General features: G+C 37.0%; 2 protein-coding genes and 1 long non-coding RNA gene across 3 annotated transcripts; 2 read left to right on the top strand and 1 right to left on the bottom strand.

Moving 5' to 3' along the window:
- The first annotated feature begins 48,422 nt into the window (after nt 1–48,422).
- On the top strand, nt 48,423–150,499 carry WNK2 (WNK lysine deficient protein kinase 2). The gene is made up of 28 exons (XM_032208739.1): nt 48,423–49,289; nt 82,139–82,311; nt 83,190–83,410; nt 84,603–84,760; nt 89,552–89,640; nt 92,700–92,919; nt 94,289–94,577; nt 98,092–98,288; nt 101,562–101,714; nt 105,689–105,880; nt 112,401–112,943; nt 116,263–116,571; nt 117,658–117,704; nt 119,193–119,358; nt 119,436–119,552; nt 120,262–120,429; nt 120,755–120,800; nt 121,782–121,898; nt 124,218–125,203; nt 129,206–129,273; nt 130,158–130,215; nt 130,369–130,946; nt 133,898–134,118; nt 134,756–134,971; nt 136,035–136,133; nt 140,575–140,619; nt 141,926–142,185; nt 150,185–150,499. Exons 1-28 carry the CDS (start codon nt 48,423–48,425, stop codon nt 150,497–150,499), a joined length of 6,918 nt encoding a protein of 2,305 aa, XP_032064630.1.
- A 3,425-nt stretch (nt 150,500–153,924) lies between these two features.
- Nucleotides 153,925–205,558, bottom strand: LOC116503680. Its single transcript, XR_004254729.1, has 3 exons — nt 205,282–205,558; nt 202,305–202,441; nt 153,925–154,090 (listed from the first exon to the last, which is right to left on the bottom strand). It is a non-coding gene; the product is annotated as an uncharacterized LOC116503680 (long non-coding RNA).
- A 228-nt stretch (nt 205,559–205,786) lies between these two features.
- On the top strand, nt 205,787–270,546 carry FAM120A (family with sequence similarity 120A). Its single transcript, XM_032210249.1, has 18 exons — nt 205,787–207,042; nt 213,924–214,170; nt 218,172–218,254; nt 241,609–241,737; nt 242,045–242,141; nt 243,452–243,549; nt 243,676–243,956; nt 246,134–246,221; nt 248,272–248,496; nt 249,537–249,711; nt 253,732–253,981; nt 254,966–255,080; nt 261,872–262,081; nt 263,007–263,187; nt 264,193–264,330; nt 265,564–265,705; nt 267,977–268,073; nt 268,643–270,546. The coding sequence occupies exons 1-18, from the start codon at nt 206,569–206,571 to the stop codon at nt 268,952–268,954; spliced, it is 3,342 nt and encodes a 1,113-aa protein (XP_032066140.1). The 5' UTR covers nt 205,787–206,568; the 3' UTR covers nt 268,955–270,546.
- Nucleotides 270,547–288,358: the final 17,812 nt, after the last annotated feature.

The following is a 288,358-nucleotide window of genomic DNA, read 5'->3' as shown; positions in this document are numbered from 1 at the left end:
CATGAGACCACCAGTGCAACATATCCTGTTTTACTGGGCAGCGTGGGTTTTTTTGTTTGTTTTTTTGTCACAGTGAGGGCTTGGGGTTTTTGGAGATCCTCTCTGCCAGCTCTTCAACTGGGGGAATTGCTTGAGGGGAATTGATCCTCCCCCAATGGGATTAAAAGGGAGAAATCCCTGTTTAGGCTTTTGTGCCTGGGGCAAAAATCAAGCTAGGAAAAAACTGTGTGTGGAGGAGATAGTTTCAATCTAATTCTGAATAGGCTCTTCTCTCTCTCTCTCTTTTCTTTGTGTGTGTGTGTGTGTGTGTGTGTGTGTAGCTGGTTCTACAGTACAGAAAATACAGACATTTTGGACAAACTTTCCCTCCCACTAGACAGAAATCTAAGGTGTTCAAAATTGCTGTACTAGCCATTCTTAAATACAATTCTTACATGAATACATTAAACTGATTACAATATAAATGAGACAAGAAAGAAACCTTACAATGAATTTCTGTGAAGGAAGCAAAGAAAGAAAACTTTAGGATCAATTTTCACCCTCCCCTATAGTCTTTACAGCTGTCTTCTGGGGATGGAAGAAAGTCTTTTGGTCTTTACTTCTCCATCTCAGGGTCCATTCTTTCATATCTGCTGGATGGCATTAAGCTTAGTTTAGCTTAGCTTGCTGGTAAGCTTAGCTTGCTGGTAAGAGTGGTCAGTCAGGCTTGGTAGAGTCTGTCCCAGGCTTGGCTAAGTTTTTTTTTCTCCTCATGTCAGGTTTTATCAGGATGCAATCACCAGCAGCCAATTCAAGAGTTATGGTTTGAGCTAGCAGTCCTTTGTTTCTGAGGTGAAGAAAAAGAGAGACCAAGTATACAGTTCTTTACAGACATATCTTTAGTCTCATGTTGTGGAATCTCACCCATCTTCTGTCCAAATGTGGAAATCCAAACATTATTCCAGAGGGCAGACAATGTAAATTTCATGGAACATGACATTCCCACTGCTTCTATGATTGAAACACTTTTGCAGTAAGATGAGTAAATTTTTCAAAAAGGACAACAACTTGTGTTGCAAACAAACAAACAAAATATCATAGGGTAGAGCACCTTGACTCACAAGTTTTTAAAAATGCACTCAGGTGTAAAAGAGAAAGGGAAGAAAAACAGGTTTAAAAAATGCAATTAAAAAAAGGGTACTTTGAGTCAACACTCCAAATATTAGATTCCATTCAGATGGAAGCAAATTCTCATCAAGTATGTTAAAACATTTACAAATGTAAGCAAAATATCTCAAAATTATTTCTTTTTATACCTCAAAATTTCCAGAAGGAAAAGAAAAAAAAATCAAAATTGTATTCAGAGCAGAAAAGGAAATGTAATTGCATAACTTCTATAGATGAAAAGATAACAGTGAAAGGTAAAGGAGCAAGTCACCCATTTACTCCAAATTTCTCAGAAGAGAGAGGAAAAAAAATGGTTAAAGTGGCAGATTTTTTGTGGCTCTGTGAGCTGGGTGTGCCATGTACCATTCTCCTGCCAGGCACATGCTCCCCGATGTTTGCTCCCATCGGCAAAGACAGTTATAGCGTCTTTGATAGGAAAAAGCTGTTGAAGGAGGCTTCCACTGGAGTGGAAGGGCTTTTGTAATTAGGGCTGCAAAAAGGGCGGGTGTCTGAGAAATACTGGACAAGTGTCATGAGATCACATTCTTGGGGAATCAAATTTGGATTGGGGAGGCCGCTCCCATGGGTTGGAGAATTTTATTAACAGCCCGCAAATCATGCAAAAAATGCCATTTACCAGATTTCTTTTTTATAACAAACACAGGGGTGTTATAAGGGCTGTGGGATATCTCTTTCCTCTTCCTCTCTTCTCTCTCTTTCCCTCTTTTCACTTTCTCTTTCCCTTTCTTCACTTTCTCTTTCCCTCTTTTCCATTCTTGTCACTTTCTCCTCCCTTCTCTCACTCTTTTTCTCTCTCCTCTTTGTCTCTTTCTGTCTCTTTCACTCTTTTCCTTTCTTCCCCTCTCCCACTCTTTCATCACTTTCTCTTTACTCTCTACTGACCAACCTGTCCTCATAATTTACCTACTTTCCTAAATAGGCACAGTTCCCTTAATGGATTCCTCGCTCACTCAAACACATACACACACATACCATTAAACAACCATGCAACTTAGTGTTTCTTTATATGAAAGGAATTAAAGTACATTCATACCAACTTTTACCGTCAACACTCACTGCAATCAGGCTGCTTGTGTAAATTAATTTCACATACAAAAATATCCCATTTCATTCTTTCTTCAACAAAGCGATTATTACAATTATTTCAGGGAGCTGTACATAAGCCAATGAGCTCCATTTTCTATTATTAAGGGATCTCAACTTCCCTCCAGGCCTGGGGGAGGTTCTGTCCCTTTAAGTCTTCAATTCCCTTTACTTGGGGAACATGTGGCTCATTCTCCAAGCAGTGGGGAAACTCAGAGAGAACAGTTTAAATCCTAACTACTCTCCCCTCCCCCACAGCTTCAAGCCCAAGCTTATTTATTTATTTAGCTAACTGGTCAAACATATCACCATCAATTCCATTCAATTCTACATGTTATTAGATGCACATCTAAGAATTTTTTTAACAGACATTACATCAAAGTAATCAAGTCCAATTACCTAGGTCTTCCCATTCAGTCAGGCTTTACCTCATTACCTGCTAACTTTCTTACTTTTGCTCAAAGTTACACCCGTTGTTCTATCTCCTTAAGCACTAGATTGTTAATAACTGTCTCTGCCCTGGGGTGTTCCATTTTAAAATTGGATCTGCCAGCCCACGCTGGCTAATTTTTAAAGATCCAAACTCTTATATATCTTGAACTCCCAGCAGCGCTGGCATATTTTTAAAGGTCAAGATTTATAGAGACAATGTATAGAGATGTTTGTCCACACATTGTTTGCATTGGCCAGGGTTCCAGGTTGGTCCTCCCAGCTGAGCGCTGGCATAGTTTTAAAGGTCCAAACTCTTAGCTCTCCCAGCAGAGCGCTGGCATAGTTTTAAAGAGCAAGATATATAGATATTTTATTAACACATCATTTACATCTGGGTGGGGCTCGAGCTCTACTTTTCTTTTAAAAGACAACTATTAACAGCTTTCTAACATATCCCTGTGGACTCCTTAGTCACTTTGGGGAAGAAACTCAGGTACAACTTATCTTCAGTTTATCTGATGGTGGCCAGAAAATCAGCAAACTTGTTACAAAATCTAAATTAAAACTGTCTTCTAGGGGCCAGGTTTTGAGTAGGTTGGCCAGATAGATGTGCAGAGGGTTTTACTCGGGTTGAAGGCAAACCTTTAGTAGGAATTTCCTTCATCTTATACATGCACACACAAGGCAACACTCTCCTCCTTCCCCCAAAAGGAGAAAAAAAAATCTACACTCACCTGAAGGGTAAATCTTCCAGGCCTGAAAAACATGAAAACAAGATTCCCTCCCCCACAGAAAAGGCATTGTTGGGGGATTAAGGGTAAGGGAGGAGCTTGGGGGGGGGGGTAGAAAGCTTGCAGGCAGAGTAAAAAAAAAGGGTAAAATCATCAGTTACTAAACAGATAAACTGGTAACATTATGGGGATATCACAGATGCAAAATGGGGTCTGGATTCACATGCTTCAGGAAGGAAATAAACAGGTAAAATCATTTAACACGATAGAAGCAAGGATGAAACTTTTCCTGTAAATGAACTTAAAACATTTCCTGGGTTGTTACTTTAAGGCAAAGGGAAGGAAGGAAGGAAAAAAAATACTTCTTTGTACTCTGGTTTTTTTTTGGGGGGGGGGACAAACTGAGCTAAGGCAATTTCTGCCAGTTTACTCTTTTCTTTCATTGAACACTTTAAAATCCTTGTCTTTTGGTTCAGAGACATCTTAGTTACAATTACCTTGAAGGTGCACAAAGACTTAGGCACACATTTACACAAGAACAAGGAGAAAATAGGAAAGGAAAAAAAAACAGAACTCTCAGGTTTTCACATCCTACATTCTTAGTTACAAATCTGTTAAATTAGGGAAGGCACAAGTCTTTACAAACAAACCACGTGGTTACATAGAAGACAAACAGACAAACAGACAAGAGAAAAAAGAAACCTCAACATTTTTCCCTTTTCTTTTAAGTACCTTTATGTAGCCAAATTAGTTTTCCTGTATTATCTTTCAGCAAAGCCCATTTCTCACACAATTTCCTTGCCTTCATGCCTGCCAAGATAGGCATGTGCCTGGCGTCCCAGGCTTCTAGGAAATCTCCAAGGGATTTTCCTGTCACCCTCGAGCTAACGCTTCCCATGACCCATTACATGCAGGGCTCACTTTGGCTTAGCCGGGTGACCACCGCCCCGTAAGTTTTCAGAAAAAAAAGATTCTGGGAAGGACTTCAAATTCCCTAATGAAGTATTCGGTCCCTTCCTACCAGGGAATTTCCGCTAGGGTTTCACAGATCAAAAAGGTAATCTGCAGAGGACCTCTGTTCCCTTTAACAGTTAGTACCTGCACCTCTTTCTCTTTACAATGAGCCTTTGCTTTTTCTTTTTGCTTTCACAGAACAACAGCAACAACAAAATTTTCATTCATTTTTCCATCCATTTTCACACACACTCTCCTTTCCCTAACAGAAGGTCCTGTGCTCTGGCCTGACCCTAATACTTTCCAGGCTCTCTTGGTAAAACACACAGAGGAACCAGGATCCAGCTGTGCTCAGGAGAAGGATCCCACACACGCACGCATACACACATCTCCCATGCTTTGCCATGGTTTAAAATTAAACTTTAGAGAATTAAAATTTAAAGGTACTCACCTTCTTTCCAGGCAGCCTTTGAGCTCAAACTCAAAACCCCTTTAAAGCCTAGATCCAATGGTTAAGGCCAAGATAAAGTCCACCCACAGACTCAATGGGGTCTGTGCCGGCATGGGAGGCTTACCTGGGCCATATCCATTAGTTAGGCTAACTTGGAGTCCCATCTGTGGGTCGCCAATTGTTGAAAGAAATGTCCTTTTGGGTTCGGCTCCAAGTGGGGAAGAAGACACTGGAGACATGGAGGCTGCTTGGAAAGATGGTTTATTGTTGGACAGGGCCACATGGCTTGAGCCCTGACCAGAAAAGGTGATCACATGTTTCAATGTTGATGGAGAAGAAGAGAGAAGGGCTGAGGAAGGGGCTTGCTAGGCTTTTATACCCTGTTCAGTCCCACCTCTCTGTTTCCTGTTCCTGTGTAAGAAATGTATTCTGACTGGTTGTCAGACTCCCATGGTGCCATGCAGGGGGCTACTCTCTAGGCTGTGATGAGTTCTCAGTTGCCTTGTGGTCAGTTGAGTAATATCCCTTCCCCCTACAGCTGCAGTGAGGAGAAGTCTTTATTATGTAAAGTGGGCTAGCTTGGCCATCTTAATGGCCCATTAGCTGGGGATGGGCAGAAAGCTATAGGCAACTATTGTCTTTTAAAACATGTTTCTTTTCACATCCAGAGAAATATTCTGCCTTTTCAATATTTCCTAGGATATTTCATTTTTCTGGGAGAGGGCTGGATGATAACTTCCTACAGTTCTTAGTTGCAAAGTCATGTCCGACCAATTGCGACTCCATGGGAAACATTGCTCCAGGCCTTCCTGTCCTCTACCATCCTCTGGAGTCCATTTAAACTCACACCGACTGCTTCAGGGACTCCATCCAGCCACCTCATTCTCTGTCATCCCCTTCTTTTTTGCCTTCAATCTTTCCCAGCATTAGGTTCTTCTCCAGTGAGTCTCTCCTTCTCATTAGGTGGCCAAAGTATTTGAGTTTCATCTTCAGGATCTGGCCTTCTAAAGAGCAGTCAGGGTTAATCTCCTCTCGCACTGACCGGTTTGATCGCCTTGCAGTCCAAGGGATTCGCAGAAGTCTTCTTCAGCACCATAGTTCAAAGACCTCAGTTCTTTGGTGCTTAATTCATATATATTTGGCCTCAATTCATATATATTTATCTCCCACCAAAGGCAACAACCTACCCAACCCAAATCACGCATGAGAAATGTAACCCAGAGGTGTTTGCAATATGCCTCACCTGCATTGTCAAACATTTTTCACACACCCTAAAAAAAGGAAGTATTCTGATCGCAGAATAAAAGGATTCACATAAGCCAGATGGATTGGTTCATTACCTACCACCCCAAGGCCTTAACACAATTGGATGTTCTTTGAGGCAATCCTTACTTAGATGATTTTAGCTTAAATAGGATTCATCTGTATTCATAAAGTGGATTCTCCTTTTATTCTGATGCTCTGAACCTGAGGAGCCCTACATACTTAGCCTGCTGAATTCATAAGCCAAGAATGCCTTGGCACACATCATTCCCAGTTATGTCATTTTGCTGCTGACAAGTTATTGTTTTCCTGAATAAACCAGAAAGAATTAAAAGAGAAGGTTTGGCCAGAGAGATATAAAGGAATTAAATCAACAAAGAGAAGAGAGGGGAAAAGTTCCTTCTTTTCTATGTACCGGATCTCTATTCTATCATAAGCCAAAAGACAGTTCATATGACAATTGGACAAAAGGTAGAAAGGACCATGCAAAATCATAATAATAGAACCCAAACAAAGATGTATCGATTGATACTTTTGCAGAAAATCTCAGCAATTATCACATCTTTTTTTTTAAAAAAAGCTAAAAGTGATATACATAAGTCCCCAAGTCCTCATAATATCCCAGTGACAAAGTAAGGCTCAGAATTATTGAGAAATCCAAAACCATTAATTGGAGGCTCCTGGATCTTCCCAGTTTTAATCTGATGTACTTGTTACAACACCACCACGCTATATTTTATCAGCAATATTGTTAGAGCTTTGATAGCCATGGTTCCAAAGAATAAAGGAATTAAATATTTAAATAATAATTAAATAAAGGTGAGGTTTTAGCTTTTCTAAAATGAAACACCAGAACAATAGTAGAATAAATTCTACTATTTAGAATAGAGTGATATCACTTATCACTCTGTACTTTTATAATTTTCAATTAACAAGTCCAAGAATTTTGTTGCTCATTCTGTCTTAAGGAAGTTGGTCAATCTGACAATTGCATCTTATCTGGACCACAGCAATAATCACCACCTTTATTGTTTTATATTGTTTATCTGCACCTCTATAACTGTCTGGTTTGGTTCTGCAACCCAACAAGACAGATACAGACTTCAGAGGATAATCAGAACTGCAGAAAAAACAATTACTGCCAACCTGCCTTCCATTGAGGATCTGTACACTGCACGAGTCAAAAAGAGAGCTGAGAAAATATTTACAGATCCCTCGCATCCTGGACATAAATTGTTTCAACCCTTACCCTCAAAACGACACTATAGAGCACTGCACCATAAGACAACTAAACACAAGAACAGTTTTTCCCCGAACACCATCACTCTGCTAAACAAATAATTTCCTCATCACTATCAAACTATTCACTAAGGCTGCATTACTATTACTATTAGTCTTCTCATCGTTCCTATCACCCATCTCCTCCCACTTATGACTGCAGGACTGTAACTGTGTTGCTTGTATCATTACGATTTATATTGATATTGATTGTTTCCTGATTGCTTATTTGTACCTTATGACTATCATTAAGTGTTATACCTTATGATTCTTGACAAATGTATCTTGTCTTTTTGTGTACACTGAAACCATATACACCAAAGACAAATTCCTTGTGTGTCCAATCACACTTGGCCAATAAAGAATTCTATTCTATTCTATTGAGGACATCAAACTAACTAAGGGAGTATAGACGGGCCCTCTGGCCATGCCTCCTTCCACAGCACCTGCTGTAAGAGGAATCCATCTTGTTTTGCCAATGGTACATCCAGCCTGGTTCAGAAATGTAATCCAGAATGATTAAAATTTACTGATCCAATTGTTCTAAGAACACAAGGTCAAGTCTTGTAGCTTCATAAGATTGATCAGCTTCTGCAAGTTCAAAGATAGGCTCCTAACATTAGACCCACCACCATCCTGTGCAAGGATTGAGAAATCCTGATTTCAAAAGGCAGGTGGCAGCCAGTGGAGTACTAAAGATTCCACATTCAGAAAAAGGAAACAGATGAGCTTGAGATGAGCTGGTCAAAATATATTTTGTAGCATTCCATGCAACTTCTCTGTGTTGGTTTAAATGAACACCCAGAACTGTGATGGCAAACCTATAGCACACGTGCCACAGGTGGCACACAGCATCCTCTCCGTGACCACACGAGCCATCACACCCATTTCAGCTCTGCCATGCATACGTGTGTGCCTCCCACTGGCCAGCTGGTTGTTGGGTCTCTGCTGTGCATGTGTGGGGGGGCATGCGGGGGACCGCACGCACAACTGCATGGAGCGGGCTGCATGCAAGGGTGTGCAGCGTATGCATGTGCAGGAGTGGGGTGTATGCAGAGGGGCTGTGTAAGCATTGCATTTTGGGGGTTTGGTCGTGCATGCGCTTTGGGCCCTTGGCCCAGAAAAGGTTAGCCCATCACTGAACTAGAACAAAGGATTAGATATACCTGTCTCTCTAGGACTGAAATTAGGAATAGATTGAAGGCATCTACACTTTCCCCAGTGCACTTTTACTTTGAACTCTTCAGGTTCAAAATCCAGAATATTTTCTATAGTTTTATATGGTCATAAAACCAGTGTCATAAATTAAGGAGGCACTTATTACTTTGAGGTGGTTGGACATTTATGGATTTATTTTAAATTGGAAATGTTTCAGCTAACTTTGAAGATGTGTGCTCAGTATGCAACACTGGTACATGTGGTTGTATGCTATAACAGCTCATTTTGGGTCAGAGACTATTTCACTTATTTGTTGCAGTAGATTGCATATTCATATTATGGTGGTGTAAGAGTGGAAACATCTGAATAAACCTGGAAAATCCAGATCATCTTCAAACAGGAAGCTTACAGAGTGATTTGGGGCTATTCACTAACAACCCTACTTACCACACCGGATTGTTAGGAGAAAAAATTGGAGGAGAGCATGGTACTGAATATACGACATCTTGAACTACTAAAGATATAAATATGGATTAGATATAAATCAATATATTTTGCTTTTGCCAAGACAGTCCAGAGTTTCCCACATTCAGGTCTGCTGTTTTTGTAATTATTGTACACTGGTTTCTTAAAATGATCAGAGAATTCTGGTTCATTTGTAAATTGCTTTTGAAGGGATTTGTATTCTTAATTTATGTAACAGGGTAGCTTATTTAACATTAGAGTACATATTACTTGGATCATGTGAAGTGTTAAAAGCACTATATAGTGCCTTGGTAAGACCACACTTGGAATACTGCATCCAGTTTTGGTCGCACCATGTACAAAAGATGTTGAGACTCTGAAAAGAGTGCAGAGAAGAGCAACAAAGATGATTAAGGGTCTGGAGGCTAAAACATATGAGGAACAGTTGCAGGAACTGGATATGTCTAGTTTAATGAAAAGAAGGACTAGGGGAGACATGATTAATTTGAATTTTTTAAAAAAATGTTATTGTCAATTCTAATTGGGTTTGTTTAGGATATTCTATTTAATTTTTAAAAAACTTTTTTATTATGTCTTTCTTTTAATGTTGTACGCCGTCCTGAGTCCTTGGGAGAAGGGCGGCATATAAATCTAATAAACCTAAACCTAAACCATAGCAGTGTTCCAATATCTCAGGGGCTGCCACAAAGAAGAGGGGGTCCACTTATTTTCCAAAGCACCTGAAGGCGGAACAAGAGGCAGTGGATGGAAGCTACTAGAGGAGAGAAGCAACCTGGAACTAAGGAAAAATTTGACAGAATAATTAATCAGTGGAAAAACTTGCCTCCAGAAGTTGTGGGTGCTCCAGCACTGGAAGTTTTTGGAGAAGAGATTGGACAACCATTTGTCTAAAATGGTATAGGGCTTCCTGCCTTAGCAGGAGGTTGGATTAGAAGACCTCCAAGGCCCCTTCCAACTCTGTTATTCTGTTACTTCCTGCATATATGCATTGAAAATTGAGAGGCAGTATGATCTTGTGGTTAAGGCACCTCAGGCTTAACCAATCCCACCTTAGGCATGAAAGCCCCTAGGACTTTGGGCCAGTCATTCTCTCCCAGCCCACAATATCAGGCTTGGGAACAATCCAGTTTGTCAATTCCTGTTGCAACCAATGGAACACTCAGTTGGTTAAAAAAAAATAGATGGACCATGCACTTGCAAGAAAGACACCAGGAAAAAAGAAAAAAAATATGCATTGTAAAGAAATTGAACTTGAACTTCAGGAACAATGAAGTTTGCCCCACAGTCAATTAGTAACCCTACCTTTATGTGGAGTTCATTAAACACATCTCCTTCTAAAAATGAGATCAAAGTACATGTTAACTATTCAACTCACAGCACATTTTTTCACACTCCATAAATGTGAGCTGGCTGCACTTTTGCCTCTTCGTGATCATTTCATCTCTATAAAAACAACTGATAAAAAAAGTCCAGTGAGATTAAATGATCGAAAGAAGCAAAGCTAGGAAACATGACAAGAAGAACAATTGTGAACTGGAGAGAAGGACCTAAATGCGTTCTACAAAGTGTTTTTCTTTTCTGAAAACTTTTGCAAATGTTCTTTCTCTGAAATAAAGCACTGAAAAATAGGATTGGAACAAATAAGAGAACCTGAAGATAAGAACAATGAATTTTATGGTTAACCTGGCTGCAGAGGAGAGGGACCAGGCTTCTGACTAGAGATTTAAAGAGTTAATAAACCTTTAATTATAGAGATTACTGTATGAAGTGGCAAATTTTAATGTGGGAGAGCCTGCCAAGAATGGTTAGAACATTTTTTTCTCAGACCTTTGTCCTCCAAAATTAGTTTAGATTTCTCTACATCAACCACTGTTTGCTTAGTCTTGCCAACTGCTGAATATCGAAATCAGCAGCAAGCTAGCGTCTCCTCCACTTGTCCTCATTCTGACCTGCACTTCTTTCTGTAGCGAGATAAAAGCAGGAATAGCTGCCCTGGGTAGGGGGAGTAGCAGAATCGTCCCTGAGCCTAAAATAAGATTTGAAGAGAAGGAGCGGCAAGGCACAATAGCAACTGGACTTCCGCAAAGAGGGGGCAGAGCTGAAGAGTCAGAAGAGGAGATGCAATGAGGAATGCAATGGAAATCTGAGTGCCACACAGCTGCAGTGGAAAAATTACAATACAACCTTCGCAGTGTTTCCCTGGAGCAGCAGCTGAGTCACAAATTAATTGGCTTAGCTACCGAAGTGCCTCAAAAGACAGATGGCATCACGGGCACAAGGTGTATAGATCAGTCTCAGATTAATGTAACTCCTACATGTTGAAGGTCCTGATTCATACAAATGGTAGCTCAGGTAACGGAATTGGTTCCAGTCTACTCGATCAAAGGAAAAAAAAAGATCTGCCTGAATTTGCTGGTCTGTGGTTGAATAAAGATTAATTTCATGTGCCTGAAGACTTCCTTTAAAAAATATCTATACGTATATCCCAAATTAGGATCGAAGTTGGTCTAGCATCGTGATGGTGAACCTATGGCACACGTGCCACAGGTGGCACACGGAGCCATTTGTTAGGGCACGGAGGCATTGCCCTGTCAGCTCCAGTGCATATGCATGTACTGGCCAGCTGACTTCAGCCTTCTTTTAAGGCCATTTTTTGCCCTTTGGGCAAATTAAAAAAAACTGGCCTTACGGGCAAACCAGAAGTTCAGGAATGGACTTCTGGTTTGCTCATAGGGCCGTTTTTCATGCTCCAGACCCTTTAGAAAGCTTCCCTGAAGGCTCCGGAGGGCAAAAAACAGCCCTACGAGCAAACCAGAAGTTACCTTTCACCTTCTGGAGCCTTCAGGAGGCTTCCCTGAAGGCTCCAGGGGGTCTCAGGGAGGGGAAGGGGAGGCTGTTTTCCCCCTCTCCAGGCTCCTAGAAAGCCTTGGAAGCCTGGGGAGGGTGAAAAAAGCATGCCAAAAGCCCGTGGGGGGGGGCGCTGGTCACATGCGCATGCACAGGGGGGAGTGCACACATGCATGCAGTGGTCATGTGCATAGCATTATGGGTGTGGCATGTCTGCGCATGACCCCCCCACGCTCCCCCCCGCTTTTGGCACGTGCACCAAAAAAGGTTAGCCATCACTGGTCTAGCATCATTTACTCTCATATAGATGTTCTACAACTACCAGTGGAGATTATAGATAGCATTCTCAGTTCAGATTCCACATTTCTGGAACATAATTATGATATGGCAATGAATATTTCATAGTAGCAGAACTGGTAATTGTGTTTGAAATTGTACAGGTAGTCCTCGGCTTACATCAGTTTATTTACTGACCGTTTGAACTTGCAACCGCACTGAAAAAAGTGACATGGCCATTTTTCACACTTATGACCATTGCAGCAGCACCATAATCATGTGATCAAAATTTAAATGTTTGGCAACTGATCACATTTATGGCCGTTGCTGTGTCCCGGGATGATGTGATCTCCTTTTGCGACTTTCTGACATGAAAAGTCAATGGGGAAGCCAGATACACTTAACATGTGACTATTTTAACAACTGCAGGGATTCACTTAACAATTGTGGCAGGAAAGGTCGTAGAATGAGGCAAAACTTACTTGACAAATTTCTGACTTAGCAAGATAAATTTTGGACTCGATTGTGGTCGTAAGTTGAGGACTATTTGTACTGAAAGTTCAACTGAGAATTATAATATAAAAAACTGGAAGACTTTTTAAAAAATAAAATAAAATAAAAATAAAATTGGATGTTGGAAAATTCAGCTGCCTTCTTGACAGACTGGGATGGGGATAAGAAAAAAAGAAATGTGAGGAAGACAGAAAAATTAGAGTTGGGAGTAAAGTAACGTCTGAATGTCCCATAATCATTTCATGAACAAAGCAGAATAATTGAATGATTAAATGAAATCAATTATATCTAGAAGTACCTGGAGATCATGGTAGCCCAAATGGTAAAGTATGTTTCTCATGTAAACAAGTGAATGTACTGATATATAGTATTATCTGATTGAAGTGCTTCTAATCTAAGCCCCATATTTTATACAGGAGGATTAACTACTTAAGCTTGAAAGAAAGAGTGGAAGATTAGAACACACGATTGGGGAAGAAGCTGTGATACTACAAGGAGAGCGAACAACCACTTTCAAATCAGAGAAAAAGAATAAGTAAGTATCGTGAGGCAGAAGAAGAGAAAATAATTGGTAGGTCAATTTACATTGTTTTTCCATGGCTCTTCAGAATTGCTTGAGGAAAATTGTAAGGCCCTTACACTTAGAAACTCTACCAGTTCCTAACACATTTTTAATTACAAAGGTGAATGCCAAATGCTAATGTACTCGCATAATTGGTGCTGCCTCAGTAGCCAAGTTCCAAAGGCAGGGATTGATGGTGGTTTTAGGCAATTTTCAAATTTCCTGACAGGTTGCTTAATAGGATACCACTCCATGGTGGTCACTTCTCCTCACTCAGTCTATTTCTGCCCACTGATCTAGCAGTCTTCCTCAAGCACAGAGTAAATTAGGAGAGCATCAGGAAAGCTTCTTCCTACTTCATCCTGTGTGCCTCCTCTGCCTCACTCACATGTCAGCCAAGGTATTTTTAGACTACCTTCTAAAATCTAGACTACTTAGTTTGTGATCAGAAATAGCTCAAGGGACAATCTTGGCAGAGGGGTCGGTTGTTTAGGAGCATTTAAGTACCCATTGGCTTCACCCCAGATACATGAGCTATACCTGTGACCTGTTGCTTGGACCACGTGGGAAAACAAGGAGAACGTTTGTCCATTTTGCTCCAATTCCATTATATCTCACAGTGATAAGTGCTACATGGTATGGCAGTATTTTCAACGACCGGCAGCATCTTTAAGCAGCCCCCGAGCGATGCAAATTGGCACTGGTGCCGGCAAAATGGATCCTTGCCCCACCCCCAGGTTTATAAAACCTGTAGAATCTTCAGCTACCAGAAATCTCTTGTCAACAAAACAGGCAAGAAATATCAATGCATTTATTATAAGACAAGGCTGGCAACACTCCAGCTATTAAAGTCGCACTTTAAATGGAATTGTGTGCCGCCGAGGAATGGCTGCTTCTCCAGAGACTGCTGGTTTCCTTTTTAGAAACATAGCTTGTCTAGTGCTCTTTCAGAGGACTAGTAAAAACATAGATTAAAAAAAAGAGACCCAGGGCTTGTGTATAACCTTGTATGCAAGGGTCTAGATCAGTGTTTCTCAGTCTTGAAAACTTTTAAGATATGCGGACTTCAGTCGTGACTAGGAAATTCTGGAAATTGAAGTTTACACACCTTAAAGTTGCCAAGGTTGTCATGCATCTGCTACTGCAAAGACCAAGCATCTATGTCCCCCACCCCCCAAGCCCAGATGGGGGCTTTCCAGCAGCTGGGATAGCAGCCTCAAGTTGTCAACTTAATCCAGGTAGTTCCCAGCCTCTGTTGCCACATTCCTCAACAATATTGAGGAGACAAGATGTGTGTCTGGAGGAAAAGGAAAATCCTACTTTAAAATTGAATGCATAGTATATGTGTGTGCGTGCACATTTCTGTTGCACACAGAAGTTCACTTTCCATGACCGCTTTGTATCTTTCATAAATATAATGAATCTTATTGAAGGGGTTTTTTGGGGGGAGGGGAGTTTTTTCTGCAAAAATTGTATATTTTAAATTAGAAATACCATTTAGTGACTAGTTACTAATTAACCTCCCGAGCAAAACAAAAGCAGCTGCATGAAAATAAATAAAGGCAAACAAATGAGAACATTTCACATGGCCGCTTTAAAAATAAACTTCCCTTTAAATAATTCCCATTTGGAAAGAAGTACAATGTTTATTTCTAGGCACTTTTCACTTGTTTTGTATATTCCCTCCTCCCTCCTGATGCTTTCATTTGGAGTGGGTAGGCTTCTCTGGTGTGATGATCAAAATACACTGGCAGCTTATTTGGGGAAAGGATGGATAAAATTACAGGTTCCCACAAGAGGCTATTAATAAAACCTTCGTTCTGGTTCCTAGGACAGAAAAAAATGACTATTTGATACAAGTAGTCCTCAAATTACAAACACAACTGAGCCCAAAATTTATGTTGTCAAGCACAACATTTGTTAAATGAATTTTGCTCCAGTTTAGGACTTTTCTTGCCAGAGTTGTTACGTGAATCACTGCAGTGGTTAAGTTAGTAACAAGGTTGTTAAATAAATCTGGCTTCCCCATTGAATTTGTCAGAAGTTTGCAACAGATGATCACATGACCCCTCCCCCCACACACACACATACACACTGCAACTCTCATAAATATGACTCAGTTGCCTAGTGTCTGCATTTTGATGAAATGACCATAGGGATGCTGCAACGGTTGCAAATGTGAAAAATGGTCATAAGTCACTTTTTTTCAGTGCTGCTGTAACTTTGAATGGTGACTAAATGAACTCTTGCAAGTCAAAGACTGTATGTAAGAAATTGCTAAAGATGTATTGTCCATGGTACCCTTTGTTTATATGGAGTGACAATCAAGTGAAAAGAGAAAGCAACGTGAAAGGCAAAGAGAGGCAGAAGAGAAAAAATTCGGAAGCAGAGCTGCATGGATCAGAAATGGACATTTGTATATCACAAAAGAAAAGCAAATGTATTGTTAAGTGAGGGTATCAGAGAATAGAGGCACCCATTAACTAACAGTGGCTGATTGTAATATAGAGATAGGCATTGAGGTATAATTACAGCTTATCCAATAGTGATGGCCAAATGATCTGTATAATTGCTTAGCCTGCCATCCGGAGCTGATATGAAACTTCAAGGCTCTTTCCGCTTGAGGACCCAGACTGTGGGGGCAATATGCTGACTCTGTAAACCGCTTAGAGAAGGCTGAAAGCCCTATGAAGCGGTATATAAGTCTAACTGCTATTGCTATTCATATGGTGCTTTTCTTTTACCTTTCAAGTGGACTTGGACTGGACAGCCTTCAAGCAGAGGTCAATTCTTGGTAAGTTAATGGCACCTTAACAGGGGTGGGCTTCAAAAATTTTAGCAAGGGGTCCTCTGCCCAGTTGCTGGGTGGGTGTGGCCTAGTCAGCCTCCTGCACCATTGTGTGTGTTTGTGGGGGGGGGGTGTTTTTGCCCTCTCCGGGCTCCAGAGGCTTTCCTTGAGCCTCTGGGAGGGTGAAAATGGCCTCCCCAGGCTCTGGAGGCCATTTCCGGCCTTCCCCAACTTCCGGTAAGCCTATTTTTTGCCCTTCCCAAGCCTCCACACGCACCCTGCCCTTACCTGCTTCCAAAACCCACCACGTGGGGACTCCTGGGAGGAATGGGGCAGGATAGGCGGGGCCAGCCAATATTGGGATTTGGGGTTCTCCGAACTGCACAGAATCTTAGCTGGAGGTTCTCCTGAACCCCTGCGAACCACCAGCAGCCCACCCCTGCCTACAACTATAGTTTTAGGTGTCTTCCTTGAACCATGCCTGAGCAGAGTTAATGGCACCAGAGATTATAACATTGGTGGTGCCCCATAGGTTATATTATCTTCTCCAGCACATGGGAGCAGCATGGAGTTTTTATGTAGGGATATTTTAATGTTTTACACATCACTGCAGCACAAAAAGTAAATTCATTGTTCCCTGTTAATTATTAGACGTGCTATTGCAAAATACCAGAAAATTGAACTTTATTTGAATCAGCAATACTTAACACAACGTAACATCAAAATCTCTCTCTCTCTTTCTTTCTATAAACACACACACATCCAAATTTGGTCTTCATTTTTTAGCTATGTAACACATAGATCCTAATAGATTATCTTCAACTTTAAAAATATCTGGGTAGAAATTCTGAATAATATTTGAAGTTTAACAATGTAATTATGTTCCTTGAAAATTACTTATGCATTCCTTCATCTTGCCAGACTTTTGTTTTCTTTTTTCTTTTGTTTGCTTTTCCTTTTTTCTTTTGTTTGCTTGCTCCTGTTTCTTGCTCTGTTTGCTATTCCCAATGACCTGTTGACGCTCCATTTGTTTCAATGCAATGTACATTCACAAACTCACAAGCTATACATTGTTCCAATCCAATGCACACTCACAAGCGGATTTTTGGGAATCCAGAGATATCTTGAAATCAACACTAATTATTTAAAAAATGTGATCATGCTATCAGTTCATGATGAATCATTTCCTGTACCCTGTCACTATAATTAAAAAGAAATAACCATGTTATTGCTGCTAATTTTTTTAACACAGAAATTGCCATTATATCTCAGCACCACTCAGTTTCCTCAGGTTAACATATTTTTTAATTAGATTTTAAAAACAAGTTGCTAGCTTTGGAAGAGAAGGATCCTGCTTAGTTAAGAGTAAGTCTGTTTATCTTAACAAGGCTTACGTCTGAGTATACATGCATAAAATTAGACTGTAAGACATTTTTATTGATTGATTGACTGATTGATTGGTTATATGCTAGCAAGTCAATTTCAACTCTTAGTGATCACATAGATAGATTTTCTTTATGATGCTCTAGCCCTTACCTGTTCTTTGATGACTCCCAACAGGGTACTCATCACCACTGTGACTCCATCCACCTTGCTGCTGGTCATTCTCTTTTCTTTCCCCAACATTAGAGCTTTAGAAACAATTCATTCACATTGTGAGTCTGTGGAGAGGTAATTAAATGAAAAAGTACAAAACCAAAAAGCAAACGTTGCAAAAAGTCTATATGGACCTTATTAGTCCAAGCAGCCCACCTCAATTTCTTATCTGTTTCTTATGAGCCGAAAAGTTGAAATGTTATGCAGTGACATATTTCTGTACTTTAAACCTGGATGAACTTGACATTCCTTTAGCCTTTTTGGCATGAAGAAAGAGTATATAAGACAAAGAGGAGACAGGATTAAAACAGCTCTGCATTATAGAGTTGTTCTTAAAATGCTTCCTTGTCAGCTTGGTCAATAGGAATGGACAGAATTGGACAAATTAAGTTTTGTGTGCATGAAAACAGCAATCAATAGCTCTGTAAAAGATGCAGTCTGAATTGAAACTGTTGCTTGCCTTGGATCCAAACTGAAATTAGGAAAATTAGGCCTTTGTTCCCCCATAATTTAGCATGCTGCCAACAAAAATAGCCACAACACTTTAGTTTTCAGCAGAATATAATGCCATTCACTGAAGAAATGAGGATGAAACATTCTAAATTTCCAAATAATTAGTGTCTAGATATCCAAGCCATGTTTCTAAGAGTTCAGAATTTTGCTGCATGGGACAGAGTGGGGTGACATTTTTCAGTGATAGTAATCCTGTGCCAAGCAAATGAGTTTTTGTGCAGAGTTCGGTAAGAAATAATGATCCTTTCTACTGAATGCAAGGGAGCCAAGTTACTTCCTTTTCAAGTACTCAAATCTCTGAAAAGATTCTTCATCAAAATCATTGGGATTTGGGACCTACTTGCTCCATTTTGAGAAAATGACTGCATGTTGCTAATTACAGTGTTATTTTTCAGACTCTGAAACCATGCTGGCTGGGGAATTCTGGGAGTTAAAATCCACCCATCTAAAAGTGGTTGAAGTTGCCAGGCACTGGTTTGGACCCAGAGGCAAAACTCTGTGCTGAAAACTCTTTAACATTTGACTGAATTCCCAAACCATCTGTTTTTTTCCCCATCAGCTTTGAGGTAGATTTGTACATTCTTTGGGAATTTGGAATGTGTGTTTGCTGGTTTCACATGCCAGAAGTTGCCATCCTACTCCTCATACTTCCTTGTGCCTTTGCAGAAATCTCCATGCCATTTTTTTAAACATCAGGATTCTCAATGTTGTTACAGTCCAGGACTGAATTCATATTTCCCTACACTACAATCATGTCTTTGTTTTTGGTTTGGTGATGGAATCCATGAGGGTAACAATTATAGATAGATGATAGATAGATAGATAGATAGATAGATAGATAGATAGATAGATAGATAGATAGATGATAGATGATAGATAGATAGATAGATAGATAGATAGATAGATAGATAGATAGATAGATAGATAGATGTTGATCACTTCTACATAAAGCAGCAGAATTTTCATTGCACAGCCGCCACTACCAGCCTCCACTGCCATCTTGACTTTTTTTCTTGATTGATTTTAACTTATGCTACACAAATACACCAAATTTCATCTCATTAAAAACAAGTTTAGAAAACAAGTTTAGTAAAGTCTGTGAACCCAGTTTGGTTCCAGCTTGTTCATTTTTTTTTATTTTGAGGATTTATGTAGTAGCTCTCCAAATTACCTAATATATCAAATAATATCTCAACAATATTGCCTGTGAACAAAAATTATGTTCATAAATGAACGTTCATAAACTAACATATCAACAATATATATCCAAATTTCACTAATCATATATGCCATCTCTCTGAAGATGGAATCTGTGATTGTCCTGCCTCAACACCCAGAGAATAAAGCTTTCCTGAAGGGTGACAGATGGCTAATAGCTTTTTTAACATGCATTTTCTCATTGATCCCTCTCTTCTTTATGCTTTTTCCTGGAATGAAATCTCTAGATGGATATATTCTGTATCATGTGAACTCTTTTCTTTCAAACACAAGTAAGACACTGGAGAAGGCTTTGATTTATATATAGATACACTCACAGTAGAAGAAAAAAATGTGGCTTGTCATCCAGATGGTTTTGAATGCAGACAATGTTTTGTTTGTCTTCACAACTGGACACTGGCTGTGTGTGTGTGTGTGTGTGTGTGTGTGTGTGTTGTTCGCTTTTAATAAAGAAAGATGTCAGCAAGCTGGAAAAGCAATACTGACACTGCATACTTTTAGGTAAACATGTTATCTAACCTATCAAAGCATTAAAAAAACAGCATGCCTTTGGTAGAGACATTTCCAGGTTTTAAAAAAAGCAACATTTCAATATACTGCATTTATTGGATAGTAATATTGACTTTCTCAGTATGAGCCTCCTGCATCAGACTCCAATTCATTTTGATGCAGCGACAATCAGTCTGATGGAACAAAGAAAAAACCATCTTCGCATCATAAACAATGCTGCCTATATTTAGAGAAGTATATTTATCAATTTATTTATGACAGATGCATCATGTTTAAGCATATCTCTCTCTCTCTCTCTCTCTCTCTCTCTCTCTCTCTCTGTATACTTTCTCCCTCCCTCCCTCCCTCCCTCCCTCCGTGTGTGTGTGTGTGTGTGTGTGTGTTACAACCAACTAGAGAAAATTCATGATTTTATACTCTGCAACACGATTTACTTTTGAATTCCCTTCCCTTCTGTTGCCCTTCTCCTCCTTCTACCCCTCTTGGATCTCCCTTCTTGTTACAACACCCAAATCTGTCCCAAATGTGAAGTGCAAACACATCCCAAATCGTAGATGTATTTGCCCTTCAAACAAAATTTTAAATCCCAAGTTATATATGCAGTTGGCTGCACAGAAAACTCTTGTATCTGGCAGAGATTTGGGATGATATTGAACATAAGGTACGGCTCACTAGCTTGCAATCATAGTAGTGCTAAAACAGTTCTGAAAGGCTGACTTGTAGCTGATAAGCAAACAAACCATGATTTAGAGATTTATTCCTTATATTCGACCACTCCTAAATCTGTATGGTTTCACTGTGTGATTTCCTTATATTTGTTAATTATAAAATTTCAGTACTAAAGTACTTCTCAAGATATTGTAGCAAACTTCGGAACCCTGATTGAAATGTAATTTAGTTTTTCAATGTCTGCCAAAAAAATAATTGTAAAACCTCAGTAATTTCTGGTATGAAGAAAGTTTATTGATTTCAAGGCCTGGTGGAATTAACTACCTTTCAGGGGCATAATAAAGGATCCAAGATTTGCATATTGAAGAAGACAAAAGCTGCTACTCAGGCAACACAAACTGAATTAATTTATAGCCCTTAAGAATTATTTCTGATTCACAACGTATTTTCTAGATTACAATGATAACATTTTATTTTTTAAACCACATCATGGGGACTTCCAGGGAACAAATGGAAGATTGAAGATGTTTCCTCAAAAATTGAGCCTACAGCTGGGATGGAATGAAAAACCATTGAGTAGACCAGGTCTTTGTAATTCATTTCCAGACTCCAGAGGACTTGAGATTGCCCACAAGTGCTCCATACATCTGCTCCTCATGAGGAATCCCCATGACAGTAGTCTCCAGTGGATTTAGAGCTCTGGAAGACTAGGGAATAACCAACTTGCTTAAACCATGGTCAGTGCCTTTGAAAGGACACTAACTTTGCATATTTCCTTTTAAAATCATTTTTTGAAATAATTCTTGCTAACAGTGGTCCAGTTATTAGAAACCTTCGGATTAACAAGTTTTATAGCACTATGTGAATGTTCCTTCTTCAAACTTTAGCAAAAGAAGTCTTAACTGCAAGTTTAAAAACTTACTTTTTTTAAATAAACAACAAAAAGGATGATTATGTTGGAAGAAATGTCCTTCTGGGTTCAGCTCCAAGTGGGGAAAAAGACACTGGAGACATGGAGGCAACTTGAAAAGATGGTTTAATGGTGGACAGGACCACATGGCTTTAGTCCTGAACAGAAAAGGTGATCACATGCTTCAGTGTTGGGTGAAGAAGAAGAAAGAGAAGGAAGGGCTGAAAGTTCCTGGGTTTATACTCTCTGTTCGGCCCCACCTCTCTGTTGCATTGGTTGTCAGACTCACATGGGACCAAGTTTGGGTTTCCAGATGCCATGTGGTAAGTTTCTCTGGAAGGCTAATCCTTCCTTTATTATGTAAAGTATACTAACTCAGGCTTTAATGGCTCATTGACAGAGGAGGCAGCAGGAAGCTGCAGGGAGTTACTCTGTCTTTAAAACATGTTTCTCACTTTTCACATCCAGGGAAATATAATATTCTGCCTTTTCAATATTTCCTAGGATATTTCATTTTTCTAGGAGAAGACTGGGTGCTAACTTCCTACAATTAAATCTTTCATTTTAGAAATGCTCTAAGGATTCAGATAAATTTGAAATAAGATTTTGGGATTACTTATAAAAAATCTCTTCCATGGAAAAATGCATTGGTTTTGATTTTTTTAAAAAACATAGTAAGATAAGACTTTAAAAAATCGACATTAGAGGGAACCAGAAAGAACTAAATATTATAATTAAAGGAAAAGAACACTCAAATTTGACTTACAATTACAAGTGAAACAAAATATTTTAACATTGGACATACAGTAGAAGTCTCATTTGATATCTACACTTTTTTTCAAGAATTAATCCATACCATCAGTATTATTTATGTATTTTTAAAAATATCCTGGAAAATCAGTCTGAATTTATCATTCAGATCTTTCCTTAATATACAAAACTTTTGTGTGCAACTTCCCCTAAGGTATATTGTTTTATTAATGTAATTTTCACTATTGGTTTTTTTTTTTTAAAGGAATTCTTTTGATGTACTGTACATAAAAAAAATAGTAATCCCAACATTTTCCTAAACTATGTATACACCTACAATTTTCTGGACTCAGAAATTCAGCTTTTGTGGATTCATCTTTTAGAAGTAATTCCCTTCCCTTTGTTTTGTACAGAAAATGATTGGCAGCCATGATGACGTCATTCAGCTGTTCCAGAGGCCCTTTCTGTGGATTGTACAAAATGCTCATGTTGATTTCTTTTATGTTCCACTACAGTCCACTGCAATCAACTGTCACAAGTATTTATAGGCACTTGTCAAGGTGAAAGTCTTTTCCATCACTAAGTATTTGATCTTTATTACTGGAAAAGCTGCAGACTGGACCACAATCCAGTGTGCAACACCCATTTGAGGATATGTTACTATGGATCGATCTGGTTAAGAAATCCAGCATTTTTTTTCCATATCCTCTTTAGATAGATCCTTTATTATTGAAATTGAAGATTCATAACAATCAACATACAATTTGTCCATTGAAGGACATTCTGAAGCTTTCCAAGTTTCTGTTAATCAAAGAATTCATTCAGTGTGCATTTAAGCTTCAAAGCTAGGCCACCGACAATTGTATTCTCTCTGGAAAATACTGACTCTTTAGCATTCTCTACTAACTTTTAGTGGCAGTCTCATCACGACAGCTTCTTGATAGATTTTGAGAATTTGGCAAGTACTTTTAAACTTAAACAGCCCTTCATATAGTACCATTTATGGTATTGCTACTGGTCTAACAGTGGAATATATGGTTTTAGGATATGTTTTTCAAACTCAGCAACAGTAAGATGTATGGACTTTAATGCCCTTAATTCCCAAACAATATTGCCCTAGGGCATGAAAATGGCTTTCAGAATACATGTTAAGTACTGTATGTGCTGAATTCCACTAGCTTAACATGAAGGCTTAGTCAGAAAAAGACTCTACTAAAACTAGGAGTTGTTTTTGTACATTACTGCATAACTCTTTACGTTGAAGTGTTGAGATTCAGATACAGACTGAATTGTATCTAAAATTGCATAACTGCTGAATAAGCCCACAATATAATTTTTCTGTTTAGATAGTGCTATAACAGTGTCATTTGTTCTTTTGGATTAGGTACCTGAAAACATAGACATGTTCTACCTTGATCATATTCTTGAAATGGAGCTAAGCCTTCATTGTCTTTGCAAAATATGAGCCTGAACAGATTTTCTTTCTAAAACACCACTCTTGATAGTTGAAGAAAAATCACTCACCTTTTCTTTTTATTTCGGAGCAAGATACAGAAGGGTACAAGTCTGAAATTTTCAGGACACAACTTTTGACATAATTCATGACTACAATCCAGTCTATCAGAGGATAGGATTACGACTACAATTGATCCCAAAATTTATGTTGTTAATTGAAACATTGGTTAAGTGAGTTTGCCCCATTTTACGAGTTTTCTTACCATAGTTGTTAAGTGTATCGTTGCCTTTTTAAATTAGTCACAAAGTTGTTAAGTGAATCTGGATTCCCCATTGACCTTACTGATCAGAGAGTTGCAAAAGGGGATAACATGACCTTGGGACACAGCAACAGTCATAAATATGAGTCAGTTGCCAAGCATCTGAACTTTGATCATGTAACCATGGGGATGCTGAAATGGTCGTAAGTGTGAAAAATGGTCATAAGTCTCTTTTTTCAGTGCCATTGTAACTTTGTTTACTAAATGAACTGTTGTAAGTCGAGGATTACCTATATTCACAGATCATTGATTGTTTACTGAGTATACAGTGATACATTTCCCTTTTGTTCTGAGCCCTGTGATTTAATACGGACAGCTGTTTTTTACATAGATTTGGAAACTTTAACGTGAGAAATATTTTCAAAACTGGAAAAAAGGTGGGTTTCAGTTGACAAATCCCCATGAGGTCGGCTTTATATCAGGCTGCATTAGGAAAATATCCCCAACTAAAGTCTTATCAACTGAATTGTATCATGCATGAATCAATGCAGCAATGATTTAATTTTAACAATCCAGAAAACAATTTTAGAAAATCAGTATAAGATAATTTTAAACAGAATGTTATGTTCTCTTTCTATAATTCTTGTGAAATTTAAATATTATATTCATTACATTTGATTTTTTTCTTATCTTGATTGTTTACTGGTTATGATGATAGATTATGTGCCATCAAATCAGTATCAACTATTTATCAATGACCATATAAGAAGAATTTTTAATTGGCAATCTGTCCAAATCTGACCTTCCAGTGCACCCATCACTACTGCAACTGAGTTCACCCATCTCCCATGTTGGTCATTCTCTTATTTTTCCTTCTGCCTTTCATAGCATTGCAGTCTTCTCTAGAGAGTTAATGTGTCCAAAGTATGATAAATTATGCCTGGTCATTTGTGTCTTGAGTGACAATTTTGGTTTGATTTGTTCAATTTGTTTATTTTTTTGGCTGCCTGTAATTTTGTCACAAAACTTCTGGAACACATTTTGCTTGTAAGAATCATCTTTTAGAGTGTTGTTAATTAATAATATCAATTGTATGAGTAATAGTGATTTATCTCATCTAACCTTTATGCTGTTTTGAATTCTACATCGTTGCTCTTACTTCTTCTCCTACATCTTCAATGCCACATGGCCAAGAAGTCTAGTGCAATACCAGTATGCCCACAAACACCTTCCTTGGTATCAACCAAGTTTTATTCCCCACCTCATTTTAAGATTCTTTCAGGAGATTAAAATTAGACAGAAGCTAGCCTGTTAAAAAACTAAGTACTGCCCTGAAGCACATTTATAGTCTTGATTTATATCTTGTATGCCTTCTTAGAATCCATGTATCTAAATACTTTGATGGTTAGAGCTGTGTCTCCTAAATGGACAGGAGAAATTATGGAATAATTGGGAAATCCTAGTGGAGATGCAGTTTAGTTCTTTTCAAAGTTGTTATACAACATGTGCTTGTTTTTGAAAAAGTTCTTAATCCTAGGATTATTGCCTATTCATTTCTTTTTTTTTTTTCCAATTGTGTCCTATCCTTGCAGTCCTAGGATACTCAAGGTAACTAAACAGTACAATATATCTATGTTTATGTTTTCAAACTCGGGTAAGAAATACAGAAGCAAAAGCTAGTAATTATTACTAATCCAGTTCAAAAAGCCTTGTTGTATAGAAAAAAATTGGACCTTGTTTTCTAAAGAGAGAGATACATATTGCACAGTTCAGGAGCAACACATGAAAAAGAGGTTTTGGAAATTGGCAAGATCTTGCACTATCAACTTTAGTGCTCGGACTTCATGCCAGAGCAAGCAATGCCTCTGGTAGTGAGGCACTAAAATTTGCAAGGATTAGAACCAACATTATGAACTGGATCTGCATCAGTCTGGAACAGTTTTTTCAGCTCAGGCATAGTATGAATCTTGCAAGGTTTGGGTTTTTGGCCTTTTTGCCTTAACTAGGTTTTGGTGCCATTCATTCATTAGAGAAAGCTTTTAAGGGGTTGTAATCAGGGGTTCTCACCAGAGCTACCAGGAAACAGAAAATCCTTGAACTCATCTTTGAGTCATGATTAAATATAAAGAGCTAAAGCCTAATTCTTCCCTAAGCCTTGTTATTGGAAGAGCACCAAAACATCATTCTCACAGAATTTTCATACTTGGTGAGAGATCTTTGACTGTTGAATCAATTCCAGGGTACAAAGAGTAACATAAAACTTAGCCCTGGAGCAAAAGCTCTCTCTCTCTTTGACCTAGCTTTTGGTTGTTGCATTTTGTGTGTTGTGTGTGTGTGGGGGGGATGCTTATAGTATTGAAACAGGTGCTAGATCTATTAAGAGCAAATGAAGCCAGTATTTTGAAATAATACTGAGACAGGAGCAGTAAAATATATCTTGCATTTTAATTAGGTTTTTTTTTTCCTGTAGGCTTTCCTGTTATTCTCCACTTCAATTTAAATCTCCATGTTACTTGCTGGGTGAAAATTGCAAATGGAAATAAGCTCTACACAATATGCCTATTATTTTATTTTCCAAAATAGAAAATTGCATTTGAGATTTAAATTACTGGGTATATCTTGCACGCATTTTGTCTCTAAACCAATTACACCCTGCATATCACTACATTTGAAATAGTCATCTAAACTCCCATGTTCTGCGCTTGTGAGGGGGCTGGAAAATTCAGTCTGTCCCATATAAATGATTTAAATAGAATATCTTAAGCTGATTGAAAGGGATTTTTTTTTAAAGGAAAAGAAACAATTCTTGATTCCTTGCATATGTCACCTTGCTGCTGGTTGTCCTCTTCTCTTTCCTTGCAACTTTTCAAGCATTGTAGATCTCTACAGTGCTCTGTCTTTGCATAATGTGTTGAAAGTGGATAATTTGAGTCTGGTCATTTGTGCCAAGCAGGAGACCCTATACCATTTCAGACAAATAGCTGTCCAATCTCTTTTTAAATAGGGTGGTAGAGTACCCACAACTTCTGAAAGCAAGGCATTCCACTGATTAAATGTTCTGTCAGTAAATTTCTCCTTATTTCCAAGTAGGTTCTCGCCTTGATAGAATGACAGAATAACAGAGTGGGAAGGAACCTTAGAGATCTTCAATCCAACCTCCTGCTCAGGCAGGATACCTATACCATTTCAGACAAATAGTTATCCAATATCTTCTTAAAAACGTAACATTGTTGGAGCATTCACAACTTCTGGAAGCAAGTCATTCCACTGATTAATTATTCTATCAAGAAATGTCTCCTTAGTTCTAGATTGATTCTCTCCTTGATTGGTTTACCACCATTGCTTCTCATCTTGCCTTGCTTTGGAGAACAGGTTGACTCCCTCTTCTTTGTGGCAACCCCTGAGATATTGGAACACTGCTATCATGTCATCTCTGGTTCTTCTTTTCATTAAACCCCCAATTTCAGCAACTGGTCTTCATATACTGTATTTTAGCCTCCAGCCCCTAATAATTTTGTTGCTCTTCTTTGTACGCTTTCCAGAGTTTTAACATCTTTTTTATATCATGGTGACCAAAATTGGATGCAGTGTTCCACGTGTGGTCTTATAAAGGTTTTATAAAGTGGTATTAACATGTCATGTGATCTTGATTCTATACCTCTGTTAATGCAGCCTAGGACTGCACTAGCTTTTTTGGCAGCTGCAGCACACTGCTGACTTATATTTAAATGATTGTCCACTAGGATTCTAAGATCCCTCTTACAGTTACTATTATTGATACAGCTATACTATGCCTGTGCGTTTGGTTTTTCTTGCCTAAATGTAGAACCTTACTTTTTTCATCATTTAATTTTATCTTGTTAGATAGGGCCCAGTGTTCAAGTTTGTCAAGATCCTTCTGTATCTTCAGCTTGGAGTGTTGGGTATTCTTGCTATCTTAGTGTCATCTGAAAATTTGATTAGTTCCCCATCTATTCCCTCATCTAAATCATTGATTTATATATTGAAGAGAACTGGGCCTAAGACATAGCCTTGGATTACTGCATACTTTCCTCCATGTAGATACAGCTTCATTAAGGACTATATATTGAGTGCAGTTGGTCAGCCAGTTATAAATCCATCTGCTGGTTCTCTCCTCCTTGATTAGTTTCTACCCATTGCTTTTTATCCTGTGAAGGGCCGTTAAAGGAACTGGGTATGTTTAATTTGGAGAAGAAAAAATTGAGAGGTGATATGGGGTTAAAAGTTATCATACAAAGGTGGGACAGGACTTGGTTTCTGTTCCTCAGAAGGCAAGACCAGAACCAATGGGTTGAAGCTATAGGGAATTATATTCACTTTAGCTATTAGGAAGAATTTCCTTAGGGTGAAATCTGTCAATTTGTTTCATAGAATAATATGCTCCTCTTCACAGCAGGACTTCAAATTGAGTCCAGATGCACATCTGCCAAAAATACTGTAGTGGATCCTACAAAAAGCAGTGGTTTGGATAATATGACTTCTGGGATCTTTTCCAGCACTTGTGATTCTTGATGAGTGAATGGTTTGACTTTGTACAAAGCAGATTCTCATATCTCTAAATTTAAAGCTATCATGCTTCTTACAGAGCTTTACTTTTCTGACAGTTTTACAAATTAAAAGACATAAAGAACGCTATATGATATATGACATCCTCAATAAAAACTCATTTAAAGCATTTATGGTTTCAAAGCTTAATTTCATTTGCAATTGTTTATTCCCCATAAATTATCAGAAAAACTAATTTTACTATTACTAATATTAAGCTTTAAATGAGGGGTTTCCAACTTTATGACATGGTTTTTGACTTGTAGAATTCCCCAGCAAGCCATGCTGCAAGGCTGGCTGGGGAATTCTGGGAGTTGAAGCCCACAGGTCTTAAAGTTGCCAAGGTTGGGCATCCCTGGTCTAAATTATCAGTTTCAGTCAAATGAAATAAGATATTTCCACAAAGCCTAAGTCTTTCTTAAAGAGGCAACACACATAAATACCCACCCACGTTACTTCATTACAGAGAAGATGCTTCCTGTTTCCCCAGCAGGTAAAATGGTTTGACAGAAATCCAGGAGTCGTGCTCAGCATGCTTCCCAATTTTGTTTTATAAAGCTGAGAAGAACAGTTCACCACAACTAACAAGCTGAGTGAAACATCCCTTCTTGTTAGAAATTATATGTTCTCAGAACCTGTGAGTGGGCTTATATTTCCTGGTAGTTTTCCCTCCAGACAATTACTCCTCCACAGTGACATCTTTCAAAATATGTTCTCTTCAGGGCTGAAATATTAACTTTGTTAGTTACAGAATGAATATGTGCAAAGCTTTGTAATGACAGCTACCTGATCATTTCATATAAGCAGTGTGTTTTGCTCCTGGGTTTAAGAATTTGCACTTTTTTGGGTTCACTCATGGCTTTTAGGTAACACCTGCAATGACATCAGAAAGTTTCCGTGACATGAGCTGTCTCTCAAAATCAGCCCAGTTTGTCCATTGAACTTTTGATTAACATTCCTCTGAGCTTAATGAGATTAGGAGCAGATGGAGCTATAGAGTATGGAGATCCTTACTGAATAATTCAAATGTGAACATTCATGACCTCATCATCAAACATGTGTCCTTTTAAATCAACCTGAGCTTTATTCATCAAGTACAGTCAAGGTGAGAAAATAAAGTGTTTATGCATGGCAATTTTGCTATTATATTGAGGGGCCTGAAGAGAGAGGGGGAGGAGAGAGATAAGAAATATAGGTATAGGTATAGGTATAGAGATAGCGAAAGAGACAGAGACAGAGACAGAGACAGAGTGAGATAGATAGATAGATAGATAGATAGATAGATAGATAGATAGATAGATAGATAGATAGATAGATAATAGACAGACACACAGACAGACAGACAGAGACAGAGACAAAGATATAGAGATGAATGATATAGATATAGATATAGATATGGATATGGATATGGATATGGATATAGATATAGATGATATAGATATAGATATAGATATAGATATGGATATGGATATGGATATGGATATGGATATGGATATGGATATGGATATGGATATAGATATAGATATAGATATAGATATAGATATAGATATAGATATAGATATGATAGATGATAGATGATGTAGATGTAGATGTAGATGTAGATGTAGATGTAGATGTAGATGTAGATGTAGATATAGATATATAGGACATACAGAAATTAATCATACCAGGGCAGCCAAATGCTGAGGTATTTTATGTAAATAAGATCAAAATAACTCATCTTTCTTTAAATATTATTTAAATATCATTTAATTATTATGATAGACTTTAGTGATGCTTCTAAAAGTTATTATAACTGTACAGTAGGTAACCTGCAGAGAATGTCTTTACAGTGGGCCTCTCCAAATTGTTTTTGAAAATGGATTAACCAAACTATGTCCCTTGTGATTCAAGTGGGTCTATAAGCAGTGGGTAACTTCTATGCCGAGAAATAAAGCCAAAAGAGTGACTGCATTGAGCCCCTTTGTTTAATCTGGTAGTTCATTCATTTCAGTTATATAAGAATTGGCTATCAAGCTGCAGGTGGAGTGAGGCAATGAATTAGTTTAAGATAAGTAAATCCTAAGGTTTTTCCCCCCAAGCTAAAGCCTGCATTTGGCTTTTGAATAACATAACAAGGCTGCATGCCAAGAAGTGAGCAAGGCTAGGACAAAGAAATAGATGGGGTCATGGCAGTAATTCAAGTTTCATTAAAATGAAATGGAATTAATTAAATATACTTAATATGATTATCCTTAATAATTTCCCTTTCTGTCCAAAGTGCCTGCATGAGAAAGTGGGTCAAAAACCCATCACCTTGATAGCAATAACCATGCAATCCAAGTTCAGACCATTTTCTCATATTAAAAGCTACAGATCAGCAAACAGAAGAGCCAGGAAGAAATCATTTCAGCTCTGGCAGATCCTCTCAATCAGATAAGTTAGAAAAATCTTCTTCTTTTCATTATCCGTATTAACTTTATAGTTGTACTCAGACATTTTAGCAAGACATTCTTCTCCAAATGATGGAATACCCACATTTGAGTATTTGACCCCCAGTAATGGAGTTCCTCTGAAATAACTCAGCCTCATCCTGTTGATTTTTCAAAGGAATGTTTTGTCCCAGTGCTACCATGGGCTGTTTTTTTAAATTTCATTTTTAATTTTGATTTGTATATTTTAGGTTAATTGAAAGTTAAGGGTTTTATTGAGAGAATTTGAGGATGAGGATGAAATCCATGAAACTCCATCTTACTTATCTTTGGCCATGTCATTTGGGGGAATTCACTGGAAAAAGCAATTAGGTTGGAAGAGTTAGTGGCAAAAGGAAGCCAGGCTGTCAAAGAACACCATGGCTGGACACTAGCAAAGCTGACACCAGCCAAAGCATAGAAAAACTCAAAAGAAATGGTGCAAGGTCGGAAAATGTGCAGAGGTCTGGCCCATAGAATCACCAAGAGTCAGAACTGACTGAATGGATCATCATCATCATCATCATCATCATCATCATCATCATCTTTTTATGTTTTCAGTTTAGCATTGTGAATTGATTTGTCTGAATAACAAGCTTTCAGGAATCCCCTAGCATTTTGGTATTTAGCATTGTCAAGGATGTTCATACCCAGTTGAAATTACAGTATGATGGGGACTGTTGTAAGAATAAGGAGTTTTCATTGTGTTTTTAGATTGGCAAGTTGATGGTCTTGGATTTGCTGTGCTAGCCTTCTGCATCTCTATCTTAGCTAATAGCTGTCACTGTCCTACAGAATAGATTACTCTGTTTTTTCCTTCTTCTTGGGCTACTGAATCTTTTCATTTATCAAGCAGCTATCAATCAGTTGGTTTCTCAATCAGCCATCAATGAAATCAATCACTCATCAAAAGATGCATAGAGAAAACCACACACACATACATACTGGCAGGTAAGCTACTTTATATAAACAGGAACCCACAATCACTAGTCCTTATGATGTTACCTAGTTGCATAATTAAACATCTGCAAGTGATTAACCAGGGTCAAAAAGTATCAAGGAACCTACAGTTCAACTTTAATAGTCTTTTCTTGTACTTGTTTATGACTGCCACTTGGTACTGCAAGTTTCATAAACAGTTATCACAAAAATCAATCAAAAGTTTGACTTTGTCATCATAGTCAAAAAGAGGAGTTGAACAAAAAGACAGATGAATGCTTTAGCAGGATTAATTTCCATATGATTTGATTTAAATTCATTTATTTCTTTAATTTATGTCCAAACTCATCCCCTGGGCTTAGATGGGTTACAGAGGTCATTCTTAAATATGAATAGCTCTATTCAGTGTGGACTTACAAGTTTATACAATGAAAAAAGTTGGGATGGGAAGAGAAGAAGACAAATGAACTGTGACACTGCACTCTAAAAACAAATGAAACACTAATACAACAGCACAAGGAATGGCCCCTTAAATCCTTTCAAAGGGCTTCAGTTTTGGCAATTGCCTGCTTACAGGTTGTTTGTTAAGGAAATTGGGAGAGTGACAGTTTTTCTGAGCCTTCACATAAGAGACTGATGGCTCTTTGCAACTAAGCTCCCTACATAGCAGTCAATTCTCTGGCAAAGATGGTTTTCAATTTGTTTCATGTAGGTAAAGTATATTTATTAGGCCATGCAACTCTTCAAAAGGATCCTTGATCAGTTGTTCAAAAGAAGTGCTGCTTCAGCTGAAACCATAATGCAAACTAGCGCCCACCTAGTGGAACAGTGCGAATCCCCAATGCAGCAACTGTGAGCTTTGCACATGCACAGGGAATGTCTTTGTGCAAAAGCATATGTGTCAAAGTCATGAAAAAGAGGGGGAAGTGCTCCCAATAGGAAAATACCTCAACAAAGTGGATTGCTTGGCTTTCATTTCTTTTCTTTTGTTAAAGATTCTTTTGGTGATAATTTAAAAAAAAAACATTCTCTCTGTGAAGAACCAAACACCGAATCTTGTACCAGTCATGCCTCTGGGCCCTCTGTAGATTGCAGAGACATTCCTATGGAATAAAATTAAGTGATCTAGTTATTGTTATGGAAATTAGCCTACATGTCCAGAAATATGCAAAACTAAGTTAGAAAACACTAGGAAAAATGTGGAAGTAGATGAAGTGCCAAAGAGTAATGTCACCACACAAGTGGTGGGTAAGCATGCACACGCATAACTCCATTAGTGCAAGTGGTGGGTAAGCACGTGTAGATGAGAGCGTGCCCCATTTGTGCGAGCAGTGAGCATGTGCACCAGCAACTTGTGCAAATGGAGCTGCATGTGCATGCTTACATGCCACTCACACGGAAACATCCTCTCTCCCCCTCCCTGCTGCTGCTGGCACCACCGTTGGTCTGTAAAGCCAGAACTGTTGAGGACCGCTGTACTATAGAACAAAAATAGAAAAACAAAAATAAAAGGAATGTACTCATAATTCTAAGGATGCTATTTGCATTGAACGGTTGGCTATCCCTGATTTAGCCAGCACATTTTCTCTTTCCTGGTGTTGTTACTGCTGAGCTTGAGTATCTTCTGTGAAACTATTCTGAAGCATCTCCCTGGTTACAAGAATTAGATCAAAGGTGTCCAACCATGGCAACTTTAAGACTTGTGGACTTCAACTCCCAGAATTCCCCAGTCAGCCATGCTGCATGTCTCATAGCTGGCTGGGGAATTCTGGGAGTTGAAGTCCACAAGTCTTAAAGTTGCTAAGGTACTAAGGTACTGGACTAAACAGTACCAATACTTTGCTGAACCTTCTTCATAAAACAGGATACCAGAGAAAGTAGATTAATTCCATAAGAATCGTTTCCTTTGGTTTTGTTCTGTGTTTGTATGCTTGCACTTTCACTCATTCGAAAGTGCAAGGAAGCCTTTTTATGTTTTATTGTTTTCTCATAATGCCAGTCTTTAAGAAACTCAACTGATTTCTTCAGTTTTTTTAGTTTTTTAGCTCTGACTCTGGGCTAACAGAAAATGAACCAAACAAATTTCTGTCACTTTTGTGCCATTGAGCTTGCTTCTTTTTTCATAACAGAGTTCATGAATTTTCTTTATTGTAGGGTACATTATCTTCCAGTCTTAAATCCTCTCTCGGTAGTTTTCTTAATAATTACTTTTTCAAATTACTGCACAAATGACATCAGACTACAAGAATGTAAGAAGAACCAAATTGGCTCAGACTTAAAATCCATCCAGTCCAGTGTCAATCTTAGCAACATTACATGAGTTTCAGCTTTGAGAATTTCCCAGCTACTCATGCTGGTTGATGAATTTTGGTAGCTGAAGTTCCCATATCTTACAGTTGCCAGGTCGAGAAACACTAAACTAGCTGGAACTAGATCTTTTTTATACTTTCTAATTTAGTCTACAGTCATAGTGGGTTTGGTGGTCTTCCTTCTAGATAGCAATGAAATTTGCTTTTTGTGATTAATGAAAACTCTGGGGAGTGTGGCACATGCCCATCAACAAAATAAAAATCCTCTCACTGCACATGGAGGGATAGGGGAATAGACTGCTAGCCACCAAGCTGTGGTGGCACAGTGGTTAGAATGCAGTACTGCAGGCTAATTCTGCCAATTGATAGAAGTTCGATTCTCACTGACTCAGTGAGAAGGATGGAAGGCTCACTCTAGTTTAATAGAAAGAAGGACTAGGGGAGACATGATAGCAGTGTTCCAATATCTCAAGGGTTGCCACAAAGAAGAGGGAGTCAAACTATTCTTCAAGGCACCTGAGGGTAGAACAAGAAGCAATGGGTGGAAATTAATTAGAACTGAGGAGAAATTTCCTGACAGAACAGTTAATCAGTGGAACAGCTTGCCTCCAGAAGTTGTGAATGCCCCAACACTGCAAGTCTTTAAGAAGATGTTGGATAGCCATTTGTCTGAAATGGTATAGGGTTTCCTGCCTAGGCAGGGAGTTGGACTAGAAGATCTCCAAGGTCCCTTCCAACTCTGTTATTGTATTGTACTCAGCCTTCCGACATCAATAAAATGAGGACTCAGATTGTTGGAGGCAAGATGCTGACTCTGTAAACTGTTTAGAGATGGATGTAAAGCACTTTGAAGTGGTATATAAGCCTAAGTGCTATTGGTGTCTAAGTGAGCTAGCTGAGGCCAAACAAACAAATAATTAGTTTGGTTACCCAAGGTTGAAAAGTTATCTGAGTCACCATCAACAGATTGGTGTGTATACTCAATGTGGAAGATGACTAAGTAGATACTAAGAAAGATGGCCTTCTTGATCTACTCACCATCCTAAATCATTTTGTGCCATTCATCAAACTAGGTAATAGATACTGGGGGAAAAAACACTATTGGACCACCTTAAATGTGTCCCAGTGTTTGCATACAATGATACTTGCTCCTGTTTACTTTGTACAGTTTTCTCAATGCCTTTGTCTGTGTGTTTACTGGACTTACAGCCATGCTTTTGATCTTATTGCCTACCTTGCAGAAGGCTAAGCATTTGGCACCATTCTTTCGCGTTTATTGATCATAAAATATATTGCCCCTCCATTTCATTCTCAAGATAAGGTAGAATATGTGCTTCTTTTGTTTCATTTATCATTGTTCCTTAAATTTTCTCATGGGCTTTTTTGAAAATACCCTTATGCCACTAAAAATAGCTGAAAAGTAATGAGTTTTGCCAAGTGGCTATTCAGTTCTAGCTCTGTTTTCTATCTTTCCCATTTTATATTTTTTCTGTCCCATAGTTTCTTGGGTAATATGTGATACAAACTCAAAGTGACCTCACTATAGCAAGATCAGTTAAAAGTACAATAAAAGTGCAGATAGCAAAACAGTAAAACACGGAAGCAGTTTGAAAAACTTAAGTACAAAAGCAAATAAATCCATGTAAAGCTTAACTGAAAATTGCTTGCTTAATAAAAATGGCTTCGTGCTCATTTGAACCCAATAATGTGAAACAGCCAATAGTACCTTTTTGGATGTCACTTTCTCATCTACAAACATATTCTTTCAGCATATTTGTGGCTGATTCAAATAGTACAAATATTTACTAAATAACAATAACAAATCCGTGGGAAAAATTCAAAATACAGGGACCTTGTGCTGTCCCAGCAGTATATAGCTAGTGTAGGAATTAAGAACTGTCTCCTTTAAGAAACTACCTCATGGGAAATGCAGGCAGAGACTGCCTTATGGGAAATGTAGTTCCATGACATGTGATCACATCTCTGTTTCTGATTGGCCACTGGGGCATCTTGCCCACATGCAAAGTTTGTAGCTGGGCAGTTTAATTGCCTTTGTGAACCGGAATAGTAGCATTCTACATCTCCGCTCAGCATGGGGATAAAATCATCATCTTTTTACATTACGTGATGGGACAGATCATGGAAAGTCAGAAGAATCTTAACACTGAACTATAAGTTTTGCTATTAAGGATGCCTGATAATAAACATGGTCTGAAAGAGATTCCTAAACGTGGAGTTAACTGGCTGCCCGAGCAGAATCTCATTGCCCAGGGCAGAACAGACCTGCAGATCAAAATTGAACGTTTATGGAAAATGGAATCCACTGTTATACCAATCATGAATGGAGCCCTTAGAGCAATACCTAAAGGTCTCTGTCAATGATTGGAAACTTTGAATTTATTGAACCAATAGATTATAGATATAGAACCAAAAAATATCTCTTGAAACTGCCTATATCCTTAGGTCCTTAGTTAGGACTTGAATTATTAAGCTTTCATCAGTCTTAGACGGTAAATCTAACTGCAGATAACCCATCATCATCATTATCATTATTACCATCATCACATAAATATAGACTCCACAAAGCAGCTGAAGAAACAATGGATCACCTAGTTAGTTGTTACGAGAAGATCACACAGACTGACTACAAACACCATGACAAAGTAGCAATAATGGTGCACTGGAAAATCTGCAAGAAATACCATTCTCCTGCAAGCAAGAACTGCTGGGACTACCTAATAGACAGAATAATAGAAAATGAAAAATCCAAAGTGCTCTGGAACTTTAGAATTCAAACAAACAAGAACCTGCCACACAACATCCCAGACCTATCAACTGTTTATAAGAAGGAAAGAAAAAAATCTGGATAATGACTATTTTAGTACTTGGAGATAGCAGAAGAGAAGAGAAAAAAATGGAGAAAATATAAAGACCTGCAAAAAGAAGTATAATGACTATGGCAAAAGAAAGTAAAGCTAGCACCAATAGAAATCTGGAGCACCACTTGAGCACCATCTCCATCATTGACAAATTCACTGTCAGTAAATTGAGAAAAGCACCTTTACTTGGAACAGCTTACATCCTGCGACAACACTTCTCACACCATCAAACATCTACCTATCTCAAAAGACTCAGTAGGTGGAGGAAAATGCCAAATCCAGTCTAAACATCTGGCTGATTGTGTGATCAAATAATAATACCCCTACCATAAGCAAGGGGAAGGAACGGATTTATTTTCTATCTATTTACTGCAGTCCTAAATGCTCCATACAGTTTCGGAGCCCTCTGAATCTCAGAAGAGCTCAGTGGCTAAGATGCTGAACTTGTCGATCAGCAGTTCTAATCCCTAGTGCTGAGTAATGGAGTGAGCTCCTGTTATTTGTCCCAGCTTCTGCCAACCTAGCAGTTTGAAAGCATGTAAAAATGCAAGTAGAAAAATAGGAACCTCCTTTGGTGGGAAAGTAAGTGTTCCTTGCGCCTTCAGTATCTAGTCATGCCTGCCACATGACCACGGAAATGTCTTCAGACAGTGCTGGCCCTTCAGCTTTGAAACAGGGATGACCACCGCCCCCTAGAGTCGGGAATAACTAGCACATATAGCAATAGCAGTTAGACTTATATACCGCTTCATAGGGCTTTCAGCCCTCTCTAAGCGGTTTACAGAGTCAGCATATCGCCCCTACAGTCTGGTGCCAGGGGAACCTTTACCTCTTTTAAATCTCAGAACTAGCTATTTAGTACTGTAATAACTTGCATCAGGAAAGGGACTTGTAAAAAGTGGATGTCTCCTCTTGATAGAATATAATCTTGTACTCCCAAAAAGCTAACTTGGATATATGAGGGAGATAGAGGTGGGGTGCTCCCGGTTCGGCCGAATCAGGCACACTGGTGGTAGCATCGGCGGGAGGCTCCGCCCACCCACCTGGACACTTCTGCACATGCACGGAAGTGTTGTGACTGCGCAGGTGAGCGTACCCAAACCAGTAGTAAAAAAATTAGCAACCCACCACTGGAGAGAGATGAGAGGTCTAGAAGTGCAAAACATAAATACATAGACTATAAAATTAGACTAATTCGATCTCAACTGATCTTTTATTCTATTACTTTTCTACCCTTTGAAACTACGGTATTTTCTATATCAACATTTGATCTTTTCTGTTTTTGCATTATGTGCTTTTTATACTATTCACACTATTAAAAATTTGGATGCAACAGTAAGTCCTACATTATTGATATTAAATATTCTTCCCTTCTCCCACAAAGGAATGAGCCAGTTTCATGAATAAATTCCTTTTGAAAAACAGAAACTCTTATGGAAGAAGAATCAAGCCTCAGCATGTTGAGCTTATCAAAATGGGAGCTTCTCACTGAATGTAGAAAACTTTAGGCTGCAATAGCAATAGCACTTGGACCTATATACCGCTTCATAGTGCTTTACAACCTTCTCTAAGCAGTTTGCAGAGTCAGCTTATTGCCCACAACAATCTAAGTCCTCATTTTACCCACCTCGGAAGGATGGAAAGCTGAATCAACCTTGAGTGGTGAGATTTGAACTGCTGAACTGCAGCTAGCAGTCAGCTGAAGTAGCCTGCAGTACTGCACTCTAACCACTGCACCACCTCGGCAAAATGAGAAAGTCAAACTAACCATTGCTTAGTGTTTCCCTGTGTATGATAAGTTACCTTATCCTTGTCTAGATTGTAACTTTATCTCAATGTTATCTATTCTAACAGCTTTTCATTAAGGCCTTAGGCACTGGCTTTTAAAGCATCTGTTTATTTGGATTCGGGAATTTAGGAAATAAATATGACTTTCTGCAGACAAAGTACATGCTTGACTGTGTTTCTCCCCCACCCCTGATGATATTGATACTATGTCTTCCCCGCCCCCATGATATTGATACTATGATCAAACTTTTCTAAGCCTTCACAAGGAAGTCTATGTTGCGATAGGATGTATATGTATGTATGTATGTATGTATGTATGTATGTATGTATGTATATGTATGTATGTATGTATGCATATGTGTGTACACATACATACATACATACATACATACATACAATAAGCTAAATACAGTATCATCGCCATTAAGCAACAAAATCTTTGTCAGATTAGTTCCACGTGGCCATCATCTGACCTTCACAGGAAATCAAAATAAAAAAAATTAGACTTTAAATTTGGGGGTTAGCTCCCTACAGGAGGTAAGCTTATTATTGCATTGCACCACATACAGTTCATTTGCCTGACCTACCTAGAGGCCTTCTGATCCCTTGTGTAGACTGCAAAATAACCAATAATAGGCCCTCTGGTGAAAGAATGAGACATCTAAAGTTTTATGATTCATCCTTCAGACTAAATTAATTTTAACAAGAATGGTATTGCCTTTCAATTATTTTTAGCCTCTTACATAAGAGGCTTCCTAGTTCTTGTATAAAATAGAAACATGTCCATTGAGCTTCTGAATCCAAGGCTCAAAACAAGCACATTAAGAATAATAGTTCTAAGTGTGCAATAAAGGAGAACTGCAATTAGGCACAATTCAGGGTTTAATCTGGTATCTCAGCCAACTTTTTGAATGATTCCAGTTGCAGAAGGCTGCTATTTAGAATTTAGGTACCGTAATTATTCAAGAAGATAAGGAAAAGCATACTAGTTTTGGAGATGCAGTTAAGAAAAATGATGCAATGATTCCTACTTACCTGGAAGTCAATGCCATTGAATTCAATTGAATACATTATTGATTTTACCAAAGGAATTGATTCTTTTATTTTCCTCTATAAGCATTGGTGGGATGATCTTTGGAGTGGGCCTGGGGACACATAGGAGAAACTGAACAGGAGGAGACCAAGGGGGAAGTCTAATTGTGAATAGCAATGTACTTTGAATCTCTGTGTTTTCAATAATAGAATAGAATAGACTTCTTCAACGGCCAAGTGTGATTGGATACACAAGGAATTTGCCTTTGGTGCATTTGCTCTCAGTGTACATAAAAAGACAAGATACATTCATCAAGAATCATAAAGTACAACACTTAATAGGCTACAAATAAGCAAACAGTATTAATATCAATATAAATCGTAAGGATACAAGCAACAAAGTTACAGTCCTGCAGTCATACCGGTAAGTGTGAGGAGATGGGTAATAGGAACAATGAGAGGACTAATAGTAATAGTAATGCAGCCTTCGTGAATTGTTTGACAGTGTTGAGGGAATCATTTGTTTAGCAGGGTGATAGCATTTGGGGAAAAACTGTTCTTGTGTCTAGTTGTTCTGGTGTGCAGTGCTCAATAACGTCATTTTGAAGATAGGATATGAATCAATTTATGTCCAGGATGTGAGGGGTCTGTAAATATTTTAATGGCCCTCTTTTTGACTCGTGCAGTGTACAGGTCTGTTTATATGCACAATTAAAGGAAAGATTTAATAAAAACAGGATGGCAAGTGGAATTGGAAAACATAAAATGGGATTTGAAAAGGAGTTATGTACAAACAATGAGCATGAAATTGCAAAAATGCATAAACTTTTGTTAAGATTTGGAATGGAAGTTCAGGATTGTATGATAAAATGGGCCACCAATTTTGCCTATAATAAATGGAAAAGAATGTGGGTAGATGGATAAAATTTACACTGAGCTATAATTTTAAAGAATTTAAAATCTATTTTAATTTAAAAGAATGTTTTCTTAAAATGAGATATTGTTGGTACAAGCCACCAAAGAAACTGTCAAAAATTTATAAAGGTATCTCAAAACAACATTTGAAAAATATGAAAAACATGAACGGACATTTTATCATGGATGACCTACTTGTTGAAAAGCCAAGACATTTTGAATTCATTATATATAATGAATAATAAAGATTAATATTGCAGAAACTAGAACTTTTTATTAGGGCTTATGGTACTGAATTAGAAAAGATTAATGAAAGTTTAATTTTGTATGTAATAACTGCAGCAAGTTCCTTTCTGAAGGAGGAGACAGGTTCCAAAATGTGAAAAATAAATAAAGTAAAAAGTATATGCACAAAGATGGAAGAGGATTGAAATACCCACAGTGGAGGAATGGTTTGTAAAACTGTAAGAAATAGCAGAAACAGCAAAACTGACCTGTTTTGTCAGGGAGAAAGTAACACTTTTTTTTTTTTAGTTAAACTTTTTTTAAAAAAAGACTGAAAAACTTTTATGGACTTTTTGCTAAAAGAAGAAAAAAGTTTGAAGTGATTGTGAAAAGACTGTGAAATGATGATTTGTGGATTTAATGTTTAAAAAGGATGAGAATTTAATATGAGGTTGATGGAATTTCTGGAAGAAATAACAGGAAGAGGCTATTCAAGGAGGAGAAAATAGGAAGTCATTATTTTTCAGAACTTTAGCTTTCTTTTTTCTCTTTTTTCTTTTCTTGCACCTTTTTCTTTAGATTTGATTTGATTTTACTTAAAATTTGCAATAAATATAAATATAAATAAGTGAGTATCAGTCTTCTTTAATAATCATATGCAGGGGAATAAATGGTTTTCCCAAGTGCCTTGCATTATAGGTAGTCCTCAATTTACAACAGTTTGTTTAGTGACCATACAAAGTTACAACGGTACTGAAAAATGTGACTTATGACCATTTTTCACAGTTATGACCTTTGCAGCAGCCCCATGATCATGTGATCAAAATTCAGATTCTTGGCAATTGGTTCATATTTATGGCCGTTTCTGTGTCCCAAGGTCACACGATGCCCTTTTGCAACCTTCTGATAAGCAAAGTCAATGGGGAAGCCAGATTCACTTGGCAACCAGGTTACTAACTAATTAGCTGAAGTGATTCACTTAACAGCTGTGGCAAGAAAGGTTGTAAAATGGGGCAAAACTCATTTAACAAATGTCTCACTTAACAACAGAGATTTGGGGCTCAATTGCGGTCATAAGTCGAGGAGTATCTGTACTCTGTATGTTACTCTTGTCTTTTAAGCAACTCTTCCATGCCAGCAATAATTGCCCTGCTCATATTATGGCAATAGCACTTAGACTTATATACCGCTTCATAGTGCTTTTACAGCCCTCTCTAAGCAGTTTACAGTCAGCATATTGCTGCCAACAATCTGGCTCCTCATTTTTCCCACATTGGAAGGCGGGAAGTCTGAGTCATCCTTGAGCCTGGTGAGATTCAATCTGCCAAATTGAGTCAGCTGGCAGTCAGCAGAAGTAGCCTGCAGTACTGCACTCTAACCACTGCACCACCATAGCTGCAACCATTTACTTCCTAGCCACATAAATGCTAAACCTCTCATTCTGGAGTGATATGAGTCAGAGCCTGCTGAATGGGATTGCTTATGAGGACACAACAAGGGGGAAATGACAAAAGGAGCTTGTTGGGAACCGAATCTGCCTTAGTGGTGTTTCAGAACATCATTGTCTTCCTCACAAAGTCTCTCCTTCCACTAAATAGAGGAACATAGTCTTTTGAAGTGAGAAGGAAGTTGGGAACCAAGGCCAGAAAGAGCAGGATTAGAATTATCTGCCTGTTGGCTTCTGGGATCACCTACAAGAGGGATCCAGGAATAGTCAAGGATGAGGGAAATTGGGTTCAATTATCTTAAAAAGAATAAATTAAAAGCTATAACTAGCTATGACTACATTACTCAGGAGAAATTTACATTTCCTTTTCTGTGTGGTGCCAAGTCTAACTTACATCTCTGAGATTTATTTTATTTTTCTTTAAATTTGTGTTGTCTTCATATATGTTGTTCATCTTCAATAAGAACATTTTTTTCAAAAATGAAGAAGTCCAAGTTGCTTCCAAATTCAAATTCAAGTGGGTTGGAAAGCATGAACTGGTGTCACCTAAGTTGTTACGCTTGCGTATGAAAGTAGCAATCTGTAACCTAAAGAATTTTGCATTTTATATTTGAATGAATTGGAAAAACCAGAGATGAAAAATTCAAATACTCTGTAGAGAGACTTTCTCTGAAGATGGGCTCTAGCATGAGTCTGAAAAGCTCAGAAGACAAAACCTCTGGTCGCTGTAACCGACCCAGACAATCCTAGAAATTTAAACATGTGCAGAGGCTTGCAGAAAAAAAAGTGGGCATGGTGCAGACTGCAGAGGTAGCATTCGGCAGGTTCTGACCAGTTCTGGAGAACCAGTAGCGGAAATTTTGAGTAGTTTGGAGAACCGGTAAATACCATCTCTAACTATCTATTGTCTACCTCCCGAGTCCCAGCTGATCAGGAGGAAATGGGGATTTTGCAGTAACCTTCCCCTGAAGTGGGGAGGGAATGGAGATTTCACAGTATCCTTCCCTGCCACGCAAACCAAGCCATGCCCACCAAGCTATGTCATGCCCACCACTGGTACGGTGTTGTATAGACCATTTGCAAGAAGTAAACTGATTGATAGAGACCAGTCTTGCTTAGCATTATGTTTCTGCTCACTTTGTTTTTTGAAACCGAGACTTAATTATGTCAGGAGGAATGTAAAAGTAAATTGAATGAAGTGGGAATTTTTATTTTTTAAAATCCCATTTTTATTATTTTTATAAGTAACTCAAGGCAATGAACATACCTAATTCTCCTTCCTCTTCCTGTTTTCCACACAAGAACAACCCTGATTGGTTGAGTCAGCCCACCAGTTCTGTGATTAAGGCAGGACTAGAACTCACAGTCGCCTGATTTTTAGCCTGGTGTCTTCTGCACTAGGCCAAATTGGTTTATTGCAGAGGTGGTATTCAGCCGGTTCTCTCCAGTTTGGGCAAATTGGTAGCAGCGGCTGCAGGAGGCTCCGCCTACCCATCTTGACACAATGCATGAGCACTGTGCATATGCAGAAGGCGGTGCCCATGCACAGATGTGGCACATGTGCTCACATTTGTGAACCAGTAGGGAAGGTAAGGGAATCCCACTGCTGGTCTATTGGATATGTAAGAGGTCTGTGGGTTAGAACAAGGAGATAGAATCAAGAATTGAATGAGGGATGAAAATGGACTGAGTACAAAAATAAGAGTTCAGTATGACAATAAAAAGGTGATTTATTCTTATAGAGACAAAAATAAGGGTTGAATGGAAAAGCAACATGAAAGAAGAGAAAATAAGTATTCTTTATTCTGTTGAGAGTAAAGGAAAGATTCTTGAGCCATGGTGGTGCAGTGGCTATAATGCAGTACTGCAGGCAATTCGAGTCACACCAGCTCAAGATTGACTCAGTCTTTCATCCTTCCGAGGTCGGTAAAATGAGGACCCAGGTTGTTGGGGACAGTATGCTGACTCTGTAAACAGCTTAGAGAGGACTGTAAAGCACTGTGAAGTGGTATATAAATCTAAGTGCTGTTGCTATTGCTAATGCTTATTGAATGGAGTTGCCAATTTAGGGAAATTAAAGGGACATGACAAATTTAAAGGACAAAAGGGAATGCATGACTCTATATAGGAATGTGGTAAAATAAAGATAAGGAAAGAAAACTAAGCAAAGACTGAGTGAATGACATTAGCATAACCTAATTTAAGCTCTATGTCAGAATAACAGAAAACAGTTGGAAGGGACATTAGAGGTCTTCTAGCCCAATCACCTGTTCCGGCAGAAAACCCTATACCATTTCAGACAAATGGTTATCCAATCTCTTCTTTAAAACCTCCAGTGTTGGAGCACCCAAAACTTCTAGAGTCCAGTTGTTCCACTGATTGTCCTCACTGCCATAAAATTTCTCTTTACTTCTAGATTGGTTCTCTCCTTAATTAGTTTCCATCCACTGTTTTTTGTTCTGCCTTCAGGTGCTTTGGAAAATAAGTGGACCCCCTCTTCTTTGTGGCAGTCCATAGATATTGGAACACTGCTATTATATCACCCCTAGTCCTTCTTTTCATTAAACTAGACAAACCCAGTTCCTGCAGCTGTTATGTTTTAGCTTCCAGTCCTCTAATCACTTTGTTGCTCTTCTTTGCACTTTTTACAGACTCTCAACATCTTTTTTATATTGTGGTGACCAAAACTGGATGCAATAATCCAAGTGTGGTCCTACCAAGGCATTATAAATTGTTGTATATCCCCTTTTCTCCTGCCTTTAATTTTTTGCCTTAATGTTTCTTACTCCTTTTCTGCACTCTGCAGAGGGTTCTTTAATCCATAAAGGAATAGTGTAATGGGTATGTAGATATATGTAGATCAGGGGTGGGTTGCTAATCCCATTCCAACCGGTTCGGTTGGGATGGGGCCGGCGGCGTCCTCGTGCACGCGCGCAATTCATGCATGCGTCTTAGCGCCTGCGCAATGCTCCAGCTGCTCGCGGAGACTCGCGCAGGCGCTGTATGTGTCATCCAGCTGCTTGCGGAAAATCGCACAGGCGCTGTATGTGCCATGCACCTGCGTGGAAGTGCAGAAGCCTTCAAAGACCGGTAAAGAGCACGGGTGGGCCCTTTGCCATTCCCGGAAGTTACTTACTTCCGGGTTCGCCGACCAACCGGTTCGCGGGGACCGCAGCGAACCGGTTGAAACTCACCCCTGATCTAGATACAAGAAAGCCTCAGACAAAATGTTTGAGAATTCTCTCTGTCAAACCAGAAGCAAAAAGCATAAGGTTACATGTTATTATTACATGCAAGATTATTACATCTTTGAGGGCACATCCCCCCCCCCACCAATTTGGAACATTGATGTTAAAAAGGTTACTATGGAAAGGAGTTCTTCACATTATGAAAAGCATTGCAGATGATATCTGGAACAGTTTCCTTTTCCATCTCCATCCTCAGAAACCAAACTCTACAATACATGAGAGATCACAGTCTATTCCAGGAGGATCTGATAGTTTCCAGCAATCAAGTGCAGATGAAATGAATGAAAACAGTGAATGAATGAACGAGGAGCCAGAAAAGCTGCAGGTGTTTTAAAATATTTATTTTGAGGACAAAGGTTCCGCCAAGAAAATGTATAAACAAGATTCTGCCTAGCAAAATCCCTGGAGAGTAGCCAGCATTTGCTTGCATGGAAACTCAACAGTCAATGGCCTCCAGAAAAGGAGGGGGGGGGTGTTAAAAGAAATAACCTTTTTTCTTAGTCTGTTCCCAGAGCCAATATGATACCTCTGATATGCCCAATGGGCCACAACCACAATCCCCACCCAGTGGGGCCATAATTGGAGCTGCAATCCAAACATATTGAAAGAAGCAGGTCAGATGAGTTTTCCGTTTTCTGTTTGAGTGCTCATTGCCCTTCCCCTATAGACACACCTCCTCGTTTCCACATCTTGCCAGGACTGGTTCTAGCTCATTCTGTGCATCTCCTAGCATCCCCAGCGCTCATATTCCTTCCTAGCTTTCAGCTACAGAAGGATGTGGGCTGCAGCTCCGAAGGAGGACATGCGCAACATTTGGCTTCAGCTTGAAGCAAAGCGCACACACGCGCTCGTTCTCTCTCTCTCTCTCTCTCTCTCTCTCTCACACACACACAGACAGCCTTGACTTGCAGAAACGCGGAGGGAGGGAAGGAGGGAGGGGAGGTCGGGGATACACTCTTAGCAACTGAGAAAGGGGAACCGACTTGCTCTTGGTTCCCCCGCGACGCGGGGCGGATCTAACAAGGGCCTCCTCCTCCTCCTAGGCCTTCTCATTGGTTGTTCCAAGATTGCCTCCCTGTCGGTCCGTTAAATGGGGCATCATTAAAAAGGAAAGCCCGGTTTCGGAAAGGTGGTTGGGAACGCGTGCCGGCAGGCTGGCCTGCGGAAGGGGTTCAACGGGCCACAGGGAGGCGCGCTATTTACGCGAGTGGATTATTATTCCTTTCCCCAGAACCTCACCGACGGCGCCCCGCTCCTGCCTGAGACGCGAGGACAGTGGACGCCGCGCGGAGCTGCACGGGGAAAAAGCACCCCGCAGGATTTGAAAGGCCGGAGCTTAGACGCAGGGGCGCTGGGGAGGCGGGAATAGAATAGAATAGAGTCTGGCCTCGGAGGTGGAGGAAGCAAGGACGGCAGAGTTCAGCCTCCACCACCGGCTCTGAACATGGCTGGCTCCTCTCCTCCGGGTAAGTAACTGTCGGCGGGGCTCGGCTGGCGCATCTCCTCCCGCCCTTTAGCTGGGCCGCAGGTGAGCCGCCTCCATTGTGCGGCCGTACAGCACCTGAACCTGCTGGGCTGGGACGAAGCGGCCGCAGTTGCCCTCCGGCCAACAACTCCGTCGGCTGCTGCGGATCGCTCCCGGCGCGTCTCATGGCCGACGCCCGCTCCTTTCTCTCTCTCTCTCGCTGCGGGGACGCGGCAGCGCAGCCTCTCGGCTCCGTTGCTGCGGTTACCGGCCTCCCAGCTTGCGTGGCTGGTGCTTATCTAAGGCAGAGATTTCGGAACAAGGAAAAAGCGCCCCTAGCCGGGCGGGGCAACCCCCAGCCCCGCAATTCTAAGAGTAGTTGTTAAGCCTTAATGCTGCGCTTTGGGGCTTGTCTGAGCAAACGCCGAAGGTGGCTAGTTCGAGCTTTATTAGCCATATCCGCCTTCTCGGCTTTCAATCACAATATGGCTTTCCGGCGAGGAGCTGCAGTATGACTGAAGTGGGCAAAAGGGGCGGGGTAGGCGGCCGCCCAAGGTGCCTGGAAGCGGGCCGGGGCGGACGGAGCGCGTGAGCGTCTGGGGGCTTTTCAAGCGAGGGTGTGTTCTGCGGGAGGGAGGCCGCCTTGGGAGGGAAAGCCGGCTTGGGAAACTGGGTTTCCCTGTGAAAAGGGCCGGGGTGGGGGGTGGGAAGGGAGACTTGAGGGAGAAGGATAGCCGGAGAGGGGCGGGGACGCGTTGGAAAGACCCTCCAGAAAGCTGGGTTTCTACGGGGTGCGCCTCGGCGGCCAGTGCCTGGGATTCTTTTTGGGGTGTGTTCTGAACTAACCTTAGAAAGGCGGGGCGACCTGCATTTCAGTCGGACAATTCATCCCGGGGTGAAACTGCAGTCGCTCGGTTTCCCTTGAAGGCGCTCATCCCCCCTCCCTCCTCCCCGCTCCATAAGAGGCTTCCTCGCTTTCGGCCTTTCTAACACTCGCGGAGAAGCAGGCGCCCTCCGTTTTTAGCCCTCCGTTCCCCTCGGGGCGGGGCGGCTGGAGAGGAGAGGCGGTTGAGGGCGTTCGGAGGCAGGCGGGATCGGCCAAGAATTCCCATCTCCGGGGTGCTTTGGCGGGAGAGGAAGGGAGGAACGGGCAGCAAAGCTCTCGGGGCAGGTGGTGGCGGCCGCCGCCGCCGCCTTCTTGGCCAGGTGAGTTGAGCAGCAACGTCAGATCCGAGCGCCTTTGCTTTTGTTTTGCCTCACAGCTGCTTCGGCTGAGTTTCCGCACGAGGATGCACCGTGATGACTGCCACAAAGCGGGGACAGCATCTCGGGCGGCGCGAGCGGCACCATCTTTTCCAGCAGCCGCCGAAAGCTCGGTTGTAATGGAAACTGGGGGCGATGCCAGCACAGCCCCTCCGCGCAGGGGAGGCGGCGGCGGCGAGTTAACAACTGCTGGTGTAGCAGAAGCCGCCGGTTTCCAAGCGGCCGCCGCTCGCCCACCGGCTCCTGCGGGGGGAAAGGATATGAATATGGATGGTGGGCCAGGCAACGCTAGTCGAGGAGGCGGCGGCGGCGGCGTGGATCCTGCTGCAGTGCCGAAAGGAGGCAGAACCGCGGCCCCCGCCCCCTTTCCCCGTGTGCCTTACGCCAAAGATCCCAAAACAGCCCACCAGCGCTTTCTGCGGAGGAGTGTGGTGGATTCCGATCAGGAGGAGCCCCTTTTTGAGCCCGCGGTGCCGCAGCAGCAGCAGCCCAAGAAGATCCTCATCCTCTCCAAACCCAGGCGGATAATCGCGGAGAAGGCGAAAGCGGGGCAGAGGCCCGTGGTGGTGGAGGAGACGCGGCCGGGAGAGGAGCCCGCCGTCCAGGTGAAGGAGGTGGCCGCCGAGAGGCTCCCGGCAGGTGACCAGGCGAAGGAGGGCGGCAGCAAGGAGGATGCCGGGAAAAAAGAGGTGCCCGAATCTTCCAAGGATCAGGTCAAGTCCAAGAAAGAGGAGGCCGAAGAGGAGGAGGAGGCCGATATGAAAGCGGTGGCCACCTCCCCCGATGGCAGGTTCCTAAAGTTTGATATTGAACTTGGTAGAGGATCTTTCAAAACTGTCTACAAGGGGCTCGACACGGAAACGTGGGTTGAGGTTGCTTGGTGCGAACTTCAGGTAAGCCCTGTCAAATGTCATGTCTGGGCTTAAATGCAGTAGGTGCTGGGGGACAAAGTGCATATGTCATCTATGAAAGCTTTGCTGGAACAATCTCCACAGTTTATCCTCCCGGAGCTAACTATAGCTCAGTGTTTTCATTGGTTCCATCCTTCCTCTCCCCCCTCCCCCCCACTGCCGGTTATGCATACACACACTCCCCCTAGGATTAACCCCTTATGTTCTGGGTTTTACTAAGGGCAAGCAAGCTACTTTCTTGTTCTATGCTTGAGACCAGCTAATTTTAGGAGGTCTGCCAAATTATAGGGCCTTTGAATAACCCTTGTTTTTAATTATTATTCAAAGTAATTTTAAATAATTATTTCAGAGAAGTAACAGCATTTATATTGTCATGCTAAGGTATCTGCAATATATACTACTACAACTCTTGGATCTGTTTATTTGTAATTAAGGGAAATGGGAAGTTTGAGGGTAACAATCCCAGATAACTCAAATGTATTAATGGATGCCAAAATCCATGACTTTTGGTAGATTCAAATTTGGGGAACTTGTGGCTGTTTCCAACTCTACCGTGCCTTCCAACTGTACTTCCCAGAAACCTGTAGGTTGCATGACTCAAGAGAAAATTAGGGGACCATACTATCTTTGCTGTTTCCTCTATACCCAGTTTGTTGGTGCCAAGACCTAAGAGGCAAGTGGCAGGAGAATGTACCAATTATTGCTTTTAATATGCTTATACAGTGCAAGTGAAGATGGCAATATTTGCTAGCATCATGTCTGTGGCACAATAAAGGTAGCTGCTTTGGAACCAAGGTCGAAATTTGAAATCTCTTAATGGTGGTGGCAATGAGGTAAGGCTGAGGGAGCAACTCCGGTGTTTGTGGGGGGCACCATCAGTCAATGGGAAAACACTCTCTTTCCCTGTAGGGAGGGGCTACTTGGGGACATGTCAGGATGGGAATTGGGGGGGAGGGGTGCAGGTTTATTTATGGTCCACAATTCCCTTTGTTCTCCTCACTCCATTGAAATCACAAAGTAGTTCTGCAGTTCAACTGAGGAGGAAGGAGTGATTTCTGATGCTCCCTGCCAGCTTTCTGCAAGTAATATCAAGTTGGAAGCCAGCAGGAAATCAAAATCTGTTAACACTGCTCTTTTGCCTACCCATAGCCATTACATTACTCCCCTTCTCCCAGCAAAGTGGCAGGCAGTTCTGCAGGTCAGCCAAACAAGAGGAATGATTTCCAATGGTCCCTGGCAGCTTCCCACAAGCAAAGTCAGTGGGGAAGCCAGTAGGAAATCAGAAGTTGCTCCTGGTCCTCTGCTTGTTTGCTTCACATGGTCATTCTGGTGCTCTGCTTAGATGAAGAAATATTTCTGAAATGACCCACCCAACAGATGATGGGTTGGTTAGTATATGATATTTTCAAAGTGATAAATCCTATTCTTTATGCAGTAGCAGGCTGTTTTATTTTAATTGTAGAATGTACTACACATAGGATGACAGGCTTGTACATGCTTATTCAGAAGTCCTATGGAGGTGAGTAAGTTTGCATACTTGAGTGAGAATAATGGAGTAATAATGGGAAAAACCAATCATTGGTTTGTTTAGACTTGAATTAATTCAACTTTAAAATAGCCTGAATGAATGAAGAAAATTGAATGTTGATGTTCCTGGAACTAGTTGTGTATATAAAAGGACTGGTTTATCATTTCTGTTTTAGACACAATAGTGCCACTTTCTCTCATTAAAAGCTTCTTTACTTAGTTGGTAAAAGGAATGACTCGTCATTAAACGTCTACTGAAATTCTGGCTGATGTTTCATTTAATGAAGTCACAAAGCTGTGGCTAAAGCCTATGTTAAATTATATGAAAACACAACTGGGTGATTACTTAAGTATCATTTTTCTTTTTTTAAACTGGTGTGTTAATCTAGACAACATTTCCTTTAGCATCATGAGAATTTCCTATACTTTGGTGACAATATGAGAATATATATATGATGAAGAAATCACTTGTCAGCTCTGTTTTGCTAACCCATCTACCTATAATTATGAACTGGTCCCAAGATTACCATGAAAACAGGCTGGATTAATCACATTTCCAAGAGACAGTAAAAGCATCCTTGGGGGATTATCTCACAACTGCTGTTTCTTCTAACACAATATGAATCCTTCCTGCCTGATAAATTCCTATCTAAGTAGTAATTGCAAATAAATTTCCTGTCCTTTTAGATAATTATCCTTTTCCTGCCCCATTTACTTTCTGTAATTAGAACGATTGAAAAGACCAACTTCACAACTAATTTGGCTGGCCCCAAAGCTACAAAGTTCAGCCCTTGCATGGGCTGATTAAGAGTATCAACACAATTTTTTTTGTCTCTAAAGCATCTCCTTTGGAAATCAGATTAGGACCATGCTACAGTTTATCCTTATAATTTTCTGACCGTCTTTTAATAAAACATAGTTTAGTAGTATAAGGAATAACTTGGATAAATTGTGTACCCTGTTGTACTTCACCATATCCACTCAAAAGATTCAGATGCATTTTGTTTGGAGACAAGGTTAGTATTAGTCCTAGGTATCTCATAAACTGCCTTGTGAAAATGGAAGAAAAGGACATATGTGTTTTCCCAATTTATTTGGGCTTGTTCTTATAGAATTTTGATTTATATAAGTTCTATAGTTTTATAGTTGATTATTAGCCATCAAATTGTTTTTGACTCCTAGCAACCACATAGATGTCTCCATGGGTGATCTATCTCTAATCTAATCTTTCAGATCTCCCACTGATGCACTCATCACTACTGTAATTGAGTCTGCCCACCTTGCTAGTTTTTCTCTTCTCTTTCCTTCCACCTTTCCCAGCATTAAAGACTTTTTCAAAGACAGAATATTGCCTAAGGTGACAGGATCTCTATGGTTAGAGCCAGTGAAATATTGCATGTTTCTGCATGCATGTGTGTTTGTATATACACATAAATGAATAATATAGTTCAATAAATTTAGTAATATTTCCATAGTGCTAGACTGAGTAACGTTATTGCACTGAATGATTGAATGTGTTTGTCAATTCCTCTAGTAAACAGAAATGGGTTCCAACAAATTATTACAAAAGGGAGCATTTTCATTTGAAAAAGAAGCAGCCAGTAGGTTTTTGACAAGTGATACTTGACAGTATTGCTCGGCCTTGTTTATCAGTATTTGTGCTCAAAAACTGTGTCTACCCTTCCCTTAGCCCTTTGGCTACAGATAGGCTAGACTCTGGAAGTACTTGGCAACAATAAAAAGTCACTTTTATCCTTAAAAGTCAGGTTTTCATTCTAACATGCCAGAAATTTAAGGATAAGACCCATATCTCTACCCTCATAAAATGTGAAACCCATTTTTCTCTCTGCTGCATGCAGACAACTCAGAAGGACTCTCCATGGTCTTAGAAGAGGCTTGCAAAACTTGGGGAAGAGCCCCACTGAATAATTAAAAATAATCACAGGGCCATAAATGGATGCTTGGAATGATAGTCGGCTGTTCTACAGCTTGCAGAACAGTGGATGTGTGGGAGGAGATTCAGCAGTCAGGCTGGGAAGTGTTGGAGGTATTCAGCAGTGTGTCTTTTGGGGTGGCGGTGAATTTATTGACTTGATAAAACCCCGGAGGATCACACAAGTCTGCTTAGCAGACTGCTTGTTGTGCAGACCTACATTAGAAGCAGGTGGCTGTCAGGAAATGACTTATGACTACCGGTAGATGCTGACCTCTTAGCAATTTCATTGGTAAACCTTTGTGTGTTTTAGGAATACATGGAGCTAACAATATGATACTTTCCTCTGCCTAAGAGTTGACAGAGGCAAGAAGATATAATTTTATTTATTTATTTATTTATTGGCTTTATTTATAAGTTGAGTGGGGATAGTGTGTAATAAAGCTTCAAATATGTTGTTATAAATAATCTTTGTATGCATGTAAATCACATTATAATTTTACTGACTTGTGTGAAATAGATAAGATATCTCCCCCCCCCCAAAAAAAAATGTAATATGTGAAGTTATGCTTGGGTTTCTGTTGCTAATGAAATGTAATTGTAAAACTCTGGATTGAATATATCATGTCTCAATATAGGTCCAGTGTTTAGTTTAAATAAGCAAATAGCTAGCAGCTTGTATTTAGATTTTGTGTATAGCTTAAATGTTAAATATTAAGGGAATGTTCAGGAATATGATTGTAGAAAGAGCGACATTCCTTTTATCTAACTCTTCTTTCTTCAGAATATTTTCACATATATCCCACCAGTCTTTTGATATTTTTCATAATATTATCTCTTGATAATTTTTGTTAAAAATACAAAGCTACTTTCCTTTCATTATAGAGATTTTTATTTAATTGAAGATACTGAATTTATTTAAGAACAAAGATTTTACCATATGAAAATATTTATAGGTTACTTTAAAATGTTGTTTTTATAATATACCATAACTCTTTGAAAACAAGATACATTATTCAGCCATTTATCTATTTCTGAAGTTCTGTGATCCACAGATATAATTTCTCTGTCAATACCTGCTTCTTTGAGTTCCAGTGATTATACCTAGCTATAATAGTTTCAGTCACTCTTTTTAAACATTATCTTTGATTTTTCATTGTCAGATCTTTTCCTGATCTTACCTTTGCATTATATAGTACTTTCAAAAATACTTCCAGTGATCAATTTGGCTTTATTTCATCAAGAATTAAATGATAATGACTGTTAGAGGTAGTATTCATCAGGTTCTGACAAGTTCTGGAGAACTGGTAGTGGAAATTTTGAGTAATTTGGAGAACTGGTAAATACCACCTCTGACTGACCCCACCCACATATATTCTCTGCCTCCCAAGTTCCAGCTGATCAGGAGGAATGGGGATTTTGCAGTATCCTTCCCCTGGAGTAGGGAAGGAATGGATATTTTACAGTATCCTTCCCCTGCCACGCCCACCAAGCCACACCTACCTAACCACGCCCACTGAACCAGTAGTAAAAAAAATTGAATCCCACCCCTGGACTGCATGCTTATTACAATATAGTATCACTTTCTGAAAACAAGCCCAGTGGTATTTGGAAAACTATATTGTATTAGGGAAGAAAACTTGATCAGAATAGTATATTTATCTTTAGAAAAAAGATCTACCCTTTCAAACTTTCCCGTTGCAGGAATGAAATCGTTTGGTGTCCTTAGAAAGCAAAAATGTAGCATTGCATAATCATAGTGTTAATCTTCTTGTTAGTCCTTCAGCTCTGGAGTTAGCTTAATACTGTGGGTAGAGAGAAATGTCATCTCCCCCCTGCCCCAAATTAGCACTACTACCGTATATCCAGGCTGCAACAAATCCAGATAATCACTGGATGATGGTGAAGAGAGCTTTCTGTATCCTTTTGTTTTTAACAACCAATCATCTGGATTTTTGTAGCCCAAATATAGTAACCTGAGGAAAAGACTTAAACTCATGTTTCCCTTGAATAGTAACATTGCTTTATAACTCTTGTAAACACTGCGGGGACACCAGAGAAATCCAGATAGTTATACTTAATGGCATCCAAGGGGCTAATGTTGAGTAGCAGCAGATATTTAGGACAGGAGGCAAGCAGTCATTTGGCTGGAACACTGATGTCCATATTTAGGGGTAAATCAAGCAAAGCAGCTACATAAGGTGGTGCATCTGTTTCTGTCATAAGAAATTGTAACTGTGAGGGATAGTAAGGTCTCAGCTGGTGAGCTTAAAGTGAAATCCTTTAATAAAGAAGACCTAACCTGAATACAATCAAAGGATTAAACTGATAAATAATATAGAGGGATCATTTTTGGGAAACACGAAATTAAGCTATTGTAATTTTTTTTGTGATTGTTGTTAGATGAAAAAGACAAATGCATTACCCAGTTTAGGAATCGAATGTTCCCATTTTTTGAAAGCATAATGTTAAGCAGATGAAAATATTTCAGGTCTTTACCCTACGAATCTGTGGTTATTGATCTTCTGCTTTGCTTTATATGTCAGTTTTCTATTCATCAGGGATATGTCATAATATGACATTTAAGTATCTATATAATTTTTTTAAAAAAGAAAGCGCTTAATTCTATCAAGCTACAGTGATACAATTTTTTGTTTTAAAAGTTCTATTTATAATTGTGTGGATTTTACAACAGGGTTTAGATCACTTTTGTAATGTTTGTAATCAAAAAGAAGGAACCATTGCTCACTTATAAGGCATTTACTGTACAGAAAGCTACTGTACTGTATAGAAAGCTGCCATTCCTTGGAATTTTCAGGTAAAACTGGAAGGAATCTCAGCCTGGAATCCTGGAGACCTGCTGCCAATCAAAATAATATACTGAACTAGTTAGAACAGTGATCTGATACAGTGTTAGGTAGCTTCTTTCCTCCCATAGAATGGTAAACAACAAATTTGAGCAATTCTATTTTACCAGTTTTAATACTTTCTATTAACCATTAAAGTCATTTCCATATAGATTTCATGGGATCCCATTATTTTGCACCAATTTTACACAAACCTTTGGAAAGTTTTTAAAGACAATAGCAAGAAAAGTATGATTCAATCTCAAATCAAGGTATTGACAATGGAATCAGACTTTCTGATAATAGAAATGCTAGTTGTGTACTGTCTGTAAAGAAAACAGCTATGGGATTTGTCTCTTATGAAGCAGCCAGATTGGGTATTATTTTGCAACACAAATTAATATTTGTTCCATCAGTATCAGTTCCTGTTACTTGTCCCAGCTTCTGCCAACTTAGCATTCTAAAGCATGTAAAAATGCAAGTAGAAAAATAGGAACCACCTTTGGTGGGAAGGTAACAGCGGTCCGTGCGCCTTTGGTGTTTAGTCATGCCGGCCACATGATCATGGAGAAGTCTTTGGACAGTGCCAGATCTTCGGCTTTGAAACTGAGATGAGCACCACCCCCTAGAGTCAGGAACGAATAGCACATATGTGCGAGGGGAACCTTTACTTTTACAGTATATGAATATACCCCCCCATACCCCAGCAATATATGAAAGGTTATGAGCAGCTAATGAAAGTGCCTGGCTATAGATAAGGCTATGTATCAAGAAGCTGCACCAAAATTAATTCTTTAGAGATGAAAGTAGGTGCATCCAAGATTCCTATAGCAGTTTCAGTACCTTTATGGTAGCTTTGCTTTATTTTATTTATACCATCTTTATTATTTTTATAAGTATCTCAAGGTGGCAAACATATTGAATACTCCTCCCCCCCCCAATAACACAACAACCTTATGAGGTGGGTTGGGCTGAGAGAGAGTGACTGGCCCAAAGTCATACAACCGGCTTTCATGCCTAAGGCGGGACTCACAGTTTCCTGCTTTCTAGCCTGATTCCTTAACTGCTAGACCAAACTGGCTCTCTGTTTGCAAAAGATTTATAGAAGAGAGATTAAGCATAGTAAACACTTATTTTTATATTACAAACCAGAGATATTCCTCAATAAAACAGTGCAGGCATCTCATGCATGTTGCAGAACTGCTCTGAGTTTCAGAGAATATGAGCTTTGAAATACAAAGCAATGTCTATAAATGCATTTTCTCATCAGAGTTGTATTGATTTTACTGCAAAAAAATCCTAACTAAATTAACTTTAATCGAGTTAAAATGCAAATAACAAAATTTAAGGAAAGAGATAAGAAGTTGTTACTTAGATGATATATTTCTATGTTTTAGTGTATTGGCCCTTGCTTAAGGGAAGAATGCCATTTTGCTTTTGCTTCAGGAAGCAAAATGTCTTAGATCAGCAAAGCTATGGCCTAATATGATAATGTATCAAGTGCTTGAATTATCAAAGTAAAATGTTTCTGTCCTAGATGAATAATAGGAAGCCTTAGAAGGAAATACAGAAGCAATCTGAGTTTAGGCTTACTGTTTAGACAAATTATTCTTTCATGCCTCATTATTTGATATGCATACTTTTGAGTTAGTTTCTTTAGGCAAGTTTTAAAGTAATGGAACAAATAACGTTTATCAAAGTAAACTATTTCTGTAAAAGATATAAGCTAATGGCGAATAGGATTTTAGAAAACAAATGGAGAAAGTCAAAATGTCATTATTTTCATAATAGGAGAGGATGTGATGGTTAAAAAGTAATCAGCTTGATAGAGCAGAGAGTTAAACAAATCTAACCGATAATTGGAATGGTTCCCTTTTGAATCACAGCAGAATATAATACGGCTTCTGTTTCCTTCTTTTTTAATTTGTTTGCTTAGTAAAAAGCAGTATTATCTACTTTTATTACTCTAATTAATTACTGCTATTTTAAAAAATATTTTTAAAAGAACAGGATATAAAGCAGCAGTTTTTCTAGTGGAGTATACTTTTGAACAGTTTAATTAGCAGTATTTCTTCCTCCCTGCATTTATCTAAAACTATTTTAAAATATATCTATTTTTCTGTAAATGTTATTTATTTATTATTTGATTCCAAAGCTTATTTTTCATTGTTTCTTGAGTCTGTCAAGTATCTTTCATTTTCTATTGATTAATATCATTAAAAATATGCTTAATTTCTGAAGTTGACTGTATTTGATTATTGTAACTATTGTGATTTGGTTTATGATTTATCATTCTGAACTCTTGCTTTCTAATTAATTTTTCCTGCCACACATTCTGGCCAGTTCTTTCCATTTCTGATACGTTTTATATCTCTTCCTTGCTTTCCTGCATATTACTTATTTTCACATTGTAATGGTATTTTCCTTCTTGTCATATCTTAAATGTTGATTTCATTTTTTTCTTTAATTCTGTTGTTGATATTCTCTTAGGATTAGAGAATCTTTAAGATATGTTTTATGCAGCATTTATGTACTTACAAGATTGCTTTCATCTTATGTCTGTCATTAGATTTTAAATAGCCTACAAGTCTCAACAAACAAATGTGTAATTAAACAATGGTGAAAACCAATTATAATCATAGAAGCCATGATCCTGTATGTCACTAACTCAAAAATACATCCCATACACAGGAACTTCTAAAGGTTCCTAAATAAGTGTTGAAAAAGCAATGTTTTAAAATCTTCTTAAATGTTAAAATTGAGAGTGCTGTCTTGGAGGAGGAGAGCTCCTATGGAGCAAGCTTGCATCCAAATCATTTCTCATTGCACATACAAGGAGTGGGGTCTTGCACAGACTCTTTGGAGAAAGCCTCAGATATAGCCAGTCATGTAGGGCTTTAAAGCATCTTAAATTTTACCTGGAAACAAATTGGCAACTAATGCAGTTTCATGGGTTGTCATGATTAACATATGGGCCACTATATTTTAAATTTGCAGTTTCTGTGTGATTTTCAAGGGCAGTCCTAGGTAGAACATATTATAATAGTCCACCTGTGAGATAATGAGCTAATGACAGAATGTTGCCAGTACCTTCTGCTGTTGCTGACAAGGGTAAAGTCCTCATTGGCCACCGCTTTCTCTCAAGTAGTTTCATAATACATATTAAATAAGATGAGGAAGAAGTTGGACAGGACTTCAATTCTCCTTTCCCATGCAATCAACTGGAACCATCCACTTCTGAGGGAAGCAAACCTCTGAAGTGTACCCAATTCTCAACCATCACAGATTAGCTGGGAGAATATCATAGTTGATAGTATTGAAGACAACTGAGAAATCTAGAGGGACTGGTAGGTACATAATTGTGGTAAGTGCTAGAAAGAATTTGTGACAAACTGGCTGAAAAACAAAATCTTTATTTATCTCAACGAGTCAAATCATATCAGCATTAATTCTTGCTCAAAGTGAATTTAATGTGTTAATTTCATCAAACATTACAATGTGAAATAACTTTTATTTTAATATATTACTCGTGTACAATAAACTGTCAGAAGATTATGTGGAAAACATTATGAAGAATATTAAGTCCAAAATCTGGTCACATCAGCTAATTACATGGTCTCTTGTGGACATTCTTGATTGTTAGAGCAGTTTAGTGGAGGAAATTAAAATCTAGTATCTAGACAAACACAAGATAAAAGAGATAGGTATTTTATTTAGCAGAAATACTTAAAGTAGGAAATGAAAAGAACACCCAGGAGGTAAGGGAGCTTACAAGGCCCAGAGATAGGCAGAGGAAAATCAGTCATGAGTTTGGTTTCAGAAATAATCTCAGTAATAACTTTCATATATTATTTTTTGACATATAGTTTATTAAAAAGTATATGTTAATATGAGTAGATGATAGCTAGGAGGCTTTTTCTGCATAGGGAAAACACCTGCCCTTATCCTGTGTTGTATTTTTATAAGCTTATGTGCTACATAGAATGGAGTTAGGAGGCTCTTACTCCTGAGAAAGCCTGCATAAAATTAGTTTAGTAAGCAGGAAAGTGGGCATGTCATCCAGGAGTGCTCTTGATATGCGTGTTAAGGTTCCAGTATTTTTTTTAAATAAAAAAACTCAAATTCCTGCATTGACTTTGATTATCAGGACTTTAAAATTTTACACACATAAAACATAAATAATTTTTATTTTTAATATATGCCTCTTTTGTGCAATGACCTTTAGATGGCAATATCCATGATTTCATTTCATAAGACATAAATCTGGGAGATTGATAGTCCTGTCAAAAAAAGAAAAGATTGATATGCCTCTATAAATCAATACCGCCCACCAAAATGTATGCCTGAATGGGCAGCAAAGAAACCTGAACCAGAGAACTCCCTGTACTATTGTGCCTTTAACTTTCTTTATTTCCTTTTTTCTACCGATACCTTGTTCTTCACGTTTATTTTATTTATTTATTTATTAAATGTTGCCATCTCACTAGCAAGCAACACAAGAGAGGCTTAAATTTATCACAAATTTCCTCCAAAATTGTCTGTATGTAAAGTTTTGTTCTGAGAGAAAAACTAAATATGCTTCTGGACTGTGTGCTGACAGTGAGATGGAGGTGACATTAAATGGACATGCACTGCAAACAGCATTAATAAAATGCCGTGCAAGCAGAATGTGAAGATGAGTCCTCTGTTTGTGAAGTTTGGTATTTCCACCAGATTATAATTGGCTGCTGTCCCGGGAGGTTAAGTTGGCAGTGTACTCCCATACTCCCATAGTGTGTCATTATTTAGTAAAAATAGGCAAGCAAGCATAAATGTGTAATTTTAATGAGATGCCCTTAATTTATCGGACCTATCCAATCCATTAAACAAGTAGGCTTTTTTTTAAAAAAAACAAACCACAAACTTTTCCTTCTGGAATGTTATTTTCAATATTTAGCTACCTTGAATGCTGCACTAGCACTGCATAATTTTGTTTTATATAAATAAATAAAATAATCACTACGTTTGATTGCAGAAATTGCACAACCAATTTTGTTGTACACATGATGTACAATGACAATAAAGCCTACATTAATTTGTATAAATATAAAACAGTAATCAGTTTTGTAGCTTAAGTTGTCATTCTGTGAGTTCAGGCCTTCTATGACTTGTGTAAGCTCTGTTTTCATTCTTTGCAAATATTAGATTCAATAATTGGATTCTGTTTGTGCAAGCTTGTGTACAAGTGCTGTTTTCTGTCATTGTGTTTACACTATTCTGCTGTCTCATTGCAAAACCTGTAATGACCCAGTTCTAAAATAAATCCAGGTTTACTGCTAACATTTTCTAGAGTAGACCTATCTGTGTTCAATATAACATTTGGAAATAAGTTGGGAGAATGCTTGGTAGAGTATTGCAGAAGTATTAGAATTAGATGTATCTATTTATTATTTGCCACAGGTTAGACTGGGATATTGAAGTTCAGTTGATTTAGTAAGATGTCTTGTGAATGGTGTTGTAGGCACTTACAGAACAAATAGTGGATTTCTGAACTTAGTAAAATAGGTTACATGTGGGAGCTTGAAATGTCAGAAAAAGAATGTGGTTCATTGTGCTTTTTTATTTAGAATGTGAAAATACTCTACTTGGCTGTTGCTTACAGAGAATAGGATTTATTGTGGATACTATGTTCATTAAACTTTACCAAATAGAATTATTATGTAGATTGTCTTCCACTAAGTTGTGTAGTAAAAAAACAAAAACAAAGGGTACTCCTTCTTCCTTCTTTGCTGTTACCAGGAAAGTGGTGAAAGGATAAAGCTAGGCTACTTAAATGTGATATGAGAAAAACACTACCACAGTTCCATTCCATTCTGAAGCTCTTTTCTTTCCAACAAGTTAGCCAGGAATCATATTTTTATTGTCTGTTGTTGTTTCTTGTGAAGTCGTGTCCGATCCATCGCAACCCCTTGGACAACATTCCTCCAGACCTTCCTGTCCTCTGGAATCCATTTAAGCTCACGCCCACTGCTTCAGTGACTCCATCCAGCCACTGCATTCTCTGTTGTCCCTTTCTTCTTTTGTCCTCAATTGTTCCCAGCATTAGGCTCTTCTCCAGGGAGTCCTTCCTTTTCATTAGGTGGCCAAAGTATTTGAGTTTGATCTTCAGGATCTGACCTTCTAAAGGGCAGTCAGGGTTGATCTCCTCTAGGACTGACAGTTTTGATCACCTTGCAGTCCAAGGGACTCGCAGGAGTCTTCTCCAACATCATAGTTCAAAGACCTAAATTCTTTGGCGCTCAGCCTTTCTGCATACTACTTAATGCATTCTACTTACTCTCTTTTTATAAACTGTTCTTAGAATAACACATAAAATTGAATACAGCCTTCATCCGCCCATCTACAAGCTACATATTATGTACTAGAAGCTGAGAGATTAAATAGAGGTAATAATGCAAGGTAGAATCTGGGTCTGTCACCGGGACCAAGATTTACTCTTCCGATCTTTCAGACTTGTGCTGGAACCCATCTTTAGGGAATTTATCTTTATTGGAATACATGCTTTGGGTATTCTGTGAGTCGTGTTTATGTGGTGTATTTCTATTGGCTGAATGCTATGGCTATTGCTATGTTTATGGCTGGTGATTGGCTGTTGTTTTCTTCTGCTACCAAACCCTCGGCTCCTAACTACCTCTTAAACATGACTTACAGAAAACCCAAAGGACGTACTGAAGATAGACTCCAGCACAATCCAAAAACTTGGAGGAGTAAATCTCTGATCCCGATCACCAACCCAGATTTGATGTTGCATCATTATCCCAGGATACGTATATTTGCCTCATTGGTGAGAGGTAGATAATCTTCTGATACAATCCACCACTATCACCTAAAAAGTTGCAACAGGATAAAAGTGGTGCCACTAGAAAGGATTAACAACAATACTGTATCAAAAATGACTGACTAAAATTCTTAATTCCTGCAAGGCAGTTTCTATCAATTTCTGAATTTCAAAAGCATCAGAAGATACATAGCAACTTGGCAGTTTTAGATTGTTCTAAAAGAAAAAAAATAGTCTTAAAAGGGAATTGGGAAGGGAAAACTGTAGCTGACAGTTTTCCAAGTTTCATATAGAATATTTTATCTATTTTCAAAATCAGCTGTATTCGAGTCAAGATAATTTGCTCAGATCAGAAGGTGTCTAGTCCCCCCAAATATGCCTTGTATGCCCAGGTAACACCTCTGCTTTGCTAGCTGCATTGGTTGCCAGTTTATTTCTGCATTGCATTTCTGAGCAAAATTACAAACAACATATGCTATATATTACAGAATATTTCTGCTGAAATGCTACCAAGACAGTTGAATTAAGCTTGTAATACTTCATGAAGGAAGAGAGTAAAGGCTCTGTTACAGCCCTGCATAATGTAGCTCAGCAAAACAATAGGTGAAAAAGTGATTAAGGGGGTAGCTTAGCTAGTGAAGAGAGAGCTGTAATGCTCTTACATGCTCTTTTTTATGCAATGTTCAAATTGCCATGATACTGGAGCATTGTCCTTGCACTTGTGAAATGGCTTCATTTTTTGCCTCTGCTCGCAGGGCTTTCTGAGATGCCAGGAATAATGGTTAGCTGATCAGCAAACTTGGCCCCTCCTAGGAAGACTCCTTATCACTTATCATTGCTGGACAGACCACATTGGCTGTTTGCATTTTTCTGACCAGTGGTCTGAACAAAAATCATTGATTTGCTGTTTTGTGATGAAGTTTGACAAATGGTTTTGGTATGACAGGACTTGTTGATAAACTTTGTTTCTGTGTGAAGAAGCCTCTCAGTACATTTTTTTACTTAAGAATGTGTATCAAACTAGCCAAGCTTGAAACCATACCTAAGACCCCTACTTACTGGTATATTGATAGGACCTGTAAAGGGTTATAAAACTCCATTAGCAAAGATGGAAAAAAATACCATTCAAGATCTTAAATGCTGAATAAAGTCTATAGCAACGTTATCACCCCAAAAAGAATTTACATGGTAGGAAAATTTTATGTGTTCTATTGGTGCCAGAGGGCCCATTATGCCAGTCAACTCCCCTCATTATTTCCCACATACAGAAGAAATGAAGTTGCAATATTATAATACTAAAATCAGCAGAATCCCTTAAGAAAATCTGCACAGGATTTTGAAAAAGGACAAAGTACTTCAAGCCACCTGATACAGTTTCCTGCTTCAATTAATCTGTTCCTAATCTGCTAGATTATTTAACTATGTGAAGTTTTGTGCAGCCTGAATGACATTGTAATGATTGCTCAAATTTGTAGAGGGCTACTCTGATTACCTTGACCTCCAATAAATTTATCCTGTGCTTGAAGTCAGTTTAAACATCATGTGGCTAATAACAAGCATTAAAGAGGTCCCATAGTTCCAAAAATGGTATTGTTGAATCTTGGAATGGGAATGAATTCACATAAGCTTTTCCGTGCACTATTTGAGGGACTATTTCAGTAGTGAAGACTGTGGAATTGTGTCTCATCTCCATCACTGTTTACTTTGAAAGTTAGGTAGCAGCTCCCATGAATGAACCCAGAGGCATTGTATCTTATCCATGGTTGTGATTGTTACTCCCTGTTAGTGCAAGCCAGTATTACTAAATATGATCATTTTTAGTGTGTGACTAATTCTTTTGATTTCTGTTTGTTCGTATCTAATAGGAATCATTCCCAGATACTGGAGAATGCACAATGTGAATGGAAAACCAAAGATTTTGCATAGATAAGATAACTGGACTATTTGACTGGATGTTTCATTTACTCTGTTGAAAGGAAGGATATATATAAACAAGATCACATACTCTATCTAGGGTTATGTGTGTACTATTTATTTGGAGTGCGCCACTATGAAAGCCAGAAAGACCTTTCTGAATTTTCTTGGGACTGATACCAGAACAAAGAAAAGGCAGCATATGGGAAGTAGAGAGTCAAGTATTTGCATTTTAAAAAGTTTGGACAAGACAATTGGTACAAGTGTACAAATTTGAAAGAGATGCAGATATGCTAATCAGACCAATGATTGGAGAGAGTATAGAAAGAATGTTGGGGTCTATATGCTGGAAATATTGAATGAAGCAGATGACCCTTTAGGAATCCACATTCCTTATGAAGGAAATCCAATGCTGTTTTGAAAATATTTGTAGCAGTGGCACTGATTATATAGACCCACTTGATAAGTAGATAGTTGATGACTTGAAACATCTGAAAGTCCCATGATACCTTAAAACATCTGAAGATGAAATGAACTAATGGTGAAGTACATCCTGGACTGTTGAGGCATAGCTCTAAGATACTCAAGCACCAGGGCATTTGTAATGAAGAAGAGACAGCATACGTTGAATGGGTGAAGCCTGCCTTCTTACTTGGCAGTCTTGATCATCATTGCTACGTGAGGCACAGTGGAGAAAGTGTGACTTCTGAGCTGATGCATCTACTACTGCTGCTTTGTCTAATAGTTTGAATTAAGGGGTTCTATTTTCCTTTGTTCAAGTCTTGGTATGAAAAGAAGAGAAGCAATGAGATTGGATCTTGTTATCTCCTACATGGTGTTGAAGCAGTGGTGGATTCCTACCGGTTTGGACCAGTTTGGCTGAACTGGTAGTGGTTTGGCGGCCTGGGTCGCTGGAACCGGCGGCGACCCAGGCCTGCCACGCCCCCAAACCGGTTCTCCAGGCACTGCCATAGGTGCACGTTCTGTGCATGCGCATGTAGCCCGCATCAAGCACGCATGCGACGTGCATGTGCACCGTGCACACACAAGCGAACTGACAGTAGTGCCTGCCAGAACACACCTCTGTGTTGAAAATGTTAAAAAAAGTGAGAGGGAATATACTAAAAACTCGTATGGTGTTCAGGGGAAATGAGCCTTAAGGGGCTATGGTTATATATATGGAGGAACGAAGGAAGAAAAATAAATGGAGGAGGGCATTAAAAGTAAAGAGTAAGCTTAGCTAGGGGCTTCTGCAATGATTGGAGGAAGAACTAACTGGAAGTTATTCTGTTACCATCTTGGGGCTCAAAAGAAAATTCTTCTTTATTTCTATTATTTGGAACAATGGGAAGAATAAACCAGCTAAAGATCATTTATAGTCCCAGTGTGGGGGAGAAAAGGTCCATCTTGGTCCTATGATTTTTGTGTATTAAAAGTTTACACATATTGAAGTATGTTGCAAAGTCCTTTTTATGCAGCCATATTTTTATTGCATTTTTTCAAATACATATATTTAATTTCAGTGGAGACAGCAACTGATGCACTAATTAAAATGTCTTTTGGTTTAGAACATTTTTGAAGCATTTATGGCCCTTTATGAAGTGTCAGACAAGTTGCAGTGCTCAAGCTTTATGAGTTACAGAGAGCAACACGCAAATCATTTCTATTTCACTGCATTTTGATTTTGCAATTAGCAATCAGTTTTGGAGTTGAATATAGTTGTCCAAAATAGTTGCTTTACAATTCTATCATTGTAAGAATACCTATTATATATCTCTAGATATTATATTCTTTCCTTAATCTGAAAAATCTTATCCCCTCCCTTTAAAAAAAAAAAGTTTGGGACTAAATGTCACATATCACACAACATTTAAAAGCTCTTTTTTGCAATTTATCACACCAGGATAATGCATTCTTTCCACAGATAAAATATCTAGTGTGTTTCTGAAACAGATGCACATTTAATATGTGAGCATTCATATATAATTTAAACAGGGAAACAATGCCACTTCTATTCCTGAACATTTTTTGGCTCTGATGCTGATGGCAGTGAGTTGCTATAAAACTTGTTTTTTTCCAAATTTTCACTCACTAACATCTGTATTCCTTTTTAATTTTTGAAAAGGTTTGAAAAATAAGATTTCAGTCCCCATGCTTTTCAATGTACATCAAAAAGAGATAATTTTTCTTTTAGCAAATTTGAAGTGTCCTAGCCCTAGTTCATCATTGCTCCCATCAATAAACTGTTGTATTTGACTTTATATTCATCAAGTACTTTAGAAAAGTATTTAAATCAAGTTCACACTGTTCTGATACATGACATTACTGCTCTGAGCTTATTTACTATCCAATTTAGTGCCTGTCCTAGTTTAATGCATATGCTCAAATCCATATTTATTAGTCATATTCCCAAAGTTTCGCTGCACCCATTTAAGTAGTACAGGTAATCTTTGTTTAGCAACTGCCTTGTTTAGTGACCATTTGCAGTTATGATGGCCTTGAAAAAGTAACTTTGTGACTATTCATTACATTTACGACCTTTGCAGATCTGAAAAGCAAGGAAAGGTGAAGTAAGATTGTAGCACACTCACAGTTTACTTAATATTCAAGTTGCAGTGAATAGTTGTGATCACTAAAATGAGGACTAGCCATTTCTTCAGTAAAATATTCTTATGTAATTAAGTGAAGTTTACTGGAAATTTTGAATTAGACATAAATGCTACAAGTTCTCATTAGAGTCTATGAAAAATCTTGATAATGTCAAAATGTTAGCATGAGCATGATATCATTATCTAAATGTTACATTTATATAATTACTTTATAGTTTCCAACTGAAATATATAACTCATAGCATTTCCATAATGATATCACTCATGTCAATATTTCTTACCCTATCCCTGATAGATGACTATGAACTCTGCATTTCCTGAATGTAATCATAGAGAGGATGTGAGCTAATAATACTGCAGCTCAAACCAGACCAAACTAGGCAGATATAGTAATGAAAACTAATCTGTGATTGGTGATTCAGTATTGGTGATGATACATATGCTGTGATACAAGCTAAAGGAGCAAGTTTGTGGTCCTGGATTAAATACTGCTTTTGGCCTTTGTTCAGCTTTAATTGGTTCTTCTGCTTTATTTTTATAGAATTAACTGGTTATAGTGCTATATATTTTGGATCACTTCAAGCTTTATATAACTGCAATGAGTTATCAGTAGGATTGTCCATTAAAAGTGTTTGGAAATTGTTTTATTAAAACTAATATTCTACAAACTATATTACACCGACTGCACTGATTTCTAATTAATTTGTATTCATGCAAAGTGCTGGCATTTAAGTATAAAACCTAAACCATTTAAGATATCTACAAGGACACTTCTTTCATTAACCTGTCTTTAGATTACATCCACTATTGGAGGGCCTGTTTTTGTTATCATCACCTAGGAGGTTTGGATGAGAACCTAATTACTTCATTTCATTTCCAATAGCATTTTTATATTTGTTGAGATGCTTTAATTTTTTTTATTATTTGAGAATACAACAGAATACAGAATTGGAAGGGATCTTGGAGGTCTTCTAGCCCAAGCAGGAAACTCTATATCATGGCTGTACTTGCAGCCCACGGGCCGGAGGCTTCATGTGCTGGCCACGCTTCCTGTTTTAGCAAAGAGGAAAACTTCCCGATACGTCATGTGATGCAACTGATGATGATGATGCGAGTTTGACACCGCTGCTCTATATCATTTTAGATATATAGTTATCCAATCTCTTCTTAAAAACCTCCAATGTTGAAGCACCCACAACATCTTGTGGGTGCTTCAACTTGTTCCACTGATTAATTGTTCTCACTATCAGAAAATTTCTCCTTAGTTCTAGGTTGGTTCTCTCTTTGATTAATTTCTATCCATTGCTTCTTGTTATGCCTTCAGGTGTTTTGGAAAATAGGTTGACCTCCTTTTCATATCTCGTTCTTGCAACTGTTCTTCCTATGTTTTATCTTCCAGTCATCTAATCATCTTTGTTGCTCTTCTCTGGATTCTTTCTGGAGTTTCAACATTTTTTTATATTGTGGTGAGAAAATCTGGATGCAATATTCCAAATGTAGTCTTACAGAGGAATTATGTAAGTGGTGAGAAAGCTGTAGCTTAGAAGGAAAAATGACCTAGAAAATTCATGCAATTCAAGGAAATAATTTAATATCTTACACATATACTACATATATAACTAAACTAATATAACTAGTCTGACTGTTAAATATTTTGGCTTATGTTGAAGCACAGTAAACAGAGTCTGTGAAGACATATATGAATTATCTTTTATCATGCGCATATTTCAAATTGCTTCCCTTACACATAAACAGGAGTTTAATTATTAGAGCCACATACATTCCATGATCGTTAAAATATGTGTTTTATAGTGTACTTTTGAGGCAGAAAATAAAGCATATATTATGTAGCTCTTAAAACTGAACACTTCCATAACTTTATGAAGCTCTTAACATTTAGTATCTTTTGAAGGACATGTTTTTACCAAAATTAATTATTAATATTCATGGTAGATTTTATATTATTATTATTACAAATATTGAAAAGTCTATGTTAATTATAAAATTCTGTCTGTTTGTTACCAGCACCACCCCTTTCTTTTCACAATGAGGACTAAACTAGTTTAATGTATCTATAGATAAAATTACGTGAAACATTTAGAGCCAAGAAAACACAACTTCCTTTTGACAACCTTCTAAATTAAAACCCTGGCTTTGTATGTCACGACTAATGGTTTCCATTAAATAAATATAAAGCTTTTGAAGAAGCATGACAATTTATGAATTCACAATATGCAGGCAATAATTACAATGCTAAATCTTTTTAATGAAAGATTTAAACCTGTCATATTTAAAACAGTATTTTCCTAATCCCTATTGGTAACCTTGCGTAACAAGAGCAAAACATTGTTTCAGCAGTCACATCACCTAAGATCAGACTTGTTCTTCAGGGATTGTTCAAATTTAAGACTTGTACAGCTGTTAGGTACCATGTTTCCCCAAAAATACAACATGTCCTTAAAATAAGGCCACATTTTTCAGGTGGGCAAAAATGTAAACCCTCCCCTGAAAATAAGCCCCCTGAACAGCCCCCCCCTGGCCAGACGGAGCACCACTCACCGACCTAGTGGTATCCCGAAGGCGCCAAGCCGCAGGAACGAGGTGTGGGGGCAAAGGCTTAAGTTCCTTGGCGCTTTGGGATACTGCTAGGTCGGTGAGCGGTGCTGTGCCCAGTTGGAGAGGGGTGGTTGCACTCTTGCGAGTGGGCTCCCAAAGAGCCGGGCACAGCCTCAGGGTCGAACTGCTGTGTTGCGCTGTTGCAGCAGCCGAGCAGCACCCGACAAACCCCTTTCCAGCCAGGCACAGCACCATTCACTGAGGGGTATTGCCAAGCCACGTGAGCGCCTGTTCACCGCCCTCTGGCTCCCGCGGCTTGGCACCTTTGGAATGCCCCTAGGACAGTGAATGGGGCTCTCCATGGCTGGAGAGGGGGGTTGCGCAAGCAGCTTTTCCGCTCCCTGCTCGCGCGCCTCCCAGCCTCATGATGCCCTTGCCTAACTCTCCCTGCAGAGCCAGGGCATCTCCGCCGCCACCTGCTACCGCCACATGGCTTTTTCTGCAGCTTCCAAAGCACTGAGGTAGGATGCTGAGTCCTCCGGAAGTTGCCACTCTGGGAATACACTCTATGGTTGTACGCTATGGGAGTACGCTCTGCTGGCAACGAGCCCACAACCATACTCCCAGAGTGGCCGCTGCCGGAAGACTCGGATGCAGATCTCTGGAGTTTGGAAGCCAGAGAATAGGTTATGCTCAGAGCACCGCCACCGCAACCTGGCCCTGCAGGAAGAGCTGGGCCAGGGCATGGTGAGGCTGGGAGACACACGAGCTGGGGACAGAACAGGCACTCGCACAACCTCCCTTTCCAGCCGGGCAGAGCACCATGCACTGACCTAAGGGTATCCCAAATGCGCCAAGCCACGGGAGGTGAAGGGATGGCAGAGAACTACGCGGTTTAGCGCCTTTAGGATATCACTGGGTCAGTGAGTGGTGGTCTGCCTGGCTGGAAAGGGGGGTTGCCGGGTGGCTGCTGCTGAGCGTGGTCACTTCATGGCTCGTGTGTTGCGTTGCTGTGACAGCGCAACACAGGCGTTTGACCTTGAGGCTGTGCCTGGTTCTTCAGGCACCCACTCACAAGAGAGCAGCCACCCGGCAACCCCAAAACCATAAGCCCCCACCCAATAATAAGGGCCAATCAATATTTTGGGGGTCAAAAGAAAATAAGACCCTGTCTTATTTTCGGGAAAACACGGTAGGAGATAGCTTGAGCTCTGAATGTGCTATTAGTGTTATTTCAAAATGATTGAACCTGTTTATACTAAATGGTAATAAATAAAAGAAATATCTACAATTTGTGCATAGTATTAGACAGGGCAGTCAAACTCTTGGCCTGCGGACTGAATATGTCACACGCTAGCCTCCCCCCCCCCACACACACTTCCAGTTTAGCAAAGGGGTGGTGGAAATCCTGATACGTCACGTGATGCTGCAAGTTTGACAATACTGTGTTAGACCATCACTATCTAGTAAATAAAGCAAATAAATATCCAGAATTGGGATATATATTTGCTGGGCAGAGGGCAGGCTATCCAAGTAGTTTTGAGACTCTCTTGGAGCATATATGAAATGAAATCATTGAGCTTAACAGTTCTGTGTTTACTTTCTAAACTATTACCCCATAGTAAACTAACATCCCCATAGGCATGATTCTTGGTTTGCAGTGATACAACTTTGTTTCATACATGCATATAATTTGTTTCATAAATTTCTTGCCTAGAATTTTGAAATTCTTTTACAAATTTCAGTTTTATGGTGGTTTGAGTTTTCCTAAAATCACAATATCTGAACTTACTTGTTTTATTATTAAGAATTATTTTATTGGAAGATATTTAATTAATATGCATAATAGCTAGGTAATCACCCATCTCCTCCCACTTATGACTGCAGGACTGTAATTTTGTTGCTTGTATCCTTATGATTTATACTGATATTGATTGTTTCCTGATTGCTTATTTGTACCCTATGACTATCATTAACTGTTGTACTCAGTGGTGGGTTTCAAATCCCGTTCCAACTGGTACGGTTGGAACGGGGCCAGTGGCGTACTCATGGACGTGTGCAGTGTGTGTGCATGTGTCTTAGCACCTCCACGATGCTCTGCGACATTCCAGCTGCTCCACTGAGAGTCGCGCAGGCGCTGTACGCGCCATTCACATGCACGGCAACGCAGAAGCTTTAAAACACAGGTAAGGAGCTCAGGCGGGCGGGTGGGCCCTCTGGAGCACTGTACCGGAACGGCTCCGGTACGCCCATAACCCACCACTGGTTGTACTTCATGATTCATGGTGAATCATGTCTTTTTATGTACACTGAGAGTAAATGCACCAAAGACAAATTCCTTGTGTGTCCAATCACACTTGCCCAATAAAGAATTCTATCCTATCCTATCCTATCCTATCCTATCCTATCCTATCCTATCCTATCCTATCCTATCCTATGAAAACAACCAAGTTGAGAGAGCACCAGGGATACCACAGTTAAACCCTGAGCTACAAATATTCTCTTCCATTGAGGGAATCAGAATATGTTGGTAGACAGGAAATTGGTCCTAAGTCCCTTTTTCTTCAATGCCATTTTAAGTTTGAATTGAATTGTCACTAAATGAATAGTTGTATGTCAAAAACTACATGTACTACTGCTGAGTCATGTCCCACCTACCTTATATGCATCCTCTTTTTTTTAATTCTGTTAGATAAAGCTCAATGTTAATTTTATCAAGTTCTTTCTTCACTTTGAGTCCCCCCCTTTTAAAGAAATTCATGTTTTATTTACAGTTTTCCTTTCACAGCATACATATTTTGTGGACAGTGTATTGACTGAGTCAATGTCCTTTTAAAACAATGCTAACAATGATAATACAAATAAGTATATATAATCCTAATCTTCAATCTTCAACAATAGTATCCTATCTTTATAGTTCTTTGTCATGTTTTCTATTAATTCATTTAAGAATAAGTAACATTTCTTTTCACCATATATTTATTATCCCCTATAAAGTCATTTATATTTAATATTTAAAAAATTACCATATATATATTATCCCCTATTAAGACTTAGATTTAATATTTAAAAAATTACATTATTCCACTATAATTTCAATATCCCAGATATCTAAAACTACTAATCAAACCAAATATTAACAAAACCTAATCAATCCCGGGATTATATCTCAAAATCCCTTCAATTTCTATTCCTTAAAAATTTTAAATTCACAATATATTTTAACACACTGTTAATATTAATTATACAATTAAATTACCTAATCCTAAACTTCCACCTTCTACCCTTAACTTACTTTTGAATATAATAAATTCTATTATCTATTAGTATTAGCTACCATTTCCCCTATTTATATTTTCAACTTTTTTATTTTATTAATATATTTTATCGCTATCCATCATCTCTTAATCTTTTTGGAGTTCCATCATCTATTAACTTTTTAATCACCTTTTTATTTATTTCTCTTGGAATCTTATAACTTTTAAAAATGTTTTTATGCCCACTGAATATTTCTTTTGGGTTGCCCTTTATCTTTCTGCTGCTTCCTTTAAACCCATCCAAAAGTCTGAGCCTCCCTTCTGATATGTTAGCAATCCGCCCATCCTCCCAGCTTGTAGTGTGCAAACTTGAGTCCATACTAAAGATGATAAGCTTCTACAGTTTTAGATTCACAGTTTAAGACCGGTGAAAGCTTAATTAATCTACTCCTAAGCAAGAATCTAAGAATTATTTATTTTACACCTATTATTTATTACTATTTTAAATGTATTGACTGCCCAAGTCCAGGGGACTCTGGGCAGTGTACAAAATTAGAGAAAACATTAAAACAGCTAAAAACATGGAGTCAAACATACAGACCAAAATAAAACAATCTAACATGCAGCAAAACTAACAAAACAAAACGGGCCATTGAACAAATAGTAAACATCAGTCCCAAGCCTGGAACCAAAGCCAAATTCTCAAAGCTCTCAAAAATTTTCATTTTGCTATTCCAGCAGGTTGGGGCTGCAACATTGAAGGAATGCTTCCTAGGTCCTACAAGATGGTAGTGTTTAACAGAGCAGGGGTGGGTTGCTGCCAGTTTTACTACTGGTTTGCAATGTGCGCACAGTGTGTGTGTGTGTGCACTGTTCAATGTAAATTGTTTTTTGCACATGAACAGAACAATTTACATTGAACTGCGCATGTGCAGTCACTAAAAACCAAAATGGTGATGGCCCGACGGCGGCGAGGGAACCGGTTCAGGGTCGTGGCAGGCCTGGGTCACTAACAGTTCTGTGATCCAGGCCTGAATTCCACTACCAGTTTGGCCGAACTGGGCCAAACCATGAGCAACCCACCTCTGTAACAGAGGAGATTTGGGGTGCACCTACTCTGCTGGAATGTACTGGGTGGGCACAAACAGTTGGAGATGAGCAATTTCTCAGAGATATATGCCTTAAGCTATACAGTCTTCTTAGCTAATAACCAGGACTCAGAAGCCAAATGGCAACCACAGAAGGTTGGCTGGTATTTGTGATACATGGGCACACCAAGAAGTCCATTATTGTTCGCTCTTTTGAGCCAGCTGCAGCTTCTAACTGGTCTTAAAGGGCAGCCTCATGTAGAGCCCATTGCAATCATCCAATTGTGAGGTGCCAGGGCAAGAGTGACTATTTAAAGGTCTTCCTGATCATGAGATTGGCATACAGGATGAACCTATGCAAAGACGTCTTTGGCCACTGCTGCTATCTGCTCTTTGAGCAATAACTGCAATCCAGACATTTTGTACCACTCTTGTCTGAGGAAGTGCAACCCCATCCAAGACCAAAAATAGTATCGTCACCAATGCAGGGGCTAAAAAGCCACTGTCACTCTTTATCTTGTTGGGATTGAGCAGAAGACTGTTCTTCCTCATACTGGGCCTCCAAATACTAATACTAATGCTAATACATTGACAGTTTTACCTATAGTCCTATACTGCTTGAATTAGAGATCCAAAATTAGATAAATGTCTTGTAGATCTTTGCTACGTATATTATAATCATATACTTTTGATTAATTATCCTTATGCAACATTAGGAAGTGTTGAAGTTCAGTGTTTATTCTAAACCTACTGGCTGGCTGGATTAGTTACAAAAAGCTTTCATTTATTTTGGTAGAAATTATATGGTGTCTCTCCCAGTGCCAAGATTCCATGACCCAGTAAAGATAAAGCTCAGGCTAAAAAAAAGCTAAAAAACGAGGCTGCCTTATAAGGAGAATGAAAAAACGCAGCTGTTTATGTAACATTTGTGTTTCTATCAAGGGACATCATAGAAGTTTTTCTCCCCTTTTTAGAACAGCGGAGTGCAATGAGTGTAGCATTAAAGTTATGCAGTGAAGAGAGACCAAATGGTGAAAAGAAAGGTTAATTTTTCTGGCATTTAGTAAATTACAGTTAGCAGAAAAAGTACATTTTAAGCCCTGGAAGAGCTGGGTATTGCAGTGGATCTTAAAAATACTAGACTGCCTTAGAGAATTAAATTCCTTCACTTTATTTTTATTTTTTTTGGCCACATTTGTATGACACTTCATTGAATGAATCTTATCATAAGACTAAACAAAATATACCCATCAACCCATACAGAAAACTGCAATAGCATTCTCGATTATTAACTGATTCACTGGTGGCAACAGTCCTATCCTTTTGCCTTACCAAGGACTTTTTGGAAAAACACTGCTTTTTAGAAACGATATAAAGAAGAATCCAATGTAATCTAAGCGGAGGGGTACAAGGTTTTCAAAATCTAGGGGGCTGTGACCATGAAGGCTTGCTTTCAGACCTGAGTCCTTTGACGTCTTAGAGGGCAAATCCACAGCATCTTCTCTTGGCAGGCTGTACTGGGTGAACAGATTCTGCCTTGAGCAGGAAGTAATGAAGCTATTGAGGCTCAAAAACATGAGGGACTTTGCAGGCAATAAGTAGCTCCTTGAATTGAACCCAAAAGCTCTTCAGCAGCCAACACTGAGGTTATTCAATTAGCAGTTGGGTGGCTGCATTTTATACCAGCTGGAGCTTCCAAATCACCTTAAATGATAACCTTAACAAGCTGATAAAGATATATGTCAGGTTCTTGGCAATTTGTTGAGTCGAAACTAATTCTTCAAGAATCTTTCTTAAAGAGATTTCTGAGAGAGAGATTACAAGAATTTCAGCAAGTGAATTATTTGCAATCTAGAAGCCATTTATCCCTTGAATCTTGAATCCCCTGAATCCCTTGAATCTTTATCAAGGAAAGAATGATCAGTTGTGATATCTAGAAAAAGGAGCTGACTGGTTTTTGTTCTTATCCCAATTGCGCAAATAGTTGCTGGTGCATGTTGAGGTATATAGTTGCGGTGGACAAATTGGGAGTTTAGACTGGCATTTTTAAAACATGAAAATGGATGAATTCTGTGACCTTGATGGAGCTATTATCTTCTGTCCATTAAATTAGCAAGTGCATGCAACTGCTTCAATGTGATTTATAAATGGATTATCTCTCAGTCTGACTTCTATCAGTTGATTGGGAAGATTACTTAACAAATCCTATAATCCTGTTCTGGATGACATTCAGTGTATTTCATTGGATGATGTAATTGTTAAGGCATACAGATAGTCCTCCACTTAAAACCACAATAGGGACTGGGAAATTTGTTGTTAAATGGTTTGATCATTAAGTGAGTCATCATGTGATAATCTTTTTGCTGTGGTCATTAAGCAAGACATTAGATCGCCATTTGGGACCGCTTTTGTTTGTCAGAAGCTGCCTGGAAAGGTTGCAAAGGAAGATCACAAAATCCAAAGATGATGCAATACATTCCTGTTGTTAGGTGTGACCAAGTCATGATTCTGTGACTGTGGTGATGTCTCCAGTCATAAGTGCGAAGATAAGTTACTTTTGTCAGTGCGGTTGTAATTTTGAATGGTTCCTAAATGAATGGTCATAAGTTGAGGACTACCTTTAGAGAAATAATAAAGACCCCTATGACCCATTGGGACATCCTTTTAGAGAAAGGTAGTACAGTCTGATGTGGCCAGTATGAACATTAAATTTTATCAAACCATGTTTTCTTATTTACCCCAATGCTGGGTTGACCTGTGATCATCTAAGGAGAATAGATACCATTAATAGCAAAATAATTGTAGTGGCAAAGGAACTTTAATAATAAGTCAGTATTTACTTAAACAGATGCCTACAGGTGGGCAAAAAAGCAGTGGCAGTGGGAGCAACTTCCAACTTTCTGCCCGTTTCTTCATTCACTTTGCTTGTAAGAAACTGATGGAGGGCCAAAAACCATGGTCATGTAATCACGGCGACACTGCCACAACTGCAAATAAAACGGGTCTGACTATCATGGAAATTTCAATTATACAGATGTAATGGATCCTGGATTTTGTATGCATTCTTTTAAGTTAGTGGATTTGAGTTACCTTGATTCAAAAAATGTTGTGGTATAATGCAGCATACTGAGGTTACAAACAGAAACACAGATAAAGACAAATGAGAATTTTAGATAACTCATGATCTGTTGAGTCATCCTCCCAGAGTTATTTCCTTACCTGAACAGAGAAACAGAGTAACTTAACACGTGAGCAAAAAAGTAGTGGGAGCAGAAACCACTTCCATTGCATTGCTGGTTTTTGCATTGACTTTGCTCGTGGCAGGGAACACCAGAAAGCACGATTGCATGATTTTGGTAGTGCTGCAGCAGCCACAACTTTGTGAATACAAATAGTGTGAAGATCCTTGAAAATTAAATTACATGAGAGTAATGAATTTTGAACTTAAATTCTTTAAGTCCATGGATTGGAGGTGTACCTTGATTCCAAAATTTTGGGGGTAATTGAAGGTTACAAACAGATATGAAGGTTGTAACAGTGCATTACCAATGATCAATTGCTACCACTTCTCATGTGCATTCTCCCTGACTCTCACCACACTACCCTCACACTCTTTAGTACTCCTCCTGCAATCTGCACTGCATCACCATGCAGCTTTCCCACCCACTCCCAACTCTCTCAGTGCATCTCATGTAACACTGTGTACTTTTGCCACAATCCTTCCCACCTTATGCACCCACTCTGCAGGCATACTCTGCAATTCATACCTTACTATTTTGCCCTCTTGTCCCTGTGCACTCCTCATGCAGCTCTGTGCATCTTTCCTAATCCACACAATGCATCTTGTGCATTCCCTAGAGCTCTCATATATCCCCTCTGACATGCATGGTGCCTCCCATACACTCCTTCACTTGGTAGCAGCCATTTACAATATATAGCTCATAGTAAAATAATTAAAAATCTGGAAATCAGCCATTTCAAAACCAAAATTCAACAACAAATTTGCTAATAAAATCATGCCTGCCCACCCATATAAGACAATGAAAACCATAGATGCCATCTACACAATGCCCAGTTAAATAATACAGATTTCATTGTCTTACAAAATACCAGTAAAATAGTACAAGGCACACTTCTTCTCCTGGAGTGTTCCAAAATAGATGGGCCACTATAGAGAAGACTGACTTGTGGTCTACATTTCCCTGATTTGACCTAGGGAGAAGAACACAAGACTTTCTCCATATATGCATATGGGCTGGGCAGATTCCATTTGGACAAGACTCAACTGTCAGAAGGTGTGCAGCAGTTTTATAGAAGGTGTTTGGGCAAATGACACAGACCGTTCTTGAAAACTGAGTTCCAACAGATATTCTGGGTTAAAACTCAACGATAGTCATCAATTTGTCATAGATAATGGGAAAGCTGGTGTAAAATATTTTGAAGAATCCATGTTGGGGATACTGTCCTGGTTCTTGATGCTGCTGCCTTATTTTGTTCAGGGCCTTATTCAATATTTATCTTGAAAGATTTCCATTGAAAAACAATGGATGGAATAATTTACAAACATCTTAATTTCTTCAGTGACTGGTTTATATGATCAACATTGTTAATTATAACTTTCCTCACCCCGAGTGTCAGCATTAAATTCTTTGGGATACATGTATGAAATGCAACTACAATGTACCATAGGACCCATCTTTTCAAGCATTTGCTTCATCTGGCTGCATGATTTATGAACATCCGTTGAATTAGCAAAGGTTTTAGCTTGTGGTCATGCTGCCTTATTCTTTGTGGTTATTTTGGCTTGCTCTTTGTAGTGTATCTCTCGAGTATTAACCACAACTAGGTGGAGCTGTTTTATGTTACATAGAAGTTAAAATCTTAAGCCTCTCAAGTATGTGATGTGTTTTAGCCAACTTTTTAGTGTCATATTTACCCTTGGAGTGTTTGTGTACCCTTAATATGAACCTTAGCCAAGGGCACTGAGCCAGAATTGATATATACCTGTATGCTTTTTATGCTGGTGAATGAAAAGAAGAACCCTAATCACACAATTAAAACCACAATATATGTACCACAGTACACATAGCCCTCAACTTACAATCATTTATTTAAAGATTGTTTGAAGTTACAACTCACATTGAAAAAAGAGACTTATGGCCAATTTTCATACTTAATGACCTTTGCAGCATCCCCATGGTCGTGTGATCAAAACTTGGGCACTTATCAACTGGCATGTATTATGACATGAGCTCCTGTGATCACCATTTGTAACCTTCCCAGCTGGCTTCTGACAAGCTAGATTCGTTTAATGACTGCATTATCCACTTAACAACTGCAGTGATTTGCAGAAGGTGTGTAGCAGAGAAGTGCGCTTCAGGGTCCTGTTGACCACCTTTAAAGCCCTTCATGGTAGTGGATCTGAGTACTTGAGAGACCGCCTTCTGCCGATTACCTCCCTCCGACCGATAAGATCGCACAGACTGGGCCTCCTCTGAATCCCATCCGCCAGTCAATGCCGACTGGCGACTACACGGAGGAGAGCCTTTTCTGTTGCAGCTCCGACCCTGTGGAACGATCTCCCCGTTGAGATACGCACCCTCACCACCGTACAGGCCTTCCGCGTAGCCCTTAAGACCTGGCTATCCCAACAGGCCTGGGGATAAGTCTCTAATTTGCCCCACCCGAGTGTTGAATGTTGAATGCAAGTTGTGTTTTTATTACGTTATTTATTTTGTTCACATATTGTTTGTTTTGAATTGCACCCCCTCCCTAATGATTGTAAGCCGCCCTGAGTCCCCTCAGGGAAAAGGGCGGCCTATAAATCCAAATAAACTAAACTAAACTAAACTAAGTGGCACAGTGGTTAGAGTGCAGTACTGCAGGCTACTTCAGCTGACTGCTAGCTACAATTCGGCAGTTCAAATCTCACCGGCTCAAGGTTGACTCAGCCTTCCATCCTTCTGAGGTGGCTGAGGAGGACCCAGATTGTTGGGGGCAATATTATGCTGACTCTGTAAACTGCTTAGAGAGGGCTGTTAAAACACTATGAAGCGGTATATAAGTCTAAGTGCTATTGCTATTAACAATTGTGGTAAAAACATTGTAAAATGGTGCAAAACACTGTTGCCATGCTTAGCAACAGAAATTTCAGACTCAGTTATGGTCCTAAATCAAGGGATATTTGTAGATGGTTGTCACTTGTGAGAGAATTCCACAGCTACTTCAATAGTATGTCTTCGAAAAAGATTTCAACACATGGATAGATTCCAGAGGGTGATCCTTCAGTTAACCTGAAACTAAGTCACTGGTGTGATGGGCGGCATATAAATTAAATAAATAAATAAAAGTGTGTAGGTTTTAAATGTGTATTTATCTATTAGCATTACAGTGTTCTCAGCCAAGCAAGCCCACAGAGACTTACAATAATAACAAATATTTAATTATACTGTTCCCCAGAACATATATCTAATATCTTAGAACCATAAAACATTCTAACCATGTAAAACAAAACAATAATCTGACATTGAGTTTACATTTGAAGTGCACACTGGAATTTGACAACAACAATAAAAAGGGCCCAAAAGTAAACAAATGAAAATACATTTGTTGGGTTTTTTTTAATGTCACAGAACAGGCAAAGCGGATTATTTAGGGAAGGGATTCCATTATAACGTAGTCACCAACAAAAAAACTCCCAACCTTTGTCAGTTCAAAACAAGCTTCCCTTTAGAGAAGCATTTACAATGGGCTAAAATGCATTTTAACGTTTGTGCTACTCCTTATGGAGGAAGAAATGTAGACTCAATCTTTTTAGGGACTTTGCTGTAAAAAAAAGGTAACACAAGACAGAGCATGTCTCGGTGGAGACATGCCAAGAAGAGTTTAGTTACCACATTTTGGAACCACTGCAATTTTTGAATCTCTTTCAAAAGCATCATATACACAGAATATTACAAAATAAAAGCAGCAGGTAACTAGCACATTGATCAGAGTAGTTGAATTGGTTTTATCCAGTAAATTATGTACAAGTAGAGCTAGACAAAGGCATTCACCCCTATGTAGACCTAAGTACTAAACGGTTAGATCTAAATGCTTATGGCCAGCATAGGTCAAACATAATCACCAAACTATGGACCTGGTTCTTCAAAGGAAGAATCTCCTCATCTACATCAGGAAAGATTTCTTCCAGTTGCTCGATTCTCCTGTAAACATCAGTTTCAGTCCATTATGTCCAATCCAATCTGAACCAAGCAGGAATCAATCATAGAGCCTAGCACATTAATGAACATAGGGATCAGAAGTAAACCTTTAAACTCATAGCAGTGATGCTGAACCTCACAACTTTATTATTCCTCTATGTAAATCCCACAGTCACTAGAACTAATTATGTTACCTAACTGGATGAAATATGTGCAAACAAATAACCATGGTCAGAGAGCAACAAGGAATCCATGGATCTTAAGTGACTTTTCTAAAGACAGGCAGAGTTGGGGGTTGTTATTACAGAAAATAGGGGTAACCTCAGAAAAGGCATATTTCCTAGGTACCATAAGATAGTAAGATTTCAAAGAAGGAACTTGGAGATGCCCCCCTGTTGGATTAATTTGTGTGGGCAGATGTTCTTGGGAGAAAAAACAGTTCTTCAAGTAACCTGATATCATGACATGTAAGGTTTTAAAGGTGATACCCAGCATCTTGAAACTTATTCAGAAGCCTATTATAAACCAGTGCAGTTTGCTAGTTTCTAATAGGTAGTAATGGTATTACATAGGCATTATGAGATGTGTCCATTAAGTACCCATGCCTCTGCATCCTGGATCAAGTAAAACTTTTGGGTGGTCTTCAAGAGCAGCCCCCATATGGAGTGCACTGCAACAGACCAACAGAGATGATCTGTAGAACTATGGTGAAAAAACTGCAAAAAAGAAAAAAATGGTATCTATAATGAAACTTAATGATATTATTCTGTTTTGTTTTTGTAATTTTGTAATTGTATTTGATATTTACCTAAAATATTTGCCATATTGAGTTATGGCTATGGCTTAGATCTAAAGATCCTACTTTATCAAAGATAATTCCATTTGCAAGGGAAATACATTTTATCGTTCATTTGAATTCTCTTGCACCCCTAAAATCAACATTAATATCACCTATGGAACAGGAAAAAATTATGGACATCATTTTTATGGCTCTCTTCATGTGAGCCGTAGTGCAGCAGCCCTTTTAATGCGGGGTATATTCCCAGGCTGTCTTCTGACAAGAAATATTTTCTGAATTGCAGGATCGAAAGCTGACAAAAGCAGAACGGCAAAGATTTAAAGAAGAAGCAGAAATGTTGAAAGGTCTTCAGCACCCAAATATTGTTAGGTTTTATGATTTTTGGGAGTCATGTTTAAAAGGAAAAAAGTGTATTGTCCTAGTAACAGAACTGATGACCTCCGGAACTCTGAAAACGTGAGTACTAGTTATGTCATGACATGGATAACTAGTTAAGTAGAACATCTGTATAAACAAAGTTCTTGCTTAAATCCCTAACCCTGTTAAGAATGGAAATCTACCATCCTTCTCCCTGACTGTATTTCAAATTAAATCAATTTAATTTCAAAATTAAGTTTCATTTCTATTATATTCTCTATTATTTTCTTCTGTGACTATCCACCGTTCTGCTTGCATTATCTCTTCCTTTTACTTGGGTCACTTTGAACCTCTTGGTTAACCTTTTTCAAAATAGATGACATTATTAAGCTATAATCAAATAATCTTCCACCAATGAGAAGGAAGACAGTTGATTCAAATTAACATGTTTGAATGATTCATTTGAATCACCATGCTTTATTATCTTACTGATGATAAAATAACCTTTTTCAATATTTGTAAGAATTCACTATATGTTTTTTTCCACCTCATTAGAAATAATATTATTGCTTTAAGTTTCAAATATGAAGCACTGTTGCTGGTCAACTGTATGCCAATATACATACAGGATCAGTGAACATGTAGAGTTTTGCATAAACAAAGATCTCCATAGAATTGTAATTCATAGCTTTTAGCACATTCGGATTTAGGTGAATGTATTTATAATTTACTTTCCAAACTATCCTCCTTTTAAATTAGGACTGTATTTGACTGTACTTGGCTGAAGGCTGACTCGGATAAGTCTAATTGCAAGAGGTAGATTGCTTACAAAGTATTCAAACTGACCTGAGAAGTGTCATGAATGTTTCAGGGCCTTGTTGCCCTGCAGAAAGGCAGATATTGTCCACAAGAAGAATCTCAATGCTTCTGTTTTTCTCTAAAATAATTTTATTCCATCTCACATGTTTTTATTTTAGCTATTTGAAGAGATTTAAAGTGATGAAACCAAAAGTTCTTCGTAGCTGGTGTCGGCAAATCCTAAAAGGTCTTCTTTTTCTGCACACTCGAACACCACCAATTATTCATAGAGATTTAAAATGTGACAATATTTTTATAACCGGGCCAACTGGATCTGTGAAGATAGGAGATTTGGGTCTGGCAACACTTAAGAGAACTTCATTTGCCAAAAGTGTCATAGGTAAGCATGACATGACATAAAAATAGAATTGGAAGGGACCTTGGAAGTTTTCTAGTCCAACCCTCTGTTCAAACAGAAAGCACTACACCATTTCAGAAAAATGGCTGTCCCGTCTCTTCTTAAAAATCTCCATATTTCATTTATCTCATCTCTCTTCATTGAAAATGGATGAATAGTATAGACCCTCAAAACAATCGACCCATATTTTGTTTTCACTGCTATATCAATGCTAAATTATTCCCTCATATATTCTTCCAAAATTAGTAACATTTCAACAATGTTATTTTTTCTTAATCAGTAATTTATAATGTATTGACTATTCTATACATATGAACATGAATTATAATTTACTTTTGTTTAGAAGCTTATGCTTATAGTGGATGTAATGTATAAATAAATAAACTTACTTAACAAGCAGTAATCTTATACAAAGAAAATCATTATTAGAATGATTTTATAATTATAGAATAGAATTATTATTCCCCCCCCCTGCTTTCCTCTTTTTCAAGATCATGTCACATGATCAAAATCAAGACAAGGCAAAGTCTGCATTCATACCATTTTGAATTCTGACATCCAATTTTTTTATGGAAATCTGTAGCTCAGGGATTTGCCACAAAGCATAAAAAGAAGTAGGGCATCTATTGACAAGACAGCTGTTAACTTTCAAACTTGGATTAAAAGTTTAGAAATCTCTCTTGAGATTTCAAACATAAGACTTAGGCATTCTTATATTAGATCAAACAAGATATTCAGTGAAATCAACTTCACAGGATATTTTATGAACTTTTCAAATTCCAGATTGCTTTTAAAAAAACATGGGCTTTCCTATGTCATTGCAGAAAATTATGCAATGAGTGTCTAGGATCTGAAAATATTTTGAATTCTTAGTCTGCTTTTTTTATTGGGCTTCAAAGTATTATTTGAATTAATATTGTCTGGGAGGGGAGGCACAAAATTGTAGAAAACTGCCTTTCTGTGAGTTGAACATTTCTGCATATAGAATGATGCCTTTGGGTTTAACCTAATATTTCATTTAACTGTCTTTCTTACTAATTTCAATTTAAAATACGGAAGTTTCTTTGAGTTTTACATTTATGCATAAAACGTTATTCTTTAAATGTACTTTTCTATGGTTGATGCTCTATGTACAAGTATATTTTCTAAGACGAATTTATTTTGTTCTGTTCAGGTACTCCAGAATTTATGGCCCCAGAAATGTATGAAGAACACTATGATGAATCAGTGGATGTATATGCTTTTGGAATGTGTATGTTGGAAATGGCTACCTCAGAATATCCATATTCAGAATGCCAGAATGCTGCTCAAATATATAGGAAAGTAACCTCTGTAAGTAATATTTTTAATATAATCATTTTGCTCTTTCGTTTACACTGTTTTCCTTATTTTAACATTGTAAGCACTATTATACTATTTTATAACATACTATATAATTTTAATAAAAAGTATTGTTGAAATAATTCTTCTAATGAAATGTTTTGTTACTTGTTTCAGTGTTAATTTATAAAAACTCTACCTGCAAATTGTTTCTGCTTCCTTTTTAATATTTATTTTTCCATATTTTTAAATTTCCAAACTCCATAATAACATTTTGAATAGTGAAGAGTGTGACACTTTATCAAATGCAAGCTGATTATATAATATATTTTTGGAGGGGAGGAAACATTTTAGGCACTAATTTTATTTCTCGAGAGTATAGAACTCTGACATTTTCAAAAAATAAGGTGACACCCTGAGATATACCCAATATGATATAAAGAGAGAGCAATTCCTTAGTTTGTCACTAGAAGATTGTGTATATGATTTGTATCTATTTTATATTATAATTTCTTATACTTTTGGAAGCTTGCTTGCACTGTATACTTAAAATGGTTAATGGATATGTTTATATGTATGTATTTATTTTTATAATACCTTTATTATTTTTATAAAAAAAGGTACAAGCATACCTAATGCTTCCTCCTATTTTCCCCATAACAACACCGCTGTGAGGTGGGTTGGGCTGAGAGAGAGAGAGAGATAGAGAGAGAGAGACTGACTGACTATGTCCAAGGCAGAACTAGAACTCACAGTATCCTGGTTTCTAGCCTGGTACCTTAACCACTAGATCAAACTGGCTCTATGCATTTGTATGAATGTCTGTCAATTTGCTTTTGCCTATAATATCACTTACAGCTCTGTGCATTATTCTGGTTCCACATAACATTGGCCCATCTATCTTCTTTTGTTCAGCTACAGTTGTCACTAAATATCCTTGATATTGATCTGCCATGTGAACTCAGGGGCTGACTTTGTTCTTTTATCTTGGTGTATTCTTGATATTAAACTGAATGAGTTGTATTCAAAATTCATTATTTTACACTCAAATCAGTGATGCCTCATGAAATCAGAATTGATTGTGCCACTGATTTGAGTGGAACAAAACTTACTTGGGATCCACTCTATTATATTAAATATGACTATATAAAGAGTGGTGGAGACAATTCATATAGATTATTCTGCAAAGATTCCTGTAAAAACTATGTGCTTCTGTATATGTACACAGATCTGTTTTCAAGAGGGGGGGGGAGAAATATTGGAACTAAACTGTACTGTCAGGTCAAACATGAATTGTGGGACCTGTCTATTTTTCAATTGGTGGAAAACTGAAACTTATATGAACACAGATTCATACACTATTTAAAGTACAAGCTCTTACAGTCCAGTTCTTTGTTTTGATATGTGCCAAGGTTACATTTGTCACGGATTGCATATTTATTGTGTCATTTGTTTTTGAATGTTGACATAGCAAAATGCATGAGAAAGCTTCTTTTCAGAGGCTGGTTGGGGGGAAAAATGGCCTCAGTGGAAAGGGTTCAGGACTCCTAAACTTTGTAATATGCAATTATAGCTATTTGTTGCTTTTCCATTTAGAAAAGGAAACCATCATAGATATCCTTCCACAAACACTTAATTGGATCTTTTACCTTACCTGCATCTGAAATAGAGTGATAATAATATTGCCAATCTAATGTAAGGATTACCGAAGAAATGGATTATTAATCCATTCAGACAGAAATGCATTCAGTAGAGTTCACAGAAGGAGTAAAAAAATGTCAAGATGCGTCTAAACCGAGCACAAGGTGTTGTGCTCATTGTTGGCATTTATACTTTTTGAGACCGTTCCCCTCTTCCCCAAAATGCTGTTATTTATTTGCAGCAGTAGGACAGAGTCCGCTTCTCTCTAAAATCAGACACAACCTCAACATTACTTTACAAATTTGTTGAGGATATTATGGAGACAAGCTACAGAACAAGGAGAAAAAGTTGCTTTGTATGTCCCTTAGAAAAAAATTGGCTGTTGTCCTTATATTGTAGGAAGAATGCATTACGAACATTCCAATTATTCTATTTCTCTTTCAACAAAGCCTTTGTCTCTAGTGGTACATTTTGTTATTTTTTTTTTTGTTATGTTTGTGCCTGATTCTTATTTAATATCCTTCATAAGTATCCTAGAATGGAACTCTTTCATTAAATGATTCAATGTCCAGGAAACAAATAAGCTTTCCAAGTATAAAATAACTATCCTATGCCTGTCCTTTCATGCAGTAAACTCTTAATCCTAAATTCACTGGTTTTTTTTTGGAAAGTACTATTATTTTATAAAGCATCATGTGATATGGTACATATTTCCCAAGCTTGATTATTAGAACTGTTCATGCAGATATATGCTTTGCTTTCCTACAAGGTTAGTGGGGGAAAGATACAAAACCCCAGCTGACCAATCATGTTATGTAAGCACAGTTTGCATCAACTATTTTGTAAGAAATTGTGTTAAATCCTTAATATGTACAAAGTTTAATTTACATCATTTGTATTACTATATTTACTTTAAAAAGTTAATCAAGGACAGACTAGGAAGATTGGTATAGAGAGTTCAGAATGATGATGTTTTCGGGGAGAATTTAACCTGACTAAGAATAAAATTATAAATTAGTCATAAATTAATTCCTATGCCTTCTAAAGCTCAGTATAAGAGCCATATAAATCAGGAGACTATGTGTTCTAGTCACACCTTGAACACAAAGTCAGCTGGGTGACCTTGGGCCACTCACTTTTCTCAACCCTAGAAAAGCGACAATGGCAAAGTACTTCTGAAAAATCTTGCTAAGAAAACGGCAAGGATTTGTCCAGGCAGTTTCTGAGAATCGGACAGAATTGAACAGAAGAAAATAAAAGAGCTTGATATAGGTGTGTTATTGAGGGGATTAAGAAATTATAACCATACTGATTAAAAAGTAAATATTTTTCTTTCCTATTATAGCAACAGGTAGGACTCAAAACTTCCTCCAGAACTGTGACCTTAATTGTCATTTTTAGTGATCTCCTATTACATCTAATTGGCCAGTTTCTTTATGATATTTGCTCAAATGTAGTGTCTGTTGCCAGAAATACATCAGTGGAAGAAACCCTAAAGAGTCAAATGCTAATGTCTACTTTCTAGCTTCTCTAGGCAGCTTTATTAGTTTATCTAAAACAAATACATCTTCCCACAGTTATTTGTGTAGCATGGATTACCTTTTTCTGATTAATACTTCATTAATTTTTTTTTCATTGGTCCTCAGGTTAAAATGGTGCAATAGTTCTTAGATTATTTTTTAAATCAAGATGCACCTGGCTGAAATCATAATGAATTGTTGCTCTTTGGTAAAATAAGATATATTTAACCTAAAATGGTACAAGGCACAGACAATCTTTTTGGCAACTATTTCAGTCTTTAAACCCATGCTTTTTCTGCAATTTGTTTCCATGCCTGAATCATTCATACCTAATGGCATTTTGTGGTACGTATAGACGAGAAAATTTTAAGAGTAGATGATCCCAACTCAAATGCCTCAAATAGACCTTGAATAGCAGTCACCTCCATGCCCGCCTCCATGATTGCCATAGACTTGCTGCATGAAAGTGAATGAAAACTCTTTGAATTCTAAATGCCAATCTCTTCAAGAGGCATTATTTTATTTTTATTTCCACATTTATGAGACAGTGTTATCTAGATGATGGAATGCTTAAAATACATGTTAGTAATCCATTTTGATAATTAAAATAAGACCCAATCTTAAGTACTATTAAGTACTATTAAGACCCAACCGTAAAAGTACTATTAATTACAAGATATGTTTCAGAAGGTAAGTATTTGCATATTACGGTCATGAAAATTATATGAAAATATCCATAGATTCACCCAGAGTTGAGCTCCAGTAAAAGAATCAAATGGATGTCTTAAGCCTGTGCCAGGCATAAGGTATTCACTTCCTTTCTTAAAATATCACAATAACATAAAAAGGGATGAAAAATAATTATACCTATTAAAATTATTCCAGGGAAATGTTTAAAAATAGAATAAAGCTTTCTATTTCAATTTCTTTGCCTCACTAGAAAAAGGTTCTTTTTCCATATTCAACATACATAAAATGTTGCCTTAAATATCTTATTTCTTTTGGGGATTTTAAATTTGCTATTGAGAATCCTTAAAGCTCACATCTTCTAAACTGTCAGCAGGTGAAAATCTTTTTCTAAGACATTCACAAACTTCAATGAGGTCTATTCTGAAAAGAAAACTTGGTCACCCTGCAGAGTTACTGTTTCCTTTTTTTGCAGAATAGATACCTGTAAGGATTAACTTTAAATTTGGGGAAAAAACATAAGAGACACTAAATTATTTTACAATATCTATTCCTTATTTTAAAGTGGACTGTGTACTGGAACAGTATCAAAACATTATAAAAATCTATTAGGAAAACTGCTGTAAATCCTGGAAAGTTGAGGTACAATTAAAATAAACAAATAGTTAATTAATAATTTATTTAAACAAAACTTTAAGAAAAACCCATTCTTTGACATTGATCTTTCTGGAGCAGAATCCCAGATAGAAGCCTAGGATAGTTCAATTCTTCACTCTCAAGGCCTTTAATATTAACATTCATAATAAAAGTTAATACTGACTTTAGCTTCATTGCTGCATATATAATGGTCTATTGCATATTAGGTTACATAAGAGTCCTAATTTAAACTGAAACTGTGTAGATCTAGAATGAAAATGCCAGAGAAACTTAATTGTGTTTATTTTTCCTCATGCAGGGTGTCAAACCAGCAAGTTTTGATAAAGTTACTGATCCTGAAATTAAGGAGATAATTGGAGAGTGTATTTGCAAAAATAAAGAAGAGAGGTTTGTTTCAAATAGTAAATTTATGTTGTTTGTGAAACAGGTCATAATCCTGAGCACATTTCAAAGTAATTTCTTGGGATGGAGGCAGAAAACTGACAAGAGCTGGCCAGTACCGTTTTAAATTGATAGACCTACTATAATCTAATCACGTAGATCTCTTAGGATAGTTACTAGCTAGACATAAATTAATATGGTTATTATGGGGAGATGAATCAGTGCCCATTTGAAATCTGGTTAGTGTGATTATATCAGGAGTGGTATTCAGCAGGTTTTGACCAGTTCTGGAGAACCGGTAGCGGACATTTTGAGTAGTTCAGAGAACCGGTAAATACCACCTCTGACTGGCTTCATCCCTGTCTATTCTGTGCCATCAGAGTCCCAGCTGATGGGGAGGGAATGAAGATTTTGCAGTAACCTTCCTCTGGAGTGGGGTGGGAATGGAGATTTTACACTATCCTTCCCCCGCAATGCCCACCAAGTCACACCCACAGAATCAGTAGTAAAAAAAAATTTGAATCCCACCACTGGACTATATTCCTGTGAATTTTGAGGACTTGTCAGCAAATTTCACTTTCAGTCAGAATGTTCTTCTGGACTGTCTATCAATAAACAGAGCAGTATGAGACTTTCTTCAAGTACTCATTTTATATTTTTATTCTTATTTATAACCTTTATACAGTGCCCACCTAACCTGAAATCTGGGCAATTTACAAATAAAAGCCATATAGACATATAAAAAGTGACATAGTTAGAAACAAAGTTTAAAAAAACACAATTAAAATAAAGATTAAAAGGTTATAAAAAAGGCAAGGGGGCATCCTCAATCCACCAGCCATCCCCATAGTTGCATACCACTCTTGGACTCCCATGCCAGTTGGCAGAACCAGGTCTTGACCCTTCCTGAACGCCAGAAGGATGGTACTTTACCTCACTTCTGGGAGCAAGATGTTCTATAGGCAGAGGCAACAGTAAAGAAGACTCTCATCCTAGACCCTGCCAATCAAAATTCTTTAATCAATGGGTACTACAACAACCCTCTCTGACTGGGTGGGATAGTATGGTTCTTCAAATAACCAGGTCGACATCATGAAACACTTTAAAAGTTTTTAAAAGACTTTAAAAATCAACACTTGAATTTGACTAGACAATAAACTGGCATCCAATGCAGCTCACATAGTAGAAGTGTTACATGTTCTGTCTTAATCGTTCTACAGGTTTTAAACCTTATATTTATATATTTAATTAAACATAATGGACAAAGAAAAAATACAAAGAAAAAAATCCATAAAATTACCCATGTTTTTCAGAGTATAAAACGCACCTTTTTCCCTCAAAAAAGAGGCTGAAAATCTGGGTGTGTCTTATACACTGAATACAGCATTTTTTTGCCTCCTGAAACCCCGCCCCCTTCACTAAAATGGCCATGCATAGCCTTTAGGAGGCTTTCAGAGTGCTCCTGGGGCTGGGGAGGGCAGAAATGAATGAAAAACAAACAGGCTGTTTTTTTGCTCAATTGTGCCCCTCCAGCCCAGGAGCACTCTATAAGCCTCCAAAAGACTATGCATGCCCCTTTTTTGTCAAAAAAAAAGGCCCATTTTCAGGTGGTCTGCAGAGTGCAAAACCTTTTTTTTTAAATTTGCCTCTTCAAAATCTTGGTGTGTCTTATACTCTGAAAAATATGGTGTTTATATATATGTGGGTTTTCTTTCAGGTATACCTCTGTACAAAGTTTTACACAACAGATTCAATAAAAGAAGCTTAATCACAGAGGCAGATCATTCAGACAGTTGAAATTGATATCATTATGTTGGTGATATCCAGCTTTATTATTTTCCATCAGATTTCAGAGACGTTATAGGACTCCTAAATCAATACTTAGGATTTGTAAAAGATTAGATGAGGACTAGCAAGTGAAAGCTGAGAGTGTATTGACTAAGGGATTGCCTAGTCAAATAAAAATATTGCATTACTGCCAGATTTGTACGGAGTGTAACATTTTAATAGTTAGCCTGACAACTTGATTTGACTTTCACCTAAATGTTAGGTAATAGCTGCAGCTAGGAGTACACCATCCCGCTGCACACATTCCTAGAGAAAGCAGATCAGCCAGCAGTGGTGCATGGTTTAGTTATTTTTCATTTGGATTTTAGAAAGATTTACATCTTTTTTTAAAAAAATACTACAAACTACATCTAATTGGTTTTTTGCTTGTTTTAATTGGTTAGTTTTGTAGGTTAGTTTTCTGGCAATCTGGCTTTTTAATACATTTACTACCCATTCCTGCTATCAGGTCTAGTTATGTTGGCTGCATTCAGGCTTCCTTAATGAAGTTCATATGCAATACTACATCTGAATTACGCAGATTCGTGGCTCATCATAAGTGAACCTTAGGCTAATGTAAACAGATCCAATACCAACATTGATTGCTAGATAGTTAACATGCAAGGAATGCTATGCTAAAAGATAGTTTCAGCATAGTTTATCTATGTCCATTGATGGGTAGAACCAATAAAAAAGAAATGTATGGTACATAGAAGTATACTAAGGCGAAAAAAAGGTGAGGGGGAAAGTATATAAAAAGTATAAATTGGGTCTGATACGTTTCAGATGAACATATCTTTTTCAAGAACATTGTACAAAACAAACACAGAAACTTGAAAAAAGATATAGTAAGTGCTTTAACTCTGTTAGCCACAAGTGGCAAATGGGCAGCCATTGAAATTGAAATAAAAGAAACTAATCAACAATTGGTGTGATGTGTATTATACCGCATATTTGGCCGTCACTTCTAGAAACACTTGCTATTTTGCTACTGTAATTTAAAAACCTTTTATGTTAAATATTATAGATATTGAAAGCAAATTTTGAGTTGTTCTTTCATTAAACTTAGAAAGACATAAGGTGTCAAGGAAGTTCTAATAAATATACTCTTAATATATATGTGTGTAACATATGTGTGTGTTATCAACAGTAATATTGAAATAATGCCCAGCTAATTGGTCCTTAAAAGAGTAAAGGAGAAAAATGGACTTAACATCTGTGGTGTTCTTTGTTCCCAGATATGAAATTAAAGATTTATTAAGCCATGCCTTCTTTGCTGAGGATACTGGGGTGAGAGTGGAACTTGCAGAAGAAGACGATGGTAGTAAATCCTCTATTGCCTTAAGACTCTGGGTAGAAGATGCTAAGAAATTGAAAGGGAAGTCCAAAGATAATGGAGCCATTGAGTTTACTTTTGAACTGGAGAAAGAAACTCCTGATGATGTTGCACAAGAAATGGTAAAATAAACTTCTCTTAACACTCTCTTTTTCCTTCCTTCCTTCCTTCCTTCCTTCCTTCCTTCCTTCCTTCCTCCTCCTCCTCGTCCTCCTCCTCTTCTTCCTCCTCCTCCTCCTCCTCTTCTTCTTCTTCTTCTTCTTCTTCTTTTCTTTCTCTCTCTCTCTCTCTGTCTATGTGTATGTGTATGTAATGTAAATTTCAAATGACATCACAGGCAAACCTGGAAAAGTAAATTTGATTCAAAAGATACAGCACAAATTATCTTCAAAAGCCATAATTGGATCCACAGAAATGAAGTACAGTAGTTTAAGTTACGAATCTTGCTTATATGTAATTTTATATTTAATTTCCTCAACATCAAAACACATTCTTTCAGAAGCTGATAAAATTTTGATTGGCACTCGTTAGGTAAGAATCTGGAGTAGAATTTAAACCATTTTTCTTTCTTTGTGCAGTAAAATAAGTTACAGTATATACCATATATTTATGGCCTGGTTGCAATCTCCTCACGGCCCACAGTTTGGGGGGGCCCTGCTTTACAGAAATTTCTGGGCAGTTTACAGAGTCAGCATATTTCCCCCAACAATCTGGATCCTCATTTTACCGACCTTGGAAGGGTGGAAAGCTAAGTCAACCTTGAGCTGGTCAGGATCATACTCCAGACTGTGGGCAGAATTAGTTTGCAATATAGTATTGCGTTGCAACCACTGTACCAGGGTATTTGGATGCACTGCCTATTATTTTGAAAAACTGCATTTATATGCTTGAACTATACTATAGGAGCTTCTTCCTGAAAAATTGTTTCTTTTTCAAATTGCATTGCAAATGGGAAATTTCTTACTTGGTTTATTCATGAAGCAGACAATGAGATTATATGATTTTGATGCCAACTATGACTGGTTTTAATTGTTCCTAAAAATGCCCCCCTCCCTTTCACCATCTGTTACATTTGGACTAAAACAAATATCCCCACTTACTTTACATAAAGTTCTAGGAATATTTAAATTATAATAGCTCCAACAGTGATATAGATAACTATTCATAGCGAATGGTGACTAATAAAAATATTTATGACAATTGATCATAGTTTTGCAATTGCTTCTCTGCTTTATAAAAAAAATGTTTCAGATACAACTTGTACTCTTCTTGAAAATAATTTTATCAATGAAAACCTTGGGAGTTCTATCTACTATATTTAATTTAAGCAGTACTTCTGCAAACTAATCAGCCACACACATACAAAACCTCAGACTGGTGATTTAGAATCTGTAACTCTCTACTCTGTTACTAAAAGTGGATATGGAGTGGGTGTAACAATGTAAAACACAATCACAATATGGATTTATTCTTGAAAATCTTTTATTTCAGGTTGATGCCGGATTCTTTCATGAAAGTGATGTCAAAATAATTGCAAAATCAATACGTGACAGAGTAGCCTTAATACAATGGAGAAGAGAGAGGATTTGCCCTGTGTTGCATTCAGAAGATCATCGGGATCCTGAGAGCTTAGAAAAAACGAAGGCCACACAAGCACAACCACTTCAGATTATACACACTTCTCATGCGGGTCAACAGATTCCATCAGAACCAGACGAGCCTGAAGTGGACCAGCATCTTTCTCAACAAAATCTGCCCACAAGCATCACTTCACTTGCATGTAAGTCTAGTATCTGTTCTGTGTTGGTATATAAGGATATAGCACAAATACACTGATGCTCAGAATGGATGTCATTGGCCATGTTTATGCACTGCAGTAAGCCAAAACTTTTCAGATTCTGGTTTAACAGGAATAGGTATGTTAATACAGAGTCTTTAATAGCTCCTGCTCCATCTGGCTGATGGGAATAATTATCAAACATGAAGTATTTAATACATAATTTGCTTAATAGGTTATCTGAATTAGCACCTCTGTTTTTGTTGGCTTAACCAGTTGGAACTTAATATGCATAAGCTTCTTCCTACTATGCTAAAATTCTATAGAATTTTAACTCTGATGGACTGATGCAGCCAGGCAGTAGTGGGTTGCAGGCGGTACGCCCTGTACCGGTTGGAACGGAATGCAGAACCCACCACTGCAGCCAGGGCTTTGGTTGCATGGATAAGAACAAATAAATATATGCTAAATATATTTACTAAATATATACAAGAACAATAAATATATCCTAAATATATAAACGAACAATAAATATTTACTAAGAAATCAATAAACAGTTTGTGTTACTATGATTAGGATTGTACCTAATTGAATTTGTGTCATTCAACAATTTTAAAGTAGGGGGAAAAGTCATTGGAAGGAAGTGAATTTCCCTGCGATTTAAGGGGAGATGTTACCTTGCCAGGTCACAAGTAAAGGCTCCCCTCCCTTCTTTTTTATAGTAACCATGTTGCCTCCAGGTGATCATACCATTGCTAGAAATGGAAAGACAGAGGATGTGTCTTTCTGACGGAGGACCATTTTCTGACATGTTAATATAGCCAACTCTTTAAACTGTATTCAATTTTCCTTCTAAAACAAGCTAATTATGCTCATATGTTCAATGTGTATGGAAATTTGCCAATATGTATTTTGACAGAGGAAATACTGTTCTAGGTTTAGTCAAGATTACAATTACAATTTTCTTACACTGTATAAGTAAAAATATTTAAAGACTCTGGGGCTGCTGCTTGAAGACCTATATACATTATATTTTAATTGCATTAGATAAAAATTAAAGTCTCTTTTATAGTGCAGAAATGTTTTAAAAATAATCTTTTTTTCTGAGTTTCTACTCTCAATTGGTTCTTTCAGGACTGTAAATTTTTGGTATCATATGTTGTTCCAATTATTGCACAATGTTTTTAAGTCTAAAAGCCCTATAAATAATTTCCTTGATGTTGCTGGTGATATTCAAATACAGCAGAAATGTACATAAATAATTTAGCATCTGTGTACAACAGATGATAACAGAATCCAAGTTTGGCTTCCAACTGCTGCTTCAGCTTTGTAGAGTTGTCTTCATTTTTGTGGTTAGATGATTCCTATAATTAGATTATATTTTCCTATTCTATAAACATCTCTACATTATTAAGTATCCAACTCTCTCCCCCTCCCACCATAAACTTAGATGAGTAAAATTGAAAGGAGTTATTGTTTTCTAAATTTGGAAAGATGATTAAGTAGACATGGGTGAAATTTTCATCAGTGAAAGATTGATTGAAAAACCCAGAAATGTGGCTTCCAAAGACAAATGAAATGAATTTTCCCAAAACGTAACCCATGCACAACACATTTTTAATATTCTTAAATAATAGTAGGAAGCAGTGCTTTATACTTTTTACATCATTTGTTGCTGTATAGAAACAGGTAAAACAATGTTCAAATTATTTTATTTGGTATAATATGGGGTGTACACATCATTTAACCTTACTAGAAGTATACAATTTTTTTTTTAAAAGTTCATTTATATACTTTAGCAAACTCAGATATTGTCTAGTGGCATTTTTTAATGTTGGCCACTTTCAGTGATCCTGTGGTGCTTCATTATTCTCTCCTGGAAGGAAAGCAAAAATAACCAGAATCTCAAATAATTCATGCTGACTGCTCAATGGGGGTGTATCCTACTGGAGGTGGTTGAAGTATTAAGAGAAAAATCCCCCCTCCCCCTCCAAGCATCCTGTTCCCTTTTTCCCCATATTTTTAATTGTAATTTATACTGTTATTAGAAATATATATTTTATGGTTTTATTGGCTTTTAATGTAAGCAACTCAACAGTCGCTCTAGGCGAGATGAATGGCAAACAAATCCAATAAATTAATAAAAAAACTCAAATTACTACTGTGATATAAAGAGCTTGCAGTATCAGCCTTTGAAACTCACTAACAACTAATTGGTAGAAATATAGCAGGTAGTCCTTGACTTACAGCCACAATTGAACACAGAATTTATGTTGCTAAGTGAGAAATTTGTTAGGTCAGTTTTGTCCCATTCTACAACTTTTTTCATCACATTTGTTAAGTGAATTGCTTTTGTTAAATGAGTAACATGATTGTTAAGTGAATCTGACTTACCCATTGACTTTGCTTGACAGAAGGTTGCACATGACCCTAGGACACGGCAACCGCCATAAATATGAACTAATTGTCAAGCTTATGAATTTTAATTACATGACTTTGGGGATGCTGCAACAGTAATAAGAGTGAAAACTGGTCATAAATCACTTTTTTCAGTGCTGTTGTAACTTCAGTCACTAAACAAACTTGTAAGTCTAGAACTAGCTGTACAGCAATGTTACATTTTGTGTGTGCATGTCTTTGAGTCAGTTAACTCCTGGCAATGTCTGAACTAATCTCTGCAGTTTTCTTGGCAATGCAATCTGTGCAGTTTTTTGGAAATAGCTTTTGCCTTCTTCCTAGGGCTAAAAGAGAGTGGCCCTTACCCAGCTGACTATATGCCTAAAGTGGGACTAGAACTGATAGCCTCCTGCCTTAACCACTACACCAAAAGAGGCTCTCAATGTTACATTTACCTATGAAAATGTTGGTTAGTGTTGGTTAGACTGCAGATCGTGATAAATTCTAATGAAAATTTGAAAGTTGGTAGAAAGAAATATAGACAGCCAATTTTTCAAAATTTCTTCAGTCCGTCATGTCTGCATTTTATATATTCCCCACAGGCTCATCTCCCAATTTAGATATAATTGGGAAGAACTCATTTATATTTATGGATTTGGTTTAGATTCTTTTGTTTCAACCTTTGAAATTTAATACTTAAACAGAAAAAAACCCCATCCTGTGGTTTTAAAGCTGTTCGGAAAGTGAAGTGAATCCCCTGCCAATCTACTGCAAGGGTTGCTAAGTGGTTTCAATTACACAAATTCCCAGTTCCTTCCTGCAGCCAGGTTGAAGTGTTATGTAAATCTCTTTATCAATTTCTAATTTTGACTGTGGAAAAATAAGTGATTTTTCCTCCCATGTATCATGTACCAGATCTGATTCATTATTGATTCATATTGACTGACTTCTGGAGTACCCTGAACCTTACATTATAAGCTATTTCCAAAGCTCCAAATTAAGATCTTGAGTAAGATTGGGTGGCCTTCGTACCCTCCAATATGAGTAATGCTTTTATTGTTTTCAGCTTATAAAACCACTCATGTTGTTTTTTTAAAAATCAATATTAACAATATTTCAGCCGATAGCACATTCGACAGTGGTCAAGGATCAACTGTGTACTCAGACTCCCAGAGTAGCCAGCAAAGTGTGATCTACTCGTCGATTCCTGATGCAATACCTCCAGCTGTTCAGCGTGTTTATAGTCCACCTCTCAGTGAGAGCCAGACTTTGCCACATGGTCTTCAGCAGATAGGGCCCTACCAGCAACCCTCAGTAGTAAGTATGGTTTTCTTCAATTTTCACATGTGAATTTTGAAAAATGATTAAATAATTGCATAACCTCAGAAGTCTGCTCAGTTAACCATTTTTCTTGGTCATGTTCATACAGGATATATGAATGGAGTCACAAAGATATATATGTTTGTTTACTTATTATTTTATGCAACACTAGCTGATAACCCAGCATTGCCTGGGTATTTATTTATCCTAACCCTGTATTAGACAGAAAAAGGAATGAATTATATCTATAGTGTCAAGTCAAAGTAATTCACTATAGATATAATTGATTCCTTTTCATTTCAGCAGCCCAGGCAATCCAGAGTTATGCTGGAACACACACACACACCGAGGTGTGTAACGGGTGTCTTACACCCACAATATTTGTTTCCAGAGAATAAGTAATCTATGTACTAAGTTTGGTTGAAATTGCTCGAGGCATTACAGAGTTATGCTGGAACACACACACACACACACACACACACACACACACACACACACACACACAGCCATTTTATATGTATATATAAGGAAACAGATATAGATACATACAGTTGCAAGAAAAGTATGTGAACCCCTTGGGATTACGTGGAGTTTTTCATGAATTGGTCATAAAATGTGCTCTGAACTTCATCTAAGTCACAACAATAGAAAAACACAGTCTGCTGAACATAATACTACACAAACATTAGATGTTGCTATGGTTTAATTGAACATAATATGTAAACATTCACAGTGCAGGGAGGGAAAAGTATGTGAACCATTGGACTTAATAACTGGTTCACCCTCCTTTGGCAGAAATAACATCAACCAAACATTTCCTGTAGTTGCAGATCAGACCTGCACAACAATCTGGAGTAATTTTGGACCACTCTTCACAAAACTGTTTCAGTGTAGCAATATTCTTGGGATGTCTGGTGTGAATCGCTCTCTTAAGGTCATGTCACAGCATTTCAATCGGGTTGAGGTCAGGACTCTGACTGGGACACTCCAGAAGGCGTATTCTGTGCTGTTGAAGCCATTTTTTTTGTTGAATTACTTGTATGCTTTGGGTCATTGTCCTGTTGCATCACCCATCCTCTGTGGAGCTTCAGTTGGCGGACAGATGGTCGTACGTTTTCCTGCAAAATGTCTTGATAAACCCTGGAATTCATTGTCCCATCAATGACAACAATCCATCCAGGCCCTGAGGTAGCAAAGCAGCCCCAAATCATGATGCTCCCTCTGCCATGTTTTACAGTGGGGATAAGGTTTTGATGTTGGTGTGCTGTTCCTTTTTTTCTCCACACATAGTATTGTGTGTTTTTCCCAAACAACTCAATTTTGGTTTCATCTGTCCACAGTATATTTTGCCAGTAGTGCTGTGGAACATCCAGGTGCTCTTTTGCAAACTTCAAACATGCTGCAATATTTTTTTGGACAGCAATGGCTTCCTCCGTGGTGTCATCCCATGTACTCCATTCTTGTTTAATGTTTTCCTTATTGTAGATGTGTCAACAAAAATGTTAGCATGTGCCAGAGATTTCTGTAGGTCTTTAGCTGACACTCTAGGATTCTTCTTTACCTCATGAAGCATTCTGCGCTGTGCTTTTGCAGTCATTTTTACAGGACGACCATGCCTAGGGAGAGTAGCAACAGTGCTAAACTTTCTCCATTTGTAGACAGTCTGTATTACCGTGGACACATGAACATCAAGGCTTTTGGAGATACTTTTGTAATCATTTCCAGCTTCATACAAGTAAATAATTCTTGATCGTAGGTCTTCTGAGAGCTCTTTTCTGCGAGGCATGGTTCACATCAGACAGTGCTTCTTGAAACCAGTAAACCCAAAACAGGTGTGTATTTTTAAAGGGCAGGACAGCTGTCAGCAACACATCCAATATCATCACACTGATTGGAGTCAAGGTTGGCTCACTCGTGGCTCCAATTAGCACTTGGAGAAATCATTAGGCTAGGGGCTCACATACCTTTTCCTCCCTGCACTGTGAATGTTTACATGTTATGTGCAATTAAACCATGGCAACATCTAATGTTTGTGTAGTATTATTTTCAGCAGACTGTGTTTTTTTATTGTGACTTAGATGAAGTTCAGAGCACATTTTATGACCAATTCATGCAAAACTCCACGTAATCCCAAGGGGTTCACATATTTTTTCTTGCAACTGTATATATAAAGATATAGATATAGATATAGATGGAGAAAAAAGGGTGGGAAATCTATTTTAGAAACATTGTACATACAGATTCTGAAAGTTATTTCATGTTATGCTTTCTTGCTATTTGTATAGTCAATGACATATTTCTTCATCTATATATAGATGAGGTCAGGTATTTTTTCGGCTGTGTTAAAAGACTTCTGCTTAGCACTTTTATAGCTCCTCAGGATAGAATATTTTTCGAAGATGAAAAGTGGTTTGTGTTCTAAGAACTCCACAATTTAAAACAGGTTACTTGGGAAGACATTCATATTTTTTCTCCATTTTCTGTTATAGTGACATTAACAGCAAAATGAATAGACTATCCTGGCAGGAAAGAACCTCAGGCTAGTGAATATAACCCTTTGATTTTTCCAGTAACAAAGATGAAGCGTCATATGTGCTTCCGCAGAAACTGCATTGTGGCTTTGCTAAGCCAGTAATAGTTACCTCGGATGCAAAGCAGTACCTATAGCTGTTGCCATTATACTGATCATACTGATTCTACAATGTCAGGAAGCAAACCCAAAATTAGTCCAGGAAAGGAAAAAAAATGCAAAGGAAGTGGATCATAGTTACCAGGATTACAGAAACGCTTCACATTTTTGCCTATTAAAAGCTAGTTGTTAAGAATGTAGGAAACAAGTTCTTTTTGTTTTAAATATTAATCTCTGGAAACTGCTCAATTGTGAAGGAAAAGTAACATCAGGAGACTTTCAAAAATGCATTCCTATTAAGAACAGATATTGTTCTTCCTATAAATCCTATGAGTTTAATCTGCGTATTTAAAAAAAATAGCTGCAAGATTGTTTTCTTCTTCCATAATGCAATAGCCATTCAATAGCCATTCGGTGGGCATGCATGCGTTTATCCTGTTATTCCTACAGTGCCCTGGACATTTTTATTTTAATGGACATTGTCATAGCAATATATCTACCCAGTTCATTTGAATTATTAACATTAATTACTTGACTAAATACTTTGAACAAGTATGCACTGACAGAATGATAAGTATTTTGTGGAGAGTTTTTATAGGCAATAGGTTTCTAAAGTAATGTCTTCCTTCCTACCTTCCCAGCCTGGACTTCCAGTGGTTCAGGGTCCAACTGCTGCTGTGCCTCCACGGCCACAACTCTATCCAGAACCAGCAATTCCATTTCCTATTGTCCATCCCACCTCAGTTGCCCCTGTGCAGATGAGACAACCTCAGCCTGTATTAGTCAGCCAGCAGGTGAGAAATGATATATTGTGCCTTTATCTTCCCTTTCCCCTCTACACCTTCAAAATATACTCCTGGAGAACTTCCTGCACGATTGTTTTGGCAAGATGTTCAAAAGTAGTGTGTCACTGCTTCCTTCATAGGGCTAAAAGAGAGTGATTGGCCCATGGTCAACCAGTAACTTTCTTCCTTAGGCAGGATTAGAATTCACAGTCTTCAGATCTCTAGCCTTTGGCCTTAACTGGCTCTCTTTTTGCCTTTTAGGTAACTGTTAACCTTAAAATCACTATGTAACTTGTATTATAGGCCCGATTGTCCATTTTATACTGTAATGAAAAGATTTCTTAGCAAATTTTGAGTGCAGCAATAAATTAACAAGTAGGACAACAGTAGCATCTGTGGTGAAGTATCAAAACAAGAAAGCAATTGTGGTATAATAGAAGCCATGCTCCTTTTGTATTGTAATTGACATTGCACACATGTACAAAGGGCAGGGCTTTGATTGTGCTGCCACAACCACCAGCAGGGCGTTTTAAATCTGCCCTGTGGGTTGTAGGGCAACAGAGTGAGAAAGCTTTAATTTCTTTCTTCACCCTATAGCAAACTCAAGATTAATTTCTGACCTCTTTTAAGTTTGTTCCTCTGAGTAGAAGAGATTGACCTCATTATTTGGATTTTTAAAAATGTTATTTATATTATATATTCTCTTGGTCTGACAATGGTCATTTTCTTCTGCCACCCTTTATTATTGTTTTGTTGTTATTGTTATTATTTTATAAATAAAATTTATTGGGCTAATTTCACCAGTAGATCATAAGAAAGGGAAAGGTATCTAACCCTGGGCATATCATTATTTTCGGACAATGTTTAGTTTGAGTTTGGGCATATATTTGTATAAGTAAATGTATCCAAATCAGCTTTGAAACTCTTCATTTATTTATTTAATGTATTTGACGTATGCAGCTTACAAACACACTAAAAGCCAGTAAAACATTAAAATAATAATACTACAACAACAACAACAACAACGGAATATTGGATTACAATTTGATGTTGATTTAACATTAGATTAGATTAGATTAGAAGGTTTATTTATATGCCGCCCTTTTCCCTGGGGGGACTCAGGGCGGCTCACAATCCAAAGGAAGGGGGGAAAACAGACTTTTACATATAAGACAATACATGATTAAAACACAACATTCATACCATTCGGGCGGGTTACAATCTTTAGCCCCAGGCCTGACGGGATAGCCAGATTCTGAGGGCTGTGTGGAAGGTCTGGAGGGTGGTGAGGGTACGAATCTCCACGGGGAGATCGTTCCATTGGGTCGGAACTACCACCGAGAAGGCTCTCCTCCGCGTGGTTGCCAGTCGGCATTGACCAGCAGATGGAACTCGGAGGAGGCCTAATCGATGAGATCTAATAGGTCGTGTGGAGGTGATTGGCAGTAGGCGGTCTCTCAAGTACCTAGATCCACTACCATGGAGGGCTTTATGAGTGGCAAGTAGCACCTTGAAGCGTATCCGGAGATCGACAGGTAGCCAGTGCAGCTTGCGGAGGATAGGTGTTACGTGGGTGAAGCGAGGTGCACCCACAATCGCTCGCGCGGCTGCATTCTGGACTAGCTGAAGTCGCCGAATACTCCTCAAGGGCAGCCCCATGTAGAGCACGTTGCAGTACTCCAGCCTAGAGGTCACAAGGGCACGAGTGACTGTTGTGAGAGCCTCCTGGTTCAGGTAGGGACGCAACTGGTGCACCAGGCGAACCTGGGCAAATGCCCCCCTGGTCACAGCTGACAAATGGTGTTCGAAAGTCAGCTGTGGGTCCAGGAGGACTCCCAAGTTGCGGACCCTGTCTGAGGGGTGTAATGTTTGACCCCCCCAGCCTGGAATACTTGCCAAATTGGCGGGAGGGAAACACAACAGCCACTCGGTCTTATCCGGGTTGAGCACGAGTTTGTTAGCCCGTATCCAGTCCCTAACAGCTTCAAGTCCCTGGTTCATCACGTCCACCGTTTCATTGAGTTGGCACGGGGCGGACAGATACAGCTGGGTATCGTCCGCATACTGGTGGTATTTTATCCCGTGCCGCCGAATGATCTCGCCCAGCGGTTTCATGTAGATGTTGAAAAGTAGGGGAGACAAGACCGAACCCTGTGGCACCCCATATGTTAGGGGCCTAGGGGTCGATCTCTGCCCTCCAACTAACACCGACTGCGACCTGTCCAAGAGGTAAGAGGAGAACCACTGCAAAACAGTGCCTCCCACCCCAACCTCTCGCAGTCGTCGCAGAAGGATACCATGGTCGATGGTATCGAAAGCCGCTGAGAGGTCAAGGAGAACCAGGATGGAGGCATAGCCTCCATCCCTGGCTCTCCAGAGGTCATCGGTCAATGCAACCAAAGTGGTTTCTGTGCTGTAGCCAGGCCTGAAGCCGGACTGGAATGGGTCGAGATAGCTAGCTTCCTCCAAGGCCCGCTGGAGCTGAAAGGCCACCACCTTCTCAACAACCTTCCCCACAAAGGGGAGGTTGGAGACTGGACGGTAATTGTTAAGAACGGCTGGATCCAATGATGGTTTCTTCAGGAGGAGTCTCACCACCGCCGCTTTAAGTGCGGGGGGAAAGACCCCCTCCCGAAGGGAGGCGGTAACAACCGCCTGGATCCAGCCCCGTGTCACCTCCCTGCTGTTGACAACCAGCCAGGAGGGGCACGGGTCCAGTACACATGTGGAGGCACTCACAGCTCTCATGGCCTTGTCCACGTCCCCAGAGGCAACATCCTGAAACTCAACCCAGCGATGGTCTACCAGATTATCCCCTTGTGCCTCGGCTGGATCTGCAGAATCGGAGTCCAACTCCGACCGAAACCGAGCAACTTTGTCCGCCAAGAACTGGACGTACTCTTCAGCCCTACCCTGCAGGGGGTCCCCCGTATCCCTCCTATTTAGGAGGGAACGGGTTATCCTAAACAGGGCAGCTGGGCGCGACTCAGCGGAGGCAATCAAGGTGGCAATATAAGATCTTTTTGCCGTCCTAATTGCCCTGATGTAATCCTTGATGCACGATGTTAGAAGTGCTCGGCTCGATTCGGATTTGTTGGATCTCCACAAGTGCTCTAGGCGTCTCTTCCGGCGCTTCCTCTCCCGGAGTTCCTCGGTGAACCAAGGGGGCCTCCTGGATCCACAGCCTCGGAGCGGCCGTAGTGGCGCAATCCGGTCAAGAGACTCCATCGCTGCCGAATTCCAGGCAGCAACCAGGGTCTCCACCGGACTGTGGGCGAGAGTATCAGGAATAACCCCAAGCTCCGTCTGGAACCTCAAGGGGTCCATAAGTCGCCTGGGGCGGAACCATCTGGTCGGTTCCTCCTCCCTACAGTGGAGGTTTGGCCTCCGAAAGTCAAGCCTCAGTAGGCAATGGTCTGACCACGACAGGGGTATGATCTCACTACCCCTCAGACCAAGATCACAAGTCCACTGCTCCGAGAGAAATACGAGGTCGAGCGTGTGACCCGCTGAATGGGTTGGGCCCCGAATTACCTGGGTCAAGCCCATGGCTGTCATGGAAGCCATGAACTCCTGCGCTCCATCAGAGTGTTCACCGAGCGAAGGCAAATTGAAATCCCCCAGAACCATAAGCCTGGGGAACTCAATTGCCAGCTTGGCATTAACAGTTTGGCATTTTTGTGAAACTGGTAGTCATAGTTTGCCAATTCATAAATGGGAACCATGATTATTATACCAAGACACAGCCATCCGAAAGGCATTAAAAACTGGAACCAATATCTTTTCAGAATATAGCAGAAAAATGGAATTGCATACATATACTTCCTTTTTCTTAACCATTCAGACTGTTCACTTTGTAGATTTTCAATCTATTAACTGTATTTTTAAGAAGTATGTTTGTTTATTGTTTGGTGTTTGCCTATGACTGCTTCTCCAATCCATACAGATAGCAAACTTATATGATCTTTTTTTAAATTCATCAGCAATCCATCTCAAGCCCAGCTCCTTTACAACAAGTTCTCAGCAACCAGCCCGTGTGCCCAGTACAGCAACCTGCATCTCACCTATTATCCCAGTTTCAAATGCCCAGTTCTCATATGGCAGCTACCAGTGCACCGCTGGGACCTCTGCAGGTTCCCCCTGTGCAATCACTTCCACCAGTTCCACCTGCTCAAGTAAGTCCTTTGTAGCACTCAATAAGATTTCCTCATTTTGGTATGGAGAGTTCATGTTTCTAGAAACATGGAAATGTTTTCATATCTCAATTGGCTTTTGTTGCAACATTTAATTATTTAATCTAGCTATTTTATTACCTATTGCCATAATAAATTAAAAAATAAAATAAGAAATTCAGAAAACTTAAACAATATGCCACTAGCTCAGAGCAGCCCAGCTCTTGCAATTTCTTCACAATGGACAAATGAGATGAGGAACCAATCAAGAACCAACTTTCTTGGGCTTCCATAACTTGGGTTTCCATAATGTGGACCATCAGAGAGCAGCTTGCTCAGTTCAGATACCTGAACCCAATCAGCCTCCGTGCCAAGAGGTACACCACAAAAGAGTGTCTGAAGATGCTAGCCATAGCCGTTGCCAAAATGAATGCTAGAACAAAATAAAACTAGATCATGACCATTCAGCCTGAGAGTTCATAACTCCTCCTTTGATGCCAGTCATGAAGGCCTATGCCAGTATTTAATATATCACTTCCTCATATTAGGACAAAAAGGACAGCTGTATGAACATGAGAATTGTGTTGTGTCATTTACATAGTAATAGTAATTTGATGAAGATTTTAAAAAATGACAAATGAAAAAGAAAATTTTAATTTTAAAAGGGGAAAAGAACATGCCCTGTCTAGATAAAGCAGTCAGATGGCAAATTTCTCGGTCTGTATATTTATCGTTTATATAAACAAAACATGCTTTTTAATAGCTATAGCACTTAGACCTATATACTGCTTTATAGTGCTTTACTGCCTCCTCAAAGCGGTTTACAGAGTCAGCATACTGCCATATTCGGGTCCTCATTTTATTGACCTTGGAAGGATGGAAGGCTGAGTCAACCTTGAGCCTGGTGAGATTCGAACTGTCAAATTGCAGGCAGCTGGCAGTCAGCAGAAATAGTCTGCAGTACTGCACTCTAACCACTGTGCCATCATGGCTCCTTAAGATATTGGAAGCTTCGGCCTTTGGTTCAAATCATAATCTGAGTACAAAAGCATAAGCTCGTTCAACATATTGTTAAATTGTGCAATGGGTGGTCTAGTATTTCATTTGAACTAGAGCACAAGTATTTATCTAGCACTATCGCTTATAATCATTGTCAGAATCTTCACACAATTTGCTTGGAGTTCAGTTTATTCATTTATTCAGGTGGTTACCATATTTTTTAAAACAAATTCTCATGCAATAAAAAAAATTCTATGAAGCCATCAAATGTTTTGACCCTATTTCCAAAATGCCTCAAAGTCTCATAAAAAAAATTGTTTGTGAAATATGAATAGCAAGTAAATTAATTTGGATTCTAGATAATAACTACAGTAATACATTTTTTTTCTCAGAGGCTATCTGTTCAAGTCCCTCCAGTTTTCTTGGCAAGGTTTCTCAGAAGTGGTTTGCCATATCCTCTTTCTTAGAGCTAGGAGAGAGTGACTGGACCAAGGTCCCCAGCTGGTTTTATGCCTAAGGCGGGACCAAAACTCTCAGTTGTTTCATTACTAACCTGGTGCTTGAATCATATACCAAACTGGCTGAATTATTATCATATAATAATAGTAATGATAACAGTATAATAAAAATATGAATGGCTTCATGGCCTAGTGGTGAAGATGCTCACCTCCCACTTGGGAAGTTGAGAGTTCAATCCTAGGTAGTGGCAGATGTTTCTCCCCTAGGTCACAAAGGAAAAAAAAATCATCTGCGAATTCCACTTAGGCATCCTGAAGGGCATCCAGACAGTCAATGCTCAGCTCCATCCAGTCACTCCAACTTTACCCCAGATTAAGGGATTACATGGTTGTAAAAAGGGAATTTTAACAATATAATAAAAAATGACGGCAACATCATTATCTTCTGGGTGGCCTTAAGACCTGCCTCGTAACCTGCCTTGGAAGGCGAGCAGTTTGTATAAAGTGAGCCTCTACATAGAAATCTACCTTTAGGACTCTTCCTATCTTAACTTCTGGTCGGTTGGAATGCCCAAATAGATATTCTCAAACTGTCCAGGCAAATTTGATCAGGAATAGCATTCTTTTAAAACCCAGCCCCAAGTCATTAAACCCAGCAGTTTAAATGGCACTCAGTAACATGCTCATAACTAATGTGGCAACAATATCCATTGTCAGAATCAAAACTAATAATCCACAAGCATTAAACATGCTGAAGTTTCTGTGTGGCCTTCAAAAGCAGTCCCACATAAAATAGCTTTTAGTCATCTAAATGAGATGTAACAAATGCAGGAAACACTGTCCCCCATGCATTTTAATGCCAGGTAAGTGTACAGGTTGAACACCAACTGAAACTGAGAAAACGTCATCTTACCCGCATCCTCACAAGCCGAGACCATAGTATCTGACCAGGTCATGGTATCTGCCTCATCCATTTTGCTCAGTGGAAGATGTGCAACTTCATATCATATTATCCAAATTGATATATTTCTCTAAGTGGATTTTAGGTAGATGTTGAACAGAGGACTGAGTCCTGTAGCATCCCACAATGAAGCATAAAAAGAACCAGACTTTTCCCCACCTATCACCACAATTCTGACGTTCATATCCTGCCCAGATGAATCTTGTACAATATCCAGGGCTATTAAAAGATCCAGGGAAACAATGACAGTTACATTTGCTCCGTCCATATCCATCTCAGGTCATCCTGACAGCAACCAGCATGTTTTTTTTATTCATGCTGAGCATGAAGCTGGACTGACATTACTTGAGATAATTTGTGTTCTCTGTAACTGCAGCCCCATCACTTTTCACAACCTTCCCAAAGAAGGAGAAGTTGGAAAAAAGAATTTTCCATTGGATCTGATCCAGGCCTTTTGAGGAGTAGATGGATCAGCATCTCTTTAAGTGGTGCTGAATTTTCTTCTTCAGTGGCTCATGCCTGGTCTGTCCTCTCATCACAATTAAATCATTTATGAGACTAAGTTTATTGTCGGCTGACATTTAAAATAATCAACATGAGCCCACAATGCTCAGTCATGCAGTTGTCTGGCTCATGTGTTGTGATTTTGCCATGGAAGTACACATCTCCGATCCTTTTTCTCCTGGGGTGTCTCTTCCCCCACCACCAGTCTTCTTTTATATTTGCCCCTGCTTGGTCCTACTAATTTTCTCCCCCTATCTCTGCCTCCCTTAGCCAGAGTTTCTTAACCTCCTTAGCCAGAGTGTCTCAATTTTGGCAACTTTAAGAATTCTGGGAGCTAAAGTCTACATATCTTAAAAATACCAAGCTTGGGAATCACAGCCCTCAGCTACGTACTTAGCTCATACTCCCCAATTGTGCAAAATAACCATCTCTTCACCATGGGCAATCAAATACAATACCTGGGATCTGCACCCAATGCAATCATGTATTTCCAAACTTTACATTCTCCAAACCCTCATCAACCCAGTTCTCTTCCCTTCCATCCTTACTTGGCTCTCCCCTAGCTGGATCAGATGGTGAAACACACTACCCCTTTTTCTCATTCTGGAAAGGTGCTCTTATCCTCCTCCTCCCCCTTCTTTGCCATTTAGAAATCCAGCAATCTTTTCTTTTCTTTTTGGTGGTTCTCTTTATTTTTCCTATGCCTCCTCTGCTACTTGGTGTAAAGAAATAGAACTCCGCTGGCCCATTTCAGTTGACACAGTTTCCTAAAGAATCTTGCCATCTGATGTATTTTGGGGCTTCTTCACGCTTTTATTTCTTCTGTTTTTAATGTATTTTCCTCTATTATTTATTCCAGTTTTAATTTTACTTCCTTTGTTTTTCAGGAAAAACAATAGATGGCAGATGAGGCTATAACAGTTTAATTATAGACTTGTAGTGCAATCTGGTATCAGATAAATAATAAGAGATAAAGCAGAATGTATGATTCTTCTTCTGCAATCCCTAGTGGTTAAGTCCTTTCATATAATAAGAAAACCTCAGATTGACAACTGCAAGATAACAGAATAACAGAGTTGAAAGGGACCTTAGAGGTCTTCTAGTCCAACCCACTTGATCAGGCAGGAAACCCTATACCATTTCAGATAAATCGTTGTCCAATCTCTTCTTAAAAACGTCCAGTGCTTCAGTATTCACAACTTGTGGAGGCAAGTTGTTCCACTGATTAATTGTTCTGTCAGGAAATTTCTCCTTAGTTTTAAGTTGCTTCTCTCCTTGATTAGTTTCCACCCATTGCTTCTTGTTCTACCCTCAGGTGGTTTGGAGAATAGCTTGACTCCCTCTTCTTTGTGAGATATTGGAACATTGCTATTATGTCTCCCCTAGTCCTTTTTTTCATTAAACTAGACCTACCCAGTTCCTGAAACTGTTCTTCATATGTTTTAGCCTCCAGTGCCCTAATCATCTTTGTTGCTCTTCTTTCTAGAGCTGTGGCCCCCAACCTTTTGGGCACTAGGGACTAGTTCTGTGGTTTTGTGTGCTACCTGAATCCCGTGGATGGGGCTTCCCTTGTTTGCATGGCCCGGTTCTGGCATACCGCGGATCACTGCCAGTCCATGGACCTGAGGTTGGGGACTGCTTTTCTAGACTTTCAACTTCTTTTTCACATTGTGGCAAACAAAGCTGGATAAAGGATTCCAAGTGTGGTCTTACCAAGGCATTACAGAGATGCCATACAATGATATCATACAAATATTTTTGATTCAATTATTCCTGCCCCCAGTTCTATCATAAATGCCTAAATAGCTCCACAAGTAAGTCCCGATTAAGATTTTCAGAACACAATAAACTGAACATTCAGAGATTACTTTTTTCAATTGCCCATCCCCTTTTCTCTTCAGACTTTACCCTTAGTGCAAATGATTCCTCTCTTTCTTTCCAGCTGTCGCTTTGTAGCCTTATTGGGGGGGGGGATTCTTTGTTTGTACTTTGATCTTCCTGTAATTGTGCAATCACATTTGCCCAAATGAGCCCTCCCAGAAACCTCAAAAAATATGTGATGCTCTCCGTGTTTTGACACTTCGCTGTACCTATTGGGCAACTACAGATACAAAGTGTTGGATTATACGGGTAGATACAAGCTCCAACTATGATTGCATTGAACGAAATAAGGGTTTTCACAAGCAGGGTGTTTGTTGTAAAATCTGATCATATTCAATAAAGACATGGATATTGTCAAAACATCACATATCTTATAAATTACTAGCTATATGTTTATCCATCTGAGGTATAAAAGATAGGAGAGGATTGCAGCTTCCAGAAGTCCCAAGTTTCTTGGAAATTTTGGAATTGCCATTCACATACATCTAGAGATGACCAAGTTCGAAAAAGCTGGTCTATGATATGGTGTAGTTCTAAGAACTCAGTTAAGTAAGTCTAATACAAATGCATTTTAATTATCCCGGTAACTTTAATTGCAGAAAAATCCATTTTTAAATCCCAATATCTTAATAATAGAAGGTTAGCCTTACTTTTAATGATGAAGTCAAAATTAATATGCAAATTATTTTGTATGGTTATAATGAGTGAAACTAATATCTCAAATTAAAGCTATAAGATGATATCAATGAATTTATATTAAATAATGGTTTTGTCAAAATTGTATAATGTTGAACGTTGTTATGCTTACTTATTTGTATTGTGAATAGCATCATTTATATACACTTACAGTTGCTTTCCTGCTTTAAATAATTGGAATTATTTAAATGCTTGTTTTTACTTTTGATAATATATTCCGGTTTATCCTTTTTAATATGCTCCTCCCAGCCTGAATCTTATTTGTTATGCTTGCTAAGCTCATACATTCTCTCTATTGCTCCTCCAGACATAATAAGTTGTTCTTACCCACTCTTGACCCTTGACATACTTACATCCTACAGCATCATATCCTTTGCATTGGGATTTTTTTTTCACTAATTCCAATGCACACTTAATCTGCATTCTGAATATTGCTGAATTTTACCATTTATTAGTCCAGCAACACATTATTCAAAATCATCACGAGTTCAATTTAAGACACTAGGTTGCATGCAATATAATAGAAACTTTGAAACTATAGCAGTTTTAGTGTAGATGAAATATTTATGCATGGAGTAGCTTATTAGTTGAGTGAACAGCTACATAAGGACATAATACTCTACTGGTGAGTACAGACAGAGGCTCCATGCATACCAAATCAGATACTATTTGTGCCTGCCAGATATTTGCCTAAAGTGTTTCTAGACATGCAGTGAGTGATTATTAATAGGTTACTGCATGCTTTATATATTTCTGTTTTATTAATTTTTGGATTGGTCTGTTAACATGCAGTTGCTTTGAAAGCCTATCCTGCGCTTATTCTGGAACAATTTACACTCATGGAAAAAATGAATGGAAACCATTTTTCATTTTATTGATCGATACAATTTAGGCACTACCCAACTCCAAATACTCTGGGTTGCTTTAAAAGGTGGAATCATTTCATTAAAATATAGCAAATGAATTGATTAAATGTCATCTTGGAATTCTCTTGCGATTTATATAATATTATATTTTCTTCCAGATTCCTCAGTTTCCCATCATTCCTGCAGTCACCCCTCTGACAGGACTTGACAGTCATCCTTCAAACCTGTCTGATATACCTGCTGCAAATATGCCCCCCACCCCTGCTCCTTCTCAATATTTTCCTTCAGCTGTGATAATACCTGTGAACTCAGCTCTGCCACTGTCATCAAATTCCCCTGCCCTCCCCATGCAAGCAGTCAACCTTCCTCATGCTAATGTGGCTCCCTTGGTCTTACCCTGCCAAACAATTGTGCCAAATATGCCGGCTGCTCCAGTACCATTACTTCCTATGCCTCCGCCGGGAGTGTCAGCTTTACCAACACATCATGCGGCAGCCCAGCTCTCCCAACAACAAATATACCAGGCAACCCTCCAGCAGATAATACAGAACGAAGCTATGTCTTCTCCCCTCCACACCCAGAATATGCAAGCAGTTTCACAACAGCAGCAACAGATGCTGTCTTCACTTCCACAGTCACTTCAGCCAAGCCTAATTCAACCTTCAGAACAGGCTATGTCTGCTTCTGGGGCTGGTAATCAGGTAATCTATTTGACATTGGATTTTCATGGGTTTAGATCATAAGAGTAGCTCTCCAAGTGTTATCTCCTTAGATAGTTCAAATTTTAAAGACATTTGGAAGACATTTGCCCATCAAGATAAGATAATGAAACCGAAGCCTTAAAAATGAATTGATTAGGATAGTGAAACACTAAATACAAAGGACAGCTTGAAAAGCAAATGTCAGAGGATAAAGAATGCTTAAGGTGCCTTAAGTAGAAATTTCTGTCCCAGGAGGTGACATTATTTCTTTTCAGACGTGAAAAACACTTTTAATTTACAATAACAGTTAGTGTTTTCCAATATGTCACTGCAGTCAGAGTATAAAATAATAATTTCTTAATGAAAGTAAATCACTTATAAGTAGGTTTGTAGAATAGTGTTATTTTAAGTGCATGCCTGTTTCTTTAAAAGTAGATATTTATTTTATAAAGAAGAATTTTAGAACAATTTAAAAATATTTAATGGTAATAAATACCTTCTTCTCACAATTACATATTTAAACAATGGTTGAAGATACATATATATCTATATACCGTATGTGTACAGGTGTGGGTGTATGTGTGTGAGAGAGGGTATACATTTTTTTCAAGTTTAGGAGAATAGAAGCTTCTAATTTTAAATATTTATAAAATATTATAAGGTAAGGTAATGCAACAGAAGAAAATAATTTATAAAAAGATTGAATACTTCTTTTAAACAGAAATGTTATAAGAAATCATAGATTTTATCATTTGTCATCTATCACCTTAAAAGCCACCACATTCCATCTCATACTTGTTCTGTACATGCAACTTTACTGTATTACATCTTTATTTTTAGCCACATATTTGGTACATAAAAATTGTTTGTGAAGAATTCGTATTCACCTGGTCCTAGTCTAACCTCCAATGAATCAATAATATTTATTCTCACTGGCTTCAATATTAATTCTACCATCCAATGTGGTTCTTCCAAGTATTTGAGATATCTTTTACTGATGTCCTGTATCAGTTTTGATTCAGACTGTAAGGTTATCAAATGGGATCTGGAGGCGTTATTGAAAATCTACACAGATACTTTATACCTTACCCCAAATGATGAAAAATAAGGAAATTCAAGCTGGCTCCATTTAATTCATATCAATGGTTCCTATTACTGTAATTGTTCACTTAACACCCAACAAAAATCATGGAAATTTGCTGGTATCATATAAAATGATTCAAGTCACTAAATATTTGTCATATTTCCTCTATATGGTATAACCTGATTAGATAAGTAAGTAGGTAGGTAGATAGATAGGTAGGAAAAACAGACAAAATTTATATTGCAGGATCTAATCTGGGTCAGTCACTGGGACCAGAGGTTTAGTCTTCTGGGCTTTTGGACTCATGCTGGAGCCCATTCTCAGGGAACTTCTCTCTAGCAGAATGTGTTGTTTATATATAACATTTATATCCCACTGCAGCCAAAACTGGCTAACATATAATATATGCACAATAATAATTTATGTAGTACTAAAAGTAATTTTCTTTTTCTTCTATGATTTCCTTTGCTGCTGTTGCCTTCTCTATTTGTTTCTATATTACATCTCTTCTTCAGTTTCCTCTACAGGTAAAGCTTGATTTAATAACTATAGATTGAGCAAGAATAAAAATCTCCATAATGATAGAGATAAATGAAAGAAATCTCATTTATCATTTTTATAAAAAATAATCTTATAGCTGCTATATAGATATAGTCTTTATGGCAAAGATTATTGACATATTCTAAACATATGCAAAAAATTAATCCTGAAAGTTTAATTTAATTTGAAGTTTAATTGTACAGGTAAATAGTATGACATAATCCACGATCATAATTATGAAATAGATGGAATTGGATTGCTCTGTTTGGTCTCAGGTAAACATTTGAAGTGCTATCTCTTTGCATAAATTTGCATAAAACAATCCATATTTACTCAGTTTGATTTAAATATTACCTCAATTTACTGAAATAAGGCTTGAAATGAAGCTATACTTAATTTGGACTCTTTTGAACAGCCAATGTTCTTTTGTATGAATTATTTATATTCTCTAATAAGTAGTTAAAAGTAAAGTTCTACATTTAGGCAAGAAAAACAAAATGCACAGGTACAGTATAGGTAATACCTTGCTCAGCAGTAGTAACTGTGAAAGGGATCTTAGAATCCTAGTGGACAACCATTTAAATATGAGCCAGCAGTGTGCAGCAGCTGCCAAAAAAGCCAACACAGTTCAGGGCTGCATAAACAGGGATAGAATCAAGATCATGTGAAGTGTTAATACCACTTTATAATGCCTTGGTAAGGCCGCACTTGGAATACTGCATTCAGTTTTGGTCGCCACGATGTAGAAAAGATGTGGAGACTCTAGAAAGAGTGCAAACCAGGCTGTGCAAACAAGGGAAGCCCCATCCACGGGATTCAGGTACCACACAAAACTACAGAACCGGTCCGTAGTGCCCAAAAGGTTGGGGGCCACTGCTCTAGAAAGAAGAGCAACAAAGATGATTAGATAAATCAGATGCTAAAACATATGAAGAACGGTTGCAGGAACTGGGCATGTCTAGTTTAATGAAAAGAAGGATTAGGGGAGACATGATAGCAGTGTTCCAATATCTCAGGGGTTGCCACAAAGAAGGAGGAGTCAAACTATTCTCCAATGCACCTGAGGGTGGAAATTAATCAAGGAGAGAAGCAACTTAGAACTGAGGAGAAATTTCCTGACAGTTAGAACAATTAATCAGTGGAACAGCTTGCCTCCAGAAGTTGTGAATGCCTCAACACTGGAAGTCTTTAAGATGTTGGATAGCCATTTGTCTGAGATGGTATAGGGTTTCCTGCCTAGGCAGGGGGTTGGACTAGAAAACTTCCAAAGTCCCTTCCAACGCTGCTACTGTATTGTATTGTTACCATTCTTCAGTTCAATTTACCCTAATGGGTATTTAGGTATATATATAAATGTACACTAAGGTATTTTGGTTCATATTGTAGCTGCTGCTTCATACTGTAACTGTAAATATCTATAAACTTGATGTGCCAATTCAGTTATGTACATATTCATTATAAGACATTACCAATGAGGTAAAAAAATGAGATCCTAATAATCAATAGTTGTGGTGACCAAATTCCACTTGCTTGCATTTCGCATATCCATGAAATCATAATTTGTGTATGCAGAGTAATCATCCCTCCCTCCCATTTCATTGCAGTATAACCAGGAGCTATTTTTAATAATGTAGATTTAGCTACTGAACTTTAACAGAATTTAGACTAATTACTGTTTTGATTTTTTTTGAACAGATTATTGGACATCCTCAGTACACTGTGGATATTGGAACCCATATACCTGCATTGCCAGTGCAGGCTTCTGGCATTATATCACCACCATTGCAATTGCAGCCTGAAACAATGCTGCCCTGCATTGCTTCAGATGGACTTTCACAAAGCAATCTTGGCACAACCAATTCAGCAATGTTGGCAGATCATGGATTGCCCCTTCAGTGTTCTACTTACCCGCAATCTCAGTCAGAGAGTCACCAACTTCCTGGCCAGCAGGTTCCAACTACATGTCCAGCTGTCCCAGTAGCTTCAGAACCTCCTCAAGAGATGGTATGTGTTTTCAAATGCTACTAACTATAACAAAAATCATTAATCAAGTTAAAAGAGCTGTATTCCAATTTCATGGGTGCATCCTCCAAACTCACTTTATTTTCTGTTTACTTCACTGTCTCCAAACTTGAGTACTTTGAAATAATTTTTATTCCTGTATTTGTTTTCTTTCCACATCTTTTCTTGCCCTTAACTTTTGTTGACTTGGAGTTTCGATTTTTCCAGATAGCAATAATACATGCACTGCAGTATGTGGACACTCATGAGAGTCACTTTGGTCTAGTGCAATGGTTCCCTATATGGGGTCCACGCCCCACAGGGGGGAAATTTGATTTTTAATGGGGTCAGTTTGAACCTTGATTAAACCAAGTTAATGGTGTTTTAGGCTTCCTCCACGTGAGTAGAATTCACTTTTTGAGTAAAGTAAGAATTATATATCACAGGGGCATCAGGATTTTAAAGATGTTTAGGTGAGGCATGGCCAAAAAAAGATTGGGAACCACTGGTATAGTGGGTAAGGCACCAGCCTAGAAATTGGGAGATTGAGTTCTACTTCTGACCTAGGCATGAAAACTGGCTGGGTGATTTTGAGCCAGCCCACTCAGCCCACAATGTCAGGCTTGACCAAAAAGCTGATTTAGCAATTCCTGTTGCAACCAATGAATCAACACGCAATTGATCAAAAGAAAAGTGGTCTCTGCACTTGCAGGAAAATGCTAGGAAGAAAAAGAAAATATATGGACATTTATACCTATGAAGAGGGCTGAACGTTTGTTAGATTTTCAATAAAACCTGATTCTCCAGATATTGCCTCCTCACATTTTTTTACCACGTACATGAGAATTCTCATTGGGAAAATAGCATCAGGGTCAATGTAACTAGTAATTTGCTCAGAGAAATTCTGCTCCAAAAGATCATTTGGACTGTTGGCATAAACATGGCCTCTGCATATTTCTTCAAATATGTCTCCAAATGCTCAAAATAGCTCGGTTTGTTGATAAAGTGAAAATGGCTATACCCTTATCTCAATCATCAAAATGTAACAAATTTTGATTAAATAATTATTTCTTCTTTATAATATAGGAGCAAGCCGTACTGGAGAAACAGCAGTCACTGTCACAGAGCTGTGAAAGGTACTTTTTCTATTTGTCTATAACCTCGCATAAAGTTCTCAAACAACAAAATTACATCAATATCTAGTAAAAGAGTAAAAATCTAAAGTAATTTCTGAAATGCATACTCATTTTTTGATGGCAATTATATAGCTTTTTTTCTAAGTTCTGGTGATGAAGTGCCATCAAGTTGGTGTTAACTTTAGCAGCCACATGGATAGGTTTCTGTTTACCCAGGTCCCCAACTTAATTCTTCAGGTCTTTCAACATGGTTTAATATACCCATCACTGTTATTGCAATCAAGTCAATCAATTTTGTTGATGGTCTTTTTTTCTTTAGGTCTACCTTTTCAATAATTATAAGTCTTAATGAATCTTTGTTATTAATATTGTTCTCGGCCTTACTTCATCAAGAGTTAATATTTTGAAAACAAATACCATAATGGATATTGTCATCTCTGCCATCTCTGCCATCTTTTTCTTCTTCTCTTCTCCCTTTACAACGCTCTACTTCATTCCATCATAAAAATATTAGGCTGATGGATACATAAAATTAGACTGAAGGATATAGAGTATCTTATATAAGACTAAATACTCTTCAAATTAAAAATAGTATGTACTGCATAATTATCATCCTTCATGGCTGCACATCCCTTTTTGCATGGGAAATAAGAAATAGTAAGGAAGCTGTTTTTCAGACAGACTGGAAGCCTACAAAATCCAACAAATTTGTAAAAAAAAATTGAACATTTGTAAAAAAATGTTTTGGGATTGGTAACAGAGATTTATAGCAGAAAAGAAGAATCTATAAACATGTATTTCCCCATTCCACCAGTTTAATTTCTTAGCTAGATCAAAGATCTCTTGTGGAAGAGATCCACAAGAGATGAAATATGAAACAGCTGAGTGGGTGAAACTTGGTGGGAACTTTAGGAGAAACATTTCAATCTAAAGAAGAACTTCCCATTGATGGAACAGATAGTTTAATCAGGGGATGGGGCCAATGTCTTAAGAATATTGAAACTGTATTTTACATGGTAGATCCATCAAAGAACAAAGGGATAGGCTACAACATCTCCACTCATTATTTTTTAAAACACTTTTAGGAAAAGTAGCAAAGATATTTCAGTAGGGAGAAATCATTATTTTCTTTTCTGCAGATCTAGAATGCTGAATAAACTGAATCAGTTTCTTTTAGATACTTAAGATTAGAGTTTTCAATGGAAGTTTGATTAAAGTTGTGCCCATCACATTTTACTTTATTTTATGTATGTTACTTTACAAAATCCATTATTCCCAGAGTCTTGCATCCATGTAGTAAAATGACATAAATAATAGGTTTATTTAAAAACCTTTCTTATATCTAGCATCATGATGTTAGATAAGGTCAATCTTTGCTGATAAATGTCTTGATTAGTTTGTGTTATTTTGTAGACTTTTAAAGTAGTTCTGTATGCTAGTAATATTTTGTCTTTTTTTAATTCCTGCTTTGTCATCTTACCACAAAAGTTATATGAGTCCTGATGTTGCTTCTGGTAAAGAAATGAGTGACAGTTTTGAAGGAACAAGTGGAGGTGGGAAACAAGAAGGAAAACCTTCAAAGAAACATAAAAAATCAGCACGTGCTCGTTCACGTCAGGAAAAATCAAATAGGCCGAAGCTTACCATTTTAAATGTAAGACTCCTTCCTTTGCTTAGTTTCTAAACTATCAATTTTATTGTATTAGATATAATGATCGGCTCTTTTTACAGGTGTGCAATACAGGGGATAAGATGGTGGAATGCCAACTAGAAACACACAATCACAAGATGGTCACTTTTAAATTCGATTTAGATGGTGATGCTCCAGAGGAAATTGCTACATATATGGTAGGATTTTTTCTTGGTTTAAGAATATTAAAATAATGTTGACATTTCAGTTTCATAAGTTGCATGGATGACAGTATTATTTGTATAGCTACAAAAAATATTTCCAGTCTTTTGGAAATTAACTGTTGTAGTAAAATTAATTTCTCACTAATGTTCCTTTTAGTCTTTGCAAAAGGGAATTAGTTTACAATAGTTACTTTAACAAACAATAAGTGAACCACTACTTTTAATTTTTGTTATTTGGAATATTTACCATGTAATAGCACTTAACAATAGCACTTAGACTTATATACCGCTTCATGGTGCTTTTACAGCCCTCTCTAAGTGGTTTACAGAGACAGCATATTGCTCCCAACAATCTGGGTCCTCATTTTACCCACCTCAGAAGGATGGAAGGCTGAGTCAACCTTGACTCAACAATTGTAGCCTTCTAATTTATTGGTAACAATCTGTCATCTCAATTAATTGGCTCTAGTAAGATCAAAGCAATTAAATTACCATAATGAGACAATAATGTTCTGTGAAATGCCTCCTGAAGCAGTTATTTACTGTTTAATTGAACTAAGCACAACATTTGTTTTTCTGCATGTAAAAATTCATACTATGTTTTTTTTTTAAAAAATGGATAAGCAATCAGGTAAAAGAGCTGTAGAAGAAACACAGAAAAAATGCTGTTGTTTTTTTTTAAAAAAATTGTGTATTCATATAGGTTGAAAATGAATTTATACTACCAACTGAGAAAGAGATATTTATTGAGCAACTGAAAGAAATTATTGACAAAGCAGAAGATATGCTTAGTGAAGATACTGAAGGGGAACGAAGTTCTGATCAAGGTGTCAGCCCTCAACAAGATACCTACAAGCTTGAAAGCAATGAGGTATTTAAATAGAATAAATATATTTAATGTTTCAACTACTAAATGTTTCAAACAATAAACTTTGCAAACAATAAATATTTAATATAACTTACTTATGTCCTTCACCAGTTATTTCATCCCTGGTGAAATAAACCATTCCTGTTTGGGATGGATTGGAATGATGAGACTTGTGGGTCCAACAGATTACTTATATTAGTTGGCATGCAAAGAAGTATTTAATTATTTTTATGCTAGAATATTGATTTTTTTGTTGATGAATTTGAGCAGATTCCAAATGGAAGTACTTTGATAAGCATTAGTAACACACTTCTTTCATTTTAAATAGGAGAATCGCCAATCCCATGCAAGAGCGCCCATCTACCAACAGAATGGTAAAAGTGTTCTTTGAATATGCATGTGTATCATCCAACACTGTAAGGCAGCGTATCTCAATCTCAACAACTTTAAGATGTGTGGACTTCAACTCCACAAATTCTCCCAGAGCGGAAGTAAATTTCACACATCTTAAAAGCTGTTGAGGTTGAGAAACGCTGCTGTAAGTTAATACTTTGTTATACTAATGACATATTTTAAGATTGTGTCAAAGTCAGCCAGCCCTGAACACGCTAATTTTCTGTGGCAATGCATTTCTTCAGAGATGTTTTTTTTTTTTTTGTTCTATGCCAATTTCTGTGATGAGAGTCTTGGCAGAAAATAAAATGTGCAACTTAATTTGGATGAGTCTATGAATAGCTTTACATTTGTCTCTCATATTGGCCATCAAGCGTTAATTTTGCAGAATGAACTTCAGTCATTAATTTTCATTTGTTTTATTAACAGATATTATTTTTAAATATGGTATCTGTCAACTCTGAAGCGAACCTGGCTGAAGCCATTTTTTGCTGCCTCATAGTTGCCATGAACCATGACAAGGGAAAGGGAGGGGGTAAGATAGACTGGCTAACCGTCAAAACAAAAACGTTTTCCTGTGGGAACCAAGGTTATCTTAACAGGTGGCTGTTGAAAGAGGAGAGGAGTGACCAAGCAGCCTGCCAGCTATATTCATTGGACAATGTGACCGGTGACATCCGGGAGGGGAACTTTTGCTCTTTCAAAAGCCGCGGAAACTTTAAGAGTTGGTTTTCACTGGCTGTGCCAATATGATGTATCCAATAAACATGTTTTATGAGGAATCTATCTGCCTCGGAGTTCTGATTTCAATGGATGCGTTACTCGGCATGCTGACAGTATCACGTTACATTACATCACATCACATTACATTACGCAATATAATGCAGTACAGTATGCAATAATGGACTTTTGGTTAATTGTTGGTACAAATGTTTCTTCATTTTAATATTTCCTGTTTTTAGTTCTGCACACTGGAAAACGTTGGTTTATCATTTGTCCCGTTGTGGAAAATCAAGCTGCTGAAGTACCAGAAGTCTCTCCTCATGTGCCTCAAAGTGCAAAGCAGTCTGATGCCCCAGGTATCTGTGAGGTTTTGATATTTTTTAAAAAAAAATCAAGCTGCTTTTAAAGGGAAGGAAACAAGGAAAAATATGTACAAACTCATTTATTGATTAATGCAATTATGTATACCTGCTTCATTTTTCTTCTCAAGTGAATGCTTATACAATTCTGGTCTAAATTGCCATTGTAAGTAAAGGGCTATCTGTGTGGCTAACAGCGTACATTAATATGCAATGTACAAAAAGAATTACATAACAGTCAACGTTGAAAGTAATCAAGAATTAAAGGTATCATGAAAAAGATACAGAAAGACTAGGGATTAAATGTAATGCCTGGGACATTTGCAAATGAAGGACCTCTCCTAATTGCCTTGGGAAGAGAGACATCTTCAGAAGGTTTCTTTTTCAGAAAACTCTGCACAACTCATAATGGGAGAGACAGTTCTTCAGATAATAAAATTCTTGAAATTTTAGAGCTTAACACAATTGCACAAATTATGCTCAGCATAAATTTTGAACTAATGCAAGGATAATGAGATCACGTTAACAACCTATCTGTTTTCTTCTTTACAATGTTTCAAGGGTAGCTTCACATGAAATATACTGTAGGGGTGAAAACAGGATGTAACTGAAGTGTGAATCTGGCTCAGAAAGGATTGCAGCTGGTGCACCAGCTGCAATTATACCACCACACTTTTGGCAGCAGCAACTATGTATGAGTCATATTGTCAAAATGAAGATGTATACTTTCAGGATGAATGCAGTTCCAATAAAAATAAGCCGAGTGCTGTCCCCAAGCATTGAAGTTCTTAAACTATGGGTTGAGCAAAAAGTGGGTGTACACAAAATTTAACTTCTATTAGAAGTTCCTTCCATTCTACCTAAATAAATCAACATCTGGCTGGTCCATACAACTCTACTGCAAGTTCTAGCAGAGCTCCTTTAAAAAATATATCATTGTATTGGCACTTAAAGTTCCATTAAAAATATTTTTGCATTGATCACTACACCACTAAAATAGAAGATCAGTTTGGGAAATAAGATTGGCATGCTAAGATCAGATGCTGAATGTATAAAAGAAAAGAAACTGAGGAAGAAGATGACCAAAGAATGCTTGATCAGTTCCAATAATAATAGGTGTCTTGGGTTCAATTCCAAAATCTCTAGAGCATCAACTGAACACCATCAACATTGACAAATTGTTGTCAGTCAATTACAAAAGGCAACTTTATTTTGAATAGCTTACATCAGGCAATAATGCAACAACAATTAACATTATCAAAAACAATAACATCTGCCTCCCTCTGGCCCTTGGGAAGGATTTGATAAATGGACATAAAATGTCAAATCCAGTCTAAATACCTGGCTTATTGTGTGACCAACCATAATAATATTGGGCAAGCAGATGGACTGCAAACAAACAAACAAACAAACAAATCAATTAAATAATTAATCAAACATAGTACAAACACAGAAGTACCGAGACAAAATTAATCTCTGGAAATGCACATATTTATAACCCTTTAGTTTAAAAATACCTTAAAAAATACAAGAACACACTCCTTTAGCTATCAAAGCAATGATGTCATCCTATGGCATATAGATTCTAGAAAAGTCCATTCATGTATATTCATGAGAGAATGAGTAAAAAAAGGCACATAATAGCTATGTTTATTATGAAACTAATTTTTATCTTGTGGATCCCTTGAAAGGGTGTCAAAGATTCCCAACAAGTACTGCATTTTGAGAACTGCTGTTTTAAAAGAAAATATTTATTTCAATCATTTAATAGCTATGATGATTGAAATAGTTGGCAGAATTACTTCATTGTGAGAATAAGTATCATCACCTTTCTGCAAAAAGATTGAAATAGTTGGCAGAATTACTTCATTGTGAGAATAAGTATCATCACCTTTCTGCAAAAAGTACCCATTTATGGACATTATCCTGAATCAGTTTTGTTTTAGATGTGTAGATGTAATTGAAATTCTCATCATATAAATGACTTTTAAAGTTTTATATAATACACTGAATGCCTTGATATTAATTTTGATTTTCCAGTTGGTCAAAATGGGACAGGCTATTATGGTTAATAGCCAATACAGCGCAGTAGATTTGTGTTAGAAAAATCACTAGGATGATCTGTCATATTCAGTGCAATTAAGCATGTATAATTGTTTGATCTAAAATAATTTAGATGAAAAAATATTTCATCTTTCTTAATTTCTTTGGGAAAATGGCTAATGCTCAATGCTTGTGGAAATCTTTGTATAAGTATTTAGATTTTACGGTAATTTTCTGAATTCAGAAACATCCTTTTGCTTTTGTTGTTTATAGGTCTGGAACTGTTGGATGATCAGCAACGGAGCTCTGCAGTGACAGAAAAACAAACAAGCATAGCTTATCAACATATTTCTAATCAACTGAGCTCCAATGAGTGTCCCAGGGGAACTCCTCCTCCTTCTTTAACACAAGTTTCTGTTCCATCTTCATTAACTTCCCTTTCACAGGTCCATCCAATGTTAGCTTCAACCACATTAGAAAAAATTCCTGAACGTATAAGTCACCTAGAATGCCCTTTGCCACAATCAGTCTTAGCCAGTCGGGTTGACACCCCTGCCCATACTACAGCTACATCTGAAGAACATTTCGAGGATAAGGTCTCTCTAAATACCTCACAGTACACAGTACAAAAGAAAGATGAGAAAATTTGTTTTCCCAATATAGAACATGAACACAGCACAGCTGGACTGCCAAAACCATTTCAGTCTGTTCCTGTGCAGACAACAGAAAGTTCTTTCCCTGTCATCTCTGATGCTCCTGTTTTGGAACTTCAGTCTTCAACCCAACCCCCCAGTTTGTCAGACAATATTCAGCTTGGCCAGATATCACATTCTTTTGTAGACCAGATACCTCCCATGCCTGCTGTCTCTGAACTTCCGGTGTCAGAAACATCTCAACTTTCAAGTCCTCCTCACCTCTCAACAGCTGTATCCCAATTGCATATGCCAACCCAGTCCCAGCCGGTTGCATCCACTGGCTCTGCCGTGACTGCAGCTCAACCACCTTCTATGGTAGAATCAGATGGTGAAGGGCCACCAAGAGTTGATTTCACTGACAACACAATAAAAAGTTTGGATGAGAAACTTCGCAACCTGCTGTATCAAGAGTATATTCCAACATCATCTGCTTCAGCAGCAACACCAGACCAAGTGGATGGTGAATTTAATTTGGCACCTTTTTCTGCGCTTGTATTAGATTTGAAAATACCTGGCGTTGGCTTGGATGCTCACATGGTGGAAAATCAACCCTCTCCAATTCTGGCAAGTCAAACCATTCATTTAGAAATCATGCAGATGCCTATTAAAACTGCTGTAATTCTAATAGATATTTTCAACAGTGGTCCTGTTGCTGACTTCTAAGGGCCAAGCTATAATTGTTACCTATCAGTACTGAGGTACTAACAACCCACCCCCCCAAAAGATTTCTTCCATTTTTTTAAAAATGTAACTCTTCCATTTTTCCAAAAATTTTATTAAAAAAAGAAATCTTCTTTGAACTCAGTGTTATTGAATTAATTTTAATATATTAAACTAAAAGATGATTAAAGGCATCATTGCAAAATAAGCAAATAAGGGGTGAATTGGGGCTCAGCCTTATTTATTTTATTGACCTGAAGAGAAACTATATATCATGGCAGAATTTCCTTTTCACATAAAGTTGGTATTTTCTGACTGAAGTGGTATAGAGTTTCCTGCCTAAGCAGGGGGTTGGACTAGAAGATCTTCCAGGTCCCTTCCAACTCTGTTGTTCTATTCTATTTTTCTCACTATGGCCTTTATTAATGTTTTACTACATCTGATGTGAATGAAGGCCAGTCATATTATGTCACATTTAGTAGCCAAATGCAATAAGTGGTTTTTCACACTAGATTCTAAAATACTCTTCATAAAAATGTACTTCATGAGTAAAAAGCATAATAGAGTTTATACCAGTTGAAACAAAAGAATATAACTCTTTCTCTTCCAATATTATAATTCCAAATTGCAACAATTCACTCATCTCTATTGTATTGGCAGAAAGTCTAGATAACGCATTTCATCAGTATCCAAGAAAAGGTATAAGCACTGTAAAGAACTCCATCTTCAATTAATTTTTTAAAGTACATTAGTCTCAGAATGTCTTAATTCAGTGAATAGATGTATGTCAAACTTTATAAATATTTAACAAGAGAATATTCCAAGTTCTGAGTCTTCAGGCAATAAAGAGAGCCCGAGACAAATCCCTGGAATTGCTCAAGGAATCAGAAGATTTCCCAGTGGTTAGATTACTTATTAAACATCTGGCCCACAGAAGTAGTCCAGAAGGAAACATGCCTTACAAATGCTTTTCATATTTTCTGGACCTCATAAAAAAAGCAATAAATTATTAATAAAGGAAATGCTTCAGAATGGAAAGTATTCAGTCCAATCCTTACAATCCTGTACTGGGGATGCATTCAGATGCACACATACATACACACAAACATTCACATACTTCATTGGATCTTTCAAATATATATCTGTTATTCTATCTCTCCCTTTTTCTAATTGTTCTTAAGTTCAGACGCTGAAATTCCTGGCATACTTTTTGACTTGTCTTCAGATTCATGTTAGTCTTCAGGAGTTCCAGTATTCTACTGTTGTAACTTCTTACAAGACTTGTTTGTAGTAGCCTGTGTATCTAGGGTATCTTACTGATTATGTGATTCATCTCATGAGCTCAGTCTTCAAGAGTATATGCTTTCTTTGTGACCTATAGAGCCCTAGGATTCTAGTTAACTTTTAAAAAATCTACAGCTTCTTTCCTAATAGATCATACATTTATATAACATCCACAAAGAAGCAACACTATTTATTTTTGGTCCAGAATGCAGCCGCGCGAGCGATTGTGGGTGCGCCTCAGTACACCCATGTTACACCTATCCTCCGTGAGCTGCACTGGCTACCTATTGGTCTCTGGATACACTTCAAGGTGCTAGTCGTCACTTATAAAGCCCTACATGGTATTGGACCTGGGTACTTGAGAGACCGCCTCCTGCCAATGACCTCCCATAGACCCATTAGATCCCACAGATTAGGCCTTCTCCGAATTCCATCTGCCGGCCAATGCCGGCTGTCGACCACCCAGAGGAGGGCCTTCTCTGTGGCTGCTCCGGCCCTTTGGAGATTCGGACCCTCGTCACCTTTCAGGCCTTCCGGACCGCCGTTAAGACCTGGCTGTCCCAGCAAGCCTGGGGTTGAGTTCCCCCCCTACTCAAATTTGCTGTGCTTGCTGTGTTTTTTAAATCATTTGTATCATTGTCCTGTTTTTGTCTTACTTTTCTGTATTTGTTCCCCTTCCCTTGGTTTTTGTTCAGCCGCCCTGAGTCCCTTCGGGAAATAGGGTGGCTTACAAATCGAATAAATCCAATCCAATCCAATCCAAAGAAAGGAGAAAAAAATTATGCATCTTCAGTTACGTGGCTAGTTTCCTAGAAATCATCATTATCAACTTGACATATCTAATGTGGACCCAAATATAATTTACATCTCCAGTATGTTTTCAAAAACAGATTTGCATCTAATAGAGCTCCTTTTACAATATATGATAACTTTCTTGGTCTCTAAATGTGCTCGATCATGTGCTCAAGGATTTTCCATTTCAAAGCCAGACAGTAATGTCTAGATATGAGACTCAGGCTGGCAGTTAGTGATGGCTAAAAATTACCCAGTAGAAAAATATCCCTTACTATCTTCTTTCTGAAGGTCCAGTATTTTCTCCTGACCCAAGATGCATAGAAGCTAAGAAGATGCTATGTGTTGAGTCATCCTGTAAATATGTGCATAGTGTCTTAGCTAGCAAGAGATAAATTCCTCCTAAATCTTTTCAAATGTTCAGTATCCCATCTTCCTCTATTCAGGTTCTGAAATCTGCCTTGACAAAACATGAAAGCATATGTATTGAAATGTGTGTGCATATATCTGTAATATTGAACACATGCTGGTCCGCATAGAAAAGTTCTTCAGATATGAGTGTATTGTTGAACATTTTGAATAATTTAATGGCCCAGTGATTGTAATCCATACTTATGATTGTTTTAAATATGACATAGAAAATTCAAAAAAGAAGGGAAAGGAACTTATTTGAGCATTTAGCAAACTAAAATTCTTTAACCAAAGTTGGAACAGCTTGGACCTGGCAAAGAATAATACAGATAGTCCTTGACTTAGGACCACAATTGAGCCCAAAATTTATGTTACTGAGTGAGACATTTGTTAAGTGAGTGTTGCCCCATTTTACAACCTTTCTTGCCACACTTGTTAAGTGAATTGCTGTAGTTGTTAAGTTAGTGACCTGATTATTAAGTGAATCAGGGGTTTTACTCCTGACTTTGCTTGTCAGAAAGTCACAAAAGGTGATCACATGACCATGATATTGCAATGGTCATAAATACGGGTCAGTTGCAAACATCTGAATTTTGATCACCTGATAATGGGGAATGTTGCAACAGTTTTAAGTGTGAAAGTAATAAATCATAAGTCGCTTTTTCAATGCGGTTGTAACTTTAAACGGCTACTAAATGAACTGTTGTATCGAGGATTCCCTGTATATTTTGGACATCTCAAACATAAAGCTTTTCTCTCAAATATACACGGATGTACTGTATGTCAAAGATGAAATCATTATTATGAAATTAATCTTAAGGCCAAAGTAAATTACGCATACAAATATGTGTACTAACATGTCCATGTAATTTTTTTTAAACCATGTTTGCAATTATTTTTCTACTGCCAAGAGTTATATGGTTGTGGCACTTTAGAAATCAAATAAATGTACTACTTCCTGTTTCCCCTAATTTTAATGTAACCACATGTGGTACAGTATGAGCTAGAAACATGTGAAAGAAGTCCACCCCCAAAATAAGAAGAAAAGGAAAAACTGACTCTTTTGCATGTCTTTTTTCTAGAAGACTATTCTGCAGTACTGTGAACTTGGAGTAATAAAAATCAGAAGAGGGACTGTATAATAACAAATTTTACATATCATTTAGGTTGAGAAAGCAGTCATCATATAATATGGATTCTATCAGAAAACAGAAGTTTATATGAAACAGTATTTAACAGACTAAACATTAACCATGTGGTGTCAGAAGGGAATGAAGTGTTCAAACAGTGAAATGCAAATCATTGACTTAAGAGTGATTTGCTTTAAGATGAAATATAAAAATAATTTTAGAGTTTATATATTTCCATATAGATTCCAACCTTGCAAGATTATTTTAAATTGTTAAATTTTGCTTATAGGTAGAACAATCTGATGTTACATGCACCGGGATCCAGCATTCAGAAATAAACAAAGCAGGTAGTAGAGCATAACTTTAATGTTCATTTTTCTTTCTAAATATCCATATGAACAACTATGTGGTAGGTTATTAGATATAATTATTAAGAAAACTAGGAATTAGTGAATGTGTGTACCACAATAGCAACACGGACTGTAGTAATTTCAAGATAAAATTTAATATGCAATTCTCATGAAACTTTATGTATGGATATTTATGATGATAATTTTAATATATGAAATGTTAAATATGAACACTATATAAATAATGCTTTTATTTCTGATTGGTAAGCCAAGCCATATAAATTATATGGATATGGTTTAAACAACATGATCTTTTCCATATTTGTATACAAGCGCATTATTGAAGTAATTTTGTCCAGGAAAATTGAATGGGCAAATTGGGAAACCATGATTTTGTTCCCTATAGTATATGTGGAAAGCAGGGAGGCATTTTTACCAGAACTGATTTTAAGTAGAAAAATTCGAAATGTCACTGTTTTTGATTAGAAGATCAAATATCATTTTTCTGTGATGCAATTATTTTATCAACAATATTTTATACTGAATAATGATTGTAAGAAACAAATACCTTATTTTTCTTTAAGACTTCTTAATAGATTATATTAGGCATTGCATAGAATTCTCGAAGATAGATCATGTTGTTTAAAACCATATGTATATAATTGAAATTATAATCTTTGTGGTGATATCAAGCATTGGATTTATGATTTATGTTTAATTCATGTATATCTGACTTATAGTCTTGAATATAACAGCGAAACTAGAGTTATAGCCTTTGAGAATTTTATTAAATAAGAATTTTTCATATTTAACTTTTGCCTTGCTCTAAAATTTACCAATCCAGATATATGCATGTTTTCTTTTTTGTTTGTTGTTTTCAATATATTAAACAGGTCAAGATGTAAATGTCAGTTCACCTACTGCTATCCTAACATCAGGATACACTCAGGTACTGTTATCTTATATTGGTTTTTTTCCCTACATCTTATCCCATTACTCAGACAATTGCAGCTAATGAAGGCCACTATTTTCCTATAAAAATAATGTTTAAAGGCAGGTAAGATGTTAACCAACTAAGCCTTTCTTTCATTTGTTATTTCAGGTTGTTTCTTCTTCACTTACAGCAGACCAGAAGGACATTGCCAAGAAAAACAAATATGAAAAGGATGGTTCTATAGACTCCAATGTCAAAGAAGCAGAAACACCAGCAAAAACTATAGGCAGATTTTCAGTGATCAGCACTCAGGATGAATTAACTTTATCATCTGTGCATTGCTTGAGGTATTCTGCACCCCCAGATGTTTATCTGGACAATCAGCCTTCTAGCCCTGATATAAAGTCATCTCTGCGCCGTGTGCAGACAGCTTCCTCTTTTGATGTCCTTTATGGAAAGGATTCCAGTGATTCTGGAGATGAATCTTTTCCAGGAAAACAAGATGGGTCTCCAATGTCACCTCAGATCAGTAGACTGGGAAACGACATTAAAAAGACTTCTTGTAATCTCCAAAAGTCAGTAAAGTCAAGTTCACAGGGCCTTAATTCTCCAAATGGTCATGGATCAAAAATACCAACTATCAACATAACTTCTTTCCATTCTCAGTCATCATATGTGAGTAGTGACAATGACTCAGAGTTTGAAGATGCAGACATGAAAAAAGAATTGCAGAGCCTGAGAGAAAAGTATGTTTCTGTTTTATCCAAACAGAGGGTTTTGGGAATATGTGTTTGAGCAGCTTATCCAAATACCCTTTGACATCTTTTGTCATTTGTTCCTTTCTTTTGAAAGCATTTATCTCAAGTTGTTTTATGCATTTGATGTACAATATTCTTTCCACGTTTTGGTTCTCATTGTGTTGATAAAAAAACACATTTTTCAGTAAAGAAAAATTGGAAATCAAATATTTTATGAGACAAAAGTGGCTTTATTCACCAAGAGGCATTTTAATTGCTTCAGAACTGCAAAATAAATTGTATTCATATCAAGGACATCATATACTTAGGAATCTTTTTTTTCCAATCAGTTACCCCTTGGAAGAATCAAATAAAAGATAGTACTACTTGAGCCAAAAAATACTTTTAGCAATATAATTTGTTTTGCTAATTGAAGTGACAATAATTTTGGGTCAGATATAGTAAAATTATTTAAGACAAAGGTATCCTTTGTCTATAGAAGACACATGAACTTTTGAGGCAACCCAGTCTAAATGGTTAAGAATAATGTTTTGTGTCTTCTATTGTCTTGCTTTTCTGTGGCTGGAATTAATCTTGCTTCCATTGAGGCTTATTTGAGAATTTTTTTGATTAAAGTATTGGTAAACTAGACTTAGTGAAAGAGTCTTTGGAATAGATAATTCCTAGGCTCTTTATTTTTATTCATTTATTATTAAATGTATACATTGCCAATCTCACTGTCCCACTTGGAAGAAATGTATGGTCTTGGATTTAAATTATTGTGGCTTTTCCATCTAAGTCTAGATGATGCTGGCGCTTGAGAAAGCCACATATACACAAGAACAGGGACCTTGATTTACAGAGAGAGATGAATAAAGCTCCATATTATTGCAATTCCAACCTCTATAATGAACTTTGATTTTGTCCAGTTACTTTTCCAACACCTTCTCATCTCACATCATTTTTCTGTTGCACTAACCTATGCATCACCAATGGTATTTTGAAGAAATAACACCCTTGTTAATTAAACTTATGGATTAGCTTGAAGAGATGAATTCTTTCTTATTGTGAACAGATTTATCCATAAACAATTTATGGATATATGTTACATAAGTATTTATGTGATTGCATAAGACTGCAGGCTTTACATAGAAAATATCTGCAGACTGTTTTTCTGCTGTTTGTACATATTGTTATGCATTCTATTAATTTCTTGACTTTTGTTTCGTTACTATCTTAATCACCCATTTTGTTTTTTGATTGTATATCATTTAGTTGGTGTAATATTTTAGCAACAGCATAGATAGACCTTCAGGATGGCCTGTCTTCAATCTGGCCCCTAAAAATCTTAAAAAACTGTTACTGGTACAATTGAATCCATCCACCATGTTGTTGGTTGTCCATATTTCCCAGCATTATGGGCTTCTCAAGACACCTGAGTCTTACCATAATGTGCCTTGAGTGAGACTCTATTGATTTCTCTTATAATCGGTTTCCTTGTTTTTTGATTCCCAATCTTAGCTGTCTTTTCCAACATTAACATTGAACATTACGCTTTCTGTCTTGCTTCTACAAAATGCTCTCCCCCTTTTTTGTTTCCATGGAAAATAAAGAAAATTATTGCCACTATCATTTTGAATGTTGTGGGTACCAGCATATCATGGCATCCAAGTATCTTGCAAGGTCTTCATTGATACCTTGTCAACTACCGATCTATGGCATATTTCTTGATTGTTGGTTTCTTTATTGTTAATTGCTGATAGTTGATCCTAAAAGGTAAATGCTATCTTTAGTATCAATTTTTAGATTGGTTGCTGAACCTATTATCATTAGTCTTGATCTGACTATATTTAATTTTAGTTATATTTTTTTCACTTTTGTTAGTAGAATTTCAGTTCATTTTTATTTTCAGACATCCAAGCCTAGCGCAAGTTTTGATTGACTCAGCTGCATTGTATTTTGTACTTTAATCTTTATTACTTTTGATACAATTTAATATTAATAAATGATTATTATTTATTGTTTGCCTTTAATGACAAGTCTCCTTTAAGTTGAACTGAACTGCTGATGGCACATATGGCCACATTGTTTTCTTATCAGCAATACAGAAGTGATTTCTTTTTTCGGAGATGGTAGTATACAAGCTTGGGACTTCACAATCTATCTTATAGCCTTCATATTACGTTTGGATTTTTCATCCAAGTATTACCCAGGTCTACCCTATTTAGCTTCTGAACTTAAAGTACTTCCTCTTGATGAGAGAACATCACTTACTAATGCATGAAACAAAATCATCAGTATTCTTGGGGCAAAATTTAAAAGTCTCTAGTCTTCTGGTTCTTGTTTCAGTTTTTCATGTTTCAAACTCTTTTTTCTGAGTTTCTCTATTTCTTATTCATTAACCATATTGCATTTGAAGGAAGTAGGTGTTTCCTTGTAACTATTGCATTTTGTGCTGTGCCATTGTTACCTTTTAAAAAAAAATAATTTATAGTAAGATAGATTATTCTTCTGGTTCCTCTACCAAAAACCTCTGTATATTATTTGAATTATTCTTTATCCTGTGTGGTGTAGCCTTTTCTTGAATCTTTTGCTGTGTCATGCTGGTCCTTTCACTATATTTAGCACTTGGCTGTCAAAACAATTTGCTATTCTCATTGTTTTAGTCATGCAACTTCTTAAAATATATATGCTAGCTTCTTCACTCTTCCTGAATGATTCATAAGCTTGCACAAATGTGCCTTCTTTTTCATCATAGAGGTGGTTTTCGTATTAGGACCATAAGCCATGTTGAAAGCCACAAATCTTCATTTTGAAATTTATCTCCTGCAATGTAATTTTTAAAAAAATGTTTTGATAATGATGTGATCAAAATGCATATTCTAATATATGTTCTTAGAAATAGAGAGGTCTTAATTTAAGAGTTACTTTCTTTCAATGTTTTCATGTTTATTCTTCAGACACATGAAAGAAATTACTGAGTTGCAGTTCCAACAGAAAAAAGAAATAGAAGCTTTGTATCTTCGTCTGGGAAAACCACTACCACCCAATGTCGGATTCCTTCATTCTGCTCCACCAAGTGGCCGCCGAAGAAGAACAAGCAAGCACAAATTAAAAACTGGGAAATTGCTAAACCCCGTTGTCCAGCAGCTCAAAACATCAAGTACAAGTATGTTTACAAGTGATATTTTTCTTTTAGCATGCATCCAGTGAAAGTTTCAAATTGTTTGATTATTTTTGGGGGATTTCGTTTTTGTTTTTTGGAGTTGTATTGTTCAATCAAAGGAAAAGGGGTAAAGGAACTATAGTATGGCTTTATTTGTTCTTGGCTTTCGTGGGGAAGAGAATTAAGTTAGGTTGAACCATTAAACACAACTTAGCAAAACCATGTTAAACCTTTCATTTTTATTCTATGATTATGTCTCATTTATTTACATTGTACAAAATATTGTTAGGGTGATTCTTGAGTTTGGTGCATTACTTTGCAGTATGAAAGCTTTTCTTTTCATTCTTTAAAAATTCAAAATAATTAAAATTAGGTGAAACATTTGATTCGATGGAGTCACCAACATTAGTGTCCATGAATATCACATTGGAGACATTGATACTACACTATGGATAAAAATTGTAAAACTATAGCCATTTTATATATAAGGAGAATTGATAGGAATGGTTGATTCTCTGCAGCTGGTTTTCTGAACATGTATGGATTTTGATCAATTAAAAATCTTTAGAATTTTTGAAGTTTTCTTCAGATAATGGTTTCAGATTCTTTTATTGCTTTCAAGCTTAATGATTTTTGCATACATCCTGTTTAGGCAATATATCAGAGCATAAAGACCCTTTGGCTAAGGGAAGCACTAGAGCTCAAACAGACTCTACTGAAGCAACAGGACTGACTGTGTCCACATCAGCCATACTTGAGAGCTCAGTTCAGACTCAGCAACCTTGTTCTGTCAAGGCTTCATTATCCTCTGACATTTGCTCTGGAGTAGTTTCTGAAGGAGGTGATGTCCGTGGAAATTCTGGACAAGGTGATTTTATATCTTCAGAATCATCTTTTACTCTATGTTTAAAACCAGTCATTTTTCCACAGGAGAATGAAATATGTGCTAAAGTGAGAAAAGAAAGTTTAAGGCTTTCTTTTTAACTTGATACACTGATTAGATTTTTAAACCACCTTTCCTCAGGACCTCGTGGTGGTATATATAGCACTACATGCTCCATTTTTTCCTCACAACAGCAGCCTGTGAGTTAGGTTTAGCTAGAGAGAATGTCTAGCCCAACCTCACCAAAAAAACATCATCTCAGTATATTGATTCAAAGCCTGTAGAAATGATGCTAACTGTGATACAATTAGAAAAGTTGCTGATGTAAATAGGAATTTCACTAACAGTGCAAGGGGGTAGATGTCTAACTTGCTGGTGTTCATTTTGAAAATGAGCCATGAGAGGAAAATCAGTAGAGTACAAATGCAAAAAGCAGTTAATGTTAAGGAAGAACCAGTTAGAGCATAAAGCACTTAAAAAAAAGATCAGTAAAATTGTCCATTGTAGATTGAAATTATTTGCGAACAGGGAAGCTGACTCCTTTTTTTATCTTGCTTCATATTCTTTGGTTCTCTTTAAGGCCCCATCCTTTTTTGCAGATGCAGAAATTTTTGGATTAAACTGTATTACTGGCCTGCAAAAATGTAATTCAGAAATAATTACTCTTTAAGCACATGGCATAAATTTTGGCTTCATTAGAAAGTCTAGTACCTTCAGAAGTAGCACTGTTACCTCTCATGGCAGAGCTTCATCATGGTATGGTAGCAGTAGAGTCCTTACACAGCTGCAAAGTGTTGGGAAGATTCTAAATGGTCGCCTCTGGTTTTGCATGCTCTGCCCAACTAATCCTATGAAGTATCTATTTTCTTCTGCTGTTGTTTTCACACCCTTTTGCTTATAGCCAATGAACTTACTCCTCTGGGGCAAGGTTAAAATGGAGGTGTGGATGATTAACTAACAAAGCTGATATGACTGATGGTGACATCTAATCGCAGCTATTTGTACTTTATAAGTGTCTTTGTTTTCTTCCCTTTATATTCATTTGCAGGCTGGACGGTTTTCCACCAAACGTCTGAGAGAGTGACCTATAAATCTAGTAGCAAACCTCGTACCAGATTCCTCAGTGGACCTGTGTCTTTGTCCATCTGTTTGTATTTGTTCTTTTGTATTTTATCACAGCCCATCTTTCTTTTGTCATCTTTTTCGAAACTCATTTTCATCAATTTATCTAATATGCTTGGCAGGAAGCCCCTTCTTGTAGACAATCACTCCCCTCCTCCCTTTTTTAAAGTAATCATCTTGATTTAATTTATTTTGTTTCATATGGAAAGCTTTTGAACACTGCTTTTGGCTCATGCCTGGGTATCAAAAGCATGTGTGGAAGATCTCATCAATTTATTCTATAGTCTTATGGTAAATTCTTATCTTGGACGTATCTCTATGTGATTTTGCGTTGGAGTAACTTTTAATTTGCAATGTGACAGTTATAAATGTCCGCTGTCCTGATTCTGGTGATACCAAATCGAAACCCAGGCTTCTGTAGACGAATGGTCTCTTTCACACATGCTTGGACTATGAAGACATGCATGTAGCAAGCTGATACAATTCTAGAAGGTCACTGAAGGGTAGAACGTCTGCACAAGGGCTGTATTCAAACAATATACAGTACTGTTTATATCCACTTTGTTGTTGTTGTTGTTATTGTTGTTATTATGTTATTTCTCCTGTCCCTTGCATGTAGAAATGCTGAGAAATGCTCCTGCTAGCTCTTTAATACCATCTTTTCTAGGCAGCATTTTCCCCCCACATTGTGTACTTTTGGGTTACTTTAAATGAATTTTCTTAAATGTGGTTGTTTGGTTATCACCAAGTACAATATGGCTTTTATTAGACATTCATCTAGCTGGAGCACTTTACTCAGTTAATTTTTTATTATGACCTTATGTGACCTCAGAGATGAAGTCAACAAGCAGTTCATCAAAGCACAGAATAAATTAAAATTCCTAATGCCACTCTCAGAATAGTCTATTGATATCATGTCCAGATGCAACTAAAACTAGACTGTTCTTGATTGTAAGATTATACGAATTGGCTATTCAACCAGTTGTCACAAATATTTATTTTCAAGTTTGTTTTTGTAAAACAAATGCTTATTATTAGGCAAAATACTTTGGGATATTTTGGTACAATAAGGCTATATTGTACTAATGAGAAAAATCTAGGCCATAGTTACAAGTAAGATAAAATAGTGCCAATATATAGAGATATTTATATTTAGTTAACATTCAGCAAATTCAGTATTCATTTTCATCAAACTTTTGTCATTGGAACTATACATCTCTATCATTATTACAAGGGTACAAATCAAAGGCACAAAGCTACTTAAAAGTCATCCTTCTTGCTCTCCATTTTCAATAAAATAATGTCAACATTTTTAGAGTTAACAATGAAAGGGCTTTTAAGCATTCATAAACATCTTTGTATATGAAAATCATAATATTAAAATTCAATTATAATTTCAAAATAAAGACATCTAATATTCTTGGATTATTTGGCATATAAAACTTATTTGGTAGTTCTGTGTGGTATTCCATGCATGATACGTATGCAGAAGATCCAGGTTCAGTGTCTGGTAATTGTGAGGAGAACTGGAAAAGTTCTTCCCTAGAACCTGGGACAATTAGTGCTATTTGCTATTAAAACTTGTGGGCATTTTTTCACCATCTATCATACTGGTTTACAGGAGCCAATGATCTGACTCAATATAAGGCTCTTTCCAGTATAAGAATGATACATTTTGTTGTTTTTGACAGTCAAGCTCTACAGAACAATTATTGTTATGGTACCAATGTTACTAATTGCATTGGGTTTGTAGACCAATATGGTCAAAGATAGGCGAGAAACTGTTCTACAGGTAGTCCTCAGCTTACAATAATTCATTTAGTGACTGTTGGAAATTATAATGGCACTGAAAAAAATGATTTATGACCATTTTACATACTTATGACCAATGTAGCATCACCATGGTCACATGATCAAAATTCAGATGCTTGGCAACCAACTCATAGTTATGATGATTGCAGTGTCCTGGAGTCATGTAACTAACTTTTGCGACCTTCTGATGAGCAAAGTCAATTGAAAGTCAGATTCACTTAACAACCATATTACTAATGTAACAACTATGGCAAGAAAGATTGTAAAATGGGACAAAATCACTTAATAACTGTCTTACTTAACAACAGATGTTTTGGGCTCAATTGTGGTCATAAGTTGAGGACTACATGTATTCTGTTCCTCTTGTAAGTATTTATTCCAGTTCTTAGTGAGTATCTCACAGATTATAGGAAAATACTCAAAGGTTAACTTTTATCCCCAAGCTGTGAAATTATTAATTGCTTTATGTGGTACAAAATGAGTCATTGAATTTTATTGGGATGGGATACCAATTGACTTCTGGTGAACCAGCAAAGTCATAACAATTCTCCTTATACTTTATGGGCACAAGTAGAGGGAATATGATTCTGTAGGTTACTTTAGAAAATTGCAGCCAAAGTTACACATAAGAAATTTAAGAAATCTCTTAAAATCTGGAAAAATATTTCTAGAAAAAGATACTTAATTTATTGTAGTTTGAGTAGAAGCTGTTCTCTTTTTTAAAAAAAATAGTATTTAAATCTGTACATAATGCTTGGAAATATTGATCATAATTATAAACTCAAAACCTAATTATAATACCATCTTGGCTATATGTTCTCTTAAAACTAAGTTGTTATATAGTACTAACTTTAAAGAAAAAGTACAAAGGTAACAGATCGTGTTGATGGTTATTTATTTCATCAATAAGATGGTTAAGGATTTACTGTCTTGTATATAAACAAATGCATTTGCATATGGTTACTGCAAGGAAATTGTCATAAGAAGCCACTGAAAAATTAATACATAGGAAAATATGTTAAGTTTAGGCATGGTCTCATCACTGACTTTGACTCTCTCTCCAAAAGGGTCCAAATGAAAATTTAAAAATTCAGTTATATTTATAGGAAGGAAGGAGAAGGAAGGAAGGAAGGAAGGAAGGAAGGAAGGAAGGGATAGATGGATATCAACTGATCTTCTTTTGAGACATTTATTATGGAGAGAAATGAATTATATCTAATCATATGTTCATTATAGAATGATGTTCTTTGCTACATTTTGATTCCCACATGAAGTATAATAACTAATGTAAACAATTATTTCTTTGGAGCTAGGTCCAATTCATGTGTCATATCAGCAGACATCAATTAATCTATAGTCAGATGTTATTGTTCTGGCGCTAAAATAAGTACCGTGTTGATGTGCACAAACATGGAGTCTGCTATTCCTACGTGATTGAGGGTTACTAATAGGTAGATTGAATGTAAACAGTGTAACGAGCCAGCAGCATCTACAATGTCACCAAAATGACAAAACAGCTGATATGCACTTGCATCCTGACATTTTAGTATCTAGGTCGCAGCATTTGTGTGATGATATGATGAAGGTCTGGCTAAAATTGGCTAAAATTAGAATAAAATATTTAGCATAAGACTTAGTGAGGTAAAACATGGTTTTCTTTCTGTTTGAAAGATTGTCATGTGTAACACTCAAGCTGATCAACACCATTGGGGTAGATAAGTATAGACATGTACATACACATATACATGCATTGTTATCAAAGTTTGGAATGATTTGGGTTGTATTTGCAATTTTGCATGCGAAGATGGATAATCTTTGTACCATGTCAGAAACCAGTTGATTAATCATGGTAGACAGCAGTATCAACATACACCTAATAATGAATGATCCACTATGACACCATTGCAATATTACAAAGGCAAAGAAGGTAGGTTAGGTAAATAAAACAGAAAAAGAAAAATTTAAACCAGCTAGAGCTAGACCAATTAATAAACTACCTGCTGACTTTCTGTCAGAATAAATAGATCTCCTTATTTTGTCTTTTTAACACTGCATTGGATTCAATTGAATATTCTTAACCAAGCAGTAGGATTTTTCTACCCAGCTCATCAAATAAATAACAAAGAATGATAGAAAATGCTATCTCCTATACAATAGAGCTGTAAGCATCCAAATGCAGTTTGATGATAAGATCAACTTGTTGTCTTACATTTTAATATATATACTTTCAATTTGATGTGCCGTAGTTCTGCAGAACTGGGTCTAAAACCTGAAATAGGAAGTTCTTGCTGCCAATCTATTCTTATTTTTATCATTAACTGAGAGAAATCAGAGTATTCCAATTACTGTGCATACAGAATAGGAACTGATTTAGAAGCAACATTGATTAAAAATATTACTCTATGTAATGAAAATTGTAGGAGCCAATTAAAAATTCTGCAATGTTTTATTTTTCATATCAATAAATTTCTATAGACTTTGAGCAGCCCCCTTATTTCTTCTTTTACACCTGAACTGCTGACTTTCTGTCTGTTCCTTCTTGCATAGTGGTTATTTTTTATTGTTTAAAAATGCAGAAGACTGTCCATCAGACTCTTATTTTTCTCTTTTTAGTCTTATCTAACTCTATATATCTTGTATCATTTACCTTGTAGGGTCCACACTGAAACGACTATGTCTAGGCAAAGATCACAGTAGTAGTAACTATCCCTCTCTCTTTTATTTTTGGCTTTTTTTTGTATTTATTTTTGAGCATGGGCTGCTTTGTTTAAATATAATCTAGTGGTTTATTTAACAGCAGACTGCATTGATGATGGCATTTAAATTATGCTGCTTATGAATTAAACATAGCTTTGCATGTCCATGCTGTTTTTGGGTGCATGCCTGTTGCAATATCATCATAATTTCAGTATGTACATGTGTATTTTAATGAGATAAAGCTGAGTCATATGCTTGTTGATTAACTCAACTTCCTTATAATGCTCTTTTGTTGCTGGCTGACTAATACAGTTTAATAGTTCCTCTCCTCTGTTGAAATGCTTGAAGTACTGAACAGTGGCTGAAGTATAAATTGAGGGGAGCACTTTCACTGTTCTATTCTTCAATGAGCATAAGAATTCACATTAGTTCAATGCACGGGAAGTTTTAAAGAAAGGCATAAGGTTTTATGTAAGTAAAAAACAAACACTAATAGTGTTGCTCGTGTTCTCTGCAAATTCATATTGTAGAAATAGTCGTTTAGTATGTTAGTTCATTGTATGCAATACCGTTTCAATACAACTTTGAACTTTTCTGCTTCAAATTTTGGTCATTTTGAAATTAGGATTCATGTATTGAGATTATTGGGGAAAAATTATTTCAAACTCATTGGTTAATTGTCAATACTGTTTTATTTCACTTTGCTACTTAATTGGTTTTAATGCCTCTACCACGACATATTTTGAGTAATGGTTTCAATAACAGTTGTCCCAGTTTCTGGATGTATGTATAAAAATTTTATAATTAGATTGAATAGATTTAGTTGCCATGTTTGTATTCAAATTATGACCATTTGTGTCATTCATTACCACCATCTTGAAAGTGATTTTTTTTTAAAAAAAGGAAAAGATTAGTAAAATCTTTAAACTCTGTTTCAGTTCAGAACAGAGTAAGGATATGCTTGGGAATTCTGCAGAAATATAAAAATTTAATTGGCTGCAAAGATACTTTTTTTTAAGCCAATTATGACTAATACAAAATAAACAGGCGAGGAAAGAAGATACAATTTATCCTAGCTAAAATAATACTCTGAATAACAAAACTAAAATCCCTTTGAACACATATTTAAACACGTGTTTATGCTACTGGAGGGCCATTTTTGAAGCAAAAAATGTTCTTCAGAAGAAGCAGGCGATTGATTAAACATAGTCATTTCAGAAATACCATGAATTGTAATAAATACGCTCAAAATAAATTCATGTTTTATATATACATATAATTGATTCTTACCTTTCCACGAAGTCTTAGGATCTTCAGCAAACAGCCTTGTAGCATATCCAGATCCTCTACCACAAACAACAATACAGGTTCAGGTACAAGCCAACAACAGTAACAACAAGAAAGGAACCTTCACAGATGATCTCCACAAATTGGTGGATCAATGGACAAGCAAAACCATGGGAGCTGTACAAGCAAAGCCATCCTTAAACCAACTTAAACAGAATCAAAAACGGCAAGACATGGAGCCCAAGGCTAATCCCACGCAGACACAGAATGAGACCTGTGGAGTAAGTGGCACTCCTTGAAGAGCATTACGTTTTACTTTGGGTCTGAAAGCCATTGCAAAACTGATGTTTGGAGGAGGACATAAGCTTTTAAAAAAAGCATATTCCATATAAAATCCATTTCAATTCATTGACTACTAAAAATAACTTAAGAATTTTTTTTATCAACTTGGACTTGAGCTTGACAATATATGTATGGTTCAGTATATAACTTTTTGCAAATTGAAAATTGTGGAAATAGTTTATACACAGCAATAAGTTCACGGGTAATCAAATATTGCTTGTCTTAAATAATTTCAAACAACATCAATGAAGTTTATTTTATGTATTTCCCCCCCAAATATCATTAATTTCCATAGTTGACATATTGGCAGCAGCTAGTGGGTTTTGCAAGTGACTCTGCCAATAGTCCAACTTTAGAACAGAGTAATGATAACTGTCAATATGATCCTACATAAATCTATTCAAATGTAAGTCCCCTTTAGTTCAGCGGCTTGAATTTTAACTTTGAAGAATGAATACCTATCAAGTCTGGCTGAATACAGTAGGGACTTCTTAATAAAATGCTTCAGATTTCATTGTAAATGATCACTTTGAGTTGAATAAATGCATAACATTTCATATAGAGAAATATATTTAAATATACCAGAGTGGCTTAAAGAAAAAGATGGGTATAATGAATTCACTTCACCATACTTCCATTATCCATTTTCAGTGCTTTAGCTTATCATCTTCAACCTTATGAATTCCTGAATTCCTGTAAAATATGCATATATGCAAAACTAGAGCCATAATAGTCTGGCTTGAACCAATTATCATCCCCTTTCTTTCCTGCCTACAGAATTCAAACACAATTATTGGAAGCAAGGCTGCTCCAATACTTTTTGAAGCTTGGTGGTATTTGAAATCGAATATAAATTAGATCCATCCTCTTTAGTATATAAGAACGGGGCAAGCCCACTGGCAGAACTGTAAACATCTGGACTGACCAAGTCATAAATAATGTGACAGGGCCATTGAATCAGGGAAGTGTACTTATTTATTTATTTATTTGTGCATTTATTTATGCAGAAATTTGTATATTTTCTGTTCCATAGAGGAGAAGCATTAGAGAAGAATCTTAATATATTTGAAAAGGGGGAGAAACATTTAATGAGTGTTGTTTATCAAGCATCAAATGGTTTGCTTAAGCTATCTTCATAGAATTTATTCTTTAATCTTGGACTCCCTTGGCAGATTATTGTTGCTTTTTTTTTGACTACCACAGAATCTAAAAAGCAGCGAACAACTTTTCTGTTAAGTTATAATAACAGAAAACAATGGCATTGGAAGGACAGGGATGTATTCATGTTTATCCATGAGGAGCTAGGTGCCTTTCATTAAAGCAATTAAATTCATAGAAAACAAGTACACTTAAGCATTTCTTTAAATCATAATTTTGAATTAAAAGTTTCATTTGCATAGCAGTGACTTTGCAGGCTTCTGATATTTCATTTTAAAAGATATAGATTGTACTGTTGATGGAAAGTAGAAAAAGGATGCAGCCAAATTGGGGGGGGGGTCTGCCTTAGCAACAGGAAAAGTTCTCAGTACATACATACATACATACATACATGCATACATACATTTTCTATCTGTTTACTGCAAATGGTTATAGGCATATGGGTGATGCTCTTTTTAAACACTATAAAGCTTTCTTTTCGGAAAACAAAAAGTACATATGATGACATTATTGTTTTGTTACAGCTCTAAAGCACCAATATATTCACGTCTGAGAGATTAGTCAGTACAAAAACACTAATATAATAACACAAAGGTTCTTAAAGATGTGAAACCCACTCAGAGAGAGTTTTCTATATGATTGTTTTTATTCCCTTGTCAGTCAACTAATTAAATGAACGAAGTAGGCTTGCGGTTCCCAAGCCTGGGCCCAACCGAGAATAACACTTCAGCAACCATAGTTGCAATTGTACCATCCCTCACATTTACTCCCCTGATACAGTCAGGATTTTGATAAAGTGGTGCCAAGCATTTCCAAAGAATGTCTGTGTATTCTAGTTAGATCTAAGAAAAGGAAAAAGCTGAAAAGTACTGTACCAGAGGAAGACTGAATTTTTATTACTGGGTTTTGTACATTCTTACAATATATATGTATACATAATTGCTGTGCAAGCAAATCTAATCATGAAAGTTGACTGCATGCTGTTTCAATGCAAATGTATTATTATTTTCCTTATCATACACTATAAATACTACATGTTATTTTTATTCAACAAATGGCTCTTTTCCTTTTAGAATCATCCTTTTCTCTAAGGAAAAAAAACTTTGTATATTTTACTTGAAAAAGCCGGTGACTCTTGGATCAGTTTCATAAAATCTTACAAGAATTCTTTTGTCCTGTTTTATTTGATATCCAAAGCAGTATAAGCAGTATAGCCCACACTTCCTCCCCTCTCCCCGAACCTGTGCCTAAACAGAGTTTACTTTTCTTTGCTTCTTTTGCACTAGGAACTCCTACAATAAAGGACATAATTTTTCAACCTGGCTGAAAAGCATGAGCATCAGCTAACAAGAGGTTTTTTTTTACATCAGTCATGCACAAAGGGGGCTACTATAATTCACTATTCTTGGCATCTAATGGAATATTTGTAGAATGTAACTCATACTAGCTCATGAGTTAATCATATGGGGGACCTTTCACTAATTTCACTTAACCTGATAAGTAATACCTGTTGAAACAAAAAGTAAGAAAATAGCATTTTGAGCTGCTGGAGGCAATTTCCTTGATTGATGGATAAATGTAAACAAAATATAACTACCTAGGATGAATGTGTGTGCACGCACACACAAGCATGGGTATAGCTAGTCGAGTAAGATACAGGCTTCCATGTGACTGAAATATGGAGGGGAAAAAATAAACACAGTAAAATACAGGCTTTAGCACTTCAGTGGTTTGGATTTACAGGTACCTGTAGTCCACACATAAGAACGACAGCACCAGCAACTCCATTGCTAAATGATGAGGTCGTAAAGTGAGAAGTCACATGACCAGACAGGTTTACAATATCAATTCTGATGACAGTCATTAAGTGAATCAAGTCATTAAGAGCAATGTCACATGACCACGACTTGTGACTTCCTGTTGGTTTCCTTATTGATTTTGCATGTTGGAAGCCAGCTGTGAAGATTGCAAATGGCAATCATGATCACGAGTCATTGCAATTGTCACATGAGGGGTGGGTTCCGGCATCCATTACTGCCAGTTTGCTTGTGGTCGTGCAGTGCGCATGCACGCACACTACTATAAAAAATGCTTCTGTGCATGCCCAAAAGCCAAAAACAAGATGACCCTGTCACTGGGAGAATCTGTTCGGGGGCGAGGCAGGCCTGGGTCGCTGCCGGTTCCAGCGACCCAGGCCACCAAACCACTACAGGTTCGGCCAAGCCAGTCCGAACTGGTAGGAAACCACCACTGGGTCATACATGTGTGCTGGTTGATCAGTACCTGAATTGCAATGGGATGCCGCAATGCCCACAACCTTGAGGAGCAATCATAAATTTCTTTGTTCATTGCTATCTTAACTTTGATGAACACATGGTCAGTAAGTGGGATTACCTGTATTATCTTAATATCTTAATATTAAGAGTAGCATAATATTTGAGTAGCATTTTGAATGGGAGCATTAACCATATGAAAAAAGAACTATAAAATTCATAGATCAGAGATTGTTATATAGATACTATAGATACATATATAAATACAGAAGTCCATATTCAACACCTTTGCAAACCTCAGGTCCTGACCACTGACAGTGATTACAGACTGTAAACCAGAAATAATTAAGAATATTTATGGTCAATTGATTTCTACAAAATGTGAACACAATTGGTAGCACAATTCTAGATGCCTTAACTCAGGCATAAGTAGTTTGAAAAATTAAGTTCCTACTTATGGAGATTCCAGCATTTTTATAGCATTGTCTTCCTGTATCTGAAAGAAGAATCATGGTTCATATAAAATCTGGCTACCAAGATCTTTAGGCATAAAGATTCAAAAATTAAAACTCAGAACAATAAAAGGCCTTAATTCTTTAATTTTTATTTTTCATACCTGGCTTTCTAACTCAAGGAGACAACAATAAAAAGTAAAATAAAAATAGCGCAAATGTTGGGGAAATGGTGGAAAATCCAATTAAAGTTAACCCAAATTGAACACAGAAGAATTGGAAGGGATCTTGGAGGACATTTCTTCCAACCTTCTCCCAATACAATAATCAACTCCTTTGGCATCCTGAACAGCTGACCATCCAGCCTCTGTCAAAACACGTGCCCTGAAGGAGTTTATACCCTTCCAAGGCTGCCTTGCCCGCCAGCTGCAATTCTTGGGACCCTATGCCAATAAATATGAAAGCTTTCTTTCTTTCATCTATTCAGGTAGCTGTGTTCTATTTTTCTAAGCCTTCGAACCTTCTTCCTTTGCAATCCAGTTAAATATCTTGAGCTTTCCTTCTCTCTCATGCCTTTTTAAGTTTCTGGCTTTCTTTTTTATCTCTTCCATTTCCTCAGACTTCTGTTACCTAGGCCTTCCTTCCAAAAGCTCTCAAGAGCTTTTGAGCATTTTTTCATTATCTTTTTTTAAAATCCAGATCTTCCACTGATTTGGCTAATACTGCTTAGCCACTATATAATTTAGTCTGTAATATTTTATCTTTCAGAGTTTCTCTTTTTCATTCTCTGTATCTGATGAAGACTCTTATGTTTAATAATTCTATTATTGTGGATATTAATCATAGATATTGTACAATTGTATTTCATGTGGCTTGCTCATTTATTCAGCTGCTTTACCAGAATTGAAAATGTTGGTGGAATTTAATTGCCATTAATCTGCATTTAAAAGCCATAAGTGAAAATGGGAAAACAGTATTTTCCCTTCCTCCTATGATGTAATGTGTTCTTAAAATGGACAATCGATCAAATCAGCATGGGTAGTGGCCCAACCATTGCAAATGAGGAATAATGGCTGAAAATAATCAAAACACAATTTTCTGTTCCATGGATAGTAGACTCCAGTGAAGAGCCACCTACAGTGTACTGTTATAAAAATATATGATTGAGTGTCCTAGTGGGTGATGTCATAAAGAATGAAGCTTGAAGCAACAAATCTTTCAATCTTATCCTGGAGTACTCCCCTATCCCCCCACCCCCAGTATCATAGATCAGTTATATTTTTTCTTAGCTCTGAATTTTCTGGAATAATTCTTTGCAAATCAATCAACAAAGACATTCTGAAAAATCAAATGAAGTTTCATATAATGTTCATATACAATAACCACAAATCACCACAAATGTGTCAGAAAAACATGATGGATAATCACAGTCACATCTTACTTCACATTTACGAAAGTATTTATACATGGGGGTCTTAGCTTAATAACCACTTGTTCAGATACTATGTCAATCACAGTATCTCCATGGTCATGTGATTGCGATTTGCAATTTTCTTTGCCAGCTTCCTACAAGCAAAAATTAAGGGGGAAACTGGCAGAAAATTGCAAATGGCAACCACATGACGTCAAACTCATGGCATTGTGGAAATTATAACTGCCAGAATTTTCATTGCTAGGCAACTTGTCACTTGAAAAGCTTTATAACTGTTGCTTAGTGATGGAAATTCCAGACCCAATTACTGTTGTTAAGAGAGAACTTACCTGTATAGAAATAAGCTCTTTTGAAATGAATTTTTTTTTTACAGATTGAGGCTAATTAACTAAGCCGAGACTGCTAGTTTTAAGCTAATGTAAATAGTTGATGTTTATATATCTAATGGGCACCGAGGTTGGAGAAAGACTCATAGAAACTCATAGAAAGGACCCGTCTGCCTCAATGAAGTATCATGAGCCAAACCCATTCTGCAAAACAACTTTATCTGTCATTAAACAGCTTTTCCAAATATGTTACAAGGCCACAATAGCAAATATGGTGAAATAGCAATTATTTTCAGAAGTTCTGACTCATCTTCATTTCTGTGGGACCCATGTTTTATACTTTGCTGAAAACACAAGGATGTAGTTTTCATACACGGCGTAATTATGCAATATTGTGTATTCAATTATGAATATTCCTCAGATAAGAATTGTTGGTATTTCCCTTTATTAAAGAACTGAGAAAGAGAAACAGCACATGATTTTGCAGATTTAATTTACTTCTTCAACTTAATGTTAGTCAGAAACATTCAGATTTTCTTTTCTAAAACCTCTATCTGGATAGTGGAGACTTCTCAAAAAAGCAAAAATTGATCATGGAGCTATAAATCATTTATCTTTGTTCTGCTTGCAATACTTCATATCTTGGGTTGAGACAGTTATATTAGAACTGGTTTTTTCTTTCTTAGCAACAATAGGACCCATTCTTTTCTTGAGAAATTTCTCTTTATTCACAGTATAAAAAACATGCAGTATTTTAGAAGGAAGACACCAATAATGTTTCCAGGTTAGTATTTCACAACACTAATTTTTCACAGGAATTTGAATTGTGCACTGGCTTGTCAGTCTGATCTAGGAATCAACTAAGTTAAACGGCTGCTAGCCTGAGAATAATTCTACAGAATATGGTAGGATCTACAGGTTCTGCTGTCCTACAAGTCGATCCTACTTGACTTACAACCATTTGTTTAGTGACAATTCAAAGTTACAACAGCACTGAAAAAAAGTGATTCATCACTGTTTTTCCCATTTACAACCATTGCAGCATCTCCATGGTCAAGTGATCAAAATTTGGGCAACTCACATATATTTATGATAGTTGCACTGCCCCTGGGGTCATGTGATCACCATTTATAACTTTCCCAGCCAGCTTCCAACAAGCAAAGTCAATGGGTACAGCTGGATTCACTTAAAAACTGTACAATTCACTTAACTTCAGTGATTCACTTAGCAACTGCAAACAACTGCTTTGTTTAGCAATGGAAATTTTGGACTCCATTGTGGTTTTAAGTTGAGGACTACCTGTACTTCTAAGAAATATGACAAGAATGAAGACACCTTTACATGTTTTGTTTTTCATCTGTATCCTTGTGTACCTTTTCTGTTTTAAGAATGGTCAGTCCCTGGGTGTAATTATCCATCTGATTTTATATTTACAGACCCTGGGATTTGCCTCAAACAAAGATTGTTCAGGGGTAGGTGTTAATTTAGTGGAATCACTGCCAAAAGTTGTAAATCATTTATGATATTAAAACCTGTTACCCAGATTCAGGGGGAACCAAGCAATCCTTGGTCTATATTTAACTTCATAGTTCTCAAAATGTCAGCTGCTCTCAGTGATCCAACATTTCTTTCATCTAGTTTGGCTGTGCCTGGATATGAAACGGACTGAAGAATTCTGTGTCTCTATTGAAATGTCTATTCAAGGGGTAGCAACACACCTAGGAGAGAGACTTTACAATTATTGCAGAGTTACTTAACAGAAGCAGGGAAAGGGTTAACTACTTACTACAATTGGTTGCTTTGGAAACATACTTTCCATTTTATAATATTTTATAAATGGCTAGTTTTCCAAATTTAGTCATCGGCTCTTTAAAATGTGCATAGCCAAAAAGTTTTCCAGCTAATATCAGCTTCTGCTGGAGAAATAGCCATAGTTGATGTTGCTTTAAGGAAATCAGTGATTTGTCACATTGATTTGTTATAGTTCCTGCAGGGAGGAATAATGATTATTTGGTGGTGGGGGGGGGGAATCCTGCTGTGGTTAGAAATGCATTGTATTCAGCTAGAAGTCCCTTGGTGTTTATATCGGTAACATGAGAAGAGTTAGAGCCTCACTGTGAGAAGGAGCTGGGTGTTCACTCCCGCATTGGCCATTTTAGCCACATGAGGGAGCATATCCAGCATGTACTCTCCAAACAGGGTGAAAGAGATGGGTTGACAATGATAATTTCTATGAACTGCTCTGTAAAAAAAGAAACAAGAATTACAGCTACACTTTCTTATGTTTGCTTTTATAGATTAATGCAGCAAGAACAGCAATGGGGAAAAAGTGTGTTGTTCCAGTGACTTGTCCACTGTCAGCTGCATTAACTTCTGGAGTTCCACCATCCCAGCCAGTGCCTATGCCAGGTACTCTCCTAACTGGCCCAGTCAAACCTTATGTGATGCCTCTTGGTCAGTATGGAGGAGTTCTCCCTACGACCTTCTTTGGAGTGCCCTGGTCGGGCCCAACCACTCAGCCGGGGATAAGAGGAGGCCAGAGCATTGCACAGTTTCCAGCTCTTGGCCCCAATAGCTTCCAGTTGTTTCCAGTGCCCCTGCAGAGGCCCTAATTTGGAATGACCTCAGTAGCTGACTTCCAAGTGGCAACCGTCCAATGCTTAGCTCCTAGGCAATCTGTTTCTCCCTGCTGGCCCCATTCAGGCTCACTAGTTCATTAGCCATGCCCCCTCAGGCCAGCCCGGTGGAATGCTTTCCCATCAATCTGTGTGCTCTTCGGCAATCCTTCTTTCTCCTTCGTTGCCGAAGATGGTTGAGTTTCTTCTCTGGTGTTTGAAACAGCTACGTTCAATACTTAACGTACTTGAATGGATGGGTAGGAGAACAGTACTGATCTTATAGGAATATAGTGCCTTGAATTCAAGCTTTTCAGTTCAAACTGGGAAGGTTAAAATAATCACAACAATAACTGAAAGGTGTACTTTATTTATAAGCTGCTTCGGAAAGCTTAACTTTTTTTATTTGCAAAAATACAAAGATATACATTTAATGGTGACAGTTTACATCTGAAATTCTTGACCAGTTTCATTTTCTCCTGTTAAATGCTTTTAGTTTAACCAGCAGTTAAGTGACATGTTTGGTAATTTAAATCTTTAACTCCCTCTCTGACTGGGACTCCAGCCCTTTGAGTAAAACGTAATGAAATGGATCGTTTTGTTGTTACTGAAGGAGCCTGAATGTAAGTTGTATCTCTGTGTTTGAGGGGAAAATAATTGTTATGTGGTCTTTCTGGAAAAATAGTTGCAAGTGACAACCTCTCTTTTTCTTTCAAACAGCAAATTTGGCAGGCAGATGTCCTCCCCCCTCTGATATCCAATTGTAACACTTTTTGCCATCTTCTGAACAAACAATCTAATTCAGTTACATTACAAATCTTGCATGTTTCATGTGTGAAATACGCTTAACCATAATTCTTGACATTAGGACAACAGTCCAAAGTTATTGTAAGATCTTTGTAAGTACGGAAGTCTCCTTGCATGTGATCTGTCTGTCTACCAAATGCTTAAGAGTATTCTCCGTGAAATGGAATTGGCTTTTGACTTGTGCTTCCTTCCTTCTTACATCCGCTTTATGTTATACCGTATGTAGAATTTGTATCTTCACCTGTCAGTCCAAAGGCACACGAGAGCCACTCACTATTTATTTGCAGGTTGGCAAGCCTTTGTTCCTTTGGGAGGAAAAAGGAGCAAAGAATCCCATCTACAAATATAATGGCACACTTAAACAGAATCACAGTACTAGAGCTGAAGGCACACTGCTTGCACTTTGCCACTCTCAATATGGCAGCAGTATTTTTAAACTGCCTGCTGAAGGGGTGGAGCTGTTTGGCGCTGCCCATCTGTTATTTGTATGAGTCTACTGTACTTTGAGCATTCGAGAACTGTCTGCAATATTTTGTTGGTACCATTGAATATGATGCCGTCAATTCTGTTAGAATTGAATTTTGTAGAAATTGACGCAGTCTTCTGCCTGGGGAGAATACATCTACAGTAAGAGATTTCTGTTCTCTGTAACATGTATCTTTACATTGTTTGAGACTTTATTTTAGATTCATGTATGTATGCTTTATGAGCATAAACACCAAAAATGTCTTCTCACTGTCTTCCCCCTTTCGCTTGCACTGAAAATTCCCATTTGCCACGACTGCCTGTTGTACAGCCTGTTTCAGCCCCTTGTATATGATGGTCAGTGGTATAATCTCTCACTACCAAGAGAATGTATATATTCAAGAAAAGGAAAAAAAAATAAACATTTTTGTGCTTGAAAAAAAATGTGTTGCTAAAAGTTTCAGCTATGAAGGAGAAATTCTACCGTTCAAGCTCATTCCCCCATCATCAGATACATTTTAAAAGCAATTCATGCAGTCAAATGATAGGTAGGATATCTAGAATTAGAACTGAAATATTTCATACATATGCTTACAGTGATACCTTGGGCATCAAAATGAGCAACATTTTAGAAGATGGAATCAGAAAATAAGCTCCACATACATTTTTTCATTAATTCAAATCACATTTGATGGCTTGATCATGATTGACTAGTTTTGTTACCAATATTAACTTCAATCTATAACTACGAAATATTCCAAGTTTAGAGAGAAAATAGCTATGGAAAGATGTTTATTAAAATCAATACAAAAATCAATGCAATAACATTAAAATATGATCCCTTAAACTTTGAGTATACGTGTTGAACAAGAGAAAAAAAGATGTAGTGGGAAATGAACCAGATGGAGGAATTATGCTATTTCAGCATATCAAAAAGATTAGTAGCATGACATGTTTTCCATAATTTTAATGCAGTCAATATATTATTATAAATCAGTTGCATAGACCTTGGACAGAGACAGATGCCAACATTAAACTTGAAGTCTTCTTTTTTCCAAGTAGGGAGTTTCTATTACTGAAATATATATCTCATCCTAAAGTTATGACCTTTTAGAAGTAAATGTTGGGCAAAGCCTAACTGAGGGTTAGTGCCTTTAAGTGTCTATTTATTTCCATTTTAGAGAACTACCCATAATTATATAAGACTTACATTAGAGAAATTTTAAAATACACAAGATTTTACATTGTAAAGTAAAATTTGACTACATGCAAATTTTGGCCCATTTCTCTATTAGCTGAAGCAGAGCTTTCCAAGGGCAGATAGATCAGGAAGATCTTGACACATTTTGAAAAGAAATGGGCTATTGCAGTATTCCTCAACTTCAGTAACTATAATGTTAGCAACTTTAAGATTTAGCATCAGAATTCTTCAGCCAGCCATGTTGGCTGAGGAATTCTGGGAGTTGAAAGCTGGGATTCTGGGAGATTTAGCATCAGAATTCTTCAGCCAGCCATGTTGGCTGAGGAATTCTGGGAGTCCAAAGCTGAGTTGACTGGCTATGGAATGGTTCCAAAGGGAGAGTAGTCCCATGACAAGCCAGAAGGCTACTGCCCAAGAATGCTTCCCTGGGTTCCCTTGCTATAAATCTAAAGGTGATCTCTTTAAGAGGTTGTCCTTGGCAGATCTCACATTTTGCCATCTCACACTGAAAGTCTAAAAATATAGCTGAATTGAATTAGTTCTTTCTGCAGTTGCAGTTACAGAAGCAAGCACCTGTTTTCAAATACACAAATTTAACTACTCTTGCAGTGCATACTGCTGTAATTTTATTTGGGGGCAGAAAAAAAAAGCCCTGAACTTTCTACTCAAGCAGGAATGGTTAAAAAACCTCAATCCCAGCAAGATAATAAAGTTATATTTCTACATTACAATTTGATAGTAAGAAAATGGCCTTACTTGGGCATGCATGAACTGCAGAGTTGCGAAGCCTGATTGTAATACAGCATCAAAAATATTTAATTAGTAATAAGAAGAATCCAATTCATATTCAAAGTGCTTTCATGGCTTTGAAAGAGATGCTAAAAGTCTGTCTGAGAAAGGCCTTGCAAATGTAGCCGCATTCTACTCTGCAAATAAGGAGCTGGCTTACCAGAAGCATTGGTCACAATCATTTGAAGTATATCGAGACCTTGTTTTTTCTCCAGTTCAGCCTTGTTATGATTTGGCCTTTCACATAAACTTAGCATGTGGGTATAGTCAGCAAGTTATCCTTAAACTCATGGCCAGGAGTAGAAAGGAAGCATTTCTCATATTACCTGGGGGGAAAAAGCCAGAGGTGCACAAATGAACTGAAAGCAATTAATCATTTTACTTAAAAAAAGGATTCTGAATTAGTTGTAACCTTTAAAGCAACATGAAGAAGCAGTAATAAGCAGCATCAAAAACATGGGGTTCCTGCTTTGATATGTGGATTTGTGGGAAATCATGTTGACAATCTCATTAACCTTAAGCTCACAAAAGTGTGAACATTAAAGAAAGTTGCCAACAAATATTTCTTGCACACAAGGAGTTTTATCTGCCATTTCTTTTCTTCAGACTCATCTCAAACCGAATTCATCTTCAGTGAGATGATTTGTACCCTTTCTCTGCCCATCACAATGAATGAATCATAACACAAGTGTTGGTCCACCAAGCAGCATATTTTATTCTGCCTACAGTCTTTTTGCATATTGAAATAAAAAAGAAACTAGCAGAAAACTTGCAATGTAGGATCAGAAGGCTGCTGTTTGGCACATTGAAAATTGAACAGTCTATTCAGTTTCATTATCTTTGAATGAATGACAGTGAAATGCTGAATAAAGGACTGATAAATACAATTTAGCTAATTCTCATATTGATACAGAAGTATTTGCCAATATATTATCTCTTCATATTATTACAAAATATGATACAAAATCCCATAAGTAGAAGTAACTGAAAATTCCTAGATGGGCCCCTATCTTGATTCATAACATGTTCTCACTTTCTTTCATTGTACACCCAATTTCTACTGCAGGTATGTAAGAATTTCTACTACATTTCATTAGCTCTTTTGAAAATAGTTGCACTGACGTAGATGTGACAAAATCAAAGTAACCAGAAGGTAGGATGAGCATGAACAGGAATCTTGTTGCTTGAGATCAAGAGTCTTTCTAATCCAACATATAGGCAGTCCTTGACTTACAACCATTCACTTAGTGCCCAAAGTTACAATGGCAACGAGAAAACTGACATGATATGATCATTTTTCACACTCATGACTACTGCAGCATCCCCATGGTCATGTGATCAAAATTCGATCACTTGAGAACTGGCCTGTATTTATGAAGGTTGCAGTGTCCTGGGGTCATGTGATCACTATTTGTAAACTTCTGGCAAGCAAAGTCAATCGGAAACCAGATTCACTTAACAACTGTGTTACTATCTTAACAACGGCAGTGATTGACTTAACAATTGTGGGAGGAAAGGTCGTACAAATTGGGCAAAATTCACTTAACAGCTGTCTTGCTTAGCAGCAGAAATTTGGGACTCAGTTGTAGTTATAAGTCAAAGACTACCTGCACATTTTTGAAAAACAAGAAATAAGACAAGAGTGTTTCCATTCTGTTTCCAGCATTTGATGTTCAGATATATTACCTCTAAATGTGAAGTTTCTACACATTTGTAGTGAAAAAAACCTTGAATGGTAAGCTAGCTTCCTCTTAATTGTAAAACATCATGATCATTTGTGGTTGAGAATGGAATTATTTTCTAAATTATCCAATTTAATTGCTACATTCTACAAATGTTTTCAATATATTAATTTAGTTTGTCTAGCCTTTATTTTTATTGGGGGGGGGGAACAGAATTGTGACATGATTTTTTTTGTTTAAAGTGTCAAGATTCTTTCTCTCTCAAGAATGTGTTCAAATTAATTTTAATATACATATGTAAGAAAGTTAAAACTAATTTTATTGCAGAGGTTGAACCAATTTATACTATTTTTTCTCACAAGTCTAAAAGATTCCCAAAATACATGGTGAATAAATTAACTTAAAAAGTAACTTAATCTCTGAGAAAACCGAATATTTAAAAAATGTACACTCACACATCCACACAAGCAAAAAAAATGTTTTTCCTGCTTTCACTTGGTTCCTGATTAGTTAGTATATATTACTGTTTTGTTTTTTGTTTTAAAGATCCTTGTATCCATGAATTCTGAAAGTATCTGGGATTCTGAAGCTTCAGAAAAGATTGAATGTGCCATGCACAGAACACATCAAGCGTTAGAGGAGTTTGTAGTCTAAATAGTTATCTACCACTGAAACTTACTATCAAAAAGTTGGATATGTTAAGTTTTCATTGAAAAAAGCATTATACAAAGATTGATGTTCTGTTTCTTTTGGCTATGGTTAAAACTGGATAGAAGTACAGCATGACTACAGTCCTGCATGAATGGCAACTTGTTCCAATGTGATACTTTTTAATGGGGGGGGGATCCATGTCTCTTTGCACATTGTGGAAAAGTGCAAAAAGTAATTCTTTTCCTGGTTTCCATGTAACATTTGAAAGGTTTGCAGCACTTTGTACCTGATGAAATGCGTGTCCTCTGTCTGCTGTTGTTAGAGGGAGCAACAGTGAGTTATATATTTTCTTCTTGTCTAAGAAAGGGATGAAGACTTAATAGACCTGCAACTTAAAAAGTTAGGACATGAACAGGCAACAATGAAAGGGCAGAGTTAAATAATATAGGAATCAATTTACATTCTACATTTACAACATATGGTTTAATATGGGACAGGTTTTTTCCCCCCTGAGTACAATAGATAGTTGATTTTGTTTGCTAACCGCTATGTCTGGGGTCCTTTAGTGCTCTATGATTTGGTTCTTTTCTTGCAGATGTTCATTACCAAACTAGGTAGCATCATCTAGTCTAGTATATCTACCAGAAGATGCTAAGAAAGAAGTCGACCTTAAGTACTTATTATACTTAACCTCCAGTATGTTGGATATATGTTGGATATGTAATGTTTGTGGTGAAAATATCGACCTACCTTTCAAGGCCTGTCTCACAATATCACTATAAAGATTTTCTAGAAAGCCTAGGCTTGAATTTAAAAGTAGAACTAGCCTCTCATCCTCTTCAGGTTTCTACACCCATGAACAGATTCCCTAGAATGGCTGGGAATGGGACATGGGAGCCGAAACACAAGAGGGAAATTGAAGAAATTGGATGAACCTACTTGGACCACAGGCAATAATCTTCCCAAAACAGGAAGTGGAGATATCACATATCCACATCCACCCTTAATGGGGCTTTGGAAATGGCATGGATATCCACAGGTTCAATATCGCAGTCTGCCGATCTGATTACTAGACTACATCACTATGTCTTTCACTGCCAGCTGCCAGCAGTTTGGTAGTTCGAGTCTCACTAGGCTCAAGGTTGACTCAGCCTTCCATCCTTCTGAAGTTGGTAAAATGAGGACTCAGAATTTTGGTGCTAATAGGCTGACTCTCTAAACCACTTAGAGAGGGCTGGAAAGCACCATGAAGCAGTATATAAGTCTAAGCGCTATTGCTATTTTGGTCAAGTGTTTACAATTCTCTTTTGGTTTAGATACTGGACCACACAATTCTTTCTTGCGCACTTACTCAGGTGTCAGACTAGTGGGGCTTATTCCCCTGGAAGTGAGCATGGAAGCCTGACAGTAATCTGTGCTTGTAACTCACTCAGCATGACCATGCAATGGGAAAACAAGCTTGCTTGCTTATGTGCTAATCCATGCTTTTTTCTGCAAATGCATAATGTCAGTCTATTTTGACAAAAACATGGAATGGATGGGTCACTCATGCCATTCTGAGAAAATGTGTATTTCAGGTTATTAATATCAATTAACACTTTAAATCAATTTGTACTTACTGAAATGAATAATATTATCTATTTAAAACCTTTCTTCACTGGACTAGCACACTGTTACTTAAGTGGGGAAGGATTTGCCATCTTTAGTACTGTGCAGACTTTTCCACATTGTTGCCAAAATTCCTTAAAGTTAGGGCTATTGAAACTAGATTCACAATGTCATTTCCTTTTTAAGTCCTGTGTTTTTCAGCATTATCAAAATGCAGAAAAAGAGTAACAAATACTAAGCCAAAGACATGAAAAGCTTACTATAAAAAAGAAACATAGCAAAAACTTTATATCAAACAAAGTTACCTGAATTCATATTTTTAAGATTTTTTCTTGTACATAGAGAGAGAGAGAGAGCACTTGTTCACTATTCACTTTGATGCATACATTTTCAAATACTCTTCAGTGTGTCATACAAATCCATCCATCAGTCACTGCAAATCAAGTTCTGAGCCAGCAATGTGGCATAATCTGCATTCAGCTCTGTCTGTGTGTGTGAGTGTGTGTGTGTGTGGTAAAATACATCATTAATACCACAAGCATACATAATTTACCTCCTTCGTGTACTAACTCTTAACACAGTAACAACTTTCCACTCCATATTCATTTTAAAAAATACCCTTCTCCATAATTCAATTTATAATATGCTTTCTTTAAAACAAATTCATAGTAAAGTTTCTTACATTTGTACAATTCTCGATGTCCTGCTGAAGTACAAAAAAGGCTATTTTCCAAATTCCTATAATTTTGTTAATGATTGAATCTTCTAATTGTTTTATCAGAATTCTGTAAAGACCTTTCCAGTCATACTTGACTATTGTACTCCACTGGAGCCTTAATTTAGGAAAAGAGTAACATAATTCTTACTATTATCAGAGACAGAGGCAATTTTCTTCCCACATCAGAGGTGTTTTGCGGCTGGTTTGGCCTAGATCGGGCAAAGTGGTGGCGGGAGGCTCCGCCCACCCACCCAGATGTTTCTACACATGCGCAGAAACATCATGTGTGCAAGCATGCGTGAGAGCACACCTGAACTGGTATAACAAAATGTGCAACCCACAACTGTTCCACATATTAAATAAACTGCACAGCCACTCACAAACAAATATATCCATATTTTAACTCTGTTCCCATTAGACCATATACATCTTTTTTTTAAAAAAATTATTAACAAACATGTAAAATACACACACACAAAACTTAGACGTACACCACATTTACACAATACAATGCGAACAAGAGCTTCCTGTTCTTTCTAATAGCAATTATCAATTGATACCACTCACCTTATATTATTTCCCCTTCTATTGTATTTCATTTGGATTTCACCATTCTTAACCCTCTTATTTTACTCATAACTATTATTTTTGAGTTTTGTTATATTCCTTCATTGATTCTTGTTTCTTTCCTCCATCCACCTATACCATTTATCCCATATTTGGTAGAATTCTGATTCTTCTTTTTCCTGGATTTCTTTAGTTAGTTTGTCTATTTCAACACAATCCATAACCTTTCTTATTATTTCAGCTTTGCTTGGAGTTAATTTGTTTTTCCATTTCTGGGCAAAGGCAATCCTTGCCGATGTAATTATATGTAGTATTAAATACTGGATTTCTTTTTTGTATTTTGCAGACATTATTCCTAATAAAAAAATTTCATGTTTCCATTCTATTTTTAGACCATATACATTTATAGCTTTACTATTTTTGAATTCTCATAGTATTAATGACTTCCTTTTCATCATTTATCTTCAAAACTTAAGTTGTATAGTTTTCGTATGAACTCTTCTCTTTTAATCCCAAAATATTTTTTCACTTTTGTTTTTAAATTCCACCCATTCTTCTTACTTAAATCCTTTTCATTCACTTTCTGAAATAAATGTTTCCATCAAATTCACTCTATAAAACTATTTTTTCTCCCTTTATACACTATGGAATATTCCCATTTTTGCAGAAAACTTCCTCTTATATGCAATTTTTCTTTTCCACAGCCTCTTTTACTTCATCATTCTACCAAACATACTTTTTCATATTTTCATATTTCCTATTGGTGTAACACTAGACACCCCTGTGGCACTCTGTAACATAACTCCTTTAACTCTATTCAGAGAGGTTTCCACATCTTTCTCTACATTTACTTTCTCTACATTTAGTCTATATAGCATTTGTACTTCTTCCTGCAGTCATTTTATTTTCACCTTGATCTCTTTCACTTCATTCTTTTTCTTCCTTGTCCATTTTTCTTTAAGATCCACTTTTGATAGTCTCAAATCTGTCACAAATGTAGAACCTCTCATCTGCTATGTGTATCTGTGAAGAGATTAATCCATATGTATCGAAACATTTGTTTTTCTAAGCAGACACCCCGTGAACAGTTTTGGATCTTCAAATTACACCCCCACCCACAGTTTGTCATTTTATTTACCCCTTATTGTTACCTAGCAGAATTTTTGTTTTGTCACATTTATTCAGACTGTTGTGCAGCATTTCCACAAAACCATAGTTCTTCCATAATCACCATCCACTGGAACCTAATATGCAATATTGCCCACCAATATTTCTTACATTCCTATGTATATACCCAAAACATTCCAGATAACACTATTTCATACTTTCTGACATATATTTTATCCTTCCATTCATAATTAAACCTAAATTTTCATTTTCCTGCATGATATATGAATTCCACTTTTCAAGAGCAAATTGCCACATTCAATTATCGTATCCTTACTTCTCCTCTCACTTAGTTTTACATACCCATCAATTTTATCTGTTAATTCATGCTTAATGTAGTATCTGTATGGTTCTCACCCCACTTTGGTGCTTATCCTTGGAGGATGGAAAAATTGTAGGTTTCCCCCTCTATGGTTTCCCACAAGCCTGTGCCACCTGCTCTTTCCAAGGACTAGAAATCCTAAGAAATGGAGGCTACTTGGAGTAAGCAGAAGGCCTGTCAGGAGGTGCTGTGGAGCTGAAGAATCTGAAAAATGCTATGCTTTTCCTACATGCCCAACCAGGAATGTTGATTTAAATAACTTTTTAAAGAAACAAATACAAAACAAGATGTCTCTTCAGGCAGCAATGTTTTTGGATATACAGTATGTGTCTTAGAATTGTTCTGCCTAGTAAGAAAGATGGTGACCCATGAATTGACCATGTTGTGGTTGGTCTCCAGATAAAGAACTGCCCTGTGTAAAAGAGAACACACACTTGGGCAACCAAGCTCAAGAACCAAGGTTCCCTTTTCGTATTACACACACACACACACACACACACACACACACACACACACACACACCTGTCCAATCTAGGACTGGCCTATTTGAAAAGAAATAAATTGTTCCGTCTATTGCTTCACAGAGTGTTCATATAAGGTCATGTTTAAGTCATTCAGACATTTTGCTTCATACCGAGAACTCCGTGGCTGAATCTGGGATTAGTGCAAGTAATATTTGATTTCTTTTTATTGCCTTGCTTTCTTTTCAAAAATGAAATCAAACTGTGATTTGCTTGCGACATCTTGTCATGTGCGGCCATTTTCCTCACCAATTTATTTGGGATTGCAAGTCCTACATCCATATTCATATCCGGAGAAAATAAAATTCAAAGTGCAAAACGATGCTTATGCCTAATGATCTCATGCTTTGTAGGGCATTCTGCTTTGCTTGAATCAGCCAAAGACTTTTTGGATGAAAAAGAATGACATTTATGAATTTTTCAGCATGGCACAAATGGATGTGCTTGTCATAGCTTGGGTAAAGCTTAATTTTTTTTCTGTATGGATGTATACAATCCTTGTTAGTAATCTTTTTGTTTCTTTGTTTGTGTTTATCTTTTAGATTCTGAGGAAGAGAATACAACTAAATGATACATGGCTAAATTCACCAATAGGAAGAAAGATCCACAAGATTTTATTTCATTGAAAGAAGAAGGAAAAAAAACCCTGGAATTGATGTTGTTGCAAAAACCCTGTACACTATCCCCACCTATTCATTTCAATTGAATTTTGTAGCCTCTTTCTAATGTTTTTAAATTTAGATGTGGAAATTCAAACATTATGCAAAAAAAATAAACTATAATTATTTTGAGGAGAAAGCTTTTCTTTGCAAATAATCCTTTTGATTAAGATTAATTCACATGAACAGCTACATAATTATTCCACACTGCCAGATTAACCACACTATAGTACTGCTTCAGTCAGAAAACTCTTCGGTTCCACTATAGAAACAAATAATATTCCTTTTGTGACAGTGCTAACAGCATTCAATTAATGAGAAGGGCAATGCTGTCTTATTGGGGATGTGAGAGGATTTGGCTATCAGATTAATTAACATATCTGTCACCAACAGGTTTTGTTTTTGTTTTTTTAAAGCAGAGATGGGCATTCACTATTGCTGCTTGGAATTGTGGGAGCAGTAATAATGCCAGTCCAATTCTGTGACATCACTGAAAATCTTCCCTGACATTCCACATTTTCCACCATCACCACAACTGTAATGCCATTTTAACAAATATGATAGTAGACACTGTTATTGGAGTTTTAGAAAAATTGGCAACTAAGTGCCATCCTACTGGAAGACTACTTGCTCGGTCAGCAAAGTGACTTCCATGGCTTACCACGGTTAATTCCAAGAAAAATAATGAATAAGTCTGGTCCCTATAGGCCCATGATAGCGAATCTATGGCATGCATCCCTGAAGTAGCACACGGAACCATGTTGCCTGTTCCTCTTCCATGTTTCTTGCGTGCAACTGCACATGACGATCAGCTGGACTTTGTGCATGTGGCAGTGCCGGAAACTGGAAGAGCTGGTCCTCCATTTTCCAGCATGAGCATGTGCACATCCAGCTGATAAGCGTGTGTGCATGCACAGCAGTAACCGGAAGACTTGCTGCCTGGTGCGCATGCATGCACCAGAAACTCATGCACCAGAAGTTAATTTTTTGGTGTGTGCATGCCCCCTGGGCAGCTTCTCTTCCAAGTTGTGGTCCAGATGACCCCACGTGCACATGCATGCTCCCTTTTTGGTTCTCAGTGCCGAAAAGGTTTGCCATCACTGCTATAGGCACTTAATAACCTAACAAATCTTAGGATTATACACCCCTTCAAAACTGATTTGGAAGAATTGCTTTAGATTTTGCATGAGTACTGATTAAGCAGTCTGATTTCTTCAGGCTTTGTATAAACCTGAAATAAGATGCCTCTATTTTGAGAAATCAACTCATTAAAGTTAATGAGAATCTTAAAGCAGCTGCATCAGTATCCCCTTGACCCACTCATATTTCTGAAAAAAAGAAAACAAAAGAACAAAACCATTTGTATTTAAAAAAACATGCAGTCATCTAAATGTACAGCTCTACTAAATACATGAGATACCTGTTGGTGAAATTGTTAAATGCAGGGGGCCAGAAATCACAAGAGGATGGCTTCACCTGGTGACTTTGGGCCTGAGTCCCTTAGCCTCAGAGTAGGCAGAGATTTTGGCCTATCTCTGTCCAATCCTCAACAATCAGTCTCTCTTAGCAAATGTTTTGATTACAATAAGAACAACAAACCTCCATCACCTTCAAGTTTAGAAGACTATTTTTGCTACAAAAGATGTAAATGATTATGGAAGTTAAACCATCTCAATCACTACTGGATATATATAAATATATATATTAGATACTTGAATGTATAAATATACATTCAAGTATCTAATTTGAACAGATGCATGGGGGAAATGTTTTAAGACACAGAAGTGTCTAGTTGTGATGAAGTGCAAAATAAAGAATGTTATTTAGATAACATCTCTGGCATACACCAATAAAAATAAAATGACATTGCAGCATTCCTACTACATTCACATAGAAGTACGCATGTTTTTAAAAGGTATTTAAGTCCAGAGCGATCAAGATAATATATGGATTTCATTAACATGGAAAGTTAAGAGATGCCAGCAAGAATATAGTGTTGTAAAATAACATGTCAGTATAATGAAATTATGCTGTTGTAGGTTGAAATTTTCATCTCAGTATTCCGGGAAAATAGGGTTCCTTAATGGAATTCAGTTTGATACAAATTATGGCACCTTCCAATATAAAAATAATTAATTTGGTACTAAGAACATCTGCTTTGTTTTCACGCACTTTTAGGCAAACAAACAAATCTTTAGGTAGTTCAATTATGTTTGGCTGCTTCAAAGGTGGTGGTGGGGGAGAGGTTCGGTTTATTTTCTAAGTTGTACCAAACTTTGATTTATTAATGTTTTTGCTTTTGTTTCATAACAGCACCAGATCAGTTTTCTTAGGTTCTTTGTCATGGTGATTCAGTCATGCTTTCTTGTTGTCATGGCTGCAGTATTCTATCGGAAGCCACAGAGTCTGCAAGCAACTTTGCTTTCTTATTCATTACTTGAGTGCATAAACTAAGATTAAAAGAAGAAGCAGTCTATTTTCAGTTCCCCGTTGTTCTAATACCAAATTTCAGATTCACACTTTCTGAGTATTCAAGGGAAAGAAAGAAAAAGTATCAAATAAAAAAAAACACTGCCTTGATACTTCATTGACCAGATAAGCCAAACTGATCCTAATGGATGCAAAGTTCACCAAGCTTTTAATTGCCTACCAGAAGATATTCCTGGAAGATATTCCTGGAATGGCAAACACTGGTTTTCAAATAAAATGCTTTCTTCTGGACAGCTGAAAGAGAGACTTGCTTTGAAACAAACTGCATTCCTTATTGTTGTTCTGTTGGTGGCTGGCATCCAATCAAAATGTTTGGTTTCTGAGTTCATGGAAAAACTGATGCCCATATGACATCCAGAGAACCTATCACAGACTTAGCCTGATAAGCTGGGAGAAGAAGCAAAGCAGTCTTGCTCTCTTGTAAATGACAAGTGTGAACTTGAATGGTAAGAACAACAATCCGTTTTAGAACCACTGGACTACATTTTTAAGATACCCATCATGATAATGTATTCCATAGGGAAATGGAAATACTATGACCTTTCAAATATGAATCTGATGAGATGACTAACTTCACAAGGAGTTCCAACTATAGATTTCCTGATCTCTGAAGCATTATTTTCAACAGGATGACATCCAATTGCATCTGTTGATTATCGGAACAATTTCAACAGTATAGTGAATGTCCCTTTCTCTATGAGCATCCTGTGCTTTTCTGGAGAAATTAGATACTGCAGAAGTTAAGCTTCTTCAACTAGGATTCAATAATAAATTACTGACTATAGTTTCATCCATAGCTAAACTTTTCAGCTTTTCTTGGCAAAAGATTATCAGGCATTACTTGGCTATGTTAGAATCTTTACTGCAGAGGAGAATTAAACCCCTGCAAAAATGTGTGGAACTTGTATATGTCCTCAGGAGTTTAAATTTAAGTTTGCTTCCCACCACTCTAAATTAATGGATATTTAGCACAGAGCTTTGTGATCTTGAAGCCAAGCCATTGTTATAAGTTATACAATGGCCATCACTGGTCTGACAGCTGCTTGTTTCCATTTTCTCTGCTTTAATCTTATAGCAGAAGATGAAGAAAACATCTTGATCTGGAAGATACTTTAGTTATGGAATTTAAAAGAAATATTTTTAAAGAAACCAAGTGTTATATTGATCTAAATTTTCCATAGAAAATTACAATTATTTCAACTTTAGCTACAATCTGGTACAGCTTTCCTCCGTCTGGTACCCTCCAGATTACAATTTAAAGAATTCTGACTTCAAATTATGTATCTTTTGGCCACAATGGTTTAGAATTCTGAGATTTTTATTCCAAACATATTAGGAAAGTGCCAGATTTTTGAAACCAGCCCTAACTTAATTTCTGTTCGACAAGGGATTCTAAACCAGATCTGCTTGTGCCATTAAACACTGGGCTACTGCCAGAGGGTCCATTGCTTCACTAATCTTTAGTGTTGTAGTGGAACAAATCAAAAGATCATCTATCTCATTTCAGAAATTGTCCAAATTAATCTGCTATAACTAAGAGCCTTGGCCTACTGAGAAATAGCATTTTTATCACTTTGAGATGCATAGTTGGCTTCTGCAGTTTCATGAATTCTACCTCTTCAGTCTTCTTATGGACATTTATTTTAACTGGAAATCTACCTTCAGCCTTCTCTATATTAAGCATAATTATGTACATATTGCATTGCATCTAAGGGAATCTTTGGAGGGTTACATAGTTATTAGGAACAAAATAAAGGGCAATCTTATGAAAGATTGAAAATGATTTCTCCAATATTTTAAAATGGAGACCATATTTTTCAGGGATTGTGAGCAAAATATGGCTTATGTTGTAGAAGACAGAGATGGGCATCCAGATCTCTATTTTTAAATCAGAGAAGCCACCCACTGAGTCAGGACTGACTTCCAACAGTGTCTCCCTTAGGAACACCATCGCTTCCAGCCTGTGAGCAAGAAATATATTTCCTATCTCTTTAATTTTCTTTCTAATAAGCAAAGGTAAGTGTGGTTGGCAGATTCCTCTGCAGCTGTAAAAGGAGGTCATTTCTTCTGTTGCCAAAACACAAATGTCTTGCTAGAAAGAGCAATAGAAACATGATCCATTTTTCCTCACTTTTCCTATTCCCTAGATAGAACAGGATCTCTAAGAAGCCGGAATGGAAATTGGGGGCTTTCATCCCCAATCTGACATGAAAGGTTTTGCTTGTTCTGAGAGTGGTGATCTGAATGCATGATCAGACCATGTGTGAATGGCCGAGTGCCACAGAACACTAATCAATTCTGACGTCACAAGTTTCTATAACAGGGCCCTCTGTAAACGATACCACAGCCGCCTTTTAAAACTTCCACAACATTCTGGAATTCCAAGTAAGTGTTGCTACTTAGGTGGCTTGGTACAATCCAAAGATGTTTTTGTTAATGAGGATCTTTTTGAAATTCCCCCAGAGGCCCTCAAATAAAGGGATCTGGCCACCAAACTTTTTTTTCCCTTCCCAGGTATGCATGCTAAATTGCTTCTTGTCAGTTAATGAGTTGCATTTCCCACGCTTTGGTTACTCAAAGATCACAGCGATCTCAATCCGACTCCTTTCGGTCAGGTCTAATTAGAATTCTTCTTAACAGGACAATGTGCTGTTTTTCCCTAACAACTGATTTATCTCACTCTTATCAATGCCATTAATCTCTGTTTTCCTTCATCTCCAATGTGGTGGCATCTAATAATGTGGAGCTGGAGTGGAAAAAGGCATGGGGCAATTATTATTTGTTGGTTCATGCCCTGTGGAACTGTGTCTTTCCTATGTCAACTTCACCCTGAAAGTGCAGCATTGATTCACAAGTAAACTCTGAGTTGATGAGACTTGAGTCCTTAGTACAGCATTATTGATGTGGAGTTATATGATTATCAAGGCTGTTAAAAAAATCTGGTTCTCCCACAGAGGCCCTTTCAGATTGTTGGATTAAAGCCTCCGTTTTTTCCTAGCTGAGAAAGGCTCTCTAGGTTTGGGATATGATAAAACAGCAATCAAACGCAACTAGAGGCATTGAACTGTGAAGGCTATTTGAAATGACAATGCTTGGCTAGAAACCAGAGTCTGTGAATTCTAGTTCCATCTTATGAAGAAATCCAGCTGGGTGACCTTGGTCCAAGTACTCTCTCTCAGCCTTAGGAAAGAGACAAGGGCAAACCACTTCTGAAATCTTGCCAAGAAAATTGCATGGATTCATTCAGACAGTCCTCAAGAGTCAGACTGACTTGAAGCACCCCTCAGCCACAAAAAGGACTTGAGTGGGGTATTCCTGTAGGCTAAAGGCAGACATTGCCAAAAAAAAGACAGCAACATCATATGGCAAACAATTTTCCCTATGCTGTGAAGAAACCTGCAGAAATGCAACCACTAGGCATTGAGATAGACCAGGGGTTGGCAACCTTAAACACTCAAAGAGCCACAAAGGTCCTAACCAGAAGCCCCCTCGTCAATTCTGAAGCTGACTGGAAGTCTGGTTCCCCTGCCATAGAGTCGTTTTCCTCTACCTGTCCTAATCGAAAACTCTATCAATTGTGGAGCCGACCAGAGACAGGGAGCTGCAGCAGAGGGATGAAAGAGCCACATGCAGCTCCAAAGCCGCGGGTTGCTGACCCCTGAGATAGACAGATGAGCATCTTCACCTTAATGTTGCCTTTTCTCAGAAAGCCCACCAGTTATCAATGAAGAAAACAATGAAGAAAAACAAGGAGGCTCCCTTTCACAGGCACACACAAAGTTTTGGTTTTACACTGAAGAATACAACCGCAGATGCTTTAGCGAGATGCTGTTCTTGTCTGTGATGCAGTCCCCATGTTAATGACATAGAAATGCCTTTGGGTGATCCTTATGTGGCTACTGCCACACTTGTGCCCTTATGAGTGATTGGTGAGGATGTGCTAACTATTACGTTTCATTCTGTTTTACTGTTCTAAGCAAGATCACAATACTGTAATAGCTCTGTATATAAGCAGGAATTAGTACAATGGCATTTGCAGCTATCGAATATCATTTTTATTCAGAAATAGCATGTTTTGCATTACCTATAACTTGCCAACAGCTTTGTCTAATAAAATTTAGACAGTAATGTTATCTAGTGCTAATTCAGTTTTGTGGTGAAGATACAAATGAATTATTCAGGTTCCATGGCTTCCAGTTTAGAATGCCATTGAGCATAATACTGTTACTCAGCTAACACTGCCAGCTAGCATCAGCCTGAACATAACACATAGGTCTGTTTTACAGCATTAAGCCAGGAAGTTGCTTGAAAAAGCCCTTCTGGGTCAAGTGTATAATGCAATGCAATAGGCGGGATCGTTCATTAAAAAGAAAAAAAAAGTTCCTTGAGTCAAGGTCACCTCTGTATGATTTCATGAATACGTCTGTGTAATTATTTTGTTGCTTCCCTACTCAAGTATGTTTTCTACCTCATTCTGCTTTAAGTTAGTTTTTTATTTCCCAATCTTCTCTAAAACCCTGGGATATTACATTGGTCTCTTTTTTTAATTAAAATTTATTATAAGATAAAAATACAAAATAAAACAAAGCTAAGCTTTAGAAAGCTATGAAAAGGAAAAAGAGAAGTGCAAAGGAGAAAGGAAAAAAGTGACTGTTTTGGTGCAATAGAATTAAAAAAAAAACCAAAAAAAGCCCCAAAGAAGATTTATAACCTGAACCTTTTGCTTTGCATTTCTCAGCATCTCAAGCCATTTCCAAAACAACAAAATCATTTGCATCATCAAAATCTAAAATCAAAGTTTATTTTTTGTCAGTTTTGAGCAAAAAGTTCAGGAGCAATTTCCAAGTGGAAATAAAAACTAAATAAATTCTTCTTTTTAACTGGTCAGTTTTGCTTTCTCTTCCAATTCCACCATATTTACCACCCATTCTTTCATTCTATCTTAATGTATTAATGTATTTTTCCATCTTTATGCAGGTAAGATTCTCATAGCTGTCAGCATATATATAGTGACAAATGTTCCAAATTTTCTTTCAAGCTCTTTCTCCTTCAAACCTAGGATCTTCAAGTAGCCTCCTATCTAAGTATTAAATCTGATCCTGCTTACTTTTTCTAGATCAGTGAAAGATGCTGCCTTCTAGCTTGACAATCACATTAGGCAAAGTCATAAAGAAGCTGACTGCATTAATTAGGGCAAGAGTTTATGCTTTTCATTATCTAACTTTAGAAAGCTGTGCAAACAATTATGAGCCACGGTGGCATAGTGGTTAGAGTGCAGTACTGCAAGCTACTTCTGCTGATCACCAGCTGCCTACAATTTGCCAGATCGAATCTCACCAGGCTCAACGTTGGCAGCCTTCTATCCTTCGGAGGTTGGTAAAATGAGGACCCAGATAGTTGAGTACAAAATGCTGACTCTGTAAGCCACTTAGAGAGGACTGTCAAGCACTATGAAGCAGTATATAAGTCTAAGTGCTATTGCTAGTGCTATGACACTGTTGCTGAGGATTCATTGACTTATCATGGAGGCTTATGCTAAAGAAGCATATATAACATGGGTTTAAATTGGTTTAACTTTGCCTACCATGTTGCCCTTCGCTAGATATAAACTTCAGTCCTGGAAACATCTAGGAAAGTCTAGCAGCAAGTTCAGCAACAGCCAAACATTTTCTCTCTGCAAATTAGATGAAAAGGAAGATTTGGCATAAATCTGTGTTTGTGTGTTTTATTCCTAAGGTCTTATACAGGCAAGCTACAACCCTAGACTCTGATCAATCATCTCGGTTATGAAATATCTCCTTATTTCTATATAAATGTAGACATTGTCCACTACAAATGTGTCAACAGAACTGAAAGTAGGCCTAAGCAGGATTGTGCATACTAAAAATCCTAGCCTCTTTCAGCAACGAGCAGTGCTGATAGTGATAGTATTGTTGTTTTTAGTTCCTACATACACTGAGTAAGGACTTGCCCTGTTCATGTCCTTCACACACACACCACAGTGAAAGCCCATACAGAGCAATAACAACAAGGAGAGACTGTCTCCTACTAACACAACTCATTTGTCCTCATACATCATGTGGGAATACAAAGTGGTGATTAAAAAGCAAGTCCATAAGAAAACAGTTTCCTTCTTTGGGGTACTGATGAAAACTGCTGATGCTATTTAATATCCTTCTCCTGATTGTCTAATAAGATAGACAAACCACATTTTCCTCTTGCAGAAAATAGTCCCCATTCTACAAACCTGACCACAAACCAATTTCCCAACTAATTTTGCAGCAGCTTTCCTTGGAGGTGACATTTGCTCCATGAGTTGATGGTATGAGTTGATGGACAATTGTAAGCACTTACTCTGAACTGCGAGAGCCCTTATATGTAATGGGTCAAAGACAGAGCTATCAACTGAATGGGTGTCATTTTGACAGACTATATTGAACAATCAAGACTGTGTAGCAAATGATAACTTTTATAGTTCACTAAGCTTTCTTCAACCTACAACACATGAAAGTTTGCCCTCTTTCATAGGATATCCTTGAATGATGAAGGGAAGGCTTCTTGGCTAGAAATACAGGGGTGACAGAGAGAATGCATGCATTAAGTATAATAAAAAAAATATTTGGCATGTATTTCTCATGGATATTCACAAGGCCATTGCGGTTCTAGCTAAAAATTTAAGCTCTGGGCTCTGATCCTAGAACTTGATTGGAAGCTAAGGCTATGCCCAGGGGTTCCTCGCCAACAGTATTTCAGGACTCCTCAAGATTTACAATAATTACCTGAGTAGAATTTAAATTGTTGCAGCAGTTGCAAACTTGTCAACCTATGCAACATTTTGTATCTATTGTGGGGTTCATTACTTTTCATTTGACTATTGCCCTGCATGTCTGTTTGTCTTTACAAAGAGTTAGGATTGTCACTTAGCCACTGCTGTAGCAAGTTTCTCATAGGAGTGGGATGCAGGAGTCATATGATCTTTTCATACCATTTTACCGGCACCCTATTTTTTTCTATGAATAGTTTAAAGTACTGAGTTATATTTGGTCTCTAATTCCCCAAGTTGGTTAGAACCAGGAAACCCAACAGATCATCTTCTATATACTTCAGTTATTTACAAAATTGTTTATTTCATTTTTATTTTTTTATAATTCCATTTCCTGCAGTGGTCTCTTTGGAAAGATTTATAGCTCTTTTCAACTTGCATTTAGGAGAGCAACTAAAGCTTTTTTTTTTTTTGTAATCAGATTTTGTAGTCCACTCTTTTTTTTTTTTTGATTGCTAAAGGTTTGGGCATTTACTGTTGCCTGTTACATCTTTCATTTATAATCTAATCTTTTTAGGCAGATGAGAAGGATAGAAGTGACTGCAATAATAAAAACATTTATGACAAGAAGGCAGTATTCAGGCATGGTAGCTACCACCATTTCTGAATGACAAGTGATCCAAGTGTCTCACTCCCTTATTTTGCTGAAATTCAGCTAGGCATTGTTTTTGTTCACTCATTCAGTTGCTTCTGATGCTTCACGACTGGATGAACATCTTTTCACCCAGGACTATCTGCCAGTAAATGTTTCTCATGCTTTTGTCACCAGTGATAGCATCTTATCTAGGTTCTTTGTTTCCTACTATCTTCTTTTCTGATTGCCTTTCATTTTTCTGAGCATCAAGGTATTCTCCAAAACATTTGTGCCATTTTACTAGGTTTCAGCTGCATGACATCTCCTGGACAGACTTACTAACCAGGAGATTCATGGATCTAAGAAGCAAATAGCTAAGCTCAGTCATTAGGAGCCTGGCAGCTTCCTAAAGTCCAACAAGATCAAAACTGTGCCCCATACAACAGGACAAGATTGTGTCCAGGCATTTCTACTGTATCTGAATCAAAGCTGGTGTCCAGGCTAGAATGAATACAAACAAGTTTGTCACAGATGTTCTACAAATTCCTCTGCAGGGCCTTGAAAATGAACCTCTGAGTCCTTTCCCTCCCAATGAAGACTCATAGTCTTTTTTGAAAGAGTGGAACAGATTTTGCTTATTGGGGAGGGAAGCAAAATGGATCTCTGGCCCCCTAATTGGATGTTCTGGGATCCATGAAATAGATGATGAAGGTGACGGCCATTCCTTCTATAGCAGTATAAGACACGTTACACTTCTCACTTGTCATGGCTGAAAGGGGTGCCATGTATTCAAGAAGTGTTATTTTTCTTTTTATTGCCCAATCCACATATTCAAGAAAAATGTTCCTTGTCATGTATAGAAAAGGCTGGGGGGGACTTTTGGACTTTTTAAAGACACAGGACAGAAATCTCTGAACTAAAGATGACAAAATGGAATTTACCATCCCTATTCCTGAATAAATGTATTCCATAGGGAAACTGTTTAGCCAGCAATATGTTCTATGGTCAACTTCTGCATTAGGGTTATTTTTATAGTGTTTAGACTTAAATCTTTTCTTTTATTTCTTGAAATCTCTTAGAATTGTGTCTGTATACTCAGTCTTTCCATTCTTTAACTTGGGCATGAGTATTTTTATGTAGAATCTTTTCTGAACTGTAACAATAAATTGGCAACCTTTTCCAGTATCTTTGTAGAGATTCTGGCAGAGACAAGCTAGTTGTAACAGATCAGCAGAATCTTAAAGTTTGCCAGCAGCACTTTATTTTATTTTCTAGATTTTCTTTTCAACTCAAGTTGCTTTCACATAATCTGAACACCTCTGTTATTTATCTCCTTCAGGACCAGTTACAAGTCTTATTTTTATTTTAGATTTCTTCTCTAGCAACGGAGTGTTTATAATTAGATTCTTAAAAATGGTTTATATTTTTACAAAAGGAAAAACTGTGATTCCAAAGGGCATTGTTTTTTATTGAAATGAATCAAGTCTGGTACCCTGTTTCATTCTTATATTTACATCAGTATCTTTTTTTCTTACAATAAAAAAGCTCGTTTCTTGACCTTGAGAGCAATTCTTGAATAAATGTAGCATTTGTTCATTTCTTTTTATAATCAAGTATATTGGAGAAAGAGAGTAAGAAAAAGGGAAAGAAAGAAAAAGAGGAGGAAGGAAAGAAAAGAAGAGGAAAGAGGAAGGAAGGAAGGAAGGAAGGAAGGAAGGAAGGAAGGAAGGAAGGAAGGAAGGAAGGAATGCTAGAGTGCTTGAACATATCCTTCTGGGTCTCCCAAAGGTCCTGTTCCAAAAGGCAGCTGGACTTACTTGGTTTTTTTTCTTTGAAAACATTTTGCTTCTTATCAGTGGTGGGATTCAAAAATTGTTACTACCGGTTCTGTGGGTGTGGCTTGGTGGGTGTGGCTTGCTGGACTGACCAGGGGAAGGTTACTGCAAAATCCACATTTCCTCCTGATCAGCTGGGACTCAGGAGGCATAGATGGGGGCGGTGCTAGTCAGAGGTGGTATTTACCGGTTCTCTGAACTACTCAGAATTTCTGCTACCAGTTCTCCAGAACTGGTCAGAACCTGCTGAATACCACCTCTGCTTCTCATCCAAGAAACTTCCAGAACTGAAGGAACTTCTGATGAGAAGCAAAACATTTTCAAAAAAAAAAAAAAAAAACCCCAAGCAAGCCCAGTTGTCTTTTTCAAGCTATTTAGTTCTCATCAGCTATATCCTTACTGGGATTTGAACTTGGGCTTTACATGTTAGGCAGTTATATTAACCACTAGGCCACAAGCTCTCCTCCCTTATCAGCTAAGCCAGGGGAATGATTAGATGTTTTGTCAAAACATATTTGGGACAACCATGTCCTGGATGACTGAGAATCTCCAAAGGCCTTCTGGGTCTCCTTTGTAAAGCAGAATCCACGTTTAATATGAGATTAAAACTGCATACAATTTCTGGCTTTCAAAACAAGACACAAAATAGCAGTATTATCACTATTAAATTTTATAACTGCATATTTTTCTCCATTTAATGTATCTCAAGTTAAAATATTTGCCTTTTTTCCCACAAGTTTCTTCCTGTAGTTTATTTGTGAATAAATCTGTACAACTCTAAAAGGTTTAATATTATTGCAGTATATATTTCATATATGTGTGCTCCTTTCCGGTATTTATAAGACTCAACAAATATTGGTTTATTTTTCTTGTTTTTCCTAATGGTCTTGAACTTTCCATCCAAGAGAAAGAGGAAACACAAACATCATAATAAAGTAATATTCTAAAGTACTTTTTGCAAACTCTCACTCAATAGCAATCATTCATGCAAACTAAAATACTGTTTTTATCAAATTTAAACCACTCTTGTGCTGGCAGTTCACATACTGGATCTATTAGCAGTACTAATTTTTGTCTCCTTCTATTGACTATAATTTTTAAGATTGTAATAACAAGGCTTCTACTGCATTGTACATAAAAGGTTCAAACTTTAGTCATGACCTCATGTGGAAGTAGCTAGAAAAATAAACATACCTGAGGTATAATGGTGATAAGGAGGGCAAAAGGTCCTTGATCTCCATTTCCCTGTTGCTCCAAGGTGACTTTTTAATCTCATACATTTCTTCAATTGATCTTGGTTGTTTAAAAGACTGTTATCACGTTCTCCTCCAAAGCACCCTACTCTACACCCATCCATTCATTATTTGTCGACTAATACGATTGGTAGGGAGTTTTGATGTGTGCTCGATCACTGCATTCTGCAACAGTTGTAGTTTTCAAAACAGATAAACTACATGAAGTGTGTTTGAGGTGGTTGTTAACACCTATAAATCCCTTTAAGACAGAGGCCCAGGTTATTTGAGAGACTACCTGTCTCCAGTTTTCTCTGCTTGTCCTTTGAAATCCAACAGAGTGGACTTGCTTCAGGTTCTTTCCACAAAACTTCGCCCAAGAAGCATGCCTTATCTGGGGCACTGCCTGCCTTAAGGAACATTAGCCCTCTTCAAAGGTATTGCTGATTATTCTGCCCTTCTGCAGGGCTCTATTGGCATCTTCTAGGATCTGGTGGTACTACTCCACTGAACCTTGTTAATTGATTTCAAGAGTTGACTGTAACTAGTTTATGAATGGTCTTATACCTCATATCCACTGCTGTGCCAGTAATGATAAAGGCGGCAGCTTCAGGTGTTGGTTGCACATCCAATTGTTCTTGTACTTGGTCTATCTCAGGTTATGAAAACAGCTTCCTCTTTATTGAAGTGTTTGTTAGGTAACTATTTCTCAGTTAGATGATGCAGGTCTTTTGCCTATAATTCCATTATATGTTTCATATATCCCCACTTATCAGATCAACTGTTGTAGAGCATTCCATCAGTTCCAGATTCTCTTGTCTCATCCATGTATGGGTTGCTTCAGTAGCCCACTTATCATTAAATTGTCCTGATTTCCCAAACATGTGCCATGGATCTTGTTAATCAAGACAACATCTAAACTGGCATGACTCTCTTTAGTTTGTGCCATTCTAATAGCACTATATGCAAGTGAAGTATTAAAGTGTCTACTGTGTAAGATAGGTACCAACTGGGATTCCTGTGTCTCATATCAAAGGGCAGTGCTTTCACATTATGTTATCCAGATGCTGTGTGTGTGTGTGTGTGTGTGTGTGACCCTCTATCTCCACACAGAATTCTTAAATTGAGCAGAAAAGGGTTTTGCAGATCATCATCATCATCATCATCATCATCATCATCATCATCATCACAACAGTCCTATTGTTTAAAACCATTCTGCATGAACTAAGGGTGAAGGCAAAATCAGTTTTCTGCTCCTATATCAACCCATTCTATTCATTCTGAGATGCTACGATAAGGAGAATCTCAAGTGTTGTGTGTATATGCAAAATAATTGCTATATGAAAATTCCTTTTGTCACGATTGGGGTTATTCCATTTCTATAATATTTACGGAAAACTCACAACAACACTTTTGAGATTGTGCTAATTTACATCTGTGTTAGTGTTTAGTGCTCAACTAACAAGTAAAATATGAATTTATACAAAGAATGTCACGTTCCATCACCTTCTCTAAAATCTTCCCCTTTCTCCATTCTTTCACAAATCATATCCCTCTAGACAAGAAAATTATTAAGACACAGAGCAGTAATAGCTTTGATAATAGCTTGTATCTGGGAAGGCTGCCTACCTTTTCACCCCCATTAGATTAACCAATGTACCCCTACATTTTCTAATCTCTGCTCATGTTAAAATTTTATGTTTGATGATGACAAATGCATTGGTGTAATTATCTTCTCTCTAGAATAGCTTAATGTTTAGTCTTGACGAATCATTAAGTCTTTTAAAAAAGCTAGATTTCAAAAGTAAGAAAAATAATTTCTATCAGCTTGAATAAAATCTTACATTATTGAATGTCTAAACAGCAGGTAAAGTCATTTCAATATTTGAATAAAAGCAATCCATTCTAATTCTGCATGCAAACTATGGTCTGGTGCATCCATAAAGCTCTTTAATAGTAAACTATCATTTTAAATAGTTTTTAAAAAACCTAATAGTGGTTTTCAACTAGACCTTTGTTTTTCCTTGTAGATGTTTCAATTCTCATGCAAGAACTGAAAAAGCTTCTCAGATGTGAAGTGAAACCTCTTCAAGGAAAAACGAAGTCCAATTGCCTCTTGAAAAAGCACCTTTGGAAATTTGTGAAACATCTTTGTGGTTTAGCCTTCAAATATGCATCTGAAATCCATCCTTTAATACAAATTGGTAGCAACAGCAATATTTATTTAAGAGAGTCAATGGAACAAGTCTAATCCAAGGAACTGAAAGTAGTAAAAAAACATCTGGAAAGTAGTAAAAAAACATCTGAACAGCAGAAAATTCTTTTTTTTTAGGAGGGGGGTTTATTCATATTATTGGAAATATTTTAGAAAGCTAATCAGAATTATTCTTCTTTGACAGAGAAAAGTTTCCAGCATTATTAGCCAAAATTTGCAAACTTGGGCTGAATTCACTTGCATGTTTCAACCTGTGACTCATTTATATTTAGAAGAGGAAGTGCAAAATAAATACACTTTAAGTGCTTTGGACTTATTCTCTTACATAGATTTCATGCTTGTAATTGTGAATTAGACATTAGTGAATTAGCTCAGTCTTACATAAATATGTAGGAAGCATACCTTTCTGCTGTTGTAACTTTGATCAGCACTAAATGAACTGTTGTAAGTCAAGGATTATCACTGTGTTGGACCTAACTTTCATAATTGAACTCTGATTGGGAATTATGGAAATTGAAATTCAACAAACACATTCATACTCACAAATCTCTCTCCCTCTCTCATCTACCTCCACATATATATGATTTAAGAAAGATGATTTAAGAGGTAGTTCTAAGTTTTCTCTGAACTTACCTCTGTTATAATGTGTTAACATTTACTTTTTATTATAACAAATAACTGAATATATACATTATATGTTATATTATTAACATTAATGTATAATATTATATAATAAATTATAAATGGAAAGGCAGTTTGGTACAATAGCTAAGATGCTGACCTTGAAACCAGGAGACTGTGAATTCTAGATCTACCTTACTTATAAAAGCCTGCTGAGTGATTTGAGATCAGTCACCCTCTTTTAGTCCAACCCGCCTCACAGGGTTGTTGTGGGGAAAATAGAAGAAGGAAAAATTGGATATGTTTACTGCTTTGAATTACTTATAAAATAATAAATATGGGATAAAACTGTAACAAATACATAACCACTCAAAAAGCAAACTAAAAAAAGAAAATGTGAATATATGTTACTGCTCTAAATGCAAAAAATGCTGAGTAAAACACTTTCATTGAAACAAATAATTATTATGGTTACGCACGCAGACAGACAGATGCTTACACTGGGTTTGCAAGATTGAATCTGGGTCAGTCTTCTGAGCTTTCAGACTCATGGTGAAGCCCATGGATTTGGAGACTAGATTTGGATGTTATATCCATCTATCAAGTCCTTCCCAAGGACCTGGGATAAGCAAATGGTTGAGCCAAGGTGGCGCAGTGGTTAAATGCAGCACTGCAGGCTACTGCTAGATCAGCAGGTCAGCGGTTCAAATCTCACCGGCTCAGGGTTGACTCAGCCTTCCATCCTTCCGAGGTGGGTAAAATGAGGACCCAGATTGTTGGGGGAAATATGCTGACTCTCTGTAAACCGCTTAGAGAGGCCTGAAAGGCCTATGAAGCGGTATATAAGTCTACTGCTATTGCTATTGCTATTGCTATGTTGAAGCACCATCGCAGGATGTAAATAGTTGTGAGTAAAGCTGCCTTTTGCTATTGACTGATGTTGATTTTGTCAATGCAGAGGGAATTCAAGTAGTATTCCATTTGTTTTGGGATTGCATTCAGGATACCTATTATCGCTACTACCTATACTTTATTTTGCTACAGTCAGTCTGCAGTACTTCTATTTGCAGGCCTTTGTGTTTTGTTATCTTTTCCAGTTTTTTCTTTTCTACTCTGGTCTCTCCAGGCATTGCCATGTCCACTATCCAGACTTTTTTGTCTTTCTTATTGACAATTGTTAAGTCTGGGATTATGTGGCCAGTATATGTCTGTTTGAATTCTAAAGGCTTAGACCACTTTGGCTTCTTTGCTTTGTATTACTTTTCTATTTTATGGTCCCACTCATTCTTTATTACCATTACTATACAGTGAATGTAGCATCAGGCCTTCACTGGTTTTAATTATGTGGAAGCCAAAACAATCAACTGCAGAATTACTGACAAAGGAAGCTAGACATATATTTATTCATGAGGATATTAATATTTAAACTCTCTCTTCACATCTAGGTTTACAACTTCAAACTCATTCACTTGGAACTGTGTCCTATTTCCTGCATTTTTATTTTAATAAACTCTTGGATATTTACTTTATTACCAAGGTGCTTAGATTCAAGCCCAGTGGCATGCAGGAGCACCTCTGGAAATGTTAGTGTGGCGTCATAGGAATGATGCAGTAATAAAAAATACTTTAATAACTGAATTTTAGAATGTATCAGACTGAGAGAGCTATGCCTTTTTCTCTTTTGGGTTTTCCGATATTTAAAGTGTTGTCAGATGTAATGAATGAATAAAACATGCAGAAGCACACAATATAAATCAGATTTATACATTAAATAGAACATTTAAACTAAATTTCTGAACAACTCTTTTTTGCGGTCATGTCATATGCAGAAAGCTAGTATTGGGGAACATTGGGGAAGGGGGAATCCTAATTCCATAGTTCTACAAGGTATGGGCTAGGATTCTAGGAGAATTCAATTGTTTTACTATACCTTGTGTGAAAAAGTACTCTATCTCCTGAATTTCCCAGTAAATAGTCTCACTGGATGATCCTAAATTGTAAAATTATATTGAACACCTCCACTCCCACATAATCGGTGATTGATCCATCTTCATGTACCATCTGTTTTACTGCTATTATTTCAGTATTGCAACTTTTACTCCAGTTGCTTGTTATGCCTTCAGTTATCCCTTTCTGTATTAAAGGTAAAGGTTTCCCTCGCACATATATGCTAGTCGTTCCCAATTCTAGGGGACGGTGCTCATCTCCGTTTTAAAGCCAAAGAGCCAGCGCTGTCCGAAGATGTCTCTGTGGGTACGCCAAAGGTGCACGGAATGCTGTTACCTTCCTACCAAAGGTGGTTTCTATTTTTTTACTTGCATTTTTACATGCTTTTGAACTGCTAGGTTGGCAGAAGCTTGGGTGGGGAAAACTGGATGAGGCTGGAACTCTGATCTGCGTACTTGAGAGACCGCCTCCTGCCAATTACCTCCCTGCGACCGATTAGATCGCATAGATTAGGCCTCCTCCGAGTACCATCTGCCAGTCAGTGTCGACTGGCAACCACACGGAGGAGAGCCTTTTCAGTAGTAGCTCCGACCCTTTGGAACGATCTCCCCGTGGAGATCCGTACCCTCACCACCGTCCAGACCTTCCGCACAGCCCTTAAGACCTGGCTAGCCCGTCAGGCCTGGGGATAAAGATAATCTGTCCCCACCCAAATGATGAATGAATGTTGTTTACTATTTTACTTCTATGTATTGTTTGGTGTCTATTGTCTGTACCCTCCCTTCCCCATTTTATGTAAGCCGCCCTGAGTCCCCTCAGGGAAAAGGGAGGCCTATAAATATTAATAAAATCAACAAAAATCAACAAATCTGTTATACCTCAGCTTTCTCAAAAAAAGAGATCACCTGAGATAACAGGAACACTTAAGAGAATCTCAGCACAGTTATGCACAGTGTCACAATTTTTTACAAGTAGTCCTCACTTAACAATAGTAATTGGTAACAGGAGCTTACTCCATTACGTGGCACTAGGGATTCGAACTGCCAAACTATCAACCTTTCTGATCAACAAGCTCTGCATCTTAGCCACTGAGCCACCGTGTCCCCTTTCTGTATTATTTTATTATCTCTTTCTGTGTTATCTGTATTATTTCCTTTCTGTATTATTTTAGCTCAATTTAGCTCAATGGTATTTACAGTAATGGGAAGCAATGCCAATGGGGCTTGTTATCAAACCAATGCACAGGACTACAAAAAGACATAATTGTAAAGGTAAAAAATATTTAGAACTGATCGATTAGATTTACCGTGACCATGAAATGGCCACCACTTTAAAGCAATAGATTAGAATGTATTTTCATTGTTGTTTTTTGGAAGGTTAAAGTCAGCAAGTCGTTTTTATTATAACTTATCTTTTACAGTACTTCTGCCTGAAAGGCTATTAGTGTTACATTTTTGTGATATCTAAGCACAACAACAACAAAAGGTTGGAAGTTTTTTTTTTGTGGCAGATGGCATAACATTAGGGGCTTGAATGAACTGCCAACATTGCAGCTAGGTGTATCTACAGAAGAAGAAAAACCAATCCTGGCATTTGTATACAAAACCTGAAAAAATATTATCTTTTTCAAATAGAAAACAATATTTACCAGGTTGGAAAAGTTCCCACTTCTTCTCCCCTTTCAAAGCATATGAATGTTTGCATTCCTAGGGTTGTGTCATGCGGGATTCATTGGTTCCTGCCAGAGACTGGATTCCCTTCTCTCTCCTATGCTCCCCCTGCATGATCTTCCAATCTGCTCTGGATGAATGAACAGTCCTTTGGAACAGATTTGGATATGCTGGGTTGCATATACAGAAAAAACAAAAGCGAGGAGGGAGTCCTGCTGTGGGAGCTAAAGTCTATTTGTGTTCCATTTGATGTGTAAACTAATTATAATTCTACAACATCCTTAGATTCTAGAACAAAACTTTTCTGAGAGAATCATCCTGTGACTGCTCAATCACATCGCCAACTGATCTGGCAAGGAAAGTTACTGAATCTAATTTATAGTCTCCTAGGATGTATCAAAAATGGCTTTTATAAGGCTAAGAAAGAGTCAAAAAGTAATTGTGTCCTGAGATTGAATGTGATCTTGAGAAAGCCGCTCCAATTCTTTTTTCTGGTAGTTTCCCCCCACTTAAAACTGGAGTTAAAAGGCCTGTGAAATGGAAGTTGTCATGACAGCCATAAATTAATTATTTGTGTTTTTAAATAATAGCTCTGGAAAGAAATACAGAATTTTGAAGAAAATTTAAGTGCGAGGATGTTGTTCTTGGGGATATATAAATACAGCATGCTTTTACTTTTATTAATCTACTTTGAAAATAGACACTGATTAAAAAAAAGTTTGAAAGATATTTTATGATTTTGGAATACTTCTAAACAAAGATAAATCTTACCAGTTACTTTCTGTCAAAAGGAGGAACTTTAATAATTAGGTAAATGGATTGGAAAAAGAATAGGAAGATATTTTGTGAAAAAGTGTTTCCACAGTCCAAGAGGAAAATCTTACCTGCTTCTTTCAAATAAATCTAATAAGGAAATGTTTCTAGATCTCAGTGTACAAATATAATAGTGAAATGATTGTGTACATTCTGTTTATGTGTATCTTAATACTCTAACCTGTTTTAAACTATCACAGGTTTGCATTTTTTTAGTTAGGAGAGAAAAGTACAGTACTTCCCAAAAGAATAAAATAATTAAAACTAAATCTCTTGAAAAACTCTGTCTTTAAAAGTTTGATTTTTATTTCAAAAAGAAACATATCCATCTAAATATGGCAAGTGAAAAACCAAAATAAAATATAATTATTTTAAGAGACTTTTGAGGCAATCGCCAATCTCTCACGATCTTGTTAATGGGCAGAAGTTAGAAATATCTAGCTATAATCTAGACATAGATGTTGGTTACCATTTTAATTACTTTATTGCAACTGACCACTAGTATGCATCACTTATGTGTCAAGCTTTGTCATTCTTTGGCATCTGTGCTGTGATGGAAAAACAGTTGACTTCAAATGCTCATGTGTGATGCTATTGGTTAGGGTTCTCCTCAATCTTTCTGGCTAATGAGATAATTTCGGATTTCAGAAATTCATGGCAGTCGTTCTTACAAAATGGCTGCTGAGAGTCTTACTCATCCACAAAGTGGCTATAGTGATGTTAATAAATCATCAGAATGCTATCAACCGCTTCTCTTTAGGACTAACAATACTGGCCTTTGTTTTTAAGAAGGCTGATAAACTTCAAAAATGGGACTGGAAAGCAGCTAAAATTGTTTTTTGCTTTCTAAGAAAGTTTTTGGATACTTTTCAAAAATGTAAAACATTCATTTGGGTAAGGAAGTTGGCAGGCATTAAAGAAAGTACCCACAGGCATTCCGGCATCCCAAACAAAGAGAGACCTAGCCCTCTTCTTTAAAGAGTGGTTATTCAACAGCAAGTGTGGTGAAAAATACAGTGCAAGGCCAGGTACAATTGAATGACATTACACGTGTGATCTTTAGGGACATGCACAGCATTCAAGGGAGGAGCTCTGAACATACAAGACTGCAGACACAGCACCAAAATGTTACAGTCTTTTAGCAGTTTATCTAGGGAGTTCCTATGCATTTTGGGCATCTATCACCCAACCCATCTGTGTTTATAATACTAATCATCTGCTTACAAAAGCTCTCTGGCTCTTGCAGCAGTATCTTCCATATAAGATTATAATGCCCTACCATTCAAAGATTGGTTCTCCTATATTGTCAAAATGATACCCTCCTTTCCCAAGTCTTCCTTTTTCTTGGAAGCAAGGAAATTATTGCCCTAAGATTGAGAAGAATGTTTCATGTTCTATCATATTCTCTGGCTGTCTAGGCATGTCCAGTACCTTCATTTCATGGGAATGGACATGTGAGAATAAGGAGCTATTATATTGTGCACAATAATTGATACAAGAAGACCTTGGAGTTCATACTGGTAATGATATATTGACAATTTTACTTTTCTTCTATATGCTTGATCTTAATTCTGCTCTATGATCATAATATTTTGTTGTTGTTTCCAATTTAAAAATTAGTCCTTATTTTATATTTTTAATAAAATAATAAATAATAAATAATAATAATAAACTTTAATAAAAAGTTTGGAGTCCTGGCTTTCTTATCCAATTTATTGGATTCTTAAGTTTCTTGAAATGGGTGATCATGGTGCAGTTTTCCTGGTCTCTATTTGCCATTCTATTTTTTAAGCATCATGTCTAAATGTCCCGTTGGTTGCTTTAGAAAAAAACCAGAAAAACAGAATTGGAAGGGACCTTGGATGTCTTCTAGTCCAACTCCCTGCTTAGGCAGGAAACCCTACACCACTTTGGACAAATATCCAATATCTTCTTAAAAACTTCCAGTGTTGGAGCATTCACAACTTCTGTAGGCAAGTTGTTCCACTGATTAATTGTTCTAACTGTCAGGAAATTTCTCCTTAGTTCTAGGTTGCTTCTGCCCTTGATTAGTTGCTACCCACTGCTTCTTGTTCTACCCTCAGGTGCTTTGGAGAATAGGTTGACTCCCTCTTTCTTTGTAGCAGCCCCTGAACTATTGGAACACTGCTTTCATGTCTCCCCTAGTCCTTTTCATTAAACTAGACATACCCAGTTCCTGCAACTGTTCTTCATATGTTTTAGCCTCCAGTACCCTAATCATCTTTGTTGCTATTCTCTGCACTCTTTCTAAAGTCTCCACATCTTTTTTACATCGTAGCAACCAAAACTGGATGCAGTATTCCAAGTGTGGCCTTACCAAAACATTATAAAGTGGTATTAACACTTCATGTGATCTTGATTCTATCCTTCTGTTTATGTAGCCTAGAACTGTATTGGCTTTTTTGGCAGCTGCTGCACACTGCTGGCTCATATTTAAATGGTTGTCCACTAGGATTTCAAGATCCCTCTCACAGTTACTACCAATAGAAGTTAATCCCAATTGTCTCTGCTGTCATAGGTATAATTGGGTAGTCCTTGTTTAGTGATTGTCCACAGTTATAACAGTGATAAAAAAGTAATGTTGTGACCAGTCCTCACATTTATAACTGTCACAGAGTTGTAAAAGAAAACAGAAGATTAAACATAACATTGATGATTCACTTAGCAATGGCTTTGCTTAATAATGGAATTGTTGGTCCTAACTGTGGTTATTAAATGAGGACCTGCCTTTCTATCTGCTGATATACCTAAGATGCCTAAGAGCAGCTTCTAAAACAAGCATGTAAGCTTTAGAAAAAACTATACCTATTTGAAAAGTGTTTTGTTTGTGTTTCTGCATATTGCATAATATCTCTTTTAGACATCACAAAGCTTTAGTAATCTCATTTTAGCTGACCAGTAACATCGAATATAAATTCAATAAATTCTATAGTGGACAATCTTTCCATTTACAGTATACATTTTCTTGTTCTATTTTCTTCTTCATTTGCAAATTAAAATCATTTCGATTAAAGGATCTACCTTCACAGCAAATCATATCAGGAAACAGACATAACCAAGAAATACAACCACAATTTACGATCACAATTGAGCACAAAATTTCTGTTGTTAACTGATACATTTGTTAAGTGAATTTTGTCCCAGTTTGTAACCTTTCTTGCCACAGTTAGCAATAGCAATAGCAGTTAGACTTATATACCGCTTCATAGGGCTTTCAGCCCTCTCTAAGCGGTTTACAGAGTCAGCATATTAACCCCAACAATCCGGGTCCTCATTTTACCCACCTCGGAAGGATGGAAGGCTGAGTCAACCTTGAGCCGGTGAGATTTGAACAGCCAAACTGCAGAACTGCAGTCAGCTGAAGTAGCCTGCAGTGCTGCACTCTAACCACTGCATCACCTCGGCTCTTTGTTAAATGAATAGCTGCAGTTAAGTTAGTAACAGTTAAGTGAATCTGGTTTCCCTATTGACTTTGCTTATCAGGTCACAAAAGATGATTACATGACCCCGAGTCATAAATATGAGTCAGTTGGCAAATGTATGAATTTTGATCACAACCATGGAGATTCTGCAAAGATCATAACTGTGAAAAACAGTCATAAGTCATTGTTGTCTTCTGTTTTCCTATTTTTTAATTCATGCTTGTTATATGCTGCGATCCTTCATTGATTGCAGCTGCTTCATATGATATCTTACGTTGCAATTACTATTCTAAACATTATTTTATTAACATGTAAAATTAAGCATATTGTATGATGCTGACATTTTTTCTAGGGACATCATCCATCCACTTTTCTTCACTTGCTTCACAAGTGAAAGTAGTAGACATTTTTTTTCAGTAGTGCTCTTAGTTGATATATCATTACTCTCTTTCTAAAAAGAAAGTTAGCAGATTAACATAGGGTTCCTGGTTGCCTTTTGTGAACTATGACAAAGTTGTTAGGATTTTGGGTTTCCCAGGAAAAGTATGATCAAGCAGGTCATTAAAAATGTATTTCCTTGCCCCTGCTTGCATATCTGCAGTGGTACTGTCTGTTTTATCAAATCAACAATTTCCCGTATTATTTTATTTCACATTCATGTCTACTGCAGAGAAAATTGCGAAAGGAGGGAAGTGGCTCAGAGACCAAGGACTTTTACAAGAAAAATGTATAAATCTCATTATTTGGGCACAATGCTGGACTTATTTTGCAAGCTCAATTTTATTTACTTTGGGAAAAGCAGATCTTGGAAGCTTGTTGTGGATTGCTTCCTTCCTTCTCAGGGTTAAAACCTTTCAAATTCAGTAAGAAATAATACCGCTAACTAAATGTTTTGCACTCATATTTTTCTTAGAAAGTGCCTTAATAGCTCCATAGAATAAGAAAAGGTCTTATAAAATAATATATAAAGGTCTGTGCTATCAGACTATTACCGATGATATTGATGACTACTGAAGCTAAATAAACTTTCCTTTTCTCTGATGATAAAGGAATTGTGCTTCCTTTAGGAAACTGTGGAGTATTATCCAAAGAACTGACAACTGATAGTACCATTTTATGTGCAATAAATAAATCAGTAAATAAACAAATTAATGCTTCTGATCCTAAGTCACCAAACAGCAATAGTACTTAGATTTATACATTGCTTCATAGTGCTTTTACAGCCCTCTCTAAGCGGTTTACTAAGTCAGCCTGTTGCCCTCAACAATCTGGATTCTCATTTTACCCACCTCAGAAGGATGGAAAGCTGAGTCAACCTTGACAAACTGATATATTGAGTGTGAGGTCAGGTGATTCTTAATCTGCTCCTGTCAGTTCAACCTGCTAAATATGGACCATTAAAAATAACTTACTCTATTGTAAAATGTCCAAAATAAAATTTGAGTTCCCTTTAAAATACAAAGTTACACTAACTGCAATCTGAGTGTTTTACTGGAGCTGTTTGACCAAAGACTGAAGCTGCATCAGTAATAAATTTCTACATCTGCATTCCTTGCTTACTGTTTTCTTAATCACATTTTTCATTTCCCTTGTTGCTGAATTGCTGTTTCATTCTTTTGGCTCATTCATTCTCTCTTCACCTCAGTTCCCCCACCTTCCCGATTTCCACAAGTTTTATTCTACTGTAAATGGTTGCTTAGCAACATGTTTCTCTCTTCTGTAGTTTACTTAAGAGGAATAGATCAAAGACACCCACAGTTTTTACTTATTTTATAAATGAACTTGAAGAGATATCTTCCAAATGTCTATGGGGCTTGCATGGGGAAAAGGGAAAAAGTATTTCACCCCCAAGCCAAAAATTTCGGGAAAAGTAAGGTTCCTTCTTGTCCAAAACTGCCTTAGTTATTATCATTGGATTATCTTTTCAAAAACTTCTTCAAAGTTTAAGAACATTAAGATTTATTCAAGTAATAGCTGCTGTAGACTTTCAAGAACACTTTAAGAATGGATGTAATATTGTTAGCATATTCATAGAGGGTTGACCTCAGAAGACTGAGTATAGGCTAGAAGTCATTTTAATTATTGCTTTTATTCAAAAAAGGAGATAACAAAAAGGAGACATGTTTATAGTAGAGGTAGGGTACTGCATTTCTGAATATTCTCTCAATCATCATCATTGCTATTACCGTATCATTATCATTCCTTCCTGTTATTTCAAAAAGTAAAATGTTTTGCAGAATGTATTTTGAATCTTTGTTTCTAATATGTATTTTTTCAATGTGTAGTAATTGTTTACCTTTTTATAAAGTGAGCTTTCACTGAAGGATTAAATCTCAGTCTAATCTATAATCTACTAGCCCACATACAATCTTAAATCACCCAGTACAAATTACACATGTAATTGTGTAAATGGTTTGTGAAAAAGATCTTGCCTAGGTAATGGTCAGATAAGAGACAGCATAGCCCTAGATAGGACAAGAGGCACAGAAGGGACCCTCCCTAGTTTCTCAGGGTGTAAAGGAGAAGGCAAGAGAACTGTAGCTTCAGATTTACAGATTCTGTTAACGTAGATTATTACCTCTTGGGCATATAAGGGTGTTATTTAAAGACTGAGTTACTCCTCACAGTAGCATCCATGGCTGGAATTCTTCATTATCCTTTCCTTTCTTTTTCCTTGATTTTAGAGATACATTCTTCTCCCAGAATAAGATTGAAAAGAGTAAGTGATTTGCCCCCAGTTCATCTAACCGTTTCCATGAAAACATTATCTTATTTTTGTTACATATTCTATTTTTGATACCAGCAGAACTTGGTTTTATTTGTTCAGTTGTGTGCCAAAGGGCACATACAAGAATTCAGACTACTGTTAATTCTTCATCTCAGCTTTTTTTCCCCTGGAAGTGCATAGCTAACAATTTCTCATTCTGTCTAAGAGCCAAAGTGCTTTCATTCTTCCAAAATTCAAAAGGAAATGGTTATTCATTCTACAGAGATTGCTTTGGATTGGGTTGCTCCGGGCTGCAGATGTGTGCTGAGAGCCAAATCTTTGTAATCTTGGATGCCTGCAACCCTGAGGAGAGAGTGGGCCCTGTTTGGATAGCTAGAAAGATCCCTGGGGAAGATTCTTACTCTCATGCTGTGGACATCTCTGGCTAATAACTTTCACCATCTGCAAGAGGAAATAAGATTTTTTTTCAGGATATCCATCAGTTCCAATGCAGGATTCTTTACCATTGCACTGGAGAATATATTGTCTGCTTCTCTCTTGCAGCTTCTCTGTATCAAAGTGGTGAACATTGCTCATTTTTTTTCTTCTTGTTTTGAATCCACCCCATTTTAGATTACCACATTTGACAAATTGTGGAGAACTTTCCTTATATTACTTCCTCAGCTGATCCCTTCCTTCCTTGATCCTAGTCTTCTACCCTCTTTCTCTTTCTATATTATCCAGTATAGTTTTCCAGATTTTTAAAATACCCTGTTCTGCGTCCTTTTTAGAAGAAACCTGTTCAGGATCTGTTTTTGGCTTTGTTACTGGCCTGTGACTCTGCTTCCCTTTTTGTCTAAAATCCTTTAGAGAGTTGCCCTCTCTCGGTGAGTCTTCTGAAAGCCTGTTAAATCTGAATCAATGGGATTTTGGAAACTTAAATAAGATGCCAAGATATTCTTGCATTGGTGTTGCCCTTTTTGAATCTGAAAGCAACATGCTTTTTTCAAAAAAAAAAAAATTAAACTTTGTAATGCTCATTTTTATGGTGTAACTTAGTGTGACAAGGTTCTATCTGATATTCGAAGCCCCCGTATGACCCCAAGATGAGTCACCATCGGCCTCATTTTTTTTCTTGCATGCACTATTTGTTGGTATGATCACATATCAAAATTTTTCCTTCTACATACAATGGGGTAGCCGGTATAATTTTTCAAATGTTTAAGGCTCATTTCCCACATTCCCAGTGTGATTTGACACACTGGACTATTCATTATTGTCTAGATATAGTCTTTGGGCATCATATCCTTGTTTGCTTTGAATTTTTGTCTTATTGTTCTTTTGCAGTATTGCATGATGGATCTCTGTCACAGAAATTTCCTCTTACAGTGGTGTCTGCCAGACATTAGTCTTGGATCCTATTCATTTATTTGTTTATTCTTGATATACTTCCCTTTATATGGGTGCCTTGATCCATTATCAGGGCTTTCAACATTATTATTAAACTGATGATATTCAAGTCCATTGATCTTCTGTGGCTCTTCATGGTCAGTTGTGTGATGGGATGCCTTCTTCTTGGACCACTGCTTTAACTTAAAAGTGGACAAGAATGAGTTTGCTATATTCAGTCTGCTCATCTTTCCCATCCTCTGCTGAGATAGCAATAGCAATAGCAGTAGACTTATATACCGCTTCATAGGCCTTTCAGGTCTCTCTAAGCGGTTTACAGAGAGTCAGCATATTGCCCCCAACAATCTGGGTCCTCATTTTACCCACCTCGGAAGGATGGAAGGCTGAGTCAACCCTGAGCCGGTGAGATTTGAACCGCTGACCTGCTGATCTAGCAGTAGCCTGCAGTGCTGCATTTAACCACTGCGCCACCTTGGCTCTTCCTGCTCCGGGAGATTCCTGTCATTTGTCTGCAGGTCTTCAGACTGCTTACTTTCACTGCCTATTTATTGATTTTACCACTAGGTTTGTCAGTGTTAACTTCCTGATGAAGTATTATTGATCCCTATCATGGTTCTCTTATGTCTAGATTATCATTTAAGTCTTCCGGTGGGCGTTTTCAGTTAGTTCAAAATAGTGTTATTTGTATGTTAGTCTCATGTGGCCTGGATTTTTCACTGACTCCCCATTCAAACCAGGGTTTTGTTCAAATCACAGCTGCTTGTTTAAAGGCCTCTGATCACAAGGTTTGCAGTGCTATAACAACTTTAATTTATTTTCCCCTACAACCCACTTTTGACGTTCCTCTAAGATGTGTCTTCCTTGGATTCCTTGCTCCAGGGTCAAAATTTACAGGTTTCGGTCTCTAGACCTGTATTTTTCAACCTTGGCCACTTTTAAGATGTATGGATTTCAACTCCCAGAATTTTCCAATCAGAGGTCAAATCAGAGGACCTTAGTGGCTAAGTTTGAGAAACATTGCCTTAGCCTTGCGATTCTGGAATTATCCCCCTTTCACTCTTTGTGAAAATTTGACCAGGTTAAAAAGGTTTTAAAAATATTTTATTTAAATAGAAAATTAATGTAAGGTCTACTTTCTCCACCCTAATCTTATACAATGTACTGGTAACATCTTTTAAAAATTATTGTTCTTAATTTTTAACATACCATTGCATTGGTTGTTTTAGTGTTTACTGTTTATTTACTGGGCCATGAGATAATTTTATTTGTATTTATTGGTTTCATATCACATCTTGGTAAAAGTATGTAATTGTTGTTATTTCTCTTATTATTACAGGATTTTTTTGAACCATTTGAAACATTGATCTACCTAATTTAATTGTTAATTAATTATTTTAAAACACAAATTGATGGTTTAAATCTGCACTTAAAAATTCCTAAACTAAGGTCAATTGAATCAATCAAGGGAGTGAATATTTCTGGCATTCACCATTATTAGGTAGAAACAGAAGAGCTTCAAGGTGATGTAAAACTAGAAAATAAAAATGTGCTCAATAAATTTGATCAAATAAAAAGTACATTTGATGAGTTCATAATTAAAACATCCTTACTACAATTCGATATTTTATTTCATTGGAGATTTTTAAAGAACTGCTTGGGTATTATTAATATAATTATAGCTCATTGTGATTACTTAGATGTTCAAGCTGGATTTCCCATTTTTATCCACCTATTTATCTTCCCAAGGATCTGGGATAGGCATATGGCTGATGTTTGATAGTGTTAAAGGTATCATCCAAGGATGTAAGCTATTCCACATAAAGCTATCTTTTGACTGGAATTACTCAAGTGCTAATAGCCTTGATGGTATTTCTGTCATAGAGCTTGGATTTTAAGATCTTCCTCACTCTTCTGATGTACCCACTACTAACTTTCTTCTTGTCTTCAAGGTGCTTGAGGTTCAAGGATCCACAGATATTTGTAGTGACCTTCTTCATCCAGACTTTAGATATTATTTCCATAGGCATTTTGATTCTTTCAGTTTTGACTATTTTCCCGTTAATTTGTCCAGTCCAAACTCCTTTGCAATAATCTGGTTATATATGCAGACAGTGCTGAGCATCAATTATACTATTATTATTATAATTTACCATTTCATATTTCAAACCCAGAGGAGAAAAGACACCCAGGAGATGATGCCAGTTTCCTGTTGTTTAACCTTATTTTCATAGGCAGAAGACAGTTGAGAGCCACATATATATTTATACAACCAAACCAGAGTAATTTCCTTCAAATCCAGAACATAAAAGAATATTTCCCTATAGGGAAAAACAAATAACCCCTCTAATGAAACCATACAGTAAGTAATAAATGAGCATTCAGAAAGGAAGAATGATTCTTATATGTGAGACAAAAGTCACTCAGTGGCAGCATGTGGGTATTTACAGGCACCAAAGCATATCAGCAGTAAATTTCTAAAGGTAAAGGAGGTGTTACCTATCAGAGGTCAATGTTCACTACCATCCAGTGCACTTGCTCAATAAGATTCTGTGGCTGTCAGGAAACTGGTCTGTTATTTTATAGTCTTATTTATCTTGGAACATATGGTTCATTCTTGTTACATTGGCAGGGAAATGGTCCAATCTCAGTCCAAATCTGTGTACGGTATTATTTTTCATAAGATCAAGTAAGATAGATATAGCACTTAGACCTATAAACCGCTTCACAGTGTTTAGTTCTCTCTAAGAAATTTACAGAGTAAGCTTATTGCCCCCAACAATCTGGGTCCCCATTTTACCCACCTCGGAAGGATGGAAAGCAGAGTCAATCTTGACCAAGTGAGATTCGAACTGCTGTCAGCCAGCAGTCAGCAGAAGTAGTCTACAGTAGTGCATTCTAACCACCATGCTACCAGGATCCCTTGCACAACACTAAAATATAATTCATTTCAAACACTTGTGTAACATCTATAATTCAGGGCCACCTACAGGTTGTACTTGGGTTTTCAGAACTTTAGCTCTAGGATACATAGATGGAAGGGAGACTTTGCCTAGTTTGGCATAGTGCACCAGTTGCAGTCTTAATTTATTATTTATTTATTTATTTATTTATTTATTTAATTTATTTATTTATTTCATCAAGCATGTATTGTACAACACATATAAGCATAAATATGATTTTGGATACATGAAATGGATACAAATAAAAAGAAACATTAGGACAGGGACCATAGGCACATTGGTGTGCTTATGCACACCCCTTACAGACCTCTTAGGAATGGGATAAGATCGACAGTAGACAGTCTAAGGTTAAAGTTGTGGTGGAAAGCCATGATAGTGCCCAATGCTTTTATCACCACCCAGAAGAACGAGGCCTGCCTGAAGACCATTCGGAAGATATTCTGTAGTTAATGGCAAAAGGCAACAGCCAGCACATTGGCAGGTGAAAGCTAGTATAGCTATATAAAATTGCTGTTGTGGCGCAGCTTTGAGTGCCAATAGATTTTTGTGTGTAACCAAAGGAGCTAATTTTAACTTTTAAAACCCTGCTTACTTTAGCATGTAGGCGGTGGTGAAATTCAATTTTTTTTACTACTGGTTGTGTGGGCGTGGCAGGGAAAGGATACTGCAAAATCTCCATTCCCAACCCACGCTGGGGCCAGCCAGAGGTGGTATTTGCCAGAAGCTGTAAGAACCTGCTGAATTTCACCCCTGCATGTAAGAACCTTTGGGTGCTGCAGATTAAAAGTATCTGTCTAGTGTACTTATCTGAAGTGGAGAAACTTAAGCTGTCTCAGTCATGGGGTGAGGGGAAGGGAGGGCTGAAATCAGTGCTTCTCTGTTGTAGAACCTCTACTGTCATCACCCCCAGATATTTGGGTTGCATCTACTTTGGCATTTTTTAGAAAGGCCCTTGTATGCTTTATGAGAGAGTAAAAAGCACACGCTTAGTCCCCCAAACCCTCTTTATTTCAACGGCTGTGAATTATGTTCATTCACAGCCCATAATGAGTCACAAATAGTTTGTAAAGAGTCCGACAGAAGTCTGCCCAAGTCTTTCAGGATAAGGCTGATAAGCGCCCACCTTTATCTCCCTTAAAACGCTGCCAAGACCTAATTGTCAAGTGGCTTTTCAAGGCCACATGGAGCATAGAGTCAAAACGGAGCTTCAAACTTGAAACTGACCAGAACGAACAAAGTTGCTTCCTGCAAAGGCTCACATGCCTTTGCTCCTCCTTTATGTCTTATGGGAGGAACCAATCATCTCCAAGCCTTACTCCCAAGTCATCCCCTTTGTCTTAACTGTTCTTGCCTTCTGGCAGCTCTGCACATGTGTGCACTGGGAACAGGCTCCCGGTGTTCCTCTGCCTCGCTGATGTCTGCAGGCTTCGGAGGCAGCACATAGCTCCCAGATGGCCCTGGCCCCGCCTCTGCCTCCGATGCAAAACCCTCACGTGAGCCTTCCCCAGACTCCAGGACTGGCCCATGCTCCTCCCCAACCTCCTCACTGTCCAACTCTGCTGCCACCTCCACAAACCAGTGGCGGACCACAACAGCCCTGAAGAAAAAGGTTTTCCCCAAGGCATCTAAAGCCTAATAGTTTATGATGAATTAGGTGACACTACAGATGCATATATACAGAATTTTTATTTTGATGAATTTATGTTTGTAATGTAAACTGCCACAAATTTATTAAGTAAAATAAATATAGAAATCATTGTAGAATACAATTCTAAATTCTGCATACGATTCAGAATTGACTTAGGTATCATTAACCTTTTCATAAGCATAGTTCTGGCACCCACTTACAGGAAAATGTTACTTTCCTCCTAATACTTGGACACTATGTTGGAAAATAAGGCTATTTTGCCTGATGTCTGAAAGCATGATAACATTTTTGGATATCAGCTCTCGCTCAACTTTATTCTTATATTATTGCACATTTCTACAATAAGATATAGATAGGAAAAAAGAAGTTACTTAAAGGACACAATAGCTGTTGGACTTAAATTGACTAAATGAGGAAATCAGTTGTATCTGTTTGAAGTAGACAGCACTTATACATACAAGCATGTGGTCACTTCTCTTCACTGACCATTGGTAAATACAACTTTACTCATGCGAATAGGCAGCATCCTATCATCACAAGTTTTCCCCCTTAAAAATGTGAATTGTCAGAGGTAATGAAATAGTAAGAGAAAGCTCGCTGGTGACTTGCTATATAATACATCTGTTATCTCCTATTGTCAGAAGCCTCAAGGGACGAATGGAAAGCCTTTAAAGAATAGATACAAATTATAACAATGCCAACACACACACACACACACACACCTTTTCTCAAATATGCAAGGATTTGAAAAAGCTAACTTCATATTAACAACTGTTTGTCACTGTGGTGTGTGCCTTCTGTACTAGCCATTTTATTCATTTTATTTTACTCAACTTCTATAGCCACCTAAATCATACAAGTGACTTTGCAACTTTCATAACAAAACTCTCACCAAATCATACCTTAGGGCAAAATTCTCTTCCTCCAGTGTGTCTGCAGGACATCCTTAAACAAGACAAACACTACAGCATCCCTAGCACCACTATGCCAGTTCCTTTCCAAACAGAAAACAGATATTTTTCTGTCTCTGATATTTTAGATAAAATTTACTATGGTGGGGAATATTGCCATCTTCTTAAGGTGGTCTCTGATTTATGACCATTTGTTTAATGATAGTTTAGAGTCAAAACTGACTCAGAAAAAGTGGTATGACCCATTCTTGAAGCTATGACTGTCACACTACTCCATGATTACATGATCGCAACTTGACAACTGGCTTACATTTACAATGGTTGCAATGTTTTGTGGTCATGTGGTAAGGATTTGCGACCTTCGCAATAGGCTTCTGACAAGTAAAGTCAATTGGAGAAGTTGGGTTCACTTAATGATTCACTAAAGAATGCAGTATAAAATTATTATAAAATTGGTCTGATCATGTGATAGGTTACTTAACAACCACATTGCTTAGCAACTGAAATTCTGGTCCCAATTGTGATTGTAAGTTGAAGATTACCTATGTTTTCTGTTTGGAAAGGAACTGGCGTATTGGTGGTGGGGATGCTAACATCTCTATTTTATATTAGAATAATGAAATAGAACCTGAAATTAAAGCTTTTTATACTCACTGCAGGGAACTTACAATGATTCAGTGAAAATTCATCAGTAAAAGAGTAAACCATACCAAAGAAAGCACTATTGGATTATTACAAGGTAGACCAGATTAAGAAACAGACTATACAGGAAGATGAGAAGACTAGAACTAAACTTTACTGTGATAGGTCAAAGTAACAAAATCTTGCAAGCTTGATTGTGTTTTACCTCCTCTCCCCCTTATATTCATGTGAATCAGGCAGACCCTTGTATGGGTTTCCTCAGAATACTATCTTTGTTTCCAGGGCTTAAGGAATACATCTTTCTTTGCTTATTTCCTTCAAAGTTATCTCCTTAACTTGCTAGAGCCATCCAATGCCATTCATGCGTGAGAAATTTAGAAGCTAAAATAATAAATAAAGGCAATAGACTACAGAGAGAAGTTTCCAATTAAAACTATAGAACTAAGCAAATTAGTACTTAATATTATAGAAGGTGTTTGGCCACAAAAATGATGCAGTTGTATAATCTAGTGTTATGCCAAATGGTTTTTGAAACTACTTTTTAATTAATGACATGGAACTAATTCATCAGTGAACCCTAAAAATCTTGGAAGGAAAACTACAGCAGAGGAATTTAACTGGAAGTTGACTCTCATGTCCAAATCTGATTGTTCCTATTCAAAAGGCTTTATTCCAAATTCAGAACAACTGTCTTAACTTCTTCTTTTTTTCAAAGACCAAAGGATGAAATAAATAGCTGCTCCAAACAGTTACAACAGAGATGGAACACCTGGTAACAACCCCTTTTGAACATAAAAAAAACTGTTTAGAGGTAAACATATTTTGAATTAGAAACATTTTACACATTTTTATTAAAATAAGAGAGAAAAGTTTTCTTTGCACTGGCAATTAACTTCCTTATCAATGATTCAGAATGAAAGAAGGCAACAGAACTGGTTTGGCTGAAATAAACAGACCTTGCAAATGGAAAAATAGCTTTTATTTATAGCTTTTGCAAATCAAAACTTAATGCTCTGGGACAAACTTAAAGATGAATGAGTAAATATTCATTCTAGTTGCCAAGGTGAAATATGTTCCCAAAATGAGCTTGCTATCTCTATAATACAATAATTGGGTAGTTACAGTTAAATCATAAAGACTATTTTTTCTCCAAAATTCTACAAGTTGATGAACAAAACTGAATTGCCTCCAAAAATTAACTTGGTGTTTGTTAGTTTTATTTTTTCCTGCAGTTTCCAAATTGGCATAATTTTAAAGTAAAGTCTTATTTCAGCTATGCCGGATTCCTGGTGAGCTGATGGACATGTTCGTGTTGCTTTTGTGGCAATGAAAACAAAGAGATTTGCCACTGCCTTGTTCTACATTTTTTTAAAAATATGTTTCCTATAGTAGAGAGTAGTTTACAGCCCTGGGATTTTCTAGTGGTCTCCAAGTAAAATCAAGTCCAACCATGCTTAACGAACCACTGGGGGAAAAATGTACACATGGATTTTTCTCTCATTTCAATCTTCCACCAATAGATTTCATAACATTTATCTTCCAGGCTGATAGCCAAGTAATTACTGCAGAATAGTCAAAATAGTATTGTTGCATTTTAGGGATATGCTAAGGTGGCTTCAGGTTATTGGACTAGAGTCCCTTTCAATGGATAATGAAAAAGTTTGTCACAAACACAACGTTAATCTTTTGTGTACCACAAAGCATTTTTTTCATAACAGTTGTTTTAATTGGTTCTTAAGCCAAGTAATAAGATGCAAATCTGTCTAGAGTTAAAATTAAGTTCTCAGTGCAAATAACAGACTCTAACCTTGATAAAACTTAATATTTCTTTGAACCGTTCTATTTTGAACATTACTGTTCTTTGCCTAATTGTAGTCTGCTGACATAAAATGCAATAATAAACATACAAACTCCACATTTTAATAGAGCAAATCAGATCAGTTTTTAGTATGAAAGGGGAAGGTAGATAAATGTTCTTTCCTTAAAAGGTGACATAAAATGGTCTTTGAGCCCTCTAGACACCTTGCTTTAGAAAACCAGAAATAATTTGAATTGAAACCAGAAGTTATAAATGATTATGGGTTTTTATTTATAGAATTTATAGGGCAACCCCCAATCAGAGTGTTCATCAATGAAAATACAAAACAATCAACATTTGAAAAAAGATCAATATCAAACTAGGACAACAAAACAAGATCTATGCAAACAAAGCTGAGGGTGATTACGGCAAATACTATTGCAACAGATTTATTTATCATTCTGGCTCAAAACACAGGGGAAAAAACACAGGTTCCCAGTATTTAGGTAACTTCTGGTTGTTAGAAGCAAGAGTCAAAATAATATCTACAATAAGAGTAGTGAAAAATGCAAGCTAGAAATATTAAACAATATTCCCATGCTGAATTCATCTCAGCAAGAGGATTAATTTTAAGTTTCTAACATTTGTGACATCTAATCCAATCTATAATGACTATATGTAATCCTCATGATTTCTTGATTTGTTAGCACAGTAGTCCTATTTTAGATAATTAGAACATAACAGTTTTGAAACACTTTGGAATGCAACTTATATTAATGTTTATGCTATGTAATTTTGAAAGGGTTTTTCTGTATTCTGGTTTCACCTTGATATAAAAGTCTTTCTAAATATCTTACTAAGAAATAATTGCGGGAATCCATTACAAAATGACTAATCTTCTAAGCAATATTTCTTAAAATTTGTGAATTTAATTTAATGTGTGTAGGGGAGTAGAAAGGAAGGCATTTCCAATTTTTTATATGAAAATTATCAAGATGCTTATTTCTTTAGAATAAAATATTAGTACGAGATCTCAGGAGACAGCATTTGGGAGTACTAAGATATTACACTACACTGATATTACAGTGATAAACTGTGTGCAACCACAATGCCAGGTGCCATCTGAAGCTTTATCTGGGCCATGTGGCTGAAAGTTATCAGCCATGATATTGGAAACAGTTACAGGAAAGGCTGATAGCTCTGGTTGTTAGCATCCATCACTGACTATGCTAAAGAACCATTATGCCAGAAGGAAATGAGCCTGTTGTGAGGGTTTTTTTTAAAAGGCCTAAAGCAGTTTTTTATCTGGGAACTTCACAGGTGTCATTTTTATTATTTATAAAATGTCAATTGTAGAAATTAATTGAATACACATCCAGCCATAGCCCTATTCAGAATTTAAAATATGAAATTAGATAAGGGTGAGACACAAAAAGAACAACATAAAGGAGAGAGCCATAGATTCATGATATTTTATGGCTATTTTAGGATTATCAAGCGAGGAGAAAACATCTTAGTGGAAATAGGGCTTTTTGAATAATGAAAACTGATAAAACATACCCAGGCAGAAACCATCAGCATAGATGGAACAGTAAGAGACTTTTAAAATGTACATCTTTTAAAATGAAGTTTTAATAAGAAACAAAATAGCAGAAATTACACTAAAGTTAACTGTAAAATATAATGAAACTATGTTGGACATCAATGGACAGAAACATTTCACAAGATAATTACATGATAGTCTTGGTTTAATTAGCAAAAAGGATAATGTTAACTGCTGCATTTTAACAGGAACTGAAAGTTCAGCAAGAGAAAGATGGATGGTTGCACTAGTTTATGCATGAGAATGATTGTACTACAAAGGGCTGTGAAAGCCAAATTATGGAAGATGTAATTGATTTCCCAGATGCCCTAAAAGCAAGTGTTCCTACAATGAATTTCAATACTTATTGAAGCAAATCACATTTACACTTCACTCAACTAAAATCAACGCGTACAATAAAATAAAATGTGTTGTTGATGATTTCATATGTTTATGAAAAAAAAAACTCTGCAATCATGATCCACAACCTGAGGCCTCCAAGGTACTATATAATCCCAATGCCAGGAGTACAACCCTACAAAACCTTTCTCTAAGTTGCCATCCCATAGCAATTAATTACTGTTAAAACAGATTCTAGAACAGCAATAAATACATATTATTAAATATATACTTCTATTTCTTTATCCTGGCCCTATCTGTTTTTTGCAGTATGGCCGCTGGCATGTGGGTTCAAAATCCAATGTAATATTACCTTCAAAAATCCAAGTTAAGAAAAGTATGAGTTCATTTAAAAACATGAACATCAATGATTCTGATGAAAGGAAACTTAAATAGGAACTAGAATTATTTTTTCTTACATCTTTTTCCTTCTTTTTATTTCATAAATTGATAGCTTAATGGCAAGACCTAAATATTTTGTATTATTTTGTCTATCAATGGATGCATGCAGTTCAGTTATTTAAATAACTAAATATTAATACTATTGATAATGCAGATAATATACTTAAAGTGACCAGACGTCCCGATTTCAGCGTGACAATCACGCTTTATAACAATTTGTCCCGTTTCCCGCCGCGTTTTTAAAAAGTCCCGATTTTCTGGCTTCATGTTGACAGCCCAGTGAATTTGCTTACGAAATCCTAACCGGGGCAAGACAAAAGACACCCTGTCTAATCCCTCTCTCTGTCTCAGTACCTTCATTGAAGATATTAAAACGTTAAAGCAACAAAACGGACCTTCCCCCCCCCCGCGCCGCTTTTACCTCATTTTATAAGAAAAAATGATCTAGTACCATAGAGCTGCAGGAAATGGCTACAGAGGGAAGTGACTGTTACTTCCTGGATTTTCCGGAGAGGAGGAGCACGGAGGTTGGAGGACTGCTCCGAAAAATGGTGGCATAGTTCCTTTGAAAAATATTTGTTGTTGTTGTTGTTTATTGGTCTTTTTTAGTTTTTTATTGAACACTTATAGGCCGCCCTTTTCCCTGAGGGGACTCAGGGAGGCTTACAATAATGAGGGAGGGGAGTGCAAGACAAGACATAAAAGAAAATGTGAGTAAAAAATAATTAACAATAAAAGCACAACATTCACTCAGCATTCGGGCGGGGAGAGAGTAAAGTCCTATCCCCAGGCCTGACGGGATAGCCAGATCTTGAGGGCCGTGCGGAAGGCCTGGACGGTGGTGAGGGTGCGGATCTCCACGGGGAGATTGTTCCATGGTCTTGTATGCCACCCACTCCCGAAGGACTCCAGGCGGCTTACAATAAACAAGGGAAGGGGATAAATAGACAAAACAACATTTCCCTGAGTAATTTCACCATTTCAATTTGCTCAGTTCTTTGTATTAACATCTACATCATTCTGGGTTTACTTGGAGTGCAAGCCTGCTGGTAAGTGGGTTTTTTTCTTTTATATTTTAATGTATTTTAAAATAATATTTTATTTATTGTGTATAGGATTTATTAAAATAGTTTTATTCTGTGTGGATTTAAGTTAAGAACTCCCTGTTATTAAGCTTTCCTCAATTAATCTCTGAGTAGATTCCCACCAACTTCAAGATCCCAAGGGCACATCTTGGAAGCTACACCTTTGCTTAGTTTATAGATGATGCCTTTCCTTAAATATGAAAATAAATACATTTATTGTTCAAATTTGTACATCTCAATAGAAATGACTCTCAGGGGTGACAACAATCCACTGAAATAATAATATAAAACAGTAATTACAAAAACAGGAGCAACTGTTATGAAAATTATTATTAAAATAATAATAATTATTATTATTATTAAAAAATAAAGAATAAAAATGGAGTTATTAAGTATATTAATTGCAGCAACCACAATACAATACCTCGGTGCTTCTTTTCATTAAACTAGACATACCCAATTCCAAGGACTTAAAAGACGCTTGCTCCTGGGGAGGAAAGCTATGGCAAATCTAGACAGCATCCTAAAAAGCAAGGTGACCAGATTTTCAGTAAAGAGGAACACCTTTGACTGGGGGTGGGGGCTTAAAAATTAAAAATTTTATACGGAGCAACAAAATTTTTCATACAACGCAAAAATAGTATTGTAATATTTTTTTATTTCAATATAACTACAATTTACAAATATAAATTGTAACTGTTGCCAAACATCAAAATTCTGATCATGTGACCATGAGGATGCTGCAACGGTCGCTAAGTGTGAAAATGGTCACTAAGTGTGAAAAATGGTCATCAGTCACTTTTTTCAATGCCCCCCCCCAGTCAAAGGTGTCCCTCTTTACCAATCTGAACATCTGGTCACCTTAAATATACTGTATACAGTAAATAAACTGGCAGTGCAATAAATTGTTTTAATATAATCATTAAATTATTGTATTTAAAAGAAATCTCTTCAAATCCTATTTCAGTGCCTCATCACATCAGAATGTGTTTGTATGTATGTTTCTGGCAGATATGAGTGTTGAATGCCCTAAGTGTATGCTGGTAGAATATATTCCCAGCAGGCTCACCCAAGTCATCCTAGCTAAAGCAAACAGGAATCTATATTGTGCACGAATCACTTTACAATATACTATACAGCAAAAGGCAAAAACACTTCTGTATTTTACAAAAGATAGAAAATAACAAAGTGATTGGCAACACAGAACCAAGTGATGGACCTTCAAGTCAAATGGCAGCCAAATATGCTACTGAGGAAGATCTGAGGATCTATTGGAGTTTATGGTATTTATGAGATGTCTAGGTTAATGTTTTCAGGATGTGTAAATGCTGATGTTGTAAGAAAAGAAAATCCAAAGTAACAGTCACAACATGGACCACATGAAGCAAGAATATGGGAAATTTAATGCAGTAAAATAGGAAATTAATCCACTACTCACTGATTTCCTTCATGTCAATGAACTGAAATGGGTTGATTTTCAATCAGAAGTGAAATGAAGTCATGCAGCTTACTCTTCAAGGCACAAAAAGCAAAGGTGTACATGTTTTTTTGTTTGATTGATTTGGCCTTGTCAAACTGGTTTTGGAAAAAATGGAAAGGAAAAAGGGGAAAGGGAAGGGGTTACTATTATTGCATAAATGTTGCTGCTGTTTTAAAATGTTTAGTCACTACTTTTTTTTAAAAAAAGCATTGTATACTACTGTTTTAAATATTAGTGGATTTAATTGATACTCTAATGGCCAATCTATATAAAATGCAATGCAAAATATCATTTACATTCCTGTTTGCCCTCCAAATATTTTGTTTCCCTCTCCTCCAGAATAAGCCAACTGAAGCACTCCAATAGGATATTCAGGATTTCCAAATATGGTTTGTCCAGGACAGGAAGTTATCTGCAGTTTTCTGGATATAGTAACATCCAAAATATGCAAAGTTGAGTGTTTTCCATGCCTGAGGGTGAGCGCTAATGGCTGATTTTGGCCTTTCTTTCTCCTCAAACTGTTAAAGATTCTTCAGACTGAGAGCTCCTTTGATATCAGTAAAGACCCAGCCATTTATAGGTTCACAGAAAGCCAGTCAAAAAGAAGATAAAGCATTCTCTGTCCTAATGTCCTTTGGGGCAGTTATTTCTTACAGGTTACTGTATTGCACACAGGATAATTGAGAAAGTCAAAGAATATTTTTAAAAAGTGGGTACCTGCTTCATTGATTATGGAAAAAAACATTACTTTTATCAAAAACATCAAGACAGTGGAATGTGCTTAAAAAAGTAGGAATCCCAGAGCATTATCTCAATACAAAACCTATACATAGGTCATGAATACGGTGAGATTGAGTCAAACAAGGTTATATACTCTTCCCTTAGTTATTCAACCTATATGTTAGATATACTGTATTAAGAAAAGCTGGATTGGAAGAATTTTTGCTGTTCTCTAATTGAGTACTTTCAAAAAGGTTGCCATATTTCTATTCTGCTGACTAGTATTGATACATACATTTATCTTATAAGCCACTTAGGACAGGGGTCTCCAACTTTCGGACCACTAAATTCATAATTTTAAATCCTGCGGACCACAATATGATCTGCCTAATGATCGGCTGGGTGGATGTGCCTAGGTGGTCATGTGACTGGATGGGTGTGGTCATCTCAATGTCAGTCACATCAAGGGCACCTCGCCAGCTTCTATTTGCTCCTCCCCTGCCACCCACTCCTCCCCTGCCCATTTGGGTTCCGTTTGGGCTGGCTCAATTCAAATCAGATCTGACTGAGGAGGCTCAGCAGAAGCACCTCACCAAGATCTACGAGCTAGGCTTTCCAAGCGGAGGAAAGACCGGTGGGAATGTAAGGCCAGGTACTGGCGCCTTGAGGCTGTGGGCTGAGATGGTCAGCCAGTTCCAGGCCATGATGCAGTCTCACTGGAACAAGGCCGTCTGGCTCTTTGGCACTAGTGGCACTTCCCTCCAGCCTTCGCCAAAAGTCCCGCAGCAGACCCCAATTCAGAATTTCTGCCTTCTTCCAACCTGCACAAAAAGACCCCGAATGGGGAGACTCTGCAGCAATACAAGAATTCTTTGCAGCCATAGTTTGAGCACCCCTGATTTAGTGCAATATAAAAATGCAAATAATTTTTTGCAGACCACCAAAATTTTCTCACGGACTATCAGTGGTCTACGGATCACTGGTTGGTGACCGCTGACCTAGGATATGTAGAATTAGATGATATATAAATTCTCATAAATAAAATTAATCAATAAATGTAAAAAAATTGCATCCCCCCCCTGGATTTCTGGTTTCCTAGCTGAGGGAAAACCAAGAGGAATAGTGTTGCAATGATTGCAGGTCTTTGTAGAAAGATTAAAGTATTTGCGTATTAACATTGGCATATCTGGTTGATGGCAGGGTCTTTGTTTGGCTTTAGCTTGTCATAGTCAGCCAGATGTTTCCAAGGACTTGGGAGAGGCAGAAGCTGTTATTTAATAATATCAAAGGTCTCAGGATGTGTTTCAACTAAAACTGCCTTTTGCAATAGGTGGTGATTTTGTCAATGCCAATGGTGTTCAAATGGTGTTTCAGCTGTTTTGGAATGTTATTATATTTTTATCCTGCATATTTATATATAACTCAAAGTAGTGAACAATACTCCTTCCTCCTATTTTCCCACAACAACCTTATGAGGTGGGTTGGGCGAACAGAGGGTCCCTGGCCCTTCCCAAATCACCAGCCTGCTTTCATGCCTAAGGGAGGCCTAGTACTATCTCCTACATAAACGGTCCTTCAGCTGTTTGACTCAAAACCCATTTCCCAGTCTTGAATATTGTAATTTTTTTAAAAAAATCACAAACATCTCAGCAGCAGCAGTCCCAAACTGGATCCTCAACTCACAAAAAAATAATTACAAACTGCTCCATTACTCCCAGGATATGCCAAATTATTCCCTTTAACAGCGACTACATGTAACATTCTTGGAAGTCAGAGATTTGTTTTAATATACAGTTCTATTCCTTATTTCTTTCAACAGTCTTAGTACAACACGTATGCAAAGCACTTTCAGGATGGATGAGCAGAACCAGAGGGTAGGATCAGAACTAATTTAAGTTAGATTCTTAGAAATTCCCGATGTTAAATTTTGTTACTTAACGGAATAGGCTGCCTCTTGAACTGGCATGGTCTTCTTCATTGGTCTTCAACTAAACTACATAACATCTATCTGAAAGGTTTTGCAAACATTGCGCCAATCGGGGTTGGATTACATGACTTTGAGGTCAATTCCACCACAATTTCTTGATTCTTTAAGAGAGCTCTATGTGCACACACACAAATTATTCTTTAATCTTATAAATCTTGTGCGTTAAGCTTTGCTTTGCTATAAAAGTGTTTTGAGTTCACCTTATATATAGGTAATGAATTTACTCACACACAACCCTGAATTGGCTTGCTTAATGTGTGTCGCGTTATTGTGCATGAACCGACGCGTGCACTTTCACGGAGCGGGGTTTATGTTGTCAGGCGCAAATGCAGTCGCGGGAGTAGTCCGAAGTGGGGGAATTTTGCACGTACAATAAACATTAGCACTCGTGGCTCAGTTACTCTGGAGGAAGCCTCGCCGAGTAAGCCTTATAGATTTCAGGTCAGCCACAGGTGGTTTGTAATTTCCAGCCATCGAACGACCGCTCCTCCTCGAACCCCAAGGAATCCTCTCACCCCCCCCCCACTTCCCCCTCCTCCTTGTCGCTCTAAGCCCCCCTCCCCTCCCATTCCCTGCAGCCACCCGCCATTCACGCGCCTACCCCTCCCTCATTTCCGCTTGCGCGGCCCCGGCTGGACCAATCCTCCTCTCCGCTGTCTTCCCGCCTGTCTCGCCGTGCGCATGCTTGGGTTATGCAATAGGCCATGCGCCCTAGCGTCCCAGCTACAGGGCGGCGGCGTTGGGGCAGATCTGTTTGCTGGAGGAGGCTTAGTCGAGGGTGGTGGTGGTGGTGGTGGTAGAAGAGGAGGCTCGGAGGTGGAGGAGACGAAAGGGGGAGCTGGCCTGGCCTGGCCAGCCAGCCCTCCCGCTCTGCCATTCAGGTGGAAGTGGAAAGAGGGGAGAGCGGGCCGTCGGCCCTGGGCCAGCTGCCTTCCGCTTGCCTGAGCAAGCTGGCGGGCGGCAGTGGCGGCCTCGGCACTCTGGGCCAAGTCCCGCCTGTTCCGCGGCGGCGAGTGGGCTGGCTTCCTGCGTGTTGTGCCGCTCCCCCCTCTTCTTCTTTTCCTCCTTTCCCTTCCTCCTCCTCCTCCCTCCCCTCCTTCTCTCTCGCTTTTCCCTCCCTCCCTTCCTTTCCCCGGCAGTAGGAGCCGCAGCGGCAGCAGCAGCAGCAGCCACAGCAGCAGTAGCCCGGATCCCCTGAGCCATGGCGCTGTGAGAGCAGCACATGGCGGGCGCAGCAGCCATGAACCCCCCACTAATCCATACAACTCCCCCCTGAAGAGCCACCGTGTAACTGCAGCCGCCGCCGCCCGCCCGCCCGCCCGCTCACCCAACAACCAACCAACCAACCAATTCGCCTTAGTTGAATAATATTAGACCACCAGCACCAGCACTGCCCATCGCAACTGCTCCTGCCGCCTCCACGCCCGGGCCGAAGACGCTCTTCTCAGCCAGCTTCCCTGCACCGCCGCCGCCACCTAAACCCCCGCTAACAGCCAGTCCGGTACCACCGTCGCCATGGGAGTGCAGGGCTTCCAGGACTACATCGAGAAACACTGCCCGAGTGCCGTAGTGCCGGTGGAATTGCAGAAGCTGGCCCGGGGCAGCCTGGTGGGTGGTGGTCGCCAAAGGCCTCCTCAGACCCCGCTGCGACTCCTCATCGACGCCGACAACTGCCTGCATCGACTCTACGGCGGCTTTTACACGGACTGGGTGAGCGGCGGGCAATGGAACCACATGCTGGGCTACTTGGCGGCGCTGGCCAAGGCCTGCTTCAACGGCAACATCGAGCTCTTCGTCTTCTTCAACGGCGCCCTGGAAAAGGCCCGGCTCCACGAGTGGGTGAAGCGGCAAGGCAACGAGCGCCAGACCGCCCAACAGATTGTCAGCCACGTCCAAAATAAGGGCACCCCGCCGCCCAAGGTCTGGTTTCTCCCGCCTGTCTGCATGGCGCACTGCATCCGCTTGGCCCTCATCCGCTTCCACATCAAGGTAAGCGAGCGAAGGCAAGCGACGGCCTGCTCGGAGGGCTGCCCAATGCCGTTTTCGCTGCCCCAGTGCTCCCTTGCATGCGTCTCCCTGGCCCGTGTCACCGGGGCCCTCTTGCAGCCCCGATCTGCCCTTTAGCCCTGCTCTGATTGCTTTTCGCTCCTTTTCTACTCCCTTCGCGCTCTCCGGTTCCCCACCCGTCTCATGGGGTGGAGGGGGGGGCTTTAGCAGGGGCCTGACGCCTATCGGGGACCAACTCCTGCGCCTGCCGTCCTTCTATCCATGGAAGCGCCTCGCACCTTACTGGGTTGAACCCCCCAGTCCTCCTCCCTTCCGTGCGGTGGACAGAGGGGCAGCATTAATAAAGATGGCAGCAGACTTTTCCCTCCCGGTTATGGTTTGACTAATTCCAGAGGGAGGAAGGGAGGGAAGTTCTGTTCTCCCATATCCGCAAAATGTCGTCGAAAACTAGCTGAGTTAGAACCTTGGGCGGGGAGTTGAGATTTCCTGGGATCCAGCGTGCTTCCCGCTGGTCGTTAATAATCATCCAAGGTTGCCCCGAAAGTTTGTACAGTAATTGCGTTTGTCTTGGCTACAACTCTTCCCCTCCCAGGAACAGAGTAGAAATAAGTCTCCCTACGTCCTCACTAAGAGGCAGGAAGGTAGAGGGTGGCCGAGCTGGCGTAGGAGAGGACTTAGTAAGCAAACTGATGTCCTCAATCTGTACAGGGATTTTTCTATTTATATATAGAGCTTTGAAAATCAGATGAGAGGAACAGGGAACATCCAAAGGCTCCCATCCACAATGTAAGAAGTCTAATGAGTTGCTAATATTAAACATCTCAATTCAATGTATTACAGTTATAGACTAGAAACCAATTAAACATTTCAAGGAATCCTCATTTACTTTTTCCATTGTTCCTAAACTTGGATTTCTGGTTTGTTAATAATACAAGTTTTTTTGGCATCTATCCTCAGGTCTTCTGCCATAATTCTTATGTTCATTCTTTTCCTGTACAAATATCTATAAACTGTAGTTTAAATTATAAAGGAAGATAATTGGTGATCATTATACTTGATCCAGGAGTGAGAGTTGCATAGTCAGTTGGGAACAAAATCTATCTTGTTATATTTCTGTTCTGGGTTCACTCAGTTTTAACTGTCTTTTGTGTTCCTTTTTTGAAAACATCAGGTTCAGGTGCTTTAATTCTATTGTTTTGATCCTTCAGATTAGTAAAGTGACCCTCCAACCTAATAACCACTCTTTGAATCAGAGTTATTTTTTGATCTGGTTGTTTCTTTTAAGAATTATTAGAATTATGTCTATAATTTGTTTAAATCATAAATGGGAAATTAGACAGTTGTCCACAAAATGCATGCAAGCAACAAGTTTTTTTAATCTATAATTTAGGGGGGACTTGTGGCTTGAACTACACAAAAGTTTGAAGTTTTAGACTAATAATATCACCATTATAAATCATTTAATTACAGTTTTGTAGAAGATACTAAGTTTTAAATTGTTACTGTACAGCAATGAAACAATACAATTATATATGTGGTCTAATAAATTTATTTACAATATGCTTTGATTTACAGATTTTATTACATGTAGATCAATGACCATAGTGCCATTCCTCCATTTTTCCCCCCTGGATAATTATGTAGTATTGTTCTCATGATAGCAGTTGTAATAGCATTTCATTTTATTTCATTTTGCCCTTAAAATAAAGCTACTGGTGAGGTATCCTGCTTGAACTCTTAGCTCTCCTAAGTAGAAAGTTTTGACAATTATGTTGCATAGTTGACTAAATATGTGACCTTAGCAGATAATGTACAGTTTTGTAATTGGACCTTGATTCTACCTTGTGGCATATAAGAGACAAAGGATACTCTCCACCCACAGCCCCAGAATATATTTACACATGGATATTAAAAGTTAGTTTTTAATATGTTCAGTGAAACTGAAAACATACTTTTTTCTGGAAGTGTGGGTTAATTGTTTTCTGACTGAAACTTAACAAGTTAAGGCCTAGAATTCATTCTGTGTTGTAGAATGGCTGTGATACTTCAGACTAAGTTGCTAGTGGAAGTCCCTCCCCTTATTTCAGTTGTAACTGGTAAGAAATTTAGTAAGCCTACAAGTCCACAAATCTGGTGTAATGATTGGCTTACATAAGTGACAGACATTAAGTGTAACATCATAGTGAACAAGTTAGATTGCTCTGTTCTTGTTACTCATCTATCAGAAGTGGAAAGCTGCTAAGTGCAATCATATTTCTTTAAATCAGATGTGACTTAACATTTCTAATGAGTACATGATTTGAAGCTAGAAACCCATCTTTACTGTAGTCTTTGAAGAAAAAGGATCAGTGATTTCAAAGAGTATTGATGTTCTGAAGTTTTTATTAAAACATTTTTATTTCCAACACTTAATCAGAATCTTCTTGTAAAATAGAAATAAAAGCAAATGTTATATTGTTAATGCAAACTTTAAAATCTGCTAGCAATAGCTCTTCTTACTCTAAATTTACAGAAAGTTGCAATAAGATATTTCTATGCAGTAATCCTTTAAAAGTGGACTGACTTAATGCTATTAAATCTGGTAGAATAAAGTTTTAGTGAACTATATTAAAGATAATATTAAATATATAAAATAAATTCTATCATGATGACAGTATGATTGTTATATGATTAATGAACATAATTCACATTATATTGGTGACATATAAAGTGCATAATTTTAATAAGTTGCATAAGCAATAGGGAATATCTGAGTCTAAACAGGAAAAGGATCATGGGAAGTTATATTCAGAACACATAATATGTCAATACATTTTAACTGCCTTTCACATTATAGATACATGATGCAGTTTTAAATAACTTTCAGTGAAATGTTGTGTTTCTGTGATTTGACACTCAGCAATACCTATTTGACTTTTTCTCCAATTTATCCAAATGTGTCGGATTATACAGTCTGTCACCCATCTACTCTGGCCAAAGTTTGTACTTAATAAGGATTATAGAAGTCATGTTCCATTACTGATAGAAAAGAATGCTTGTAGCTCAGGATTGAACTGTGGGATCTTTGGTGTTCTCTTGAACTTGGAGCTAGCAGTTAGAAGACACGATGAAAACTTAATTTCACAGTTCATGGACAGATCATAGTTTCTTGATACTCCACATCCTAGACCAGTGATGGGCAACCTTTTTGGCGTGGTGTGTCAAAAATCGGCAAAAAATCGAGCATAACTCGCGTTGTGTGTCACTTCGACAAAAACATAATTTTGCGCAATTTATAGTTTAAACTACAAAAATGTATAATTGCAATATATAATTGTATTTAATAAACCAAAAACAAATTATTTAACATACCTGCTTAGTAACTTCTTTGTTCATCAGTCGATTTCGTATGTTGCCCTTGATATTATTGAACTTGTTTGGGGTGCCGTGAACCAGGGCTGTGGAGTCGGCTGCTTCCAGCTCCACGTCCTCATCAACATGCCGCTCCAGTCCGCCCCAAGAGAACTCAGATATTCTCTTAATAATTGCATCTTTATTCTGCATATCGTGAAATAGAACTGGCGCACATCTTAGGAGAGTTTCTTTAATAAATTCTCCCTCATTAAGCGCTTTTGCATGCTGAGCTATGGAGTGAGCAATGCTCAAACTTGCAGAGTTTAAATTTGTAGAGCCTTTCATAAATTTAAGGATGGAGTTACCCTTAAACTATTGGCACCCCAATAGTTGCTGCTAATGGCACTCACAGTTCCCGTTGGCACTCCGGTGTTCCCTGCTGTGGTGCGGTCGTAACCGACAGTCCCAGGAGTAGACTCTCTGTGCCGGCCTGACTGGAGAGAGGCGCGCACTGTTCCCGCGCTCCTCTCCTGCGGGTCCTCCCTCGCCGCGCTGATGACGTGTGTGCGCACGGCACGCACGCCTTACCAGCAGCCCCTGCGCTCAGAAAGGGGCGGCGGCGATACAGTAAGTGAGTGTGGGCGGGGGAGATCACACGTCCCGCCCCCCCCCCTGGTTCCTCCAGCACAGATTCTTTCATCCTCGGCGGCCGTGCAGGAGCCGAGGATGAATCGCATGAAATCCTGTGCGTGTCACCCCAAATGGCTACGCGTGTCAGCACTGACACGCGTGTCATAGGTTCGCCATCACTGTCCTAGACCAAGCTAAATCCCAATCTTAAAAATGCTAGTGAATTACTGGAATTCTGGAAGCCTGGACAAATCTGTCATCCACATTCATATAGAGATAAACAACATCTACATGCTGTTCAAGAAACAATCAAAAAGCCAAAAAGGAAACAAAAAAAATCAAAATACTTCCTCATCAGCAATCAACACCCAGATGAGCAGAGATTAAAAGCAAGATTAGCACTAGACCTACAATCAAGAAGTAAACAATACCTCAATCAAGGAACCACCAATTTAGGCAAACAAGCTAACAGTAAACAACAACCTAATGAAGGAATCACAAGACCACTCCCACCTATACTGACTAGGCAACCACTAGTATATAAAACGAGCATTTTTTTTAAAGAATTGATGATGTTACCTTGTTTGATAATGAAACCAAGCACAGTGAACACCAAAGACCTTACATAATCCATTACACTTGAAGGAGCTCAAATCTGGGAGATGTAATCTGTAATAAAACTATTTTGAAGCAAACAGAATATCATGCATAATTTATCTACTTTCTTTTTCATGATTTTGATATTCTTAAATCTCTGAGGAGAGTTGTAATACTAGAGTCTTTCCATTGCTTTTATATTTTAATTAGCATTTGCTCATAAGACTTGTCAATCCCCCCATCCCAATATTGGTTGTATGTGTGGGCATCTAGACTGATGCTCACCACCAAATTGGCGTGCTTTTTCTGGGCAATTGAGCAAGAATTGGTCAGAATAGTCATTGTGGAAATTGAAATTTATAGTTTTATTTTTTAGTTTTTAATAGACCAAATAGAAGATGAATAGAAAATATGGATTTATAAAAGGGATTTTATAAAAGTTTTGTTTATGGTTATGTTGAGTGAGAATGTGTTTAAGAGAGTGGGAGAGAGTGTTCTAAAGAAAAATTCTCAGCTCTGTTCTCCATATTCAAAATAGTTATTCAGATGTATATGAATTATATTGTATTAAGAAAATTAGATTATTAATATTTAATCAATACAAGAAACATAATATTCTTCCTAGAAAAAGTCCCACAAACTAATGTGACCTGTGTGATTGTACTATGCTACCTCTACAGCATTTAAGATGTCTAGCAGCAAATTTAACAATTAATAGTTAAATACAGTAAATTACACATATTATTAATTCAGCTTCTTAAAAGGATTGGTGGAAAAATGTGGGTTCAATTCCCCTTATGAAATTGTAGAATCTAAATGAGGAAAACAGTTCATAAATTTGAAGCAGTGCAAGAGAAGGCCCCTCTATGCTTGCTACAAAGCTGGACATCTGACATTGTGGCATTTTTATGGAAACTTCTCTTGCTAAATGCCTAGTCAGGTTATTCTGAAATTCCTATGGCATGAAATGGAAATTGACAAAATGATAAAGAGGGTCTCGGAATAATTAAATGAATCCATGTTCATAATCATATTCTAACTAGCTTCCTTGGTATATACATTTTCCAGAAATGTTGATGTAATTAGAAAAAAAATACTGTTACTGCTGAGAGTAGACCAACATTTTGAGGAAAATGGAAATGTATGAAATACATAATTTTGAAATGTAAAGAGTTTAAGATAAGTTGTGTTAATTTATTATTGTATGGAATATACTAATTAAAGTATTCTGCAAGAAACAGTGGAGCATGTATTTTTATTAGAAAGTTAATGTTAGTTTTATAGCTAGTTTAAAATAATTTAAATTTTGTTAAATTCTAAATAAATATTATTACAGATAGTTGAATTCTTAGAAATGTGGAATCTACTCACTTTTTCTGGGTAAAAATAAACCAGCAGCCGAAAAGTTTGAAAAAGAAAAAAAATTCACCACCACTATAGTAAAGTGAAGAAAGTTTTAAATTCTAATATATGCAACAAATACTGAAAGCACATATTTTCTGGAAAAAAGACCCTGAGAGTAATGAAGGGGAACCCCACCCCCCAAAGTTGAGAATATTTGTTTGCTACATAAAATATCATGTAATCAGTATTTCTGAATCTGAAGTTCTGTTACCTTTTTAAAAAAATACCTTTTGAGAACTGAAGTTTTGCCTTTCTTGAGAAAGACTTCCCTATCCTTTTGAGTTCTAAATTATTTTGTATAGTATAAAAATTGTATTATGTTTTAAAAATGTTAGGAAATGCTTCATAATGCCTTTCAATTTTTTCCGCTTTGAATGATCTAAAATAGATCTCTTTCAAGCTGTTATTATTCCATAGAAATTGACCTACTTCAAGTTCCAGGGTCATTCTGTAAGGAGTAGAAATGGAATTGTAGGTGAATTTCAGGGAAAGTTGGTCAAACTGTCAAGCATAGAAAAAGTTATTTGATTGATCTACCACCAGAAGAGTAGGATAGAATATGATAAACCTATTAAGGCAGGTTTTCTCAAAATGCCGGCTGTGACTTGCCAGTGGGGAAGAAGTCTTAAAGCATTACATGAAGTGTCACTGTACAATGATTTCCTTAGAAGTTCTTTCTGAACAAGCTTACTAGTTTCATCCAAAGGAATGCTGAATATAAAGCAGTGTGGTGTTGAGAGTATTAATTTTGTTTAATTGTATAAAGTTTAGCAAGCTATGACTTTATATTCAATATATGAACTTTTAAAAATGTGATATTAATGTAGACTTTGGTTTAAATGTACAAATGGGAGCCAACTTTTTATATACTTTTTTGCAACTCCTTTTCTTTTGCATAGGTTGCACAAAGTATCGAAGATCACCATCAAGAAGTAATTGGTTTTTGCCGAGAAAAAGGCTTTCATGGCTTGGTTGCATATGATTCAGATTATGCATTGTGCAACATCCCTTACTATTTCAGTGCCCATGCCCTAAAACTGAGCCGTAATGGAAAAAGCCTCACAACAAGCCAATACCTGATGCATGAAGTTGCCAAGCAACTGGACCTGAATCCAAATCGGTTTCCTATTTTTGCTGCTCTTTTAGGTAGGTAAAATAACACATGGTAATCTGTATGTACATGTATGTGTGTGTATCCTGAAAATTTGTTAAAGGGAGACTTGTATGTTTGTAAGCATAAAAGCCCTGAAAATATGCTGAAAAATTCCATTAAATCCATGTTTTAGCTATTTGGAAATCAGCCCACTTTAATTGGGAAGCTTTCAAGCCAAAATTTCCGTATCACATAATTGAATGTTATATGAAATGTACATGCAATTAAAATTTTCTTAACTTAATTGGATGATATTTACAGGTACAATCATTATTATGAATGAATAAAGCTTACTAGAAAAGGAGAAAAATTTAGTTCTAGATACTTTTAAAATGAAGAGCATGTCTGTATAGAAAATTCTAATGTCCTATAAAATAATTTTAGAATAAAATCTGTTAAAATAGAAATTCTTAGAAGAGTTAGTGGCTACAGATGTGTGGGATTTTGTCCTGATTGGCCCGTGAAAAAGACAGGAGAGTGCTGCTTTGCATGCAGCCCAAATTACTATTTGATTTGGAGTTGGGTGTAACTGCCACCAAATGCTACTTATTTAGCTAGAAATTAAAGCATTTTATTCACTATAATATATTCTGATTGACACTTAGTAAAATGTCCTACATATTACAGTCCTACATATGAATAGCTTAATTAAAAAAAATTAACTGAATAGGATCAGAAATAGTGAAAGAATGGTGATTCCAACTATATGTAAATGCTAAGGTGATTACAAAGCTTACTCTAGTACACTCTAATACACATCAGCATATTTGTATACACATAGAGTACATAGGAAATTGAGATAATGATTTAGCTTGCATATAATGTAATATAATATAATATATAATAATATAATATAATCATAATATAATATAATCAAGATGTATTTGTTTGCATATAATTTATTTGAAGATTTCAAATGGTAATTTATTGTTACCAATAAATCCTAATTTTAAATCATGGTTTCAAGTTATTTGTCAGCCTTATGAGGTAGACCAGATAGCAATAGGAATAGCACTTAGACTTATATACCTCATCACAGTGCTTTACATCTCTCTCTAAGCGGTTTACAGAGTCAGTATATTAGCCCCAACAATCTGGGTCGTCATTTTTCCAGCCTCGGATGGATGAAAGGCTGAGTCAGCCTTGAGTTGGTAAGAATTGAACCCCTGACAGTCAGCGGAATTAGCCTACAATACTGCATTCTAACTACTGTGCCACCACACAACCAAATGAGATAATTCTACTTTATTGTAAGGTCATATTAGCAGAATCTTGTTTGTCTGAGAGTACAACCTCGTCTCTTTATAGCCCTAAAACTAGGCAGGAGCTCATTGAGTTTCATGCCCTACTACATTACTGCTGTGACCAGCTGCCTTTTATATGACTGTTCCCTTAGTTGCCCTGTGTCCGAAAGGTTATTCTCACATACCATTATATTTCATTGATGGACTTACCTATTGACAATATTTGTTAATATTGCAGCCCACCCTAATCAATAATAATTCTGGACAACAATAGTATATCACAAACTTCAAACTTCAAATTGTATACCAGTGAAAGTCATTAAGTGATGATACAAGCTATGAGACATTGCCAGATTCAATGAAAGATTGAAAGCATCCCAAATTGCTTTAACTTGCTTATTGAATATAAGGAGAGTTGGGACTTACAGTATATACTTCTTGGAGAAGGATATCGCATTTAAGTAGAGAGCATCATTGAAAAGGCCTACTGTCAGACCTGCATATTCTGTTATTAGGAGAAAGAACACTCTCTAAATGTTCTTACCACAGACAAATTCTATTTGGACAAGGCTCACACAAATCACAAAACAATTAGCCAATTCATAGAAGATAAATTAGTGATGCTTAGAAAAACTTATTATTTATAAAAATATTGTTCAAAAACATACATAAACGTATATAAAATAAGAAAAAGGCACTTATGCACCCTAAACACTAAGACAGCCCTTTCTGCTCCATACTAAGAGAGTCATCCTATAAATACACCTTCTAATAGACTCTGGTTCAGGTTGTTTGAGTAACCAGTTAGTATTGGCAAAAGAGATAGGGGAAAAAATCTTAAATCAATTTAAATCAATGTTGTTTAGTGCTTGAATGTAGGCAAGCATTCACCACAAAACTGATACATCCAAAGATTTTTTTCAAATCAATCATCCTTCAATTTTCTGTTTTAAAAGATGAAGACAAGAATGATAACTGGTTGATGCTATCAGCAAAAAGAAGATGGAACCTCTAGAAAAGATATGTTGTACAATGTAGCTTACTCTGTGCCTATAGTTAGTATAAGGATCGTAAAGCTCTTGACTTGAGAAGTTGCCCATAGCAGCAGTGATACTGTATATACTTTTTCCTGGAATAGCGACGCCATCTGGATTACTGAATTTAGCATTAGTCAGTAATATATTTTTTATTTAGCTGTTTTCCACAAAAAAATGAGGATCAAGAAATATTTCAATACAGGATTTGCTGACTAAAAAGGCTGCATTTGAAAATATCAGTGGCTTCGGTATCCCTATCAAATATACTGTATTGTTTAAACAAAAGTGGATTTTTTTGTTTGATTGGTAAGGCTTGCCACCCAGTGCACAATTCCTTTTACTTTTAGGAATGCCTGCATCAAAAATGTAGCCTTCCATCTAATTTCTATCTTGATCACTTAACTCTGTGTGTTTTTCCAACAATTGCCAAGAACTTTGATGGAAGTAGTCGGTAGTATTTCAGTATGTTTTGATGTGACTGAAAGTACTGATTCAGCAACTTTTATATATTTTTTTTCAAAACTGGAACTTCTTTGACAGTGAACTTAAGTGTCTTGTGTATTGTCTCCATTATCATAATCATCAACCTCATAATTACATATAAATGAATGATTGCCTGGCTAGCCACTTAGCTGATATTTACATTTTCTGAGATAGGTCTGTCTCTTTTGCTTTCTGCATTCTAGTGTGACCCAAAACTCTGACAGAAAAGTTCTTATAAGAGAGGAAAACAAGATTGCAGTTGATTTCAGTATTTTACCATCTGAAACTACACCGTTGAATCTTAACCTGTTTGCGTGGTAGAACAACAGTACCATAATGAAACTATGAATATCATCACATGTTTTAATCAGATAGATTTTTGGGATGTCAACATAAAAGTTGAACATCATTTCATCTTTGTTTATTGACAGTGTTGGAAATGTATCCATTAATTCCAGAAGTATGGGTAGATCAGATATTGGAATGATTTTATGCTATGCTGTCTGTTTTACCCTGATGCAGAGCCATAATTTAAATTTTGGTATATCACCACCACAGAAGTAAAAGTATTGGAAGAAGGGAGGCTTGTGTTTCTTGTTTCCTTCTTCTTTCCTACTAAAATGTTTACACAACTTAGAATGGTTCAAAAAATTTTTTGCCTTGGTGAATCATAGAATATCTTCAGATATTCAATTTTTGTTTTATGTCTGTTACTTTTATTGTAATAGAAGCAGAGCCCTGATTTTACATTCTCTAGCTTAGGAATTGTTTCATTTGGTTGAAGTGGTCCATTTAGCAAGTAATGTCTGAAGATCTTAACTCCTAAACATGATTATTTGGAAATAGGTTTCTACTTTCAGATAAATACAGTATATATAAGAATTAGAAGTTAAAAGAAAAAAAGAATTAGAAGTGATATTAGGAAAAATATAGATTAATTATGTCTATTAACAAAATGGAATTCCATGATTTGGGAGTAGAATTTGAAGCTAATGTTTTTTAAAAACCCTATCCGGCTTCATTAATTCCAAGCACTTATTTAAGTTAACGCATATGTGGAGATTCATCTATCTATATAAACATGCTATTTAAAATAAATTGCATTCATATTCCTACAGTTTTAAAAGTTATATTGACCCTGGTTTTAGTACTGTAAAATAGAATATTTTAATTTTCCAGATACTGATGTAATTCATATTGACATGTATTGTATTGTATTGTATATTTTAGGTAATCACATTCTACCTGATGAAGATTTAGCTTCATTTCATTGGAGTTTACTTGGTCCAGAACATCCACTGGCCTCTCTTAAGGTAGAACAATTTGTTTCATTTTGAAAAATAAATAACAGGATACAAATAATCCATAATATGAAGCATTTTATATTATTTTTGGATGTTTCCTGATAAATAGTCTACTTAATTAGAAGTGACAAAGACTGATAAAGTACTAATGTTGAGAAACAGATTAAACTGCAGTTGCTTGCTTTAAGGATTTTTTTGGCACACATACACTAATAGGGTGTTCTAAATTCTGATTTTTCTCATTTTAGTTTTCATTCTTTCATTCTAGAACCAGCTGTATGTTTAGACCTTTTGGTTTTCACTTTTACTCCCTTTTTAGGGAGTCTGAAAAAATGTTTTCAAGTATACTACAGTACACATATTTATAAAATACAAAATTTGAAACATTTGTGGAACTATAAACTCTTATGAAAATCCAAACTCTTAAAAAAAAAGATTGCTTGTATGTTGATGAACCAGAGTTCACAAAGTGGAAATTTGAAAGAACAACTGTGAATTGAGAAGAACTATTTTTATTGGATTTGACTGATTATGCCTCCCTTTTAATCTGGTTTGGCAGCTCAAAGATAAGCTAAATTAATTCAGTTAAATTAAAACATTTGAAGAATTTCTCCTGTTATCTATAAGCAACATTAAAAAAACACACCAGTAAACTGGGATTGGGCATGTTTCACAAATAATTTGGGAAAAGTCCTTTGAGCCCTGTATGAAGACTGGCACCTATCTTCTGCTCATTAAAGAAGCCTATTGCTTTCTAGACTTCTAAGTAAATTTGAAGAAATTGCAGCTGTGTATGAGTCATATTTGGATTAACTGATTTTTTTAAAGCAGCTGCAGCTTTCCCCCCATATCTTCATTCAGTAATTTGAGAAATAGTTTCTTTAATGAGTAGCAGTAAAGTGCACAGACATTTTTTCTGAATTAGTTTTCAAAATATTCCTAATATGGCTAGTTGTTTAATTCAGATTTTGTAGAATTTTACCACCTTCTCAACTGGACATATTTTTTTATATTTTTTATAATAAAAGAAAGTGTAGCAGGAACTGTAGATCCATTTATGGCTTTCAGATTCTCTCATTCATTGTTTACATTTTTAAAATACTATTATGTTTAGTAATGATCATTTGTGCACTGTGGAAAACTTCCATTTCAAGAATGGCTTTTAAATAGGATATATGGAAAATACCAATCTTAATAATTAATAATTGTGTGTTAACAATTACTTGAAAATAATTATAGAAGTATTCTTAGACCAATCCTCCAGCATCACAAGATCACAAGCATGATAAGCCATGGCATCACATGTAGATAGATATTTCAAATCTGCATGCAGGTTGCTTCACTTGATTTTACTATATATTGATTCAGGCATTTACTTTATGATCATAAGAAATACTTTTATTGAAAATTCCACACAATGCATTGTAGCTTACTGAAAAGGGGATCCAATGCGTGCAAAATTTAATGTATTTGTCTTGTATACTTTATTAAATCAGCAAGTTTTAGACACTATCCAGCAGTCGATTGCCTTCTTTTGTAAATCTGAACAAAAAAGAATACCAGTTCCCATGTCTCAAGATGGTGGGCCAAACCTCTTGCAACAAAGCTTTTAACTCTTTGTTAACAAACTTGAACAATAAAGGCGTGTTTTGATTTCTAAGTAGTTTATTAATTTAGAGATTCAATTAGTGGAAATATGTATATATGTTCATATGTGTCCTCTGATGTACAAAATGGAGTAGAGAAAATCTAATCGCAGCAGAGAGATATGTTTGTTTAAAGGGAGTAGTATCCTTCCTTGTATTACCTCCTGCAGTTATTTTGCTGTGTGCAATTTTACTTTGAGATCAGCTCCGATTTCATGAGTTAAATCTGTGCCCATAGATGTGAGCAAGTCAAATAAACAAAGTAACTGCCCATATCCTGTATTATCATATTAAAATGTTATACCACAGGGGTTCTAAATTTATGATTAGATATGTATTTGGAGATTTACATTTATGGATGGCTGTATTTTTCAAACATGAAATTTTCCTAGCAAAAGCATATTAGTTTATAGAGAAGGCCTGATACAAAGGTATTAATATTGCAGCAAATTCTTTTTTCCATTATAAAATTAACAAAGAAGGAAAATGCCAAAAGGAATTTATAGCACTCATTTCACTCCATTATTTTTTAAAATTTGGGATCATGTAGACAGAGAATATAGAAATATAAATTTTTAAGAAACTAGAAACCATGGGGAGTTGAGTTTTTATATATTGGTTCTTAAGGAGGAAAAGTGGAAACTCAATGCAATCTGGATTTTGTCACTCTAAGAAGTTAAAATGCATAATGTATAAATTATATTAAAATTGAAAAACCTATTCTTCAAGCCACAATAATTATACTCCAAAGCTTACTATGCTTATATTTTAGTTAATCAGAATATTGCTATATAAATGAATTATTTTATTTATTTTGATACATTTATTAGATTATTTTGGCCAATTATAGGCTGAATGTAGTTTGAGATTGGGATATTTGATGGATTTGTTTGTGCTATATGTATTCATTTCATTTATCTTATTGTCTTTTGTACTACCCAAGAATGGAACTTATTTGGTTTGTTCAACAACAAAAGTTAAAATCATAAATAAGAATGGAACCAAAATTTAAAAGAAAAGCAATAACATAAAAGCAGCATATGACAGAAATAATAAATGGTATATTTGGCTTATGCAGGCAGTAAGTTTACTCACCCATCCATCTGTTCTGTCCTCCGCCCAATACAGCAGACAGCTAAAATATATTTATATTTATAAAATATAAATAGCTATTAAAATGATTTTTTAAAATTGTAGCTTTAGATTTTCCTCTTAATATACCTCAAAAGCATAGCATTTTTTTCACTCTTTTATGCGATAGCAGTGTTAGCATCAAAAAAATGGCTTGATTCACATTTATTAAATCATACATATATATGTGAATACAGCCATTATTATTTCTAAACCATGATTTAGAACTGAATATATTGTGTTAACTAGATCACTAAGCCTTGTTTGAATGGACTAGCTCAGAAGGAAGGATGAATACAGCCATTGTCTGCTATCTGATTACTTCAGATTTTTTTCATTCAGGATCAATAAGATATTTTAGTGTTTTTCAAACCTGGGTAATTTCAGTCTTGTTACTTTTACTTCATGACATATTTTTCTACATTTTCCACATATAAAGTGTTTCTGCATTTACAAAAGAAAAACACATATTTGAATTTAGCAACAGCATGGAGTATTTATGAATATATATATTTGCTTATAAAGGGTCTTATTGGATCTGAGCACTCTTAGTGCCTGCGAGTTTGGGATACTTTACCAGACTCTCAGTACTTTATAGGCTACTGTAAATTGAGCAGCAGTCTGTTGTCACATACCTTCTTCACACTAAAACCTATAAACATATTAATGAATAGAACTGGTGCTGCAACTTGTCTATCCTCTATCATTACTATAAAGTTCTTTGTAATGAACAAATGGATGTTCTATTTTCAGCAACATTCTCCTAAAGTACTAGTCTAGCCCTTTTCTGATTTGGAAAAGAATGAAATAGCATGCATTGATTTTCATGCCATCATGATAAGATCATAAGAATCAGAGTGCTACTCCTGTTTGACTGATTACAGCAGTTCCTGGTATTGTTGAATTACTTATGGCTTCCTCAAAGTGCCATTTTTATTGTATAGTAAGAACCTTGTATATGAAATTATGCAACCTGTATGTAGATTATCATATAAAAGTTATACAAGCATGTAACCTTTTTCCTCTATCTTCAGTTCTAAAATTAATCCATTTTGTCATTGGTTTTACTATATTAGTTTACCTTACTATAAACTCTATTGGTTCCCTTTTCTTTTTATATTGTTTTTAAGCTTATGTTAACTTCAGAATGTGTTTGTTCTTTTGCTTCTTTTTATAACCCACATTTTTATGTTGTTGCTTTTGTTCCTCTAATACTTACATTCTATGTAAACTAAATATTCATTATGTGTTTTTATGCTTTGCCGCTTCATTAGAAATTTTTACCACTATAACATATGTCTAATTTCTTCCATATTTTTAAATGAGTGATGAAAACTCATTTCTTCTGCTGATCTCTCATTGTTACCATTTTAACCACTGCCTTTTCCTCATTGAAAAATTTAATGCTTAAGGTGCTGGCACATAATGCTGTTCGTTTAGACACTTTGAGAAAAAAAGAACTATATATGCATTGTGATGAAATATACATATATATGTATACACATATATATGCAAGTCGTCTTTCTCCATAATGTCATTGCTGGAAATGGCTCTTGGAGGAGTCCTGCTGGCCAATTAATGTCCCAATGGATTTGCACTTAAAAGGCAATGCCAATGGAAGTATCTATATATAAGACTTCTTCAGTCCACATTGCAGGTGTGGGATTTTATGTTTTGTATCTTCTTCCATATTCAAGATAAAATAATGTAACATAAAACACTAAATTAGAAATCTTTCAAACTTGAAACTTTGAATAAGAATTATTTATATTGAGAAGTTTACAAAACACGAATCTCACTATCTAGAGTTTGAAAAAGTATAGCATAGTTGTACTAAATGAAGTCAAACATGCTGCTTGTTGTAAGCAGGACAGGAAAAAAGTTGGATAAGGATGAATAAATAGGGAAACGTATTCAAAACAAGAGGATGAAGAAGTTGCCCTGAAGTTGCCCGGATATTTCTGTGTAAAATATCCCTGTTAAGAGATAATACAGCGAACATGACAGTCTTCTTTTGTCTGTGAACTTGCTTTCTCATTTATTTTAGCAGCAAAGGAGAAGCCAATATAATATGTTTGAATTAAAGATTTTAATTTAATTAATTAAATTAAAGATTTTGAGATCAAGAACTTTCCAGTTGACTTACCCCCCTCCCTCCGCGCTTGTGCAGAGTGGAAGAGTTGCTTACTCTTGTCAACAAGCATATTGATTTAGGAAACTGTTAGCAAATAGCCTAGTCAAGGCTAGAAGACATAATGATTTTTTTGAAACAGAGACAAAATAATATTTGGTATTGGTGCAGTGATACTTAGACCTTATGAAGCTACAGTCTTTGGGAAGTTGTTTGACTCAAATGAGCGGTTTGCAATCAAATTTGTTTCTCATTCTTAAAATACATTTGTTGTACTTTGCTTTCCTGTTCTACATTTTAGACTTAACAATTTTGGCTATATTCTCAGTAGCATTATTAAAAACTTGACATTCATTTTAAAATCATCTAATGGAGCTTACACACGAGCATACTTTTTTTTCTTTAAAAATATGTAACAATTTTCTTTTACATGATCTTCTATTTGGCTGTGCTTTATGTCCTTTATGAACTTCAGAGCATCCTCATTATGCTAGCAGAACTTTTTGAGGTATTTCTTTATAGAGTTATAGAATAAAACTCTATTCACTGCCTGTCTTTTTCAGCCACTTAATCTGCTGCTGCTGCTACTTTCTTTTGTGGACTTCTCGGTTCCAGTTACTGGGTAAAAAAATTAAATCTTCTCCAGGATTGCAGAATTCTCCTTTCAAACTTCCATTGTTCAGGTGTGATGTCACTTCCTCCACCATAATTATAGTGCTACCCAGTTAGATTTCTTTTTTCAAAAATAAATCACTACCCATTTAAGTATGCTTTGTAACTGACTGCTATGCTATTAAGTGCTTTTGTTACAGCATCTCTATGTTGTGGCTGTAAGAAGTGTACCATAATAAATTCTGACTTTCAATTCCAACAGAAATGTGTTTTCAGAATTGATTACAATATGAAGTAAATCTAAAGTTGATGATTGACAAAAATTATTACCTATAATGTTGAATTTCTGATAACTAATAATGAACAAAGTATAGGTATTTTCTTAAAATAAAAATTAAAAAGAACCCTTATATCAGTGAGCATTTTTAAGTGGTATTTCATTAAAAATATCCCAAATAAAATTAAAGGCCAGGCTAAGCCCTTCCTTTAATCTGATCATAGTAATATTTATTGGAAGTTCTTTTCCATTCATCACTACCTTATTTTAGAGGTTTACAAAAGGAGAAAAAAAAAGAAAAAGACTTGGCAATTTAAAATTTGTTAAACTATAATTTTTTAATGAAAATGCTGTTTAAAAAGAGTTTATATTAAATACAGTTGGTACTATTCAAATAGTGTGTTTTTAGGTGAAATGGCATCAATAATTGAAATGGATTTATCTTCCTTCATCCTGAATGAAATACGCACCCTGGAAGAGAATGTGAAGGGGGAAAGAGACCTTAGGAAAGAAAAGCTGTGGAAGAATAGAAGCCACGTCATTCAGTGTGGAATATCACTCAGTGTGTAGTTTTGGGTTTTTCTCCCCTTTTTTTCTTTAAAAAATAGTTTCCTCACCTTATGTTATTAAATAGTTTTACATTATTCCGTGTACTTACAGAATTTACTTTATTCTAAACAGTTATTAAAGTTCAAAAATGTACTTAAACCAACATTAATTTTTCAGAATACTTGGTAATAATCATTTTACTTCCTAAGCATAAATTCACAAAAGAATCATACCATGTTGGTATGGCAAAATAGTTTTGCAAATAGGTATCCATAGAATAAGTTCTGAGAGTTAATTGAAAAGATAGCCTTAATAGGCAGCTATCAAATATATGGTAGTATTTGTAGATTATGTTAAAAAGTTCCCCTAAATATGTGCAAAATTTCAAAAGATTGAAATTATCCTAGTTGTATCATCTACATAGGATTTGTAAGATTTTCTGGCTGTTGTGAGGCCCCTGTCTTAAAAAGGAAACTCTGTTCCCTTTTGCTTGCTGCTTTGGAGAGCGAGGTATTCCTCCCTACAATAATCTAATGTTTTAATAGCTCTTTGGTGTATTTTTATAGTCAGTTGCACTTTCCTCTTTTTTGCTTCTTCTTCAAGTTATCAATCTGAACCTCCAGTTGCTAATATGAAAAACTAAAGATCTTTAGTTTTCATAATAATATACCTAATTACCATATTTTTGGAGTATAAGATGCAGCTTTCCCCACCCTAAAAGAGCATGGAAATGTTGGTGCGTCTTATACACCGAATACAGCCATTTTTTACCTCTCAAAGCCCCGCCCCCGCCTCCCATTTTTGCGAAAAACAGAGGCATTTTTGCCTTCCCTCAGCTCCAGCAGCACACTGCAGGCTTCAGTAGGGCTTGGGCAAGACAAAAATGCCCCTGTTTTGGCAAAAAACGGGCCATTTTCTACAAAAACTGAAGCTTTTTTGTCTTCCCTCAGCCCTTAGCAGAACTCTGCAGACTTCAGCAGGGCTGGGGGAAGGGGAAAATACCCCCGTTTTTCACAAAAACGGGGGCATTTTCCCTTCCCCCAGCCCTGCTGAAGCCTGAAAAGTGCTGCTAGGGGCTGAGAGAAGGTAAAAACATTTTTTTCTTACTTACCTCTTCGAAATCTTGGTGTATCTTATATATGGAAGTGTCTTATAGTCCAAAAAATAGGGTACTTGGCAATACAAGGTTCAGACTCATCAATTTAGCCAAAGGTCACCACCATTTGCAGCCTTCAGATTATTTTTAATTTTTGCTGGAAGAAAACTTTCATAAATACCAGAAATCAGACATTGTTATCACAATACTCCTTAATGTGAGAGATATGTTCAAATTTACTGCCTATAGTCTATTTATTCATTTTTTTTGTGTGTGAGCACCCGTTTCTAATAAAAGTTATAGTAAAGATACCAAATATTAGAGAGTAAATGGAGCTGACAAAATGTACATATTCATATTTGAAATCTGGTATTGCTTAACATGAGCACTGCTTCTAAAAAGATATATATCTGACTTGAACCAAGATAATTTGTCTTTTTCATGCCATACTTTAAAAATGCTCCCTATGATACTTTTTATAATTTTTCAGGATTATGCTAATAGTTATTTACTTGATTTTTGTGAGCTTTCTTCCACATTGGTTTAAAACCTTAAAAAGTGACACTTGTAAAAAAATTGTAGATCTAGTGTACTACACAAGATTTGGAAAAGGCATGTTGTGCAAGTGTGAGGAATGTAGATAATTTCTGGATTCAGAAATAGGTTTTAAGATTTTCTTTGGTTGACAGAACTGCAATTAGCTTGTGGTTTTGAAGTTTATTAAATTTTTGTTTAAACTTGTGGGACATCTCTAATATAGAAGACTGAAATATACCGTATAGTGCTTTTCAACCATAACACTGTTCTATAACAGTAACTTCATAATATAATTTGCCTTTCTTACATAATTTGTATATGTATTTTTTTTGACTGACCAGCCCATGTAAATAAAATAGAAGAATAAAAAATACATAGTCCCATCATTATAAACATGACACTCATGACAGAATTAACATATATATTATTCAAGTTCCAACTGCTTGTAGAAAAAGCCAGGTGCTTTCTGTTTCAGTGCTAGAAATTAGATGACATCTGGCTATCTTTGGGAAGTTTTTTCTAGAAGGCAGGGATTCCACTAAGAAAGATAGCTTCCAATATACTCACTAATCTTTCATAGAGGAGACCTACGAACTTCGTGAAATTGACCTACAGACAGATTGCATTTGCAGCGATCCTTTACGAACCTTGTCCCAAATGTCATTGGTGAGTCACCACCAGTGGTGGGTTGCAAAAATTTTTAGAACCTCTTCTGTAGGTGTGGCCTGCTTTATGGGAGTAGCTTGCCGGCTATGTGATTGGGTGGAAGTGGCTTATCAGCCATGTCTCTAAGTGTGAGTGGCTTGGCAGTCATGTGACTGGTGGGCATGGCCAACTTGCAGAACGTGGTGAAACTCACTTAACAATGCTCTTTCTTAGCAACCAAAATGTTGGCTCAGAAACTGGCATTTGAAGCACACAAGTCTTAAAGCTGTCAAGTTACAAGACCCTTGCACCCCTAATCCTTTAGAAAAAAAACCCAGGGATGTTCAAACTTGACAGCTTTAAGACTTTAAGATTTAGATAGGACTCTTAGAGGAGGGCGGGGCAATTGGTGAACCAGCCAATCAATAAGCGGCGGGCAGGGGAAGGGAGCTGTAGCCGTTTCTAAACGGCACAGATTTGTGGAACCTCTTCTATACAAGAAGTTAGAACTGGGAGGAACCCACCCTTGGTCACCACCCTCACCAATAACTTGAATTGTACTTGGAAACTCAATAACAACCAATGTTTTTTTCCTAGTATTCACTCTGCATTTTTACGGTCTGCTTGTTTTTGCATTATGCTTGCTTAGTTCTTAAAGCAAATCATTTTATCACTGAATTATGGGACAAGAGCTTTTGTTTGTTAGCTGGCTTACTATCCTAATGCTGAGGAAAAGTGATTGTCCTAAAAATCACACAGATAGCTTCCATGTCTAAGAGAAGACTAGAACTTGGCTTTCCCTGTTCCTAATCCAGCACCTTAATCACTCCGCTGAATTACGTTCCCAGTGGCAACTGGCATAACATCCCAAATATTGGTATTAAATCACTGTGGCTTTTATTTTACAACATGAGATCTATTGTATTTTGAACCAGCTCTCGGTAGTATTTAAAAACATTTCTAAATAGATAGTTACATTAATCCCGTTTTGAAATAACAAAGGCATGAATGGATAAATGTAGCCAACAGATAGCAAAAATTATTCCAAAAGGAACCCTATTCTATTACAACTTACAACAGTTCATTTAGTGATCGTCCAATTTTACAGTGATTTTGATCATGTGATCAAAATTCAGATGCTTGGCAATTAGTTCATATTATCATTGCTGTGTTCTCTTTTGCAAGCTTCTGAGAAACTAAATCAGTGGGTTAAGTGAATCTGGGGAAGCCAGATTCACTTAACAGCCAGGTTACTAATTTATCAACTGTAGTGATTCCCTTAGCAACTGAGGCAAAAAAGGTTGTAAACAGGGCAAACCTCACTTAACAACAGAAATCTTGGGCTCAATTGTGGTGGTAAATCGAGGACTACCAGTATTTAAGCCACAAAGTCAAAATAAACCCAAATGACTTTGAAAAAAGTCCTGGCTACAGATAATCCTCTCCATATACCATTTGTTTAGTGACACTTAACGGCGCTGAAAAAGGTACCTATGACTGTTTTTCACATTTAGGACCGTTGCAGACTCCCCTGTTGTCATGTGATCAAAATTCAGACACTTGGCAACTGGTATGTATGTATGATAGTTGCAGTGTCCTGGAGTTATGTGATTGATTACCTTTTGTGACCTAACAGGCATAGTCAATGGAGAAACTATAGTCACTTAATCATTTTACTAAACAGTAGTGATTCACCTAACAATTGTGGCAAGATAAGTCTTAAATTGGAGGGGGGGGGGTGGAGAATCATTTAACAATTGTCTTGCTTAGCAATGGAAATTTTGGGTTCAGTTGTGGACTACCTATACTTTATTTGATTGTGCAAATGTGGGATTAGTTAGAAGCAAATCCAAGCAACTTATTTGTTTTATTTATTAAATTTACATAGTGCCCCTTTCAGTATTTAGTGAGTGGGCAGTATGCATACATATACCCCACACACACACACATAGTGTGTGTGTGTGTGTGTGTGTGTGTGTGTGTGTAACAGGTGATGAACATACCTAATACTCCTTACTCCTTCTATTTTCCCCACAATCCTGTGAGTTAAGTTGGAGTAACAGAGTTACTGGCCCAAATTCGCCAAGTTCCTTTCCTGCCTAAGGTGGAACTAGAAAATCTAATGTCTCAAACTACTAGACCAAACTATCCCTCAAATCTCATCAGAAAAGGCTTGAAGAAAACTTGACTACTATCATTCCCAAAGAGGGTGCTAATTATAATTGTAAGCAGATAACATTCTTACAATAATAAGTCTGGTGGGCTAGATGCTATTTAGTTTAGTAAAGTATTACATCATGGAGCTTGGGGTTGCTATTATAGTTTCCTTCCTACCTACTTACTCAATAAACAGAAAGAACTGGAATTTGGATAATTGGTTAGAGTTTTTTTAATCTCCCTTCAATGGCTGGGGATGGGGGAATCTTACTTTACAAAAGGGAAGCTTACAAATAAAAAAAGTTAAAGACAAGTGTAGAAATGAATCTTAATAGAACTTTTATATTTCTGCTGTCAAAGTCTTTACTTTTTCTTCATCTTTTCTCTTTTGTTACTGGTTGGGCTTCTTCATTCTTCACCTCTTTTTTCCAATATTTACTCCATATAGGGAAATGGCTTGAAGAACTTTTACCTCAGACCAGCTATGATGGAAAGGAGCAAATGCCTATGTCTCCTCAGTTTCTTTCATTTCTGCCTCCTTGCCTATTGCCTCTTCTAATGAGGGTTGACTGCTTTTAGTTTGCCTCTTTACTTTGACTCATGGCCTTTGACTCTGTTTATTCAGGCTATTCGCATTGAAGCTTAGGGTGGCAGAGTTCCCAGGTAACCATCTTTTCTTCCTTTGGACTTGCTGTTTGATTGGCAGCTAGGTCGCCTTGATAGGGAGATCCAAGAAGGAAATGGGAGGAAGGAGCACAGGGGCTTAGAACCTGCTAAGACGTCCTTTCCTAGTTCCACTCTTTGCAAAGTAGTATGAAAACTGTGCGTGCCGGCAGGTAGTCTGTCATATTCCTAGTGAAACAAAATTTTCCTCAAAAAATGGGCTGAAAAAGCCCCCAAAATGGCCCACAAAGCCTAAAAAATGGGTCAGAAAAAGCCTCAAAAACAGGCCAAGAAAAGCCTCAAAAACCGGCCAGAAATAGCCTCGAAAATGGGTCAAAAGGCCCCCAAAACGGGCCAAAAAGATTCAAAAAATGGGTAGAAAAAAGGCTGGAAAAGGGCTGAAAATGAGGCGCATTTGTTTTCCTCTTCTAAATTTAGGCGCATCTTATTATAATCCAAAAATATGGTAATAACTAAGAATTATGCTTCCGGGTTCTATTTCTCTGACTATAAAAAAAGACTATTTTATTTATTTTAAATATTTATTAATCACACTGCAAGAAATTATGGGTGGTGTACAACAATCAGTAAAACAACAAACAAAAACACCTATTAAATTATAAAATAAAAAAATAAAAAATGGTATATAAAACTAAAATAGTAAAAAAAAACTTTTGAAAAATCTTGAAAAGAGTAAAACAATCAAACACAGTAGAGCCATCTAAGAATGTCATATGGTGAGCACAATGATAAAAAAGACTCACCTCTTGGAATCCACCAAGGGTAACACTAACAGATGGGATTTGCAAGATTTCTTCTCTGCCAGATCTAATGGGATGATCTGATGTAAGCGATTGTCCCACAAATAATCTGGTCTCATGCCATGAAGGACTTTAAAGATTAAAACCCATAGCTTGAATTGGTCCCTAAAAACATCCTTACAGGTTCTAAATCTGTGGAGATATAGAGATCCTAAACAAATTTTGAGATGTTTCTTTCTAATCTTACTATTAATATCAATCTGTCTGCCTCCAGTTAATAAAAAAGGAAGAATTAAACATGACAGATATTGAGAATAAGTTTATTTTGTGGTTCACTCCTTGAAAAAACTAGCAGTGTTACTACTGCTGCTCTCCAAACCTCATTACTGGAATTACATTATTAAAGAATTTTGCGATTGCTTATGCTTTATGCACCTCTGTGCCGTACATAGCGCCCCTCTTGAAGACCATTTGAGACCTGCAACTGGTTCAGAGTGTGCAGGCAGTTCGACTGCACCTTATATTAAACCCAGCTCTATAAACTGCACTACCTCTTAATGTACTTCAGGATGATTTGATTTTGATTTGATTTTTTTGATTTTATTAACATTTGTAGGCCGCCCTTTTCCCTGAGAGGACTCAGGGCGGCTCACATAAAATCAGGGAGGGGAAGTACAAACAGTAACATAGACACATATAAAAAAGTAATAAGCAACATACATTCATCATTCGGGAGGGGCAGCTATCCTTGTCCCCAGGCCTGACGGGCTAGCCAGTTCTTGAGGGCTGTGCGGAAGGCCTGGATGGAATTAAAGGTGCTGGTTGTCAAGTATAAAGATCACCTCTCTCCAATTGTTTTCATTTGTCCCACTAGGTTCATCAGAAGGGACAGACCAGAAGGTCTTTTCAATTAATGTCATCTTTTGGGACATGGAAAGTATGTCTTTCTATCACAGCATCTGCCAACGCCTGAAAGTCTATTTTACACACACACACACATACCACACCACACCACAGGTCAGGTTGGCTAAGACTCTTTCATAAAATGCTGAAGACCTGAATGTGTTCAAGTACCTGGGGTTGGAAGGTTAGATGGCTTGTTGGCAGATTTCTGTTTATTGTTTTATTAGGTTTTTTCTCAGTGATTTGTTTTAATCTATGCTTTTTTAAAAAAAATGTTTTGATAAGTTTTTTTTAGCCATCCAATGTAGCATTTTTGAGAGGAGGAGCCATATAAATTGATTAATTAAATAAATTTTCCATGTGGTTAGTTAAGAGTAAGATTTGCAGTGATTTAAAATGCAAAACATTCTTTAATTTGAACAGTTCAGTTCAGTAGAACAGTAGAATTGCAAGGGTAAAACTAAATGCACAGTTACTCTGATGTTACTTATGGCAATACAAAGCAGTCTTTGTACAAGTGATAGACAATTCTTAGTTTTGACTTTATATGTCTTTTGGCCAAGTGCTCTCTGGTTCATCAAGATGCTGCAATGCTTCAGTTTCATCCACAGAACAATGCAATAATGTAAACTTTGCAGCTGGAAGTTAATCTTGTACAATACCAGTATAAATGTAAAAAATGCTAAAAATTGCTTGCTTCCCCTTATAATTCAGCCATGATCTTATAATCTATAAATTTGATTTTCCCTATAGAAAGTAATTCTATTGTAGATTCTTAATATTTTACCTGTTATTGAGTTTTTACTAAAATAAATAAATAAACTAAGTCATCACTTGGCTCCTGTGACTAAACCAGTCAGTTCATGGAAGTATCTCAGTAACGTATTAATTGACTTTTGTTATAGTTCATAAATGGTCACAAATTCACATAATTTCCATGATGTGGTTATGACTGAAGATTCTAAGATCTAAAATCTTGCAATCTGGACTTTAAAAAGGCTGCATTTACGATCTTAAATTTAATTTAGTTTGCTTCCAAGTACAGTACATGGTGTTGGCAATCAAATTTAAGGCCCTTCATGCATGGGTCCAAGGTACTTGACATTTTATCCTACTGAGGTTGGCCCACATCACCTATGCCAGCAGAAGAGGCATGCTGCGAGCCCCAGCGGCCAAGGTATTCCAATTGGTGTAGTTCAGAGAAGAACTTTTTCTGCCATTGTGCCTATCCTTTGAATCATTTTGTCCCCCAACCCAAAGTGAGGTTGTCTCCAAGCTGCCTGACTTTCCTTAAGAGCTTGAAGGCCTGGTTCTGTCAGTTGATTTGCGGCTCCAATGGAGCAGTTTCATATTGGGGTAGTTGATAGACTAACAACATTCCACACTGTCATCTCATACTTCCTCCCTCCTATCTTTTAACTAGGTTAATTATCAGGATTTTTATAGTATTTATATAGGTTTTGTACAGTTTAATTTTAATATTGTAAACTATCCTAAGTTATCTTATAGTACGATGGGTGGCTAATACATTTTACAAATAAATAAATACAACAGCTTTGTAACATGCAGTCGGAAAATGAGAAGTAGAACTGTTTTCATTAGGAAAACCAATTTCTTATTTAATGTAACTTCCTGGATTAAATGCTTCATCATAAAGTTTATCTAATATGGCGAACATAGAAGCAAAGTTGCTGTTTTCGTTAAAAATTGCTTGTGACTCATTACATTCTTATATAGCAACTTTCAACATGTGAAAGCATGACTACTCAAACACAGGTTTTAAGTCTTGAATGTGTAATCATTGCTTGTTGCTGAATATAACCACTAGTAGATGATTTGGGGTCCTTTCTCCTTACATAAGGCAAGATTCTGATTATCATATGTTGGCAACTATAATTACTAACAGGAATTTTTCCCCCTCTGGGCATTAAACTTTATGCTGGAGCAGCTGAATAGTTTCATAGCCACACTAAGCTGTTTAAAATGCAATCTTACAGTAGGCTATTTTCTACAGAGAATTCTTTTCTTAAGGGTGAATAGCGGTTGCCTTGCCACCCAGTTTTCTAAATGGGTTCTAATGTTCCCTTTGCTTTTCAGGTAAGATTTTTCTCCTAGGTTTTTCTCACTCCCTCCCCCCATCTCTCACTCTTTCTCTCTCTCACACACACTCATCACACTGGAATTATAGATGTTCTAAAGATCATTTTAATTTAGTTAATTAAAATAATCATACATTCTGATTTCCAACACAATAAAATTTGTAGTCCAGTGTTAATATTTCTTTTTTAAAAGATGGAGTTATTTTCGTAAGTTTTGTACATTTCTGAGGCAATGAATAAGGGTTAGAATTGAAAAGATTACATTTCTGAAGCATATCTGACTATAGTTGGAATAAATTTAAATTATTCTTTAAATATATTTTGTACTATTTTATCAGGTATTAAGTAAATAAGCATAATACTTGTTCTCCTGAATTTATAATCACAGTAGGATTGGAATTTCTGTTATAAGTCAATGCAGTCACAAAGCAAGTTTTCATGTGAGCAGTCCCAATCTTATTACAATTTTTACCATGGTAATTAAATAAATCAGTCAGTTGTTAAGTATAATAGTATATATACCTGAACAATCAATGGATAGCAGTTTGGCCAATATAGATTTTACCAGAGAACAATCCAGATTAAAGAGTCTATGCAGTCCCAAAATAGATGAAGGAGGGGGTAAAGAGCTTCAAGGCAGCAGCACCCTAGAATCTCTCAGGATATATCTAGTAGCTAAATAAAAAGTTAACCTTGACTGGATTTTGCTGTGTTCCTTTTAGCCTTAGGCCTGACATTAAGTGAACTACATAATCATTAAGCAAATCTGGCCTTTTGAACTGACTTTGCTTGTTGGAAACCAGCTGGGAAGATTGCAAATCATCATCACATGAATGCAAGATGTCCCAACCATTGTAAATGTAAATAGCAACCAAATTACAAAATTACAATCACCTGACCATGGGGGTGGTATAACATAAATCTAAGATATCTGGAGGTCATTGGTATAGAAAAAATGAAGCATTGATGGATATTTCATTTGTCCATCAATAAATAAATATATCTATATATCTAAAACAGAATTGCAGAATACAGTTGCAGAGTTTTCTCTCAAAACCTAAAATAGCATCTACAATCATGTTTATTAATTATGTGTTTTAAATAAATTTTAACTATTCTTATGCCACATTTCTTTGTTCTAATGGAGCCCACACACAATTCAAATAGCAATTGTTTAAGACCATTTATTATTTAGTAATAAATAAATGCCATTTTTTTTTCTTTTTATGATCTTGTAATCCCTTTTTATCAGGGTGGAGTCAGAGTGACTAAATGGAACTGAGCATTTACTGGTCGGATGCCCTTCTTGACACCTATGTGGAGTTCGCAGCAGATATTTTCCCTTTGTACCTTGATAGAGTAAATTCTCCAAATACTTTTTAAAATTTCATTGAGCCCTTCACTTATTCATGCTATTTTAGCCACTGCCCATGCAGTAATTTAGTGAACAACACAGCACATAATGATTGAGCAAAGCAGCCATGCAACCACAATTTAATAAAATTGCATGGATATCTGCACCCACAAAAATCATGACAAGGTTGTTCATATGTTAGCTGGAATTTGTTTTAGAATCCTAGTTTATATGGAAATTAACACAAAAAGGCGTCCCTGAATAGGCTTCTTCAGGTGAACATGTAGCAGCCAGGATCAAGATTGACAATTCAGCCCCGTTACTAGACAGACCTACATAGTAATGTATATATTGCCAAAATTATAGTAATTCTGGAAACAGAATTTTCTGCAGGTGTTGAAGTGAAGTCATGTAAAGCAAGTGCTACTGATATGGTATGTGATAAAATCTAGTATCTCTGATCTATTTGAGAATCATTTGGAAATACTGTAATTTCTTTTGGTAACTTCTCAAAGTGAGTTTTTATTAAAACAATTTGTATTGCATTTTAACAGCAGATTGAAAATATGTTCATTCATTCATTCCCTTTGGCTTCAAGAGTGCCCTCTTGTGGTACTATATAACTAAAGTATGTATGCAAGACATTTTCTAACAACTCTGTTCAGTTAATGGCTACCACCTCTGTAAATTAGCAAAAAAAAGAACTGAAATAAATACTAAAATAGGGTCTGATATGCAAATAGATATAACTTGCATACATGTTTTCAAATCACGAGAAAAGGAGGTGGATGAGAAATCAATGAATGTAGCAAGAATACAAAGCTGAGAATAAATATATTTCTTCAGTAATAGAAGTATGTTTAAAAAGTATTAGTTCAATACAGAGTTTAATAGGTTCTGAATAGATTAATGTGTTTGCCTTGGCAACTGTGAAAATGGTGGAAATAATAGCTTAAGATATTACCTTGAGGGAGGAATATCTGAAAACTGTCACATATTAAAACACATAGAAGGAATAAATGGAAATGCCAATAATTCTATATGTATGGAATTATAAGTCTCCTATAAGAAATATTATATTTGATGAGGTAAAGCTACCATATTTTTCAGACTATAAGACTCACTGGAGTATTAGATGCACCAAGATTTTGAAGTTTCTGCACTCAGCTGGCCTCCCAAACCCTTTGCACACCTTGTTTTATGTGAAAAACTGCAAAGTACTCCTGGGGGTGGGGTGGGGGGCAAAAATGAGCAAAAAAATCCAATTTTTTCTGAAAATGGGCCCATTTCTTGCAAAAAACAGGGCTTGCATAGGCTTTGGGAGGCTTGTAGAATGCTCCCGGAGGCTGAGGAGTACAAAAACAAGCAAAAAACAGCCCGCTTTTTGTGAAATACACTGAATACAGCATTTTTGGCCTCCTGAAACCCTGCCTCCTTTGCAAAAATGGACGTGCAGGGGGTTTAGAAGGCCTCCTAAACCCTATGCATGTCCATTTTTGCAAAGGGGGCAGGGTTTCATGAGGCCAAAAATGCTGTATTCAGTGTACAAAACACACTCATATTTTCAACCTCTTTTTTGGAGGAAAAAGGTGCGTCTTATACTCCGAAAAATACGGTATATGGTATATTTGTGTTTAATGTTGAGTTTCTCTTATCTCGTAGGAAGAAATGGTATTTCTTAATTAAACAATTGAAATTATCTGACTGATAGCATTCTAAGAAGGCTGTACTATACATAGGCATCTTTTTTGCATAATGCTGCAACAGCTGATTTATTATTTTTGGAAGACATATTTAATCTTTTGTACTGAACACTTGCCTCTACTGTTGTACAGGATATCTCTGTATTCCAGTAATGTCTTCTCTAACATTATGCTATTAATATCTTGTTTCTCCCTAACTTTCCTTTGCTAAAAAAACACCCCATCACTGTTCAGTTTGTTGTGTAGTGTATTTGTTTTATTAATTCTAAATATAATCCTTTTCACTGCAATTTATATTATGTTGCTGATGATAGTTATTTCCAGCATTCTGCTGAAGTAGTCATGCAATAATATTTTGATACCTTGTGTATGAAATTTCTCTTAAAGACTTTCAAAAATGCTGTTACAGACTACATTAGTGCTAAGGCTACACAATTTGTACTCGAGGGAGACATATAAATATATTATAGATCATGCTAACCTTAAGCAGTAACAGATGCTTTAATAAAGAATCATTTGTATTAATCTAGATCAGTTTAGGAATGTTAACATAATCACAATAAACATATTTATTGATGTATTTGTATCATGCCTTTTTAATTTTTCCAAATAAATCGAGATGGCAAACATTTCCAACACAACTTCCTCCTATTTTCCCCACAACAATAACCCTGTGAGGTGACTGGACTGAGAGAGAATGACTGGCCCATGATCACCCAGTTGGCTTTCATGATATGGGCATTGGCTTTAGAAAGAAATAATATAAATGCCTCTGAATACTAAACAAAATTAATTTGCCTTAGTTTTCCAAGGTCTTGAGATATTATCACGAGACCTCAATTGAAGATTGAAAGTTTTCCATTCCTTTTCCATTGAAAGAATGAATCACTGGATATGAGCAACCATATAAGACTGTTGTTGAACTTGTTCATCTGGTACAGAAGGCAGCAGTCCATGTTCTAATGGGTGTAAGTTGTTTGAAGCACATTATTCTACTGATTAGAATAATGGCTGTCAAGATCTTACATTAATTCCAGAGTATAAACTTGCCATTTAGAACTGTCCGTTGCTTTGGCTCTATCTTGAAGTCTGCCTCATTTCGATGCCATGCAACAATTTATACCATTAACTTAAACTCTCCCCTCACTGTATTATCCTTGTGCAGAATCCATATGACAGGAATTGCAGAAAGAATCATTCTTGGTAGCTGCTCAACCAGTTACAGAATTTTCTTCCCTTGGAGACTTACTAAAGTACATGGACCTTTCGGAAGCATTGTAAGATGTTTTCATTTGGTCTGGCTTCTAGTGATTGGGCCTAAGCCATTAATAGGGTTATTAAAACTTACATTAAAACAATTTCAATGTAAAAGTAATATTACTGTGCCTTAATTTTTAAAGTATTTTTATGAATCTCATACTGGATAAAACACTCACTTTTCAATGTTTATGTGTCTTAAAATCTGATTTTAGATTTTTAGAACCGAGGTGGTGCAGTGGTTAGAGTGCAGCACTGCAGGCTACTTCAGCTGACTGCAGTTCTGCAGTTCGGCTGTTCAAATCTCACCTGCTCAAGGTTGACTCAACCTTCCATCCTTCCGAGGTGGGTAAAATGAGGACCCGGATTGTTGGGGGCAATATGCTGACTCTGTAAACAGCTTAGAGAGGGCTGAAAGCCCTATGAAGCGGTATATAAGTCTAACTGCTATTGCTATTGATTTGGGACATACTTCAAGCAGACAAGATTTGTATTTAAGGGCACAGAAATACAGTGCTTGAGAAGTCTACAAAGAAAGATTGCAATCCTAAATTTAATATGCTTGTTTTGAAATTGGGTAAAATGTTTTCTAGGAAGAAAGCATATAGAATTTATGACATTTGGCAATAGGAATAATCTATTAAAGCTGTACCTTGGAAAACCAGAAGGATTGCCTTTTTTATTTAATTATAAATTTATTGGTCACTTGGCAATAATTTTCTTTTGAGCAGTTTAGTAAAATAAAAAACACAACTAAAAATGTAATATTAAGAACTATGAAAAATCAAAACTATATTTAATTCAGGCTTGGAACACTAGAATAGTTCTTGCTTGTCATTAAATTAATGATTATCTGGGTGCCTCTAAAAATTCTGTCACCTTAGTTACCACCCACCACACCTCATTCAGTGTAGAGTCCTCCAGTAATGATGTTTTACAATATATCTGCACTGTTTTATATCTGAAATTTTAAAAACATTTAGATCTATTACTTTTACAGTAACTGTGAAAAAGTGTTGGCTGACAGGAACAACCTAAAAGATACTTTGGATACAAAATAGCAGTTAGCAATAGCAGTTAGACTTATATACCACTTCATAGGGCTTTCAGCCCTGTCTAAGCGGTTTACAGAGTCAGCATATTGCCCCCACAATCTGGGTCCTCATTTTACCCACCTCAGAAGGATGGAAGGCTAAGTCAACCTTGAGCCGGTGAGATTTGAACCGCCGAACTGCAGCTAGCAGTCAGCTGAAGTGGCCTGCAGTACTGCACTCTAACCACTGCGCCACCATTTATATTTGTATATATAAATTGCGTCATTTGCAAAATTTAAGTATAGGTTGCTTTTTTGGATCAGTTCTCCACAGTTTAACGAAATTATCATATAAGCATTGGAGTTGTTAGGTTAAAATTGTGAATCATAGCGCGCTCTCTCTTCCCCACATTTTTGCAGTCATTACTAAAAAAGGCTATTATTAGCATACAAATAAGATTTATTGTTGGGTAAAATAATATCCAGCTGAAAAAAAAACAGTAATAATTCAAGTTTGGGATTATAAAATGTGTGTGTGTGTGTATGTTTCTGTTTGTGATTACTTATTCTGGCACATAGTGATCTGTGGGTTTGCTTTTAAAACAAATGTATAATACCATCCTATAAATGTCTGCTCACTAAGTTCAGTGAAACCTTTTACTCTAACAGGTAACTGTAGGAATGCAACCTTTACAGTTTTATTTTTTCCTGTTTTTGAATAATAAAAATTACGTAATAATTTAATTTTTTTAATAAAATGTGCAGAGTGTGTCCTTATCCATATGCCACATCCCTGTGTTTTAAATATCTTAATGCATTATACTTAGAATATGGAAAACATGTTTTAAGCTGCAATCCTATGCAAGAGTTCTGTAGCTTGCTTTTAAAACCCTCTGCATAGGGTTGAGATGTTGAAATACAAAGGAAAAATAGAGGCATGATGGATATACCAAAAATCACCTAATATAGGTAGTTTTGTAGAGGTTATGTAAGTAATAGTGGGAAACATTCTGAAAATTGCATTAATACTGTTAAAATCAGAAATATAGGGGATATATTTATTCAGTATGTCCTTAAATACGAATCAGTTCTGAAAAAGAATCAGTTTGAAAAGTACTGAGTTACCCATGCCATTCTTTACTAAATTTCATTCTGATTTATATATTTTGCCGCTATTGAAAATAATTTGCTATAAGGTTTACATTTATAGATTATTGAAATAAGAATAACATTTTGGTCGAAATTATTAAATTGCACATATGTGTGCTTATATATATATGTAAGAATTATGTTAATATTCCGTTGTCTCTCTGGAAGTGTTGAAAACATTTTATGAATTTTGGTGTGTAACATTACAAATAATGTGAGTGTCTATCAATTTTAAATCCAAGTTTTTCATTAGGTAGTTAATATATTTCCTTATCAATTATGTATATTCTAGTTGCTAAAATTAGTTTAAATGTTTATTGGAAATGAAATAATAGAATTTAGGAATATGTACTAAAATCTTTGATCACCTATCTTCAGGAATTGTAGAATTAGATCTGTTTTGATTTGCCTTATATTCATTTGAAACTCTTAAACAAAATCACTTCACTGTAGTTGCACACTTAAGTGAGAGTTGTTTACAGTAATCATGCATAAAATCCAGCTTTTTAGTATCCAGAATTTCATTTACATAAGTACAGAGACATTACAAAGTATTAATAAATCAGCTAGGAAGACTACTGTTAGTAATACAGGTAGACCTTGACTTAACAACCAATTGTTCAGCAATTATTTGAAATTATCATGGTGCTGGAAAAAAAAGGGGCTTAACAACCTGTTCCCAAGCCAATATGCAAGATGGCTGAAAGATCAGAGATGAGGGGTTGGGAAGATAGATAGGTGGAGGGAGCAGGAGGCAGTGCTTCTAGTTATTGTACTTATTTATCAAATGTATCCTCCCCCCACCAAATCTTACCACAGGGTAACTTTGGGTGGCTTAAATATAGTCCTTTGTTGTACTGAGGCTCAGGCAAGGCTAAGAGGGACCAAGTTAAGAATGGGTGGGTGTTCTCAGAAGTCAGTGCAGTCATGTGACATTTTGCTTTATGACTGCACCAGTTTACAACAGAAGTTCCTATTGCAATTGTGGTCATGAGCCAAGGACTACCTGAACATTTTATGTGGCTTATTGTGCCAATTATATTTTTTGTCGGTAGAAATTAGATGTTCCCTGTCCCACCCGTCTTTGTGTCTCTTCTTTATTTTTTTTAAAAAGTAGCTTTTAATAGTTCTTCGTAGTTGGCTGAACTTAAAACATATTTAGATATTAATGTACTCTCTGTGTATTTTAATTCCATTTTAAATGAATTAACTTTAAACAAGATACTGTATAATTGAATTGTTAAAATCATTTTTTTTAAAGCATTGATTTTATCTGGTTTGTAAACTTTCATATTGCTCTTTTTTCATTAACTTTCTTCTTGCTCATTGCCATCAAGTTTTAAAATGTGGCTCCACTTGATTATGCTCACATATCCCTAATAGAAATACTCCGGTAGCTGCCACTTAATTGCCAAATTACTACTATGAATACAGAAACATGATTCAAATCTGCCAAAACAGAAGAATAGCAACAATATAATTTGCTCTTGTTTTAAAAAAATATTCCAGAAAAATCTCAAATGATTTATTTATTATTTATTAAACTTGTCACTAGAATTCCTTGTTAGCATATTTTACAGTGGAATTTAATTCAAACCCTATTACTTATTGTAAATGTGAGTGTGAGTAGAGCAGTTCTGACATGTGTTTGTGTTTCTAGGTACGAGCACACCAGTTAGTTTTACCGCCTTGTGATGTAGTGATCAAAGCTGTAGCTGACTATGTCCGTAATATTCAAGACACCTCTGATTTGGATGCCATAGCTAAAGATGTTTTTCAACATTCACAGGTAAAAAAAAAGAATAAAAGTTAAAAGGTGTATATAGTTCTTAAAGAGTATGTTGCAGTACTTGTGATTTGCAGTGAATATGACTTATTTTTACTTGTGTTTTATAATTCTCTTTGTAAGAATTGCTAAAGATGATCAGAACTTAGAAGAATTTTTGTTTATTGCTTGTCTATGAAAGAAACCCTTAGGTTGACTGCTTGCCTTTATACAGTTGGAAGAAGTTTATAACTGTATAGTAAAGCTGGTAGGACTGGTTGTTCATTTGTGTATTTAATTTTAATAAATGCTAATTTTAACCTTCTTTTAGTCTAGAACGGATGACAAAGTTAAACGATTTAAGAGAGCAGTTGCATATTATTCAGCAACTAATAAGCCTATGCCATTTCATCCACCACATTACCTAGGTAAGTTCATATACTCATGTAAGATATTGAATTGGTTTTGATTTTGGTTAAAAATGAACTGTTTCTTCAAGCTGGCAATTTGTAGATGTATTAGGTTATAATTTATAGGTTATAAGGTTATAAAAAGGAGACCAATTCTGTAGATAGTTGACAATTACTAGTATTTTAAATTGTAGCAATAATGTGAAATGCAATATATTTTATTTGAAGTGTATGTATGAAAAAGTAGCCATAAGTGCCTCATTGGTCAGCGTAGTATCTCAACACAAAGGTAAACTTCGGTTTGAAAGAAAGGCAAACAATTTTATGTAGACTCAGAATGAAATATTTTAGTAATCAAGAACGATAAATTTTATTCCATATAATCATGACAATCTAAAGCTAGAGTTTTTACTATTAATTGCATTAGTTGAATAGGTTTTTTTAAAAAAAAAATAGAAGCACAAAACTGGAGCAAATGAATAAATGTCAGTTTTGATTGGTTGATGATGTTACTTTAGTTAACAGTTAAAATTATAATCTGTAGTAAATATTATGACACTTGTCTTCCTATTTCACAATAGTCTGATTCTGAGCTTTATTTATTTAGTGTATTCTGAGTTGACAAAGGAGGCAATGTTGGTTTGTTGCATGGATTGTCTTCTGTATCTTAAACTAAAGACTGGAAGAGCAATGTGTTTATGTTCTATATACAATAAGACTTATTTTCCCAGTTTTAGTGGGCTAGTTAAAAGCAAAAACACCAATATACAAATACTGCTTGACCACAGTATGTACAAGAAGGTAGTCTTCGTATACTTTATTCTTTGTCATTTAAAATCTTGATTTCTGACCACCATAAGAGAATATGTTACTCGACTCAAGAGAGTTATGAATTGTTTACTACTATAATAAACTCCCTAGATTTTATGCTTCTAGTTCTAAAAACAAAATCAGATGCAGTACCTGTATACTGTACTTTTTTTCTACTAAAAAAAAAAAGAAACAGTAAAAACTAAAATGGTGGGACTGGATCTGTTATGTAAATAGAAAAGGAGAGTGTTTTGGAAAGAACATGAGATTGCCAGAAAACTGGCACTCAGCATAGAAAATCTTTCCTGAAAGAGGCAACAATGAAACAGAAATTGACAAAAGTTCTGAAATTTGAAGTAGACAAAAATAAATAACTCAGGTCAGAATTAAAAACATAAAATGGAAGCCTAACACCATGACCTAGATCTTTTATTTTCATATTAAATAATCATCCAGATTTACATTGGACTACACTTCATGTAAGAGGGAAAAACCTTTTTGTTTTCTCCCCTAAACAGGCAGACCAAATCACTTGGGAATGCCGGGTATAATGCCACCATATGTGTCTCATCAGATGCTTAACATTCCACAGTCTGCCCTGCAAGCAAAGCAAGCGGCAAGTACATCCCCTCCCCCTTTTCTGCTAATCCTTCTGCTGTTGGAACTCATGATGCATGTATATGCGTGTGGGCAATATGCACAACTTTTAAGAAAACATGGCCTAATTTATACTTTCTTTTAGGCCCAGCCTATCTCTAGTCATGGTAACGCCCAGGGTCAGGGCCCATATCCCTATAGTCTGTCAGAACCTGCCATCACGTTGGATACAAGTGGAAAAAATATTTCTGAGCAGAATTACAGCAACATTCCTCATGAAGGAAAACATACTCCATTATATGAACGATCCTCTCCAATAAACCCAGCTCAGAGTGGGAGCCCCAATCATGTTGATTCGACATACTTTCCTGCCTCTTCTACGTCATCTTCCTCAGATAATGATGAAGGCGGCGGAGGTGCTGTGAAGTAAGTACAACAAAAGACAGCAACATAAAGCAACCTGTTGTTGGCCTCACATTTGTTAAGATGGATCCAGATCTGGGCAAATAACTGTTTGGTGGAAGATTTCCCAGCTGTCTCCTCAGCAGACCTTCAGCATGAAAAATATTGAAAAGTAGAAGAGGGATCTTGGGGGAATGGTATGAGCTGTAAAATTTGATGAACATAGAGTGGGAATTCCTTAATTAAGGGATCTTTGACATGTGCCCTTTTGCTTGAAAGAAACTTCTAAAGATCATGCTCAGGTTGGTAAGACGAGATAAAGTGAGGAAGATCACATTGTGCCCATCAATTTCTGTGGGATCCCTACGATCTATTATCTTCATTCTTCTTGTTATTTGTATATTAATCCTTATTTGTGGTAACAATTTTACGTATGATGAGTTTTTTTTAATCAAGAAAAGGAAAAGATTTTTTAAAATGACATTTTCCTTGTTGCCTCAGCAAAATATTTTACACTGGTCCTATTACTGAAAAAGTATATAGTATTTGTGAAATATTTTGTATATTTTAAAATAATATTTTATTCTTAACTGGTTGAAGTGTCAAAAGCTTTAAAATTTAATATAAATAATATTAAACTAAAGCCTTCAGAAGAATGGAAACAAATTTCAGAGTAATGATGACATAACCATAGTTTTGCTCTGCACTAATCAAAATAAGTTAGTCAATCAGGATAGAGCTGGAACAGACGTTGGAGGTCTCCTAGTCTAGCTCAAGCAGAAGTCCCTATATCATTTCAGATAGGTGGCTTTCCAGTCTTTCCTTAAAATCCTCCAAATTAATATGACATAAACAAATCATGCAAATATGCAAAAGCAGCCACTCTAAAAGAGCAGTGTAAAACAAGCATATTTAAATCAATTAACTAATTTAAAAGGACTTACTGGCATCGTCATGACATCAGCTTGGGTGCAAAATACCAAGAATGGTAACTGAAAATGCTATTTCACCTGCTGAAGTAATCTTTGATTTACAACCACAATTAGAACAGGAATTTATGTCACTAAGTGATGCGATCATAATGTGTATCCTCACATGAACGCATTGCTTAGTGACAGCAATTAGTAGTCATAGTTGCTGTTGTAATTCCATACATACAGATCATTAAGCAGGAAATAGGAAGTCCCAGGTAAGGTGAGCAGGAACACCATAGGAATGAGGGAAGATAGCTGGGATACTGCAGTATGATGCAAGCTCAGGGAGGCTGGACAAAGAAGATGTTGAATCCATGCCTGTGTTCCAGTGCAGGAAGGCTGGAAAAAGTCTATGTTGCTACTCATTGGTTTCTTGGCATACTGCAGCTCTCTAGTTCTCAGAAGAGCCCCTGAACTGCAGCATAACATGAAGCCTAGCCCCAGCCTGATCCAGCAATGTGGCCAAAGGAGCTTCTGGAAAGTGCACCATTTCCAGCCTAGACCCAGCTGTCTTTACCACCTTGTACTCCAAGTGCCCTACTGCACTCCACTGCCCCAACTGACCTTTTGCCATTTCTTGCTTCCTCTGTTGACGAGGTGTGCCTGGCTTCATCCTTTATGAAGCAGCTGCTGGCCAGATAAAGGCTATCTTTTCCAGGCCCTGCAACAACACTACAGTGTAAGACCTAGGGAAGAAAGCCTTCTGCGAAGGGCCAGGCATGCTTCATTAGCAGCTGCAAGCAAGAAGGCAGCAAATATCAACTTAGGGTTGTAGAGCTCTGAAGTGCAGGGCACAGATGGAGGAAAGTAGCCAGTGGGGATAGTTAACCAGTGTCATTGACATGACTGTGGGGTTGTTGCAACAACTATAACTTGGAGACTAGTCATAAGTCCCTAGTTCAACACCATCATAACTTTGATCAGACACTGACTAAATGGTCATAGACCAAGGACTATCTATAGAAAGAGAATGGCTTTTCAGTATGCAGCCACACATATTGAAGGAGAAAGGTGCAGAGAGAGAGAGAGCCCTTTTGGTTGCTCAGAATCAAGCTATCACAGTCCTTTGAAAGAGAAGAACATGTTACTTTGATTTTATTCTAAAATAGTTGGAGTCAGCATAGCACAAAATGAATGTGTGTTTTGCCTGAATACTCTTTTACAGAGTCTTGCATTATAATCCTGACAATATTTTTTTTGTCTGGGCTTTTTTGACTCTCTCTTCAGTCATGTCGGTGGAAACAAATTGAATTGGGAAAAAATAGGAACTCAGTCAGAAAATCAAGCATGTGGGGATCCAGGACACCAATCAAAGGTAGTGTTTTGAACAATATTAACTTTGTGTATATGTTTTAATGATTATTTGGTAGCGGACACAGAATCATCTAAAAGATGAACCCATCATTTTTCCTGGATGATACAAATTGAGCTCCATCCACTGACCAGTGAAGCAATGTTTTCGCTTTCTTCTGTACAAGAAAAAAATAATATTCTCTGACTGCTATTTGACTAGAGCAGAAGAAAAGTAGTCACTAGTGTCCACAAATGCTTAGAAGGCTGGGCAGGTTGTAATCTAAAACTGCCAATGAAGTAGTTTTATTAATGAGAGAGTTTTCTATGCTTACTGGTGTAGAACTGTTGTATTTATTTCTCAGTAAAAACATGAATTACATTACCTGAGGTAGGAAACAATCAGATTGCATCTAAGTGATATACTTTGCTGTGCATAATAATGAATGTAATTTTAGGAGAGGTGAAGAATTGACTTGAGATTCTGATACTTATTTATTCTTTATGGCATCAAACAAATAACTGCAGTATGTAACCAGATTTATTTTTATTTTCCTACTGAGAATAATGTTTATCGTGGCAAGGGCACAAATAGAAAAACAAAGTACGATAAGTTTATTCAAAAACTGTAATAAACTAGTTTTCTTTAAAATTTGGCTTATCTAAGAATACTACTTTATATAATTGAATCTTGTTAAGTGTCCCATTTTAGCTGCTCCTGCTAAAGAATATGACTGATACAAGGTTTTAAAATCAGTTTGTACTGATAAGAAAATCACCTAGCCAAAATATCTTTTTTTTTTTTTTTTTTTTTTAAAGGAAGGCTTAGTCTAGAAAGGTTGATTTATATATGATTCACATATAGAAATACTCATCATCATCCCTGGCAATTACACTGTCCTAAATCAAAGAGGAGGCATCCGGCTTTAGTTTTTCTTTTCTCTCATATCCTTGTTCCTCCTCAAGTGTATATTGTAATGGTTCAAACTGATCACTTTAAATCTAGTGTTGAAAAATGTGCAGTGAGTGCATAATGCAAAAATGTGCACTAATGCAAAAAACAAACAAACCCTGACCTCACCTTACACAGTGGGTTGTCAAGGTTTTTAGCATCTGTCTAACATCAAGATTTCCTCCATTGGCAGGGGAGCTGCTATCCCCACTTCTTTAATCCATAAGTTGGTTCAGTCAGTAGAAAAATATATGACTTCTTAAATAGTAAATAAAGAATGCAGAATAAAAGTAATACCCTGTTTCCCTAAAAATAAGATCTAAATGAATAATAAGTGCAATCGGGCTTTTGAGCGCATGTGCTAAAATAAGCCCTCCCCTAAAATATTTAAACACATGCGCAGCCGGTCCCCACCATTTCCTGGGGGAGAGAGAGGAACATGTCCCACAGGAACCTGTCTTCCATGCAGAATGGCCTCATGGAGGCAGCTCCTGCAAACTCTAGCTACCCCCTCCCCCCGGTCTTAGTGGTTGCCACAAAAAGAGCAGCAGACCCAGTGACACTAGGCCTGGCAAGAATGTGCCAGAAACAGAGACAGAACTTCTTGCCCTCTCTGGATCAGCTGATCTGCGGGCCACGGGCTGAGGTTAAAGGACCTCCTGCACCTCAGAAATAACAAGACCTCAAAAATAAGGCCAAGCGCTTATTTCGGGAGTGAAAAGAAAATAAGATCCTGTCTTATTTTCGGTAAAGTACGGTAATGCTTGATATACAAACGGCAATGCAATTTTTATCAAAATATTATTTTTTTATAAAATATTAAATGTTTAGGAACTTTATTTCGGATGTAGAATTCTAAACAAGCCATTTATAAAAAAATCAAAAGGAATTCAAACTGTTCAAGATATATCATTCATGAATATTATACAATTATAGAAGAATGAAGTCATTATGAAGACATGGTCTCTTCATTCTCAGCTTCACCTCTTCTATGCTGTAAAATTGTTGTTTGTTCTATTTTCTGTAAATGTGTTGCAAATGTGATTGAATATACATACAGCCTTCTGGTTCTTAAGAATTCACAATATTCTCATTGTAAAAATGATTTTATTGTATATTGTAGGTGGAAGGTTCCTCTACTGTTTCTTCAGGGAATCAGGCAGCTGAAGTTAAAGGGAACCAAACCAGTAGTGCACAAATCCCATGTCTGTTGTCAATGCCCACCAGGAACCATATGGATATTACCACTCCTCCATTACCTCCTGTAGCACCGGAAGTATTAAGAGTAGCAGAACACAGACACAAAAAAGGATTAATGTATCCCTACATATTTCATATCCTAACTAAGGTAAGATTTTCTGGCAAGAATTCCAAAGAGATTAGTGTTATCTTTTGCTTTTGGTTCATGTGTTGGATAAAATTTGATTTAGTAAAATGAACAATATATTTGGTTCACATTTATTCACTTTACACAGTACTTTTTAAAGGAAGTTGGGTTTCCTTTGACAGTGTACTTTACAAGATCAATCCTATTCCTAGCTCGATGCCAATTGTCTTAATGGATGAATATATATGTCCAAAACAAATTTTGTGTTAGGTTGTTTTTAAGTCCTCGTTTTTCTTTTCTTTTTTTAATTTTTAATTTTCAAACATACAAATACAAAAAACTTAGACATAGACTACATTTACACAATACATTGGAACTTCATGTTCCTTCTTATAGCAGTTTCAAATCGGTACAACTCTCTTTATGCTATTTCCCCTTCTAATATGTTTCACTTAAGTTTCACTATTTTTAACCCTCTTATTTCATTATCTTTTACTTATCTATCTAATATATTGTCTAATTACCTCTGATAAGTTTAATTTCTCTTGATTACATATGTATATATGATAATCCTCCTGAATGTCTACTTTTTGTAAATCCTCATTTTTCATTCAGAACAAATCTCAAAGCTCCTTCTTAAGTTTATCTATTTTAAAATGTGTTATTTCACATATTTTTAAATTTTGCCAAAATCATATCTTCCTTACATGCTACCATGTTACTTAGTGATACTCTTTGGAATCACATTTCTATCAAATGAGATCTAATTTTTTAATATATTTGAAAACAGTGGCTTTATAGAATTGGATTTTAGAAATATAGCTAAATTATAAATATACATTTGCATACAAACAAGAAAATGAAATTAGATAAACTGAATTTAAATTAAAAGGGCAGTGGTGAATGGAGTTGGGGTATTAAAGTTATTGTGTAAATACTAAAGGAACCACATTTGTACATCATATAATTATTTCCTGAAAGTTGTAAACCTTTCAGCAGGTAAAGATACCATGCCATAAATAAGATCCCTAAAAGCTGCTCATCATTTTGTTCATCTACAGGGTGAGATTAAAATTGCAGTTTCTATTGAAGATGAAGCAAACAAAGACCTGCCTCCTGCTGCTCTTCTTTATAGGCCAGTTCGTCAGTATGTTTATGGAGTCCTGTTTAGTTTGGCAGAAAGCAGGAAAAAAACAGAGAGGCTTGCTTTTAGAAAGAACAGATTTCCTCCTGAATGTATGTATTTGTCTTTTATTATAATGGTAAAATCACTTGAAATATCACTAATCTAATCTTTGCATCAGTTATGTAGAATAAACTGATTTAAATTTGCAAATATAAAAAAGCCATAATTTGCCAAGGTAATTCATTTTTCAGTTGCTCAGCATTTTTGTACCTATAGTGCAGGGGAATTTGGGGATGTGAAGCAATGTTTAAACAGCAGGTAGAACATCAAGATTGGAAATCAGCATTTTGAATCATGCTCTGAATGAATTAGAAGCACTACAATACTTTTAATTATTAAAATACAGTAAACATCACACTGGATTGGTTGCAATTTCTGAATATTCATCAGGAGTATGGACAATTTTGCATAGGCCATCCATAACCAAGGAGATATAGCATTTAAAATTATTTATATTTTCCAAAATCTTTCAAATTAAAATAATGAAAGTTACATTTTAGTAGTTTCAAGTAGGTACACCATGGAATCGTAGAACAGTCCAATCAAGAGAAGTGTTTTGCTTTTTTGAATGACTTACATGATGCTCCACTCAAATTTATAAATTTATACTGTATTGATTTTACTTTTAACTGGAATGAAGATATTTGATGTGTATAAAGTATGCATAGCCCCACTATATATAATTTAGTAGATTTGTGTATAGGTTTTCTTAAAATGTAACCATTATGAAAAAAAATTCTGAATATTTCAGTTACACAAGAAAATATTAATTCTATCCCTATGCTGGATAGAAACAGACCACTTCATTGTATAATGGGAAAGTGATAAAATTAAGCTTGGGGAAAGATAGAGTTATTAATGGCAGGAGAAATTGAGGTTAACACAGCTCCACCCATCAAGATTTATTTTAAACAAATCTGGCAAAATCATATCTTTAGCTGGGCTTTTGCCACTTTTCAAATGAAAATTTAGGGGGATGGGTTTTGTTTGTTTTAATTTCTGGCTTTGAGATCAGGGATCAGTCAGGGTAAAGAAGCAGATAAAGGAATGCCAAGAGAATCCATTCCAAAAGGAGCACTGAATAGTTTGCCAAAATATTTTTTCCAGGTCTCTGAAGAAATTAAATCATTAAAACATGGAGCTAGGTTTATCTGAAGAGAGAAAAAAGATGCCAGAATAGATGATCACCCTTATTTTTTGGTGCATTTGCTCTTCCTCTCTCGGGCATTTTCTATAACCTTTTTTTTAGTAAAAGAAAATGTCCATGAGAGGGTAGATCATTATAGAACTAGGCATTTCTATAAGCTGAAGTCACTGTAGCTTTGGCTTGAACTCAATCTTTATCAAACCAAGTTTTGTCCTTATCAGAACAATAATGGGTTGGAGTTTAATTGGATTTTAAATGGTCCTGAACTAAAACAGTAATTTTTTGAAGAGTGACAAAAATGTCATGAATATCACTGGTTGTGTAATAACCATTCTTTTGAATAGAATAAAAAGGCGGAAAGGTTGCACACTTTCCTTTCATTGAACTATGCTCCTTTCCAGAAAAATATAGCAACCTGGATTTATAAATATTAAATGTCTGTAATTCTGGCCATAGTTTGGCTTTATTATTTTTTCCTGCTGTTTTGTATTTCAGTTATTGTTTGCAATTTATACAGGATTTAATTTAATTTGGCAGAAATTGAAAGCATGTTTTAGTTGCTATATTAATATTAAAATCTAAGGAAATTACAAAAAGCAAAGAGGTGTTCAAATTATTATATACCAGGTCATTTCCCAAATATTTCAGAATCAGATGTGCTTCTGACATTGGAGAAAGTTAAGATACGTATTCTGGCATGGATCCTAACTACTTTTCCATTCATGCAAAAAAATGGGGCAGTTTCTGCAAATGCATCCCTCGATTTTCAGACCTTTTTACCATGGTCTATATCAGTGTTTTTCAACCACTGTGCCGCGGCACACTAGTGTGCCGTGACATAGTGTAAGGTGTGCCGTGGGAAAAACACTTTATATATAGTCAATATAGGCACAGAGTTAAATTTTTTTAACATTTTCTAATGGTGGTGTGCCTCGTGATTTTTTTCATGAAAAAAGTGTGCCTTTGCACAAAAAAGGTTGAAAAGCACTGGTCTATATCATCCCTTATGATTACCTAACAGGAGCAGATGGAGGACACGAAGATTCCAGTGGGAGATGGCAATGAAAATGTCCTTCTGTGGATGGGAACTTTATTCTCATTGCAGAAAAGAAGCTAGGGCATAGATCAGTGTGTTATTTTGCATTGATTATCATGAACAGTTGGTACTGGAAAGAGCCGAATCATGTTTAAAACTACTCTCTGCTGCTCCATTGTAAATCTAGCAATCCTGCCCACTGATAATTTGCACTTTTGAGGTAGTAGCCATCTCCCCTATTAACTCCCATTACATATTTTGAACGAGCTCACTATAATTATCTTGAGAATTCCAATTTAGCACACCACATCAAATAGCACTATAAAGCCTTGTTTGGACTTTGAAACTAAGCAGAATCAGACCTGATTAGTACCTTGATAGAAGATTACCAATGAATATCAAAACTGTAGACTAGATTGAGAAATCATCTGTAAGAAGACAATGGTGAACCACTTATGTTGCCAAGAAAGCTATTGGGTTGTTGTCCTCAGGATATTGACCTCAACTCAAGGAATATCATATTTCCTTTTATATTGCAGTTTCATAGAATTGTTGGGTTGGTGAAGATTAAACCATCCAGTAGAATTCAAATGTTCAAAACTGATTTTGGTTGGAGCTAATACATAGCATTACCAGACTAAGGGCTCCAACAATGATGAGTCTGAGATTGATTTAATTAGTTTATGGGATGAGTTTGCCATAAAGACCAAGAAAGAAAAGAAATAGATGAATACAAGAATATTGTTTCTTTAGGACTTCTTAGTAGTTTTCAGTACCATTAATCATTGGATCCTTTGGGTATTTGTATTTCTACTTGGATTCACTGTACCTAAGGTGAAGCTGGGTGATTATTATTCTGTTCTGTGGCATTCACAAGGTACTTCAGGGTTTAGTTTTGTCCTGTTCAATGCTTATTAGTATGAAATGCCACTTACTATTTTTCATATAATCAAGGAGACATAGTGAATTTTTTAAGCTGGTCCCTGAGCAGGATAATGGGCTTCATGATGGCTAATAAATTAAAGCTTGTTCTAAGCATCCTGGAGGTGGATAGGTTGGGTTTCTTTTTTCATCCATCCATATTCTTCATTCTGCTATGGAGGAATTTTTGTCAATAGAGATACAAATGGCCTCAGTGGTTAGAGCTGCCTTTTATCAGCTCAATTTGATATGCAGGTTTTGATACACAAGCTGCAACCCTCTTGGGCAGGCTAACTTGGGGTACTTTATACATGGGCTAGTAACATATGAACATTTAGCTATCTGTGCATATGGTTTTTGAATTTAGTTACTCCAAAATTCATCTACCAGATTATTAATCGAGAGAGGTTTCTGCAGTTGTAATCACCATGTACTGGCTGCCAGGCCTAATTCAAAATGTTAGTGCTAACTGTTAAAGCCACGAACAACTAAACTGCCAACTATCTAGTGAAAAATCTCCTCAGAGTTTCTTACTTTCATCTTCAGAGGACTTCCTCAGGACCTCCTTACCATAGTTTCATATTTAGAAAACACCCTCCTCAAGGAGGAATGCCTGAAATCCACATGATGTGGTTATGCAATTATTTACAAAGACCTTCCCAGACACTGTAGATTTTAAACTTTCTAAAATGCAATTGCTGCATGTTATGTCTTTATAGCTTCTTGGTGGACTAAAATTCAGAAAATTTATCAAAAAATAGAGAGTTATATGAGTAGCGGCTAGACATTGTCAATGAGAATGCATTTTGTAAGTTACAAGTGGAGTTCAGGTTCAGTGTAAGAAAGCAAATATTTTGAGGTTGATTCCTAGTATAAGTCTTAAGTGTTATAAACAACAAAAGGTATGGGCAAAATGGCATTTGTGCATAAACTATTTTGTTTCCTTTTAAAAAAAAAATTCTACAGTCTCACCAGTGATAATTAAAGAATGGGCTGCTTACAAAGGAAAGTCTCCCCAGACTCCCGAGTTAGTAGAAGCACTTGCATTTAGGGAATGGACTTGCCCTAATTTGAAGAAGCTTTGGTTGGGGAAAGCAGTAGAGGACAAGAATCGACGAATGAGGGCATTCTTGGCCTGTATGAGGTCAGACACACCAGCAATGCTAAATCCAGCTAATGTGCCCACTCACCTAATGGTGCTCTGTTGTGTATTAAGGTGAGTATATTTTTGATTCATGTTAGCATATGGTAAAAATTCCTCTTGATAATGCTGTATGTATGTAATTATGTAAGAATATTACGGTTTTATTGATAGAACTTTTTATGTGACTTAGCATAAATAATTCGTAGAACTGACATTTTTCTCTAGACTAAACACAGCAAATTAAGACTTAAAAGTTTGTTATTTAGTTTACACAACAATTAAGAGGAATACATGGAAATACCTACTGGGGTGGAGAAAGTAGCAAAGCATCATTTCTTTTTTTAGGAACAATGGAAAAAACAAATTAGTTTAAAGAGAATAATATGGGGATGTAGGCTGAAAATATGTTGGGTGAATATAAATAGAAAGCAGTTTACAGAAGGCAATCTTAAAGCTCCCAGGGTGAACAGTTCTTGATTTTCAGCCATGTTGGTTTGATTCTAGCACTGAAAATGATGTGCTTAGTTTAGTTCCATGTTGCTTTAAGCCTCTTCTGCCATGATTTTAGTTAGGTTAGTTAACTTAAATATTCACTGACTTTTTAAAATTATCACAGGAAGACTACATAGGATCCAGAATGTTAAAAAAACCAAAAATCCTAATCTTTTATTAAATATATCCTATAGAAGTACTTTATATCAAAATAACATATTTAGGTTTCAGTTTTGTAAAATCATGAGTTGAATTCAGAACATGTCTCACACAAATTTAAGGCCTTCTTTCTATTTCATAAAAAGAAAGGGGAAGGAGAAGCTCTCCATTGATTTCTTCCTGGTACCTCTTTTCTGTTCTAGATTATGCTGGAACAGTTTCTGACTTTTCTGCCTCTTGCTCTCATAGGCTTAATTTTCCACACCAATAGTTTGGATCCACGTTGGGTGTAATTACAGTGCTTTAATTAACACTGTATCTTGTTTAAACATTGTTGTATGCAGACTTCAGAAGTATTACACAGCTTTTCAGAAATGGTTTACCCAAAGTTCTTTGTCTTTGTAGATATATGGTGCAGTGGCCTGGAGTTCGGATACTTCGTCGCCAAGAACTTGATGCCTTCTTGGCTCAAGCTTTATCTCCAAAACTCTATGAACCTGACCAACTGCAGGAACTAAAGGTGACTTCTGAAGTTGGCCTTTATGGAGCATTTAATCCTTATTACTTCAAGCGCTTTGCAAAGCAATATTATTTTATTTTTTCAGTATTTTCTATTTTCATCCACTTGTTCATCAAAATAGTATGTGGACAGGAAGAGTTTCTGCCTTCAACACCAGCTCAGTAATAACTTGCAGATAATGAAATCTGCTTCAATTTTCAGAGGAAATGTGCTGGTTTTTTTGCTTTTCTTTACCTGATACTATATTCATTTTTGTTTTATATCAATGGCTTTCAGAGCTCTAACCTTTAAATCATCACTTTCATTTTATTTTATCTTTTCCTAAAGAATACCTGCATGTCTCCACAAGATTCCACCTCCACATACATACTTCTAAATAAATAATATCAGAGAAATTGTTACTTAGGCATATTGATCACCAGCAGACTATACAATAATGGGATGGGTACAGTTAAATCCTAGTACCAGTTTTCATTTTCATTTGAATTTCTCCATTTAAAGCAATTACATTAATATTATTAAAATGATAATTTACTATCACATTTTAAAATTCATTCATGGCCTTGTTCAAATAGATTAAGCATCCATTTTCAGTAAAGTATTTATAGATGGATGCATGATATATACTGAAAGCTTTTGTTGCATTTAAGAACTGTTGTTAATTAGTAGATCACCTAAGTATTAATGATATCTCCAAGACATTCTTTTTTAATCATAGAAAAACACTATTTTACCAATTTTTGCTTTAGAAGTAGTCATGTTCCTTGCGTTAAAGCCCCTACATATTTTGTAATGAAAGTTAAATAAATTTAATTTTTAATTTATCTCCTTGCTTTGTCAACAACTATATACAATGGAGATGACCTTGATAATTAAAATGTTTAAATAAATATGTGATAGGATAAAGGATCTGTACAGGAGTAAGTGTACAGCTTTTATTTAAAAAAATAACAATTTCAAGTAAAAGGTCAAAGTACAAGTATTTGACACTTTCAGCTGAAAATATCTGCATTTCCTCCACTGAAATAGGCAACAGAGAGGAGAGAATTCCACCTTGGACTTAATCCAGTTTCTGGTGGATTTATTCAAACCAGTATTTTTTAGTCAGTTTCTTAAAAGTTTATTTGAATTGGCCCCTTTTAGCAAGAAACCCAAATATGGTTATACCCATGTTGTGGAAACCATTTATATCATTTTCCATTCCCAAGGTTATTCTGGAAAATCTCATATAAGACATAATTAATGTATAATTTCAAAAGATTCTCAAATTTAGAAAATAATAACATTCAAATCATTCAGCAGAAAGAGTTTGTGATTTTTTTGGTTAAACTGAACTTTTTGATGAAGATTTTGTCCCATCTATATAGGTAATTTTTGTTTTTGCTTGTCTTGCTTCTTTCTGTAGAACTTCCCTTTCCTCCCCTTCCCCACTTTTCTGTCTTTTTCTCAGCAACCGCTCACTGCTTTCCTGCTAACAACTTGTACTTCCTTAGGGAGGCCTACCTCACACCATGGCTCTATCGTCTGATATAGGCTAGCGTTGAAGACAGGATGCTGGGCTAAATTGATCATTGGCCAGACCCAGTAAGGCAGTATTTGTATTCTGAATGTAAATTACCCCAGTTAAATCAGTATGAGCTTAGAATTACAGGTGAGTGACTTGGAAAAGAACCATACTGGATGACAGTAAATCTCAAATTTTGTCCAACAATAAAAGGCTGAATTCATCTTATTGACTTGTACTTTCATTTTCAAAATTCAAGCATGTAGAATAATTTTGTATACACAGTCTATTTTATTAGCAAGTTAGGTTTGACAGAAATAAAATACATTTTTCGGTCAACAGTAATGCATGCTATATAAGATTTATGGCATGCTGTGCACATCATATAGGACTTCATTTTCATAATGCTACTGTATTTATTGCAGTTATGACACTGTCACCATAAGTTTGTTTCTATAGGACACATTGGAAGTACCTTAAAAATCTGATCTAACTGCTCTTGTTCGGTAAACCCATCCCTGACACACATAAATCTACATGTACGAATTTGAATGTTCTGGCCCAATCAGTTCTCTTCAAATGTATTAGACTTCAACTCTTGTACTTCCTAGATAGCATGATCAGTGGCTATGCTGGTTAGGGTGTGTGGATGTTGAAGTCTAAAACTTTTTGATAGCATATAGTTACTATCCAGTTTCAAAACATAGACTGATATTGATGGATTGTTGTACCAATGTAAATGAAATTAACATTTGACAGGTGGATCCAAATATACAAGAAGAGTCTTTGGGCTGTTGGAAACATTTGCTAATGGAAAGTGAAAGGACCTAATTGTTACTAGTCTCTTGCTTCTGGAAGCTACTTCCCATTCTGTACAAATGCTTAAATGTGTGTTTCCAGAGCTACTGCAAGGCAAACAGACAAAATATTTCCTCCTCTCTTTCCAAAAGCAAAACTTGATAATACACTTGTTGATTCAGTTCTATAAATTATATCAGAGATAGTTATGGTACTCATAATTACCAATGTTTATGGATATCTTCCTATCTTCAATTTTTAAATGATCCTTTCATTTTAAAGAAATGAAAGCTCCAGCTTTAGCTTCATTTCTTATTTAGTATCATGTCTTCGTCCTCCATGCAAACTCCACAGACATTCTTAGAAAACAAAAATGGCAGGTAAAGGTAGTTCTATGCTAAATTTACAGATGTATCTTCCTGCTACCCAAAGCTAAGGAGATTTCGCTGATCATACTGTTTGTGATTAGACAAGCCCTTTTATAGTGGCAGCCATTTTAAAATTAGGGAAATCTTCATCTTTGGTACCCATTTTATAAATAAGAAAGCCTCTGCTCATGGCAACCAGTTTTTCAGAATACATGCAGCAAAGTTGCAAAAATAAAAACATCCCCATACCACCTGAAAAGCTTGCTCACTCCTGCAATAAACTATTAGAATTCTTTCACATATAAAATAGTTCTAAGCGTTTTTTTTCTCTATCTAGAAAACACAGGTCTGCAAAAAAAAATCGAGAGCTGTTTTGGTTATTCTACATAATCTTTATGGTTTTTGGTGCGCTTAATCCGAAAATGACCTCCATTTTGTCATAGGGCATCACATTTCCTGACAATTTAGGTAACTGTTAAATAAGGCAATACCTCAAAATAAATGGAAATAGACTTATAAAATTAAAGTTTCATTACAATATTTTCATGAAAATCCTTTTTTGAACTGAAATGAGCTCACCTACAAACAGTAAACTCAATTCTTCTTCCTTGTGAGGCTCCTCTTGGTGCATTTACCCTTGTGAGTATCATCTGGAATGTCTCTCTGAAGCATCCAACAGTAATCTGCCATCATTGGAATGCTCCATTTTTCCTGGTATCTCCTTTACATCTCTTTAATGTCTTGGTGGAATCGTTCACCTTGTTCCTCACTCACAGCTCCCAAATTTTCAGGAAAGTAGTCAAGGTGGGACTGGAGGAAATGCACTTTCAAACTCATCAGGCAACCTAAAGCTTGAAATGCTTTCAGCATTCTTCCGATGATCTTTTTGTAGTGAGGATCTTTGTTATTGCCTAAAAATTAGATATTTGAAGCATTCTCCATCTCTTGGAAGTGATTTTATGAATTGCTTCATCAATCCCAATTTTATGTGGAGAGGTGGTAGAAGAACTTTATGAGAAGGTACCAAAGTTTCTCGGAGGACATTTTTTTCACCAGCTGTTAGCACCCTTGGCTGCCAACTCTTCTTGGTCCAGTGATTTTGTCGATCTCGACTGTCCCATAGACACAGAAAACAAGGGTATTTGGTATACCCAGCTTGTTGCCTGAGCAGCATGCACAAGACCTTCAAGTCCCCACACACTTGCCAACCATGGTCTTCATATTTAAGTTTACGAAGAACCAATTCCAAGTTCTCATAGGTTTCCTTCAAGTGTACGGAATTACCTACAGATATGGAAGCGTTGTGGAGTAAAACTGCTTTGAGACGTCTTTTGGAAGAATCTATAAAAATATGCCATTGCTCTGAATCATATTGGATTTTAAATTGACCCATCAGACCTTCGACATTGATGCAATAAACCAACTTGTCTTCCTGGGCGAAGTAAGGAACGAACTCCTTTTCATGATGTCTGAACCATGAAGATGACACTCCTGGCAACAATAAATTCCTGCTTTTCAGCCTTGATCTGAGTAATTCAGTGGCATCTTTGGGAAGAGTCAAGTCTCTTACCAAATCATTCATCTCCTGAGAAAACAATATTGATCTTATATCATCTTCAAAGTCAGAACTTGATTCGTCATCTGGTTCAGGTATGACTTCACCTTCATCGGAGCTTGGTATCTCTTCTAAGGTAGCAGGGGACTTGGGTACTGTATATCTGTGACATGAGGGATGGGATGAATTGCTGAGTGAAGATTGGGGTATGAAATGGAATGCTTCCATTTGGAATTAAATCCTTTCACATCGCATGAACAAAAATAACAGTCATCACTATGGTTCTTTTGCTCTCGCCATACCATAGGAATCCCATAACGGAAAGATTTTTTATTACCCTTGAACCAGTTTCGGAGGTCCTCAACACACCGTTTGCACACTTTATGAGGTGCCCAAACTTTATCTTGAGCTCCAATTTTTAGTCCAAAGTATGCAAAGTATACTTTTTTCACAAAGTCTGTAATATTCTGCTGTTGCTTCAACACTGTATATTCACCACAGATGAAACAGAAACTGTCTGGCGAATTAATACACTTTCACGGAGCCATAACATAACGGTTGAAGAACGACAAACTAACATGAATTGCGATGAAAAAGTGTGAACAGCCTAGAACCAAGAGCCTGATGATGATTCGTGCACAAGTGTGGCATGCAGGAGAGAGAAGCTTTGTGTCTGTACACGAGACGTCACAGTGCTGGCCATGCCCCCTGCACTGACCGGAGATGCTGCTATTTGCCCTGTCTCCTTCCCACTGGATTCTTCAGGAAAGATTAATCCCTTCTACCATTAGAAGCACAGACTTAAAACTTGCTTAGCTTATGTATATATTGCTGACCATCAGATTTACAGTGCTATATTTTTTTTACATCTCGGACAAACCCTTTAAGGTTTTTTGGGCATTTTATATCTTAAATGCACTTATGTGAATTAATTAATAGTAATTTGGACTTTAAATTTTGTTAAAAACCCATAATATAAAAAAATACCATTTTTTAAAAAAAATAATAAATTTGAAGACAATTTTGCATGTTGTGACAAATCATGACGTTTAAGAGTTTTTTCAATATTTTATTTGTTTTCAGCACACCAAAATACATGGAAATTAGATGAAAATAATCAAACAGCTTTTTAGTCGCAGACCTGTAAAATCCAGTCATATCTTGGGCTCCTTGAGGAGTCTGAATAGTGGATCATCCATTAGATGTACTAAGTGACAGCTCCTCTGATTTTTAATTGAGAAAAAGAGAGAAATAATTGTGTTTGTCTAGAAAGCTACCCCAATTTCCTTTTATAATAACAGTCTCATAAAAAATGTGAAGACATGCATTATGTTTATTAATATTACTAAATATTGTACTTAAGATGACAAAAAAGGATATGATGCAATTTTTACTGCAGATATTTGCTATTCTGTTGGTTGGATAGTGATTTGCATCATTAATTTCCCTAATATGTCTGTACAAGCTTTTTCTACAATGAAATCAAATTGATTTTTTTCTTGCCTACTAAGGCATTCTTGCATTTTTCCTTGCCTTTGGGATATTTTCTTCTCCAGCTTTATCATGGTAGCAGTGCTATAGCTAAACTAATCACATCACTCAATGTTCAGGTTTGTCAGTAATTGGGGCAAATTTTATTCTTTTAAAAGAGGCAAGAGACGTGCTATATTTCAATAACTAAAGCAAGCATGGGTGACTTTTCAGTATCTACAGACTGCAGGTATCATTTGGAGAGAATCAAGTGCTGCAGAGAACAACATTGCAGATGTAGATGTAACTTGTGGGGGATGTCATTTTTTAACTCTAATTTGTTTATTTTTGAGACGTTGGTTTTCAGCTGCGATGGTGAAAGTGGGCTTGGGTGGGTACAAAAACTGAGTTTGGAAGCTTCATGCAGCCCCAATACTGCAGACTGTCTATCTTTAAATAACTTAGGGCTTTGTGATGGGTGAGGGACAAGCATTTCTTCTTAAAGTCAAATCTTGTGCAGGATTGGCAGGAGAGGGGGGGAGGGGAGAGAGAGAGATATCCTAATAACATGCATTGCTATTTTAGATATCTGTGCAAATGTCTCTTTTGGGCTAGTGATGGAAGAAAGTTAGAGGCTCTGTTAAGTCAGGTATAACTCCACAGATACATCCATGTACTTTTTTTGGCCATATTGAAATCCATAATGTCTTCCATAGTTTTTCCCAGTATACCTTATAGCTCTGGTATAGTTTTCCTCTATCTAGGTACTAACCAATTTGATTCTGCTTAGGCTTGGGTGAGATGTGGAAATGGCTAAATGCTGTGAGTATTAATATACAATTTCCAATTCATGTGCACTCACAGATTTCTGTGGTATTTCTCACTAACATGCAGAGAATATCTAAGCAAACTATGATTTATGGGCTGTTTCACAGACTTCTAAACAAGACTAATTACTTAACAGCAATGACTGCAAAAATTCATGCCTATATCTTTTAAAAAGTATTATTTAAATCTATTTTAACACTTTGTCTATAGTTTAATTGGATCTTTGTATATACTTTAACCAATAAAGTTCTACACTTTTGTTTTTAAGATTGAAAACCTAGATCCTCGAGGAATTCAGCTCTCAGCATTATTCATGAGTGGTGTTGATATGGCATTGTTTGCCAATGATGCTTGTGGGCAGCCAATTCCATGGGAGCATTGTTGTCCATGGATGTACTTTGATGGGAAGTTGTTCCAGACGAAGCTCATCAAAGCAAGTCGGGAGAAAGCTCCCCTCATTGACCTCTGTGATGGTCAGGTAATGTTGGTCCTGCGATGGGTGCGATGTCTAATTGAATGTGTATGTATATGGACAAATAGATAGTCAATATAATTGTTTTTGGTAATGAGCTCAAATTCTTTTGTAGACAGAGGATTTTAGCCTAAGGGCAAATATATAATTAAACTTATAATAGAATGTATTATTTATCTGATAGGTTGTATCGTGCTAAAAGCTTTCTTGAATGTTGATTGCTCTAAGTATGTCTGTTTGCAAGTAAAGAAGTTAATCCTTGATTGTTTAAATCCTTAAAATGATGATAATTATTTTGTGCTGCAGTAATTTGAGTTGATTTGGAATATTGTTTTTTTTATTATACTTCCATATAAATGGCCACCCATCTCAAATTCATGATTCTGCATGCTAACAAAAATTAATTTGTAGTAATTTGGTATAGGGTATGGACATATATAGGTGATCTGTGACACATTCAAATTTTATATTTTCTTACTTTTTATCACATAAGTGATCCAGAATCTGCTCTTTCTTTTTTGTTAACTAGGAAAACAGATGGATTTTTCACATCTAGGAGACCCTGCCTTTCTTTGACGTTGCTGTATAACTAAAATTCAAATAATCCAAACTTTGTATACACCATTTTGAAAGATTTTTAAAGCTTTCAAATCACTCTGGGTATTCTGACAAACTGTATTTTCCAAAACATAAACAATGAACAGAGGATATATTGTTTTCAATATTTTGTTAAGAAAATAAAACATTATAGGGGAAACAATTTTATCTTACAGGGAGATAATTTGTTGATGTCTTGATTTTCTGACCCTTACTGCTTGCAAATACCATCAATTACCTGGCTAGCTGTCTTCAATAATGTCATTTAGAAATGTATGAATATACTTGATTTGTGTTCATAATATAAATATGTTGTCCATATTGTTTGTTGTAGGCTGAACAAGCTGCCAAGGTAGAAAAGATGCGCCAGAGCATCCTTGAAGGTTTAAATTTCTCCAGGCAAAACCATCCACTCCCTTTCCCACCACCACCTGCCATGCCTTTCTATCCAGCTTCTGTTTATCCTCGGCACTTTGGGCCAGTTCCACCTCAGGGCAGAGGCAGAGGCTTCGCTGGTAAGATTGCTTCACTGTTAAATAGTTAATCCAATATAAATTAATGAGAGATTGTATTAGCACCTTTGTGTAGGAACCATGTATCAGTGAATGTATCAGACTATACGAGTGAGATTCAGGTTCACATCTCAGACCAACCTAACTCATAATTTTGAGGTAAAAATAGAAGGAAAAACTCTACATATATCACTTACAGCTCCTAATGGAATGGTGGAATATTAGTCAAGCAGATCAATGCAAATTAAGGCAATTGAACTGGCAAAAATAGTTATCAACTAAAATTTACCCTGAAAAGCTGTTTATACAAAGAGACTTATAACTAGATAATAGCCAAATTTAAATATGTAATTCAATTACATATTTAATTATATATATAATTGTATATTTACACAGAGATAAACAATATTTATACACCATTCAAAGGAGTTGGTAAAAAAGCTAAAAAGGAAACAAAAATTATACACACTCGTATATAAATAAAGACAGCATCTCTCCGAACGATGCTACAGAGAGAGAGAGAGAGAGATTGAGATTGATTAACAGGAAATCAATATCAGTGACTAATGCCCTAGTCATTTCTCTTGGATTATTGCAAGCATTCTACATGAGGCTACCTTTGAAAAGAATCTGGAAGCTTCAGATAGTATAAAATATGGCTACACAGACAATCTTGGGTGCCCAAATAGTGGCGCATGTAACATCTCTGCTGCACAAACTGGGTTGGCTGCTGGTATCCATCTGGTCCAATTCAAGGTGTTGGTTATGTCTTATAAAGCCCTATATGGGATGGGGCCAGGTTACCTTTGCAACCGTTTTGGTCCCATTATATCAGCCTGCCCCATCTAGTCAGGGAAGGAAGGTATGTTGCAGACCCCAACAGCCAGGTAGTCCTTGACTACGACCATAATAAAGTCTGCCCATTACAGTCATACCTAAAATTGTCATAAAGCAATATTAGTCTGGGAATTAATTCTTAAAGAGGGTCTATCCTTTTCCTTTTCACAGGAGTCTATGGCTTTGGGGGCCCTTATGGGGAAACGGTTGCAGCTGGCGCGTATCGGACCTTCCGAATGACTGCCACAGGAGGACACTCTGGACCTTTCCCTGGCAACGATGGCAACAGGACTAGCAAGTTTCAGGGCGGTAATACCACCAATCCCCTTTTCTTATTGCTCACAACAGCAGTGCATTGACTGGAACTTTCCAACATTCATTGTATGAGTTTGTCTTTCTAAAATAAAGCACATACTTTAAAGAAAGAGTTCTCCCATTTTCTTCAGTGTATGTATGTGAAAAGATAGAATAGGAAATTCCTACATTTGAATTACTTTTCACAGATTGCTATGTGGTCTCTAAATCAAAGATCTATTTAATGTCCCTTAAAGTTAAGGTTGTCCTCAGACTAAGCTCAGGCCCTGGTGATTACAGCCATGTAGTAGCCTTGCTTAGCTTTTGAAATTAAGTTGGCTAGATGCTGTACTTGCTATTTATTCCTTAGTAGCCTAATGTAGCAGCTAATGTGTTGTTACCAGATAATAAAATAGAAAAAAAAGAATTAAATTCTGTGACTATATTAACATTGCAGTCGTTAGTACATTTACATTTATATTACTTCTGATTCTAACTACTTTTAACCTTTTTGCCATTAGCTCAAGTTAGTGTTGTATAGCTAATGTTCCTTCCTTAGAGCATTGGAAATGCTTGTTTGAAAGTAAAATAGAAATTGTAATAATACCAGTAGATACAAATGTTCAAATTTAAAATTAGATGCATTTTGAAAGAAAAGCTTTCTGAAAGTTTTAGAATGCATGTATACCTTGTTTCAGTATTTTTAATATTAGTTAATGCAGCTTTCCTTTTTTTGTAAATGTTAAACATTTGAGATTCTCAGAGCATTGGGGGGTTTTCAAGTTCTTCAAAAGGAAAGTTTGAAACAACTGGATTAAACATCCAAATATTTTCTTTGAAATATCAAGTCTATTCTGGCTATGTTAGCAGTCCCCTAGTTATTCACTTACATGCCAGCAAATCCCAAACTACTCCTTATTGACAAGAGGATGAGGGTTGTGGAAGCAACGTTTCTGTTGGACAGGAAGGTTTTGTCTTCAGAAAAGGTCACGTAGAAGTAGTTTACCCAAGTGTAATTTCAAAATGATAAATTTACATTGTACCCTCTTCATTTCACAAAAATGAATGAACTGGATTTTGTTTGTGCTTGCTCTGCCACTGATTTCAGTAGCCTTAAATCCTACTTTGAAACAAAGGCTATACAGGTATGTGCCACTCTTAAAAAGAAAAAGTAATTTTTCAGAGATAATAACATTCCTTCATTTAAATTCCTATAGCAGAATAACACATTTTTAAATCTTGGTTTAGGTGTCCAACCCATTCCTTCTCAGGGAGGGAAGCTTGAAATAGCTGGCACTGTGGTGGGCCACTGGGCTGGAAGCAGGCGTGGTCGAGGAGGAAGCAGGGGGCCATTTCCTCTGCAGGTGGTTTCTGTTGGAGGGCCAAGAGGGTAAGCAAATACCAACATTGCAATTATGTTTGGATTAATTAAAAGAGATGCCTGCTGGATTTTGACTTGATTATGACACAGCAGTGGTGATTGTTTAGTTTGGAGTGTATTGGCTCAGCTCTTTATTTTGTTAGAATGTAAATGTAAAGACTGATTAATTTTATTTATCAAATTTTTATACTGCCCATCACACTTGTATTGCTTTGGGCAGTTTGCAAGGTGTGGTGTTGATTGCTATAAAATATTATTGGTTTCAAAGTATCGTTATATACAAATATTTAAAGACAAAAGGCAATCTAATGTAGAGATAATTCTAAAAATTAATATTTCATGCTAAACAATGAGAAGATGCAAACTGATCTATACATTTATGGTGAATGTAGAACCCAACCCAGACACATTCTAGCGAATTCAGATTCTCAGTCCACATCCCTGTGAGCAGGGGCTTGCTTCTTGTCACATACAAAGTAGATCAATCCCTTCTGTATATAGACAAGATTTTTTTTTTTGTAAAAATGAGCACAGAAGGTGGGCATAGAACATGATATCCTATGTTCTTAGAACTTAATTAATTAATGTTGGAATCTCCAAGAGCTGCACAAAACGTATGTGGTCAGGAATTTGTGGTAGGTGGGTTTTTTTTCTGAAGAATTTATCATGTTCAGTATGATCCAACATGCATATTTCAAGCTAATTTAACTTTTTCATTTAGAATTTTATGTAGAATTATATTGTGATTCATAATATTTAGGCAGAGACTTCTTCATCTATAGCCATGATGGCGAACCTATGGCACGCGTGCCAGAGGTGGCACACAGAGCCGTCTCTGTGAGCATGTGCAACATCTCCAGCTGCTCTTCCGGGTTCTGTCATGTACATGTGTGCCGGATAGCTAGTCTGGTGCGCATGGACGCAGCGGCCAGCTGCTCTTCCGGGTTCCGGCGCATGCACTCCAGTTTTGGCATTCGGTGCCGAAAAGGTTAGCCATCACTGATCTATAGCATATCATCACTTTAGGTTCTCTAGAGAACATCATGACTGTTATGCGACATGGTTAGGAGGTGACATGATTGTAACTTTGGGATTTTGACTTTTTAATTATAAGAAGCGCCGCACAGGTAGGATGAGCTTTGTCTCTCACAGCTTACTGGGCTAGACATGGATAGCAAGTATGGTAGTCCCAAAAAATAGTGGTTGGCACCTAAAAAACCACTACCTCAAAGAAGGTATACAAGAGATAGGGTTAGGGTATGAAGAGCCTTTTGGATTGAAGGTTGGTACACCTTGCTTTTCACCCTGTAATGTCTCATTACATTGGACTACTGTACCAAAAATAATGTTTCTCAGTGGCCTAGTCACTTTCAAAGCCTTTCACGGCTTGGAACCAGGAAACTTACAGGACCATCTCTGCCCAGTTGTTTCTCCCCATCCTGTCTGATCCATGTGGGGGAAGCAGATTCCCAATCCTTTCTGCTAAGGCACATTGTGTGTCATAGCTCAGGTGGAGAGCCTTTTCTGCTGTATCACCTGCCCTCTGGAATGCTGTTCTTCCAGAGAGAGGTTGTCCTGATTTTACTGGCTTTCTGCAAGGCCTTAGAAACCCAGTTCCATCTCAAGCCTGGGGCCCTGACTGGTGACAGTGCCATTTCCTGGTTGTGTTAATTATATGATCTTTTAAAAAAATATTTCCTGCTTTTAATGTGATACTTCTATGTAATTTTATTATTATTCATTGGACAGTTACATATTTGAGATCTGCAGCCATGTAAATCCAATAAATAACTAAAATATATTGCATTTTAATTAGAAAATTAATGCTACAATAATTAGGAAATTAACCCTACTGCAGTTGGAAAAATATGTCAACACTAGGGTGAAATTGTAAAAATAGAATGGCAATTAAGAATCAATAAAGAAGTACAATTGAATCTATTCATAGAAAGTTTCTTCAACTCTATAAGGTTGCTTAAGAACATGTTCTAGCAATGAGGATAATTTTATTCCGGTATAAATTATAGTACCAATGACTATTCAAATAATCATAAACTATTCTCTTGCTAGGTTAATTAGCTGATAAGTTGGAAATGCATAATGTAAGGAGAAAAATATTGCAAAGCTATAATTCAATCTAATAAAATAATGTTTTAGTTGCTTTCTAAAAATAAGAAAAACAATTGCTTTTTGGTTTTGCATGGGAAATTTCCAGATCTGTTGTATTTTCAGATACATTTATGAAATTACATGTGTTTACCTTTTTCTGGTTCTATAAAGACGTCCTAGAGGAGTTATTTCCACACCAGTGATAAGAACATTTGGCCGAGGAGGAAGATACTATGGGAGAGCTTATAAGAACCAGGGAGTTATTCAGGTAATGGAAACAAAATCAGATATCAGCTCTTTTTGTTAATGTACATAGGTTAATGTTGCATTGGGATTGTGTTTTAGGTGCATTAGGCTAAACAGAAGGTTAACAAATTCATTTTCCTTGTTGTTTTTGTTAAAGAATTAAAAAAAACCCGTGCCAAATTGTTAAGTGAGACCAATGTCCTGCTTAGTATTTTATTTCCATAGAAAGCAGTTAGATAAACCAGCACATTCTCCACTCTGTATAGTATAGTAATATACTATAATATATAATAATTGTTTAAATAACTTTGTTTTACAAACAATGATATTGTATTATCAGCTATTAAGCCAGTTAATACCCCGGACTATGTGGATTGCAAATAACTAGCTAGCAAATGCCAGTTTTTTAATCAATATTTCCGAGACTGAAAAGTGCTCTTAGTTTTGCAGGCATCATATTCTGTGTAAAAAAATCCAAAGAAATGCTGAATTTCAGTAATTTTCCTAAGCTGGTAACTCTTTCAGTTGTGTTCCTAACTAATTTCATTATTTCTTTTTTATTACTATTTTGTTTTTATGTTTAAAAAACAGGGCAAACCTCCTTATGCTGCTTCAGCAGAGGAAGTGGCCAAAGAACTTAAATCAAAATCAGAGGAAGGCAAGTCCTCTATTGTGTCTTCAGAAGGATCCCTGGCTGAAAATGGCATAATGAATGAGGAGAAACCAGCTTCCCATATGAATGGGAGTACAGCAGATGTCAGGGCTTCCAACCAGTCTGAAAGTGCCTTGAGTAATGACTCTAAAATGTGCAATACAAATCCTCACTTAAATGCACTAAATGCAGACAGTGTTTGCCATAAAGATGATGCTCTTGAGGCTACTGTCTTAAAAAAAGAAGAGTAAACTTATTTTTTATAGAGGGTGAAGGATGTTGGAAGGGTCAGGATTAGGAATATCTGGAAAGAAAGAGAGCCTACAGTTACGTACATTTTTTCCTTTCCGTAAGAGAAAAATGAGGACTTGGAAATTTGGATCCCTCTTGGATGTCAGAGATTTAAAGAACACATTTTTAGTTTTAACCAGTTGTAGTCAAAATGCTACAATACAATAAAAATGAAACAGAATGAAGAGCATTTGACTCCCGCACTTAAAATGATGTATACACAAAGTTTAAACTGGTTATGACAAAAGCTTGTAGTTTTTGTTTCTTGAAATATATTAAAAAGGAAAAGAAAAACAAATTTTGGCAGTCTTTCAGTATATATAGCTTAAAATATAATTTTTAGTACTTGGCACCATATGTATGCCATTATATTTGATTTTGCATTACTGTGTCACAAAGCTTTCCTTAAGGCTTTGATTTCATGATTATGGGGGGGAAAGGCACAACCACAGTTCTTTCTTTTCTTAAATTTCATCACCGTTGATGTGGTTTCTTTTTATGTTTAAAATGTGCAAACTATCAAAATCGAAAAAAAATTATAGAGTAATATTGGAGTTCTGATTATTTTAAATATACATCATAATACTTTACAAGCAAGTTAAAATGGATTTAACTTGAAAATCATAGAAGATGCAAATGACCTTTTCAAAAGAAACACAATGTGTTCTGATACTTTTTGTGACTAATACCATGCATCTGTGATCAATGAACTATGTGGTTTTTGAATCAGACGTAGACCATTAGTACTACTATTTGAGCTAAACTTCTGCATGGTTCATAATTTTAAAGTGTGTAGTTAATATTATGCATGTTCTTGTTCTCTTTCTTCCATTCTTACAAGTACTGTGCCCATTTGCAAAACAAAAAAAGCTAATAATCAGTAATAGTCCTATAAAAGATGTTAACTATGTTTAGTCATTGACTGATCTTGCTCTAACCTTAAAATTTTGTGATTATTGACCTCTGTTGCATTTATTCTAAAACAAAAAAAAATTATCTAGCCGTTTTGAATATCAACGTTTCCCTGGTGTACTCATTGCTGTATGCATTATTGTTCTCTGTTGCTGTTTTATGCCTTCATATTAGCAAATATGAAATTCTGTGGAAAAACACAAAAAAAAGCTTTGATCTTCAAGAAATACCCCCCTTCTGTAGCAGGAAACAAATGGCTTGTTCTTGAGAACTTTCCCATCAAGAATTTAGTATAAGCAAATATACCTGTATCATTTTGATGTTTTTGTTAGTGTTTCCAAACTTAATGTACTTCAGAATCAGAATCATTTCTTTATATTCGTTTTCATATAATTCTCCTGATGCTCTTCATCACACATTAGTGATCAGAAATGAGGTGTAATTCCCTATTCCCTGCCCGCAAGAGCTAAGTAGGTATCTTAATGTAAGTTGAAGGGAGTTCTGCCCCAACTCATGGATTGTGCAAGAATGAACTACTGTTGGGTTTGATTGGTTGTAGATGGATTGTGGTGTGGTGTATTTGAAGGCTATTGAATGCAACTTACAATGCTTAATAAAAATCTTTATTCTTTTAGTATAACCTTGTTGTATGGTGTCTTACTTGTGTTCCCAATAATTTTCTTTTCTTTTTTTCCCCATACAAATTTGAAGTCTTCAAACATCAGCAATTTTAGTAGTTGATGATGAGCTCTAGAAATAAAGATGGTAATGACAACAAGGTAGAGCCATGTTGAGCAGATGTTAATTTTTTTCAGCTTCCAGGATGCCAATTGCAGCTGATGGGTTTTTGTCTTGAGAGCAGACATGGTGGTTGGTCATCAATATGCCACCTCTTTGGTGTTTTGTGTAAATAATAAAAGTTCCTGTTGCAGCATAATTGCCTCCTTTTATTTTGCCATCCTTCAAAGCAAAAGATTGGACTTACAATTTCGTAAAATTCTTGAATTCCCTGGAACATAAAAATGAATTCCATATTACCTCTCTACTATTAAAATTCAGAACACTGGGAAATTAATAAATAATAAACCTTGCTATTTTGAGTTCCATAATATGCCATAAAGCATCTTACTGACAGCAACCAGTGATTTTGAGAGAACATGTATCGGCACAATTTGCAATGGAACCCAAGCTAAACAAACCTTCAATTTCTTGTTCCATTGTGGACAACAACCTCGGTGCTCCTATTATAGAATTATTATGAATTAATTTAATTCAATAGCAAAGCTATGGCATTCTCAACAGAAACCAAGAAAGGACTTCTACAACTCATATCTAAAATGCAACTTTCCTAATGAATGGTTTTCAATGAAACAAGGCTAACCTGCAACCATTCTAGGTAGGGTAGATTGCCTCCTGATTTTTTAGTTTCCCATCTTGTGTTGAGCTCGTTTTGGGAAGAGGATAACATCTTAAATCTGCATAGGGTTGGGACAGAAAATGCATTTTATTACTCAGCAGTAACTGCCATTTTCAAAGGGAGGTGTTCAGTTTGGGTATGCCAGCAGTTTTAACTAATATGGTGCCTCATAGTGAGAATTTCATCATTGTCAAAAGAAGACAGCTGTTTCTTTAGATTGTCTGGAATTGGTCTAATTTCTGTCACTTTTCTACTTTTTTGAGGCTGATAGGAAAAAACAGGATAGAATCAGAATAGATTGTAATACATACAGTGCATTTCTGTTTTCTGGCTCTTGCTGGAGAAAAACAGGAAGGGAAAGACTGCTAAAGATAGTGAAGCATCTATTCCCATGGTCTTTGTATTGTTTCTGATCCGCAGTTGTGTATTTTGTCCCATCTTTCTATCTCTTGCATTGTCCCCAAATTGTTACTATTAGCATGTATGCATTCAGTTTAAACATTAATAGCTATTTTTGTGCTGACTATGCCAAACTAGAACAGTCTAGTTTCTACAGCAGTCATACTATTTTTATCTCTTGCTTCAAACTGCACTAACCATCTGATGCAGATTTGTGGGGTGGTACTGCAAGGTGAAGGAGAATCCATTCCTTTTCTTTCTACCATTCTGGTTGTAGACAAGCAGCACCAAATGCTGCCTAGTGAATTAATAACAACCTGCTTACAAATACTCTAGAGCAGATAGATTCATTATAATAATAGAATAAGAAATCCTAACATTTGCTCAGATCTTTCAGGCAAATTCTTAGTTAAGTGTTACTAGATAGCTATCTAAATTTCTACTTGAACATATCCAGTGAGACCCACATTTTAATCTCTTGGCTAATTTTATTGTTGAATTATTACTACATTAACTTGGAATCCACTCTCCTGTAACTGAAAATAAGTCATTCAGGCCTTAGTCATCTCACAGTTAGACTATTGTAATGCGCTCTAGCCATGAAGAACATTTGGAAGTTACAACTGGTGCAATGTGCCACAACGCAGGCAGTTCTTGGGACCCAAAGAATGGCCCATGTAACACCACTGCTCTGCAAACTGTATTGACTGCCAGTCTGCTTCCGGTGGAATTCAAGGTGTTAGTAGTATTTTTTAAAGCCGTTCATGTCATGTCCAGGCTACCTGAGGGACTACCCATGCCAGCAGAAGAGGCATGCTGCAGGCCTTTGATTATTCCAGCTGGCGGAGTCCAGGAGAAGGGCCTTCTCTGCCATTGTACCTGCCCTCTGCAGCATCTTGTCCCCTGGAGTAAGGTTGGCTCCAATCCTTCTGACTTTCTTAAGAGCTTGGGGCTCCAATGTGGGAACATCACAAAGGAGGTGATCAAATAACAGATCCCACCTCCACACATCCTGCCCCCGCTCTCTCCATCTTCTATTGGATCATAGCATTTGGCTTGGTTTTTTTTTTTTTTTTAGTATTTACTGTACATTTATCTTTTATATGATTGCAAACCATCCAGAGTTACTCTGTGGTAAGATGGATGGCCAATAAATTTTATAAATGAAAATTAAATAAAAGATTCACTGTTTTGCCCTCTAGAATGATGGAAAGGGGAGGTTTCAATGATATACATTGCTAAAACATTTCAGCACCCACCCATCCTTTGGAGTTCTTTGTAATTGTTGCTTTAGTATTTACTGTTACCTTAATTTCCTTTTACCATTGTCCTGTCATGGAATCTCTTCTTATTGCTCTTTTGAAAGTAAAAAAAAAATCCAATTCAAAAAAATCCAATTCAATCACACTCCAACTTACTTCCCCTTAAAAGTCAAGGATTCCAGCATTACATGGTCATTTTTCTCCAATATTCCTGTTAGTTTTATATCCTCAACTAAGTCTTCATGGATTACAGCCTTGTCATGGCAAAGGGGCTTGCGTAGCTCAATGAAGCTATGAGCTATGCCATGCAGGGCCATTCAAGACAGACAGGTCATAGCAGAGAGCTCTGACAAAATGATCCACTGGAGAAGGAAATGGCAACCCACTCCAGTATCTTTGCCATGAAAACCCCATGGACAGTACCAAAAGGCAAAAAAGGCCTGGTGGAACATTGTCCATGGGGTCGCAATGGGTCGGACACGACTTCGCAACTAACAACAACACAAGTTTTTGGGTTCATGTCAGTGAAGGATAGCTGCTTTCATTGTGTTTTCCTCCAGTCTGAAGGTGAACATTGTCAGCAAGATAAGTCAATAATTTATTACAAGAACCATACGTAGCAGAATTTGCCTCTCAACAGATAGGTTAATTTAAGACCTTCATCTATACTGCTTTACTACTCAGATGAAGAGAATAATTCTAGCTTTCCCCAATTTAACAAATATTTGTAGCATTTCAAAAATATGCTATGATGGTAGTATTTCAATTGTCCAGTCACCTACTGGTTACCATTGTGAGTGTTGCCAGTCATAAAATGTACTTAACCAGAAGATATGGGAGGTGAAAATAGTCCTCAAACATCCTCTGTAACTTCCCACTACTCTTGACTTATCTTGGTCTTCATTCTGGGTGAATAAGTATGCTTCTTAAAAAAGGGCTGGTCTCTAACTACTGAGAGTGACAGATAATTCATTTAAAGAATTATTCATCCCATACAGACATTTATTTATTTAAAATAAATAAAATATCCGGGGCATATTCTGAGCTATGTTGGGAACCTCGAAGTTTACAATTCTACTATTCTCTTGCTTTCCAAAAGTTGAAATCCATGTCTCAGACTACTTCCACTGCTTTTGGCAACGGGGATGTGACAAAATAATAAATTTCAAAAGAAGTTTGTATGTGAATTTTGGTTCTCATATGTATAGAATACTTTGAGAGTTACTTATATGGAATGCATTGACAGGCTCTTGTGACCAGGAGCAATATCAGGAAAAGGAAGTCCATTTAAATGTTTGCTTGTTAAATCTGATCCTGTTACAAAAAAAAGCCTCAACTTGTGTGGATCCATGTTAATAAAGGGTGTTGGAGTGCACTGCAATTCTGTTAGAATGCCATAGTTGAGTAGTAAACTCTTGATTTACATGACTTTCATTATAAGACTTTAGATGCAACAGACAAAAGCCATTCATTATCTTTCAAACCATTCTGACATGGTCTACATTTTCTCATGAGTTCATTAACTTGAAAGTTTGTGCCACTGAAATGTATGTATTGGTAGTATCCTCTTCCTTTCAAGGAATAGTTACTGTAGCATACCAGATTCTAATCATTTACTAAAGACAAAGCTGAAAATATTTGCTGTTGCTTGACCTATGAGTCATTTACAGAGATTCTTTTTTATTTATTGCCCTGTGTGTAGTCTGTGAAGTCAGGGGTAGAATCATCCCTTTGGTAATTGTTGGACTCACACCTGGTTTCACACTGCTGTTTAGGTGCAAGGAAGACTTTCTTCTTTTTTACATGCGTTGCTCAACTGGTCAACCATCCAGCTGGAAAATGGAGAACCCATATATTACACTTCGTTAGAACAATCAATCAGTGGAACAACTTGCCTGCCTCCAGAAGTTGTGAATGCTGCAACACTGGAAGTTTTAAAAGAGACTGGATAACCATTTGTCTGAAATGGTGTAGGGTTTCCTGCCTGAGCAGGTGGTTGAACTAGAAGACCTCCAAGGTCCCTTCCGATTCTATTATTCTATTCTATTCTATTCTAACACCCCGTAAAGCCTTAAAATTTACTAGCCCATCATTGGAGGAGTTCAATGAATATTGTGTTTATGTATGATGGGTTGATACATATACATGGAAAGTATTCCAAAGTATAGCATCAGTCAATGCCCTCATGCATCTGCAGAGTACAATAAGGCTCAAAAAAGAGAAATGCATTGAAGTCATAGAGGTGCCCCAGCAATTGCTAAGCACTTCTAGCTTGGAGAAATTAGTCCCAGGCCCGCCGTTAAACTCAGTCCTTGGGGGCAAGTCCTGTTCTCTCTGCTGCTGCTGTTTATTGCCACTGCTGCAAGTAAAATTATACCTGCAAGTCATATTAAATTCAATGTCCAATATAAAATCTGTGATATGTAAATATGTTACATTCACACAGCTGTATGTATAAGATTGCAACTAGATCAGTCTTACAAATGCCGCTGCTTGCTGTCCTAGGTCCTGGAAGGGTCTCATGGCAAGGTTTGAAATCATAAACCACTCAGAAGTCAAAGAAACATTTGCTTTAAATGAGTGCTCTGTACTGCCTGGTCAATTTCATTATCCCTTATTGTAGCAGCATGTACTTTCTGCAAGGAGAAAAGGTTGGTCTCCTCTTAAATCTGCTACTCGAGTCCTCTTTTTTTTTCTTCCTGAAAAGAAAGATCCTTCTAACTTCACTCCCCACCCAGCCCCTTTTAAAGGGCGGTCTGCTTTCTTAGTTTTGCACTTCAGAATTTATTTTATGGGTTCATGCTTCTCGCTTACCCAAGTAGTAATATAAATCCAAGCATTTCTCTGATTCATTTCCCTCCGTCTTCATTTGCAGAGATAAAAAGGGGAGGGAAAATGTAAAATTGACCAAATTCACTAAGGCTCAGTAGTATAGAAAGATCCTGAAGGACTGGCCTACAGGGCCGAAAATCATGGAACGGCCTTTTAATATATTCTAGCTGAAGGGAGCCTTTAAAAAAAAAAGCAGCCAATGATTATCAGCCCCACTTGGGAGTAGATCCAACCACCCCTCTCTTGCATTCAGTAGCATGACTGGGGGATAACACAGGAAGTGAGAGAAACAGATAGTTGGAACCCACCCGCCTTGACACTATTCCTCATTCACTTGTGGGCAGCTCTGCTAAGGTGTTGCTGAGGTATAAAGGTAGTTTTAGCGGTCGTCCTTAGTGCACCAACATGTACTGATTTCATAGATTGAAGGAAAAAAACATTGGTTTTGAAGCATGGAGGATATGCCCTGGCATCTTTTTTCCCCCTGTCATGTTGCCACAGATTAGTCTTAACTTTGTCCTCGGCCAACACACGAGGGACGTACGTTGTTCTAAGTTACTACTCAATTGATATGAAAGTGATATTTTACATCATGAGAGGCATGTAACCTGATGATGTATCAGTTCTGTTTGCCATTGTCCTCCATGACTTGAGGAAAATGAGGAAAAATAAGAGGACAGGGATCAACAACGGAAAAAAGAAAGTTCCTGCTAGTGTAGTACTCTTCCAACTCAAGAATAGGTGGAGAACACTTAGCAAGAGTTTCTCCTCAAACCCTGAGATAATTGAGATGAAGAAAACAAGCAACTGGATTGACACAAAACGCTTCAGGTGATATTGTGCAAACAACACATTTCAGAGGGTTAGGATGATTGTCTTTTACTTATAAGCCTTCCTTGTTTCTTCATTGCACTGGTTTTTTTTCTTTTTTACCAAAAAATATGAAAAGAAAGGCACAATAATTACAGAATGCCTATGGATTAAGAATAGCCTTCAGGAGCCTTTTCAGGTTGCTAACCATGGAGATTCAGCTATTTTTATGAAAATGCAATTCTGAAATGCTGTCATTTCAAGACAACAATGCAGTTGGGAAAACATCTATTCAAGTTCCGTCTCTGGCAATCATGTGAAATAATGAAAGCCATTTCAAAGCCAACTAATAATATGGTCAGTTGACTAATATATGTATGACCAAGTGACCAAAGATGGAAGATCTTCTATCCATTTTTTCTCCCTTTTTACTTCAGCTTCTATTTTTCTCTCCTTTCTTTGAATTTAGAATGTGGGCCCTTGATAAAAGAGACATGGATCATGATTATTACAAAAATAAAATGAAAAGATGAAGGATTATGTATGTTCACCATCTTGAGTTATTTATAAAAATAATAAAGGCAGGATCAGGATCGAAATCAAATCAATAAAATGGGATTTCAATGCCAAGCACTTTTCTCTGCACTCTTTTAAACAAAGGACCCAGATTTATTGTTCAATATTGAGACAACAACACAAACAATGGAAGAGGAATCATGATCTATTTCATTTATAAGAATTGTTATGATACCATTAGTCTTATTTTTTTCTGAAAAATCTACGTTTTAAAATTTTAGTTTTTTAAAAAAAACTGCATTGTGATCTTTGAGCATATCAGGAAACATTAAATAAAGTCGGTTGATGAGAGTACTTCAGCATGTCAGTACCCCGTGGGCAGAGTTAAAGTTTAAATAAATCTCCATATTAAGTTGATGAATTGTTCATGCTTACATAAGATTCTGGAAGAAGAACCCCTAAGAGCCTTCACCATGGTTGGGCATTCAGCTGAACTATGGATGTTAGAAATGTTTAGCAGGGTAGAAGAATAATGTTTTCTTTAACAAGCCAGCAATCAACCTGCAGGAGGTCCTTAAGTGATCTTAGACATACTTAGCTGTTTTAGTCATCCCAACTTCCTTAATAATTAGTAGTTAATTATTTTGAACTATGCTGCTAACCATCTTATAATGAACTTTTACTTTGCCAATCATTGTAATCCACAATTCTGTTTTTGCTGCTTGGTGAGGTTTTAAAGGAGTGGTAGAAAGATCTGATTGGTTAGGTGGCAAGCACATATGTAAATTAATTTTATGAGCATTCATTTTCACTATTTCTTGGTATCTTTATTTTAACACATTTCCAAAAAGCTTTCAAGAAAGCCCTTCTAATGCAATTTACAGACCACAGTATAATTAATGATGCATATACATTTAGGTAAACGTAAAACATAAACAAAGGTTTTCAATTTCTACAATGTCTTACTATAGCAATAGCAGTTAGACTTATATACCGCTTCATAGGGCTTTCAGCCCTCTCTAAGCGGTTTACAGAGTCAGCATAGTGCCCCCAACAACAATCCGGGTCCTCATTTTACCCACCTCGGAAGGATGGAAGGCTGAGTCAACCTTGAACCGGTGAGATTTGAACAGCCAAACTGCAGAACTGCAGTCAGCTGAAATAGCCTGCAGTGCTGCGTTTAACCACTGCGCCACCTCGGCTCTTGGCTAACTGTGACTATCATAGCCAAGGCATTAAAAATCCAAATCATAAAAAAAAAAAATAAGTTGGAATCTATAAGATGGCTAAATCTCAGACTTTGGTCATTCTGACAAGACTTGCCTCCTGAGATTTCTCTGTACTGGCTATTTTGTAAGACTTCTGCATTTTGTGTAAAGTTCTCGAGATTTGGTGATTTTTTTTCCAAATGTCAGTCACATCCATATGTTTACAAATGTGGGAAATGGAAAAAGTAGCACTTAATCAGAGAATCTTCAAGGTAGTCACAAAAAAATGTAGACCTGTCTCACAAAACAAACAAACTCTAAAGTTCTGAAGAAAAAGGCTCCATAAGACAATTAGAATTACACTTTATTGAGGCTTGTGATGGAGAACCTATGGCATGCATGCCACAGGTGGTACGCAGCATCCTCTCTGTGGGTACACGAGCCATCGCCCCAGTTCAGCTCTGCCATGCATATGTGTGCACCTCCTGCCAGCGAGCTGGTGGTTGGGTCTCTGCTGCGCATGCGCGGGGGCACACATGCATGTGTGGGAGCAGGGTGCATGCAGAGGTATGTGTGCATGTGCGGGGATGGGGTGTATGTGCAGGGGCTGCGTGTGCATTACATTTTGGGCGTTGGAGCATGCATGCGCTTTGGGCACTTGGTCCGTAAAAGGTTAGCCATCACTGAGAAAGGCTATTGTAAGTCAATCTTATAAGCCTGACTACATTTTATCTTTCCTCTCTAATATTTCAGGGCATGGGGGAGGAGCCAGTCTGAGTCTTTTCCTCCTTTCTCTGTTTCCTGTCTTCAAAGCATTTTTTGCACATACTGTGCAGCAGTCTCTGAATATTTTTTTCCCCAAAGTCATCACCATGGCTCCCTGCATGATACCAAAACCAACCAAAAGGATTAGACCCCACTTGGAGTACTGTACAAGTAGTCCTCCATTTACAACAATATATTTAGTGACCATTTGAACTTACAATCCCTGGGCAGTGATATCAATTATGAGAAAAATCAACGGTTGCCTAGCCTCAGGGTTAAAAATCACAAGACAAAATTCTTTAATCCATGGGGGAGGGGCAGAGATGGGTTGCTCCCGGTTCAGCCCGGATTGAGCGAACGGGTAGTAGAGGGGGCGGGAGACTGCGCCCACTCGCCCAGAAGCTTCTGTGCATGCGAGCGTGCCCAAGCTGGTAGTAAAAAAATTGGAAACCCACCACTGGGGAGCGGGGGAAGAAACACTCCAATAGGTGTAAGAAGGAACTACAGTTTTGCACTGATAGAGGTCAATCTAATTCCAAGTGGCTTTTTAGTAGACAACAAAGCTTCTTACCCAAAACCATACAGTGTCTTGAGGGTCCAGTTGAGACCAAGAGCCTAAAAGCCAAATTAAGTCAAGCCATGCCGCTAAGGCTTCTGTGGCAAGCTCTGCTGAGGTCTTATCAATGAGTTGATAGCAATTACAATGATTGACTAGCAAAAGAAGTGCTGTGTTTCCCCAAAAATAAGACCTGGTCTTGTTTTCTTTTGGGCCCCAAATAAGCACCAGGTCTGATTTTGGGGGGATGTCTTACATGCTTACCTTAGGACCACTGAAGCCAGACCTCCCACTCTATGACACATGTTGCACCACTGCCTGACTTCTGTGGCTGTTCGCAGCCAGACTTCATGTGGCGCATCATGTTGATGCAGCCGCTGACTTGATTTTTCAAATTTAAGTCATATATGTATGTATATAAGTGTAGTGTATTTCTATCTCATCAGTTTCATAAACATGGAAGTTGCATCTCATTCATATGAAGGTCATAATCATAATCTAATAATTGTAAAAAGAAACAGAGAAACCCCAGGTCCAAAAGGTAAAAACTTAAGAAACTTCTATCATTAAAGGAAGACATCACTGAACTGCCAAGAGGAATGAAAATGACTCTTCCAAAATAACTATTGCTATTGCTAACTTAACTTCTGGTTTTTCTTTATCTATAGTGTGGGAGCCCAGCAAAGCATTTATGAAAAGGTTGTTCTCTGACATAAATTAGAAGGAAAGAGATAGAAAATCAGAAGAATACCCTGATGAATACACTAAAACAATTGGTATGAAGGCACAAACAGGCCAGCTTTTGTCTTAGAACAAAAGATAACAGTGATTCACAATCAACCAAATTTAATGGAAGTAAACAAGGCCTATAAAAAGTTGAATTTTGTTAAACATACATATTTTCAGAAGTCAGATAAGTTACTGGTTTATAAAATACATAGGTAACAATATAAAATAAATATACTTCTGTTTGGATTGGAGCAGTTCTCACTTCCATTGGGAGATAAAAATAATAAATATAATCATAAAAACCACTGCTGTTATATATTACTTGGTCTTAGTTTCTGTCTGTCTGTCTGTCTGTCTGTCTATCTATCTATCTATCTATCTATCTATCTATCTATCATTATATAGCTTATTATATTAGCTCCTGGCTCTGCCAGATGACTTAGGACCCAATGGGGGAACTTCATATTGAAAATGGTTGACTAATTAAAATTCAATCCCACCTTCCCACCCACCCATGTGTGTCCAGCCCCCTTTTCTACTATCTTGTGTACATGATTTTATCTGTTAACGTTTTTATTTCTGTTTTTTTTTTTTAATGGATGGTTATGTTTTTATGTTAGAAGTCACCCAGAGTCATTAGATAAGAGATGGGTGGGAAATAAATGTTATAAATAAATAAAAATAAAAATTTACAAATATAGAAATAAAAGACTACAGTAATTCAAAATATTAAAATTAATTAAAAATTGAAAATTCTACCCTAAAAACAGGGATTGTCACCTGATCATATGTACTACACAAGACAGTCTGGGTGGCAAAAGACAGGCCTGGAGTAATTTTAGAGCCAAGTAATGTAGTATTTATATATCAAGACCTGCATTTTGAATTGTACCTGAATCATATTCTAGGCTGCATAAACAGAGGGATAGAGGGTTTTTAAGAAGAGATTGGACAACCCTCTGTCTGAAGTGGTCTAGGGTTTCCTGGCCTAGGTAGGGGATTGGACTAGAAGACCCCAAGGTCCATTCAAACTCTGTTATTCTGCATTTTGTAAATATTAGTAATCAGTATGGAGCCATAAACACCAATGTAACGTCTTCCTAATGGTTAAGCCTTTCCAATAACTGAGCTTCAGGAACAGTCAGTATCAATTGGAGCTTCCCAGTGGTCTTGTTTTTCAATATAAGTAGTCCTCGTTTAGCAACTGCTTTGTTTAGTGACTCTCCACAGTTACAGTGGTAAGGACAAAGTAACTTTGTGACTGATCCTAATATTTCTGACCTTTGTAGATATGTAAAGCAAAGAAAAACTGAAGAAAAATCATAAGCACAGTGGAAGTTTCACTTAGTGACTGTGTCACCTAATGACTGAATTGCTGATCCCAGTTGTTGCTAAATAAGGACCTCTATAGAGTCTATAGACTCTCTATAGAGATAAGAGCATGAATTACTTGTGCAGGATCCTTCATTTCCAGGGATAGCAGCTACTGATCCCCCAGCCAAAGTTTGATAGAATAGAAAATAAAGTATTTCTGCAGAAGAGAAAACAGAGAATTAAAGCTGTGTGGGAAAAACGATAAAAGTAAAGGAAAATGTCTAATTCCTGTTTCTGCACTCCATATCCTATTTTCAGAAGGCAACTTCAATTTTGTTTACTTTTAAGGACATTAAGATGGCAGGGGTGGGTTCCTGCCAGTTCTAACCTCTTCTATAGAAGAGGTTCCATAAATCTACTGTGCCGTTTAGAACCGATTCCAGCTCCCACACCCCCACCCGTCCACACCACGCCTAACCCGCCCGCCGCTCATTGATTGGTTGGCTCACCAATCACCCTGCTTGTCTCTAAAAGTCCTATCTAAACCTTAAAATCTTAAAGCTGTCAAGTTTGAACATCCCTGGGGGTTTTTTTCTAAAGGATTAGGGGTGCAAGGGTCTTGTAACTTGACAGCTTTAAGACTTGCACACTTTAATGCCAGAGTTCCTGAGCCAACATGACTGGAGGAGGAATTCTGGGAGTTGAAGTCCACAAGTCTTAAAGTGGTCAAGTTTGAACACCCCTGGGTTTTTTTTCCAAAGGGTAAGGGGTGCAAGGGTAACTTGACAGCTTTAAGACTTGCATGCTTCAAATGCCAGAGTTTCTGAGCCAACATTTTGGTTGCTAAGCAAGAGCGTTGTTAAATGAGTTTCACCACATTTTACAAGGTGGCAATGCCAACCCAGTCGCATGACTTCCAAGCCACGCCCACCCAGTCATATGGCTGGCAAGCCACTTCCACCCAGTCACATGGCCGGCAAGCCTCTCCCACAAATCAGGCCACACCTACAGAAGAGATTCTAAAAAAAAATTGAAACCCACCACTGGCATGCACTCATATAGCTCATCTCTTAACTTCAAGTAGAAATGGAGTATCTTTGGAAATTTCTGCTGATGTTTTCAGCATCAGACTGACTGCTGTTAAAAGGAACTAGATGGATGAATGGTTATTGTAAAAGGTAGAAAACTGGCACTTAAGGCTAAAAAAGGCAAGGAAGAATCCTTCACAACTTAAAAGACTCATAAACTTTTAAGCTCCAAGCATGACTCTTGCTATGACATCTCAGGAGTCAGGAATAGAACAGCGGTGCAAAAAATGCCTCAAATGAATGGATAAATGAAATTATGAAAAAGCATAGATTAGAAATGCATTAATTCTCATGCGGAACCTGAAGAGGGCTGCCGAGTGTTATCAGAGTGTCTGCTTTATGAAGTAGGAAGGACAGAAACTGATGCCCAAAAAAAGCTGCAAGAGCTTAGCCTTTAAAGTGTCATTATTATACTTGCCACTTAACAATTTCCAAGGGCAGAGTGCTTTTCTTTATGCTTTTAAATACATATGACTCTTCTTCACAACCAATTAATAGATGGAATATGCCATCATTAATTAGGTAGAATTATTTTGATGTTTTTCAATTGCTTAAAAAACATATGCATATAAAGCCAAGCTACAAAGTAAGAATAGTGTATCTTTGGTGACTTTGTTTGTTTAAAGGCAAAAAAAAAAGTTAAAATATGATTCCCAGTCACCAGTGAGTCTGGAGGTGTCCCCCAAAAAATCAAGAGTGGATACAACCATGTGTGTCAAACCTTTGCTCCCTTTTTACATCGATTCCATGTATTCTGCCAGTCCCAGCTAAAAAAAAAAATCACACTTTCTTTTGAAAATTGAGCTTAGAAAAAGGAGGGATGGCAAATTGACAGTGTCCTCCTATCAAATGACTGGACTGCTAATATTTTACCTTTTTGAAGCATTTGTTCATAGAGACTGAGAATGTTTGGGTTTATCTCAGTAACATGTTTTGGCTAGCACTGCTTAAAAAAGTCACATTGATATATGATAGTATAAGATAACATCATCATTAGAAGAAAAGTTGCTTCAAATCACCTGGGAAACATCTGATTATACTTATAGTATGTCAGGTGAAACCTTTAGTTTCAGTGTCCCAAAAATGCTTTTTCAAAAGGCAACTGGACTATTTTTTAGCCCTTGAAAACCTTTCACTTCTCATCCAAGAGGTTCCTAGATGAGAAGTGAAACATTTTCAAGGGGGAAACACCACCCCCCCAAAAAATTCTAGCTGCCTTTTAAAAATCACTATTATTGAGACTCTCCATAGACTTTTAGCTTCATTGAATAAAGCATAATTCTTATTACAAATTGATTCATATTCCATTGCATTGGATCACCCAGACAAGGAGACTTTTTCTTGTTGCACTTCTGATTGGCTTATATTCTGTTATTATTTTTAAATGTGGAGGATTTCTTAATAGTTAAGGGGAAAAAGGCAGAAAGCAAAAGGGAGAAGGTGAAAAAGGAGAAGAAGTTGTTTACATTGAGTGGTCTTGAGTATACACTCAATTGCATTAGAATGTAAATTCCTTACTGGATCAGATTAACTTTATTAGGGGGTGCAGATAAAATCCCCCTTGAAACTGCTCTCACATACTATGAGAGAAAAGGATCTTCAAACAGTCAGCCCCACAAAGAAATAGACACCGAGGAGAAGCTTCTGCATTTACCGTTTTCCCCATTTGTGTCCTTCTGTCTCTCCAGTGAGACTGCTGAGAGCCTTGGAAATCCTAACACTGGTATGACTTGTGATAATGTAAGAGAGACTATGAGGATACCCTGTCATCGGAAGCAGCAGAATAGTAGGCTCACCTCTTTCCCAAGGCTCAGGCCAGAGATCTCCCCTTATTAGCTCTGGGAGAAACCTATCAACAACAACAGCAACATGGCATTGATAAAAATTACCATCAGCTAATTGCAAAAGGCAGCGTCATTTGGAACAACTTACATCCTGCAACAACCTTTGATATTATTAAATAATATCTATCTTTTGGTTCAATGGGTGAACAAAAATGCCAAATACAACCTAAACATCTGGCTGACTTTATAACCAACCATAATAATAAATTATACATCCATGTTGCCCAGCTCTCAACAACTGCATTATTATTATATAATTATGTTGTTATATTGTTATGTTATAATATTTTAATGTTATTACTATTATCCCATATTTCTTCTTTCCATTCAATGTATTTCCACACTGGGCAGAGGGCGGGACTAGATGATTTGTAATATCCCAATGATTCTATAATTCTATAGACCTATATATTACCACGACAAGAAAAGTGCTTGGAAATGCAGTAGCCACTGCAGTGAAGACTTCCAAGGCGTTCTCCCCACACCAATAACTCAACAGTTATACTCTCAATTGGCAAGGGCTAAACATTGGAGCTGAGGTTGATGGAAAGTTGGTTTGTCCCTACTGGTGACGGACAAAATAACAGAATAACAAAGTCAGAAGGGACTTCCTAGTCCAACCCCCTGGTCAAGCAGGAGGCCTTATATCCGGGATGGCGAACATGCGTGCCACAGGTGACACGTGGAGCCGTTTGTCAGGGCATGCGAGGCGTTGCCGTGTCAGCTGGCCAGCACCCATGTGCATGCTGGCCAGCTGACTTTAGACTTTTTTTGAGGCCATTTTTCATCCTTCCCAGGCTCCAGAGGCTTTATAGGAGCCTGGGGAGGGCAAAAACAGCCTCCCCTGCCCCTCTGAAGCCTCCAGAGGCCAAAAAAACCCCAGCCCTATGGGCAAACCAGAAATTTGGGAACAGACTTCTGGTTTTCTCGTAGGGCTGGTTTAAGCCCTCTGGGGGTAAAAGCCTCTGGAGCCTGGGGAGGGTGAAAAAAGCATGCAAAAAAATGGGGGGGGAGCACCTGTCATGCATGCATGTGAGCTGGGGGGGTTGTGCATTGTATTATGGGTGCTGCACGCCTGCGCACAATCCCCCTGCGCTCCCCCTGCTTATGGCACGTGAGCCAAAAAAGGTTCGCCATCGCTGCCTTATATCATTTCAGACAAATGGCTGTCCAATCTCTTTTTAAAAACCTCCAGTGATAGAGAATGAAATGAAACTAAGTTTAGTCTTTTCTATAATGTGGACTTTCTTCTCCTATTTGGACACTTACATTGTTATCTTTCTGTTTCCTGGAAATGACTTCAATATCACATACAGCAGGTCAATTACTATTTTGGTATACTAATTTTTTTGACACATGTGCTTGAGATACCCAGAAATACAGTATTTTACTGCTGCAATGCTACTAATTAGCTTCACAAACATATTATAAATCTTCTAATAAAATTATACAAACTTTGAAGGCTAACCCAAACTGATAATTAAGTGATTGGCAGCACAATTATTATTATTTTAAAATTTTCAGTAAATAACAATTGGCGGCATGCTTATCTAGATGAGAAATTCAATAATTTGCTTCTAGGAAAGTCCCAAAATGTCCTATCCCTCAAAGGATCCTCCTATATCATATACAAAAGATCTGGCTCTCTTTAGAGATCTATAAAGATAATTAAGATGGAGGAAAAGAAAATGAAAAATGGGTGACCTGCAGCAAAGTGGATGTATACTATTACAGCAATAGTGGAAAATCTGAAGTGCAGATTAGGGAAAGATCATTCTGGAGGTCTATCTATGTGTGCCAATTTGATGGCACAGCCTAAAAATAATAATCAAATTTATACCAACACAAAGTTCATGATACATCATGATATCCACTACAGACACAGAAGACTGCACGTCTAACATTTAACCCCCTACAATTCCTGCCTGCAAAGTCGCAACTTGAACACATTCCTTGGGTCCAAATGATCCAGTTTCGAGAGGATGTAGTTGCCTGTCAGAAAAAAACCACTTTGAATACTGTGGATCAGCAATTCATGTGAGTTTGCGCTTGAATCAAAGAACAGCTTCAGCAGCATTTATTCTAAAAAGAAATATAAAATAAATGCTACATTTAATATTTTCTTTCCACACTAAAGTTCACCTTTAGCTTTATTATGTAAAATTCATTTACCTTCTCACAGCCAGTCATAATGAAATCATTACTGTTTTTTTTTAATAATATACCCATCAATGTCTAGTAAGGTATAGAGTAGAAATTCTGTCACCCCTATCATATTACATTAAAAGGGTGACACTGTCTTATAGATTATTTATTGGATTAATACATATGAATTAATAAACTTAACCCAAAGAAAGAAAATGGGAGGGGAGAGAGTGAGAGAGTATCCATTTTATCAATGAAAGTCTTTGTCATTAAAATGATAAGACAGGGCACCAAGAATGATCATCCCCTTAAGTCATAAATTACCAATTGACATCTACAGCCTAGGGTTAGAATAGAGAGATTCCCACTATTAGTCAATTCTGATCATCATGTCAGTAAATCTAGAATTCTGCTAGGCACCAAATCAGTGATACTACTGGAAAACTACGATGAAGCCATCCATCAGAAATCTTCAATCAAATCCCTGTGAATCCAGGAGGAATTTATGTGCTCTTATTCCTGGGAGAGTTACTTTTAAGAGCACCATAACTGTTAGGCTTTACTCTATCAAATAAAACATCCCCTGCAGTCCTGCAGTGTAATGTTTACTACCAATAAAAACACCCAAGCTAACATGTTTAGCTTAAGGGTGGGAGGACAACTGATGTATATGCATTTTAGAAATCATAAATTTGCAACGTTGAGAAAAAGACGTATTGTGCAACCAGTTAGGAAGCAGGTCAGAAAATTGCATGTAATACAGTTGTATTGTAATATGATTTCTCAACATTCGCATCAGCTAGGGCAATGATGGTTAACCTTTTTGGTAAATGCATTCCTAACCGCAAAATGGCATGCGAGTGGCCCCCATGCATTCACTCCACCCGTGCATGCACCCTGCCTGGCGTGCATGCATAGCCCCCCCTTGCCCATTTTTGCTACCAGGTTCGTGCAGGAGGCCTTCCAGGCCCAAAACGGGGCGTGTCGGGCACGCATGCATGCAAATCCCAAAAATGCAATGTGAGTGCCCCACACATATGTGCCCCACCACTCCGCATGCACACTCGCATCCCCCCAGGCACTCTGCCACCTGTGCATGCACAACAGAGACCTAAAGAACAGCTGGCTGGTGGGAGGTGCATGCACTTCTGTGGTGGAGCTGGTCTGGGGTGATGGTTGGTGTGCCTGCAAAGATGGCTCTGCATGCCATAGATTTGCCATAATGGAGATAGGGTATTATTAAAGATAAGAAATCAAACATATAGAAGAATGAATTTTACTGAAGAATAACTAAAATTGCTTCTTCAAAAGAAGTGGTTCACTTACTCTTTTAGATTTCTTTTGGGGTAATCAACAGAAAGATGAAAAAAGGGAGGGCACATGAACTTTTAAATAGGGGTTTTTTTTTTGCAATGCCTCTCAATAAACCTTCACTGTCAATAGTCAACACCCCTTGGAATTGGTCAAGCAAAACCAAGCATTTAATAGTGAGTGCCATGCCATGTGCATGAATCGTACAAGTGGCAAGAAAATAGGGGCAGTCAGGCATAACACAGGTTACGTAGAC

Source organism: Thamnophis elegans, chromosome 2 (genome assembly GCF_009769535.1).
Source record: "Thamnophis elegans isolate rThaEle1 chromosome 2, rThaEle1.pri, whole genome shotgun sequence".
In the NCBI taxonomy this organism is placed as follows: Eukaryota; Metazoa; Chordata; class Lepidosauria; order Squamata; family Colubridae; genus Thamnophis; species Thamnophis elegans.
This window is presented reverse-complemented; position numbering and strand designations above follow the sequence as displayed.

Excerpts from the sequence above, each read along its gene's own strand:
- WNK2 (XM_032208739.1), top strand. The coding sequence starts at position 48,423 with ATGCACCGTGATGACTGCCACAAAGCGGGGACAGCATCTCGGGCGGCG. Across the intron at positions 117,705-119,192 it reads CTGTCACAGAGCTGTGAAAG|TTATATGAGTCCTGATGTTG; the intron begins GTACTTTTTCTA and ends TTACCACAAAAG. Across the intron at positions 134,119-134,755 it reads AAGTACAAGTATGTTTACAA|GCAATATATCAGAGCATAAA; the intron begins GTGATATTTTTC and ends CATCCTGTTTAG.
- FAM120A (XM_032210249.1), top strand. The coding sequence starts at position 206,569 with ATGGGAGTGCAGGGCTTCCAGGACTACATCGAGAAACACTGCCCGAGT. Across the intron at positions 218,255-241,608 it reads ATCCACTGGCCTCTCTTAAG|GTACGAGCACACCAGTTAGT; the intron begins GTAGAACAATTT and ends TTGTGTTTCTAG. Across the intron at positions 246,222-248,271 it reads ATCCAGGACACCAATCAAAG|GTGGAAGGTTCCTCTACTGT; the intron begins GTAGTGTTTTGA and ends TGTATATTGTAG.